The sequence below is a fragment of the Mus musculus genome, chromosome 18 (assembly GCF_000001635.26).
Source record: "Mus musculus strain C57BL/6J chromosome 18, GRCm38.p6 C57BL/6J".
Lineage (NCBI taxonomy): Eukaryota > Metazoa > Chordata > Mammalia > Rodentia > Muridae > Mus > Mus musculus.
This window is the reverse complement of record NC_000084.6, coordinates 16586023-16874380: the sequence shown is the minus strand read 5'-3', so window position 1 is coordinate 16874380 and position 288358 is coordinate 16586023. Positions and strand designations below refer to the sequence as shown.

At 40.1% G+C, this 288358-nt stretch overlaps 1 protein-coding gene, 1 long non-coding RNA gene and 1 pseudogene across 3 annotated transcripts; 2 read left to right on the top strand and 1 right to left on the bottom strand.

Moving 5' to 3' along the window:
- On the top strand, nucleotides 34385-35141 carry Gm7670 (predicted gene 7670; annotated as a pseudogene).
- On the bottom strand, nucleotides 51598-57974 carry Gm15328 (predicted gene 15328). The gene is made up of 3 exons (NR_045399.1): nucleotides 57892-57974; nucleotides 57311-57385; nucleotides 51598-54416 (listed from the first exon to the last, which is right to left on the bottom strand). It is a non-coding gene; the product is annotated as a predicted gene 15328 (long non-coding RNA).
- A 7160-nt stretch (nucleotides 57975-65134) lies between these two features.
- On the top strand, nucleotides 65135-285504 carry Cdh2 (cadherin 2). Of its 2 annotated transcripts, NM_007664.5 has the most exons (16): nucleotides 65135-66046; nucleotides 99762-99873; nucleotides 223883-224109; nucleotides 225748-225894; nucleotides 227754-227909; nucleotides 230307-230451; nucleotides 233787-233959; nucleotides 241236-241373; nucleotides 241992-242177; nucleotides 244669-244922; nucleotides 246671-246813; nucleotides 249428-249661; nucleotides 249997-250230; nucleotides 252114-252253; nucleotides 272595-272759; nucleotides 284028-285504. In NM_007664.5, exons 1-16 carry the CDS (start codon nucleotides 65987-65989, stop codon nucleotides 284232-284234), a joined length of 2721 nt encoding a protein of 906 aa, NP_031690.3. In that variant the 5' UTR covers nucleotides 65135-65986; the 3' UTR covers nucleotides 284235-285504. The 2 variants fall into 2 exon arrangements, with proteins under 2 accessions (NP_031690.3, XP_006525616.1); XM_006525553.2 differs by lacking the exons at nucleotides 65135-66046; nucleotides 99762-99873 and adding an exon at nucleotides 211222-216342 and having other exon boundaries at nucleotides 284028-285268.
- The last annotated feature ends 2854 nt before the right edge of the window (nucleotides 285505-288358 follow it).

Here is a 288358-nt window from a genome sequence, read left to right as displayed (position 1 = left end):
CTTCTGCCAAGAGGCAGATCTGAATACCAGATATCGGTGCACCTTCCCTGCAAGAGGAGAGCTTGCCTGCAGAGAGTGCTCTGACCACTGAAACTCAGAGGAGAGATCTAGTCTCCAAGGTCTGCTGATAGAGGCTAACAGAATCACAAGAGGAACAAGCTCTAACCAGAGACAATTATAACAACTAACTCCAGAGATTACCAGATGGCGAAAGGCAAACTTAAGAATCTTACTAACAGAAACCAAGACAACTCACCATCATCAGAACACAGCACTCCCACCTCACCCAGTCCTGGGCACCCCAACACACCCGAAAAGCTAGACCCGGATTTAAAAGCATATCTCATGATGATGGTAGAGGACATCAAGAAGGACTTTAATAACTCACTTAAATAAATACAAGAACACTGCTAAAGAGTTACAAGTCCTTAAAGAAAAACAGGAAAACACAACCAAACAGGTAGAAGTCCTTAAAGAAAAACAGGAAAACACATCCAAACAGGTGATGGAAATGAACAAAACCATACTAGACCTAAAAAGGGAAGTAGACACAATAAAGAAAACTCAAAGTGAGGCAACACTGGAGATAGAAACCCTAGGAAAGAAATCTGGAAAGATAGATGTGAGCATCAGCAACAGAATACAAGAGATGGAAGAGAGAATCTCAGATGCAGAAGATTCCATAGAGAACATTGGCACAACAATCAAAGAAAATGCAAAATGCAAAATGATCCTAACTCAAAACACCCAGGAAATCCAGTATACTATGAGAAGACCAGACCTGCGGATAATAGGAGTAGATGAGAATGAAAGTTTTCAACTTAAAGGGCCAGTAAATATCTTCAAAAAATTATAGAAGAAAACTTCCCAAACCTAAAGAAAGAGATACCCATGAACATACAAGAAGCCTACAGAACTCCAAATAGACTGGACCAGAAAAGAAATTCCTCCTGACACATAATAATCAGAACAACAAATACACTAAATAAAGATAGAATATTAAAAGCAGTAAGGGAAAAAGGTCAAGTAACATATAAAGGCAGGCCTATCAGAATTACACCACACTTTTCACCAGAGACTATGAAAGCCAGAAGATCCTGGACAGATGTGATACAGACACTAAAACAACACAAATGCCAGCCCAGGCTACTATACCCAGCCAAACTTTCAATTACCATAGATGGAGAAACCAAAATATTCCAGGACAAAACCAAATTCACACATTATCTTTCCACGAATCTAGCCTTTCAAAGGATAATAACAGAAAAACAAAACAAAACAAAACAATACAAGGACAAAAACCATGCCCTAGAAAAAGCAAGAAAGTAATCTTTCAACAAACCTAAAAGAAGACAGCCACAAGAACAGAATGCCCACTCTAACAACAAAAATAATAAGAAGCAACAATTACTTTTCTTTAATATCAATGGAATCAATTCCCCAATAAAAAGACATAGACTAACAGACCAACTACACAAACAGAACCCAACATTTTGCTGCTTACAAGAAACCCATCTCAGGGAAAAAGACAGACACTACCTCAGAATGAAAGGCTGGAAAACAATTTTCCAAGCACATGGTCTGAAGAAATAAGCTGGAGTAGCCATTCTAATATCTAATAAAATCAACTTCCAATCCAAAGTTATCAAAAAAGACAAGGAGGGGCACTTCATACTCATCAAAGGTAAAATCTTCCAAGATGAACTCTCAATTCTGATTATCTATGCTCCAAATTCAAGGGCAACCACATTCATTAATGAAACTTTAGTAAAGCTCAAAGCACACATTGCACCTCACACAATAATAGTAGGAGACTTCAACACACCACTTTCATCACTGTACACATCATGGAAACAGAAACTAAACAGGGACACAGTGAAACTAACAGAAGTTATGAAACAAATGGATTTAACAGATATCCACAGAACATTTTATCCTAAAGCAAAAGGATATACTTTCTTCTCACCACCTCATGGTACCTTCTCTAAAATTGACCATATAATTGGTCACAAAACAGGCCTCAACAGATACAAAAATTTTGAAATTGTCCCATGCATCCTATCAGATCACCATAGACTAAAGCTGATATTCAATAACAACATAAATAATAGAAAGCCAACATTCACATGAAAACTGAACAACACTCTTCTCAATGATACCTTGGTCAAGGAAAGAATGAAGAAAGAAATTAAAGACTTTTTAGAGCTTAATGAAAATGAAGCCACAACATACCCAAACTTATGGGACACAATGAAAGCATTTCTAAGAGAAAACTCATAGCTCTGAGTACCTCCAAAAAGAAACTAGAGAGAGCACACACTAGCAGCTTGACAACACACCTAAAAGCTCTAGGACAAAAGGAAGCAAATTCACCCAAGAGGAGTAGATGGCAGGAAATAATCAAACTCAGGGGCGAAATCAACCAAGTGGAAACAAGAAGAACTATTCAAAGAATCAACCAAACTAGGAGCTGGTTTTTTGAGAAAATCAACAAGATAGATAAACGCTTAACCAGACTCACTCGAGGGCACAAGGACAGCATCCTAATTAACAAAATCAGAAATGAAAAGGGAGACATAACAACAGATCCTGAAGAAATCCAAAACAGCATCAGATTCTTCTACAAATGGCTATACACAACAAAACTGGAAAACCTGGATAAAATGGACAAATTTCTAGACAGATACCAGGTACCCAAGATAAATCAGGATCAGGTTAATGATCTAAACAGTCCTATATCCCCTAAAGAAATAGAAGCAGTCATTAATAGTCTCCCAACCAAAATAAGCCCAGGACCAGATGGGTTTAGTGCAGAGTTCTATCAGAACTTCGAAGAAGATCTAATCCCAGTTCTTCACAAACTATTCCACAAAAATAGAAGTAGAAGGTACTCTACCCAATTCCTTCATTGAGGCTACAATTACTCTGATACCTAAACCACAGAAAGACCCAACAAAGATAGAGAACTTCAGACCAATTTCCCTTATGAATATCAATGCAAAAATACTCAATAAAATTCTCGCTAAACGAATCCAAGAACACATCAAACAATCATCCATCCTGACCAAGTAGGTTTCATTCCAGAAATACAGGGATGGTTTAATATATGGAAATCCATCAACATAATCCTCTATATAAAAAAACTCAAAGACAAACACCACATGATCATCTCCTTAGATGCGGAGAATGCATTTGACAAAAATCCAACAACCATTTATGATAAAAGTCTTGGAAAGATCAGGAATTCGAGGCCCATACCTAAACATGATAAAAACAAACTACAGCAAACCAGTAGCCAACATCAAAGTAAATGGCAAAAAGTTGGAAGCAATCCCACTAAAATCAGGGACTAGACAAGCCTGCCCACTTTCTCCCTACCTATTCAACATTGTACTTGAAGTCCTAGCCAGAGAAATACAACAACAAAAGCAGATCAAAGGGTACAAAGTGGAAAGGAAAACTCAAAATATCACTTTTTGCAGGTGATATGATAGTATATATAAGTGACCCTAAAATTTCCACCAGAGAACTCCTAAACCTGAAAAACAGCTTCAGTGAAGTAGTTGGATATAAAATTAACTCAAACGAGTCAATGGCATTTCTCTACACAAAGAATAAACAGGCTGAGAAAGAAATTAGGGAAACAACACCCTTCTCAATAGTCACAAATAATATAAAATACCTTGGTGTGACTCTAACTAAGGAAGTGAAAGATCTCTATGATAAGAACTTCAAGTCTCTGAAGAAAGAAATTAAAGAAGATCTCAGAAGATGGAACAATCTCCCATGCTCATGGATTGGCAGGATCAACATTGTAAAAATGGCTATCTTGCCAAAAGCAATCTACAGATTCAATGCAATCCCCATCAAAATTCCAATTCAATTCTTAAATGAATTAGAAAGGGCAATCTGAAAATTCATCTGGAATAACAAAAAACCTAGGATAGCAAAAAGTCTTCTCAAAAATAAAAGAACCTCTGGTGGAATCACCATGCCTGACCTAAAGCTTTACTACAGAGCAATTGTGATAAAAACTGCATGGTACTGGTATACTGACAGACAAGTAGACCAATGGAATAGAATTGAAGACCTAGAAATGAACCCACACACCTATGGTCACTTGATCTTCGACAAGGGAGCTAAAACCATCCAGTGGAAGAAAGACAGCATTTTCAACAATTGGTGCTGGCACAACTGGTTGTTATCATGTAGAAGAATGCGAATCGATCCATACCTATCTCCTTGTACTTAGGTCAAATCTAAGTGGATCAAGGAGCTTCACATAAAACCAGAGACACTGAAACTTATAGAGGAGAAAGTGGGGAAAAGCCTCGAAGATATGGGCACAGGGGAAAAATTCCTGAATAGAGCAGCAATGGCTTGTGCTATACTATAAGACCGAGAATTGACAAATGGGACCTCATGAAACTCCAAAGCTTCTGCAAGGCAAAAGACACCGTCAATAAGACAAAAAGGCCACCAACAGATTGGGAAAGGATCTTTACCTATCCTAAATCAGATAGGGGACTAATATCCAATATATATAAAGAACTCAAGAAGGTGGACTTCAGAAAATCAAATAACCCCATTAAAAAATGGGGCTCAGAACTGAACAAAGAATTCTCACCTGAGGAATACCGAATGGCAGAGAAGCACCTGAAAAAATGTTCAACATCCTTAATCATCAGGGAAATGCAAATCAAAACAACCCTGAGATTCCACCTCACACCAGTCAGAATGGCTAAGATCAAAAATTCAGGTGACAGCAGATGCTGGCGAGGATGTGGAGAAAGAGGAATACTCCTCCATTGTTGGTGGGATTGCAGGCTTGTACAACCACTCTGGAAATCAGTCTGGTGGTTCCTCAGAAAATTGGACATAGTACTACCGGGGGATCCAGCAATACCTCTCCTGGGCATATATCCAGAAGATGTCCCAACTGGTAAGAAGGACACATGTTCCACTATGTTCATAGCAGTCTTATTTATAATAGCCAGAAGCTGGAAAGAACCCAGATGCCCCTCAACAGAGGAATGGATACAGAAAATGTGGTACATTTACACAATGGAGTACTACTCAGCTATTAAAAACAATGAATTTATGAAATTCCTAGGCAAATGGATGGACCTGGAGGGCATCATCCTGAGTGATGTAACACATTCACAAAGGAACTCACCCAATATGTACTCACTGATAAGTGGATATTAGCCCAAAACCTAGGATACCCAAGATATAAGATACAATTTGCTAAACACATGAAACTCAAGAAAAATGAAGACTGAAGTGTGGACACTATGCACCTCCTTAGAATTGGGAACAAAACATCCATGGAAGGAGATACAGAGACAAAGTATGGAGCTGAGAGGAAAGGATGGACCATTTAGAGACTGCCATATCCAGGGATCCACCCCATCATCAGCTTCCAAATGCTGACACCATTGCATACACTAGCAAGATTTTGCTGAAAGGACCCAGATATAGCTGCCTCTTGTGAGACTATGCTGGGGCCTAGCAAACACAGAAGTGGATGCTCACAGTCAGCTATTGGATGGATCACAGGGCTCCCAATGGAGGAGCTAGAGAAAGTACCCAAGGAGCTAAAGGGATCTGCAACCCTATAGGTGGAACAACAATATGAACTAACCAGTACCCCGGAGCTCTTGACTCTAGCTGCATATGTATCAAAAGATGGCCTAGTCGGCCATCACTGGAAAGAGAGGCCCATTGGACAAGCAAACTTTATATGCCCCAGTACAGGGGAATGCCAGGGCCAAAAAAATGGGAATGGGTGGGTAGGGAAGTGGGGTTGAGGGTATGGGGGACTTTTGGGATAGCATTGGAAATGTAATTGAAGAAAATATGTAATAAAAATGTTAAAGAAAAAACTCAAGAAGGTGGACTGCATAAAATCAAGTAACCCCATTAAAAAACCGGGCTCAGAGCTAAACAAAGAATTCTCACCTGAGGAATACCGAATGGCTAAGAAGAACCTGGACAAAATATTCAGCATCCTTAATCATCAGGGAAATGCAAATCAAAACTACCCTAAGATTCCACCTCACACCAGTCAGAATGTCTAAGATCAAAAATTCAGGTGACTGCAGATGCTAGCAAGGATGTAGAGAAAGAGGAACACTCTCCCATTGTTGGTGTGACTGCAAGCTTGTACAACCACTCTGGAAACCAGTCTGGCGGTTCCTTAGAAAGTTGGACATAGTCCTCTAGGAGGATCCCGCAATACCTCTCCTGGGCATATATCCAGAAGATGTTCCAAATGGTAAAAAGGACACATGCTCCACTATGTTCTTAGCAGCCTTATTTATAATAACCAGAAGCTGGAAAGAACCCAGATGCCCCTCAACAGAGTAATGGATACAGAAAATGTGGTACATTTACACAATTGAGTACTACTCAGCTATTAAAAACAATGAATTTATGAAATTCCTAGGTAAATAGGAGGACATCATCATGAACCTGGAGGACATCATCCTGAGTGAGGTAACCCAATCACAAAAGAACTCACATGATATGTACTCACTGATAAGTGGATATTAGTCCAAAATCTTAGAATACCCAAGATACAAGATACAATTTGCAAAACACATGAAACTCAAGAAGAATGAAGACCAAAGTGTGCACACCTTGCCCCTTCTTAGAATTGGGAACAAAACCCCATGGAAGGAGTTACAGAGACAAAGTTTGGAGCTGAGATGAAAGGATGGACCATCTAGACACTGCCCTACCCGGGGATCCATCCCATAATCAGCCTCCAAATGCTGACACCATTGCATACACTAGCAAGATTTTGCTGAAAGGACCCAGATATAGCTGCCTCTTGTGAGGCTAATCCGGGGCCTAGCAAACACAGAAGTGGATGCTCATATTCAGCTATTGGATGGATCACAGGGCCCCCAATGGAGGAGTTAGAGAAAGTACCCAATGAGCTAAAGGGGTCTGCAACCCTATAGGTGGAACAATATGAACTAACCAGTACTCCCCGGAGCTCGTGTCTCTAGCTGCATATGTATCAGAAGATGGCCTAGTAGGCTATCATTGGAAAGAGAGGGCCATTGGTCTTGCAAACTTTATATACCTCAGTACAGGGGAATGCCAGGGCCAAGAAGTGGTAGTAGGTGGGTAGGGGAGTGGGGGGAAGTGTATAGGGTCCTTTTAGGATAGCATTGAACATGTAAATGAACAAAATACCTAATTAAAAATTTTAAAAATAAAAAAGTAAGATTTAGAATATAATAAGGAATTACGCTTGTCTAGCAAAGTAGCAGACACAGATTCTTTTCTAAGGTCCATATCCTCAGCAACCTAGATAAGCTGGCTATGTTTCCAGTACCAGGTGTCATTTCTTTCCTGCTGAATGGACCTTAAATGCAATTAGTCAGTTGTTGATTAGGGTGATATGTGAGTGCAACTGATAGCACCTTATGGATATCCTGCTGTGGTAGCCATTCTCATGGTTTGTAAGTGTTGCAAATGCAGAGAACTCTTGCTTCTGAAGTCTAAATAATATCCTTATTTGTAGTGCTCTGACTGCATTAGCCTCATTAACAGGAGAGCTTGCATGATGCCCAGATCTATAAGTAGCCCAAGCAATAAGAGTCTCTTTTATCCATCATCACTTACAGGTCAGAGTGGAAATTTGACAGTTATTCCCACCCTTAATTTTCATGATACTGATATTGACAATACAGTGATATTTGGAGGTAATATATGGAAACTCCTCATGAAAACTTAAGCAAAGAATAGCAAGATAGAGTAGATGTTTCAACAAGAATTTCAGGAAAATGAAAATGCCAAGGGAATGAAACCAAAAGGAAGAGCAGAAATCTTGAACCATCAGAATAACATGTATGAGAAGCTTTCATATCTTTTGGAAGTCCAAAACAATAATATGGCTTTATTAATAATGTAGCAGCAAATACTTTTGTTTGTTGGATTTTTGATTCATAACTGTTCCTATTATCTTAGGTCCTATTAATTCTATTGCTATCTGGTTTATATGTCTACAAGATAGTGCACTGTTCTATTTGGTCAAATGGTTGATTTGGAGAATGGATTGTTTCAATAAATAATCAATCACCACATACCATGAAATTTGATTATTTACTGAACATAAATTATCAAGGAAAACACAAGCATTTTGTGAATTCTGACTGGTGACATACAGATGGCTCATCTTTACTACAATGGAGATTAATGTAGCAACACAGAGGAAACCCTCAAATAATAGGCTTTGTGTAAGTATCACAACAGAAACAATCTGTTAATAACTTAAAAACACCTCCTAGAAGTCAAAGCCAGGACATTCTGTAGAAAAATAAGACTAGTATGCTCACTGAAACTGCAATTTGACAGAGTGAAATTTTATTTTCTCAGATGTTCCAATGACATGAAATTCTATGAAAAAATTAGATTGTGATATGAAATTGAGGACACCTGGAGACAGATGAATTGAAAAGCTAAATTTGAAATGAACCATTGAGCTAAATGCATAAAGGTATGCATATTACTACCCTCCCTGGGCGCCTCTTGCAAATTCTGTTTGTTTCCTCTAACTGCTCATACTGCCATGATATTTTTAATACTAAAACTGGAGGTATGAAGAATGATGACTGTTAGTTTAATGGTTACATTTGCTGAAGAACTGTGGTTTTTATTTAATTCGACGATGGAAAGATTTTTGAAGTATTGACGAGTCTCTTATTAGCTGAAACAATTCTTGTGAAATGGAGAAAAACTGATGACAAACAAACTGATACTCTAGGTGAATTTTCCTTCCCTGACCATAATGTCTTTTAGAGAAAAGTGACTCTCAGATGTTTTCTGTAACTGTCACTTATAGCTTTATCATCAACAACAAACTTCGGTGCCATTGGATCGTCCGTTCTTAGGTAACATGAAAGAAAACAAAATAGCACTATGCCATGAATAGATTATGTAAAACCTATAATTTTTATAGTACTATATTTTATATTATCCCAAGAAGAGATTTAGATAGAAACAAAATTATCAGGAAACTGAATCTCGGGATACTCTTACTTGAGATTAATCATAATGCTGTCTTTCTTCCCATCTGTATGGTTGACAGCTATAATATAGTCTATGTAAGCATTTCCATCAGAACCAATGATCCATAGTGTTTATATGGAAGCAAGAATGGTGATGTTAGTTCTACTGGAAAGTTTGCAAGATGAACACCTGGTTTAATCTCCATTTTTATGTCCTTTCCCTTAAAAGTTTGAAACAGGCAAAAATGTTTATCTAGAAAAAATTGAAAAATAACCTATTTTAGTTTGAATATTATCACAGCAAAAAATTGACAGAGCTTTTTAATATATGTGCCATTTTCAATTATGACAAATGTGATAATTATGTCTGCACAGAGTTTAACATTCATTCATATAACTTTTTCACATAAGCTCAGTGAAGCAGGAATCAATATAGTATTCTAATGCCCCAAAGGAAGAGAATCCACCTTTACAGAAGGACCCAGGTCCTTCTCAGATGATAAGGGAGAGCCAGCCTGAAGTTCTGAGTGATCCATAATTTAATAGCTCTTATTATTTATATTTTTGAAGATTTTTTTATGGTTGATTACTTGGTCACCTTCATGTCTGAGTGTGACTTTGTGCACTTGAGGCTTGGTGCCTGTTGAGAGCAGTGTTATTAGATGCCCCAGGAGCTCCAGCTACAGTGGTTGGGAGTCACTCTCAGTGAGTTTATGAACTAGTGTTTCCTTATATAACACTGTGCCACTTTGTCTTCTGCGAGTCCTATATTTTAGCATGTATAATGACAATGAATGATCTAAAGCTCTGAACTACAATTATAGTACATTTACTTCACACATAGAAAAATACAAAATGATGCTTTTAGGAACAATAATCCCAATACTCTGCGTACAGAAAATAACCTATATGCACAGGTTTGTGAAGATGTCCAAAACATGAACTAATATATATCTTAACACATCTCAGAGGTTGAGAATATATGGCTCCTTTGTGTTAGCATTCATCTGTTTACATTGATATTAATGTTTTAATAATATCATATCTTGGGAATAGAAACTGCTTATACTGATATCATATATCAATAATGAGTGCATAGTGACTATTCCACAAGTTTCTTTTTTTTCTCCTTCTTTTTTTTTTTTTTCATTTTGGTTTTTCGAGACATGGTTTCTCTGTATAGCCCTGGCTGTCCTGGAACTCCCTTTGTAGACCAGGCTGGCCTCGAACTCAGAAATCCGCCTGCCTCCCGAGTGCTGGGATTAAAGGTGTGTGCCACCACGCCCGACATCCACAATTTTCAATATGCTATCGGGTGAATTGATCTCTAAAAAATATGGTGACAAATACATTTGAATACAATCATGTCTTTAGTAAAACTTAGTTTGGTAGACTCAACTTACTGAATTTTTTAAAATCCATTTGAGTGAAACATGTTCTCACTGCCAGAGTTATAGCAGGAAATAGAAACTCTGCTCTCAAGTTCCACTGAGGCATTTTCAAGGGAATTGTCTCTTGTAGTGCAACAGTGTTAAACGCTGACAACAAATGATGATACTGGACTCAGATTTGCAATAGCAGAAAACTATTGCTCTTGAGACTTGAAGCTAAAACAGGTAAATTCCAGAATGTTGAGAAGAAAAAGAGCATCTCAAGAGAAAATTTGGTCTATGAAACAGGAATACAAGTTACTGGGGCAGGGAGAGAGGTAGAGAATAAATTCTTACCTGATTGTACCCCGCATTCCACATTCCAAGGTTTCTGTTATCTACTTCCCTTCCTTAAACTCTGCAAGAAGTCAGAAAGCTAGGGGACTATTGACTGCCCAAACAGGAAACAATTTCTGAAGGTTAGCCTCCTGAGCTCAGAGCAAGACTGGGGACTGGAAAAATAACTCTACCAGAGCCAACAGTATATACTCAGCACTGCTGAAATAAAACTCACCTTCTACACAGGAAAGATGGCTAGGGATTCAAGAGCTTGCTGTGCAAGTGTTATATTCCAAGATCAATCCCTGGAACCTACATAAAAATCTGGGTGTAACAGCAAGCATCTTTAATCACAACAGTCCTTTTGGGAGATGGGAGTCAAAGACAAGAGAATCAGCCAGAATCTTGATGGCCAGCTAACATGTAATGCACTGCACTTCATAAGAGCAAGAGAGACCTTGCCTCAAATCAAATGTGCAAGGCAAGGCCCAATGTCTCAAAGTTGTTATCTATATGACTTCTAGAGGCTCACTGTGGCATCTGTGTCTGAACTCAACACACAAATTATTTTTTTTAAATCAATGAAGTGTTCTTTTAAAAAGTCTACCTCCCACTTCACATATATTTTTCAGATTTTTGTCAGCTAATTAACAGTTTTTGTAAAAATAAGGTGTACCAAGAATAATTACAAACACTTAAATCTGAGCCTGGGAATGCATATGCATTTTTCAGAATTTAGTCAACAGAAGCAAAAAGAAAGATTAAGAGTTCAAGGGAAGTCTCAGTCACACTGTACATACGGCCATCTTGGGCTATATGAGACCCTGTCTCAAAATATGAAAGGAAGAAACAAATAAAAGAAGGAGGGCAGGAAGGACAAAAAAAGTAAAAAGTAAGCCAAAGAGGAGAGACAGAGAGACAGAGAGACAGAGACAGAGACAGAGACAGAGACAGAGACAGACAGAGAGAGACAGAAAGAGAGAGAGACACACAGACAAAGACAGAGAGAGACAGAGAGAGAGAGAGACAGAGACAGAGACAGAGACAGACAGAGAGAGACAGAAAGAGAGACACACAGACAGAGACAGAGAGAGAGAGAGAGACAGAGACAGAGACAGAGACAGAGACAGACAGAGAGAGACAGAGAGAGAGACAAAGACAGACAGACAGAGAGAGAGAGAGAGAGAGAAAAGAGACTGACTCACTTCTCTGTATCATGGATACAGAGAAGAAATAAATTGCTTTGAAAAGTCTACTCTCTGTAAAATAGCACAGACTTGAATCCCTCCCAAAATATCTGGACTTGTGATTTTAAAACATATATAAAAATATATAAAATGAATCAATAATATTCTATTTTAAACTGGTAGAATTTGCCAAAAGATCCTTCAGTTTTAGTGACTTAGTAGAACCATAAGAAATACCAAAATTTTTTGACTTTTCCATCAGACGTCAGTGTGCTCCACACTAACTGTTTGCCATTATTCACAAGCATGAACCCTTGGTTATATGAAGAACTCTGTCTTTTATTTTTCTCTCTGCCACCTCCATAGCACTACATACTCAGCAAGACACCTGACTAGAATAACATCTTTGGAATTTTCCTGATCTCCTCTAATTCTCCCACTTTCCAGCTCATCTGTCTGATCACTATGGCACCTTGCCCAAGTTCCTTTCTTCGTGTGCTCTGACCATGGCCCCTCTCCTTCTCCCTTGCTTATATCCCCTTTGCTTTGTTTTCTAACTCATCTTTTTGTAACACACTGTTAACTCTTCAGTCAGACCTCATGGTCCTTGAGTGAAGAGATCAGTTTCTACTCTTAACATTCTCTAACATCTCATCAGTGCTAAACCCAAATCTACCCCATTCCATTAAGGAGAAAGGCCATTTCCGTCACTCCTTTATAGTAATGTATATTTAGGCTGTGTTTTAATTGCCTAAAATGTGATCAAGGGGGTTAGGGAGATATCTCAATCTGTAAAATGCTAACTACACTATCATAGGACCTGAATTTGGATTCCCTGAACCAATGAAAAAGCCCAGGCATGGCATTACTCATGTATAATTGGAACAGTGTAGGGACAGAGACAGGAGGACCCATGGAGCTCCTGAGTTTCAGGTTTAGTGTGAGACCCTGTTTCAAAAAATAAAGGGAGAGAAAAGTTAAAGAAGACATCCAGCATGGACCTTTGGCCTCCAAAATCATGTATATACATGCTTATCTGTACAGAAGTGTGCATTCACATGAATATGTGCATACAGTAGCCGGGCAGTGGTGGCACACGCCTTTAATCCCAGCACTTGGGAGGCAGAGGCAGGCGGATTTCTGAGTTTGAGGTCGGCTGGTCTACAAAGTGAGTTCCAGGACAGCCAGAGTTATACAGAGAAACCCTATCTCAAAACAACAACAACAACAACAACAACAACAAAAACTGCATGCATGCGCACATGCACACACACACACATACACACACACACACACACACACACACACACACACACACACGTCATCTAAAAATGGATTACTAAAACATTTTAGATTCATTAAATTAGTAGTTTAAATAGAGACTCCTGAAAGAATTGTGAAGCAGTTTGTGCAGCTTACATGAATACTTTCATAATAGAATGCTGTATGGTTTTGTTTTGTTTGTCATTTGTTTGCTTGTTTTAATTTGCAGTTTACAATGTTATTTATTAGTAACACTAGTAATTTTTTCCTGTTTGTGGTGTTGGGAATTGAACATAGGGACTTGTGCATGCTAGGCAAGCACTTTACTGCTGAAGTACAGCCTCAGCTCTTTAATTTACATTTCAGGAAAAGATAGTATTGCCAGGCAGTGGTGGCATACACCTTTACTCCCAGCATTTGAGAGGCAGAGGCAGATGGATCTCCAAATTCCAGGACAGCCAGGGCTATACAGAAAAGCCCTCTCTCAAAAAGAAAAAGAGAAAGAAACACTATATGTGTATGTATATATTATTGTTTTTATCTCAATGTGTTTTAAGGCTTCTCAGGACAAATGATGTTAGGACTTTGAGTACTTTTCCTTTTTGATTTTCATTTTCTTCCTTCCTTCCTTCCTTCCTTCCTTCCTTTCTTTCTTTCTTTCTTTCTTTCTTTCTTTCTTTCTTTCTTTTTGTTTTTGTTTTGGGGGAATTTTAGTTTTCTTTTGTCTTTTGTTTTTTGGTTTTTGTTTTTCTCAGACAGGATTTCTTTGTGTAGACCTGGCTGGGCTTGACCTCAGAGATTCACCTGCCTCTGCCTCCGGAATTCTGGGATTAAAGGCCTGCACTATCACCTGGTTGGATCTTGATTTTTTTTATTAGATATTTTCTTTATATACATTTCAAATGCTATCCTGAAAGTTCCCTATATCCTCCCCCTCCCCCCATCCTGCTCCTCTACCCACCCACTCCTGCTTCTTGGCCCTGGTGTTCCCCTGTACTGGGGCATATAAAGTTTGCAATACCAAGGGGCCTCTCTTCCCAGTGATGGCCAACTAGGCCATCTTCTGCTACATATGTAGCTAGAGACATGAGCTCTGGGGGTACTGATTAGTTCATATTGTTGTTCCACCTATAGGGTTGCAGACCCCTTCAGCTCCTTGGGTACTTTCTCTAACTTCTCCATTGGGGGCCCTGTGTTCCACCTTATAGATGACTGTGAGCATCCACTTCTGTATTTGCCAGGCACTGGCATAGCCTCATACGAAACAGCTATACCAGGGTCCCTTCAGCAAAATCTTGCTGGCATGTGCAATAGTGTCTGGGTTTGGTGGTTGATTATGGGATGTATCCCCGCGTGGGGTATTCTCTGGATAGTCCATCCTTTAGTCTTAGCTCCAAACTTTGTCTCTGTAACTCCTTTCATGGGTATTTTGTTCCCTCTTCTAAGGAGGAATGAAATATCCACCCATTGGTTTTCCCTCTTCTTGATTTTCTTGTGTTTTGCAAATTGTATCTTAAGTGTTCTATGTTTCTGGGCTAATATCTACTTATCATTGAGTGCATATCTAATGGATCTTGATTGTAATCTTAATAGATGACCATCTTTGTGCTTCCCCTCTGTCCCTCACACTGTTTCATAGATCACTAGAAGCATATAAACTTTTGATATTGAAGTAATGGATGTAGCTTAGCTATAATAGAAATTTTATTATAGGTCTTATATTTAAAGGATAAAAGTATTATGCCTTTTAAATTATTTTTAAATATCTATGGTGTTCATTATGAGAGTCATGGTCATGCCAAGATGGTCTCATCAAAGATCAAGTTCAGATGGACAGGTTCCTGCCACTGTTGTCACTCCCGGCAAGACTCACATTCACTATGGACAAGGAAAACAGTGTCTGGAAGGAAAAATTCCACCACATGCCTCTCTCTACTTCAGACTATTAGTAGAAATTGCACAGGCTTTCCTTTACACTATATTTTTAAGACAATTCTGTTTGGTTGCATGCAAATGCAAGATTAATTTTAAGGCTTCAAAATAAAAGGAAGAGAAAATCCACACCAGCATAAGTTTAAAATATTTGGTATCCTCCCCCTCACTCCTCTCTCCCTCCCCTCTATCACATTAAAACAAAACAAAACAAACAAACAAACAAAAAACTCTTAGAGTTTGTAGTAAAGAAATTCATTGTACTTAGATTAATTTAATGTTTTTCAAAACAAAATTGAGGTTTTTATTTATTTTTTCTTTTCAAAACATCCATTACCTTGCTTAAGGGTTTCACATGAAATATTCAAGCAATATTTAAGGCACCAAAATATCTCAATAATTTTATTATATTATAATTATGACACAGGTCCAGTGATGGTTATCATTTATTCCATCTTCAAATTAAATAAGTAACTTCTACCTTTACTGTCCTGGATTTTTAAAATAATGTTCAATTTGAAGGGTCTTTGTGTATGTGGATGCATATATATGTGTGTGTGGATACCTGTGGAATCCAAAACAAAACTTTAGATATTCCTCCTCACAATCTATTCACCTTTGTTTTAGTGGGAGGTAGGATGGGAGTCTGTCAGTCTGTCACTACTCTGGAGATCATCAAGTAATCTTGGAGGGCTGACCACTGACTCCCAGGAAACTTTCAAAGTTGATGGTTTTTTTAGCCTTATGATCACTGGGATTAAAAGTGCATATCATGCAAACCGTTTTTTACGGTTTCTAGGGATTGAACACAGGTCATCATCTTTGCAAGGTAAGGAATTTACCCACTGAGTCATCTCTCTAGGCAAGGAATTATTTTTCGTTTTTACGAAAAATAATTTGTAAAGGCAGAGTGATAGTTAATAAAAACATAATATAAACACAAGAAAGCAAGATCTTATTTAACTCATTAATGAACAAAGGAGTCAGAGATAGCTTGCAACCAATTCAAGGGATTTGTAAGGTGGATATAGGGAAAATCAGAAATGATGACCTAATAACTCTTTTTTAGAATAATTCATTGCCATTTCAATAATCAAAAATCATTTATATCACTAATCTTTCTATACGTTACACAACCAAAAGACTCTTAAAGATAGCAAAAAGTAACAATAACCCAAAGAGTACATGGCACACATTTTTTGCCATTCTAAAGTATTTCATAGTTTCCTCACATTTTCAATATATAAATTTAATTTTCCCATTTAAGTTTATGACAATGTATAAGTGCTTTCTTTTGTATTTGTTGCCCTTCTTGAGACCTATACAATTAACAACTTAGATTGATGAGATCTTACATCATTAGAGGGGTGCTGTATATATAAGACTATTCCAGATGTTTGCATGTATAATTTTATTCAAATTCCAGCACAAAATGATTAAGTGTTCAAGGTGACACACACACAAAAAAAATAAGACGTGAAATTAAGCAGCATACATTTTCTGACTACACTGTTTATATTTTTTTCTGTTCTACAAACCTGGACATATGAGTTACTTTCTAAGGAGTAAACCATGCTCTCCAGAATTTCAGCATGGATATTGAGGTACCTCAGTAGAACCTTAATAACCTCCTTATTTCCAGATTCTCCCTCTCTCCTCCTTGAGGTAGACTCATTCAGCTTCTTTCTGAACATACTCATCGGGAAGTCCAATGACTTTTCCATTATCCTCAGATCCTGTGCTGGCTGGTTTGTGTCAACTTGACGCAAGCTGGAGTTACCACAGAGAAATGAGTTCAGTTGAGGAAATGCCTTCATGAGATCCATGAGGGATTTTCTCAATTAGTGATCAAGGGGAGAGGGTCCATTGTGGGTGGAGCCATCTCTGGGCTAGTATTCTTGGGTTCTATAAGAAAGCAAGATGAGCAAGGCAGAGGAAGCAAGCTAGTAACATCCCTCCATGGCCTCTGCATCACCTCCTGCTTCCTGACCTGCTTGAGTTCAAGTCCTGATTTCCTTTGGTGATGAACAACAGTGTGGAAATGTAAGCTGAATAAATCCTTTCCTCCCCAACTTGCTTCTTGGTCATAATGTTTGTGCAGGAATAGAAACCTTGACTAAGACAGTTCCATATCCAATTCATCATGAAATTTCAACCTCCAAAGTGCATGCCACGCTTCTGTAATGCTCTCTTTTCTTTACTGCCAGCCTGTCTACTCAAACATTATTTCACTTCAGCAGCCATCAAACTACATCTGGAAGTAGGAAAAGCATGGACCAAAATTTCACTCTTTCCAACCTTCTTAGGCTGTCTGTTTACATTGCCAAAACAGCCAATCAAGAGAGAAAGGACTAGTGAAGTAATTCTACCACTGTGTTTATACAAGTTTGGATAATGGATTTCCCCATTGATTAATATGATTGTTTTTGAAAACAGATCAAATCAACTAGTTATCTCAAGTGACAGCCCCTATACTTAGAAAGTGTCTTACCTTAAGTGCCTTGTTATTCCCACTGTCAAACTTCATGCAGAGCATGTAATGGGTATTCATTAAAGGACATTGATTAAATTAAATGTCATATTAGATGTAACTCCAATCAATGGTTTACACTACCACATGGTACATCCAATCACTCTAAAGTATAAATCAGACATGATAGGAATGGAAAAGAAAATCTAAAGGGTAATTTAGCTTTTATAGTCATTCACAGATGTTAAAACCTAAATGGTGAGCAATTTTAGATCATTAAAAATAATAACTCACTCTACACAAGAATTGAAAGACCCAATTTCTAAACCTCTAGGTCGCCTATTTAACTATAATGTTTTTCTTAAATGATGGATGACCTTCAAGTTGAATGAGAGTTAATATACGTAAAATGAGACTTTAAAAAAGGACTCTGACCAAGTTCAATTTCTAGTTTTACAAAATAGTTTATTGTATTTTCAAATTTTAAGTGACTGTTTTGATTCTTTGAGTAGTCTCACATGTTTTTTAAAACTCATCTTTTAGGGTATTTTGCTCTAATTTTAAATATCAAAAAGCTGAGATGTTCTAAAAGCTTAGATATACTAATATTATAATTGATGAATAATAAATCAAAGACTGACTGGAAATATTCTAGAAAATTATATCAAGATTCAAAGGTTGAAGGGATTAATCTATTATCCAGAAACACGTTCATGATTTTAGAGCAAAGAAAACCAAGAAGTCAAGAATTTTTAATACATTGATCATATGTTTCAAACCAAAAATCAAAGCACACAAAACATCTAAGTGTCTTCTTTGGATACAATGAGACAACACTTTTGGTTGTGCTGGAACATTGAGATAAACACAAATAAAATTTAATCCGAAAAATACTCAAATTCTCTGTATTAGGAGAGGTTTCCCCTAATACAAAGAGATTCCTGTACTACAAGGCAGCCACAAATTCCAATTGAGATCTTCCACAATTCAAGAAACCTAAAAAGGTAATTCATCCTTCATCTTACATTACTTAGTCTTAAAAGCTATAACTTGTGATCCAATCACTGAGAGTGTGTCATTGTTTCAAGTAACAAAAACAGCTAACTGTTGGAAGACAAGAGAAAATTGATCTAAGAGTAGTATATGACTTTGACTGCTAAGATTAAATTTGCATAAAAGATTTCTTTACTATGTAAAATGCTGTTCATTATACTAAATTATACCAACCTGACATAACAATACATGATACTTATAAGAACTATCCCTGCATTTATTTGACCATTATTATGAACAATTGGCAATGTTACATATATTGTTCTATTTCTTTCTCAAAGCAGCCCTTCACATATGAGGAAATTAGTTCTCAAAAAGTTAAGTAAACTATTTAGTGTTATGCAACTATTAAGTGGTTACTTATAGACATAAGTATTTTCAAACCATCAACAGTATCGTACTATATACTATATGATGAACATTCTAGCACAAAAACTTCTAAAAAATCAAATTATAGCAATTGGACCTTTTGGTTTCTTACAAATGATAAAAATCTTAGGAAGACAACAAATAGCTAAAATGGTCAGTATCTTAGATTGTATGTCGAGCCTCTCCATGGGTCATGTATTTGAATGGTCAGTTTTAGGTTTATAGCATTCTTTTTAAAAGTTGTGGAAACTTCAAGGGTTGGAAGCTTACTAGAGTGAGTGAGTAAGTTGGGGTGAGCCTGCATTTTTGTAAAAGAAATACAATCTATGCCCTCACCCTGCCTCAAGTCTTTCCCAGCTGTGATGAATGGAATCACCTAAAACTATAAGCTCATTAAACCTCACTCCTCTTAAGTTGTTTCTTATCAGGACTTTGGTCTCAGGAAAGTATTGCGTCCCGCTCGACCGGCAAGAAAGACGCAACAAACCAGAATCTTCCGCGGCAAAAGCTTTATTGCTTGCTTCTCAGGAAGATCCCGAACCGGGAAAATGGCGCTGCTTTTATAACCCGCAGCGTGACGTTTCAGCACCTGATATGGCGTGACAGCTCCCGATTCGTTGCTTGCCCATCACCCCACTATTACACCCCGAGAATGGGAGTGACTAGGAGTGAATTCACTCTTGCACCTGCGTACAAGGCTTGTTTACTAGTTAGGCACAGCAGAGGCCCGCGCCATCTTATAATGGCGATTGCTCGCGGCACACACGGCTCTCCTCAGAGATTACTGGCAGCACGCATGTGATTGCTCGCAGCACGTACCGGCTCTCCACATCTCCCCCTTTTAATTTTATTAAAATTTAAGGCTGGTCTAGGCCTGTGTAATTATGCCCATCCGCTGTGGCTCCTGTCTTAGGTCGTTCCTCCAATGTCACAGCCTTTCCTGTCATAGGGTAACCCTATCGCCACCGGGCCCCGTGTCTTAGGTTGATCTGTGCATGAGGAAAGTTGCCCGTCCCTGGATACCGCAGTGCTATATGACATTAACTACTAAATGACCTAGGGCGAACTCTATAAAAGAGGCCAGCCACCAATGTCAATTAATTTTTTAGCATAGATAGCCAGATTTCAGGGGAGGCCCCTTGCTCGATGGCAGCAAGTGCTTGAGTTATCACAACCTTGTCACGTGTTTGTTGGGTTCTGAGCTTGCAAACCAACCAGAGCATGACCACAAATCCACAGCAGGTGGCAACGCCAAATAAACCTACCCCCACCCATTCCTTAAAATAAGAAAAGGCAGATGAAATCCAGGAGGAGAGGCCCTCTGTCAATGACAGGTCCACTCGTGTCGAGTTGATCTTTAGAACGGCCGCTCTCAGGGCCTCAAGGGTCTCATCGAATCTTTCAGACCAGTTTCCTGCAAGATATAAAGAAAGCTGTCTAGACAGATTAGCTGCATAAGTAAAATTTTCATATTGGACACTGGTAATGCACAGAGCTTCCAGTTTTCTTTCACAACCCAACTGGGCCATCTGGTATAGAACACCTATCTGTTCCTCCGCCAGGTCAAGGCGCTGATTCAAAATCATCAGCCCTCCCTTTAACTTGGTAGTAGCAGAAGTTTGGACAGTGATGGCATCAGCCAGATCTGCTGAAAGCTGATTTAATTTTGTGCCTGATTGAACCGCACTAACCATAGCGTACCCTGCAGCTGTAGCAGCAGCTGCACTGGCTGAAATTGCTATGATCACGGCAGCAGTAATGCCAAAATCTCTCTTTTGTCGAAACATAGATAAGGTGGAGGGTGTTTCCACCGGAACAGGGATCCAACGTGGGATCCGTGCCACCATGGCACGGGTGTTCTTTGTTACATCCCAACATTGAGAAATCCAACAAGAATCATTGGAACAGACTTCAAATGAATCATTTGAAAGAATAAACAAGAAAGGGGGGTAAACACAGACTGGGGTAGATGGATAAATAATCTGGTTTACCAAAGTTTTATTGAACCCAGTGATCTCTACACTGGTATTAGTATATCCATAAGAGTCCTGGGAGGCATCATGTATTCCCCAATACTGAGCAAATCTTGAGATGCCAGTAAAAGAAGCCTTTCCAACTGCTCCTCCCTGGATAAAAATCAAAGGATTGAGTTCTGTACAACTGCCATTGACTCCACAAAGCACCCACTTGTGAAAGGGATGCATTCTAAAGTCCTGTATGAAAAGTCCCCTTTTCATAACAAATTCCTTCTCTGGGTCATCTATCATGTTGGGAGAAAAGGAAAAAGTTTTACTCTGATCTGCCCAATGAGTGATGGAGGAATGACAATCAGACCAAGGCAGGATCAGCCCTTCATCTTCCAAACTACAATGAGGGGCCATTTTTGGTTGGTGTGGACGTTCTTTGTCTGAAAAGTTAGGTGGTAGAAATGTACCATTAACCCAATTTACCTCCTGCCAAAAGGTCCGATTTGTAAAGGTTATATCTACATTGGAAGTATCTTGGGTTGTGCTCACCCAACCTCCTCGATGCTCATTAAACTTCCCCAAAGCTCGGGCTGTGAGGTTGATACAATTTCCTGGTCCATTAATTTGAAAACATAAAGAACCCTGTTCTAGTAAAGAGCGATTTTCTCCTAATGGTGCTCGGGTGGGATCATAGGGTAAATATGGCAAATCCACTGTTTTATCAGTAGTAAAGAATTTTGGAAAAACTATAGCATCATGGAGAACTGGCATTGGTTTAGGGAAAGTTGAGAGAATAGCCCATCTCTGCTCGCCCATTATACTAGGAACCTGAGACAAGTTCAGCATTGTCAGGATCAGGAACAGTCCTCGGGAGGTCAGCATCTTCTGCACCATCCTTGATGAATATCCTGCGGGTGAGTCGTTCCGGCAGCCAAAATGGGTTGTCTTCACTCTGTGGAAAAACACAAACAGCTCCCCGGGATCTGATTAAGATAGGATCCGGGCCTTTCCACTGACCAGTTAAAACATCCTTCCATTTGACCATTTCTTTTGGTCTATCAGGGTCTGAGCTATGTCGCTCAGCTGCAGAGTGTCCCTGCTCGTCGAGATTCAAAAAATTAAGTGTAAAGAGTGCCATAGATACCGCTACTCTTGGCACTGAGGGCAGAGTCTCATCAACTCCCCTTTTTGTTTTATAAGATAAGATTTGAGTGTGCGGTGGGCACGTTCCGCAATGCCTTGTCCTTGAGGATTATAAGGAAGGCCAGTCAAGTGAGTGACATCCATTTGATGACAAAATTGTTGAAATTTAGTAGAAGTATATGCTGGCCCATTATCCGTTTTAAGAATTGTGGGCTTGCCCCAAGCACTCCACGCTTCTAGGCAGTGCTGTATAACATGAGAGGCTTTTTCACCTGTTAAAGGTGTGGCAAACATTACACCAGAGCAGGTGTCAATAGAAACATGTAAATATTGACTTCTCCCAAAGGAGGAAATATGAGTGACATCCATTTGCCAGACCTGTAATGGCCTGACGCCACGAGGGTTTACCCCTACATGAGGAGTAGGTAAAAATTGACCACTACTTCTGCACATAAAGCGGAGGTACACTAGGACCCTGAAGCCGACAGTCCGGAGGCCAAGCAGCAAGCTGGCTTTCACCAGCCGCTTTTTGCCTTTTTCTGGGCTGAGTAGCTTACATTTTATCTTGCTGGTACCTTTCTCCCTTATAACGAACTGCTTCCTCCTCCGAGTCCATTTCTTCAGAGGCGCTAATTCCTTCATCTGGTTCTGAGTTACTAAGAGTTAGCTGCTTAAATTCAACCAGTGGCGGGTAGAGGCTCCTTTCCTTATGTGCCTCTCCAGCTCGATCTCCCTTCTTCTCTCCCTTTTCATCCCTTTTTCTTATCTCTCCCAAGGCATTCTTTCCTTTATATCTCTTTTCCTCAGGCTCAAGGCCCGTGGAAAGGCCTAAATTCTTCAGTGCACTTTGTTTCCTCTCTACTTTTACTTTCTCTCCCCGCTCTACCTCTGATAGACTTTCTTGAATTTTGTCCAGAACTTTCTGCCCCGCTTCTACCATTTGCTGACAATCCTCATCTGTTAAACACGATTTCACCAATTTCCATAGCGGCATAATCCCTGCTTTAAGTTTGCCTTTCTGCTGTTCCCTAACTAGATCTCCTTTCAGTTTGTCCCAAGAGGCGACAGTTAATGACCCTGAGCAAGCATACCATGGTACGACACGGTCTATCTCTCTGACAAATCCCTCTAAGGTCTTAGTGGTGATTTTTAGGCCACACTGCTTCAAGACCAAGCGTAAGGCTGGGAGCGTAAGAATGGGAGATTCCCATACTGCCGCTGTTCAGGCCTGACCGCGACTGAAATTGGTCACTGTCCAGGCGCTGTCCAGGCCTGACCGCGACTAAGAACCAGTCAGCAGTTCCAGTGGTGGAAACAAAATGAAACCGAAAGGAAAAGTGTAATCGCCGTGCAAACAATCAAAAGGGCTTCTAACTCTGAAGAAATTTCAAGATTGTACGTACCTTGTAGAGCCTTTTGTCCCACGGTTCTGATTCTGCCCCGCGAACGAGGGATCTTCCTTGCGCCGGTGTGATGACAGTTCCTGGGTTCTTCGGCGCCACTTATTGCGTCCAGCTCGACCGGCAAGAAAGACGCAACAAACCAGAATCTTCCGCGGCAAAAGCTTTATTGCTTGCTTCTCAGGAAGATCCCGAACCGGGAAAATGGCGCTGCTTTTATAACCCGCAGCGTGACGTTTCAGCACCTGATATGGCGTGACAGCTCCCGATTCGTTGCTTGCCCATCACCCCACTATTACACCCCGAGAATGGGAGTGACTAGGAGTGAATTCACTCTCGCACCTGCGTACAAGGCTTGTTTACTAGTTAGGCACAGCGGAGGCCCGCGCCATCTTATAATGGCGATTGCTCGCGGCACACACGGCTCTCCTCAGAGATTACTGGCAGCACGCATGTGATTGCTCGCAGCACGTACCGGCTCTCCACAGGAAAGTGAAATAGAGCAAATAAATTTACTTTTTAAAGCAGTAAAATCATTCTGAGCAATCACTGAAATGAAACATTTACTCTGACTTGAAATTATAAACAACAGCTTTATGAAGAGAGCATAAACCTTCCTATGGCTCTGATGCCATCTGAATTTAATCCTTTTCAAATAAAGTTAGTACTTTCAAGTAAGCTGTTTACCCTCCAGTATTCCCTAGTTTCCTGCATTATCTTTTCCCTGAGATACATATTTTTATGTTTTTTAAATATCATAATACAAATATCAGAAAGAAAGAATGACATTCAAAACTCCTTATGCAACCATAACTTAGAATGATAAGGGACTAATCCTTAAAGACTCATAATAAAATGCGACAAAAATATGAAGAACAAAAAGAAAAAATGAGAAGGGAATGGGGGAAGAGAAGAGAAAGAAGGATACATGCATTATTAGCCCTAGTACTTGGGAATCTGAGGAAGAAAGATGCCAAAAGATTGAAGAAAATTTGGGCTACAAAACAAGAACCAGCGTAGCCAACACTATTAAGATGGTATCTCAAAAGTAAGGTAGAAAGGAAAGATATATATAAGGAAGGAAGAGAGGGGGAAATGGAGGGGAGGGAAGACTACTTTCAGGAAAGTAAAACAAAACTTGCGAAATGAGAGGATAGGAGAATTAATACTTGTATCAAAACGTTTTGATGAAACCCATAACCTTATACAATGAATATATTTGAATCAAAATGAATTTAGATAATGAATCTTTGTCTTTTAGCTAAATTGCATCAAAACTGGGAATACAATAGACAATTTTTATAACAAAGATATAACAAATAACTTGTAAATTACAAAGAAATGAAATGTTTATAAATAAAGATCCTCCTTAACTTATCTTCTTAGATTTTGGTGGACCAACATTTGTATGGATATATACTTCCATTATTCTGGACAGCGACTTAAGAATGGAGTGGCTGCCTTCTGGTTCTTCTCTGGATCTGGAGCTGATCTTGTGCCACAACACCGGAGATGATCCTGTGGTACAGCTCTCCATAAACAAATACCACCTGGAGAGACCTGGTCTCCCATGTCTACCACCACTTCTGCTCAAATTCCTGGCCCAAAAGGGACCCACCCAGAACCATCAGGAAACAGGAACTAAGGAACAGCCAGGGACAGGATCCTTCCAGTTTCTGTCTGTACCCTGAAGCTGACCTCTTGCCACAGCTCTCCATACCCAAATTCCTCATGGAAAGATCTGGTCTTCCAGGAGTACTGACACATAGACTTGCAGGAGGGACAAGCCACAGTCAGAGGCAAGACTAGCTAATACTAGAGATAACCAGATGGCAAGAGGCAAGAGCAAGAATATAAGCAACAGAAAGCAAGGCTACTTGGCATCATCAGAACCCAGTTCTCTCACCACAACAAGACCTGGATACGCCAACACAAGAGAAAAACAAGAATCTGATTTAAAAATCACATCTCAGGATGATGCTAGAGGACTTTAAGAAAGACAGAAATAAGTTGCTTAAAGAAATACAGGAGAACACAGGTAGAAGCACTTACAGAGGAAACACAAAACTCCCTTAAAGAAGTAGGAAAACACAACCAAACAGGTGAAGGAATTCAACAAAACCATCCAGGGTCTAAAAATGGAAGTAGAGACAATAAAGAAATCACTAAGGGAGACAACCCTGGACATAGAGAAGCTAGGAAACAGATCAGGAGTCATAGACACAAGCATCACCAACAAATGCAAGGGATAGAAGAGAGAATCTCAGGTGCAGAAGATACCATGGAAAACATTGACACAACAAGTCGAAGAAAATGCAAAAGGTAAAAATCTCCTAACCCAAAACATCCAGAAAATGCAGGAAACAATAAGTTGACCAAACCTAAGGATAATAGATATAAAAGAGAGCAAAGATTCCCAAATTAAAAGGCCAGTAATTATCTTCAAAAAATTATTGAAGAAAACTTCCCTAACCTAAAGAAAGAGATACCTAATTAACATACAAGAAGCCTACAGAACTCCAAAAAGATTGCACCAGAAAAGGAATTCCTCCCTTCAAATAATAGTCAAAACACCAAATCCACAAAACAAAGAATAGTAAAAGCAGTAAGAGAAAAATGTCAAGTAACATATAAGGGCAGACCTATCAGAATTATACTAGACTTCTCACCAGAGACGATGAAAGCTAGAAGATACTGGGCAGATATCATGCAGACCCTAAGAGAACACAAATGCCAGCCCAGGCTACTATACCCAGCAAAACTCTCAATTAACATAAATGAAGAAATCAAGATATTCCATTACAAAACAAAATTTAAATGATATCTTTGCACAAATCCCGCCCTACAAAGGATAATAGATGGAAAACTCCAACACAGGAAGGGAAATTAAACCCTAGAAAATCCAGATGCAGCAAGTGGGGTGATTCTGATCTGACTATCACACTGTTTCATGAGCAGAGAAAATAACTTAGTATTGCAAAGATGGTAAACTTTTACAGTCTGTGGTTTAAGATCCACTTTATTAAAGATCACATTATAGTTATTCATTTAAAGCAACTCTAGATGAGCTATGAAGGGCATTCCTAGAACTGACTGTGTATTAAATAATTCAAAACCCAAGAGTTGTGATCAAATTGAACTTCAGGCATATGTAAGTACTACCGAGGTGAGAGTGACAACCAAGGCAATTAAGGGTGGAAATTAATGTCTGGAGATAATCAATAGCCAAGCAAGCTGTGGACTCTCACCTCTGCATCATCTCTATTTATTGCTGTAGTTGGGTACCACAAAATCAACTCATTTCTGAAAGGCATTTATAAATTAAACTAGAATCTATAGAATGTGATCCCCTGCTCAGATTTTAAGCTTAATTTTATTAATATTGCTAGCCAGTGATGAAAATTAACAATAAGGATATTTCACTAAACTCTAGAAGTCTGAGTACAAGTTTTGGAGTCAATAGTCTCTCTGCAAGGGTTAACAAGGAGTTGGGGGTCACCTTTTCTACTTGTGATGTTTTTTGTCAGGACATTATCATCTCAGGCTTAGGAAAAGATACTTGACTTTCTGCTCACTATCCAGTTGTGGCTTACAGGTACCCAATAAATGTTCTGTGGCAAGCCAACTTGAACATGTTCTTTTCTTTTTACAATGCATGTAATACTAGTGGATAAATTTTTAAATCTTAACAAGATGTATGTTTGCACTTTTTGTGTACCATGAGGAAAGATCTGTTAACTTGTCATCGATAGAATACTGGTTATATGGAAAAAAAAATTAGAAAAACCGAAGTTCAAACTAAGTAGAAAAACAAAACAAAACAAACAAACAAAACTTTGCAAAATGCATTATAGCCCTGCCAAGCATAGTATGATAGAGCTGATTTAATATTATTTTTATGATTGATGACTCTGCAGTGCATCTGGGGTCACTATGGATTGTTGCTAAGGTAACAAGCCACAGTGTATTGAACTCTAAATCTGAACTGACCAGACACTGGTTTATCTCACTATGCTTTGCTCTCTTAGCTGTGCCATCGTATGGGAAGAAATCCCCTGGTGTTAGCATCCAGCCAAGCAGTTTCATGTACATGTATATCAATTTCCATGGACTTTTAGTAGAAGAAAAACATCAAAAGCTTCCAATAGCCATACTACATGATATTTCATGAATGCTTCTCCAACCGTGTTGCTGGTTATGGGAGACCGCTACCAGCCCCAGTCAATTAACAGGTACTTCGGTGATTTCACATCCTTGGAAATTGCCTCGATTCAAATCAGGAAAGAAATATGCACAAATGTAATTGGACTGTCAATGTTGCTAAGAACTTTGTGGTCAAATTGGCAAGCTTGAAAATTGCAGTCTGAATGCTGATCTTTTAATAAAGAGATAATAATAACAATTACTGTCAAATTGTGCCCTCAATAGAAAACCCCAGTTCCTGTAAGCAGCACTGTGCAAGTGCATCTTATTAGAGAGCTTCATAGAGGGAGCATCCAGAACTTTACCCAGAGCTTCTCCTTCAGAAGGTCAGGGAGAGTGTCGGAACTCTGTCTCACGACCCCTTCACTTTGTACAAACAAAGCAATCACAGCTCAGAAAAATGGGGACTGAGTATGGGAGTATACTAGGACAGAACTCTCCAAGGATAATATTTATAAGAGTCAAAGGGCCTGTTCTTAAAATTTGGAGACTGTAGATGCCCATGGGGACTTGGGGAATGGCACTTGGTGACAGTGGTGGAAGATGAGTGAAGGTTATTCACCACATTCCCATGACTTCCATAACCAAAGGTCTATACTTCCTCAGACCTTCGTGTACTAAAAGTTTCCACCAGAGCACAGCACAAGCAGGAGGATTTTAGAAAAGACTGCTGTTGAAAAAACAAGTGGGTTACTGGTGTGTGATATCAAGGAGTGAGATATATGGATGTGTGAGTGTGGTAGGAAATAAGAGTCACATTTGCCTAGCATCTATGTTGTGAAGACACTTGAATGGGAACTTTTTGTAAATTGTATCACAATTTTTAAGTCTTTAATAAATAAAAATTACCTCCATTTATGGATGAAGAAATGGCTGTTAGTCATTTAACTAGTCTGTCCATCACATAGCTATATTTAAGTACAATATTATAACTAGTAGTGATAGTTTTTAAGCATGTGAAGTTATTATGCTTTGTGCTAGGTCCTTTACATACTTGATTTCATTTAATCTTTGCAAAATAGCATAGGGTAATCACTTTTACTAAAACACGAATGACATTCACAGAGTTCTAAGTTCCCAGCATCAAAACAAGTAGTACCTGGGGAAAAAAAAGGCTGAGTCTAGAACCTGAGTTTATTTCCACATGGTCAGCCTAAATCATGTCTCTGCAATGGCTTCTATGAACACTGTATATCTGTACGGATTCAATTGTCCTGGATGGTGAATGCAAATGTTGACCATCAATGTAAAAATGACATTCCCAGAATATATTAGGGGCAAATTCAGCATTCTAAGGAAAACCATGTATTTTAACCATGTATTTAGCCTAGCAGTTAAGAACACATGTGCTTACTGCTCTTGCAGAGGACTCTAGAACAGGTCTCAGAACTCACATGGAGCAGATTACAACCACCTGAAACTCCAGCTACAGGGAATCCAATGTCCTCTTCTGGCCTTGGTAGACATCCATATTCATGTGTCATACAGAGACACATGTATTAAAAATAAAATTGTTCCTAAAGATGAAAATCAAGATGTAAGCAATATAGATTTTCTTCTAGTAATTCATAAATTATAAAATTTTCCAGAAAAAAAAGAAAGAGTGGATTGGGAGAGTACAGCACCTATCAAGTGACTTTCAGTGATGGAAACTATTTCTATTAGAGCTTCATGGATATGAGCTACTCTGTCCTACATGCAGGATCAAAAAATGATGTCGTTATTGTCTGTTTTGTGTAAGAAGAAAAATAATTCTTGGTGATATAATCTGTAAGATTTTGTAAGGATAAAAACACCTTCTTCTAGACAAGTGGGGGAAAGTCTTTAAATGATGTAAGAGAGAAGGCAGGGCTCTGCGGTGATTTGAAATACTATTGACAGAATAACACAGATTTGGTCAATTTGGGTATTTAATTAATTCATTTGGTATTCATAGAAAATTACATAATAAAGGATTTTGCTATCCTTCCATAGAAATGAATAATAACAAGAAAGTCATGGACAGTTTTTATTGAAACCACTTAAGTTATTTAATTACATAAATAAATATTTACGTAGGGATGCCAGTGAAAATGAATCAAAATCTAAATTAGTATTTAGATTTGAAAGAGATTTTAAGTTTCATAGGGGGCTGGAGAGATGGCTCAGCTGTTAAAGGCTAAGCTCACAACCAAAAATAAAGGAGTTCCGTTCCCAGCACCCACGGCTGTCTCTCCAGCCACCTTTTTTGCCGGGTGTGGTGACACATGCCTTTAATCCTAGCACTTGGGAGGCAGAGGCAGGCGGATTTCTGAGTTCAAGGCCAGCCTGGTCTACAGAATTAGTTCCAGGACAGCCAGGGCTACACAGAGAAACCCTGTCTCAAAAAATCAAAAAAAAAAAAAAAAAAAAAAGTTTCATAGGGAGAGAGCCTTAACAAACAGTCAACTCTTGACTAACATGACAGAAAAAGAGATAGGCAAGAAGAATATACACTGGGATTATACTATAGTTCATTTAGTTTTTAATTTCCCAGAGACCCAAGAACCAGTTGGCAGTAGAGAAAAACCTCAGGCCTTTGACTAGACTAGAATGACTTTATTCTCAAAGAAGTTTGGCACATCTCAGGAGGGAGGCTTAGAAAGAATGTAGATTAGTGTGTTTTCCCCAATTTTATGAGTTTCACTGTAGACCAAAGTACCATATTTTGTTATTCTAGGAAGCCAGAAACTGAAAATTCATCATTAGTTTAAAAGTCATCAAGAAAAATTTAAGCTACAATCAAACTATTGTGAATACTTGTGTATAATTTATTGTAAGACAGTCCTGATTCCATATGTATTAAAACATACACAGAAAGGAGTCTATTGTGTGGCTGCTCCTGGTCCCCAGCACTGGGGATGACCACTGCAAGTCTCAGCAGGTCTGCTGTGAATGCAAGATCACCCTAGACTATTCCAAGACCATGCCCAACTAATTAATTATTTGTTTTAAAAAATACAAACCTGAACACATGAACAAATGAATATATATAAGAGTTAATGGAAAATTGCACAATCTAATTCTTAACAAATCTTGTACATTTGTGAGACTATGATTCTATGACTAGGAGTATTAAAGTAAGGCCAAAAAAATTAAAGTAAATAATATTCTTTAAAAATAATATAATTAAGGGACTGGAAATGGCTCAGTGGTAAGAGTACTGGCTGTGGTTTCATAGGACCAGGATTCGATTCTCAGCAGCACACGGCAGCTCTCAAATATCTATAAATTTAGCCCCAGAGAATCTAATGTTTTCTTCTAGCCTTTATTGACAACAAGCATGTGTGTTTGTGTGTGTGTTCAATGCACATACATACAGGCAAAACACTCATGTATATAAAATTAAATAATTAAAAATTAAATATATAATTAGAAAAATATTTCAAAGTGTCTTAGAAAGAGTATAGCTTTTATAAATAAAGACACTTGAATTTTAATTATAGCCTTAAGCTGTATAAATAGTATGGACAAACAACACAATATTTTCATGTTCTATTTCTCACCTAAAATGAGGGTAGTACCTGCTGGCTTACCAGAGCTCTTAGGAGGGTTACACAATATTATGTATGAGTAACTCTGCATTGTGGCATAGGGTCCTACTCAGGACACAGTCCTTCTCTAGATCAAGCTGGATTTGTAGACTGTCCCGCGAGCTATCAATATTAATATAAAAGACATTGGATTTCCTCTAGTCCCACCAGAAAATAAAAGAATCTCCTCTTTCTTCATTGATAAGCATTATGTGTTTCTCAATGAAATTGAGCAAAGGTAAGACACACTTTTAAAAAATTGAAGTTAATTTGTTTATCAACTTGTAAAACTGTGCTGGTTCTACCATAAATGAGAGCATAAGTGACAAGTGAAATGAAACCACATTTCACAGATAATTCTTGATGTCACATTCAAGGGGAAGGAGGACTACTGATGCTCACAAAATGCTAATATGTTGGCCTTCCCGAGGAACAGACTATTCTAAAGCAGGTTGTTTGCTTGGTTTAATTTGTTCATCGCGTCTCTTTTAGTTATAATGACGTTCAGAGGTATATTTTGTTTCCCCTTAAGGATCCAACTTTTTATACACTGGATGATTATATACTCTGCCTGCATTAAAGTTACCATGATTTCCCTTGTACTTGCTTGTAGCATTGAAATGCTTCAGTGGATTTAATCTTTTCCCTTTTTCATTCAATAATATATGCTCTACTAAAACTATGATCAGAACAAATAGAAACGTCTAAGGGCTGGAGGGATGGCTCGGTAGATAATCTGCTTGCTGAGCAAGTATGAGAAAAAGGGTTCACATTCTAAAGATCCATATCAAGATGGTGGAAGGCCAACATCACAAACCGTCCACTGACTTCCACACACATGCTGTGGAATCAAGCATGGGTATTCACACATAAACACACACGCACACAAACACAAACATACACACACACACACACACACACACAGGCAAAGAATTTTGAAGGAAAGCTTATGATAGTGTTCTATCCCTGCTTTGCTGGGTAGTATTCATGATGCTTTTTGTATGTGTTGGTCCTCTTCACCAATAAGAATATCCATACTACTTAAAACCATACAGATGTGTGGACATATGACATTTTTTTCTGTGTCTATGTACACTCCTTGATGCAAACAGTGCTGTATGCTATTTTTTCTGATGTCTACATCAGAAAAAAGCCAATCCATGGCAAAAAACAGATCAGAAACTCTAATGTGTGTGTGTGTGTGTGTGTGTGTGTGTGTGTGTCCTGTGTGTGTGTGTGTGTGTTTGTGTGTGTGTGTACCATCTACATATGTGTGTGCATACACACATATCTTTATGAAACTATCCTATTCCTCCCTCTATTGGTCTTACGCCTCTCCTTCTCTCTTCTAACTCCTTCATCCCCTTCTTTTGCCTTCGGTCTGATAACCATACTCACTACTTAAATCACTGTATCTTATACCAAAAATCACTCTATGTGAATGGAAGAGTACATTTGCCTACAGTTTCATCTCAGACTGGCTTTAGTAAGAAGGCAACATTATTAGTTCTCCAGATAAGACATAAAAATTATGTCTCCCCACAAAGGAAACTACAGAGAAGAATTTTGATTTTTTTCCGTAAAAGAAAGCTATTTGAAGTGATAAATATGTTTAGCTCAATGTGAACATTATATAAGGAATGCATGTATGAACATTATACACACAAAAAAATGAACATTATACAAAGAATGCATATGTTATACAACTCTATAAATCTGTTCAATTTTATGAATGAGTTAAAAATAAGAAGAAATAGTAACAGAGCATATTCTGTATATTCTGATGGTGACAGACCTTTTGGCTTCTCAGATCCGTAGAAAATCTTGGCAATAACTACTGATCTGGGTTGCTCCAACCTTAGTCGCTGAGGCAAAAAATCTGCTGTAATGACTTATAAAATAGCAAAATGTCTGTTCATATCTGAGAAGATATAGATGAACGTGTATAATTAAGATTACTGATTGGAAGATGGCCTTCCCAGCATTCCTCACAGAGCCGCTTTTGACAAAATAATAGCTTTAGGTAAGGAAAGAGTCTTAAAACAACTAAGGCACAGTCCAACTCTATTTCAGAACAAATGGGATTTCAGTCACTCCTTCCCTATGATTCAGAGATAACTGGGCTTAACCCATTTTCTGAATAAGAAAAAGATAAAGCAATAAATTTAAAAGTGGGGAATGGAGAGAGGAAATGATAAAAAAAAGGAGAAAAGAGAAATAAGGAAGGAAGGAAGGAAGGAAGGAAGGAAGGAAGGAAGGAAGGAAGGGATGGGTGAAGGGCAAGAGATAAGGAGGGAGGGAGGGTCTGCTAGGTGGCTGATGAAGTCGCTGGCACAGGCATTGGAAACCAATGAAAACAGAAGAGTAAGGGACACCTGAAGAAGTTTCCAAGTAGTTCCAAAATGATAACCAACAAAAGAAACATGGCCTGTTTACTTAGAGAGGCATATATAAGGATGCATAAACCTGCTCTTTAAGCATCCAAATTTTACATTAATCATTCATATACATCATAAATGTGTAAAGGAGATGTTCTTTTTGTGCTGTAAGGAAACCTAACAGCATTTTAAGCTAAAGGTGCCTTGTGATATCAAACTGAAAAACCTTCCAGAGGAAGAAAAACCTTTTCAAATTGAACTTGTTTCAAGCTGAGCCTCAACTGCAGTTACAGCATGAAACGTGAGATGGGGCTCAGAACACAGTGTTATGAGCCCCATTTATCTCCAAGGAGCAATCAGGAAGCCCGCGCCTCTTGGATCCATCTTAGTTAAAAGAGGGCTTCAAAGGTCTTGATACGGGGCTCTGCCATTTGGAGGTAGGCTGTGCCGGTCCTTTTCCACAAGCTTCTAGTCTAGAGCAAGAAAGCAGCTGCTGCTGCACAGGGAAAGATGGATGGTGGCTCAAGTAAGTTGCACATAAGAGCTAGAGATAGGATTATAATAGGTTCTAACAGCCGAAAGCTAGCTAAAGGTGGTTAATCAACCCAACAGTACAGAGAGAGACATTGAATCAGAGTCCTGTCAACTTCAGAAAGAATGGTGGCCAAAGAAAAGATAAAATTATTACCCAGCAATTCTTGATATAACCTCAGACTAGTAAAAATCCAAGTTTACTTCTCTCCTCTGGCGCACCACAGATGGTCCTATTGTCATCATGGGCCGCTGCCCGGCTCGGTGTTACTAGTATTATAAGAGCAAGCCATACCCAAAGTCTTGTTTCTGCCGTGGCGTCTCTGATGCTAAGATCTGCATCTTTGACTTGGGCCAGAAGAAAGCAAAAGTTGATGGTTTCCCACTTTGTGGTCACACGGTGTCAGATGAATATGAACATCTCTCTTCTGAAGCACTGGAGGCTGCCCATATTTGTGCCAACAAATACATGGTAAAGAGTTGTGGCAAGGATGGCTTTCAGATCCGAGTGAGGATCTACCTTTTCCATGTCATCCGTATCAACAAGATGCTGTCCTGTGCTAGGGCTGACAGGCTCCAGATAGTATGCCTGGTGCATTTGGGAAGTCCCAAGGCACAGTGGCCAGGGTTCACATTGGCCAGGTCATTGAGTCCATCTGCACCAAGTTGCAGAAAAAAGAAAGTGTGATTGAGGCTCTGCTCAGAGCCCAGTTCAAGTCCCCTGGCAGCCAGAAGATCCACATCTCTAAAAATTGGGGCTTCACCAAGATTAATGCAGATGAATTTGGAGACATGGTTGCTGAGAAGCGGCTCATTCCTGATGACTGTGGTGTCAAATATATCCCCAATCGTAGTCCTCTGGACAAGTGGAGAGCCCTGCATTCCTGGAGGCTTCCACAATGCTCTCCTATAACCTACCAAATCATGTTCAATAATAAATCTCACATGATGTCTGCTTAAAAAACAAATTCAAGTTTACAGCTTAAGCAGGGTCTTAGATATAACTAAACCTTTGACCATGCCTTCACCAACAATATTTTTCCAGTTGTATTTGACTCAGCTGGAGGACAGAAAAATAATCGGAACACTGGAGTTTTGCATCTTCAGTAACATGACATTTTTGGAATTATAGCTAAAGAGGACTACAGGACCTTACTTTAACTCAGAGGAACTAGAACAGTTGTGGAAATAACTGATCTGGGATGACCAAGACAATTAAAAACAAAACCTACTGCACACAAGTTTTAAAATATGAGGAAAAAAGACTGTAAGGTTATGAAATGATTTTTGAAGAGTTTAAATTATATTTATGTGATAAGAAACTAGCCAAGAACTCCTGAAACTATTAATGATACTCTGCTGTGCTTGTAGACAGGAATCTAGCATAACTGTCTCCTGAGAGGCTTCATCCAGCAGCAGATGGAGGCAGATGCAGAGACCCACAGCCAAACATCAGGTTGAGTCTGGGGAGTCTTGTGGAAGAGTTGGGGATAGAAGTGTGCAAGTCAAAGAGATCAAGTACACTGCTGGAAGACACAGTCAACTAACCCAGGGACATGGGGGCACAGAGCCTGGACCACTAACCAGGGAACATGCAGGAGCTGGACCTGTATGGGTATACATCTTTGTAGAAAATGTACAGCTTGGTCTTCATATGGGACCCCTAATAAGTAGAGCCAGGCTTGTCTCAGTCTCTGTTACCTGTCATTGGATCCATTTCCCCCAACCTGTACTGCCTGGTTGGATTTCAGTGGGATAGAATGTGCCTATTCCTGCGGGGACTTGATGTCACAGGGTGGGGCAGTATCCAAGAGGGGATCCCCTTCTTTAAGGAGAAGGGAAAGGACAGTGAGAAGGAGATATAAGGTTGGGACTGGGAATAGATCAGGGAGGGGCTGTAACGGAGATGTAAAGTGAATTAAAAAGAAAAAATAAAAATTAAAAAAAATAAAAAAGAAAAGAAATTAAAAGAAAGAAATTCAGAGGAAAAATAGGAAGGAAACTTGGCAAGAAAGAAAGATATGTATTGATGGCATCTTAGCATTACCAAGAGACTGAGAACAGGGAGAGGCAGCTAGGAGCAAAGGGCTGGCCTTTATCTATGGATTGGACAACTATCTCAAAATGGGATGAACACAGAGACATCATGGAGCCCTCTATGAATATGTGTACAGTCTTCCATATCTAATGCCCAAGGCCTGGAAATCAGTTAGACTCTAAAATTACACTAATATGAATGAATGAATGAATGAATGAATGAATGCAGTTAAAAATGAAACCTCACTAATACACCACCATGCTTGTTTGTTACTATGCTATCTAGCAATGTTATCAAGAGATAACTATTCTGTCCTTCATGTTTTCTTCCTAGAGTTCTACCCAAAGACATTATCACAGGTGTCTCTAAGATAGGTAAGAGAGTTTACTATCATGGAAACAAAGGGCACAGATTTGATGAGTTCTCCTCAAATACCCACAATGAAATGTGTGTGCAATTAAAATTAGCTGCCTCTATTTTGATTTCTAGCCTGATGTTAATAACACTGGCTAGCCTGTTTGGCAACTTCTTACATATTTTAAATAAACAATCCACATTATTACTCATTAGTTCAAGAAATATTTGGTACATACATTTTGAAGCACTATGTTAGAATGTGCCATATGAATTAAAAGATTTTATGAATTGTCAAATTAACTATACATATATTAGGAACACTAGTAATTATGTAGTAGATCATTAAGAGATATAATTTTATTATTAACACACACTTTTCAATGTTCCTTGTTCTTTCTTTGAGTGTTTCAATGATGCTTAAGAGGCAGGAAAGAAATATGAAGCCTGAAGACATTTGGTCCACTTTTAAAATTATTTGCAATGAACAATGACTTCTTTTCAGTAGTTACAAATCTCAGAGGGTTGGTCTTCTTGTTCTATTTACATGCCAATATTTCTTTCTTTATTCTGCGTTGTTGCTATGAAAGGTGACAGTTTCTGAAAGAGGAGAATCACTCCTTTTGAGGATGAGTCTACTGACAGGATACTCACACTCTAGCGCGTGACCGAACACCCATGCACATATGGGCAGCACTAACTAGACCTGGTGGGATATGAAACTGATTTTGAAAACAAGGCATGAAGTTGCATGGCAACGTGCTGTAAGGAGAGCTGAAGCAGTAATAGGGAGGGTTAGATACACTTATATTTCATTATATACATGTACAAGGTTGAAAGGATTAAGATTAAAATACTTGTATAATAAAATAGGTATAATTTCTAAAACTCCTGCTTCATTGAATTTATCTTGGATGTTGTTATTATACACAAAATTCTACTTTTTAAAATCACTCTTCTCAGTCAAGACATAGATTTTCATTTTGTGTTTCTATGGCAAAATTATAGAAGCAGAAAGCAACCTTGTCGTGAATGTTTTAGGCTATGGCGGTTCTTGTTCTGTGTTAATTTGAAACCGAACATTTTGTCAGCATCTACTGTGGATCAAGAAATACATAAACACCTATAAAGATGTGAGCCTGGGTACCAGAGAGTTTCCACGGAAATCTGTGGCCAGGCCTGGTGGGCGGATTCCAGCGAAGGAAAGCGAATACAGGCAGGGAGGGGAAGTTGCTTCCCCCACTTGTGATGCGCTGGTTGGCCCCACCTCTATCTCTGCCATGCAGTAATTTCATGAAGCCTTGCACTGAGTCAGGTGAGCGGCAGGGCCTTTGGCGGAGCTTCAGGAGAGCAAATCTCCTCCCAAGTGTTACAGCTCTTAGAACGAAAGTCTCAGACGATGGAGTAGTTCTTGCACACCTTTATTCCCTGAATAGGAGTTATATACAGTTTTGGTGATGATTCAGGGTTTGGAAGCCGGTGCTTCTCATTGGCTTGGACTGAGAGTTTGGGGAAACCTTATTTGCATGTGGGAGGGCTTGGTGCAGCTACTACATGATTGATGCATTCCTCTCTTCAGCGGGGCTGTGGGAAGCTGTAGCTACTTGAGAGGAGCCAGGTGCTCAGGAGGCAAGGCCAGAGGCTCCGGCCTTCCAGACCTTTGCTCGACCAGGCTGTCTGTGCACAGCCCACCACACCACATAACACCATTTTTTGTACCAAGTTATAATAATATCTCCGACTGTGCAAGAAGGTCATTGGGCTGTCAGTGCCTAACAGCTTTCTGGTTCCTGCAACCCAGCAGGACTTCCTCACTCTGAACTTCCCTAATCCAAGTGGATGGATCCTTTGCCAGCTGAACTTCAGGTTAAACTTTTCCAATGGCAAGTAGTCATGAGGCATTTGAAAGCTAGAAAGGAGAAAGCAGAATTCATATCACTGCATTTATGTCCATGCGCAGATTAAGGGTTTTGCAGTGACCTCTGGATGTTTTTCTTTTAAAAATATTGGTTCTGTAGATAGTGTCACTAGTAGTGATAGTTTTCTGAACCTATGAGGATTCTCTAGCTCTCTGTAATCTGTTTCTGATTCTATATTCCCTGGCTTTAGCTTAGGTAGGACAAATTAGCATCTAGGAAAATACCAAACATGTATTAAATTCCTTCATGTCTAAAATAACTTAAATTATGGCTTTCTTCTATTAAGGTCTTCTGAAACAGTAGTTGACACTTAAAATGATCTCAAGAAACAGATTTTGAAATCAAGGATTTAGAATAAGTTATTTACCCTGTTAAATTTAGAGATTAAAATTAATAATATTAATGTCGGTAAAGAATGAATCATTTGTGATCTGTACTGCTGAAAATACAAGCTTAAGTATTATATTTTCAATTTAGTGCCTAAATGAAGTGTCTTCTAAGAGACCAGGGTTTGAAAGACAACAAGGATGATATGATTAAATACTCAGCTGTAGATGATGCTCACAAAGATAGAGTGGCGGTTGTCTACACTGAACCACTACATACATAGATATCAAAGAGTTAACTTCTTAGATTTTAAACTCAAGGCATGACCTAAAAACAGAACTATTTGACTTTGTCATATTCTTGAAGCTAAATACAGGGACAAAATATGTGAACATTCAACTCCATTTTAATGAGGTATATTGGAAAATTACAAAGCACATTGAAATCACAATTTTGTTTACTATCTTAGGTGAAACTTAAGGTCCTATCTGTGAACAATGTGGACTTTTGAGTGGATCCCAATGGTTTTGAACCTCCAAATTTTACGGCATTTTAATGGAGACAGGAGTAGAAAAAAGTACACTTGAAGCATTTGCCTTACAAGGGGTTCCTAGCTTTCCACAGGATGTACCCATCATCTTATTCCTTCCAAACTCAGTACTAGAGTAAAATACAGAAGGATAAAGTCTGAATTGGGAAAGATAAATCACACAGAAAGAATTAGAAGGTTTTGCTAACTTGTGTTGTCAGAAACCTGAGGAAGAATTCTATAAATGGATTTTCAAAGTTCTAGATGAAGGATAAGATACTAAATTAAGTAACATTCATTCATATCATTATACTTCCTGTTGTGGATGGCTCTGTGCTGCTTGTATTTTATGATAATTTTGCTCTCTGGAGAGAGGTTGTCTGGAATGAGGAATGAGTCATGTGTTCAAATGGCTTCTTGTGAACCAATCCCCTAATGAATAAAGGAGCCAATTACCGGGCGAGTAGGCCATACTTCTGGGTTGAATGGTGGAAGAAAGGAAGCAAGGGAAAGTTAGGTCCTTTTGGAACAGGGACAGCATAAGGGTAAGATGTAGCTGCTAGAGTTTCCTGGTATCGTGGCGCATCCTCAAGGATTTGCCACTGGAGCAATCAGATTTTAATAAGGCTTACAAGATTAGGTTTTAGTTGTTGGACCCAGTTACTATTGTTTCTGAACTAAGTTTGTGTTGCATTTTCCTTCACTCAGCAGCTCCTCTAGATTCAAGAGAGAAAGGTACAGCAAAGGGTGGGTTTGCCAGATGTACACCACAAAGACTGTGGGAGATTTGATGCACAGGGTTGTCATGTTAATGACCAGCCAGGGGGAACCTAGCGAGCTTGGTGGACAGATTGTGGAGTTGTGAGTCAGAATCTCTATGAGATAAAAACAGGTCAGCCATTGCCCACCAGTGCATGGCCAGCCAGGCCACCGGGGCAGAGGCACAAGCATGGGAATGTGCCGCTTCTTTTGTTTTTTTAATATTTCCTGCAACAACTTCCTATACATTCCATATTTAAGATATTTGATGTTCAAGAATATAATCAGAGACTGGGAATTGCAGCCTCTCACCTTTAATCCCAGCACTCTATAGGCAGAGGCAGTTGGGTCTCTAAGATGGAGACACAGAGGATTCAAGGACAGCCAGGCTACACAGAGAAATTCAGTCACAACCCCCACCCACAAAAGGATACAATAATGAATTACCAGGTTAGTGGGTCATTAAACTCAAATCTGAACTCAATAGTGGTAAAGGGTAAATATAAGAGAAATGCCAGACCATCTGTGATACAATGTCAATGGAGATATTGAAAGAAAGATTTAATGTTGAAGTGATAAGTGTACCTCATCCTTTATGCCACCACCATGGTTACTGGAAAAGACTCAAAAGTCATCCTTTCACCAAAGTGCTAAAAATGAGTTACTGAGGACAGGAGTGATTGCAGGAACTATCTCCACTGAAATGTGTTTCTCAAATACACTGGGGGTAATGTGATCCTGGAGAATGACAGAAGCCATGTGACTGGGCTAAGCTTAAAGGTCTAAGAGAAAACATACATAATTCCCAAGACCAGAAGCAACTGAGGCAAAGCTCAAAGTGACTAGGGTATAGAGACACTGGATGGGCTAACACAACACAATGTGCATTGGACTAGCTGCAAACCAACTACTTGATATTCATAACTTCATATATTAATGAAACAATTAAAAATGATAGCCTCTCATCCAATCCTCAGACTCAGTTCAAAAAAAAGAAAAAAAAAAAAGAGGATACCAGATCCCCTTTGTCTTTGACAAAGTAGTAAACTGTAAATATCCATAGCAGTCTGCTAAAGGTTCTATAGCCAACACCACCACTGGAAATTTTATAAAGTAAGGCAATTTCCTCTATTTCTAAAGGCACAGAGGAAAAAAAGATCCTGGTGATGCCAGAAATACCAAGATTGATGTTTTGACCCTTGGCATATTAGGAAAGCATGACTCTTTTTTTAGCCTTTGGAACTAATTCCACTCGCCAAATAGTAAATTAAATTGGGTATGGCACAGATTCCTTCCACCAAGTAAAACTAAATAATAGATATATTCAGATAGAAGATTCCAATCATGTCCACATTTTACTATGTGACCATGGCCAAAAATAAATGGCCCTGGAGAAAGACAGGGAATTACTGCAACATAATCAGGAAATAATTCCAATTGCAGCTGCTGCTCCAGATGTGCTCGCTCCCTTTTCGAAGTAAATTAACATACCACTGAGAACTGTTACACAGCTATTGATCAAGAAATTATCTTTCCTGTATGTTATGAGACAAACAAACACAGCCAAGGGACTTGGTTTCCCCTAACATGGGCAGAAGCGCATCTTTTCTTCACCCAAGGGCTAAGTCAACAACGTGCCTTTCTGCTGTCATTTGCACGTGGTTGGTCACTCAGCCTTCATGAGACACAGTTTTCAGGTCTCCTCCCTAAGTGATGAAAAGGTTGCATTGTTCAAGATGTTAGATAATTTACATGGGCATGTCTTAGCCTTTGAGGGTTCATACCCAAAGCATTTGACTCATTGGTTTCAAAAATAAATAAAGTACAGAAATGAGATTTTTGAAATATAAGGTTCTGGGCTAATAAGATAAGACAAAGTAAGCTAAATTCCTCTGTTTTTTTAAATTAATTTTCCATTTTCTTTTGTAAAGTTGAATAGAGAAAAATTCCAAAGCGATCCCTGTACTTGGGGGAAAGTTATGTCCAACACAAAAATTCTCTGTAGAAAGGGCAGGAATTAGCTATGGGCTGGAGGACAGGGTACTCAGGACAAATAATCCCTGTGAAGAGAATCTCTCTGGGTTAAAAGTTGTGATATCTGATACAGACAGGAAGGGTGAGTTTTATATTACTTCCTGCTAACAACTTTTATCCATTGTCTTATTTGATTTGGAAAACTTTCCATAATCATACAAATCATAATAGTAAATGTAATCTTTTTTTTTTGTAATTGGTGTCCCTTACAAGAGCTAAAACATTGTGCAGAACATACGAAAAGCATTCAGTGGGTTGGGGGGTGAAAAATCAAATGGATGACAGCTTTTTTGCAAATATCTATGGAGTGTTTGGTCTGCACTTAAGATGAATTGAGAGCAGTAAGAAACACTGAGAATGTAGAGATAACAATTTGAGGTAATGAAGCAAAAATCCATGCTTCTGAATTGAGGAAGAAAAAGAAGAAGAAGAAGAAGAAGAAGAAGAAGAAGAAGAAGAAGAAGAAGAAGAAGAAGAAGAAGAAGAAGAAGAAGAAGAAGAAGAAGAAAAAGAAGAAGAAGAAGTAGTGTAGACCACATCGAATCCTTAGAAATATGTGCCCAGAGAAATGCATTGACTCTCCCTTAGCTACTTGCAGTGGAGACTTATTCCAGAGAGTGGCTGGCTTTGAGATACTGAAGAGTCCATGAAGAGTAGGGAACACATATGACATTCATTTCATCTAAATCTTATAAATGTGTGCTCAGCTTTGTGAGAGTTATACATTATTGACATCGGTCTTGTCAGAAGAGAGAAAGTGCAAAAAGCCAAAATTCGCTGTCTAATTTAGGACAAAACCAGTACAGAATTTAAAGACAAACTCTGTAAGATGCCTAAATGCAAGTGTCACCATATTTAAGATGGGGGTCTTAGATTTTATCTTGAGTCCTTGGAAGAGAGAATCCTACCTGTGAATGTTATCGTGAATGCTATGTACATGAAGCTCCTGGGAGAGCTGCGAATGGGAGGGAGTCTGCTCATACAAAGCCCATATGGAGAACTCGGAACCTGGGAGCAGTGTTCTGCTGCACACAGATGTTCTGCATTCTTGTGGCTCTCAGAAGGGCTGTCTACCCAGGCACACTCCTATTTTCTGTTATTTGGGGAAAGCCAGGGGGTAAGTCACAGACAGACTCCTAGGCTCCAGACACCTCTTTCTTTCACATATTTTAAAGGCAAAATGTTGCACAGTGAAGCTTCACTATGAAAATAGAAACACACTTTCTGCTGTTCCCTTGCCAAGAGTCCTAAACTTATATTTAAATTAAAGTATGGCATTTGCATTAAGTACTGAAGGCTGGGTACCAACTTTCACAGTAATGAAATTTGGTTCTGCAAGTGGCAACCCCTTCCCATTTCTTACAAGCTTTGCTTTCTGATGATGATGATTTTTTCTTGGAAATCAAAGTTTTCCACACTCAGAAAATTAGGGATCCCTTGATACTTCATTGTGCAAAGTCAGTCTGTCTTTTTCAGTAATTTCTCAGATTCACAGAATATGTATGCTCTACCTTCATTAATCTCCAACATGGTCGCTCTGAGTAGATAGATAAAGTTGGGATAGAAAGTAAGTTCCAAATACCATCTTTCATGGTTCACCCTAGAATGAAGCTTTTAAAATGAGGTCCGAAAACAACAGCAGTATCAGGTAGGAACCTTCCAAAGATTAACTTCCATGTCCCAGTCTAGATCTACTGACTTTAAAAGTCTGTTACCAGGAATCTATTTTAATAAAGTCACTTTGCTGTTGTGATTGCATTGGAAAGGGCTGGTCTAAAGCCATCAGTATCTTCCCACTTTGGTCTGTGACAAGGACATGATCATTATTCAGTTTCCACACCGTTCACATGTAGAATTAAAATGTCTTCTGCTCACTGGCAACCTGGCCACCATGCTTCCTTTACCTGATCACTGTCTGAGTTTCTCTTCTCTCTGTCTGGTTCAGAACTGACAGTTTTGAATATGGTCCTCTGTCTTGAAACCAAGGTTCCATCCTGAACACAGACTTTGTCTAAAGCATGAGAAGGGGAGTCTCTCTCTACCATAATCCACAACCAGAGAAGTGCATCTTTTCTCCTAAGTTCATTTGGATGAGTGATGTTTCCATCATCTTCACTTAACAGGAATTGACACTAGATGAGGGCAGATGGATGGTCCAGCTCTCCCTTGACTATTGCTCATTCTTCTCTCCTCTCTGTTCTATTTCTCTTCTTCTAGGCCATAAAGATGATGTTTTAATTCTCTTTGGTGTGTTTAGATTTTGTGTCTGCATACAGAATATATTTAGGTGTATAGATTTTAGACATAGCAATTTTGAGAGAACTATTGTCTATTCTCTGTGCTTGTGTGTATGTGCATGCTTGTGTGTGTACCAGTGCACACACTCCACAGTTGTTTCTCCTGCAGAGACCAGAGGGAAACTCTCAGGAGTCTCTCCTTCCCTTCTAGCTTGATGATGCAGCTTCACTGTTAATGCATCTTCTATACTAGATACTCCAGTATAACCAGCCAACAAGCTTTAGAGCTATTCTCTATCTCTGCCTCCCATTTTCTTTATGACTTTTGGGATTATGAATGTGCATACCACTTTATCTCATATATCTGACTCAGACAGATGCAGACAACCACAGCCAAACAGTAGATGGAGCTTGGGGACTTTTATGGAAGAATAGGAAGGGTTTCAGGCTCCAAAGGGGATAGGAACTCCACATGAAGAACAATAGAGTCAACTAACCTAGGGGCTCTCAGAGACTGAACCACCAACCAAAGAACATACATGGTCTGAACCTAGGCCTCCCCAAACATATGTAGCAGATATGCAGCTTAGTCTTCATGTGGGTCCTGAACAACTGGAGTAGGGACTATCTCAAAAGGTGTATGTGGGATATGCTCTTGTAGATGGGCTGCCTTGGCTCACCACAATGAGAGAGGAAGCACCTAACCTCGCAGAGATGAAGAGACTTGAAGTACCAGGGTAGAGAGATTCCCAGGAGGGTGGGGCCCACCTACTCAGAGGAGATGGGGAGGGGAGGATGGGATAAGGAGTGTGGGAGGAGATGACAGGAGAGGGGCAGATTATGTACATATGTATGTATGTATATACGTATGTATGTACTTAATGTGGGCATCATGCCATTGTGTACCCATAGAAGTCACAGAACATCTTTTGGGAGTCAATTATTTTTTCACTATGTGGGTACCAGGCATCTGTCTCCCAGCTTGACAGATGTGCTAGACCATCTTCCCCTGAACCAAAGGACAACTCTTCTGTATCCAAATCATTGTCTTTTCTATCATCTGCTCTCATCTTGAAAGCCTTAACTTACTTGAAAATTGGCTCTTACTAAGTTTCAATATCAGTTTTATATCTCAGAAGCCTGTCACTGGTAGATTCTTCGTATTTTTTCCCTTAACTTTCAGGAATTCAGATGGCCTAGAGTAGTCATTTTCTACTTGTGGGTTGTGACCCCTTTGGGGAACAAATGACCCTTTCTTAGGGGTCATATATCACATATACTGCTCACCAGATATTTACATTTCTATTTATATCTGTAAACAAGTTACAATTATGAATCAGCAACAAAATAATTTTATGGTTGGGGGTTATCTAGTTGTGAAACTGTATTCAAAGGTCCCAGCATTAGGAAGGCTGAGAACCACTGAGCTACCGGAAGAAGCATAAGGAAGTATGGGAAAGCAGACATATTAATTAAAACACTAAGATAGAGGACAGATGCTAGAGAGATGACTCAGCTATGAAGAGTACTGGTTGTTCCTCCAGAGGCAATGAGATCTGTTCCCAGCACATACATGGCAGCTTACAACCTTCTGTAACTGCAGTTTCAGGGAACCCAATGCCTTCTTCTGGTGTTTATGGACACCCACAAACATGTTGCATACATACATACACATAAGGGCACACAGAGATAAAATAAAAATAAAAATAAAAATAAACCTTAAAATATAAAAACTCTGGGCATTTTTCACCAGCCCACTGGAGCTTAGAAACACGGGCCCAGTTTCCTGGTAGTAAAATTGCTCTCGGTCTCTTCCTACTCCTAAACAAGCTCTTGGAAAATACATTCTAGCTTGAACTATCTCTTCTTTCAATTTTATTATGATTCTTTTATATTGGTGGGGTTTTTACCCAAAGGAGCACAGGCAGTGCCTGTTGAAGCCATAGATGTGCATTTAATCTCCTAGAACTGTAGTTTGCATATGGTTGTGAAACACCATGTCAGTATTGAGAGTTGAACCCTCATCCTCTGGGATAGCAGCTTTCAACCACCAAAGCATTTCTCCAGCCCTGATAATCATCTTTGTTTGGTTATTTGAATACTTTTTCTTTTTAACCTCATTTACAGACCATTCTTTGCCATAAAATTTGCATATTGAAGCACATATAATATACTTGAAAAATGAATAAAAACATGTCCTGCTTTTGCAATATGGATGATTATCATCTTCTAGCTTATCACCTATTATCATTCTATGCAGACTAACATCCATTAAGAAGTTTGTTTAAAATGTAAAGATTCTACAATAGAATTCCAACTCTTAGGAATATTTCTCAGTATATCTCTCTTTGTGGCTCAAGCTGCCTCTCTTCTTGCTGAAGTTTTGCTTTGCACAAGGGATATAGACTTAAGCAACATGAAACCAAACATCTAGGCTGAGAAATAAGGGACCCTGTTGGCCACAGGATGCTGTTAAACAGGGTTCCACATTTTCCCCAGAACCATTCCCTACTATGTTCATTTGTACAGCTTTAATCCTTTTTTTTACTAAAAATCAATAACCACATTAAATGACACACTTTATTAATTGAGATTTTTATTCCCTTTGACTTATCACAATGAAAATATTTTTTAATGATATTTATAGAATCAACATTTCCTCTTTTTTGCAGTATAACTATTGTGATGTGACCAAGGGTGTCTTTCTAGTTGTCAGGGTTTCACAGGGCTGGAAGATTGAGCCCCTTTTAAGAATTTATTACAAGACCTTGGATTCAATTAAATAGTCATATCTAAATTCTGAGTAACTATTCATTTAGACACTCATATAATATAATGTTTGTCTAAAAGAATTTTCATTAAATGTGATCTATGGGGCTGTGATGACAGTCCCTATTTTCATTTCTAATCTTGTGGATTTCAGATTTCATCGGAACATGAAATTCTGTAATGGGGTGGAAAAGCAAAAATAATGTTTAAAAATCTCTTCCAGCAGACTTAGTCTGACTTCCACAGGGCCGGGTGCTCTTTCTGATGACAAAAATCATTTCTACCTGTTGCAAGAGGTGTTCTACTTTTCTGTAAGTATACCTTTGCTGCGCTGTATCATCATTTCTCAATGCATTTCTGTGGGAAGGGGGTACAGGATAGTGGTGCTTCATGCTTTCTTTGTAGTTCTCTGGACTCCGTCTGAAACTCTCTTTTTCTCACTCTTTCTCAATCCTGGCAGCCTTTCAGTTTGGAGAAAGATCCACTTGTTCAAAATTACCCATATAGCCATGCGTTGAATGAGTAATAGAGAAAGGATCTCTGTTAAATTCGAAGGACTCCATGATAGCCATGTACTGGCCTCTCAGAGGGCCTCATGGAAAGGCAAGACAAACATTAGCTAACACTCTCCTATAATATAAGTGATGAAATGAAATTCTACCATGCTCATGTTAATTCTGACAAGAGTGGTTTTAAAAGCCTGAATTAAGAACATTTGGTTGTCTAAACTTTATACTCATTTTACCACTCAAATTTAATGTCACAGTGTAACCATTTTAGAGAGTGCATGTAGTTTTTGTAGTCTATATTCAGTAAGTCTGAAAAAGAATCAAGTTATATTTAGGTTATGTAAAGACATTCCCTACAGAAAAGTTAATATGAGTCCGTGTTCAATCTACAGTGGTTTTTACATCCAAATAATAGGCTTTGAGTAACAAGAACTTTTACAATTAATTCAGTTGTCAAAGATGGTAATTGTTCTTAGGCGTGTGTTCATATTTTGAAATATTTCTAAGTGTCCAAGATTTTTATCATTGTTGTAGCTCTATAGAAAAGAATAGCTGCCTATACCTGAATCTTTATTTAATCCTCTATTTAGGAAACTATTGATAATAATTTCTTTGATATATATTAAGGCTATAACAGCATATAATTAATATTGTGACAAGAACTTTGGAAGAAATTTGTTCTTTTTGTTTGCAAAACCAAAAGCATAATTACAATTCTTTTATGTCACTAGAAACCATTTCATTAGCTAAAATTGCTGTCTGCAGTGAGCATGGCCTTCTGAACCCAGAGCTTTTGTATTTATTTAGTATTTCATCTTCAAGGATAAGGAAAAGACACTAATGCAGAACTTTCTTCAATTGAAAAGTAGCAACCAACACAATCAGTAGATTCATCCGTTCCAGAAAAATAATTTTTAATGATGTTAATTATAATTCCATTTTATATATAAGTTTATTTACTAGATCCTAGCCTAATGGCTGACTTTTAAATGTTTTTCTCTATAATGTAAATGTATTCCACATCCCTTAAGTATAAAGTTATTACATTTAAGTTATTCATAGGTTTTTAAAATACAGGCAATATATTAATAGCAGTAAATGGAAATATAAAAGCACAAAAGTAGACTTTTAAGAGACTATGGTTTTATATTAAAACTACATAAACCTTTCAGATGTCAACAAAAGCAAACAAACAACAGACACAGCCTAGATGGAGCCTTCCTCATTTTCTGCCCGCTAGAACAAGCTGGGGTGTTGTTCCCCCTGATTTGCTTGGGAATGGAGTTAGCATAAAATGGGTTGGGAATGGAAATTGAAGTAGGGGAGTGTGTAAAGGATATAGTAAGGGCTCCAACACAGGCCTTGTATCCCTGACATCAAACTCCCCTCTACACCACTGTTATAGCACTGGCCACTGGCCACAGCTTCTGGGAGAATAAGATTGGCTGAGTCTTAACCCAGGTATGTCCTATGGAAGAAAGAAGAACATACCAGGAGCAAGAACAGGAAAATAGGAGTTCAGGAAAGCCAGCCTTCCAGAAAAGGAAGAGAAGGGGGTGTTAATGTAGCAATTCCACGAGCTTTTAATTGGGAAATTAGCATGCAATTCAGGCTACAAAAATAAATCTTTGCAGGCCCTCTAAAAGAGCAACTCTGTTAAGTGCATGCAAGAACATCTCATTTCACTGGAATGTTTACCATCCTGTGAAAAGCTTTTGATCAAAGGTCTAACATAATTTTTAAATAAGAAAAGAGCAAAACATCTGAGTTTAGTATGTTCCTGAGAAAAAAATGTGGCCAAAAATTCATAATACCCGCAGTTCCATCTTTCCACTTTCCAATGTTGAACACATATAGTAGACAAAACAACGGTGAAAATAATTAGCCTGGTGATGGTTTCTCTATTTCTATATCCTTAAAAGGCATGCCAAATCTTTTTTTTATCATATTAGAGTCTACAATTATATTACTATTTTCCAGCTAAATTCAAGGGTCACACTTCTCTGTTAAATCTATTAAAGTCATGCTTATCACCACAAGGCTTCCTTTACTGCAAAGAGATATTATGAGCAAAGACTGCATGGGGAGACAAATATTATTCCCTAAGGACCACCAGCAGCTCTGCTATGCCAATCTCTGCTTCTTTATGAAGCATTTGTCCTCTGGGCAACATAGCTACACAGCACAATGTCCCAGATGTCCGACTGAAGAGTAAAATCTTTTGTGGCAAATTTTTACTCATTTACAAACTGTTTATTTCTGGAAAGGACTTGGGCTGATATCAACTGATACAGATTTGTGGCTTTGACCACCAGGGACATAAAAAGCCTGGTGGTCAAGGAGTTTTATACAGAGATAGAGATGGCTCCTGGCTATCCCAAAATGTCCAGGTCCCTCATCCCACATGGCTTAACTGATTACTTTGCAGTAAGTTCATCCAGCATTACTCATAGGTTCCTTTTGAGCTAGATACTGCCCAAGGCTGTAAACTAGGGTTTACAGTAGGGGTGGGGGTTGAAGCACTTACACTGATCAGAGGCTAGACAAACCCAAACAGAGCAGATAACAGGATGACACTGGCCAGATGCGACCATGGGCAATAAATCTTATGTGGGTCACTAATCTGATATGACTGGTGGCTTTAATAAGAAGAGGTTGGGGAGACAGAAGAGGTGGTGGGTGTTTGATTTTGTACAGTGGGACAAGGGACTGAGGTGCATACTTTACATATCAAAGCAGACCTTGCCTCCAGGTTCTCTCAGCATCCCATTATCCCTACCTTGCCTACCCTGCCAACAACCCTGAACTTTCCAGCCCAGGGGCTGGACTGCCCTTCCTCCAGAGGTTCTTCTCTATATAACTCAGACAGTTATTTGCTCTCTCTCTCTCTCTCTCCCTCCTCTCCTTCTCTTCTATTCTCCTCTCCCCTCCCCTCCCCTCCCCTCCCCTCTCCTCTCCTCCCTTCCCTCCCATCCTCTCCCCCCTCCCCTCTGTTAAAGGAAAATTAGTCAATAATCTTCAACCTAATATGCATTTTAAGAGAAGGTAAATTTTTAGATATATAATTTAACATTACATAGAGAAGCACCTGATGGGTGTTATTTTCAGAATCCAAAAAAGAGAGAATTATATAATTTATTAATACATAAAATCACAAAGTCAATACAGAAAAATGTGATCATTGTAATTTTAAAAATACATAGAATAAAATTCACATCATAATTGCTGAATCATCAATGAACACTGACTATGCTATCACTGTGATTAAAGAGACTAAAAGAGAGGGAGAGGGGAAAAGGGAGAGATAGAAATAACGGAAAGAGCAGGAGAGATGGGAGAGACAAAAAAGAAATCTTTATAGGGAGGGGGACGCATATGTTTATGTAAAGTTGGTGGGGAGGGAGGGGAGGGAGGGCCCAGGAAGAGATGGGGAAAGGAGATGATTAAGAAATGCATAACATTCTCAAAATTAACAATTTTAACAAAATTTTTAAATTGTCATAGTTATATATTTCAAGTGGTAAAGTCCAGTGGTAGCTTCCATTAAAACTGAAAAATGTAATAATTACATCAAACATGATTATGCCTTACTCAATGTTCTTACAACTAAGACAGAAAGATAAAGAGCTGAGGGACAGTGACAACCTAATTCAATACCAAATAGCATCTAAAATTGAAAAATGTTACTCTATGGAAATGTATGACAATTATTCTATTACAATTGAAAAACAGTGGTCTACCTATGTACAGGCAATTTCAAGTATGGAAATACAATCATATAAATAATTATTTTGTTTTTGTTGTATCAAAGTTGTAACGTCCCAAGTAACAATTTCCATATAAACATACTCGATATGCCTTGATTTATCATTGAAATTCCAAATATGTTGTGATATAGAAAGCACTTATAGATCAAATGATACTTTTCACATCTCAATTTTTAGCAAATTAAATTATTTTAATAGTGATTCAAACAAAAGCCCAGAGTGATTTTAGGTGCCTAACAAAGTAATACTTTGTTAAGTATTAACAAAGGGGGGGGGAGAATATGGTGAGAATAACGGAGAACATCTTAATGATAATCATAGCAATAGATGTGCTTGCATCTAACAAGTCAATTGCAAAGCTATAACAAAGAGTAAACGCAAAACTCCCTTACAGCAGACAGGAAAAGACATCATCCTGAAATGGGCTCTAAGATATGACAGCACTCCAAATCACTAGGTGGGTAAGCATCCCTTTTACACTATGATACTAATTAATGATGGTGTCATATAATTGACTTAATTTCCACTGTCTCATCTGCAACCAGTAGGGGCCTGAAAGAGTAAAACCTCTGTTAATTTAAGCCCCTGACAGGAATAGCTTTTAAAAAAGATAACACACATAAGCTGTTCTGAATTGTGGGCATGCCCCAAACCAACTTTGTCAGTAAGATTTAATGTTGACCTATTGACATGGATTTGAAATGCAAAGGGGGCACCGGTGTCTTATGGATCTAGGATGCGATATCCTGGGCTAACAGTAGGTGTCACCATGTACACTACTCAGTACAGGCTTAATGTCTCATTTGCCCAAGCACATGACATCAGGTTTACTGCGAGTTGGGTGCAAAAGCGTCAAAATGAGGTAGGTGAACGTTCCCATTTTCTAGGAATGTACCCTAAGCAACCACAATTAAAAAAAAAAGTTAGTCTCCTGTTTTATCAGTTGTACAATTTAAAAATGTTATACATATGTTTCTTTGAATATGGAATAAAAGGGTGTGGTTTTGTTTTGTTTGTTTTGTTTTAGTCTATATCAGTCTTTGTCACTTTGAATTTGACAGTAGACACAATGTTTTTGAGAGGATTATTACAGTAGTTAACTAATAAGCATACACGATTTCATAATTGTATAACCCATATGTAATCTGTAACCCCCAATTTCTCATATAAATAAGCAACCTGAAATCCTTTATTTACCCCAAAAGCTGCTTTAGGAGCCAAAGGAAAGGCAGCGGAGCCTTGTCTTTCCTCCTTATGTGTCCACATCGAGCCAAACTGTCTAGATTGAGTCTCGTTGTAGCAAACAAAATATGCTGGGAATAGAACAAATAATTACCAGTCTCAATGTATCTACAACACATAGTTGTGAACCTGCCTGGTGAAAGATGACTGTGCCCTGTGGGCAGCATATTCAAATCATAAATAGCCCTCCTATGTGACAGGCTTAGGCACAGCCCTAGGGACTCTCTAAAGACCCCTGCTCCATACCCATTAACATCAGTTCTCTCTATCTTGCTCTGGCAGAGAATAACCAAGAAGCTTTTCTTTCCTAAATACATGTTTTTCTCTCAACCTGATATGGTTTCCAGAGAGCCTTTTGGTATTCTGTGATGATAGATGCCACCGAAACATTTAGGTGTTTTTGGACTAATTGGATAGCTTCAGTTTCCAGAGCTGTCAGCTTCTCAATTTTTTTATAAGTGGAAAACTCAAGCGAAATGAAATTTCTAAAATTAAAAATAAACCCTTACAGGACATAAAAACTAGACCACAAGGAGCTGGGAGGCCTTGGAGAGTTTGTCCTAAACTATGAGCACCTCCTAATGGCTGCTTCAAAGAGCAGCTCTCTACCCCTCCCCACAGGGGGGCTTAGAAGCAAAGCTTTCTCAGAAAAGCTATCAGTGCATAGCACTATCTCTTTGTTCCTTCCTCCCATGCACTCCCATAGTACATTTTCTTGGCTTGGTTTTAAGATACTGTACTATGACTCAGCATAAATACAAAATTTCATTATTGCATCCATCACAGAGCATGAATATTCTCTCAGCTCTGGTTAAAAGAGACAGGGAAATATGTATCAGTGCAGAATGATGCCAAATCCTGGTACTTCAAAATGAAAATAAGAGATGAAAAATAGTAACTAGATATAACCTGTCATTTTCATGCTCAAAATTTTGAAAGCACAAATAAGAATTTGGCAGGGCCTGGTGGTATTTGTGTGCAGTCTCAGTGATGGAAGCAGGATTATAATTTCCAAGTCAGCCCATTCTGTGGTGGGAGTTCTAGGCCAGCCTGGGCAACTCAGTGCAACCTGGTACCAGTACAAAAGGCTGGACTAGGTCCGGATGTGAGCCACTGGTAGAGCAGTTGTCAAGCATGTGCAGGACCTTAGGCTGGGTCTCTGGCCCCACAGAGAGTTAGGAATTTAAAATATGAGAAATTAATAAAATGTTATTTAAACATTTAGGGTAACCTTGTTTCTCAATTTACAATGAAGATTATTAATGTCTGATTTTTTTTTATTAAATGTTCACTTTGAAAAGTTATGAAGCAGGAAATACACTACTTTTTCTGTGTTGATAACCTGGTTCTGGTGTATTGATGACAGCAGATGCTGTCCGGAGTCTAAGTTGCAAACCTCAGGGTGCTGAGGGAACGTCTGCAGGTTTGCAATGTGCAGATGACTGGACTGGTTGTGAAAGACACATAGCATGTTCCCTGGGGACATAAACCTTTAAGGTTTTAGCCGGAGCTTTAGGCTGGGTTTCGTAGGTTCCTCTGACCAACCTAAACAGTTGCTTCTTTGCTAGTCTGAGGATGCTTTTTCTTCTAAGCAGAAACCATCAGAACCCACGATTTCTTCAATACTATCAGGCACATCACATTTATAACTCCTACTGAAGCCATCGGGTGTCTCTTCTCTTATTCTGTAGGTGGTACTGTGCTTCCTTCCCCATAATCCCAACAGCTGCTCCCAGGCATGCCTGTCCTCCAGCTAAGAGTAAAAGAAACAAAGTGTGATATTGGTCTTACAGTTGGTTCTCAATCTCTGGTAAGTATCTTAGTTTGGGTATTCACTTTTAAAAAAACAAAACAAAATAAACTCCCAAACAAACAGACAGAACAGCCCAGAAGAATCTCTTCTTTAAAACATGTATCTTAGTCGGCTGGGGTGGCACATGCACTTGTGAGGCAGAGGCAGGCAGATCTATGTAAGTTTGAGATCAGCCTGGTCTCCAGAACAAGTTCCTGGACAGCCAGAACTCACAGAGAAACTTTGTTTAGAAAAACCAAACAAAGAAAAACAAAAACAAAAACAAAAGAAGAAAGAAAGCAGAAAACATTTTTATAGAAGTTAAAATTGCCTTTTCTCTCCTGTAAACTACTTGTGAATAGCCAGATTATCACTGTAGACAAAATAAGATGTCCATGAAACATGCCTTAAAACTGACTGGAATCTAATGTCTAGAAATGTTAACTAATTCATATATGTCTACAAATTTGATCTGAATAGCAGAGTCTCAACATCTTAACCTTATTAGGTCAAGAGATACCATGCATGAGGCTAGCAAGATGAAAAAAACTCAACTTCACAAGGCTTTGAATGAGTAATAGAAGGTCTATAGTAAGTTAAAATGAAGAACAATTAATTATTTATGATTCTTAATAACAAGAGTGTTAGCAAGGATATGGGATATTTCAGATATTCTACAGTAAAAACACCTACTGATCCATATGTTTTCATATAAACTCCCACTGGGTTGTAGTTTCTTCTCAATTGAAACACTCCCTGTGGAGGAGAGATACAACTGGCCTCATGTTCTCATAAGTCTTATGAGACCCTTTCTTGCTCTCCTATGAACAGCCAAAAGACAACTCTTCAGGAACAGGTAAATTCTCAGGAGGAGAGCTACCTGCAAGTTATACAAGCGATTCAATGCTGCTGCTTTGGGGGGCAGGGGGGGTCATCTCACAGGTAACCTGGGACTGGGTTTTTTTTTTAATTTTTTAAAATTTATTTACATTTCAAGTGTTATCCCCTTACCCAGTTCCCCACCTCCTGTAAACCCCCATTCTCCTGCTTCTATGAGGATGTTCCTCCACTCACCCACCCACTCCTGCCTTCCCACCATCAAGTCCCCTACACTGGGCCCTTCATAAGACCAAGGACCTCTCCTCCCATTGATGCCTGGCAAGGCCATCCTCTGCTACATATGCAGCTGGAGCCATGTGTACTCCTTGGTTGGTGGCTTAGTCCCTGGGGGATCTGAGGGTGTATGAGCTCTTCCTATGGGGTTGCTTTTCCTATGGGGTTGCAAACTCCTTCAGCTCCTTCAGTCCTTTCTCTAACTCCTCCATTGGGGACCCCGTGCTCAGTCCAATGGTTGGCTGTGAGCATCCAGCTCTGTATTTGTAAGGCTCTGACAGGGTCTCTCAGAAGACAGGTATATCAGGCTCCTTTCAGCAAGAATTTCTTAGCATCCACAATAGTTTTGGAGTTTGGTGACTATCTGGGATGAATCCCCAGATGGGACAGTCTCTAGATGGACTTTCCTTTAGTCCCTGCTCTGTACTTTGTCTCCCTATTTGCTCCCTGTTCCCCTTTCTAAGAAGGACTGAAGCACCCACACTTTGGTCTTCCTTCTTCTTGAGCTTCATGTGCTCCAAGCACACATTGTCCTCAGGGTTGTTCTTGAGACGCAGTGTCCCAAATCATCTGCTTCTTACAAACTAGCTCTTGCTCAAGTTCCTCCTGTAAGGAATCCCAATACACTCATTGGACAGATAGCTTCTCTTCTAGGTCTGCCATCGTCTTCTCTGGGGTAAACACAAATAGGATCCCCTGAATAAGACACCCAATAGCTCCCACCAAAAATGACTTCTAAGGCATACAATCAAACACAGTATAAAATAACAACAGAGATCTGAAAATCATCACAACCAATACTTTAGTTATTACATATTTCTTTCCCTTATACTATCAACTTCGGGTGTAGACTACTAATATTCTAAGTTTTCATTTCTTACTGTCTTCTGGAAACATAAATCTCTTCATGTTATACAGACAAGTATTTTATTCAGGGCTGATTTAGTTAGAAGAAACTCAAGTGGAACACATTACGGTGAATGTGTCTCCTTAGATTGCTTCAACATAGCTACTATTTAAAAAATGGTTTTTATATCTATTACGTTATGTTTAAGAAAAGGCATTTAGAAATATTTTTCAAAGGATAAAACTTGTAGAGACTGAAATAATGATTTTGGGGGAAAGAGAATCTGTGGGAGTGACACTGTTTTATTAGTGAAAAATAGGGTTGCCTTTCGTTAGCATTTTTAGTGAAGGGCTGCATTCCAATGAGACACCCGCACTATAAAACTATCATGATTTTGCTTCCAAGAAGGGCCTCTGGTAAGGCTGATGTGTGTCTCATCTGTGGATACCGGTATGTGACAATCCTCACACAGGAAAAATTGTCAGTGATGGTGTAGCCTCCAGCGCAGGGAGCTTCTTTCTGTGGTTGTGGGACAGTTCACCTTGACAGTGGTAAGCAAAGCCACGCCATTAGCAGAGGTTAGCATGGCTGGAGCCTAAGCTGAGAACCTCTTGCTGTACTTTGCAGTGCAGAGCTAGCCCCAGGTACAGAGAGCCAGGGAGGATGAGGTACAGACTGATAGCGTCATCCTGAGAATGGGAGCTGCCACGAAAAGGTCGGGAGCAGGTAACTTGAGAAAGCTCGAGTTGTAGGCTCTGGACTCATGATCCCAATAAACCAAGGCAGACGGTAGCTTCAAAAAGTGGGGCACTGACTGGAATGCTGCTTACCCCTCAGCAATAATGTCTTTAATTTTAAAGATTTATTTGCTCTTACTTTGTGTAGGAGTGCTTACCTGTATGTATGTCTGTTCATCCTGTGCATGTTTGGTAGCCATGTAGGTCAGAAGGCAGCATCACGTACCGTGGAACTGAAGTTACAGATAGATATGAATTGCCTTATGGGTGCTAGGAATTGAGCATGGGTCCTCTGGAGAGCATCCAGTGCTGTAAATTGCTGAGCCATCTCCCCAGCCTCAAGAAGGCCTTGAACATAAAATACTATAGACAGTGTGAGGGAAGAACCACAGATGACACTAAGGTAAAACAGGAAGCAGAGAAACAAAATAAACCACACCTCTTTTCAGTGCGATAAAGACTCCGGAAGCTCCTGCATCAATATTGCACGAGCAATGTCTATTAAGGAAATCATGAGCAAGCCACCAAACATTTTTAGGAATAAAGAACCATTCACATATCTCCAATAAAAACCCTGGAAGACTGAGTGGAAGTAATCTCCAGAAAAATATTTTAAAAGAGAAGGCAAGAGGTGGGGTTGAGAGATCATAAAACTGAGCATCAATAACTTAGAAATTTCTAAAGGGAATAAAAAAGAACCAAAAGAGAAAAAAAGAAATATTGAGAATCCAACTTTTACCTGCTTCCACCAATGTATATACCTGTGTCCACTCAAGTGACAAGACAACCTTAGGACGGATACAGTTAGGAGAGGTCATGGGTGACTGCTGGGAGCCGGAGTGGGGATCTACAATGTGCTGAAGTCATAGTTCTGGATCAGAGAATAGCATGCTACATGCGTAGGTGCAGGCATCTGGTGAGCAACTTCCTTTCTGTTCAGGCTTGCTCTTATCAAGCCATGTGCAAATTCTGGGAAAGGACAGACCGAAATACCCCAGATTGCATATCAGTGGCCCTGTACTATAGCACTTTTATCAGCTATAAGAGACAGCCCCATGCTGTCGTCCAAATCCCCTGTTCTATTTTCCTTTGTGACTCACTCTGAAAACGGGGCAAATATTTTCTGAGCACTCACAAAGATAAGAAGTTTGCCAGCATCCTGAGGTTCGGCCGTGGGTGTCCTGAGCCCCTTCTGCTTTGGAGAGCACACTCAAAGACCTTTTTGTCCTTACTGGGCAGTTGTACCCCTGTGTCCTTGACTCTGCCCTTCCTTTCTCTTCATTGATGAATGACATGAATGACTCGACTCTCCAAAAGTCCCTCCTATAAGTTGATCCTTGCCTGCTCTCAAGCTTTTCTAAGAAGATTTATATTTCATCTGCTTTTAATAAATTTACTTTTAATGCAAATGTTTATTATTGACTGTCAAAACAAGTTTAAAAATGAGAATATTCCCATTTCTTGCAAACATGTCTATGGGGTAAAAAAAAAAAAAAAAAAGAAAGAAAGAAGAGAACTCCCAGAAAGATGATCTTCTCTGTGATAATGACTCAACACTTGGAGCTTCTATATAAAGAACAGATCACATGTAAACATTCTACAGTCTGTGATGTGATGGGGGTGGGTATTGTTCAAAGAGTGGCAAAGCCAGAGTGAGGCAGAGACCCGGCTAGACCATGTAGATGGAGAACAGCCGTCGACACTGGGGTGTCTTCTTTAGTTACTTTTTCACCTTTTTTTTAAGCCAGCACACAACATGTTAAATAATTATGACTTTTTAACCAAGTATATTTTCTGGTTCTCTTGTCCTCTTTATCTACCTTGACCCCTGTTGCATCTGCACTCTTCCCATACTTTGGTCTCTTTCCTGTCCCACATGTCCTTTCCCAATATCTCCAGTGACCTTATTTTTTGGGACTGGGCACCTTACTTAATCTGAAGCTCCCTGATTGGGACTCGACTGGCTGGCCAGCTATTTACCCTTCTGCTAAGATCTGCCTGTTTCTTGTTCTCTGGTGCTGGGATTACAGGTGTGAGTCACCATGCCTGGCTTCTGAATGCTGGAGACTCAATCTCAGTCCTCTTGCTTATATAGCAAGCACTTTACCTAGTGAACCAATTCACTAGCTCCTTTTTTTCTACTACAGCTATAATAATAATAATAATAATGATAGTAATAACAATAATAAATAACAATTCACCATCCCTACCCAGGTTGAACTGCAATATAAGGAAGAAGAAACATAGTATGTGGATTATTACAGTACAATTAATGATGGATTTTCTCAACTATCACTGAATGCTGATTTATATTTGGAAAGGCAAATATATTATTTTAAACATTTGTGGATAAGAGAATGATTTAACAAGCACTCCTTGGTTTGATGATAACCTATCATTAATGTGTGACTTAAATTTAGATGTGAGAGAATTACTCCTCTTAGAGTTAAATCCTCAACCTCAAAAAATACCACAGCATTATCTAGCCCTTCACTCTAAAGAACTAAATGGGGTTTCACTGACATTTTCTTAATGCGCTCAGTATTCCCTGAGGGAAGGTAGCATTATTTCCATTGGGTAGATAAGAAAATGCATAGAAATTAAATGGAATGCTTAGCTCTTCTTCCATCCACAGCTTTGAGAAGACAGTGTTGGTCTCTAGAGCCCACACCAATACTTTACCCAACCATGTCAATCTTCACAAGAAGAAAGGGTGAGTGCCCAGACACTAAATATGTTTTACTACCCTCCTCTACACAATAACAGTTGTATTTCAGAACTTTCCTGAAGGCAGACTTTTGCCTTTAAAAGGACACAAGGGCACAACTTTGGCGCAACCAACCCTTACCAAGAGTTCAGAATGATTTATTTCCTCCTGTTCTATCTATCATGAGAAATGGGCCTTCTGGCAGTTATGTAATCCAAGTGCTTGCGTGACCCCATAAATAAATACCCATGCTTGAGGTACCAAGCTAGAGTCTTTTGGGTATTGCAGGAATCCTATTTTATTAAATAGAATCTATGGATTATGTTTGCAATTTGTCCTTGAGAGTACATAGGCAAGAACTGGTATTTTAATTAATTAATTAATTAATTAATTAATTAATTAATGGTTCAGAGAAGAAATAGCCTAAGCAAATCAAGTGTTAGTCCTGACCCTGTTACCAATTCATGCAATAATTTTATAATGAATTAATTTTTCAAACCACAAGTCAACAAATACATAGAGAGTGAATATGTTGTTTCAAAAGTATATTTTGATATGGCCAAACTTGTGTTCCTGAATATTTACATAGTCACCAAAGTTTCAAATTTCTCTTGGTCTATATTTACTCAGCCTTGCTTCTTATATCACAGATTTTGTTGTCCAGTAAAGCTGGAACAAACTAAATAAAGTTACTCTGTGTGGGTAGAATTATGTGGGGGTGTACATATGGTGGGTGACGTATTGTAAGGCACCTGTAGAGGTCAGAGGTCAATCTCATCTTTCTACTTTTTGTTTAAGAAAGGGTGTTGCTAAAATTCCTTCCTCGGAGGGAGATGTAAACAATGCATCCCGTTCCTTCTAAGGTACCAAAGGCAAAGTTCATTCTGGAGGACCGTGAGTGTATTAGGTCTACTGACCGTGGGCATGGGGCTATGGTCAAGAGCTTTAGAGCAGCCACACTGGAAAGTCAACACCTTTGTGTGGATGAGGAGTTCCCCATGGCTGCACAGATGGACACATAGATGGTCATGTAAATGGGGTCCGCTGCCCTGTCCTTCTCACCTCAGACACTTCTAGCCCTTCCCTGGGTCCACAAGCACATAGGAAAGTGCTTCTGAGGGATGTAACTAGATATCTGAGTGAGGATTCTCTCATTTCACCCTGCTCCTTTTTTGACGGAGGAAAGTTAATAGTAAGTCCAATTGGTGTTCTTTTGCAAGTGGGCAAAGATGAACTGAAGAAGACAGGGCAGTTTTGACAGACAGACTAACCCTTGGCCAGCATGTTCCTGTTTCCGTCTCCGCTCTCTCCACAGCTGACATGATATCCCTGTACATGCAGGTTTCCAGCAGCTGATATGGATCTAGGGATTTTACTTTAGTCCCCATGATTTTGAGGCACACACTTTCTTTACCAACTGAGCCATCTCTCCAGTCTTAGCTTTCTTTTTAAATCTTTAAAAGAAACACAAACTAGAAAAGCAGTGTAGACAGAACTGGGGAAAAGGGAAGAGTATCCCCCGAGATCCCCTAGTAACTGTCCTCAAGATCCTCTTTAGAAGTCATCATATTTAATATATGTATATTAAATGCTGAAGCCCAACTGTGATCTTCTGTCTTCATTTATTTCTGAAGCAATACTGGAATTCTTCTCATGTTAGAAACATGAAATAAAAGAGCCATTGGGCTCTTAGGAAACATACTCAGCGTTAGTATACTTGAACTAAAATCCTGTCTATGTGTGCGCTATGCCTTTTATGTTCCAGAATGAGATTCCTTTTTGGTCAAGTTCACTATAATCCAGTGTAAGTTACTGTGCTCTGCTCAACTGCTCATCAGATTTTCATAACTCACTTGAGCATGCGCACTTCATTATATTTTCCATGTGGATAATTGAGTTTCACTTTCAAATACTGAAAAGGGGTAAGTAATATACTTTAACAAGAACGCTTGATATTTTTTAAAGTCATGGTTCTTCTCTGTTGTCGGAACAGATCACTACTCCTCTGAGCCACTGGTACGTGCTTGGCAGCCAGGCTGTATTGAGGGGATGGATCTTCAAGTTCCAGAACCACATTAAAGAAGGCAAGATGGTCATGCCAGAGAGCTAAGATGGGAGCAACGGAGGAGATGCAGAGTTAGATTTCAAAGTTCACACACATTTTGAAAAACAGAACTTTCTACAGGGGCTTCCCAGAAAAAGGCAGAACAGAGGTTAAAATTTGTAGTAAGATAATATGGCTGCCATTCTGAACTCCACACTTGCACTAGGCAGGCTCCTACACTGTTGGTGCACCCATCTACAAAATGGGGGGCAGCACAAACCAGGTCTAAAGTTTTGGTGACTCCATGAATGGAATACCACCCAAGTAATGCTAGCTTTAATGCAGACTGAAGTTAACTGCAGAGAATGTATAGTCTCCCTTACTTGGTAAGGGAGAAGGGTTAACCTAGTTTTCCATGGAAGAGAGGAAAGGATGCTATACAATATTTGGGAAGAACTCTGTTGGGCTGCAGTGAGTTCTGCCCTAAAGGCATGTCTCAGAGGATGTAAGGAGGACAGGAAGCTACAGACTAGACTACGACTGTTTGACATTTGTTTTCAAAGTGAGAAGCTTTAACAAAAACATGATGCATCTGTACATTTAGTGTCTCCTGTCTGAGAAAACACAAAGCAAGATTTGTTGTGATTGTGCTTTGAATGTGTTTGCAAATGAATCATGCAGATATCTACATCCTCTGAAGACTGGTTGTACGTGTTCAGTCTGTCAACAATGCTAGGCACACATACATTTTTGACATCCTCTTGTACTAAATAAGTCATAGGCCATTAGTTAGAAGTTAAGAGTTAAATGGATTTGGTGTACAAACTCAGTCTTCATTTATACAAATTTTGTAATCTTCTTCCATTTCAACAAAACTAATGCTGCCTGGTTGTTTCTCTGGCTCACTGGCAAGGTCCTTGTATTCTTCGAGTTCAATAAGCCAAGGGAGGGAAAGCCAGCTTTTAGACAAGTAATATTCTAAGCAGGGAATAGTTGTCTGAGAATGGGGCCATCACTGGCTCATAAGAAGAAATGCACCTGTTGGATGATTGTAAGTACAGTATTGTGGAGAAAGGGGTGTGCGCATATAACAGTCACTACTAGAATGGCTTTATTAGCATTATTAAGATGCATGCAATCCTCAACAACATGATATTAGACTAGGCTATTCCTTCTTGTAATCAGAGACCAACTAAAACGGTTTAGCTGGTCAGGTGATCAAATTAAAGTCGGGCAAGAATCCAATCCAATTCACAACTACTAAAAAGTGACAGCATGTAAATTAGATTTTAAAGCTCTTAACTCCAGTGATTAAAAAAAAATGAAATAAAACAAAACTGTTAGGTCCAGAGAAAGAGACCTACATAGTAGCTACTGAAAAGCAGATAGGGAGTCTTATAAAAGCTTAATTAATGGGAGCTGTGATGTTTAAAGCTTTATTCAAATGATACTAACAAGAACATATTATTCAAGTTAAAGTCTTTTATACCTTTAATAAGAATGATAATAAACATTAACCACTGCTACTACTGAGAAGAGGGTGAAGGAAGATCCCATGGCCAGGATGAAGCCTGAATCACTAGGTGTGGACATTCCCTGACTGATGTCTTCTGCTATGAGATACTCCCTGAAAATAAAATTTATAAACATGCTATTGTGAAGATAACTTTACTGCTGTTAGCATTCCTATGGCAATAACATTTAGAAGAAGGGAAAAGAACAAAGTGCACTGATTACTATATTAGCCCAAGCCCTTCATCACATCTTTGAAATTTAATTAACATAACCTTTCTTAGTTTTTGAGAAGAAAAACCACGAGAAAATTTAGTGCCATAAAACTGATTTGCAATATTATGTTTTAATTAAAATTGAATAAGTCTTCCAATTAATATTAAAAATTTAAAAGCCCAGCTAGCAAACGTACATTATTAAAAGCTGCATCACTTATGTCAAAGAAATTAGCATTTGATTTTTTTCAGGTTCATTGTCAAATTCTCAAATGATCAGTGTCTTGAAACTCGGATTCAAATGTTAATATTTCAGTTGCCCAAAGCTGAGTGTGACTTGACAAAATATGTTCATTTACTGCAAATAAGTTAACCTCAAACGTGTTGAGATACTTATATAAAACAGATTGTTTTATTTACCGCTAAAGCAAACAAAACAACCCCCTCAATACCTCTACAAAACCAACGTTGCAGGAAGAAAAATTAGCTGTATTATTTATTATCTTGAAAAAAATCAAGAGCTCCCCAAATCTAACATTCTACAAAATGCTTGTCACCCAAACTTGTAAAGTTTTACACTTCCAAGTTCCTGTTTCAAAGGAAGCAAAAATCCTTAATCTGGTGTGAATTTGCAGCAGTCATTTTATCTTTCTGATCTAATTTTCACTATGCTTCTCTGTTTATTTTATTTTTAATTGCTGCGGAGTGCGGCAGGAGGGAGTATCAAAGTCCATGCAAATGTTTGTCTAGAACTACCATCATGAACCGGTAAAAATACAAATGCAGAGATTTCAAATAAAATCGCACGCTCTCTCAAATTCCCATCGGAAGGGGTTGGGGGGCGACAAAGAAAACAAAACAAGAACACAGAAACTTGAGTCATTCCAGTACATCCGCAATGACGGGGGCTGGAGAGGTGAGAACACCAAAGAGAAGCCTGGCCTGAGCTCCCCTGCCGGCAGGATGCTCAGACAACAATGGCTAGGATGGGCTCTGCTTGTGTCGCTACTTTGCTGTGTCTGGCAGTGCCAGGAAAAATAACCTATCTGTAAAGAATGAAAAAACAGAAAAGCATGCTTTAGGCTAACAAGGAGATATCCTTCCCTTCCTCCCTCCGATTCTCAGTCGCCACCGACTCCCCGCGGCGGACCTAACATAGGGCCAGGGCCGCCAACTAGCAAGTTCCTGCGCAAGTAGTTTTATTTCCCGCAGCCCTCCACCTGCTGGGCGGCGCTCGGCGGAGCCCAGCCGCCCCTCCAGCGACCCCCGTGGGCTGCAGCAGAAGGAAAACCGAGAGCTGGGCAGGGCGGGGGCGGGTGGCTGCCGCGGATCCGGCCCGCTACCTCCGCAGCTCGGTGGCCTCCCATTGGCCGCGACGCGGGCGGGAGGCTCTGGAGGAGGGAGGCGGGAGCGAGGGCGGCGGCGGCGGCGGGAGGGGACCCGGAGGCCCGGGCGGCGCGTGCGGCCAGGCGGGAGAGCGGCTGCAGCTCGCCCGGGTCGCGCCAGTGGAGAACCTTCGCGGTGCGCGCGAGCGACGAGGAGCAGGCGGCCGGGGCCGACGCGCGCAGGCGGCGAGGGGCACGGCCACCGCAGCTCTCCCCCCCCCCCCATCACACCGCTCCCCCCCCCCCCCACGCTTCGTGACACCCCTCACGCGGCCGCAGCCGGAGAACAGTCTCCAAGTGGCCAGGAAACGGGGAAGGGAAAGCCGCGGAGGCCTGGCCAGCAGGACCGTCGCCCTTTGTGGGCGCAACGCGCACGGCCTCGAGCACCCTTCCCCCGAGGCGCTCTACGCCCGGAAGCTTTGTCGCACCGCTCGGCCCCGGCGAGGACGCCCAGGGAAGGGAAAAGCGGGGGCTCGAAAGCTCGCGTGGGGCGGGGGGAGGGTGCTGCTGAGAGCGCCACCCGCCCAGCCGCCACCTCCGTATCCTCCATCCGCCGCATCTCTGGGGCTGCCTCCGCACTCCCGGCCGGAGCTCAGCCTCCTGTGCTGCGGCCCGCACACACGCACACGCGTGCACACACACACACGCACACACACACACACACACACTTCTCGGCGCGCACGCACGCCCGCCCTTCTCCCCGCCCCCTCCCCAGCTCCTTGATCTCCCGTCTGTTTTATTACTCCTGGTGCGAGTCCGGCGGACTCCGAGGCCCGCTATTTGTTACCAGCTCGCTCTCATTGGCGGGGAGCGCAGAGCAGCGGAGAAGGGGGTGGGGAGGGGAGGGGAAGGGAAGGGGTGGCCACTGCCCGGAGCCGACTCCGCGCTGCTGTTGGTGCCGCTGCCGCTTCTGCTGCCTCTGCTGCCGCCGCCGCCGCCTCCGGCTCCTCGCTCGGCCCCTCTCCGCCTCCATGTGCCGGATAGCGGGAGCGCCGCGGACCCTGCTGCCGCTTCTGGCGGCCTTGCTTCAGGTAAGCGGAGGTCCCGGGTGGGTCGGGCTGCGAGCGGGGTGGGGCGTGCGGCGCCGGGTCCCTTTGTTCCCCGCGCCGCTGCGGGGCCCGGCTGAGCACCCAGGAAGGGAGGTGCCACACCGCGCGGCCGAGAAACTGCACAGGCGTGAAGCTTGGGCCGGACTCCCGGGCCAGCTTCTCTACCGCGCCTTCTTCGGCGAGCCTCGATCACAGGATCTCCTTGGCTTCGCCTTTGGGTCAAGGCGAGCTCGAGGGATGTCCCCAAGCAGCAGAAGGATGAGGCAGGAGAACTCCTAGGTTTTGTAGTTTTCTGTGCTTCTCGCTCCCTCATATTGTACTTTGATCCGATTTTTTTGTTTGTTTGTTTATTTTGTTTTTTCCTTCAGGGAGGGGTCGCGAGTTTGTACTAGGAATTCTCACTCTGGTGTCTTAGTTACAGGACTTGCCTCCACCCCACCCCGCTCCAGTACCCGCGCGCCTCCTGGTGCGCAGGGGCGCCGGTGTCCTATTGTCTTCATCCCAGCTCAGAGTTGCCTTCTGGCCTTTGGATTCTCTTGCCCTGGCAATATTCTATGTCGATCCCACTTAGAAAGAGAGTCTGGTCCTCTGCCACAAAGAGCGTCGGCCGGCAGGCGCTTCAGCACGTTTGTGGCCCCGGTTTTTTGGTACCAAACCTGGCGATTAGTCCCCATTACTTGGCCATACACACATGTATATATATATTCCTTTCTCTGTAGGTTGTCTCTGCCCTGCGTGGGTCCTGGGTAGGCAGTTGCCGGGAGCCACCCTCACTTTTCCTACTCTCGGGAGAGCGCCAGCGAGCCTTTTCATTGACTGTACTTAGGGGCTTGGCTGCGACTTGGAAGCACCTGCTCCACGCAGGTCCCGAGTTCTTTTGCCACTCCGCGACGCGGGACCCCAGCCCAACTTTCTCGAGTCTTCCCGACCAGGGATGTTCCTACCCTAGTCCCAGTCTTCTACAGGTCCCATTGGGCACACCACACAGCTTTGGATGCGACCCTTGTCTGGGCGGGGTCTAAGCGGGGGTCCCAAGTCTGTCCCCACGTGCAGTGGGGTCCGGTGGAGGCTGCGAGAGAGGGGTGTGTCCGTCCTTGCTGCGTGGCAAGGAAGCCCGCCTCGGACTCCTGTGCACACCCCCATCAGGAGGAGAGGGTGGCCAGCAGGGTGGTAGCCCCAAGTGCGGGCGAGGCTCGGAAGTGCCACCCCGCGGGCAGTGGGAGCGAGAAATGGGCACAGATGGTGCTGTTCACTCCCCTCTCAAGTCTGGGCCTGGGCACCCGGGCCGCGGGACTGGAGAGTGCTGCAGTCACCGAGGCGGGACAGGGCGGGCATGGGTCTCCTTCTCCCGTCGCTCTCTAGAGGGGTGTGGGCCGCGCCCGCGTCGAGCCCTGTCCATGGTGCGCGGTGCTGCATAGTGTGGCCCTGCCCTGCTTTGCCTCTCTGCTCCTAGGGTCGTGCTCTCCCCAACGCCCACTTCTGGGCCTCCCACTCCTAGGCCTCCCGGGTCCTCTGGTTCCCTTCCCCTTTCTTGGATTTCTCCTTTTGTTCTTCTGCTGGTCTTTCTCTCCCCCTTCCCCCACTCACCAGTTCTCCACCCTCCCCCAAGGCTTTCCTGACTCTGGGATTTCAGAACTATTAGACTAGACATTTTTGGCCTCTGCAGTTTTGGAGAGTGGATGGAATTCTTTCTAACTTGGAGGAGACCTGCCAGTCACTTGCTAACAAAAGTAGCTCCTGTTATAAAACCGCCCTTTATCCTCCCAGCACACACTCCTCATTCCTTCACCTCTTGTCACTTCATTTATTGTCTCTTCTTTTTAAATTGCGCTTTTTGAAAGAGGTTAGACCGCAGGGGAAGCAGGAATAGTTCTGCTTCCAGTGTTTGAAGTTAAGGGGAAGAAAAGACAAACTTAAGAAACCCTGTGTGTATTGTATTTTCTTTCTCCTTATTTTTAACAAAAGAGACGTCATAAATCAAAAGAGCTCACTTTTACAAAGCAGGATTTTTATATATCACTGAATGTTTTTGCTTCAATTCCAGCTTTAGATGATTATTTTGTTAATAACTCTTTAATATAAATGTAATTTCTAATCGAATATTGATCAGTGAAGTTGGGGCATGTGTTGGTCATTAATGCATGGAGACTCTCTTTCTCTTCTCCCCTCTGTCTTCTCTGGTGTGAATTTTGGTTGCCCTTTTTTTGTTAGGCATTAAAATACAGTCTATAAACATTAGATATTAGCTTAATATTTCCAATACATGTTCTTTCACATTGCCTTTGTGCTGATGCCGACATTAATAAACCATTGTAAAACGGGAGGTTATAACTTTACCGGTGGAGTATGCAACAGCCTTACACTCCGATAGTGCAGTCACAATGAGGGATTTTGAAAGGTCATTAGAGGCAGGCATTCCATTTTTGCCTCATGGGTTTTAGGGTTAAGTGTACCATGCGGATTGTACAACTGAGATTAGCAGTGACTTTGAGTTAAAGGTCTGCTTTGCACTCCAGAACAACAAAGATCTATCTGCAAGGTGAACGTGGCTCCTCTGCAGTCATCTGCTATTAAAAGTCTCTAGTTGCTTCTTTTTTTTCTCCCTTTCCAGTGCAGACTAAGCAGCAAGGGTTTTAGAACAGAGAATGGACAGGCTATTAGTGTAAATACAGAGGACTCTTATCTTTTCAGAGCAGTTACATAGCAATGACTGTTGAGAGGACTCTATACCTTTGGCTCCTTACAGAGCAGTCTGTATCCATTGCTTCTCCTGCCTGGGTTTTATTTAGTTATGCTTCTATCTAGATTTATGTAATTCTGTTTAATTTTACATAACAAGATAGTCACCTTCCAAGATTTCCTTTTCTCCTTCAGTACAATTGAAGGTGTCAGCATTGTCTTTTTACATGAAATGAAACAGAATTTGAACATGAAACTTCAGTGGCTGAGGGGCAAAGCATAATACCACAAAGTTATGATTAGCATCCTTTGTAAAGTATGGAAGTAGTTTTCAAACCATTGCATAGACTTATTGTTGGGGGGGGGATCAATTTTACTGTTATTACCAACCCAGTAATTAATAGATTAGGAACCTGTTTTGTTTTTCTAGTTCACAATTTAATTGCACAGCCTGTTGTTCTAATTTAAATACACTTGATTGAGTTATGTAGAATCAAGGCCAGTACCTTATTGTTAAGGAACAGAAATCTAGAATCTTAGTTTAATCCGGTGTGGTTTCAACCCTGGATGAAGATTTTGAAAGACCTGCATGCAGGATGAATATTTCTCATCTACCTATTAGGTACTGATTTTGCAAAAGTTAATATTCAGCATTTCAAACACATAGAAACTAAGCTTTGTTTCAGGAAGTGGGAGATCCAGGATTCAATGATGACTTTATGTATAGAAAGGATTTCTTCTCAGTGTTTGGTTTTTATGTGTCCTGGTAGGCTACGTTCTTGTGAAAGTAAAACTCAGCTTAGTTTGTATTCATGCTAGACTTTGCTCATTGAGCATAACTGTGCCTTTCTTTGCCTTTTCCTGGGGCACATCAGGTTCTAGCAAGAAATGGTCCATTCCAAATGTATTGGGTGTGACTGGAAGAAAGACTATTTCTCTCTCCTAAAATATTGTTGGCCATGGTTTTAAAAAGACACATGACACACATTTAGGCCTTAGTTTCAAGCTCAGATTACGCATAGAGAGTATGGTGTTGGCCTTGCATACCTTTGTGAAAGTCTACTCTGACCTTCCACAAGTTCAAGAGGAAATGATTTTTCATAAGTTTTTATTTTTTTTTTACAAAATCTTCCTGGAACACATTATATTGGTAACAGTATATTATACTAAACTGTCCTTGATATTTTTATTAAAAATTTGCAATCCATAAATCTGTTGTGCCTCATTAAGGTTTGGGGTTATTAATTTCGGAATGTGGAGACTTAAAGCAACATTGAATCTCATTTTAAAGTGGCTGCTGCTGCTTTTCCTAATGCTAAGGGACTCAGATCCCATCCTGTTTGCAGTGGGAAGCTCCTCAAGTTAGAAGAGTGAGTTTAAGGGAAAATCAGGGCTGTTATTTAAGAAGTGGAGTGTTTATGTATACACTTCACAATTTTACCCAAGTTAACATTATTCAAATTTGTTCTTTTGGCTCAAATACAAAAAGTAATCAAGTTTAAGAACTACTCAGATTTGGCAGGGAATTTTATCAACCATTTAAAAATATGATAGATTTGGAATTTGGATTTGTTTGAATAAGTATTTTATATCTGCCCTCAGAACATCTAGAACCTAACTATTTTCCAAGTAAAGAACTATGAGTTGAAAGATCACTTGTACCGAGTTATCACCTGTAATGTGTTTTCTTACTAGAGCTCCCCAGGCTGACTGGGGAAGAGGTATGCATAGATTAATATTCTGATAAGAGTTATATCCTATAATACAAAATTGATGGCTTTAAGTAAGTGGAATAGGTGAATTCAAACTCTAAATGAGACCTTTTGAAAGGTATGGGTTTTTAAATGATAATTTATATTTTAACAGTTTTTAAAGGGAAAATTGAAATTAGACATGAATCCTATTTGGTTTCTTTTTTCTTTTTCTTTTTAAAAGTTGAGGAGTTTCATTAGTCTTTTAGGGATTTTTTAAAAATATTTTTATTAGGTATTTTCCTCAATTACATTTCCAATGCTATCCCACAAGTCCCCCATACCCTCCCCCCACTCCCCTACCCACCCACTCCCAATTTTTGGCCCTGGCATTCCCCTGTACTGGGGCATATAAAGTTTGCATGTCCAATGGGCCTCTCTTTCCACTGATGGCCCACTAGGCCATCTTTTAATACATATGCAGCTAGAGTCAAGAGCTCCGGGGTACTGGTTAGTTCATAATGTTGTTCCACCTATAGGGTTGCAGATCCCTTTAGCTCCTTGGGTACTTTCTCTAGCTCCTCCATTGGGGGCCCTGTGCTCCATCCAATAGCTGACTGTGAGCACATCCACTTATGTGTTTGCTAGGCCAGCATAGTCTCACAAGAGACAGCTATATCAGGGTCCTTTCAGCAAACTCTTGCTAGTGTATGCAATGGTGTCAGCGTTTGGAGGCTGATTATGGGATGGATCCCTGGATATGGCAGTCTCTAGATGGTCCATCCTATTGTCTCAGCTCCAAACTTTGTCTCTGTAACTCCTTCCATGGGTGTTTTATCTTTTATTTGTTTGTTTGTTTGTTTGTTTGTTTGCATTTGTGATTTGCATGTGTGTCTGTGTGAGGGTGTGAAATCCCCTGAAACTGTAGCTACAGAAAGTTGTTAGCTTTCATATGAGTGCTGGGAATTGAACCCTGGTTCCCTGGAAGTGCTCTTCATCCAGTGCTCTTCATCACAGAGCCATCTCTTCTGTCCTCCCTGCTCAGTTTATTTCTTGTCAGTTAGTTATTCTTTACGATTCAAGATACTTTCTCATGTGGTCTTTCAAATTCACGTATAAAAAATTCTAAGTTCTTGGGCTGCGTATGTGCATATACACACATACAGAGATACTAATATATAACATGTATGTATATATCCATACCATATATTATGTATACCATAAAATATAGACCTCTGTGTTAAGTGCAGTTTGACATCAAGTGACAGTGAGTAATTGATACTTTGTATAGATTCTGATTTAAAGCATCATGAGAATGAGTGTGCTAGGTACACACGAGCTACTCTAGTGTAGTGTCAGAGGCAGGCGCTTGTGTGGAGATCAGGTAGCCTGGGGATCTAATCTGCTACACACAGCCTATTCACTGTAAGCCATTGTGATCCCATTTACCTCATGCTACTGTCCTGGGCCTGGTTGGGTTAATTGGTTGCTAAGAACTTTTCCACTTCTGTGATTCTTGGAATTGCTTAAAAAAATACTTCAACCATGCTTCATTTTTAATTGTTTTGAAATAACTTTAATTTTGAACCTAAAATGTAAAAATGTTAGCAGAAGGGGTTTTTGAGGCTTCACTGCTAACAGTGGCTTATCCGACAGCATCACTGAGCAGGCATTCATGGCTCACACTCTTGCCTTTTAAACGTGAATATCTTATACTGACTATGCTACTTTAAAGATAGAAGTGAACTATTTATGAGAAGGAACTAGACTTAAAAATAAGACTAATATTACTTTTATGTCCCCATTTACTTTGAGAGAAGAGTTTGCCTGAAAACCATTTAATTGAGTGGTAGCTTCGGCATTAGAAACACCCTTTGATGAGAAAGCCCTCAAGGTTTTTTGTTTTTTGTTTTTTTTTTTTTTTTAGTTACTTCTGTATTCAAGACATACACACAATTTATATGATGCTTGAAGGTAGCTATTGAAGCACTGTTCATTAGAAATGACTAGATTATAACTTAGTCACTCAATATCCCTCAGTAAGTAATAGTTTAATAATTTGTGGTATAATATGCAGACAGACTTGAGATTTCCTACTGGGTGGAACAAAACATTTTAGTTTTACATCTTTGGAATTGTTAAAGTAGTCCAAAGACCTAGAATTGCCACAGAAGATACTGTGAAAATAACCAGTGGGGTCGCTGTCTTCTGAGGATCGAGTGGCTAATAAGGCAGCATAGAAGAGAAAGCTAAGTAGGGTATGAGTAAATTGAAGTTGACCTAAACTAGTTGTAAAGAATTCAAGCAGCATGTAATAACACACAGTGGCTCCAAAGGATGCTTGCCAGGGTGATTGAGGATTTGTGCAGGCTAGTTTTTCTCAGTTTGTCACAAATGAGTCTCCTGGGAACACAGCACCCCAGTCATGCAACTGCCTCCATTTGACTGGCCTACGATCACCTGTGTGAGGGGATTTCTTGATTAATGATTGGTGAGAGAGAGAACCCAGTTCACTGTGTGTACAGTGCTAACCCTGAGCCTGTGGTCCAGGATTGTTATTACAAAGAGAACTGAGCGAGCCAGGAGGAGCAAGCCAGTCATGAGCATTCTCCATGGCCTCCGCTTCAGTTCCTGCTTCCAGGTTCCTGCCTTGAGATCCTGCCCTGACTTCCCTGTGAGATAGAAGTATAAGCCAAATTAGCCCTTTCCTTCCCAGACTGGCTTTGCTCAGTGCTTTATCAGAGCAACAGGGAGAAACTGATACAAGGCTAAATTGCCACAAAACATCCTTGTTGACCTCTTGGTAGGACCATATTGTGCCGAGTTACTTGTGCCTGGGAGGTTCATCTATCAGGAACCATTGGGATATTTTTTACATTCTCCTGACTGCTTGAATATTAAGCAATCATCTTTCTGTTGGAGAAGGTGGATGCTAAAGTGAGGTGGGAATAGGAAGGCATCGGATTCCGTACAAATGGAATTACTGATAACTGTGAGCCACCCTGTGGGTGCTGGCTATCAAACCGAGGTCCTCTATCCAGCTCCCTGTGTCCCCCTCCCCCTCAACAGAATATGCCTGTGTGTGCTTGAAAAGCAGAAAGGAAGAACAGAAGGTTGGAGGGATAGATAGAAAAGATGAGAGAGGCCACTTGTTAGTGTTCTTACCTGTTACTGTGTACTGAAACTCATTTTAACACTGTGCTGTGCGAAGCTTTACAATGATTATTAGACTGTTTAAACCACACATCCCTCATGTTCCCCATCCCTCCCAGTCTCCTCTCCTCCCCTCACACGTTCTGTAGTGTTTTGAAGAGTTAGGAAATCATTTCTAAGAGAAAGCAAGTTGAAAGATTTATACCTTGAAATATTTATAATTACAGAAATTTTGAAACAAGCGTGGTCGACCAATGACTTGATCATTAAGCTAAATTTTGATGTTTTTCCATCCTCCTTCTGTTGCCCGGAGTTTTATACATGCTTCCTTTTTTGGTTGCAATGGGAGTTGTTGCAGTTGCCTCTTACTTTTCTCCCACATTTACAGCCTCCAGGTGTTTCATAGTGAACTTGAGACTTTACAATGGACAGTAAGTTGCTCTAATTTGCCAGCCGTGCTCACAGACCATAGGAAATTAGTGACAATTACATATTTGTAGTCAATTTGAAAAGTCTCTTAAAAATAATTCATATAATACCAAATAATGTATTTTAAATTGTTAAAATTTAGAAATTTTTATTTCAGAGGTCTGGGACAACTTTGTGAAATATTTATGTAACCCTGCAGGATAGGTGATATTATTCTCCTTTTAGAGGTAAACTCAGGCAAGAATGAGTATTTTTTTCAGAACCTGAATTAAAACTATGTCTATTGAAGAAGACTGAACTTGATGCAGGCTGGACCTCTTTTTACTTAATACTGAGAATGAATATCATATTAGAGCATTTCAGTTCTAATCTATGGGACTGATTTTTTTCCATATTTAATTCATATAAGTGTACATGAGTGCATGTATGAGTGCGTTAGTGCGTGTATGTGGGGGCCAGGCAGGGACTATATGAGAACAACCACTTGTGCACATGTGTACCAAAGCATGCAGATATGCATGGAGGCTGGAGGACCATATCAGCTGTCTTCTTCAGGGATTCTCCACTGTATTAGTATTTTTTTTTTAAATAGGGACTGCCATTAATTCTAGAGCTTGCTGATTTAGCTAGTCTGCCTGTCCTCCAAGCCCCAAGGCCACCGTGACTCCCTCGACAACAGTAGGATTGTATGGGAACAGCGCATGATCTTCTTGGGGTCCTGGGGAATCCAACACAGCTCTTCATACTGGAATGGCAATCACTTTATTGATGGAGTCGTCTTCCCATATTATACTCTCTATTTAATCTTAGCCTTAAATATTTTGCTCTTCTTTGGCATTTGAAGCCAAAATGTGATGCTTAATTAAGATTTTCATTCTTTTTATATATCGTTTTCTGTCGTAAGAAGAAATCTTAGCCAAGTGTCTTTTCAGTTATAAAAAGTTTTTCAGATTGTTGCTATTCAACAAATAAGATGCTAACAAATACATAAAACGTGTTTTTGAGCCAACCTTGGAACTTAACATAATTTTGCAAAGCCCAGAGATAGACATTTTTTGGAATTGTCCTTCTCCCATATTTTTTCACTGTGACCTTAAATCCAAGATATACCATCACCTAAATTTTGAGAATGTTTTCATTCTAATGGATCATTTTCCATGTATGAATATTTTTAATTACTTTTGTCTCTCACAAATGAAGTTGTTTGGAATATATATATATATATATATATATATATATATATATATATATATATATGCACACACACACTCTCACACAGCTTGACTTAGAAAAGTTTCTGTGAGCATTTTATGGGGAACATACTGTGTTGAGAACTCCTATAAATATTTTACCTGTAACATGGCCCCTTGTGGGTAAATGGATACACCTGACTTGTCTGTGATCTTCATTTTTTTTATTTGTTAGTGGGAAGCTATTAAAGGGTACCTGAGATAAATGACTAAAAGCCATTAATTTATGTACAAAATTAATTTTAAGTACAAAAGGAAAGTTATTCACTACTACTTAATATAAATCTTTAATTGACTATGACCACTTTAAATTTTTTTTTTTGCTTCATTTTGGCTTAACTGATTGACATAGAAATCTTATGATCATTTTTGATTGTTTTCTGGGCCAGAAAATAAAGAAAAGTGTACTTTGTGCAGCAAAATCCTGTCCTGTGCTAGTCCCTGTGGCTCTGCTCTAGAAGGTACATGATGCCAAGGTTAACTGAGTTCCTTTTGATAGCTTGCTTTCTTATATGGTATGGAATTTGAAATTCAGATTGCTTTCTTACACACACACACACACACACACACATATACTACACACAGACACACACACACACACACATACAGAGAGAGAGACTTATATACATGCACACTCTGCTCAGTGGTCCTCCCCCCTTCCTAATGCTGAGACCCTTTACTACAGTTCCTCATGTTGAGGTGACCCCCAACTATAAAATTGTTTGTTGCTACGTCATAACTATAAGTTTGCTACTGTTATGAACCATAATATAGATAGCTGATAGGCAGGATATCGGATATGTGACCCTGTGGGGGTCTTGATCCGCGGTTGAGAAACACTGTGGGTACTACAGTACCCTAGTAGCAGCAGATGTCCTAGTGGCCCAACTGTAGCAGCCCTCCAGTTCTAACAGTCCCCTGGTGGCATCTGTCTGCTAGATGAGAAACAACATAGATACTTTTTACTTTTCCTTGTACCTTTTTAGAGTATGCGGTTCTGCTCCTTTTTATGTCTAGTATCTTGAACTCAGTCATGGCCCAAGCCATCCATGTATTTTAATTATTTACATTTATAGCAGCCACAGAAGTACAAAAGACTCACAGAAATAGCTATAGAAATAGGTTAAGGATGGTAAAAATGGATCACGGACAGCAGATTGTAGCAGCGAAGGAGCTTTTAACCTTTGTGGCGTCCATCCACTGAACACCTTTTGTGGATCTACCGTTTGGATCACTGTGTCTGTCGTCCTGGTAATCAGGCACGGGGTCGCTGTAGTGGAATACTGTGACTTAGTGCCTCTGCTTTCCTCTTCTTTAAAGGAATATAGAACCACCCTTCTAAGCACGACATTTCCTGCAAAAGCAGATCTTAATCTTTTTAGTGATGGTTCTTAATATCTTCTCCAAGCTTACCAGTGACCCACTTTCAACAAGGCCCTCTGCCCAGTGTTCATGTTCATTTTTAATGTGAAAAAAAGCTTACACAGAGTGCTTTGTTGTGCCCTACACTGTTCCATTTCATCTGTCCAGAGTGTACTTGGGTGGACTTTACCCTCTGCTGTTTATGTAACTCTGTTTAAAGAGCTGCATCACCCCCAACCCCCACCACTTCCCACCTGTCCTCCCCCCTAGCCTGGCTATTCCCTGAGACCTCACGTTCTATAGGTGACTACACAATTATGTCTTTTTTGTTTGGCTGGTTTTATTCAGGAGGGAAACTAATTTAATTTTCCTCTTACAGGTGCTGACTTGAATTTGAATGTGTAAGTGTGACAGTGTGCAGGCATGCCTGTGTATGGTCCCCAGGGGCCAACCTTGGCTGCCATTACTCAGGCATTGTGTGTCTTGGTTTTTGAGATGGTCTCTCATTGGCCTTCAACTGAAGAAGTGTTCATAAGCGGGCCAGAGAATCCCAGGGACCTATCTATCTTCCCATCCCCACCCCCACCCTCCCATTCCCCTGCATTTCATATACCTAGCTTTTGTAAATAAGTTCTGGATATCAGATGTAGGCCCCTATACTTACTCAGCAAACACCTTACTCACTGAACTGTCTTCCCAGCCCTGTAATTTATTTTATTGCACTAAAAAGATTGTGCTCAGCTGGCCGTTAGTGGAATATGCCTTTAATCCTAGGGCTTGGAAGGCAGAAGGCAGGCAGATCTCTGAGTTCCACAGGAGTCGGAGATACACAGACAAGTCTGTCTCAAAAAACAAAAATAAACAACAACAAACCAGCCCCCGAAAAGTGCTCTTTTACCCATAAAAGTAATTATTCACATACAGTTTTTGTTCTTTCCTGTCTTCTCTGGTAGGGAAATAAGAACTTTGCAGAAAGATTGTTGTAACCATTGGTTTGATTTACAATTAATCTCCATGTAGATGAAGCTATGATTGGGTTTATAAAGTTTTTGTTTAGAGACCTTCTTGATGGATCTGTATTTTTAATGGGGGGCAGTGGCATATTTAAATGTAAGTACAATGGATCACACAACAGATTGCTTATAAAATTTTAGGTGGAAAACAATGGCATTTTGGAAAATGGTGAGTTTGTCATTAGTGATTTATTTGCATCGATAATGAATATTTTCAAGAGTTTGAGTCCTTATCTTCCTAAACCTTAGCACTTCATAATTAAAATATATACACATATAAATATGTATATCTTTGGCCGGTGTGTCAAGATGTGCAGTGACAACTCTGTCAATATCACAATATCATACTACACCAGAGCTTGCATTCAAGTGCAATGTAAGGTAATGTGGCTTGTGCTATTTTTTCTAAGATTTACATATCCATTCACATATACATATATATCATTCATAAAGCATACATATGCATGATAATGTATTTCTCTTCAGTTGTTGAACCCTCTGGATAGAAATGCTCCCTTTATTAAATACAACCTTACGCTGAGTTAGTAACCTTGAGTGGTGGTGTGGTTCAGTGGTTAAGAATGATCACTCTACACAAGCAACTGGAGCAGGCACAGTTTATCTGTGGCTCCATCACGTAGGGAGAGGCACCTTGTTTCACCCCCAGGATCTCTGTCCTTAGCCCATAAAGGAGGGTGGGACCTGACGAGCCCTTCACACTTCCTTGAAGAAATGTTGAAAAGGCAAATCGTGTGTGGGTAACCATAGTGACAGACAGTAAATGAGCACAGAGGCACTCTCACATCCAGAAGACACGTTCTCAGCATTCTTCCTTAGTCTTTGGCTTTCATATTCTTCCCCCAGCCTTGCCCCTTTTGTACTGTCCCCTACGCCTTGGTGAGGAGAGAGATGTGGCATAGATGTCACCTTTAAAGCCTAGCACCCCAAGTCACGTGTTTTATGCAGTTTGACTAGTTTTGAGTCTGGCATTATCCATGCCAAAAGAACATTTTCTGAGGAAGGCTGAAGACTAAGCTGGTCTGTGGGTAAAGATACGTATTTAAGGAATTTTGACATCATGTCCATTTAGCAAAACAATAATAGTAGGTTCTTTCAGAGGGACTCTGTCTTTCTAGCCCGGTGTTACCGGCCAGGTTTACAGAACTAAGGCATGAGTTCTCTTTTACAAATCAAGCCTTAAATCCAGCCAGAAAGCTGTTGGTTTCTCCCACTGCTACAGTACGAGTAGTCATCACAGCATGCCAAGATGGTCATCACTTTTAGCTGGAAGGTTTCACAGTTGGATAAAGCTACCAGTGACATTTCTTCTTCCTCCAGCAGCCTACAGTACCTTGCAGTACAATGAAAGCTGGCCCGCAAAGAGAGCGCTTTGGGTCATTTCTAGCTCGTATCTCCATCTGTAATCACAATATACTCTGTGTCTTCAGCAATGGGATTAAACTTAACCATCAAATTCAAGTTAACAGCAAAGACCAGTTACAATGGACTGCATTGTTTGGGAATCTCTGAGATTTCCCTGACCAACAGCTCATAGAGATACATCCATGTCTGATATGGGGGTTGCTATTTAATAACCTTTATCTTCTAGGACGAAGCTCTTTTTTTGTTTTTTTGTTTTTGTTTGTTTGTTTGTTTGTTTTTTGAATTTTCATATAAGGACATAGATCTTTATGCAGCTTTTCATATCCTTGGTGTCCCCTTCACTCCTTTTTCTGCTCTTTTTTTCCATTCCTTTTCCTAGCTATACTCTCCCCACTTCACTGTTATTCTCCTTTTTGCCTTCATGCCTGCAGTCTTCTATCCTGCCTCCTATAAATCCCTCTTCCTCCTCCTTGGCCCCTTTATAGTTTTCTAGCATATTTAGATATTTCAGGTTAAACACACAAGTATAAAGACTTTAATCTATAGCTTACATTTGAAAGAAAACAAATAACCTTAATTAAACTAACACACACACACACACACACACACACACACTGGGAGGGGGAGAACATGAAAGTAAGAAGCGAGACCTTTGAAAAGAAGAAAAATTACAGTAGGAAAAGAAGGGTGATACAAAGTAATTATGTATATGGATAAAGCTGACAAGAACAGCCAGCAATAAGGAAAGAGAATATTTGTCTGTGTGAAGTTGCTGGGCAGTCTGTGTTCGTGCCCTGGCTCTGACACCTTGTCAAGAGTGGAAATGTGGTTTTTCACTATGTCCATGTGTAAAGTTGGGGTGATGAATCCTACTTATCATGAGGTTGCTATGAAGGGCATATTGTATATAAAGAATGTGCCCTCATGTAGTGAGCACAATTTTAGATCCTTGGCTGAAGATTCTGTGACCTAGTCACAAAATTATAACATTTTATATAATTATGTTATATAATTAAAACAACATCATTATGTTATGCAAACAAAATTAGTTAAGAGGAAATGTAATGATTTGAGTAGGTTTGAACATTTACTCTGTACATGGCTTTGTTCAGTGCTCAGTACTGTAGCTGGTTTGTGACAATGTGTGGGTAGCCCCCCCATCAGCACTTCTAAGACCACACTTGGAAACCAAAATTGAAAGCTATATCTCTTAGTCATCTTTCCATTCTAACATGTAGCCTGATAAGACTTCCACCATCATTATAATTAGAGGAGGAATGAGTATAGAGTATAATTCTCTCAGGATACCACACGTGATCAGACGGGCCATTCTGTGGTCTTGGCGGTTTCTTCCTTCTCTCGTTTACTGTTTTAATGTCCTATAATGGACATCGCTGAAGACGCAGGTTTGTACTGAGACCCACTCAGCTCCTGAAAACTTTTAACATGAGACCCTAGCAGGGGACACTGGCGAATGTCATCTGCTGGTGTAGCTTGGTGGTAGCACTGCACCTGCAAAGAGGAGGATTTATTGACAAATAGCTATAGAGTACTTTGCTTTAAATTTAAGTGTTATCATGTCATAATTGTACCTTATTATTTTTCAGTAATCCCTATACATCACCCAGGAACTACTCTAAGCGAATGTATTAAAATACTATATTAATTCATTGAATTCTCAAAGACAATCACCTACTGAACATCACAACAGCAGTCCATGATGGTGCTAGTGCTTCTTTTACTATGTGAAGGGACTTGAATCCTATGCAAGCAGCCCAATGTGTGTTTTGAATTCCTGAGCTTGATATATATGGAACTCAAGAAAAAAATTAAAGGTCATAGACACTTAATTTTTAATTCATTTGAAGATCATCTTTTTTAAAAGTGTCTTTTTTTTTCCCTAGAAAGTATGGTGTGGTGAAGGAGACCGTATATAAGTACTACATATATGCTTTATATCTTATTTATTTGCGTGGGTGTGCGTGGGTGCCATCTTGCCGGACATCCATGTGAGAAGTCAGAGAACCACCTGGGAGAGTAGGTTCTCTTTCACCAGGTGGGTTCAGTGACCCAACAGAAGAACTTAAACTTGGTAGCAAGTGTCTTTTTCTGCTGAGCTATTTTGCCAGCCTTACTTTTAAAAATAAAGTATATAAATATGTCAGTATAACTACTAGGCAAGCTTAGGAAGAATAGTTTCATTATTCCTCAGAATTCTGGACCCAACCCTTCCTTTCTCCCTAAAATAAAACTTACCTTTATGTTTCTAATATTTATTCCTTATTTCCATTATAACTACATCCTCTATAATTCATTCCTTAAATGTGGAGATGTAGCTTTTATATATTATATACATTGTTCAGTATATATGTATATATACCCACACACACATATGTATACACACACACATACACACATATATGTGTGTGTGTGTGTGTGTGTGTGTGTACTATGCATATGTCTATGTGCTGTACTTCCATTCGTGATTTAGTTTTCTGCTTATTATGTTAGCTAGATTCATTCCGTTGAGTTTTGTGGCTATAATTTGTTCATTTGCACTAATGTAGATCATTGCATGCTATGAATATGGTACAATTTACTTATTTGGTTTGTGGTTGATGGACCGGAGTGTGACGCTTCTGATTTTTTTTTTTTTTTTACCTCTGCTAACACTTTTCCATGGGACCTGGGTATGAATGCCAAAGATACCCCAGAACTGTGTTTTCAAATTTTAGCTTACGTAAGAATCGCTGGAAAGCTTGCTAAAAACAAACCCAATTGCAAGCTTCTGATTCACTAAGTCCTCAGCAGACCCTGAGAATTTGTGTGCCTAGGAATTTTACCAGTTAATGCAAGAGTTTCCAGATGCGTCCACCACGCAGTATACACACATTTCCACCAATTTTTTAAAGCTCAACTTTGACATTTGGAAAAATGATAGTTTATGTATTAGTGACTCCTTTTGGTGTAAACTTGAGGTTGAGAGTGTTTGCAATGAAGGATGAAGTTCAAAATCTCCCTGTCATTTGGCCTGGTTGCTCATCACCTAGGGCTCATAAGAAAATGTGCTTGTGTCTCTTTTAAAATGGAATCACTGGTTACATATAATATTTGCAGAGTACTTACTTTGTGTCAGGTGAAGGCCTTTACCTGCATTGTTTCATGAAGTCCTTGCATCAATTCCCTGAAACCAGTATTATTATCCATATCTATCTTACAAGCCTCAAACAGAGCCTGGCTGAACTGATGCTCCTGAAGTCTCAGGAGATTGAATGGAGTTGTGGCTCCTATGTAACCACTTAAGGAGTTCACAGGACAAAAGGCAGCACATCTGACTCAGTGGGATCAAGGGAAGTCCCTTGTGGACTTTGGAGACTCACCTCCTGGAGGGGGATTTGAACTTCTGAATGAGGACTTAAGGGATTTCATTTTCAAGGAGCAGCTTTTGTTTTTCTGTTTTTGTTTGTTTGTTTGTTTTCTTTTAAATGGAAAGACCTAAAAGACTGAGAAAGACATGTGATAGGTGACTTTTGAAGAAGATATTTGTCACTAGTCAAGTCGCTCTTGATGATTTTTTTAAATGTTAGTTTTGGATGAGGGAGCTGGCTGTTATTTTCTATAATTTATTGGTTTGTTGTTGTTTTATTTGTTTTTCTTGATATACTAGCTTGGGTTCAAACTGAATTCCCACAGTAGCCTAGGGAGAGGGGGTGCTTTCTGTTCCTTGTAGTTGATTCCCCCCAAGAAATTATGTAGTCCTGACTGTCTGGTCTCAGCTCTTCAGCCTCACACCACCATGTGACTGACCACGTGAATGACCTGGATGGTGGAATGGTGATTTCATTTGGTCTGATTCAACCCACTCTTATCTGACAGTGCTGGGATTGAACTTTGCTCTCTCTACACTGCATTATATCCTTAGCCAGAACATTGACCTGTAGATGTTTGCCCTTGATCTTTGAGCATTTGGCAAGATTGCAAGTGTGTATGTAGGTGATTCTGTTGTCCTTGAGAGGACCTAAAAAAACTTTTCATCAATCTAGAGCCAAATAAGACAAGGGAACCATCAGTTGAAGAAGCAAGTTACAATTTTTATTACTGATAAAAATTAGGTTGCGGAAAGTGGCTTAAATGTTTCAAATTAGTTATTCATCTGCTTCCATCTTTGACAAGATGACCTGCATACCGGTGATTTAGCCCTATAAGTTCAGCAGGATAACGGTATTGGCTCTGACTTCTCACAGAATAGAGATGACTGGAAGCTGGAATTTGTCTGCCCAGTTAATCAATCCAAACTCGCCAGAGAAGTACAGAGAGCCCACAATGTTGTTGGTGGCCAAACTCCACTCCATGAAAGGAGAAAATACAGATTCTCTGCAAATGGTATTAGATTATGTATTTGCCATTGAGCACAAGTTCTTAACCATCTTGTATGTGTTCAGCCAGAAATACGGTGAAGCCCTGGGGGAAATAGGCATCAGTCAGTTGGCTCTTCCCTCCAGCTCCATTATGTGTCCGCAGGTCTATAGTTTCACATCTTAGAGTCCCAAATGGGGTATGTGAGATGATTAATGCAATCATCTTAGCGGGCTACAGAAAGCAGACGAGGCCCTGATCTTGGAAGACTTATGCCAGACAGAACTGTTCCCTAGAGCCAGTCTTTGTATTTCAAAGGCCACAACAGTAAATTCGTGATGTGTGGGGAGGCCTGTGAGTGGGTTGAGAAGGAGGTTCAGTTTTGGTTTTTCTTTATGGATGTGAGGCTCTCTGAACTTCTGATCTGTACTCCACATCCCTTGAACTAAAGAGTTCATAGGTGGGAATACAGACTCTATGCCATAGAACATACTATGTAAGAAAGAAAGACCAGTGTAAAGTGGGCCACTGGATAATTCAGAACCTTAGGTGAAGGTACTTGAATATCAGATGTCAGTGTTCTGAAGAGAAACCCAGTATGTGTGGGTGACCCCCTTCCCTTCCTCCTAGGGTGGCACAATTGCTGAACTTAATTAACCTTCCAATGTACACCTTTCCCATGGAGTTTCACTTCGTAGCTAGTACAGCCAAGGAGTTTCATTTCATAGCCAGTACAGGCAAAAATCCATTCCCTTTGGGTTTCTGGATTGTGGCAGCTAGTGCTGGCACCAGTCTGGGCTCAGCCTGGTGGTGAACAGGCTGTCCAGGGATCAGGTATTCTCTGCTTCCTGCCACAAAGGTCCCCTCCCCCAACGACGGCACTAATGGTATTTCCTTGGCCAAAGCAGGCCACCTGCAAGGGTAGATTTCTCTTTTGTTTGTAAAGGTCATCCTGATCACATGATTGGCGCTGACCCTTGGCTTTTGGGCAAGTCTTTAGAATCCAGGTTGTGCCCTCTGTGCCCCTGAGTGTGGAGAGGAATTTGAGGCTAAGATGGCCAATTCTTTGCAGCTTTCATTGGGATGTTATGAATAATTTAAAGTGAGATCCTTGCTAGGACTCTTGAGGTCACTGTCGTTTAAAAATAGCAAATATTGTACTCCTTGCTAGTCTTTAGGCTAAAGATATTAAAATAATCTCCCTCTCCACTCTCCCTCTCCCTCCCCCCTTCCCCTCTCCCCTCCCCCTCCCCCCTCCCCCTATTCCCCCTCCTCCCTCTCTTGGTTCCTCTGTGATTCCTTGCTCAGAGGAAGGCTCATGGAAACCTCTGAGAATCCCACACTATCTCAGATCATTGCCAAGACCAAACTGTAGCAGCACTTGCCTAAAGTGTGCATCTTTGGCTAAGTTACTGCATCCTGGTCCCTTTGTGAGCCTCTTGGCCTGGGGCCATCTCCAAGTCCTGCTGTGTTTGCTATAGGCCCTCCATCTCTTTCAACCACTTTGATGGACCAGGTAGTGGTTACATACCAAGATCAAAATGCCATGTGTTTTATGAATTAAATTTTCTTCATCTTGAAAGCCACCTCCCCGCCTACGAAAACCAGCCACTGCATAATCTAACCTGCATACCACCAAGTTTAAATGTTCAGGAGTTGAAAAATGAACTTTTTACTTAGCCAGAAGACCAAGTCTCTCATGAGTATTTTATTCCCTAATAGTTGACTTTTTTCCTTCCTTCCTTCCTTCCTGCCTGCCTGCCTGCCTGCCTGCCTGCCTGCCTGCCTGCCTGCCTGATGTCCTGCCTTCCTGTCCGTCTGTCTTTTTTTTTTTTTGTAGTCAGTGTCCCAGTGTCATTCACCAAATGTTCAACTCTTTGAAGTTGCCCAATAAATAGGACCTCTACTGTCTCTTAGTCTTTGAACCAAGTGAAATATAAGCCTCAAGCCCGAGGAATCAGTTGGCAAGACTGGGAAAACATCAGCCAGCAAGGGTTCCATAAGTGCAGGGTCAGAGGGCGTGACCCTGATCCCTGGATGTGTCTTCAGTGCTCGAACTGAGTCCTGAAATCCCACATGCTCCAGCCCTGAATCCTGCAGGGCATCTGTGATCTCCCAGCATGGAAAATGAGCTCACCCTTCTTGTTTTCTGAGGGCCAGTGACTCCCAGTGGGAGCAGTGGGAGACAGGTTGGGCACCAGCTGCTCTGATGGTTCTTACATGTGCAGCCTTCAGGCAGTGCCAGTTCGTCCCCCTTTTCCCTGGAGCATCAGTACTCATAGTGTTTAGTTTCAGCACTCTGTGATAGTTAAAGATCCCTGTGTACTCCAGTGAGCATTTATAATGTGGTTAATATATACCAGTGTTTACTTTTGCAAAACTACCCTGAGAAAATTGTGTGGTGTTTATTAATCCATTAAAATATTCAATTTATTGTCTATGAAACCCAAGTAATAGTTTGAATGAAAAGATGCCTTTATTCTCCAAATTAGAATTTAAAAAGAGGAAATAGTGGGAAGAGGAAAAGCGAGCCTCTCGGTGGTGTTCATCACTTTAATGTCTGGCTGAGACGGCTCTGTTGTTGTTCTGTTTGTGTGAGCTGTGCATTGGTGGTGTCCACCAGCCTCTGAAAACTCACCTGGCTCTGATGACACGTTGAGAGTGAAAGTGGCAGGTGAGGTTGGGACAAGATGAATGTGCTTTGGCTTGTGCAGATCCCTGGAAAAGTGTTTCAGAAAGTCCACCGTGTCTCTTCCAGGACTCACTTTCATATTATCACTCGGGGCCAACTGATTGGTGGTTCAGGCAAAGCCAAGAGATAGAGATTTTAGTTTTCTCCCCCTCTAGAGTCCTCACACTGTAACTGCCCAAATACCAGCTGAAGTCATTTCTGACACCCATGGGGGAAGCTTGCTCTTTGGCTACTGAGTTGAAACTGGAACTGAGAATCTTAGCTGGGCAGGATTTCTGCATGTGAACCCTTGTATCCACCCCTTTCTAGCACGATAGGTTAGACTCTAGGCAGGATGTTGCTTCTGAACCAAGCAAGAGAGGGCTTCGCATTCTGCACTTACTGGAGGTTTCTCCTTAAGCTGCTGCCTGCTTCTGGAAGTTGTGCCTTCCTTCGATGTTATTTTCACTCAAGAATAATGTTACAGCTGAGTTGTGTTTGTTTATCTTTTCAAGAACATAGAATTAGATAAATCACCCCCCTCAAATTAAATTAGAGTTGCTGGTATTGTAAATATCTGCAACCTTTTTAAAAGTGCAATTGCAGTGCAGGTTTCTTGGATTTTACAGAAAGAGAAGGGGCTCTGGAAGGCCGAGAGTGCAGCGATGATTAAAGAATGTCATCTTGTCATTTTCTTCTCATCAGTATCATCACTGGGTGTCATAGATGTCATAGTAGGACTAGAGTAATTTCTATGTGTACTCCCTCCCCCCCCTAGAAATATTTGGAAGTAAGTAGGGTTTTGATTTTGAAAGATAATTTTTAAAACTTTAGGATAGTCTTTTTCTCTGTATTTTTCACAGTAAATAGAAGGATAAAAGCAATTTTACCATTGTATATCTTATATGTCCCATGTGAGCATTGCACCTTTTTGCACATGTCCTTTGTTAGCCACCTACCATATGGGAATGTCAGACTTTGTTAGCATGTGCCCTATATTGTACCACACATCAGAGATGAGCATCATATTTTAGGAAATGTTAATTATGGGAGTAGGCATATTTCTCAGTTGATAAGGGTCTTAAGTGTTTTTTCTTAAGATTTATTTAATTTTTTGAGTAGGAATGTTTTATTTTATGTGTATGAATGGTGCATGCCTATCCATGCACCATATGCCTGCTTTGGTACCGGCAGAGGTTATACGGTGGTGTAGGATCCCATGTAACTAGTTACACATGCTTGTGAGGTGCCATGTGTGCTCTAGAAATCAAATTCAGATCTTTTGGGAGAGTACAAATGCTCTTAACTGCTGATCTGTTTCTAGTCCCAGCTTGTTAGGTTTTATCTTTCAGTATTTGTCACAGACTAGCTACTGGATACTTTGGGGGTGGGAAGTGGTGAAAAGTGATCCCCCAAAACCATTTGGTGTTGCTGTGATTAACATCCCTGAGCTAATGAGATCAACTTCAGAGGAAGCATCCTCTTAGCCTTGCTTGAAAAATACCTTACTAGCATCATCTACCCTACAGCATTGTTTTGTGATAGTAGCTAAGGTCTCAGGCTTGTAAGACATATTAGCCCACTTCCTGGCCCATGGTAAGCACTGAGTAGATATCAGCCTTCATTGATATTCAGTGTATTTAGCTGAATGAATTCCCAAGTTGATTATAAATTCAGTCTGATGCCAAGCACTATCCTGTTTGACATTTTAAATATTATATATAAGCATGTTGCTGTCTCTGGCGAGTGTAATGAGTTGATAGGGCAAAATCAATCTAAGCTGGGATTGACCATCTCTTCTGGAATTGCCTTAGGCACTTCTGAAACTCTTAATGGCAATGTAATTATATAGCAGCCTGTGCCATCATCTGCTGGTTGTGTAAAACTTTTGGAGAAGCCAGCTAAGTCTATAGGTAAATTGTTACCCATTCTATTAACCCTGCAGTACACTTATTGTTAAACTCCGGACTAGCAATCTGTGGTGTTTTTTTCCCCATATGGACAGAGTCAGTCTGGGGTTGCACAGATCTACCTGAACAGTGCCTGGAGGTGAGGTCTATGTCTCCTGGACGGTGATACACACTCTAAAGCACACTCTGGCACAGGAGCTATGGACTTCTCGCTAAGCGAGTATATGGTAAGGCCGACTTGACGTTGCTAGTTCATTTTCTATAGGGTCTGTAGCTTCTCGTGACAATAAAGTTGCTATTTGATTCTATTTTATCCTTTTGTGATCTAATGAAAGACATCTGAAGAATAAAAGGAACAATACTAGAGCTTTTCGAAGACATGTCTTAATAATCAATGATTGCAATGGAGGAGGTTATGAGATGGGCAAAGAGGGCCATGACTCTGACCTGCTCAAGAACATGATAAAGGGAAAGAAAGAATAAAGAGCCAGATGGTGAGATTTTTCAGGAAGATGATGCAGCCTGTAAGGTAATTGATGTGCAAGCATGAGGACCCAAGTTTCATCCCTGGACCTGCTTAAGAGCCTTCGTGTAGTGGTGCATACTTGTGTTCCCAGTGCTGAGAGGTAGAGACAGGCGGATCCCTGAACCTGCTGAACAGCCAGCCTTGCCTTATATTTAAGCCTAGGTACAACAAAAGAGACAATTTCAAAAAGCAAGGTAGGCCGTGTGCTGTAGAACAGTACTTGAGTTGACTTCTAGCCTACATGTGCATGTACTCTTATACACACAAGTGCATCAACACATGTTAACATGCACACACACACACACACACACACACACACACACACACAAGGAGCCTGTATAAAATGCTGGATGCTTCCTTAAGAACAGTTCAATGTCATTGCTGACACAGGAAATATAAAAAGTAGTAGTTGTCCTTCCTTGAGAATAAACCTAGCATAGCTCCCAATACTATGAATGAAAGCCCATAAAATATAAGAAATTTGGCAAATGTATTTGTGTTCTGATAAATTGGATTAACAAATGACAAAAATTCAGTCATCCAGAAATCATCTTTAAACGGTTCCATTATTCTATTATGCTCCTATCAAAGCCACCTTAATATTGACTTCATTAATTGCTTATATTTACTTACATAATTTGGAAGGTGTGTAATGAAAATATTACCACAGTTGTATCCCTCTCTCTCATTCTCCCTGCACCTTATAACCCCCAAAGCACATACTGCAAAGAAATGCCACTCTGTTTCCTTCTTCCTACATTGTGAATTCATTCTTAGTTTTAGTACCCTTTATTTCTTTACAGTCTTTCTACTTTCTAATTTTTTTCTTTTGTTGCTGCCGGTGGTGGTGGAGGAGCACACTGCATCGTGTAGAGTAAACCTATTCTGTACCTACTGAACCTACCCCAGAGCCTCTACTGTTTGCTTTTAAAGTGTGTCTTAAAGTTTTGATTGACCATCTCTTGTAGTCAGGTAAGACTTTCAAGTGGCGGGACAGGGCTGCATTCAATTGAATTGTTGGTCAAGAGTGTCCCATCAAAATCCTCCAAAAAGCCTAGGCTGTTGCTAAGACAAGGGGCTGCTCTCTGCAAACTGACAATGGGCTCCATTGCTGATGGCATCACCCACACAACTTATTGAACATGGAGAAGTGAAACTGGTGCCCACGTTGGGCCTTCAGCCCTACATTTTAGTCTCTTTTAGTGCAGGAAGCTACTCCACAGGCTGCCATAAGAAAACATAGACACCAACCCAGCCACAAAACCTTTGACTACAATCTGTCTCGTCTGCAAACTATGCTAGGGTAATGATAACACAGAACCTGTGGCAGTAAAAAAAAACAATGCCCAGTTTGACTCAATTCCCACTCTATGAGAAGTAACCCCAACCCAGCTTGCATAACCAAGAGCCAGAAACTAGATAGCCCAGAGATGTAGGGTAAAATCAAATAATTCTGGTAAAAAGATCAATACGATGATTCCTAATGATAGTCTCCTGTATTTGTGAACTAGTGCCTTATCCAGTCATCATGAAAGAGGCTTCTTCTGGCAAAAGATGGGAACAGATGCAGGGACCCACAGTCAGACATTATAGAGAGAGTCTAAATGGGAAGTCTCTGTCATATCCATTGCCTCAGAGCTCAGGAAATCCAAGGAAGAGGAGGCAGAAATATTGTAAGGGCCAAAGGGGAGGGAGACTACCAGGAGAACAAGGCCCCCTGAATCAGCTAAGCAAGGCACACATGAGCTCACAGAGCCTGAAGCTGCAATCACAGGGCCAACATGGGTCTATATCAGGTCCTCTGTGTGTGTGTGTGTGTGTGTGTGTGTGTGTATAAAATAGCTATTACTTTAGTATTTTATGGGACTCCTGACTGTGAGGATGAGTGAATCTCTGACTCTTGTACCTACTCTTGGGATTCTTTTCCTCCTATTGGATTGCCCATGTTCAAATTTGATATGATAGTTTTGCTTTATCTTAATATATTTCATTCTTTTCTTTTCTAACGAGATAGAAAGGGAGTGGTTCCAGAGGGTCAGGGAGATGGGGAGGAAATGAGAGGAGTACAAGGAGTGTAAACTGTAATCCAGATATATTGTATGAGAAAATAATCTATTTTTAATAAAAGAAAACCTATGTATCAAGTAAGAGACATATTATACAGTGTGGGACAAGTGGAGCCATGCCACTAGCCAGAAAAGAAACCATGGCATTTCTCATAATTGAGAATGGTAGGCATTTGAATCTGCTCCCTACCAGATTCCTGTCCTGAAGCACGTGACCAAGACATCCCACTAAGAGGACCATGACAATTAGTCACACAGCATAGAGTACAGAGTTTTCCATGCTAGTGAGGTATCTAGATGGGGTATCCTGGAGGATTACCTGATAAGCGTTCCAGCCTGGATGTTCCTTCCTGTCAAAGGATCCTGATCCACCTTGAGTATGGTGTATGCATCCATTTCACCATAAAGAAGCAGTTTGGATAAGCAGGGACTGTCTTTTTCCTCAAGGACCACCGTGGGTGGAAGCCTTCATACAGAGCAAAGCCTGAGTCTCCCCCAGAAGGTCCCTTCCTACTCTAGGTGCTCTTTCCTAAGCTAAGATCGATCCCCTCCGGCCTGGGCTCATGGCAGGTCCACGACCTCCCATCTTATTCTCAAGTGCTGTGGTTCCCAGAGTCCCAGTCTGCACGGTTTCTCACCAGAAGAAAAATGTGTTGGGATCCCCATCTTAGGCTCCATTTCATTTCCCCTGAGTGGCGTGTCACCATGGTAGCCTAGTGCCTCTGTGTTTCGCCTCCCTGAAATGATCCCAGCACCCTCGCGGCAAGGTGAAACGCAGACCCACAATATAGAACATATTTAATAGAACAAAGAGACCAAATCTTCACAATACAATAAAATAGGAACATAGCATTAGTGAACCTTGGCTTTGTAGTGAATAGATGATTATCTTTAAGCTCTTTGTTGCTTTTTATTACAACTTTATGAAGTCCAAAAGTTTTATCATCATCGTCGTCATCACTCTCCCAAAGGAGGTAGCTGAATTGTCCATGAGCCTGTATAATTGAACATTGGGATACCAGAGAGTAGGGGCTGTGTTGAGCCTTTGTAGGTTTGAAAACGCCCTTCATTCTTAGCACTCTACATATGACTTGTTCATTCTGTACAGAGTAGGGGAAGATGTGTTTTAAGGAAGAGTCAGTGCATCTGCATATGATAATCTCCATAGTCTTCTGAATGGATTATCATCACAGGAATCCGAAGGGTAAAAAGAAAAAATGAGGAGAAACCTCTTGTTGTTTAAGGGCTTATGATAACACAGGCTAGTCGTCTTCTAGTTAGAAAACACAATTAGTCTTCAAGGTACAGGCTTGCTTTCAGATGTGAAACTTTTAGGAATCATCATAAATAATCGAGAATAAGAAAGACAGATGAGGTGGCTGGAGAATCAGTTCACTGTGTCTCTGCTCAGAATATTTAAAAGCTTAGATTCAAGAGTGGAGAAAATTAAAAAGTAGGTCCACCCCCCAAGAGGAGAGTCAACCCTGTTCCTAAGAAGAGAAACTTAAAGAAATAGATTCAGGCTTTAAAGTACATGGGATAGAGACGGTGGAAAAAATTTAACAAGGTCAGAAAAGCCTCGGTGCTATGAGTTCAGAATCAGAAGAGAGAGACAGTAACAGGCAAGCCGAACTCCTCAACTCCTCTTCCACTTCTGCTGCTAGAGACAAGGAGGCCGATCTCCAGCCAGGAAGAGGAGAGCAAAGACTTGTAAGAGGAAATTGAAACTCACGATAGGTGATCTGATTGTGTGAGAGTGCAGAGCGGCAGTAAATGAGTTCAGATCATCTGACCAGCGTGAGTTGTGTCCTAGTTGTCTGAGGACTGGCCAACGGCTTGTCATTTTTGAGCAGTGGTGCAGAAGAGAGTGATAGCAGGGCGGGGGATGAGGTGACATCTCTATCAACAGAACGACAGAACGAAGAAGGTGTCAACTTTAAACCAAATAGTAGAGATGCTGGTGTTTTTGCCCCCTCTCAGAGAACACATGAGTAGAGTCAGGTGAGGCCATCATAGTCTGTAGAACCTATGGACACTGCCCAGGCATGGTGCTCTGTCTCTTTAATACCAGCAATAAGGAGGCAGAAACAGGCGGATTTCTGACTTCAATATCAGCCTTTCCTACATAGTGAGTTTGAGGCCAGCTGTGGCTACGTAGTGAGACACTGTCACAAACACAAAACAAAGAATGCTTTTCACATTTATATTCTAAAGAATAGAGATAGGAGTTGTGATGGCTTAAATGATGTTAAATGTAATGGTTTTAATTATATTAGCCCTCATATGCTAATAATATATTTCAATATTTGGTCCCCAGAGAGTAGAACTATATGAAAGGATCACAAGGATGCGGAGGTGTGGCCTTGTTGGAGAAAGTCTGTCACAAAGGTTGGGCTTTTGTAGTTTCAAGAGCCCATGCCAAGCCTTGTGTCTCTCTCTTTTTGTCCTGGCAACCTTTTAACAGCAGTAGGACAGTGCTGTGCGAAGACTAGGGTCTAGAGGGATAGTTCAGTGGATAAAATTATTTGCTTCAAGAACATGAGGACCTGAGTTCAGATTCCCATGTTTTCATAACATGGTATGCTTGTATGGAAACCTGGTGTGCTTGTGTTCCCGACTAGAACCCTGAACCTGTCGGGGCCAGAGGGGATGGATGAATGGGGCTTGCTGACTACCAGCCAGATTCCTGAGAGACCATGTTCCAGAAATAAGGAGAACGACAGAAGAAACCACCTCTCACCTCTCTGTCATGTTCAAAGCATTCACGCACTGCAGGCATGGGAGTGTGCATGCGCACATACACAGTTTTAAAAGCAATATAAATAAGAACATAGAAGTAATCATTTCTTTATTCCTTTTTCTTGTTGCTAACCTGTTAATCTTGAAGACCAGTACCAAAAGATAACTAACTTAAGAGATGATTGTGAAAACAGCTGCTTGTTAAATACCTACTCGCATTCTTTGAGATTCTGTGGTAGTGAGTCTTGGGTTACAAGAATCTGTATTTAAACAAAGGTGCCAGATGGTGTGCCTAGCTGAACCAGCTTGGGACCTGCTGGGCTGTAGGGCAGATAACCCATGAGTCAGAGGCATGATGTCTTAGCAGTGCTAATTCCCCTCTAACAGCTCATCCTCACACCTGTCCTGAGAGTGGGTGCTATCTTTACTATTCTCATTTTTTACATGAGGAGTTAGGATTTTTTTTTTTTGCGGGGGGGGGGGTGTCTCAGAGCAGTAGCAACTGGTGGGGACACATAGCCAGGCAGTCTTGTATATTGAATTTACATACAGTAAATATTCAGCATTCAAAATTCAAATGTGGGTACCATTCTCAGGAATGCGCCTGTATCATAAGCCTGTATCAGCTACGAAGAGCTATACCTGGACATCTGGTCATGGTCTGTCTCTAGCATCTAAGTAGTAACTTTATAAAGACATGGGGAAGTCTCCTGATAATTTCTTGATGTATAAATCTGAGGTGTGCAAAAGCCAGCTGGAATAATAATTCCTTGAGATTAAATTTTGGAGGCCTAAATGTAAAAACAGACTGCTCCTGCAGGCCCAGATCAACCTCACAGGAAAACTACTAGTAGGGCAGGAAGCTATGATGTATCAGTGCTGGGGTGGTGAGCCACAAGCTGGGCACAAATCACTGAAGACTTTGTTCTTCTGGAATCTTTTGCCTGGACTGTTTTTTTTTTTTTTTCCTTCCTCCTGGAAAATTTGTAATCATCTTTACAGGCCAGGCCTAAATGTCACTTTAGCTATGGAATCCTCATTGACTTCTATGGCTAGATTAATCACCCCATTCTTTCTGCTTCTTTAGCACTTTCTCCCTGGCATTATAATTATAAGATAATCTTTCCAGTTTGTGGCACCCATGTTCAAAGTCACTTGGCTCAGACAGAAGAAAGTCACTTCACCCTTCCGTCTGTGAGCCCCTGTTCTCACTAAGGGCTGTTGATTTTAATTGACTGCATGTTGATAACATTTATCCATTCTTCATTCCCAGCCCTGATTTAAGTCTGCATGCTAACAGGGTCTCTCCAGCTGTCACTCCTCACCCAACCCCATTTCCCATGAAGCAGTCTGGAGAATGCCCTATCAAATACAGTTTGCTGGTGTGTTCCTGGTCACAAAACATCCCCCTTGCTCTAATTGGTAGGATAACCCCAGGCTCCCAGACATCTATGATTTGACCATGTGTTACTCCCCAGCTTCAACTTTTGATTTCCTGCTGCATCTTGGGTCACACGACAGGGAGCTCATTGTCCTTCTGCAGGCATGTGCTGTTTCTTGCTGTCTCATTTTAGCTCAGACAGTGAGTGAGCTCCTGCCACAGTTCCTCAGCAGGCCCCTCTGCTTTGCTACTACAAGCCTCTTTTTTGGGAGACCTCAGGACCCCTTCCTCGGAGTTTCATATCGATACCCTGGGGCCAAACACATCTACACTTTTTTTTTGTGCTCTTGAGCCTCATTCATTTTCCAGTGACAAATGAACACTCAGAACCAGCTTTTCCAACTGATGGTTAGTTGTTTTGTTTTGTTTTGTTTTTTTAATTGGAAATGCAGTGGCATTAGAACTCTGGTGGAAGTGTGGTCTTGGGTATTTCACTTCCTGTGAGAACCAATTTGCTCTTCTGTAAATTCCTGGTATTCTTCCCACCCCAGAGTCTTAAGGATAATCAACTGAGTAACCAGTGTTGGCTAAAACTTAAGTTATTCCAAGGATCTGCAACAGATAGTTCTGTGCTTTTGTGTGGTCAGAAACAATTCCTACATCTTTCAGTGTGCTTATGTTGAAAATCAAGGTTCACTGGGATTAGTGTAGTGTTGTTTATTTGTTTGCCAAGGGTTTGGCTGCTTCTGAGTTTCAGCAGCAGAGTTGAGAACATGCAAGAGATCAGCAGACCTCAAAAACTTACTGGTTGACCTATATAGAAAAAAAGCTTGCTTACCCATGAGCATGTACATACAGATTATGGGAAGTTCCCAGCTCATTTCAGGTACATGGCAAACTTCCTTTCTCTGCATCTAATTTCCAGAATTTCATCCAGGTATGGAATAAGGGAGGTGTCACAACAAAACTTTAATGGGCTAATTGAGACCATGGGCTTCATACATGGGAGTATGAAGGAAAGGAGTACACCCCTTTGTTGTGTGTTGTCATATAACATACAACTCTGGCTTTGGGAGCATTTGAGTTAAATACATCATGGTGAATCCTGTTGTGGGTGTGACACTGTTTGTTAGCATCTCTGATGTCTCTATTTCTAGAGGCTAGCATTGCCCCTCCAAACTGTGACAAGCTAAACTATGAGGCATTGTTGTGTGTTCAAGGGACAAAAACACTTGTGGTTAGGAAACATTAATGTAGAACAGTCCAACATTGAGTGTGGGTTGCACTAGAGAACCTTCCATATCCAAGAGCTGTTTTTGTTAGTGCAAGAGTCTTCAGAAGTAGAATTACCTTGCCTGGGTAGATCCCCTTGCCAACAAGCTAGTCTCTGCAAATCTCAGACCTGATACCAGCCCAGCATGAGTCTGGGAGAATGTAGTTGAACGGGGAATTTACTACCCTAGTACTTGAAATAAAGTAAAGACAAAAATCTCTCTAGAAGATTATATTTACTTGAGTGCTCAGTGTTTATTTAACATATTGATTTTGTTAGTTTGAAAAGGAAAAAAAGATGTATGTCACAGATATATACATATATACATTCATGTATACATACATACGAGTATTTATAAGTATATATTATATAGCCCAGGCTAGCCTCAAATTTGCTATGTAGTTGAGAGTGACTCCTGACCTTCCTGTGTCTGCCTCCCAAGTCCAGAGATTATGGTCACACACTACCATGTCCAATTTGAAATAGATACAGTGATAGAAATATCTACATGGTTTAGTAACAGCATGCCTTTTGCGGATCCTTTTTGTCTTAGGGAAGAATAATTAAGTAGTTGTTGGAAGTGGACATAAAATCCTTCCGTTAACACAGGGCTCCCCTAGTGTCTGTCATGAGCAGTAAGGGCTGTGAGGGATGCTCTTTATTACTGCTGTGTTGTCATTCTCATGGGCAGATGAGGCAAGCAGACATCCTGGCATAGCAGAAGACCAGGAAAAGGGCAGCAGAGCGAAATGCTTTTCTTTGATGTAAAGGAGACTAAACAATTAGAAGATAACATCCCCCTTATCCTGATGACCTTGAAGGAGCCTGTGAGATTGGACGAGAGTATTATTGGTGCCAGTTCTTCTACATAGGTAAACATATGAATTTTAGAGTTGAAGCAAAACACTCATTTGTCCACAGTCTTTAGACTTTACCAGTCATGAAGAGCTTCTCTCTTCTACTGTGTACACACACACACACACACACACACACACACACACACACACACACACACACAGGATAAAGGCTCAAATGGGAATGTCCTTGCCTTGTCTTTCACAGGTTGCTTTTGTCTGGTCACCCCTCCAGTTCTGCCATGTCCCTTGACAAGAACCTGCCACAGCTCCCTCATGGTTTTAAGTTTGTGCTGGGGGAGAAGAGGCTAATCCCTAACATTGCAATGGGATGCAGGCTTATGGCACATCTCTCCCCTTAATATTTCAGACTGGAGAGATCTCTTCATTTGTTTTGGTGAGCTAAGCTTTCCTTTTACCAAATATCTTCTCTGTCGCAGGATATATGTAACTGCGATCTACAGGAGTATAGTACTATAATACCTTCTTGTATCACAGACTCAAGTGTGGGAGACCTCCCTTCTTACTTCTCACTTGGGACTGAGTTGTGTCTCTTGTATCATGAAATTGATAGCATGGGGACATATTGGAAACAATGCAGGCTGTACCCACCCACATGTCCTTACGAGCCTTTCCATCTTACCTTGCTGCTTCACCTGCTTTACAGAAGACATGAGTTACTATGGATAAATTTGAAGCCATCTGTATGCATTTTTTCCTGTTGCATGTCCTAGCCTTCCCTTCCTGGGGTAGGCTGCCATTATTTCCTTGTCTCTCTTAAAATTCTCCTTCTATTTGTATGGGTCCATAGTATTGACTACCTTTGTGATGAAATTTCGTATAAATGGAATCACCAATCTCATTTTTATTAATTATTTATTTCTAAGAGAGACTCCTACTGCCATGTGCTTAGCCTTCAGGTTTAACCCTGAATGCCACACAAATGTGTTTTTTACTTACTCGAAATAATGCTAGTGCTGAGCTTGATGTATGATTAAATTTCTCCCCCCACATTGTGTATGACTATAAGGCACTGATTCTTGTTGCATGTTATGTTGTTGTCCTTTCCACAAGTTTCCTATGTGGATACATGTTGTCCAGTTCTTCTCTTTTAACATTGTTGGATATTTCTCTTTTTGAGTGTGAGAAAAGGTATTGGTCCATTTCCTATTGATGGATGCTCTATAAGTGCGGAAACAGCCATGCTTCAGTGAATATATATATATTAGGGCACCCAGGTGAGGGCTTCTCTGGGAACATAGTGCAGTATTGAGGACAGCCATAGTCATTCTCTACAGACTTTGCCGAATTGTACCTCCAGTTTCTACACCCACTCTTAGGTAAAGTGCTAGGGTTCTCTATCCCTGATTTTATACGTTCTCTTTTCACATATACTTCACTTGAACCTGCCATGAATGTGATGCATTTTGTACTGCTTCTCCTTTGTCTGTTTGACTAAAATACCTGACGGAAGCGACTGGGTGGAGGAACCATTATGTGGGCTCCTGGTTTTCTAAGTGTCTCTCCATGGCAATTGATCAGCTTACACTTGGACAGAGTGGCATGCAGGTGTCATCTGTGGCAGAGGCTGGTCTTCACAGTAGAAAGGAAGCAAAGAGAAAGGAGGGGTATACTTGGCTGTCTGTTTCCTTTAGCTCATGGAATGGGGCCACCTACATTCAGCCTGCTTCTTCCCCCTCAGTTGATCCCCTTTGTGAATGTCCTTACAGATTCATTCAAAAGTGTACCGCAATGGTTCTCTAGTTGACTCTGTATTTTGTCTGGATGACAATCAAAATCTACCACCAAAAAGCTAAACTGCAATCTCTCTAGTTGCTTCGAATAATATTTGCAGATTAAATACTGTGCATTGTTGAGTATATGTTTACTTTTTTATTTCCTTAGACGTGAAAAAAGCAGATTAGCTATTAGATGAGTGGCTTTTTGCAACATCACTATTTTCAAACTTCATATGCGTAATTCATGGATTCTTTTAATTAAGAAAATAAATTGTATTGCTTCATCCATCACCTGTTTGGAGTTATGTATCTTTGGGATTGGGGCTGGGAAGCAGTGATGGTTTCTTTCTGATTTGTTGTGTTATTAAGGACTATTCTTAACACTCTGTCTACTGGACAGTTGATGAGCTTTGTGGATTCTTCCTACTTCTGTGCTTGACCATTCATCCTGTAGTTAATAAGAATAGGAAAAGACTAAACATCCTGAGATTGGACCGATGAAGCCAGGGGTAGTAGTGCGGATGTTGATGATAAATTCAGCACCCCTTTGAGTAACTGAGTTTTAAGCACCCTATGAGTAACTGTATATTGATACAGACAAAGATGAAAAAATACGTATAACTACTTTCTTAAGTATAAAAAAAGAATCTTAATTGAATTGATTTTTATAGTTTTAATATAGCCCTATCCTTTGAAATAAAGATTATATATTTGATATTGTTTGGTTTGACTTAGCATGTATTATTTATCCTGCAATGAGTTTACTATAAAGTTTTTCCATTAACAAAGAGTGTTGAAGCAGACTTCATGAAGAACTGGATGCGAATGTGTATGCTTGAATGTATGTTTTTTCCCCTGATGAGCCTTCTAGTTACTATGGGCGATGTGTGGGCCCCATGGACTATTTGGCTGACTCCTAGCTCCACACCCTCTTGGCCCTCTTCATTCACAATGGCCATTTTAATGGAAATGGTCAGTCCTTAGAAAAACCTGGAATGTGTATTATGTCGATTTTATAGGAATAGACAAGTGGGATTTGTTCCTTCAACTCCAATTATCAAAAAGATTAACCCTTTGCCCTCTACATTCTAATTGTAACCCTTCAGAAACAGAGGTTATTTGTACAAGATAGCTGAAAAAAAATGGGGCTGGATGCCAAGAGGACTGTTTCTTAGTAGAAGGAGGCAGCAATCATTGCCCACATTTTTCTCTTGTGTTGCAGGCGTCTGTGGAGGCTTCTGGTGAAATTGCATTATGCAAGACTGGATTTCCTGAAGATGTTTACAGCGCAGTCTTACCGAAGGATGTGCACGAAGGACAGCCCCTTCTCAATGGTAGTACCTTAAAAGACATGCTTGTCTCTACAGTGTGTTCGGAGTTCTTCAGAATGCTTCTGAGGCATCTCTGTGGCAGAGGGAGTGTGAGATTTTCACCGTCTCCCTAATGAGACCCCGGGAGTTGGTCACTAAAGACAAGCTTATGTATTTCCTGTGTATATTGTTGGAGGGCTCCTGGCCTTGTGGAGGTTTTCATGTTTCTTCCTTGTTCAGTTTATACCGAGAAACTTTAGACAGACGCTCGCTCTGCTTTTTCTGCAGACATTTCATGTAGTCTGAAGAACGATATTTATTAGAAATCTGATTCTAAGGATAAAAAATGATTTCTTTGAATTTCAGAAAGGGTCTCACAAATAAATATTAACTTGGATTAAAAATGCTCAATTCTAATATTTCAGCTACATTATAGTAAACAAGTTCAACAAGTAGAGTCTCAGATGGAAACATGGAATCTGTGGTTTTGTTACGGCATTGTTTATAGAAAGTACTAGAAAGCTCATCTATATAGAGCGTACGTGAATCTCAGATACAGACTCACTCATTTTTCACTTAAAGATGATCAAGTTCATGATGGTTACTGTGTGAGAACTCTTGCCAACAAGACTAGATCAAAATCAGAAATAAAACCTACCAAAAACAAACTTTAAAGCCCCTTCCTTTAGTTCCAGTGGGAAAGAAATCAAGGCGGGGAGAGTAGCAGTATTGCCATGAGCACATTTATCACTGCACACCTGCTATTGAAATAGGAAAGCAAGAATTGACCAGTGAGTCCCGTTTAAATTTTCCTTCCCTTCAAATCTTGCCCATCTCTAAGGGTGTCTGAGAGAACTGCATTTAGAAAATTTGTTAACCTCAGCTAATTAATTTGCACAGAGCTCTACCACATAGCCTTAATTGAAGTGTCTCCATGGCAGTGACAAACCTGGTGCTCTAATACCTAAGAATCCTGGAGGCAGAGGACTTTGAAATGTAAATGGCCCCTTAGCTAAGGAAGTTTGTTCCTGCAACTTACATTTTATTTTAGTTTCTATTTAAATTATGATTTGTTCCCATCTATGTGGTCTTTCTGAAGTTGATTTTTAATTTTCTCAAAAGCATCCTCCTGTCCCTGCCTCATTACATGTTCTTTGAGTGATCGAGTGTAAAACTGTCACAACACTGGATCGCTCTTATCTAGTGGGCAATGAGTGACTTGATGGTGGCTTAATTCAAATCATAGTGTGTCAACATTATCTCAACGAGAATCTTCAAGCCCTGCATACTTTCTATGTTCTTTGAATCTGTAAATTACTAAGGAGTATCCTAGAATCTGTTTTGTGAGAAAATAATCTATAAGTGCACAAACTATATTGACATGATTGAGAAATAGTTCTGCTAAGCAAAAAGAAATTTTAGGGAATTAGGTTGCAATTTTTCATTGTATTCTTGTGATTTTTAGTGAGTAATGCCCTTTTCAATGAGCCTTTAATTTGTTTATTACAAATAGGCACATAGTCTGTCATGTGAAACCATAGACTTAAAATTAATTAGTTGGGCATTTTGAATAGTTTTTAAAATGAGAGCTCATTTTTTGGTTATTCAATAATGCTAGTAACAGAAGAAATAAGACTTAGCTTTTTGCTCATGTCTTTTTACTATAACCTAGACACTTGTGATTTCTGCTGATATTGCAATTATGAAAGATTCAAAATATTTTTGGCTTTTAATGCCAGCCATCCGTCATGAGAAAAGAATATATGATAGTGTGTTGTTTTCCTCAGGCTATACCATCACTAGTTTCTTTATCCTTCTTAGAAGATGTTAAAGAACATACCACCACCCGAAAGCTCAAGGAATTCTGTTTTAAGATGCCCACTAGTGAAAAGAGTAACTTTGGGAAAGAAAGGAATTCACTCAAACATCTGAGGAGCAGTACACTTGTCTTTCCAAGAGTCGCCAATTATTTTCCTGTCAGAGATCTGACCATAAATGCTTGCAAGGTTTTATCTTCTATATATTTTTGGAGTCTTTAGTAGGCTGATAATCCAAAGCTGTGCCATTCACGGAAGCCAAATGCCATGCCATAATTAAATGCATTAGTTTGGATACTGCAGTAATTCAATTTACTTTATACACATGGCATTGCTAAGCCAGGAAGGGTGATTGCTTCTGCTGTGTGCTAGTGATCTGTAAGGTTTAAAGAAACAATTGTCCGTGAAAGTCCATGACCCTTCCCCAAGCCGTTGGCAGACTGGGGTGTTCCACCATAATTAATGAATTACCACCATTGAACTTCATCTTATTGTCATTGTGCTGTCTTGCCTGAGTTGCAGAACATTCCTTTCTAAATCCTGTAGCTTATATGTGTCCTTTAAAGTTAGAATCAGTTTTGTTATTCTAGCCAGTCATTTTAATTCTGTATTTTCAACATTCGATAACATCATTCTTGGTATTTCCTTTGGTTTCTTACTGATGATATTTTCAAAGAGGACAGTGGTTCACCCATTGCATGCTGTGATGTCACAGGACACGAATGACATATAAAGGTTCAGGAAAGCCTTAAGAGTCTTGGTGTTTAGTGTAGGGCTGCTGATCATTTTTCAACAGTTGAGTAGTAATCTTCACAAAGGTGCTAGGCAAGGATTAAGCTCTCCTTACAGACTTGAGATGACGTTAGAGAAGCCACAGAAGATGTGGCATGGACAGTCACTAAAGAACAACTTGTCCCCATCCTCCCGTTCATTCATCAGACAACACATTTCAAGAACCAGTTAGGCACTCCAGTGTCTCTTCCAGATCCCGTAAGTTTGTACTTTTGTAAAACCACGAAGAGAATGATGTGACTTATGCTCAGCCTTCGCCTCCCCTTTCATAGTATTTGAATACTTTAGCTCATTAAAGAGAGTCCACAATTTTTTTAAATAGCTATATAGCCATTTTATGTAGGCTTGTGTTCTGTGTTGCTAGCAAAACCAGATTTTTCTTAGCTGTGTGTCTATTTTTAAACATACAGGTTGTTTCCAATTGTCTTCTCTGATGCATAGTGCTGCTGGGAAGATCCCAGAGAAAGTTAATGTTTCTTTAGGGACATCGTCTTCCGGAACTTGATCAAAGTAGAATTTCCAGGTCAAAGGAAAAATAGAATTTGGGAGATGGAGATTAATGTTCTTTCTAAGTGTGTGTGTGCATGTGCGCATGTGCCTGCCTTGCCGTGTTAGAGCTTCATGTGTGTGTGTGCATGCATGCATGTGCCCACCTTGCCGTGTTAGAGCTTCATGTGTGTGTGTGCATGCGTGCATGTGCCCGCCTTGCAGTGTTAGAGCTTCATGTGTTGGTCCTTGCCTTCCATCTTGCTGGAGACTGTATTTCCTACTCCTACTGGCTGTCTCAGGTTAGCTGTACTGCGAGTGTCCAAGGCTTCTGCTTCTCCTCCGCCATCTCCCTGTACTGGGATTCCAGGTGCTCACTACTCTGTTTCATTTCTGGGGATCCAAACTCCGGTCCTCAGTGAAAGTCTCTGCCCATTGACCTCTGCTCTCCAGCCCTGGGAAAATGTCCTTTGTAGGATATTTTTTTTTTAAATTAAAAGTATGTTACTTCATTTTAAAATCTTCATCACCATGTAATTTTGTAATGTTTTCTAGCTTTGTTTTATCCTTTCTGGTGCAAAGCAGTTTTCAATCCTATGAGATATATGTTTGCCTTCATGAATTAGGATCAGATCTATCGTGTTTAGGGAGTCATTTTTACTTTACATTTTCCTATTCCAGTTTCAAAGCACTTATTACCAACTCTCTCATTTTCCAGACAAGCAAATTAGAGCTCTGAGAGATTATAGGCTTGCCCATGATTACATAGCTCCTTAGTCTGATAGCTGCAGACCTGGAATTAAAACTCAGGTTTTTTCCCCTAACCTAGTTCTGATGATGATGATAATTAAAAAGAAAAAAAAAAGGCCCACCACAGAGATGGGGAAGGTTCTAGGGAACTAGTCCACGTATCCAGGTGTCTTGTGCCAAGCTTATAGGAGATTCACTTTCTCTCCTGACATAATGATTTACATGTTGCTGGGTAGATTTGGAGACCATCACATAAACAATACCTGCCTCTTTCTCCTTCTGTCTTTCTCTTTATTGTCTGTCTGTCTGTCTAGATATATGTCTCTTAATAATTTTTCTCTCAGTCATTTATACATGCCTACTTAATAGGAAAATTATTGAACTCTGGAAGATAATATTTAATTTAAACTCCACTAAACTAGAAAGAAAGCTTTGTGTGAGTGCATTGCTTGAAAAGAAAGGAATTACTATCTTCCTTATGTCCACAGTGTCTGACACAGCAACAACAACCAGCTTGACATTGGAGAGGATGATAGGGTTTTCAGTGTGCCAGGCAAGAGGGGTCTCCTTGTGTGTCTTGCATGGGTTTCACCAAGTCAGCTCCTCCAGAGCTGGTTAACAGAGACAGCAACTGGAAGTTACCATGACTATGTTCGGTAGTCCATACTGTTGCACAGCCTCTGGGAAGCTCGTGATGACCGTGTTCAACTCAATAGGATTTCATTCAGATTAGTTGGCTTGCTGATCAGGCCTGTTCTGCATTAACATGGGGCTGGAGGATGTTAGCTGCAGACAACATGACAGAAATAGTTTTAATTTGTGTAGTAGGAGGATAGGGCTGGAACACTGTGTGTGTGTATGTGTGTGTGTGTGTGTACACGCGCTCACATGTTATTGTGTAAAGGGGCTGTGTGTGGGGGGAATGCATATGTGTGTAGAGGACAAAGGTTATCTTTGGATATTTGCCTCACTTGCTTTCCACCTTGGTCGCCATGCCATGATGAACCAAGGCTCTCAGGTTAGCTAGTGCGGACTGGGGAGCTGCCTGTCTCTACCTGCCATTGGTACAATTGCTTGCTCTTCAGTCAAGCTTTTAACCATGCCTGAGGATTGAAACTTGGGTTCTCTTAGGTGGCAAGCCCTATTACTGACTAAACCACCCTCCCCCCAGCACGTGCTGTACTATATTTAAAAATAATGTTAGTGCCTTGGAATGGCATGTCTCACCAGATTTTAACAGAAACTTGTTCATGACACACTGTTATGATTATTTTGGTAAATTCTGTTCTTATTTCATATGTAAAATATTTTAAAATATTTGAACTCTATAGCTTTGTAAAGCTCTTGTTGATAAAGCCAAGCAGGCCTTTACAGTCCACTGGCGTGTGATGAATTGTGGGAAATGGCACAAAGCGTGGGAATTGTTCCCTCTGTTCTTGATAAGCAGCTGGGTGCATCCTTGGTGATCATTTCTCATGACAGTAGCATTTTTGTCTTTTAAAGTCAGGGCTTTTTTTTTTTTTTTTTTTTTGGTTTTTTGATACAGGGTTTCTCTGTGTAGTCCTGGCTGACCTGGAACTCACTTTGTAGACTAGGCTGGCCTCGAACTCAGAAATCCGCCTACCTCTGCCTCCCTAGTGCTGGGATTAAAGAGGTGCACCATCACGCCCAGTTCAGGGCCTTTTTTAAAACATAGTTTTAAAATGATTCATTTATTTTTTTCATATGTTTACATTCTGCCCCCATTCTCTCCAGTACTCTGTGTGTGTGTGTGTGTGTGTGAGAGAGAGAGAGAGAGAGAGAGAGAGAGAGAGAGAGAGAGAGAGACAGAGGGAGAGAGGGAGAGAGGGGGGGAGGGAGGGCATGGACTATGCTTGGAGCTCAGAGGACAACTTGCTGGAGTTGTCTCTCTTTCTACCCTGTTGAGGCAGGGCCTGTCTTGTCTCTGTCATACTGTATTCTCCAGGTTAGCTAGGCCTTGAGCCTCTGGCTGATTCTCCTGTCTCTGGGTCCTCAGCCTAGCATCCCTGGAGCTTTCACCTGCCATGCCAGCTTACAAGCCCTGGTAAGTTTCTTTTCTTAGAACAATATAATTAATTATATAACAAATAAAAGAAATTGGAGACCTTTGTCCTTTTTATGGTCATTTAGACATTATTTCCCGTTTGGAAAATTTTCCAATATTTTAAGTGTATTTTAGACCCCGTTTTATCAATAAAAATGGTGACAAGCCTGTCCATGACTGTGCTTCCTATTTTAGTTACTTTCTCAGGTATTCCCAGCCTTGAGCAATTTGGAAGAGCTATTAAATCAGGAGAGTCTAACAAGAAGGCTCCTAAATATTTTACAGAGCTATCCTCATAAGGTCAGGAAAACCTTTCTATCTGTCTGTCCTCATAGCCAGCATCTCTCAGTATCTATGCTATCTGTTTGTCCTCATAGCCAGCATCTCTCAGTATCTATGCTATCTGTCTGTCCTCATAGCCAGCATCTCTCAGTATCTGTGTATGCTTGGCAGAAATCAGTGCCATGAGACAGATGTAGCAGGACCAGGACATGGAGAATGTGTGCTTTGGCAGTTTAAGTAGCAGGGTCAGGGTATAAGAAAACTAAGTTAGAATTGTGCTATTGTATTGTCCAACAGCTATAGATCCTTGTGAGGAAGACCGTTAAAAACAGCAAACAGTTCTTATTAGGGCCTGACGGAGAGTTCCTGGCTGTCCAGAGTGAAGACAGGAAGGGGCTGAGGTGAAATGAGGTCACTGTAGTAACAGCCCCTTTGTGTGAGGCTTTGTGGACCGTCATAAGGACTTTGGCTTTGACTAAGAAGAGGTAAAGAGGTTTGGAGGGCTTTCAGCAGAGGGAGGACATGATCTGACTTCAGAACAGGATCAGACTGGCTATGGCACTGAGAAAAGACAGGAGGAGGAGAGGCCTGAGGGTGGCTAGTGTGAGGGTAATGGAGACAAAGGAGGTGGGAGCAGGGCTTGGATTTAGATTTAATAAGAATTATATATGAAGTAAAAGTCACATAACATGAAATCCACCATTTTCAAGTGACTGGATGGTATGGATGGTAGTGCCTAGTCTATTCATGGAGTGCTACAAGCACTAGTTCCTCGCACTTCCAGACCGATCTACTACAGCAAAACAAAAGAGGTTTTCTCCAAAAAGCACTGTCCCTCTTCTTTTGTCTGACTTCCATCACACAAACTTTCATGGTTGCTTATTTCACACAATATAAAACTCAGGGAATTCTTGGAAGCTCTGGATAAGCCATCTGCAGCTCATTCCTTCTTCAGGTGAATGGTATGCATGCTATGAACCAATTCACACATATGGTGGAATATGTGGTTATATACGCACACACACTGTAGTGTATTCATCCTTTCTGTTATGATCTATCTGTTGATAGACACGAAGCATTCTCACTGATGGCTCACTGAGAATCCTGCTGGTGTGTATATTATACAGTCAAGTAGAGGAGAGACATTGCAAAAAGTTTACATTTTCCATGGGGAGAAGGAGGCACTGAGTAGACATTAGAGGGGAAAGTGGCTACACATGGGGGATCATTTTTAAATAGATACTAAATGTTTTTATGGTAAGGAAATGAGTCCAGTGGAAGGAAAATGCCACAGTCTAGTAGACGGGAGTCAGTGGCTTGAGAAATGAAATGAGGTGGAACTCCGGGACCTGGACTGCTCGCCAGCGCTGCCTGTGAGTTACACACCTGCATTCGGACCCCTCCAAGGCGTTGGCTATGGCTTCTCAGGTGGCTACAGGTCCTCATTCCAGCCTTCTGGTTTAGCTCAGCAGACTTCCTCTAAAGAAATGGCAAAGAGCATAAAAATTAAACCTTTGAGGCATTCCATGATGCAAACAGTAATTTCATAGGTAAGGTATCTTTAACAGATGGTTACCCAGTTTCTGGATATATTGCTACCGCTCTCTCCTCATTCCAGCATAGTATCCGTTCCATTTTTGGAGCATTTTGTTAAAAAAAACCGACTTCCCAAAAACTGTAACAGAATCATGTTTCTAAAAATTTTACCTTGTATACCATTGATAGCACAGTTTACTAGTATAGTACCTTATCCTCTGCGGTCATTGCTTTTGATCATTATTATTACTATTATTCTGAAAAGTGTTTTGAACATTTAACACACAGTAGGCCCTTTTCAAGAAACCACGGAATGGTGATTAACAGAGATGCAAAATCCTCGTGGGAGTGACTTGAATTCCATATTCTTAACACACATGGGCATGATTGCCTGGCTCCTTCATTCCTCCAGGTCCCTTGGCTGAACATCAAACAGTTTTTTTCCAGTGGTGCTTGAGCACTTTAGGTCACTCTTGTCTTTAAAAGAGAGGAAACTGAGGTTTTTTTTTTTTTTTTTTCCCCAGTAGAACTTAATACTTTGTGCCCTGATGTGTGTGACCATGGTACTCCTCCTGGCTTTGATGCAGGTTCAACTCTTCTAGGTAGGACTGGCATTATTTATGGCGACATTATTTTAGCTCTAGCTAGAGTTGAAATTAACTCAAGCCCCTCCCTGACTCTCAGACAAACTTATTTCCATCTTGACTGGTAAGATTTATTTTTTTATGCAAGTGCTAGACATATAACCTGAGTCTTTTCTAATAAAGAGCCTAGCTCCACAATATATAGAGACCTGGTGACATGCCAGATACAATGTAGCCCTAGGAAAATATACCTGAATTTATTTTATAAGGAACCAATTGAATAGAGGAGCAAACAAAAGAAATAAAGAAGTTTCAGGTAACATTAATCAAATTGAAAGAAGTCACCCTTGCCTGTTCTCTCTTCACCTTCTCTCTCCCTCTCTAAATTATGAAGTTATTAAGAAATGATGGATTTCAGCTTACAGCAACTTCACACATTTGCTAAGACTACACTCCAATCCTTGGCCCATGCTTTCTATGGAGTAGAATTTTTTAATGCCAGGCATTGGAGACAGTGTGTGCCTACAGCTGAAGCACAAAGGCAGAAACAAGAGTCAGAGCATCTCAGTTTCTGCCACTTCAGATCTCTTTCTGAAAAATCTTTCTTTTTACACATAGAAAATGACCTGCTTTTAAGAATCACATGTGCTATCAAAAATGTGGCTTTTACATTTTATGGAGACACATAAATTATATGTGTACATATGGCATAGAATTAGAATCGAAGCCAAACTATAGGGCCCAGGGGACCAAAGGGTCATGAGATGAGAAATGGGAAAGGAGGGAAGAGAATATGCTCAGCGCAGTATGAACTTTACCCAAGAATATTCACAGTGCAGCTCTTTTTAAAAAGCATACGCTTAGTGTGCATTCATACCAATAGATGACTGTCCCTAGAATATCAGGATATAAAACAAAGATTCATGCCTAACTGTATTTATTGATATAAACACAGTGCTTTGTAACCACAAGGACCCTCCTATTTACAGGAGTCTGCATTTTCATTTGTCTTCTCCGATCCTGCCCCCTGAACCCAGGGTCTTTTGGGCTTTGTCTTCGAGAGACAGCCAGTGGTTTGGGTTTTTGAAGGTTTGTAGCACTTTTATTATTTATGTGTACTTGTATGTGGCTGTAGGAGCTTATGTGCCCTATATGCATGCAGGATCCTGTGTAGCAGAAGAAGGCATCAGATACCCTGTGTCTGGAGTTCAGATATTATTGCTCCGTATGGGTTCTGGGAATTGAATCCTGGACTTATTGAAGAGTGTCCAGTGCATTTAATCCCTGAGCTATCTCTCCAGCCTCTAATATTTTTATAATCTATGCCTTTCCCAAGTCCTTCCAGGTTCTCCCCCAATTTCATGTATTTTATGTATCTCTGTCTTTTTTTTTTTTTTTTTTTTTTTTTTTTGGCCTAGGGTTTCCATGATAAGCCGTATCTCCAGCCCTGAAGCTTTATTTTAAACTTCTGGTTGTTGAGCCTTTACAGATAACTCTGGTCACACTTCCTCTTGTGGAAGGGAAGCCATTCATAGCATCCTCTGGAATGCTTCCTTCTTTGGGTCATAGGATTCCGTTTGTGGATGTTTGTGGATGCTGAACTGCATTATTTTTGTGAGAGGGTGGTCTTTTTAGGTGCCCTACCAAATGGGATTAACATTAATGCGCTGTCCATTCTTTGTGATGAATTGAGAGTGAAGTTGAAAGTTGAATCACTTTTTAAAACTTGTGTTAATAGTACTTGGATGGCCCCACCTCATGCCCTTGCTAGGAGGAGTTCCCTGTGCCAAGATGTATTCCACATGGATGGAAGGTTTCCATTAAAGCAAGGAAGACACCTTTAACTAATGCACTTGGTTGTGATATCTTTCCTTTGCTTGCTCTATAACTTCGCTTGACTCATGCTCATTTTCTCTAGTGCAATTTTTGTTTCTAAGTTTTATATATATATAAAAAAAAACAACAAAATAAAACACAGCAAGTAACCCTCCCAAAGTTCCATTATTTTATCTTCTTAAACTCCAGGACCATTAATGTTCAAATTTTAGAATATGTTAGTTACCTCAGGAACATATGATGGGCCAGCGGCCATGGTTTCATGATAGACTTTTGGGTACTCGTATGATGTCTACTAGCATCATTCTAATGGTGAGGATGGTAAAGATAGCAGCACGAACAGCAGCGACACTAACACAGTTGGCCTGCGTATGCGTTTCAGCAACAGGAATCAGGTGCTTTCCACCCATCTGTGGTCCATGTTTAGATGTCAAACCACATTAGTCCACATGTGGAAATAGTGGACGTTGGAGATTTACCTCCTCCCTGCCTTTTAGGTAGAATCTACTCTCATCCTTAGATAAGTGGCTTCTTCTAACATCTGGTTCAAATGATATCTTGTATACACTCTTAATTAGTCTTATTTTAAGCATCTGAGCATCTATTTCTTTCAAATAAAAAGAATAGGCAGTTCTAATGAAAGTGTTAAGTTAATGAAGACAGGTTCTTTTCTTACTCTATGACAATTAGGATAAAAGAAGGAAACTAATGAAAATAGCCCATACGTTTTATTTCTCAGTCTTTTTAAAAAGAATATTTTCTTTTTATTTATGTGTCTGTGTCTGCATGGATGTATAGTACAAGGGTGTGAGTGCCCACAGAGGCCGGGGAGGGTGTATGGGGATCACCTGGAGCTAGAGTTACTGGAAATTATAACTCTCCTAATGTAGGTGCTGGGAACCAACTTAGGTCCTCTGAAAGGGCAAGTGCTCTTACCACTGAGCCATCTCTCTGTCCCTGATCGATCTCAGCCAATTCTTGGTGCTGAACCTCCCTCAGACCTGGCTTGTTCTGCTTCCCCGCACTTCCCTGTGTGTATAGTCTAAGCAAGGGCACTGTGGGTGGGGAAGCAGCACTTGGCTGACCTTTCTGCCTTTGATATGTAACTGGGAATCAGCTGGCCTTCCTGAGGTTCTTTTCTCCTCTATACTTGGCCTCAGTTAGCAAGCACTCTGCCATATTATATTCTCAGAACTTACACAACAGCACCCACTGATTATCATGTAACTTTGAATTTCAAAAGGAACCTCAAAACAAAGTCTTATCAAATTTAGCATGAATTGTATATTTAAGAAAGGTATGGAAATAGGGGGAATTCTTGGGACCTAGGAAATATTCGTGTTATGTAGATTCATTCAGCAAGTTTCTCTGCATGAAGAAAATTGCTTGGAAAATGTTATTGCCAATTGTGAGGGTATGGAAAACACTAATAATTTGTGATGTCCATTTACATTAAGTGCTTTCCTATGCAATTTTAAAAGGGCAAACAAATAATGGGGTACCTTAATGAACTATCAGAGAAGAGTCTCCACAGAATTTAGTATTTGTCATCTTAATTCTTTTGTAAAATCAAATCCTCCAGAATTTCAAATTATGCATGTATGTAATTATTCCATCAGTTCAGTCACTTGGGTCTGCCCTGGCATCCTTTGCTGGCTTGTCATTCACTCAGTGTAACATAGGCACTGAAGCAGCTTCATGCATTTATACTGTAAGGAAATGGTCCTTTGTGAGCTAAGTGCTACTCTACTGTAAAAGGCCCAGCGTGGGGTTCTGGGCAGTTACTAATTATAGACTCGGCCCATGATTTCTTGGCCCATTGTGCTCTCCTGTTCTCTCAGTCTTAGTAGTTTTACATTTAAACATCCTAAATACTTATCTCATCCTGAGTAATATTATAGCAGTGTTTTCCAAGCAATCATTTAAGGAAACAACGTAAAAGGGGGTGCTTTTGTAAATAGTTGGTAATGTCTTCTGTGGTCTCGTGGCATATCAGCAATCCTGTGTAAAAGTTTGTAAGGAACACCTTGCCTTTGACATTCAGAACTATTCATGTGTGTTTCATTCTCATAGCGCCTCATACATCTTGAACAATTTCATTTATGCTATATTACTTTCTGAGCTCTGCAAGTCAGGCTGTTTAGGATGCAGGTGTTTCCACACAGTGCTAAGTCCTCAGAGGGAAAACGACTGCACCAGTGAATAAGCGGCTGGTTGGGATCAGGAATTGTGTTCCAACTTCTTCCTTCCTACACAGTCCAGTGACATCAGGGCTTCTCCAGGAGTTGCTTTTGATAGAACATTTTGGGGACCTAGACCTTGCTTGTGACTCGCATCCAGTACACTCATGTTCAGGTTTTTAATCTTCATGCCGGGCAGGGTACAAAGTCACTTTTCCATGCCTTTGCCTGGTGACCACAGAAACTTTCTCGGTTTCCTAGAGGAACTGCTGAGGGTCCTCAAGGTTATGCGGGGTTCTCATTGCGGTGCGCCCGCCTTTTGGACCTGTGAGGGCTTTAGTTTTATTATATGTTTTAATGTTCTGCTTCTTCTTAGGGAAAGGGTCATGGAAAGGGCCAAGTAGCTTGCATGGCAAGCGTTTTTGGTTTTTATTTAAGAAGCATAAATTTGTTTCTGTGGAGCATAAGAGAAGACACACACAACCCCCGTGGACCAATGCCTTGCTGTGTGGTTCACTGGGGGCAGTAAGCAGCTGGTCACAGCTAGCTACAGAAAAAAAAAATCATTTGTTTACCATAAAATACTGAAGTTACAGTCTATGCAAGCAGTATAAAACAACAAAAAAAAAAGCATGCTTTTCAAGCAAGAGATTTTCTAGATTACTAATGATAATATCTTTTTCATCAGTGTTTTATATCTTCTAAATCCCATGGTTGCTCTTTAATTATTATTAATAAATATAATAACTTATTTATTAATATATATGTAATTTTTATCTATAAATGTAAAAATGTAAAAATGCTGATGTAGATAAGTATATTGAGATACAGAGAGATTTATGTGTTTAAAGGTGAAGCAGTTGCAAATCAAGGTGTCAGGATTTGAACTCATGTCTCTGGTGTCTTTGTGCCTGCACTGATTTACAGTGAAGCAACCACAAGACATGCCTGAAGACTCCTTGCATAAGTGGGGATCCCATGAGATAAGATGAATGTTTCAGATAAGAGTTTAGAAGTACCCTCTCAAGAAGAGAATTTTCCAAATATAAGAAGTGTATCTATGAGTCCAGATTGTATATTTTGTATTATTACTTTTGAAATGTATGTTTATGCATGTGCATGCCATCTGTAAGAAGGTGTCCACAAATGTCAGAAAGTCGTGCCAGGCCCTATAGGGCCGCAGTCATAGGTGGTTGAGAGTTACCCTGTGTCCGTGCTGGACACTGAACTTGGGTTATTCTCTAGAACAGCAAGGCAGACCCATCACTACCTGCTCTCCTCCACAAGTTTCATTTCATTGTTCTTGTTAAAGAAGACTTATCAGAAATATAGACCAAGTTACCTGAACAACTGAGTGGGGACTGAGTTGCCTTGGATGGTCACTAGAGTACTCTGTGAATTTGTGGAGAGGGCAGTTTGAGTGATGTTCTTATCTAAAGCTGTGAACAAAATGGCTGCCATTCTGGAAATCACATGTGTTGTGGACATCACGATAGTCTCCATGGAGAGCTATTCCCTCAGCAGGTATTTGAGAAGCTATGTTCTGCTAGTTACTTGGTTCAGCTTCGGGAGAAAATGAGTCCATCTCTGCTTCCAGCGCTTTGCCTTTCCTTCTCTTCTTCTTTGGTTGAATAAAAGGAAGCACTCTCAGGAGTCCGTGTTAGCTGCACACTTCCTAGTGGAGTGGAGAGAAATCTGTCCCTAAGTGAAATTACTGAAGTGCTGAATTAATATGATCCAGGAGCTCTTTCTACCCCTGGGCCTCTAGTCGTGTTAGCTGATAAGCTCCATCGATTGTGTAAGGCAGCGTGAGATGAGTTTTCTGTTACATGCAGTGAGTTGCATCCTAACTGATACTAGGTCCCACGGAAGATCTCAATGAGGTTGTGAGCACAGGCTTTGAGCCTTCTGGGGAATTAGAGGCCAGTTCATGGGATGTGGTTGGAAAGGGAAGAGAGGGCAAGTATTAAGGTAGGAATACAGACTGTTGCTGTGTGTCAGGAGACTGGATTGTTGTGCTGCTCTGCTCAGGGTCAGCTGTCTAAAGCAGGGACTATGGCAGGCTCTGTCCACTACTGCCACTACTATGTATTGTAAGAGCAAAACCCCTTGTCTTCTTGCTATTATTGCACACAAGAAATAAACAAGTATGAAAGTGTGTCGGGGAGATTCACTGTGAAGCAGAAAAATTATATAGAAGAGTATTAGTTTTTCCAGACACTAATATTGATTGCTTTTTAATGTGAAGAACTTAGAAATTTAGAAAGATGAAAGACAGAAACATGATGCTAGTTTGGAAGTGGTAGAAGATTTTCGGGTCAAAGGAGATTTTAATGGAGCCCTAGAGACTCTTTCTTGGGTCATAAAAGGCCTTGGGAATGGCTTCTTTCCTGCCATGGCCTGTGTATCTTCATCCTCTCTAAATGCACTTTTCCCCCAAATGTCCTCCAAAATATTTTGGTTTTGTTGTAAAATATAACACTGAGTGTAAACGATAAAGATCCAGAGTTTTTTCTAGGTCATATCTTAATATAAACTTTGCATGGCAGAGAGGGAAGTGCCATGTTGAAGATGCTATCAAGGGTCCTTATAGCCTTTGTTTAGGTGGACAGGAGGCACTGCCTTTCAGCAGCAGCTGTGTGCTGATGAGGGACTTCACTCCCAGGCCCAGGTTTTCACAAGTCACTGTGAAGTCTTCATGGTGCCAGAGACTGAAAACCTGATAGAAAACACACAGAAACACAAGAAAAATATCTCTTTTCCTGGCAGAAGTTATCGTTCTAGTATTTTCTACTTGCTACTGTTACAGGCTTTAATGTAGGATACTCCTTTGAGCTTTTAGATATAGGCTATCCGTCAACAAATTAGAAGGCAGTTTTGGTCTTAAATAGCATCTGCTTTCTCAGAGCATTCTGTAGATGTCTGGCTAGCTGAGGAAATAGTGTGAACAGCAATTTCTAAAGATGAAGATTCAGGTGAGTGGAGGAGCTTGTGCGACCTCTCTGTGTCTGATGTACGTGGTTAAGGCAATCTTTCTAAGGTAGTTAGCTCATCGGAACATGGGATTGCTGTGACTCATGGCTTAGGTGTTTCTCTTCCAGACCCTGTTACAGGAAGAATAACCGCTCCCACAGTCCCTCTCTCCTTTTGAAGGCTTGACAGAGTTGTAGATTTTTGCATCCCTGAGCAGGTCGCATGATCTGCACCTGGATACTGGTATGCTTTGTGTGGATTGGCTCTTGTCTGCCTTATAATCACCTGAGAGGTGTACACACTGTGACTGTCTGGGAAGTGGTGGAGCTCAATATCCTGCTATTTGACCAAATCTGCTTTGTTGTTTAGCACACCATTTTGGGTAACTCTGGGTCCCCTGTAATGACTCATTTCTAATGGCTAAGATGCATGGCACTTAAGTTTATAGCATTAATTTTGATTTTTCAACTCATGGAATAAAATATAACTTAAGCTAGACTCTCCTTAAGTAAAACACAAGTTTAATATGTTAGTTTTGTTCTGTATACTAACTGTACACAAGACTTACTTAAAATGTTTTTTGACAGTTATCACAATTAAAATATATTTCTTTAAGCTGTAGGCAGATTTTTATATATAGTGGTTGTGTTTTATTTGCAGACTTGAAAATCTTGCATCTATGACTTAAGAATGTAAAACTGGTGGTGTTAAACTGCTATAGAGAACAGTATTACTCAGCTTTAGCAGAACTTCAGCTTGGTTTTGATGTTATTTTGAAATGCAAATAATAATTTTTCATCTAGGCAGCTATTAACCAGAATCGACACAGAGGCCATTCTAGGATCTGTTTGCATATTACAAGGACAGAGGTTGCCTAATAAAAGGTGATTGCTTCTTCGTGAGTAGACCAGGATACACACACAACTGTATGTGAAGGTCTGTTGTAATTAGATATTGTGGTGGGGGAGCCTGCTATTGCATCTCAAATTATCTTCCAAATTGAATTTTGAATCTAAGCAAAACAGAAATTCAAATTGGCTTCTGGATTATGCCATGGTCAGAGTGGAATACATCACATGCTTGTTGAAGGTACAGCTAAGTTCATCAGATTGTGCTGTTTCCTGGCCTCCTGTGGGACTGATTTTGTGGCTGAGTCTTAATAGGGCCTTCGTTGAGCTTTGTAATTCTTTGCATTAGAGTAAAACTTTCACTATTGTAGCCAAACAGCAAAACTTCTTTGGAGGGTAGGCATAAAATGCACACTCAGAAATAAACACTGGGGGGCTTTAGGTTATATTTGACACATTCTATAACCCACATAGTTCTTGATGCATATTGATACTTTATATAAGAGATAAGATTATAAGACTTGGTGATGAGTTTTCAGACTCTAATGACATATCTTGGTGCAGTCTGTATTTGCTTCATTTTCTTCCACATTTACCTGTAGGAAAGTCAAATGAATAACTGTAGATCTACAACATCAAACTAGTGGTTAAATGTTTAAAGATTATCAGAATATGGCAATTTAAAAATATATGGAACTGTCACAATAAGACTTTTATAGAATAGCATAAAATCCTTTAAAGAACTAAACAATATATCAGGTGAATTTAAAAATAAATCAGGTGAACTGCCATCAATGACATATAAAAGTATCGTTAAAGTGTCATGCTGTGCTGACCTTGCATTGTGGTCACTGTGCTTAGTCTTCTGGGCCTCTGGCCTAAGCAAATTGGTGATATCCCAGGATGGCAGCCAATCTGTCCAGTATTCTTTTATCCCTTTTTCTGTTACCTCAAACCTTTGTCCCTCAGTGTTCTTTGATGATTGTAAGTTGATATTTGATAGCTTAGTTTGACAAAGTCTTTGTGAAGCATTGTCCTTGGCTTCTAACAGCTAATCACTTGATCCCTGTGGAAATGGCCTCATGATGGGCTAATCATGCAATCTGTAGACTGTAGTTGTCTATGACCAATGGAAGGAGAAATGTCACACATTTCTGTTCTTTGATAAAGGAACTTTTAAATCCCAATATTCTGAAGTACTCTTGAAGGACTTCTGCATATGTGAAGGTGTGTCTACTTTTTAGCACAATGAATCTGTTTCCAGATCTAGCTCATATCATATTTAGTTGCTTTTCTGTGTGTGAGTTTTAGTGTTTTGGCATGGCTCAGTTAGATGTCAGCTTTTTTTGTTTTGTTATTAGAGAATCATCTCTTTGTTATTTTAATACTGTTAAACAAACTCTTCTGGTTAGCTTTGAGTAGGTAAGTGGATTTGACCATTGTTTACTATGAAGAAAGTTTTTTCCCTTTGCCACAGGGCATCAAAAACATCCTGTTAATATGGCTACCAGAGATGGAGCCCACTGTTATTAGTGGGAGTCATCTTGATTTGGAGTTAGCTATTATTAAGGGAAGGGTTATAAAGGCTTATAAATTTCTAAGTCACTTCAAGTGAAGTTCCTTTGGCAAAACCCACACCACTTCTTTTGGAAGCTCAGGAGCAGACCTCCTTAGATCTTATGGTTTGTTTGTCTCCTTTCTTTTCTTTTCTTTTCTTTTCTTTTCTTTTCTTTTCTTTTCTTTTCCTTTCCTTTCTTTATTTACATCAAATTAGCGAGTATGTTATCACAATTGTTATTTTTTCTTCTAAAAAGGATGATTTCATTACGGCTACAATGCTTATCTTTTTTTTTTTTTTTAGTTCTTTAAGCTACCTTCCATCCTAAGCTTACATTCTTCGCACAAAGCTGATTCAGTGCCTTCCCTCTTGCTTAAGGAACCCAGCCATGAGGCCACGGTGAAAGTGCAGCCACCAGGGCCAGACCACACACACTTGGGCATTGCTGTAGGAGCAGCCTGTGCTCATGCTCTGTCACTTGGGATCCTCACTGATGGGTCCTGTGTGACCGCATTGCCTGGAAGGACTCATACACACATTAGGCTTGACATTCCACTAAATCTCTTATGCTGTCTCTCTAGAGCCCATTTGCTAGCTCTTCCCCTGTCAGGTCTCAGAAGTCACTTTCTCATCATTCTAGAAGTCTTGCTAGGGTGGCCTGAGTTTCATCTCTGACTTCTGTGCCAAACATGGCTCTCTCAACACATATTTGTAATAAATAATGTATAGTACCCATTCCTTTTTCATGCTTATGACACTAGAAAATGGGAGTAATATACCCCAAGTTATGAAATTTAGAAAAGTTGTTAATAAGGGATTAGAGGTCTGTTGACTGTATAGGTGAGTCAAGTACCTAGACACATACCAGTTTAGGGTCTTTACATGAGTCAGGTTACTTATAACAAACACCCATTATATATGAATACAATTAGTCTATAATAGCAGGTAAATGTATGTGTATATTTTAAAGGAATTCACTATGCAGAGCAGGAAAGCCCAAGGAATGTGCAGATGCCCAGCTAGTAAATGGGAGTGTCCATGCTCTCCATAGGTTTGGTGCCATCTTCCTTAATCTAAGGTATAATGTGCTATGGTTAAAACAAACCTTTTTTCAGATATATTAACACTTCCTATTAATCTACTTAAATATCATTTCATATTCACATTTTTCACAGAGGGGAGCAGTCTTTGAGGAAAATATCCTTGAAAAGTTTCAAAGCACATATATGTCAGCACATGCTTAGCTACGGAATAAACAGTATGTGACCTTTTAAGAGGCGACATTTTTATTAAATATTTATCTTTTTTCTTTAAATTGTGAACCACTGTCCTGTCAAACTGAGTTCAAAATAATGGATAATGTCCTTTATCATTGACTTTCTTTTTTCTTTCTTTCTTTCTTTCTTTCTTTCTTTCTTTCTTTCTTTCTTTCTTCCTTCCTTCCTTCCTTCCTTCCTTCCTTCCTTCCTTCCTTCCTTTCTTTCTTTCTTTCTTTCTTTCTTTCTTTCTTTCTTTCTTTCTTTCTTTCTTTCTTTTTTCCTGTAAATAGTATCCTTCAGGAAAGTTTTTTTTTTAACTATCTTCAGTACAAAATTTTTTTAAAATGAAAAATTTTTCATATTTTCTAGTCCCCAAGTTATTCTTTAAAGGTAAAAGTTAACATAGCATACTTTTTTTTTTTTATTAAGTCAGGAGCTGTGATGTCATGAATACTAGTTGAGAGCTAATCCTTTCCTCTGGTTTGAATACTTGTGATAGATCTTATGTGTCCGAGTTGGCACTTGAATTAACATGTAGGAAGCACTCAGAAAACAATTTAACACATACTAAATGCTAAATAAATGTCTTATGATGACTTCTATGTTACCCTTCCATAATTGTTGGGCCTGTGACAGCTTAAAATTTATATAGATTTCTTGCATATTTACATGGAAGACAAGGTAGATGAACCCATGCTTGTAAAATGAAATGTCAGATTTAGTTTGTCTCTGCTCCTCTTAATATATTTCATTTTAATCCTGATCCCTATTTTAAGAAGAAAGTCAAATTTTAAAGATCTCTTTTGGGGAGTTTCCTCACTTCCTTCTCTCATCTCCTTTGCCATCACAGTAGACAGACACTAGTTATTACAGTCAGTGCCCCATTGAGTCGCCCTGTTTATCCTGGTCACACTGTAAATATCACCTAACTGAATCAATGACAGTGCACTGACAACATAGGGGGCTTCCAACTCTGGGATCTGTAGGAAAGACACTCCAAGAATTCTCCCAGATCTCATAGGCCGCAAGGAAAACTGGGAAGGGGGAAGGGTAATCTTCTCTCGCCCAGATTAGCTGAAAAGTCCTTAGCATACGAATATGTTCATGTGATAAAACACATGTGAAAATATTAAATCCGAGAAAATTTTATTAATGGTTCATTTGTGTGTGTGTGTGTGTGTGTGTGTGTACATGTGTGGGCAAACACTTGTATATGGCTGCTAGAGGTTGTTGGTTCCTTTCCTTTGTTAATGGAGGCAGAGGCGGGGTCTTTTGATCTTCGCCCTCCCTTCAGCCCTTCTTACTGGCCAGTTTGCTCCGGAGAACGCCCCTGTAGAGACTGGGATTAGAAGAGAGCATCCATGCCCCCTAACCCTTGGCTTTTCTTTGAGGATTGAAGGTCCCAACTAGTTACCCTCTCCTCATACCCCATTTTCCTCGATGTGCACTTTACGTCACACTGGCATTGCTCAAATGGACTGATCCAGCGGGAGGATCGTGTCCCGTTCGTTCTGTAGCTGAAACACACCACTGCTTGCTGAGGATGCTGGATAGTGAGTGGCCCAGCCAGTTTGTGGATTATATTCAAATTTGAGGACAATTCCCTAGGCTTTAGATTTTGTCCTCTGAATTGGAAACAAAGCCTTTATTTATTTATTTTTTAGATTGAAAGGAATTAAGAAATATTAGAAAGATTAAAGTGGTGATTTATTATGAAATAATTGCCTTCACCTTTAAATGCCCAAATATTGCAAAGGCAGAGCAGTAGCAGACCAAAGCACTTAACCCTTGAGTGTAGAAGAGGACAAGGGTGGCTTTTGAAAAATATCCCCTTGGCTGGTGTTTAAAGAGACATGGAGTCTTTCTAGTTTGTTTTAGATTAACAACTCGATAAGTTTTGGCAGCAGTGTGTGTGTGCACGTGTAAGTGTGTGTGTGCTAATCCATTCACAGCATCATCAGGTTTCTTTTGAATGAGAATTGAGTTTGACTGAAGTAAATCATGCCATTTCCAATGGAAATGAAAATGAGCAGATGTAGAAAATGAAGCTTCAAGTTAATCTGTTCACCTTCCTGCCCGCATCAGGTGACTCGAGAGTGGGAAGAAGCTGCTGAAGGGAATGGTTTTAAATGTCTCTGCAGATATATTTTGGGGTTCAAAGGAGCAACTTCAAGGAGATAAATTATCACTTTGTTTTGAAATATGCACAGAAAATATTCTTCTTTTAAAAGTCACTTTACCTTGAACTTATTACTGTATCATTTTTTAAAGTGGGAGAGCTTTGAGTCTTGTACGGGCTTTATTTCCCTCCCTGCACTCTGACTGAATGCTGTCTACTATTTTAATCATGTTAATGTACTGCTTGCTGTATCTGTGGCTGTCTGAGAACAAGAGCTTTCTGTTCTTCCTCAGTGATCTGAGCTGCACACCAAGCACGGTCTTGCAAACAGTTCAGGGTTTACTCTAAGCTGATCAATACATGCAAAACCTTTGATTTAGTGAAATCAATAAAGTATAATGAGGTCTGTGCTCCAGTCCCCCTTCAAGCGTCACTGTCAGGGTAGGAAGTTGTCTTATTTTCTGTTGTATGACCATATCAAAATTATGCCTGTGGCTGGTTTGCTTTTTTTCTTTCCCTCTGATTTCTTAAGACAGAGCAACACTTTTGAGCTCCCTCCAAACAAGCTCAAAAAATGTCCCTCCCAGGACATCCAAAGACAAGTCCTCTGTAATGAAGAGAAGCAGACAGATATATAACTCAAGAAAGGAAACAGAAATGTTAGCAAAAACTGTGGCCATAACATCCATGTATTTACTCTGTGAGATGGTTGGTGCTAAGTGGTTTTTAGTAAACACGCCCAGGTTCGCAGAACACTTAGGGAAAGCCTTGCATGACTGTGATGTCAGTGTGTTCATCTGTCAAATATAATTTTAATATAGATACAGTCATATGCAGAATGAATAAAACAAATTACAGTATGTTACCCTTTGCTTCTGGTTCCTATGTTCTGATCAGGATTTGCTCTCAAGTGACTTTTAAAAAGTTTTAATATACTTTAAAATATTTATGTATTTGAATGGTAAGAGAATATTTGGAATGTAAAATTTTCAATTCTTACATCTAGGCAGGCTGAAAGGGGTCCAGAGATTGATCCTTTATATAAAAAGTATTAAAAATAGGATGTCATCTTGCTAGTCTCTAATGTAATAGATTCTTTTAAAAATTTTCATTTTTACCTAAAAGAAGTCCCAGATTTTTCCCTGGGAAAAACTTTATTTTGGAAATGGTTCTAGTTATTAAAAATTGGTTTACATATGAAATTATTGAATAGTTCATTGGAAGACCCCTTGAAGAATTTTAGTTTCCCTACTTTCTGTTTATGTTGAGGGAAGATGTTTATATTTCTATGAATTAAATGTTTATACTATTTGACATTAAGAATGAAAATGCATCTAGCCTGCTTAAAAATGTTGTGTTTAGGAACATTTGGAGAAATTGTCTTATAAGGTATTGATCTAAGAGTTTACTTTTGTTTTATAATTAGAGCTCTTGGTACTAACTTTTTCTTTAACTAATGTGTTTGATGGCACTGAAAGCTAGTGGAATTCTATATTTAGAAGGAATTTTTTCAGATAACGTATCTCTACTGCCATGGAATGCAGTAGTTAATAAAAAATTAATAAGTTAATGTTACAGGACCTCTGCTCTTATGATCTCTCAGTTAGATGGATGGTTCCAGTGGAGCTCGACTGGAGTGGATGGGCTATCTGGAAAAAGAAGGGAAGAAGTTGGTGGATAGAGAGACAAGGGATGTGGCAAAGTGGATATGGGAGCTACTGGGGGAGGAGCTGGATGAAGAGGCTCATCGCACAGTCTAAACTTAGCAACTAAAAGTTGGCTAACTTAGGTTGAGTTTGCTAATTATGTAAAAATGAGGTTGTTTAAACATCATCCTTAATGAGAGCCAGAGACAGAAAGTGAGAAAGAATGAGATAAGGAGAGAGGTCTGTACTGAGCCCTTAAGAACTTCAGATCCTTCCTTCTGGCGCTGGAGGTGAAGCACAGCCTTGAGCACCCAATGCCTTGTTTGGGGCTTGCTAGTTACACCTGGCAGTGTAGTTCTTTTCTCACCAATTGTACTTCAAACTTTGACTTCTTAGGCTTCTGTCTCTTGCTGGTACCAAGACCCAGGAAGCACCATGAAGAAAATTCTGGTGGGTTTTTATCTAATTTATAACTGGATTTGAGGACTTTGCTCAAAAACTACTGTCTCTGAACATCTTCTCCCCCCTACCACTCCACCTCAGTAGTCACAATGAGGACCTCCTAGTAAGTCAGACTTTCTGCATTTGTATCAAATAGCTCTGCTACTTGACAGCACTCTCAAGTTAAGAAAACTTATTTCTATTCATATTTGTGCTGTAGTGTTTATACACAGTAGCTACTGGCATAGTCCGCCTCTTCACAGTAGATACTTCTTTTGTTTAATAGCATGGTTAGTATGAGTTTGATTTTATTTTAGAAAACCAGTGTGGCTTGATCTTCTTGGTAACTCTCTCTCTCTGGTACTCAGTCAATACTCAGAGTTTTGTTGAGTGAATGAGGATAGAGATTAGCATCTGTTGGAGAGCCAAATAGGGAAGGGCCATCCAACAACTGGAGTTTGCATATAGAACTGGGGGAGGAATTTGGGGATTAGACCCTGAAGTCAGTTTTGTGCAGGCAAACTATCGGGAATAGAGAAGAATGTTGACGACTACAGTGTGGGACCAGAGCAGGGCTGAAGGAAGCAAATGGGAAAGTCAGTCATCATAAATTGGGTACAAAGAAATTTTCAAACATTAAGCAATTGCCAAGGACTTGGGAAACTGGGAGGAGGCCAAGAAAAATGAGGCATAATAACAAGCTTACCAGTGGTGGGTGGGAGGATTTTGAGGCCCCACGAGGATAGTTTAAGGAGAGTGGTTACGATGGAGATCGGGGCTTCTTTATGAAAACATTCACATGTTTTCACATGTCATTTGTAATGATATGTTTGACGTTGTGGTTTATTTAGGTGTTCTCCACTGACCCTTCACCCCCGGGTAACGGGAAGGCTGAGGGTTTCTTGTGGTCACGTTAGTTGATTGAAAGCTAGTTAAGTAAAAACATATTCTAAGTGTTGGGTAATTATATGAAACTGCACAGATTAAACATTAGTGTTTCCCTGTGGTTCCCATGAATTTTCCTGGCTGTCCTTGACCTGGGATAAGCTTGTGAGCTACAAGCTATCAACAGTTCCTGTGAGTAAAATCAGGTTCCATACGGAAAATATGACACCTACAACTCAAGGGGCTCCAGCAGCAGAAGGAGTAAAACTGTCACTAAGCTCAGTTTACAATTGAGAAACCAAGCTCTTGAAAGTATACATATAGCTGTGTCAGAGAGGAGAGAGAGAGAGAGAGAGAGAGAGAGAGAGAGAGAGACAGAGACAGAGAGACACAGAGAGAGAGAGACAGAGAGAGAGAGACAGAGAGAGACAGAGAGACAGAGAGAGACAGAGAGAGACAGAGAGAGACAGAGAGACAGAGAGAGAGGCAGAGAGAGGCAGAGACAGACAGAGAGATTACTTATTTCTTTAATAGCATTCTTTCACTCTTAGATTGACAATTTATTATTGGATAAAGAGATCAATGGAGTGTTATATATTTCTTGTCTGTCAGGCATAAATTGTTTTGTTTTGTTTTTTATTTATACCCAGATCTTCTATATTGTGTTTATGTTATTGCTTCTAATTATACAATGGTTTTCTACATATGTACTGTTGGGTAAAATATCTGTTTGTACCATAGATAGGCATTTATTTTTTAGGCATTATTATAATCTAGGAACAATAGTTAATATTGATTAGTCGGTCTGTCTGTCTGTCTGTCTGAATTTGTTGTCTATCCATTCATCCATCTCTTCCTAGAATAGCCTCATTCTCATTTGTACAGTCTAAGAAGGCCAACAGACAGACAGAAACTGTCCCTTCTTTTCAAAACCAGTATCTGGGAATTAGTAACTTATATTTGCATCCCATTGGCCAAAGGTTTATACAAGAATCGATAACCTAACCTTATAGAGTCAGGGAAATATACTTTCCACCTTTGACTGTGGAATAAGATGAGCATGGATATTGGATGATTGCTGGTCTAGTTACAAGAGATTTGGTGCCAAGGAAGAGCAAGCGTCTCATTACCCACATTATTATTGGTCAGGTAGGCAATGGCCTTAATATGACTAAATATCAAGACACTGTTTTACAAAGCATTCCCAAGATGTCTTTATTTTGAACATCTACTTTCAAATTCTAGAACTTACTATCCAAGGGATCTCTGTAGCAGACGACACTTAATTACTGTCGGCGATTCATTTGTGCCTTAGCAGATTGGGATTGTTCTCAGCTGAGTAATGAGATGTTGTAGCCACGCATTGATCTCAACCCTCCTGAGCTCAGCATTGGATGGAGCATAAAGGAGAAGCAGAGTCTAGCATCAAGGCTCATAGGGCAGGCCTCCCAAGAAGCATAGCTCAGTCCCCGCCCACCCTCCTTTGGACAGATCCTCCTAGGATCTGGTTCGCATTACCTGGATATAAGTGGTCCTCATGGCTATTTTGTAGAATGTTTTTGGAAATTCATGTGTTTTTTTTTTATGTTCTCTGAATTGCTTTCTGGTTTTTAATTTTCTAATAGAAGAGAAAATAACTTCATTTAGGTGATTTTCATGATTTCCAAGGACTTGTAGCATAATAAATAAAATAGTTGGTTATTATATATATTTCCTCCTTCCTTAAGCAGTTCAAAGTGTCTCTTCCATTGAATCAGACTACAACATCTGGTCTTCATAGAATGGGCAATCTTAAGATCTAAAAGACTTTTTTTATATATATATAAAAACTTAATATAGTACATCTATAATCATTAAGGTATGCTGACTCAGCCTTCCTTGGTGCGTTGCTGGGTTTTTATTCTTAACATCCCAAACACAATAAAACCTGGTATGACTAAGAGAGGGTTCCTCATGTAAGTGCATGCTTGTGGGGTCACTCAGTTCCCATGTGTTACCCCTCTCTCTGCTAAAAACAAACAAACGAAACACCACAAACTAATGAACCCTTAGGTATAAGTGGGTACATTATACAAGAACACTAGCCAGGAACTCTTGGCTCTCTCAGCTTGACTTTCAAGTGTGTTCTCTTATGAATCTTGGAATTAAACAGGTTCCTGAACAGTTGATTATTTTTTTTGATTTCCCTGTTGTATTAGAACAATGAGGATCAATGTTGATGCCAATAAGTTTTATACACACCTTTCCTAGCTCTATATAGGGTAAGTTTGCAGCAAAAACAACCTTTTTTCTTAATTCAGTATTTCCTATTGCCTGCCTCTTCATTTCTTTCTCTCAATCTTTGGCTTGAAAAGTACTTTCTCTCCTTGACTGAATGTGGAAATTAATTACCATATACTACTTCTGAAAGATGCTCTCTTACAGTGTAGATAAACTTAGGTCACTGGGGGAGACAGTGAGTAGGGGAGCTTGGAGTAGGGTGGACAGTACTTAAATACACTCAGCCATCTTATTACTGCTTGGAACTGTTTTCTTGTAAATAAATAAAATTTGATGAGATTCTGTTTGTTGATAAATAGAAATCTGTTTTGTTTCTCTCGTGATTGTGAATATCATATTTAGAGAATAGGTTACCTAATGTACTAATAAGTAACGGTCTAGAGTTCCAAAGCTTCTGTTTCTTTGTTGTTTCGTTTTATGCAGAACCCAGGCCCTTAAGCTATCTGTCACTAAGCATGACCTTGAACTTCTGAGCCTCCTCTATCTGTCTTAGAGTTCTAGAATCCCAGGTGTGCACCACCACTACTGGTTTATATGCACTGGGGAACAAATCAGGCTTGAGCGTGTTCCGCAGACACTCTAGAGACTGAGCTAAGGCTCCAACCCCTTCCTTGGGTTTTGGGTTGGGCTCAGCTTCTAACGTCAGTGTAACTTTAGCATGGTGTGTAGCATCTCTGGATGCCCTTTCCTCCACTCTAAAGTGCACACTTTGCACTATATGGTTTCCAAGATTCCTTTCAGGTCTGCTGTGGTCATTTTCTGGCTACTTTCATCTTAAAAGCAATGTAAGATCAAACAAAAAAGATCAGCAGTTCTTAAACCCATGTTCTCCACTTTCTCCACGGGAGGATTTGTATACACATCTGTGTAATCCATGTTACCTGAAGGCTACATACTTTCCTGGGTAGTTAAAACTCGGAGAATCAATTCTGTAACCTAGCTGTGTTTGGCTTGGGACCTTAATTACAGCCTGGAGCCTTTTTCTTTTGGATACCAGGGACACCTAAATAAAATCTTGGAAGCAGCGTGCAAGCAGAGTTGTGGATGAGCAGCTCTTCTGATGGCGGAGTGCCTATTAGGGGTGCAGGGCCAGGTGGCCAACCTCACACAGTGGCTTGCTGCATGTACAGGAGCACTTGTCTCAGCCCTGTGATTTGTTTTTCCCCTTGGATCCTAGGTCGATCCCTGTGGATCACTGTGTTCAGTTTGAGGCTGGTGACTCCAGTCTCAATGAATATTATTTAGAAGATTGTGATGTTTGCAAACAGGCAAAAGGACCTTGCCCCGCATGCCATTCAATGGTTTCTTGGTAGTTCCCATCATTTTTCCCTCGAAGGGCATAGTGAGTATCAGCACAAAAATTGAGAATGACAAACCAGCGAGTTCTTAACCTTCAAAAGTTCAAAGAGCTCTTTCAAATGCATTTCAATTTGTGAGAGAGGGAGAGGACAAAACCAGATTGCAGACACATTTGTGAGAAATGAGGCTCCCTCATGAACCCTAGCCTGCCTACGAAGTTTGAGCACTCTAGGCTTTGAAACGAAGAAATAGTATTTACTATTCATTTCCAGACAAGAACTTATTAAGCAAACAAACAGCTTTGGCCTTAGAATAGTTAGTGGGTTAACTGTTTCAGGTGATTCATTACTTTTAGTAGACTTGGTCCTGTGGATTTATTTCTTATTTAGAGGTACTAGGGCACGTCCAAACACTGACTCCATGCGTGCAGGATCAAAAACAAGCCAGGAAATGGCAGGTATTGATTGGGTTCATGTAAAAACCTTGAATGTCAATGACCTTTGGTGTTGTCTGGTTTGCTCTTGCCATTTGGGATTTGTTTCAAAAATAGAAACATAGCTAGCTATTCTTTCTGCATTTAAAAATCTCACAGTGAAGAACAATGGACTCTCTATAGAGTTGTTTCATTGAGAAAGGGTGCTTTGCGCTAAGCTAAATTGCACATAGCTCAACCCAGCATGGCTTGTCAAAAGTCCTTCAGATTAACACAGACTGAGAAGATGAACTAAGTTGGTTTTGTTTTGGTTTTTTAGAAAAGTTCAAAAAATGATTCAGATGTTACTGTTTTATGATTATAGATGCTTAGCATTGTTTCCTCTTTCAACATTTCTTAATAATTACACTTAACACCTGTGATTGCTTTCCCCTATAAACTATCCTTTTAGTTTCACAATCAACTCCAAGCACAGCCCCCACCCCCTGCAAACAGGCACAGGCACAGGCACACACACACACACACATACACGCACACGCACACGCACACGCACACGCACACGCACACACACACACACACACACACACACACACGGCTAATTAAATCATTTGCCCGGAGTTTCTCAGCTTTGGCACTATTGACATTTTTAACCACGCAATTACTTACTTACCTCATGGAGCTGTACCTTATATGGTAGGGTATTTAAACACTTCCCTGACCTAGGGCCTTCAGATGGTATAGTTGTGACAGCCACAGCTAACAGCAGAGCCTACCCACTGTTGCCTGGAGTTCAGAGTCATCCCTGATTGAGAACCCTGAAGTATATACAGAAACATTTTGATCACTATTTAAAACGAGTGTGATAGGTGTCATAATGATGCAAACTTAGACTGACCTAATAAAATGCATTATTAAAATTTTATGAGATTTATTGACTCTACTTGTTTCCTTGATTCCTGTTGACAGATCTATATCAGATAATGAAGGCGAAGTTCAATTCAGGAGTCTCACTTGTTCTGGCCCTTTAAAGACTTATAAAATTTCTCATTTACATGACTATCTCTGTTTAAGTGGGGATAGTCATTTTAAGAGCAGTTCATGGGCATAAGAATGTTCTGGACACATCTGAAAGCAGGCCTATGATTAATTGTCTGTGTTGATTCTCCTGTGGGTCCCACACAGGCTGCAGGCATTCCTGGTTAGCCTCAGCTCTGGGCTGGTATCAGGAATTTCTCTGACAAAGATGCCAGGGATCAATGAAGATTCTGTCATCAGCCAGGAGAAAACAGCTGCCGTGCCTGTATCTGAAAGCCATTCTGGGTTGACAAGATGGATTTATTTCTTCTTCTAAGGTACTGGTGGGGGTTGAAACAGTAAGCCCCTGAAGAGCTTGTTGCTCCGTGCTGGGAACATTCCTATTTCTCTGTTTGGTGGGTCTCAAGAGCGTGTCAGGGATTAAAAGGAAATGACTCAGGTCTCCACCCACGTGGCATTTCATTTTGCAAGTCCTTGCTAGGCCACCCTGTGGGAAAGAGTCTTTATGATTAATCTGTGTCCTAGCATTCCTTAGCCATCATAAGGTCCACTCCAGGAGACAGGTTCGTAGCAAGGCTTGGTCTTCACAGAGTGGCACTTTGGTTCCCTGGACTCAAACGAAGCACCTTCATTGCTGCTGAATCTTTCCCTCTCATTAGAAATGGAACTGAGTTTTATTTGTGCACTGTATAGATTCTCTTATCGAGCTATCCAGACCTTCTCCAAGGTTCCTTTCTCTATGAATTTCAGCACACCAAGCTATGCCCTTATCCCCCATAGAGGACACTGGAACTCATATTTACATCCTCATTATTCTTACGAATTTGTTTTTCTTCCTTGGTAGATTTGCCAGGGAAAGGTTTGATTAACATTACTCAATGCCCACACATTTTGGAAAGATGGGAAATAATCTATACCACTGTTTCTGATAATTTTCTCATACAAGTTTTTCCATTCTGTAGGCAACCAACCATTAACATGAAGAGGGATACTTTTTGTTTAATTTTACTTTCCTCATTATGAGATATAGTGACACATCGTTCTTCCTTTTAACTCTTTGTATGTGGGTGTTTTACCTGCATATATGTGTGTGCATCACCACACTGAATGCCTAGTCCCTGCGGAGTCCAGAACAAGGACATCAGATCCCTGAGGAAGGACATACATTTGCTGGGAATTGAGTCCTCCTGAAGAGCAGCCTGTGTGCTCCTTATTGCTAAGCCATCCAGCCAGCCCTTATTTTTGTTACTATTACTTTTGAGGTGATGGGCAGGTTGAACCCAGGGTTTCAGTATGTATGTTTGCTGGGGCTGGCCCCAGCGGTTCTTCTTTCTTGGTTCTCTCTTGAAGTAAGCAGAAGGGGATGAGTGTTGGTGGGGCAAGACTTGGTCTTGTGAGATACTTAGGGTTGCCTTTTCTAGAATAAAACATTTACCTGTCTTAAGTCTAAGTTACTTTGCAGTGGTAGCTGACCTGCCTGAGTTCCTCTGAGGCCAGAAACTTCAAGTCTCCAGGCAGTTAGCACCTCAAAGAAAAACAGCAGGGGATTAAGTGAAAGGATTTATTACTGGTGCTCCTTTCTCTGGTGAGTTGGGAGAAGCCTCTCTGGCTACTCTGGTTAACTCTTTGTGAACCAGAGAGGAAGGGAAGGAAAAGACTCAGGTCTCTGGCAAGTATGCACAGACACATACACATTCAGACATTCACATACCCACACTCTGGCCGGGCCCAAATATCTGTTACAATCAATTCACAAGTACTCATGCATGCTTACACAAATATACATATGCCTATACACAAACATACAGACAATCAGAATACACATTTGGATAGTTGGATGGATGGATGGATGGATGGGACAGCACTCCCCAAGACAAACCATTCAACCAATAACTATTTCTTTTCTTTGGTATTTTAATACCTTCTTAGACATAAAGCTCTTTAGTAAACTACCTCAGAGATAAAACGTTACATAGAATAGGAGTTATGGAAGGATGTTGCTATTAAGTTCAGAGCAGAGTTTTATTATGATATAGTCATTAGAAGTTCAAAGCAACAGTTTTTACATGGTCTTGCCTTATCATACTGCTCATCTATGACTATATGCTTGGTCCTAAATGTTTTTCCTTGAACAAGAAATTGTCCCAAGTCTATTTCTCTTTTTAGTGTGATTATGAAAGCTCATTGTATTTCTTATTGTGTAGACTTTACTTACTTTTTTTTGTTTTGTTTTGTTTTTTGGTTTTTCGAGACAGGGTTTCTCTGGAGCCCTGGCTGTCCTGGAACTCACTTTGTAAACCAGGCCAGCCTTGAACTCAGAAATCCGCCTGCCTCCACCTCTCAAGTGCTGGGATTAAAGGCGTGTGCCACCACATCCTGCTGACTTTACTTACTCTTATGATGAGTGGGCACATACTATCTTGGTTCTAACCTTAGTATATCACTCTACCAACCAAGATCATCTCTATAAGCCTTCTTCCTAAATGTATTTGAATCAAATAAGGAACTGTATAGAATCATTACCTATTTGTCTATATGGCATCAGTACAAGATAGCACCCCTCCAAAAGTCTCCAGAAATCTGCTCAAAAGGATGGGTCATTGTTATATATTTAATAATAACAGAGAAAGCATATTAATAGCATGAATCTTTCCTCAGATATTATCTCCTGGGCCTTGCCTAGAAAGGCAAATACTTCATAGATTTTTAGCTCATGATGGAGCCATCTCAGGAAGATCACCTACTAGTTTTAGCTTGTCCTAGATGGCTCTTCAAGATCTGTAATCATGACAACTGAAATCTCTCATAACATAGTAACCTTAGTATTTTATGGACAGCAGATCTACAGGATACTAGAATGCTGCTATTTCTCGATAGGTGAGACATTATTAAAACAAAACAAAACAAGATAAAACAAAAAAAAATCTCTGTCTTTGGCAGCCATGTGGCATATACTTTAAGGGATAAGTCCATAATTTTATTATTGTTCATCAAATAAAAAGTAAATTTAAGAATAGATTCAAATCACAGCCAAAGTACCCATGCATAGAATATATTTAATTACACATTTTTAAATGTTGAATATTTGTTTCTTTCCCAGTGGTATAAAGACTGATTGACAACTAACTTGTACTGTGCATATGAGCTTGAAATAAAACAGAACACATCAGAATGCTATTTTCCTGCCTCACTACATTTCACTTGTAAGATACTAGTGCTATGATATTGGTTTCTTTCCAAATTACTGTTTCTCTTGGATTATCTTTTCTTTTTCCTTTCATAATTCCCGACTGAATTTTAAGTGTAAAGTGTCTCTCTTCATTATGATTATGTAAAAAGTCCCTTAGTCTTCTTTGTAGGCTAGCATTATGTACACTGGGGATTGTCATTAAAACTTTATGAGAGCATCTAACAGTCATTTTGTATTTTCTTTGTCCTTTTTTTTTTGATGTGTGATTCTGTGTAATTTTGTAAGATTGTGTGTATATAGTATTCCTGAGGATTCTGTATTCGTAGAAAAGTTTTGGTCTTATCCATTATAAGAGTCTCCCTAAATTTCTCCTTCCTTCCTCGTGGCTAATGGCTCTCACCTAACCTTCTCAAGCTGCAGAGAATACTCATGTCAAGTCTTTCTGGTTGTTTGTTTGTTTGCTGACTTTCTTGAATATTTAAGGTTTAGCAAAAAAAGATTTCTATGGTTTTTTTTTAATATTGTCATTATTATTATGTTCAGTTCACAAATTGGATCTCTTGGAGTCCCTACTTGTCTCTGGGTGATTTTTCTACTGTGCGAGAATAAGCATAAGCTCGTGGCAAGGTCTGGGGTTTCCTGTGTTCCCCAGCCTGTGGAGTAAGGGCCTTTGAGCCTGTGCTTTGATTCATGGACATGTGTATGCCAATCTTTGTGGGCCCATATCCTAGTGATTGTTTTCATTTAAAATAAGATTGCCAATTCTGAGTTATCTATACAAGTCTCTATACTTTACTTGAGGAGTAGAGATGATTAGTATAAAATAATCAGTAGGCACATCAAGGTAATTTAAAGATATTCCTTTCCTCTTCCTTCCTTCCCTTCTTCCTTCCTTCCTTCCTTCCTTCCTTCCTTCCTTCCTCTCTCTCTCTCTCTCTCTCTCTCTCTCTCTCTCTCTCTCTCTTTCTTTGTTGTTGTTTGAACTCTTAAGTGAAATTTCTCTTAGGTTTCACAGTCTTCTGCAGAATTCACCACCTCATTGCCTCCTTCAAAGGAATTTGAGTCTGGCCTCCTGACCAGCCATTTGGTGTGCTCTCTGCTGGAACTGCCTGGGATCCCTTTCTGCTTATTAAGATTACTGGGTGGAATTCCTCAGGCTGAGACATCAGCAAACTATTCCCGGGATAGTGAATGTGGAAAGTCAGGAGGTTTTATTTTGGTTCAGTTAAATTGTCTGTGACCATAGAGCTGAAACATGAAACAAGCCAGAGCTGGAGTCAGAGAGTCCTCACATTTATACTGGGAGTGATTAGATAAGCGTCCTGCTGGTGACAGCGCTGTGATTCATTCTCTATCTGCTGGTGCCTAAACTTTCCAAATACTTCAGTGTACTGATAGTGAAACCTATCTAGCCTTTCACAGCTAATTGTCTGTTAGGCTCATTGTCTGCTGCCCTTAAAGGCTAAGGTCAAATTGCCCTTCTGGTGTTGAAGGTAGGAAAACAACAGATGGAAGCGAGGGAGAAGCCTATTGGAACCTAAGCATGTGCTTCTGAAGGCCGGGAAACACTAAGGGCTCCTGTGCATGTGTGCATTGTTCTTCTGCTCAGTCTGGAACAGAGTCTGACAAGCGAGAAGAGAAAGAATCACTTAGAAAGGATCACAAGTCCTGCATCTTCCAGGTTTTGTTCCTTACAGATCCTGAGCCAGCTACCTGAAATCATGGGTCATCCCGGTGATTAACTCTCTAACTTAACAGTGCTATTTCTGTCAGCATTTAACATTCAAAATGTTTCAAGATTCCTGAAACTTCTGTTTGTAATTTCGGAAAAGCGAACATCACCTGCCTCACTGACCCTGTATTTCATTTATGAGACGAGTCTTCATTGAAATCTCATACTCTTTTTCTGCTCACACAAACTGCAACACACATAGCACACAACAGGTACCTTTGAATTTTAAATGTGAACAGTATTATTACTTAATATACACATGTTTTCATTTGTTTCTAAAAACCTATTTCTAGGTTATGTTATGTTTAGAATCCAGATAAAATCCTGCCCTTGCGTTTGGGCATTGGGGTAGGCACACTCACCCCTGTGTGCTACTGCCCACAGGCTCTGCATTGTATCCATGGAGGCCAGCAGGAGGGCCCCAGGAGAGAGGTGAGGCTGGGTCCTAGTTGCCAAGGTTCTGGATTTGATAATGAAAGTCCTGCTCTGTCCTTGTCCTGTCTGTAAGTAGGCCAGGGAGCCTCTGCAGGCAGCCTTGGGAGTTGGTAAGAGCCGTTGTCCCCTCGTGGCACAGGCGGAGAGGGCCACATTCTGGGACTCTGCGTGCTCCAGTTTCTGGATGGATCTGTGCTTTCTTTTTCATCTTCATTCATTTCTCTTGTTTATTAACCTCAATCGGTTTGACTTACCCTACCTTGTGCTGGGTCTGTGAAGTATACAGCAGAAGGAATCTGGCTTGAGACTGACCTATGATGTACAGACTCTGGTGACCCTGAACTACCCTGTGCTCTAGAGCCAGCTTTGCTGTGACCAGGCTGATACTGCTGGACAAGACTTGCCTCCTCGTCTGGCTTCAACTGTAGCATGTAAGCATGAACCCTACTGCTCTTGCAGTTATTTTTTGTGGTGGATAATAAAGCCACTTCAGCATTTACATCACACCTCGGTTTTGTGCTTACTAACCTGCCTTCTCTGCATGCCAGAAGTATGTCCACATTCACAATCCATGTCACAACTGTTTGAAGGTGAACAGTCCCTCTAACTTCCAGTACAAATTGGTTATTTTGGGCTCCAGGGACAAAGGGCAAGGTTTTTGGATTGTAAGCATACCCTGAGACCTTCTTGGCTGTGAGCCTTTGGCTGAGGTCAGCCAGCCTCCTCTTCTTGCTTCTGTTCTCATTGCTCCTCCTTTCCCTACATTTGCTTCTGATTGGCTTCCCCCTGAGGTGGCTGCACAGGCCTCTAGCTCTTCTGGACCTGAGTCTACATTCACACTGGGTCCAGGTTCATTGTCAAAAAGTAATTTGCAGTGAAAGAATGTGGATAACAGAAGATCTCACATAGGGAAACAGTGCTTTGTTGTGTTGTCTCTCTGGCTACAAATAAAACAGACCAGAATTAAGGACAGGACAATGCCTAGCATCAGAGATAACAACAAAGCCCCTCCTGTGTAATTAGAAGAGTAAAAGCATGTTTCCATTTCCTGTGTTAACATGGATAACACCAAGTTCTTAATTCAGAAAGGGAATAGATGTTTGAGTGTGTCAGGGTATTGACTGCTTTCTCACAAAAGGACACCATATGGTGCTGTGTTTGTATGCTCTTGCCATGACAATTCCTCCTGTCATGAGTGATTTTCCCAGAAGTAGGCTATGTAAATTTTTGGTCATTCGTTCCAAAAATGAAGGGGCTAGCATTTATTGACCAATATGCTTTTTAAAAACACAATTTGGTCATAGGAAACAGGAGGTAACGACCCCTGTATGTGTTGATGTGCCTTTCATTTTAATAAGGAGACATAGTTGTAAAAGATTTCTTCTTGATCTTCAGATTATCTCAACATAAAAGCTATGTATTTTTAGCCTTTCACATTCTTAAGTACAAGGGAGAAACATCAAAGAGATTTTTGACATCCATTATTTGTGAAATCATCTTGAAGCTTTCTTGGTTGATACTGACACTTGCAATAAGAATAATTTCCCACTTCTTGATAATAACAGTCCCAACTGTCTTATGTAGATTGCTTTTCCATATCTGGTTCCTTATATTGTCGGCTTAGACTTATTATCACCGGTAAAAGGAAATGCGGGACCAGAAGATGACTCAGCAGGCACCAGGCCTGAGGACCCATGTGATAGAGAGAATTGACTCCCACAAATTGTCTTGTGATTACCATAAGTGCATGTATGCACATAGGCCTACCCCCTCCCCACACACACCTACACATATGTGAGACAGTGGAGGAAGGGTGAAATACAGAAACAAAGTGTGGCCAAATAATTCAGCTTTGTGTTTTCAGTTTTCATTATGTTGGTTCAAGAGGAAACCAATATTTAGTGACCCACCAACCTACAATTGGACGGCATTCATTTTTGTTAAGGTTTTTTAAACTTTATAATCAGTAAAAAATTTCTGCCACCACAGTGCTAAGCTTATTACATAGAAAAAAAATGGTATTTAGGAGCATTGGCTTGTTTACCAAAACCTGTGCTTTTTTGAAAGGGCAGCACTAAGGTATTGTGTTAGTGATTTGTATTAGACATCTAAGGAATGAGTTTTCTATTTTGTTCCTTATTGGCACCTGGCAGAGGACTCTGTAGAAGCAGTAGTTGTATTATTAGAAGTCTGAATGGTCTCCCATGGCATAGTGGCCATGCCTCACATTCTGCCTTAATGAGAATAATCATACTTCGTTTAGTGCGGCAGAAAGTACCGTTATCAAAGAGATATTAAATCTTCAGCATAAACTGTGCTCATTGAGGTAAAACTAGAGATGGTTTCATTCTTCTGCCATTGTTGACTGGCCAGTTAAATATAATTCTAAAGCACAGAGAGAAAAGAAAACATTTTTGTTTGTTTAGACATTACTTCTGCTCGTTCTAGGTCAGGTTAAGAAGATTTAGAAAATGCAATTGTGTTCTAATATAAGAACCTCTCTTTTAAAAGAAGTTCTCTCTCTCTCTCTCTCTCTCTCTCCCTCTCTCTCTCCCTTTCTCTCTGACTCTCTCTCTAAAGCAGGTTTCACATGAATAGAATCTGTCTAGTTAAAATGACAGTTGTACATCTGTATTTTAGATGTCTGTATATGGGACATGTGCACATATATGTTAAAGACTTGAATAATCTTTGCTTTCTGAAGTTTCTTGTTGAGTGGGTATTGTGATGCTTCACTGGTAGGGAGCTATTTGACCTGTCTTTACGTATGGGTGCTGTGTTTGATCCCTTACTGGATGGGTGCTTGTTTGACCATCGGAGAGACCATGTTGAGCTCTAGTCTGCTAGGGTGAGTTCCACTAAGCCTACTTGCTATTTTAAGAGATAGATCTGTTTCTCTGAGGGTTTGTATTCTGTCCTACAGCAATGATGAAATCTGCCAATGACTGTTGAATCCATTGAACGATGCTTTTCTGTAGAATTTTCTATCTCTTGTCATAGGTTTTAAATTTATGGGTCAAATAAGCAACCTAGTGTTTTCTGCACTTTTTCAGATCTTTGGAAGTTGTCTCCAAAGCCCTATCCAAAGAAAATGAGGCCATTTATCTTTCCAGGGGTCTTCCTGACCTCTCAACATCTATCTGTTAATGGGATAAATAAGAGTGGTTTTCACTTCTTGAAACCTGCAGGCTATCAAATGGGAGCGGGGGACAGAAAGGTAACTGCTTCCTCTTGTCTACCAGGTTTTATTATGGAAGCTGTTTGGCCAGATAATTGGGTTTAATTTGTAACAGAGGGAAAGGTTTACACTGTAAATAAGAAAGTTCTTTGAAGATAAATCTTGTCAATAGCTGTTGGAAAGATGGTGGAGGAAGGCTTAAACTATTATTATTTGTTTCTAATGCCCTGAAGTTGGTGGGTGTCTGTCTTTCTTCCTTACCTTTTTAATTATTTCATCCTCTTTTGCTCTGATGCAAATTATTAGTGGGGGCTAGAAGGTGATAATTAGTCCTCTTCACTGGCTTCACCTGATTCTTTTCCTCCCTGTTGGCTAATTAAGATGCCAAAAACCTTCTGCTTTTTTCCTCCTTAAATGGAAATGGGCTTTTTTTTTTTGACATATGACTTATTAGAACCTTCCATCCTTCCCAGATAGCTTTTTTAAAAAATTATTAACAGCTTCTTTACATAGCTGAATGAAACGTATTTGTGACTCTTCAAACATTACAGAAACAAGTTTTAGTTGCAAAGGCAAGATGCACAGGAAGATTGAGCACTCTTGTAACATGCACATTTGACACCTAGCAAGTTCAGCTCTTGTGCTTTCATTATTGGTCTGCCTATTTTAGGCTTGTGTCATTGTTAGGTTACCTTCTTTAGGTAAGGGTGCCTCTTGAGTCTTGTATAATGTGTCTCAAATTGGGCAGTTTCCATCTTAATACGCAGACCCTCTTTTGCCCCATATTATATTAATTACTGTGGCAAGAATCCACTCACTCTATGATATGCTGGCTCAGACACTGTTGGTAGGCATTGTGTAGGAATTACTGTTAATCCAAACCTGTGTCTTAATTCATGACTTATGTAAAGGAAGGTACAGGAAATAATGGACTTTGATTTGTTGTTTTAAATGAGTGCTAGATCTTTCTAAACATTACTCCACAGGATACTGTCGTTACACAATCAGCCCGTTGTGAACTGAGTTGTCTATCTCCTAGGGGTTTTAGGTTTACTCTTTTCAAGTTCTTTATTCTCTCGTGAAGTATCCCTTATGGAGTTGGTGATAAGTACCTGGATTTGTTCTTGTGTTTAACCAATTCCAGATTCAGTTGAGATTCTTACATAATTTTCATTTCTGTTTGCATCCCAAGTAATTGTTTTGCCTACACATGTACACATATTATATGTAGTACACCATATATATACCTGGTGCCTGAGGAGTCCAGAAGAAGACATTGGATTTCCTAGAATTGAAGCTATGAGGCAGTTATGAGCTGCTATATTAGTGCAGGAATCAAGCCCAGGTCCTTTGGAAAGCAGTCAGTGTTCATAACCACTGAGCCATTTCTCCATTTCTATAGCCTGGGTAATGATAACTAAATATTTGTATAACCAAATCAACTATATATATATATATATATATATATATATATATATATATATATATATATATATTATATAGTGTGTATATATATATATATATATATAATTAAAGTTAATAAACCAAGCTTATAAGTTATCTTAAAGACAATTTTTAAGGTTTTAAAAGTTGGCGTGTATCTGCCATTATGTGGTAAGAGATTTCAAGCATAGATTTTAAGCAAGAAATAAAGGTCTATTAAAGAAGACAGATGATCTTACGTTCAGAAGCAAAAAAGTCAACTTATCGTGTGGGTTCCCTCATGTTGTGCAGTTACATGCTGTGTGAGATATTTAAGTCATATCTAGGATTTCAGAACTGCCATTGGTAGTCTGGTAATTGTTTTTATTCTCTGATGAAGTAAACTCACACCATTCATCTGGGAGGAAGAGAAAAACACCTGGTAAGTTGATGCCCATGGATGTAACACTTTCCGGTCCTATACTTGCTAATGGGGACTGACTGCTGGCAGTAAATTAAAAATTTCCAAGAATCTCACAGTAACAGTTGCAGAGCAGAGGGACTGTGAATCATCTGCGTTGAGGGTGTTATGGAAAGGAAGGCATTCTGCTCATTTCCTGTCAATTACTTTACAGTGAATCCTCAATTAACCAGTCCTCGAGGGGGTGGGGTTTCTGTTGGGCTGCTTGAGTCACGTTAGGGTTAACCAGAAACACGTTTTAGCTCCAGGCTTTTTTCAGAGTGTATTATACCACATATTGGAACAGCACATCTATTATGGCACTCAGTGAATGGAACTGGTTTTTAATTAAGGACCATTCATGGACATTGGTGAATATTTTTCTAAATTTAAAATTTTATTTTGCAGTTTTATGATGCAGGACATGACCTAGAAGTTAGAAGAGAGTGAACAGAGTTTATTGAGTGAGTGTAAAAATCTGTTCTGTCACCATGTTGAACTTGTCTTTGAAGACTGGAGTAAAAAAAAAAAAAAAGAACTACGAATGTATATACTAGTAGTAGATTCTATTTAATTGAAATTTTATTTCCCACTGTAATATTATTTTGAAATGACAGCAGGAACTTGGAAATGTTCCAGAACTTGCTAACATTCGTTTTTAGTAATTTGCTTCATTCAGACTTATTTTGATTGGCATGCCATCCCTATGTTGTGTTCTGAAATCCCTGAAATCACAACATCTTGATAGAGTCGGCTCTATTTTTGAATTGTTTTAAATAGTAACTTTAAAATTTGCATTAATTGAAAGGTACCTTGTCATAACATTTGCTTTGTGTCATGAAAGGTTATCTATATTTGGAAGTAACATTTTGGTAAAAGGGGGATTATGGAATATTTATGAACTTTTTCTCAGACTCATAGGTTATTAGAACAGGATGGAACTTTAGAGCTTTACAACCACAGACTTCTCAATTTGCAGTTGAAGGAAATGAGTTCCAGAAAGATCAAATGACACATCCAAAGACACAAGCTAAATTCAGGAGGAACTGTCACCAGGCAGGTAAAACTGCCACAGGTGGCTTGTTCCTGGGCAGTGCGCTCCAATGGACACAGTACTTTTAGGAAATCATACTGTGAAGGCTAGAAGGGAGTGCATACACATAGTTATTAATTATGATATATGTGTATGCATGTGTGCACTGCATGAACACATGTATGCATACACACCTTTTCATACCTGTGTCTCAATAATCAAATGCTTTTATATACTTGCCTGTTTTAGTGTGTTTGATTCTGTTTGTGAATTAAGGGAGGGGCCGAAGACGTTATAGTTTGCGTAGGAATGATTTTTCTTGTTTTTACGATCCAGCTTTAGAAATGTTGCTTTTTAGTAACACTTCTGTCAGATAATGAACAGGAATCAGAAACCTATGTAAGATTATAAATTTACATTATTTATTTCATGTATTATAGAGAATTATTATTACTAGATTTATTGATTTGTTGTATTATGTAGTGTGTGTGTGTGTGTGTGTGTGTGTGTGTGTGTGTGTGTGTCTGTAAACAGGATCCTAAACCACATCACACATGTGGAAGTTGGAGCACAGCTTTCAAAAGTCTGTCCTCTCCTACTATGTGGGTTTGAGGGATTGCATGCAAGTTATTGAGATTGGAACCAAGAGCCTTTCCTCAACAAGCTGACTTACCAGCCACTATTCCATAAAACGCTTTAAGAAAGGTGAAAATTAAATACGGTATGTTTATAACCTTTAGTTTCAAGAATGCAGAATATATCTCAATTTTGGGGTGTTTATATTTTCTAATAGAGGGCAAACTCCTGTGCATTTTAACCCCAATTCTAACCCTAAATAACCTATTTTGATTTAATTTTTCAGCAAAAGCATCAGTAACCTTTTCATGAATAGAGATATGGTTGTTGTTCCTATGATTATCCTATTTTGTAGAAACAATAGTTTCTTTGGACATGTGTTGCTCGTAGTGTTTTAGGTACCAAAACCAGTAATGATACCACCTGGAATTAATGCTGACTATTGTCTTAGAGAGGCAAACAGGAGACAGACAGGGCCAGTGGGTATGAAGCAGGGGTGTGTGGGTTGTTGCCACTGGCCACAGCCTTAGAGTTTTCCAGAAGTGCATCCAACTTCTCCTGTGTCATTAGTGATCGCAGTGTGAGCCTCTTTGCACATGATCTACCCTCAGATTTCTAAGCAGCATTTTAATACCCTGTTGACTTTGTTTTGCACATAGAAATGCAAGATAAATAAGAATTGATTGTTTGGGCTTAAGAGTCTTAACTTCATTTTATTTCTCCCCTGGCTTTCATCTGGGTGCCTGCCTACTATGAGTAGCTTCTATTAAGTAACTAATGCAAACACGGCGCTTTCATCAGGAAGGCCTATGCTTTGATGAGTATAATCAGCTCTGATGTATATGTGCATGTAAAATGTATTTTACCTTATTTTCAAGTGTATATCCTAAATTTATAGAAATGTGAAAGCAGGTGGCAATTGCAATGTTAAGGATTCCCAGGAATGAAGCATTGCTCACTCTATAATATCACCTATTTGGAGTCTTAGAAACTATATTGTTGTGTGCTCATGAAGGTGTGTATGGGTAAGCTGTGTGCATGTGTAGAGGCCGGGAATGTTTGTGGAGTTCTTTTAACACCTTCTTACAGGGTTTGAGGTTCAAACTTAAGTTACCTGGCTCAAGCTGCAAATACTTTTTGCTTATGGTGCCATCTCCCTGGCCCATAGCCTATCTTTTATATTTTAGAAGTTTTAAATTTCCATTTCATTTTGTTCTGCTGAGTAATTTTAGTCTGCCTCCCAACACTCTTTGATCTTAGCTCACAAATAAGATAGATAAATAAGATCTATTGATGACACTAGCTCTCTAAACTGGAAGAAAATCTTTTTTGGGTTCTCTATTTAATTCTCAATAAATGACAAATCACTTGACTTCAAAAGGCAAGGGAATCATTTGCATATTCGTCACAAAATAAATAACCTGCATTGCAGTCATAGTGTTGACTGCTGTCACTCAATGGGGACCTCAATGGGGTCCTCAGCTCCCACATGCGCCATTTACACAGCCCTGGCTGCAGGGCTGTGTCTATACAACCAGTTCTTCAGTTAAAAAGGAAGCATATCAAGAAATAATTCTGCCAAGATAGGTCAGACTCCCCAACTCCATTTAAATTTTCATTTTTTTATTTTTTTAAACATCTGTCCATCAGACACTTCTGAGCATTTGGCCTTTCATTTCTTCTTTTAAGAATAATTATGAAATTTCTTTTTCCTATTGAAATTAACCTCTGACTTCATGGTTCACTGGAAACAGGAGATTGCACCAATGATAGGAATAAAGTAGCCATGCTCTCCCAGTTGGAAGACACAGCCAGGACTCAAGCTTGCTTTACAGTGTACCCGTTTTCCCACTCCACACCGAAGAATAGTAGCAGCAAAGAAGAATGTGGCCATTTCATTATAGGCAGACACTGGACCAGGAGGAGCACTCTTAGTTCTTTCATGAGCAGTGCGAAATGGAAGACTAAGGAGGCGATGGAGGGGCAGAAGAAACTGGAGCAGGTGCATGGGAGCTGGCCAGTGATTTTCCTTTCTATGTTTAAATCTGTAAGTAGTCTTCTAAGTGAGAACCCCTTCCTTAGCCAGGACACACTTCTGTAAGCCACTGTTCTCCAAGCTTTAGTTACTGGACTATGTGGCAAAGTTTGTTTTTGCATTTCAATCAAGTTGTCCCTTATAAAAAAAAAATCTCAGGATTCCTAAGAACTGTTATTTCAGGCAAACAGTATTTTGCTCAGAATAAATTGCAAATGGGTATTAAATAAGCTTGGTGAGATTAAATTCCCAAGTGTGTTAGGGTGTATTTGTTTATAAATCACAGGTGTGGTTAGAGTCAAGTCCCCAGGTGGTTTTTAAAGAAAATAGGGTGCTGTTAAAGAAATGCATACAGGTGTGGATGGCTTTGAAAGACAGGGAAATTTACCACTGACTTCATTATGGCTCATGAAAACTGAGCTGTGTTCAGTCAGGAGAGTCACATAAATAGCTACAAGGGTTGTTTGGTGCAAAAAGAGAGATAGGCTTCTATGTGTAATTCAAAATTGGGGAGTCTGATGAGAGTGCTCATACCTGCAATCTGGAGGGTCAGAAGTTATTATATGAGCCTAAGACCTTGCACACGCCTCCAAATAAATAACATGGAAGCATTTAAATATCCTTGAACAATAGATTGGAGATGTAAAATATTAAGTGGAAGGAAATAGTATAAGCATTTTAAATGCAAAGCATCCACACAGTAATTTATACCATTAACATTAATTTTGGCAATTCACAGTTAGCTGTGTTAGAGGTTGAATTTTATGCCTAAATTTTATGTCCCTACCCTTGATGGCCCACTCCCTACTGGAAGGTTCTAGAATGTATGAGAGCAACTATGAATTGTCCCAATGATGTGTTACTGCTGTTTGGCTTTCAAAACTTGATTATAAAGAAGGATGTTTGAGTGGATTATTGTTAATCTTGGTTCACAGCCTTTGTCACCCCTGCAGTCCAGTCAGGTCTTCCTACTCCGTGGGAATGAAAAGCTTTAGGGTTCAGTCACCAAGTTGGAAGTGTTTGTGTGTGGCTTGAGTGCATCCCTCAAGGACACATGTGCCAGAGACACAATCTTTGGTGTGGCAATCTGAGAGGCGACAGGCTATTTGAGAGGTGAATCATGGTGTAATCCTGGTAAGGTAATTGCTGGCAATGACTCTGGAAGGGATTAATGCTGCTCTCACCGAAAGGCTAGGATCTCTCAAGAGCAGATTTCTATGAAATGATACCACCCATGTATTTGGCTTCTTCTGCATGCAGATGGCTCTCTTTGCTGCTGGTCTGTTATGTGACCCTGCAAAAGAAACTCTTACCAGAGGCTGGTAAGATGCAACTCCCCAACCTTGAACTTCCAGCTTTTAAAGCTATAAGATAAATAACTCCTTTTAAAAATAAAACTTACATCCTTGTGAGTTTGGTTAGAGCAAGAGAAAATGACTACTGCACATGTAGACTCCATATTGCCGTCCACAATGCTGTGTTCTAGATCTCCAACCCTGTAGCAGGATCTGTGAGGGGTCTGAGAACTATCATTTAATTTGTATTCATTACTGGGTGTGTTTGATGTGTCAGTATGAGCGAGGGTGTAAGAGGACAAAGTTTGGAAGTCATTCTTTCCTTCCATGGTCATCAGTTTGAGCGCCATTACCCACTGAGCCATGTCACTAACCTCCTCCAGTAAAAAAAAATAATAATAATAATAAATGTTTTATTTTAAGTTTCTCAAAACTTTTGGAGTGATGAACTAATGTGTCATCTCTTGTTTTAAAAGCTCAGCAAGCTGGATTGAAGGCTGCAGGTGTGGTTGCATATATCAGCTGTGAGACATTCAGAAACCTCTGAATTCTTCATGTTTGTTCCAAACATCTAGCATGGCAATAAGTCCAGTATCTACAGAAAAACAAAATTATCAATTTATCTGTTTGTTCGTATGTCAGTCTGCCCACAATGAAGAGAGATTTTGAGAGGAAATGGCTCATGGAATCTGACAGGTTTCAAGACTCACAAGATGGGTCAGCAAGCTAGACATGATAAAGTTGATGTACTGTAAGTAATTCTGGGCTCAGGACTTGCAACTTCAAACCCTAGGAAGATAAGTCTGAAGGCATGAAAAAGCAGAGAGAATTCTCTCTCCTCAGGGGAAGACCAGCCTGTATATTGTTAAAGAATGCTTTAGCTAAATATAGGGCATTCACACACATCAGAGAAGGCTTCAACACTCCCCAGTCTCCGCGACTGAATGTACATGATGTGCTTGTAGTCACACTTAGTGTTTGTACAATTCTGGTCTCTCCTCAGACCATAAAAATCTTTCACCTTTACTAATATGTGGACAAGGCCTGGCCTGGCTAAGTTGACATATTATATACCACATGTGCTGTCTGACTGATACCCAGAACAATGCTTTACACATATCAATGTGGAATAAATATCCAAATTGACAGGATGGCCGTGAACTTAAGGATGGGTGGATGAATATGCAGGGTGGGATGCAGGAAAGGAGAGAGGGATGAATGGATGAAGGAATTGATGGATGGGTAGACAGATGAACAGATGAATAAATGAAATATATGCTTACCACAGAAGTTAAGGAATCAGGAGTTTCCATGTTGTATATCCAGAAATAATTCTGCCTTAGCTATTTAAACACTATCACTTTCACAAATGTCAGTTTACCATATGGTGTCATTTGATGCTTTTATACATGTGGACCACGCTAAAGGTTGCATCTAATTTTGAATGTACTCAAAGATATTAAGAGAGATGTAAACATTTTTTTCTGAAATTATACATTTTTACATTCTATTTTTTTGAGTTGGCATCACATGACTCATTGTCTTAAACTTCCATGCCATTTTTTCATATTGAGACATAATTATTTATTAAATTTCATGTTTATTTTATTTCATATTTAGTATTTCTCTTTTCACTAATAATTATGCTTTGGTTGGTTTTGCATTATCTTTAATGATGTACTATAATGGGCAAAACTGTATTAAGGAAGCTGACTATATTTTAAAACTGAAGAATATCTTTTATGATTTGAAAATGAATTATGAATCATATAATGTGAGCCTATTTTCCTTTATCATCATCATAAATTCTTGACCTGTGTACATCTCTTCTTGTAAAAAATAGATACTATAAATATTTAGTAGACAAAGTTAATTCAAATAGCATAAAAACATTGTAAGATAATTCTAAAGACGTGGGTATTCTATACTTTATGATTTACAATAAATTTACTATAAACCATAATATAGTGTTTTATTATTGTTGTTACTATTATTTTAGCCCCTTTTAAAGATTTTCATAATGAAAAATGAGGTTGTCAGTTTTGCATAGCAAGCACTTTACCTGGTAGCCATCTCATTGTCTCTATTTTTAAAGATTTTTTTTATAAGTAACAGTTTTCTTTCTCAATTAAGAAGTTACCAGACACTTTCTGTAGACAATTAAAATTATTGTATACTTTTTAAAAAAGAAGCTTGATAGCTTTATCTCCAAACAGAAGATGAGTGAAGAGATGAGTAGATAATGTTTGTAACAGGCGTTTGTTATCCTTGGAGTTCTTAGCTTCCACTGTGAACATTTCATATCTGTGTAGACTGGTTTTGTGAATGCATTTACTCTGTAGGATTTGTAAGCCTAGAGTAACACGCGTGATCTTTTGGTGGTAGATGCTGGTTAATTATGGGCACAGTTGTGTTGTTTGACATGCTTTCCCAGCTGTGGCCAATACGTGCCAGTCTCCTATCTCACTTTATTTCTTGGGTTGTAAACAATTATCCTTGTTGAGGTATATATCATATCACACTTTTGTTGGAGGTCTTTTGTTTTTGGTTAGTTTTGTTTTAACTTTGCTGTTTAAAATCGCCTTCAGATGTACTGGTAAGCAGTATTTCTAAGTGCAGGAAGACAGCAATGTACCTTCTAGAGAAAAGATACATTGTAGGTAAATTTTGTGTCTGCAGTAACTGTGGAGCTGGTTTGGCATGTGTTCAACGTTATGAGTCAACAATAAACATTAAACTCCGTGTTTTAAACAGAAATACATGGGAAACACTTATTAAAAACTGACAACAGTTACAGTGACTGGAGGGTCCCAGGGACTTTACTCTCTAGTGTTTGTAAATCGAGTCCTTGAATCTTTAAATGATGGCAAGCCAGAATATCAAAAAAACACTTCAGTTTTGATTTCCTTCCAAAGCTAAGTTCCACTGTGTAGTTTTTACACTCTTTCCTTAATGGTATATTTTTAATATTTCCTGTGTTGTTAAATCTTTAATCTCATTTGAATGGCTAACGTAACAATACAGCCTACAAATGTGCTATTAGTTTATCTAATAAAAGTCTTTTCATAGATCATTCACTAATCCTTCTTCCCTGGCATTGGCAGTTCTCAATAAACATCCTGTGGCTGAATCTTTGTCACATTCATGATGATTTATTTCTTTGGGACATAAATCTTGCCAGTGAAATTTCTTTGGAGCATAGTGTTTCCAAGACCAATCTTTGGCTGTTTCTAAATTTTTCTGACTTTTCTGTTAAGGACAAAGAAATTATCAAATGACTCCATTTTAGCAACTTTTTATAGGAATATGAAATACTATAAAAAGTTATTTTTAACTCCTATTTCACTGGTCTCCATGATGAATTTGTTCTAATGTATTTAAATCTTGTAAATGTGGAGAAAATTGGAGATGAGATATGGGACCTGGAGACACTGCTGGGGATGTTTGTCCAGCTCCCTCTTTTTGAAAACTAAGGTTTTGGACTGCTTTGACTGTTTAGTTGCATGATCAGGTGACCAGTGTCACCTTGGTTACATAGAAAGTCCATGTCCTGCCTTAGCTGCATCACACCCTGCCCCACTCCTCACAAAAGAAAAAAGCCTATGTAGCCTAAATCTGTTTGGAGCATGTCGGCCATCAATGTATAGAAGTCAGACTGCTCATGGTCACTCCATCCACTCACTGTGATCTTTTTTTTTTTTAATTGGATATTTTCTTTATTTACACTTAAAATGTTATCCTTTTTCCCAGTCCCACTCCCAGGAACCCCCTATCCCATCATCCCTCCCCCTGCTTCTATGAGAGTGTTCCTCCACCCTCCCACCCACTCCCACCCCCCACTCTCGAGTACCCTACATTGGGGCATCTATTGAGCCTTCATAGGACCAAGGACCTTTCCTCCCATTGATGACAAGGCCATCCTCTGCTACATATAAGGCTGGAGCCATGTGTACTTCTTGGTTAATGGCTTAGTCCCTGGGGGATCTGGGGAGGAGGGAAGGTCTGGTTGGTTGATACCTTTGTTCTTCCTATGGGGATGCAAACCCCTTTAACTCCTTCAGTCCTTTCAAGTTCTGTTTAAGATGACTAAACTCAAGAAATAAAAATAGGCATGAATCTTTATAGACACAGCAGCAGAACTGAAGAACTTACTGTATCTTTCTTTCCATCCAATAGTCAGACCAGGCAGACCTGCAGCCATTGATGTGGGGTCTCCTGCAAATGTCCCAGGGGCACTCTAAGCAGAATGCCCTGGAAGTGTAGAGGATGGAGAAGATAGTAGTCACCACTGACAGGAAATGACTGAATAATGTGTTCAGCATTAGACATTGAAAGATGACTTGAAAATTATCCCTGGGAAAGTTATCTAATGCTTGCAGATTTGCATACTTGTACGTTGGCAGGTTTGTCATTTGTCATGAGTTTTCTTTCTCAAGAAGGGAGCATTTCTAGCATGCCATTATTTTAAGACTGCTGCAAAAAGTAAATGTTGATCTTTGCTATGTAATTCTTATTTATGAAGTGTGTGTGATAGTTCATAGCTTTTACATATTCCCATAACAGTGTTTCAGTTTGCTTTGCAGCTCCTTTGTGGTCATCAAACATGGAGTATATAATGTTTGATCATGCTGATACGTTCTGATTAGTCATTTTTTTCTGTAATGTGATCATTTTTACATTTGCTCTAAATTTTTTGGCTGAGTGTGAGATGTATTTGTGTATCACAGTGTCTGTGTGTAATGTTGGGTGTCTTCTTTTGCTCTCCATCTGCACTCGGAGCTTACTAATTGTCTTAGGTGACCAGCCAGTGAGTTCTGGGATTCTGCTGGGTCTGCTACTGCCCCCCAACCCCCACCCCGCCACTTTACTGGGCTACTGCAGGTACCCTCACACCCAGCCTTCACATTCACACTGGAGATTTGAACACAGGGTTTGTGCTTGTGCCGTGCGCCAACCAAGCCATCTCCCCAGCTTCTATGTGTCTTAATTACTAACACCAAATGAATAATTTAGTGCTCATATCATTTTTATTTCCTGTGGTTCTTTTTTTATTATTTCTGTTTCATTTGGGGAGAACATCCCTCAAGAGGAAAATCACATAAAACTTCTTCATAGCGTTTGCTGCATATTTGGATATTCCTTTTCAAATAAGTTTTGCTAATTAACAGTATTACAATATCATTTTATGTTATACATAGTATTAAAGCCCTACCTTTTGAGCAGACATAAAATTTCACCTTAATATCTTAAAACTTTTTGTTTGTTAACAAGAATCATTTTTCTGCTAATATTTATTACAAGAATTTTATAAAATTTTTCTGTACATTTTTACCAAAATTCTTGCCCTTAGGCATCTTTTCCCTGACTTTAGGACATTCCACTCTTTATGGAGTCACTCCAATTTAAATATTTTTGTGCAAGTACAAGTTAAAGTCGGTGATATGCGCCTTTATATGTCCAGTGCTGTGGAGGGAATTCAGTTCATGTTACTCGGGTCTCACTTGGCACCACACATTTCATGGAAGAAAAAAAAATGTAGGAACCACCCTCACAATAACCTAGAAAAGAAGTGGGGTAGCATAAAATATACAATTCCCACATAGTTCATTTTGTGATTCTGGAACACAGCCAGGGTCTCTCCCAGTAACAACCCTATGCCTATGTGGATTCCTTCTTGGGTCTTGGTGTTGGTAGTACACACTCCCCCACATACTGTCCATTGTGAAACTCTGTCCCAGTACCTTGTCACTGATTCTCTTGTATGCATTGTTCGTCTTCTAAACTCCTCCTGATGAGCAGACACTTAGAGTCAAAGCCTTTGTTTCTTCATTCATCATACTTAATGTACAGAGATATACTGTGGCCTTCCTTGTCTACACAGGCAATAAAGAGGACATTTAACAGATGTCTGACTTTCCTATAGCTTCCTTGGCAGGGAGTATTTTAAAGTTGAAAAGGCCCTGGTTTCTAAGGTTTGGCCAGGGAGGAAAAGCTTGAGTCACTATATAATTGACAAAGTGTGAAATCTTATTTCAGAGTGTAGAATGGACTTTAAGCACCACAGATTATGAGGTGAGACTCTGTACTAAGGCAGAAACGATAAGAAATTACTGGAAAGTACAACATAACATGTTATAAAACTCTCTAAGGTTTATTTTCCCAAACTTTATAGATTTGTAACTAAAACAACCTGGGCAGCTCTCATCCCCTCCCCTCACTTACTTCAAATGTTAAGTCATGGAAATTTATTATCTAGAGTGGGAAGAAACCTTAGCAAGCAACTTGTTCAAACCTACTCTTAAAGTATTTATTATTTATTTATTTATTTATTTTACATGTATATGTATCTACTAGTATTTATGAATGAGAACATGTGTGCTTGTGCCCGAAGATGCCTGAAGAGGGCATCAATTACCCATAGCAGGAGTTCCAGTTGGTTTTAAGACGCCTTAAGTGGGTGCTGGGAACTGAACCTTGGTCCTGTAGAAGAAAAGTGAGGGCTTTCCCTTTTACAGTTAAGGAAATGAGCTCCAAAAGAGTTATAGCTTCCCTCACCCCATAGGAGTTGTTGAGAGTTTCACAATCACGGAAGGCTATACTGCCTTATAAGCATAGAGAATATTCTGTGTGCTACATCACCCTTTGGTGAATGAGTTTTTAATCAGATCCAGGAGCCATTTGGACTCCTGCATATGGGGGCCATCTCTAGTTGACTCTGCTGCTAACTGCATCTCACTTCTCCTTCTTTCTGTAAAACTTCTAAAATGCCCCCCCCCCCCAACCAGGAACTCAGTGATGAGACTTTCTAGATGTCTATATTTTGCTTTTTGTAGAAAGTGATATTAAAGCTGACTTTTGGGATTTGTTGTGCTTGCATTTGTGAAAGCAGCACGCACATATTTGTATTAAGCTCTGTGGTTTAGTCTGTGCTTGAGCATGAGGCCCAGGGAGCTGAGAGCCCGAGGGGAACCTGGCAGGCAGCGGCACACATTTTCAGTTGCATCTGAATCTTATATCCAAGTTATTTTGATTATTGTTCTTGGAAACAATTCGAGTGTTTAGGCTTCTTTTTACTTTGCTTATACTTGAAAAGATAAAGACATATTTGCCTCAGTCTCCTCAGACAGAGCTGGCACTGTAGCTGCGATATGGAATTAGAGCCATGATATGGAATTAGAGTGGTAGAAAGCACAGGAGGGACTTTTGAACTCTCTGTCCCAAGATCCCTGAATTTGAAAATCATGGGTCAGGACTATGACCCAACTTTTTTTTTTTTTTTTTTTTTCCATTTTTTATTAGGTATTTAGCTCATTTACATTTCCAATGCTATACCAAAAGTCCCCCTTACCCACCCACCCCCACTCCCCTACCCACCCACTCCCCCCCTTTGGCCCTGGCGTTCCCCTGTACCGGGGCACACAAAGTCTGCGTGTCCAATGGGCCTCTCTTTCCAGTGATGGCCGACTAGGCCATCTTTTGATACATATGCAGCTAGAGTCAAGAGCTCAGGGGTACTGGTTAGTTCATAATGTTGTTCCACCTATAGGGTTGAAGATCCCTTTAGCTCCTTGGGTACTTTCTCTAGCTCCTCCATTGGGAGCCCTGTGATCCATCCATTAGCTGACTGTGAGCATCCACTTCTGTGTTTGCTAGGCCCCGGCATAGTCTCACAAGAGACAGCTACATCTGGGTCCTTTCGATAAAATCTTGCTAGTATATGCAATGGTGTCAGCGTTTGGATGCTGATTATGGGGTGGATCCCTGGATATGGCAGTCTCTACATGGTCCATCCTTTCATCTCAGCTCCAAACTTTGTTTCTGTAACTCCTTCCATGGGTGTTTTGTTCCCACTTCTAAGGAGGGGCATAGTGTCCACACTTCAGTCTTCATTTTTCTTGAGTTTCATGTGTTTAGGAAATTGTATCTTATATCGTGGGTATCCTAGGTTTTGGGCTAGTATCCACTTATCAGTGAGTACATATTGTGTGAGTTCCTTTGTGATTGTGTTACCTCACTCAGGATGATGCTCTCCAGGTCCATCCATTTGGCTAGGAATTTCATAAATTCATTCTTTTTAATAGCTGAGTAGTACTCCATTGTGTAGATGTACCACATTTTCTGTATCCATTCCTCTGCTGAGGGGCATCTGGGTTCTTTCCAGTTTCTGGCTATTATAAATAAGGCTGCTATGAACATAGTGGAGCATGTGTCCTTCTTACCAGTTGGGGCTTCTTCTGGATATATGCCCAGGAGAGGTATTGCTGGATCCTCCGGTAGTACTATGTCCAATTTTCTGAGGAACCGCCAGACTGATCTCCAGAGTGGTTGTACAAGCCTGCAATCCCACCAACAATGGAGGAGTGTTCCTCTTTCTCCACATCCTCGCCAGCATCTGCTGTCACCTGAATTTTTGATCTTAGCCATTCTCACTGGTGTGAGGTGGAATCTCAGGGTTGTTTTGATTTGCATTTCCCTGATGATTAAGGATGTTGAACATTTTTTCAGATGCTTCTCTGCCATTCGGTATTCCTCAGGTGAGAATTCTTTGTTCAGTTCTGAGCCCCATTTTTTAAGGGGGTTATTTGATTTTCTGAGGTCCACCTTCTTGAGTTCTTTATATATGTTGGATATTAGTCCCCTATCTGATTTAGGATAGGTAAAGATCCTTTCCCAGTCTGTTGGTGGTCTTTTTGTCTTATAGACAGTGTCTTTTGCCTTGCAGAAACTTTGGAGTTTCATTAGGTCCCATTTGTCAATTCTCGATCTTACAGCACAAGCCATTGCTGTTCTGTTCAGGAATTTTTCCCCTGTGCCCATATCTTCAAGGCTTTTCCCCACTTTCTCCTCTATAAGTTTCAGTGTCTCTGGTTTTATGTGAAGTTCCTTGATCCACTTAGATTTGACCTTAGTACAAGGAGATAAGTATGGATCGATTCGCATTCTTCTACATGATAACAACCAGTTGTGCCAGCACCAATTGTTGAAAATGCTGTCTTTCTTCCACTGGATGGTTTTGGCTCCCTTGTCGAAGATCAAGTGACCATAGGTGTGTGGGTTCATTTCTGGGTCTTCAATTCTATTCCATTGATGACCCAACTTTTTATTAGCTGAGAACACTTTTTGTTAAGGAAGGCTGGGAAGCCAAAGACCACTTAGCATCTTCTGACTGATTTAAAAGGAGAAAAAAAAAGAATCAGAAGTTTTAATTTTGCAGTACCTCATAGGGCCTTTTCCCAACTTCCTGAAATGCCAACCTTCTGGATGTCTGTGTATATGAACACTCACACATTCAAATACAGGGAAGATATATGGTATCATTACTTGTATTTCCAAACATAGTTGGACAAAAACACTAAAAGAAACACTGCTTAAACTTGGTGAATAACTTTGGGAAGGTGCAATTATTTTTTTGTCTGCAAAAAAGTAGGACTGTAATAATAATAATTACACATATATATACATATACATAAAACAATGGTGTTAGAATACTAATATATTAGGCGTCAGTAATTTGAAGAAAGATAATTCTTTTGGGTCACGATCCCTTTTAACAGGTCTTTCAGAGTTACAGAAATAATAGTTCAGTGTTACCATTTCCTGTGATTTCTCAAGGAGTGTGAAAAACCGTTCCAGTCCATTGGTTGTCTTTCGGGAATAACCTTTACCATCGATGGCTTAGGGTTGAACAGTGGCTCATTCTGTCTGATTTGGTAAGAACATAACTTCTTCTTAGTGAACCTTGCTCATCCATATTGCAAGTAAAGGTTGGGAGCAGAGATTTCTATTATTCCATTTTAACTTCATTTGTTCCCTGAACCATAACAAAAATATATTGCCCCTTAATTGCATATTTCCTTTTTTGCTATGATTTCTTTGAGATTTTTGTGTTTCATAAAATAATACTGTGGTTTTAGGTTTTTGTTTGTTTGTTTTGTTTTGTTTTGTTTCGTTTTTTACTATCTACACTTTTGTGAGTCTTTTAAATTTTGGATACTTCTCATGCATTTTTTAGTTTTTTTGTTTCTTTTCTGATCGATATTTCTACTTTCTGATTTGTGGAGAAAAGTTTGTTGAGGGAATTTTAAAGCTTGAATACACTTTAATATTTTCTCTGGGGTGATGACTTGAGTTTATGGGATATTCTGTTTCTCTGACTTGTTTCATTTTGTAAGGAAGAAATTTAGAGTTTTTGGTGACAGCAATCACTCTTTCAGTGACCATAGCTCAGGTTAGACCAGTACTGTCAGAGGCTTGTTAGTTTAGTACCCAGTTCAGTGTTTTCTCTGACCTAATGTAGTCTTTCTTACTTGGCCTCAAAGATGAGGAAACAGGCTAAAGTTTAATGTTAGTGTGCAGAAATTGAACCCACAGCTCTTCAGTGGTGAGGGGGGTAAGGATGCTGAGATACCAACCTGCACAAGCACAGAAGTAGACTGGATTTGGAGATAGGGTCTTCACTGGGCTTTAGGGGCATCATCAGTTTGGGCCCTAAGCCACTGATTGAAACCTTCATAGAAAAGTAGGAGGAAACAGAATCCCTCTAAGTAAAGCCATATAAAACTACAGGTAGAGAGGGTGACCATCTTCAAACTAAGCAGAGCAGTATCGAAAGAGACCACCGACCCTCCTGATTCATACACTCACCTCAGACTTCTGGCCTCTGTGGATGTCAGAGAATCCATTTCTGTTGCTAAGGAACTTTGTTATGGCAACATGGACAGGCTAGCATAGACAGGAGGTGAGACACAGGAGCTTGTTAGAGTCATTGAATGGATAAATTAAATGGAAACCTGTCAATTTATGTTTGGACACTGACATTTTATAAATATGAAGGTATCCTAAAGCCATTAGTATTTCCATGTTTTTTCTAGATCAGTGGGTTGTCTTTCCTTTCTTTACCCCATGAAGCATTCATGGAAATTGGTATGTTGAAATATGGCTTTAGCTAATCATTAAGCCAAACCGGGTCATCCTTTCAAAGTTGTCTTTATCATAAATGGCAAGTGAAAGGCATACAGGCTGTTTTGCCATTGTATGTATGTATGTATGTATGTGTGTGTGTGTGTGTGTGTGTGTGTGTGTGTGTGTGTGTGCGTGCGAGTATAATCAAATGGAAAGAATTGAGAAATGTTTTCCAGACAGAACAAAGGACCAAGTCTGATAGGAGCTGAACTAAAAGGAATCAAGCTGAGTTAGTCACACAGCTTGTGAGAAGTACTTATGTTCCAGAGAGGAGGTGTGAAGGGGGAGTGGATCAAGGAAGGGGCTGTTACCTTTTTTTTCCTTTGAGGATGGGTTGAGAGGCTGGGGATAACTTAGAGAGTTAGGGGAAACCACTGCTCTCAGGTTGCTTTCCTGTTTCTAGTGTTGGTGTCTACTAGAAAGACAAAACAAAACAGAAAATAAAAACAATTTGCAGTCATGTAGGTATGGAAACCAGAGCTCTGAAGCATACTGCTGTTGGCTTTGTATCAGAGTATATCTAGACTTTTTTTTTCCATCTTGACCCCTTTTTCCTAGAAGCTATGTGACCTTTACCCTATGCAATTAAATGTAAACTCAACACAAACTCTCCAGAAGGGTAGCATACTGGATATTGGGTTGTAAATATATTTTCAATCCTCTTGTGATACACTGAAAATTGGACAAAGTAATTAAAGGTTTCATCTCTATTACTAGACTGAGAGGGAAAAAAAAAACATTCCCAAACCAAAAAGATACATGTTATAGCTTTGATATATTATGGAGGCTTATAATCAGTGCTGTACTGTACAATAACAAAGAGAAAATTTGTCTCTTGTTCTGAAGTTGTGTCTTAGCTTCTACTGAATTCTTATTATGGAATTAGCAGGGAATGTGCATACACAGCCTGGAATGCAGCATAAGGCAACCTGGGAGAAGAACATAGATATTGTCTGTGATTTTGAAGCTGAGAAGTCATGCTCTGTGGGAAGAAGGTTATGGGGAGGCACCAGTGCAGATGTATGTGGACACCACCTCAGGGAAACTCTGGTCCTTTATTGTCCTCCTAGACCAGTGGTTCTCAATCTGTGCGTCGTCACCCCTTTGGGGGATCAACCCACACTTTTACATGGGTCACCTAAGACCATCAGAAGACTCAGATATTTATATAACAGCAGCAGAAATACAGTTATGAAGTAGCAAGGGAAATAATTTTATGGTTGGAGGTTGCCAGAACATGAAGAACTGTATAAAAGGGTCACAGTATTAGGAGGGTTGAGAGCCACTGACTCAGAGAATACTACTTGGCCGTATTCAGCCTTTGTATATATGTCACGGATGACATCCTGGAGATGGATGGAAGGTTGTTTTCCTTTAAGAGGTCTTAGAATCACCACTCAGTGCACAGAACTGCCTGCTTATCACTGCCCCCATGTGTCTTGCTGTTTATATTTTTAATTAACGTAGTTGTTATTGAGGCTGATGTAATCCACATGCATCCAAAAGCATATTAAATTCTAAGCAATTATTTCTGTTTGTACTGTCCTAGTACATAGTACTAATAAGTACATAATAAATATTAACAAATGTGGGGGACTTTTATACTTCTGTGAATTTTTGTTTTGTTTATACAAAATCAGTGCTTGAATTCAGTGGAAGGTCCAGCCTGACTTGTTGATCTACAAGAGCCTAACAAACCAGGTACTCAACGGTGTGCTGAGCTGTCCTCACTATGCCATGACTTCTCACATTGTTACCTCAAAGTTTGGTTAAGAGGACAGAAACAAAGCTTTAATAAAAGTCCAGTTTGTGACAGATGCTGAAGGTTATCTGGAGCTGTCTTGGATCTGAAACGTAGAGTTGCAGCTTCATCAGGAATCTGGCCGCATCTCACCCAGTCCTGACTGCCTCTGGACTGACTCCTGTGATTGTTAAAGGTGCTGAATGCCTACTATACATGCTCAGTGTACGCCTTGGCAGAAGCAATGGCAAGGGCATTAACTATGAATTTAGCAAAAGTTAATTTTTTTGTTGTTAAGCAACAGCTTGATATTAACCAAAAGTTGTTGGGGGAGTGGTCACTGAGAGCACAGTGTCCTTACTAGATTGTTTTGTGCCCTAGTCCCTTTTTGCATCTCTGAAAGATACACTGATTGGCCAGGCCTTGCCTGTCATGAAGGACTGAAACCGTGCATTTAAATTCTCTTGTGTTCAGATCATGTGCCTACAGCTCTTCCGCGTTGTCTATGTGTCTCCTGCTGTGAGCTCTTGGCTCTTGGGAGTTCTCTATATTGACAGCTGTAGTAGGCACCTTCTTAGTTCAGGTTCTCTGGAGTGGCTCTGCTTCGGTGACACACCCTTACCTGGGCTCCTGGAATGCCTACAACATCCCAGGAACTCTAGGTAGAGGGAGAAACTGAGTCTGCACAGCCCTTGAGTTCTGCATATCTGTAGCAAGAGCGGCATGGGCATATGGCCAGTGATGGGCAGCTTCTGCTTCTGAGTGGGTCAAGCTGCACTTGGTTGATGCCAGGACAGGGCTCCGAGGGACAGTGCCCAGAATCTGGAAGCAGAGAAGCGAGCAGAGGCTCTTCACCATCCTCCAGCTGTTGACACTCCTCCTCTCTCCTCTGCTCTTCACCATCCTCCAGCTGTTGACACTCCTCCTCTCTCCTGTGCCATGCACGCTTCCCGAGCCTTGGAGGATGTAAATTACACAACTATACATGCATGCACCCACTCATCTTTTTTTTTTTAAGTGGTGACAATATTACCGTGTTCTCCATGGATATTATCTGGAAAGACCTTTGTGTCTCTGCCTCCTTTATTTAGGCATCTTAAAGTCTTAACAATGTCAACTGATGGTGCCCTAACCTGCCTCAGCTCAGAGCAGATCAGGTGAGCTTTATGATCAAGCCCCCTTTTGAAACATGGGGAGTTTGAAGTTCCAGGAAAGGGGGCTGCTTCACTTCTACTGTGATCTCTGCCTTTCTCTTTTCTTATTTGTGAGGGTCGGGTACAGTTGAGACAGGGTCTTCTTCTGTAGCCCTAACTGGCCCGGCACTCAATATTCAGCCCAGGATATTCTAGGACTTGTGATAATCCTCTTGGCTTAGTTCATTGAGTATTGGGATAACCCAATCTCTATCTCTAACTCTAAGCCTATCCCACGGTCTTTTCTATTCTTAATATTCAGTTGTGAGGAGGAACAGATGAGTGAAACTAACTGTCCCCTCTTTACTGTGATTTATTTTCGTAGCTATTTTACAGGGATTATTTTGTAATTATCCTTGAGTATGAACCTAGATGTTAATCTTTTCTGACCTCTGACTGCATTTGAATGGCAGTGTAGTTTCCACTTGACAGGATCTGCTTCCCCTCACTTTACACTTGTGCTCTTTCCTCTCATGGCTATCTTCTGCTCTGTGCAGACTGGCCCCAGTTAGAAACACTTGACATGCTCTGAATATAGCTGCCACAGAAAGTGTCCCAGGCCTGTAGGAGTCTTTCCACACCCTGTAGGAGCTGTGGAAGTTAGACAGCCGTATTCCCTATCCACTTCTTGGTAAGCTATAGGTTTTCTTATACCCAGGTCACCTTCCCCCATTCCGCTGAGAATCTGCCTGGCTTCGGGTGCATGAGGATGTAAGGCTGCACTGTGAGGACCTGGAGCTGTGCAGCCTCTGTGCTCCAGATTTGAACAGCTATTAGTATCCTGTACAAGTCCACAGGACTTCTAGGTCAGCTTGCATGTAAACAGTTGCATTTGAATAAAATGAATTTGCCTGCTCAGGGATTTTTATGTCTATTTTCTTTCTTACATCTATTTTTCTTTCATAAAGATTTTCAGTCTCTAAGAGCGAAAACAGTAGTTTCAAATTGCTCATAATAGCTTTAGTTAATGTACTCACAATACAGTTGGTTGATTATGCATATTAATATATTCTTCTTCCCCTTCCTTCCAGCCAAAGAGGAAGTTACACTTCACTGTGATGTGAAACATGCAGTAATCACCTGTTACTTTAACCTGGTTTTGTCGATTTGATGTAATGAATGAGTTGCTTCTCATCCATGTAGTCTAATTAATCAAGATAATAGTTAACTTTCCCTGGCTTGCTGTCTGGTTTAATATGTCCATCAAGTAGCCTAGTTAGTAACGGGTCATCTTTCCATTTGAAAAATAAAGTACTTCTGTGGAGGAAGCTGTACTCTTCAGTTTTTAGAGGAAGCTATACTCTCCAGTTTTTATGCTCTTGAAAAAGGAAGTTCGAAGCACAGACAACAAGACAAATTCAGTCCCTGCGTGTGTCTGCTCATATCTGTTCATCCTTCAAAGCATAGCAGCCATTTTCCTGTTCTGGGTCTAACCTGGTAAAAGCTTGGTCAGCGTTGGATTTTCTTTTTCTTTTTCTTTTTCTTTTTCTTTTTCTTTTTCTTTTTTCTTTTTCTTTTTCTTTTCTTTTTCTTTCTTTTTCTTTTTCTTTTCTCTTCTTCTTCTTCTTCTTCTTCTTCTTCTTCTTCTTCTTCTTCTTCTTCTTCTTCCTCTTCCTCTTCCTCTTCCTCTTCCTCTTCTTCTTCTTTTGGTATTGTTTTTTGTTTGTTTTTGTTTTGAGTAACTAAGGCTATAGACATTAGATTAGGGTGACTGTATCATTTTGTAAGACATGATGTTAACTGCATGGTCGTATCACACTTTTTCTTTATGGTTATTATTATTTTAAATAGAAGTGCCTTATCAAAAGAACACATTTGGTTTTCAGGGGCATTTGGCATGTAAAGATGGTTTGTTTTTTCCTTCTAACCTAATGTAATGAAAAGCTCGGATAAAAATCATCCCAAGAGGAAACCCGGTGTGGCTCTTCAGTGTTTGCAGGAGGGCACAATTCCAGGGAGCCCAGACACAGTGGACTGTTAGTGTTGGCATGTCTCATGTATAGAGCTCGTTTTAAAAGACTGTGGTATGTGAGAGAGCCAGAAGATGCCTTTAGTCCCCCAGTAAATGTGAACATGTGCCTTAGCTTTTGTTCTATCAACCTGTGGATGTGAAGTCCTTATAGCTCCATGGTCCCGAGATGGGGAAATCTCTGATCTCATCTTTACCTTTTTCTTCACAGATACACAGCCCTCTGTGTGATCAAACTCTTTTTTTTCCTTTTCTGTCTTTTCTAAGAAAATCGATCTCAGAAAAAATGTGATCCAATTCATCAACACTTCAAGTCTGTGGTAGCGGCATAGAAAAGACGCACTGGCCAGCGTGACTGTTCTTAGCTTGTTCTTAGCTGAAAATATTAAACTGTCTGCTTGCGGTTAAATCACTCCTCAGCATAGCTGGCTAAAGAATTTCACAATGTGGATAACCTCCAGCCCTCTGACTGTATGCAAAGCAGGGGGCCTGAATGAGAGCATTGTGTTCTAAAACCTTAGGCTGGAGCAAGACTCAAAAGCCCAATCTCTCTGGTTATTTTGGACATTCAAATGCTGTCTAAGAGAAAAGAACTCATTATGACTCAGTTCCGTTAATTAGAAGTAAATTACCATCTTTTGTCCAATACAAAAGAAGGTGCAGGGAACTCTGTGAGACCAGAGGAACCAGAAATTCTAATGAGATGAGAACATAGGCTGGGAACGGGGTGAACACAAGAAGCCATTCAAGGAGGGAGGCCTCCCTGGTCTGGCCTGGCCATGAGCAAAAGGCAAAACCATACATTTGGAGTTGTCTAGCTTTGTCTGCTATTTAGAGCCATGGCCAGTGTCTCCCAGATATTAGAGGGACCGGATTTTGACAGGGTGTGAGGCTATCTGAGGCAAACATCTCATTTGTTACTGATTATTTTGTTGTATATACAATCTTTCTCAATGACATCGGCAAAGCCTCTGACATGACTGAAGGATGAGCAAGTGAACTTTTTTTTTTTCACATGTTTACAATGAAAGGAATTCAGGCAAGTTTGTAATGTAGAGAGCGAAACAGATATAGTGGAACCGCTTCAGTGTGAGGGTTGCATAGAATTCCAATACTGGGGCCGGGAGAGTATACAGTGTCTTTGGAACTGAGACTGCCTCACAAGGACAAGGAAATGTTAACCCTGTTAATGTCTCCTCTGGAATTATATAAACACATTTTCCTAATGGTGTCAACTTCTCAGTCACAAACTAAGTTCTTTCATAAGTACACATGCAACACCCTTTGTTCCTGCTAAAACTGGAGTTCTCCTTTATATAGGCAAATGTTAATGTGGTCTCACAGCTGCTATATTCTGGTCATAAAATGTCATTGGTTTTTAAAGCATGCTTACAATTCATTGGTTAGTATGAGTCTTAACAGGTGATATTTTCATTCTTTTTTTTTTTTAAGAAGCTGGGTGTGTGTTAAATCTGAACATATTCAACATTATACGATGTCTCTATAGGATCTAAGAGTTTATTTCCTGAGATGTTACAGTTATGGTGTAACAGGTAATAAATCAGCATATTCGTTCATCATGTGAGGTACTTATAAACTCTTAAACAAAGGAATGCAAAGATCCTATGACTTCTGTGGTAGGAAAAGGATTGATGTTAGTTTTAGATACAAGGTCTCATGCATCCCAGGCTAGCCTCAAACACACTAGGTAGCTGAGGATGGCCTTGCACTTCTGATCGTCCTGCATCTACCTCCCAAGAATAATGAGATTTCCAAAGAGTGCCACCATGTCCATGGTATATGGTGCTAGTAATTGCATCTAAGGATGCATGCATGCTAGTTGTGTTCTCTACCAGAAGAGTGGACTGGATAGTATGGGGCAAGACCAAGAAGAACTTTGAAGGTTTCCATCAGAAGTTTAACTGTGAGATGTCCACAAGTCAGAGAGCATCAGTCAGCAACCTGACTTGTTCATTTATCAGTAGATATATGAACATAATTTTCTAGGCTAGAAGGCTCTGGCCTAGAAGTCATCAAGAAACTATTTGAGCATACTGTGTAGTTCTGAATGAGATCATACAAAATAAGTAGCAAGAATCCTGATGTAGGAATAATGTCCAAGATTTAAGACTTGAGGAACAATGGATAAGTTGTCCTCATCCTGATCGAGGAGACTTCCATTAGAAACAAAGAATCACAACCAAATGCAGTTTGTCAAAAAGCAAAGTTATGGATCCCAGGCATAATGGATGAATACATTTACAAAACATTTCCCCACCTAAGGCTTAGGGAACACTCCTGAAGAGGGAACAGAAAGATTGTAAGAGCCAGAGAATCAGGGAGTTTTGTGTGAGACTGTGTCTCTTAGTGATGTCAGAAGATATACCCATAAAATTTTACCATAATTCCTGCCTAAATGTACACTGGACAAGGATAACAGCAGTAGACATGCTAAAGTGGACAGAGGAAAGCCCACAAGGTCTCAGCCTTACACAGTGAACTACAAGCAACTTAGGAATGCTATAATAATAATAATAATAATAATAATAATAATAATAATAATAAATAGTCTCCCCAGGGACATGCACACGAATTGGTTATCCAATCCAAATGATTAGCTCTGAAACATATATACTAGTAACATTATACTAGTAACATTATATTATAGTAACAACAATTGACTCAAAATAGAGTCCACGCACTTATGAAGCAGAGAAACGATGAGTATGTGGGAAGGTTTGGAAGGAGAAAAGGGAAACAGGAAAAAGTGTACTTGTAATCATTAAAAAACATAAAAAAGCAGGTAGACAGTTCAGAACACCAGATTTCACAATGAAGAGGAGAAAAGGGATGCCAGTAGAGATAAAAAGGAAAGTATAAACAGAAACCCAGATAAGAGAGGCCAACTACCAAATTGTCCAGAGGAGTTGACTGTAAGGATATCCAGCCCAAGAAATGCCTCAAAACTCACAGCACAAGCAGACCTCGCACGGGAGATTTACTGTGTGGCAGGGTGTGTGAAAGACTGCCTGGGGCGGGGCCAGGCACAGGCTGTGGTGGTGCAGGCTTTGTAGGGGAGTATGGAGCTCGTACACAAGGTGAGGGGGAACATGCCACACTGGCCTTTAGTGATGACGATGATTGAAGGAAAGGTGGGAAGCGTCTGATTCTGGAATGTGGGGGTTCTTGGTTGATTAACACTGAGTTCTGTGGTGGGGAGCTATGAAGAATAAGAGGAGGAAGAAGCAGGGGGCAGACTTTGTTTCTAAATGCAGCTGGAGCGAAGGGCATCCTGGAGAGACTGTTTCCCCCATGACAGTAAGAAAAGCTTCCTCCAGCACAGTGCTAGAGTTGGAGGTTACTGGATATGGATAACCCTACAAGAAATGAGAAGGACGGAATTTTGACCTTGGCTGCTAGCCTTTGTCCTCCCAGGAGAATAAGAAATGAAGTCACTTGTGTATTAGGCCAGAGTCAGTAGTTCCATTGAGGAAAGTGACAAGGACTAACAATTTCTTGGGTTCTGCTTGCTCAGGTAGAGCTGAAGGCTCTCAGGAGGAAGTGCAGAGCCCCAAGGTTTCCCCCAGAGCATCAGCTTTCTGCATCTCAGTGACAAGTGGTTCCTAGCTATGCTGATCTTAGCTTGGGAGTTCATCTGAGTGAACAGGGTTAAAGCACAGGACAGAATGAAAACAGTGCTTTAGCTGGTCAGTGTGCCAATAAAAGTGGACTGGTTAATAGATAAATAGCATGGGCTCTCTCCAGTGTGGTGTGAGTGTGTGTGTGTGTGTGTGTGTGTGTGTGTGTGTACGTGTGTAGCTTTCAGGGACTTTGTCCTGATAGGGCCTGAAGAATGTGTAAAGATGCATTCCATTTCTGCATCTCAGATGCTGACAAAGCATGCAGCTCTTGAAATGTTGACAGTGCTGCCTACTTCTATCATCTTCCAACCCAGAGTTTTCGTAGGAACCAAATAGCAAAAGAGCCGAACGCATTGCATCCCACCGCTTCCTGTGTTGCCCCCTCATTGTGTTAGACCTTGACTTCTATAGGCTCAGCCATTCTCATTTTTATCTCCAGTGTTGCCTGCTCATTCTTACACAACATAAATTTGGTAGGTACTACCTTTGAGTGATGTTTGCCCAAGTTCAGAAGCTAACAGGCACATAGAGAGTTAATTACATAGGATTTGTGGATTTAGTTACTGATCCTGAGTCCTGTTTTATTGGTATTTGGTTGTTCAGATTTGTCAGACAAAAGTCATCATGGCTGATTTAGTCCCTGGTGACCCGGGCAGGCGGCAGAGTGTGAGTGAAGTTGAGCATGGCTTTCTGCTCTCAGCAAAACTGCTCTCTGCTGAGCTCAGCAAGGCAGAGGCAGAACTCATCCCAACAGTCGCTGGGAACCATGTCAGTGTATGGGGCTGCTCAGAGTCTCAGGATTGAAAATGGTCTCCCAGTACTGAACTTAGTGCTGCCGCTAACCCTGACTGCAGGATATTACCAGTTTCCAAACTCTTCATCAAGCCTGCTTTAGTTCATTGGATTGCAGTGTGTGTCTTTATATTTTAGACAACTTTAATAGTTATCATTCTTTCTGGAGTGACACACCATATTCAAATCAGATCAGCAAAGGGTGTGGACTTGGTATCACCTTCCGATGGGGAATAGCTGAGTGCTTGTCTTTGTTCAACATTTGTGACTTTGAGCAAATGTCTTTTAAGTTCTTAGTTTCCTCAAGCTGTAAAATGGTCATGGCACCCCTTTCTAGCAATTACTAAGCTGTGCATTTTCAGCTTGTGTGTGGAGTAACCCTAGTCTTTCTTGCTGTTCTCGATCCAGCTGAGCAGCCTCCATCTCTTCCCGTTAGCAGCTGTAGATCACTGTGCTCCTTTATATCAAAGGGCTTCTTTGCTGCCTGGTCTTTTATTTACCCAGTGACTTTGTCTTTTCATTAGTACCTCCAGCATGGGGTAGGCTGGGACAATAAAACCTGCAGTTGAGGTATGACACTACAGCCACCTAGGCCCTGGTGCTGGAAATGAGTTTCTTGGGGGTGTTATCTTTAGTTACTTAATTATACTAGCCAAGTCTCCAGTAGCTAATTGAAGGACGGGCTGTGCAAACAGATCAACAGCAACAACACACGTGTTTCACTGGCTCTTCTCCCCTAGGAAGTCCACAGGCAGAAAATTTAATATCAGCATTCTTTTCTGCTATATCGGCACACATTCCGTTTTTGCTTCTAGACTGCACACTGCTATTTTTAGATGCTATTAGATTAGTTTACTGTGAGGCTCAACTAATCCTAACCCTGTGGTCATAAACTGGAGAGGGGGCGAAACCCTTTTAGTTGGTGCAGTGCAGACTTACAATATTTCTGAAGTACATCCCATAAGAGGTGAGATGAATTCATAGAACTGGATATTAATCATAATTTACTGCCTCTCTATTTTGTAGCTTAAATAATCCTTTGTTTAGTACTGGGAATTGGGCCCTGGGTTTTGCCTAAGCACTTACTCTACACTGAGCTATAGAAACTTCTATTCCCTAAATAAAATATTTTTTTAAACAAAAAGATAACATGCTGTTTTTCAGTATATTCAAGAAACTGAGGTTTTGAGTACACTTCCAGCAACTACCATTTACAGAACAGCTGTGTGGTCATAAAGCAGCATGCAAGATGCACCATTTTACCAGCTGTTATAAAAGAGGATTAATGGGATGATGAGAAAGGGTCTGTGAATCTGAGTAATTTGCACCAAAAAAAAAATCTAAGTTAATTTTTAGTGGAGGTGCTTATTTAAATCTCTTATACTTAACAACTTGACCCTGTCAGTCCATGCCATAATTGTTTCAGGTGTCTCAAACGAAAAATAATAGCAGAGTCTCTAATATTATAGGGATTATCATTGCCATCTTAGGTCCTACAAACCCCTCTTTGGCTTTGATCCTCTCGCTAAGTAGAGAATGTTTGCACTGGCCTGGTATTAACTGCAGAAAGTGACTATGAACTTCATGACTTGATGAGCTGACTCTGATAAATGATAGTGTTGAGGAGAAGACAGGGAGGGAAGGACAGGCTAGTTTCCTTATCTGCGTGTGCTATGTGGGGCAGAGTGAGGGGTGTGTGATGTGTGTGTGTGTGTGGTATGTAGGGTGGGGAGTATGTGGTGTTTGTCCGTGTGATATTACACATGGGGTGGGGTATGTAATGTGTACTGGGGGTGTATGTGGTGTGTGTGTGTGGTGGGAAGGGTATGTTGTGTGTGTGTGTGTGTGTGTGTGTGTACATGCACGTGGGCACACTTGTGTGCATGGGTATACAGATATGTGAGTGTGTACACCTATGCAATGTGGAGGCCAGGACAGTCCATCAGGTATCTCTCCTCTATTGCACTCCATGTAATAAAAGCTTTGCGCACGCTCACTTGCTCACTTGCTGAACAGTCAGCTTGCCTTGTCAGTTAGGTTCACTGGCCAGCAAGCTCTTCAGATTCTGACCCCCACCCCCTTCCACGCAGAGAGTCCATGTGCAATCAGCCATGCCCAGCTTTTGTCTTTATGTACTGTGCACATGAGTCTTGGTGATTTTAATTCATGTGATCATACTTCAAAACCAAGTGTTTTTTCTGCACTGAATCATCTCCCCAGCCCTTGTGCTATGTGTTTTAATCCAAGTACCCTCTAGAAAATATTACACCTTTTGGCAAGCATTATTTAGTCTTAGTTCATTACCTTTATTCCAAGTTATATATATAGTTTAGAAGCCACATGGACCTTATCAACCAATGATAATCTTTGTAGCATAGCAAAAGATAAATGTTATGAATGTGGTGGAATCCTTGCTCAGCACTCTTAAGAGCTCTGTAGGGCCAAGACATTTTTCTCCATGAAGCATTAGTATGCATCATAGGAAATATAATGCACGTAATATGGTGCTTTATTCATGAAATGGATGGCAACTACTTCTGTAGGGTGATCTACAAACTCACAGCCTTATAATAGCTAAGCACGAACTTGTCTGTGAAAACAGTCGAAATGACCTGTTGGTAGAGGAATCCTTATCATTATAAAACATCTTTTTGAAAGTTGTTCTTGATACTCAGATTATTTTTTTCCTTTTTTTTTAATTAGGTATTTTCTTCATTTACATTTCCAATGCTATCCCAAAAGTCCCCCATGCTCTCCCCCCACTCTCCTCCCCCCTCCCACTTTTTGGCCCTGGCGTTCCCCTGTACTGAGGCATATAAAGTTTGCAAGACCAATGGGCCTCTCTTTCCACTGATGGCCGCCTAGGCCATCTTCTGATACATATGCAGCTAGAGACAAGAGCTCCTGGGGGTACTGATTATTTCATAATGTTGTTCCACCTATAGGGTTGCAGATCCCTTTAGCTCCATGGGTACTTTCTCTAGCTCCTCCATTGGGGGCCTTGTGATCCATCCAATAGCTGACTGTGAGCATCCACTTCTGTGTTTGCTAGGCACAAGAATAGCCTCACAAGAGACAGCTATATCAGGGTCCTTTCAGCAAAATCTTGCTAGTGTATGCAATGGTGTCAGCTTTTGGAGGCTGATTATGGGATGGATCCCCGGATATGACAGTCTGTAGATGGTCCATCCTTTCATCTCAGTTCCAAACTTTGTCTCTGTAACTTCTTCCATGGGTGTTTTGTTCCCAATTCTAAGAAGGGGCAAAGTATCCACACTTTCGTCTTCGTTCTTCAGTTTCATGTGTTTTACAAATTGTATCTGGAATCTTGGGTATTCTAAGTTTCTGGGCTAATATCCACTTATCAGTGAGTACATATCATGTGAGTTCTTTGTGATTGGGTTACCTCACTCAGGATGATGGGAAAAACTCTTCTCAAGGATAAAAGAACCTCTGGGAGAATCACCATGCCTGACCTAAAGCTTTACTACAGAGCAATTGTGATAAAAACTGCATGGTACTGGTATAGCGACAGACAAGTAGACCAATGGAATAGAATTGAGACCCAGAAATGAACCCACACATCTATGGTCACTTGATCTTTGACATGGGAGCTAAAACCATCCAGTGGAAGAAAGCATTTTCAACAAATGGTGCTGGCACAACTGGCGGTTATCATGTAGAAGAATGCGAATTGACCCATTCCTATCTCCTTGTACTAAGGTCAAATCTAAGTGGATCAAGGAACTTCACATAAAACCAGAGACAGTGAAACTTATAGAGGAGAAATTGGGGAAAAGCCTTGAAGATATGAGCACAGGGGGAAAATTCCTGAATAGAACAGCAATGGCTTGTGCTGTAAGATCAAGAAATGACAAATAGGACCTCATAAAATTGCAAAGCTTCTGTAAGGCAAAAGACACCGTCAATAAGACAAAAGGCCACCAACAATTGGGAAAGGATCTTTACCTTTCCTAAATCAGATAGGGGACTAATATCCAATATATATAAAGAACTCAAGAAGGTGGACTCCAGAAAATCAAATAACCCCATTAAAAAATGGGGCTCAGAGCTAAACAAAGAATTCTCACCTGAGGAATACCGAATGGCTGAGAAGCACCTGAAAAAAATGTTCAGCATCTTTAATCATCGGGGAAATGCAAATCAATACTTAGATTATTTAAAAGCTCCTAGGCTTGGTGGGAAGGTTCAGAGAATTAACTATTTGCCCTACAAGTATGAGATTTGAAGTTAAGATCTCCATTCTTCAAATGAAACCAAGGCAAGTGTGGTCCCACCTGTAAGCCCAGCAAGCAGAAGGCAGCCCTGAAGCTAGCTGCTTATCAGAATTGACAGAATTATCAAACTCCTGGTTTATCATGAGAACATTTTTAAAAGAATCAATTAAGTTCCTATGGCCTCATGATACGGTTTTTTGTTTTGTTTTCTTTGTTTTTTAGTTAAAAAAATAATTCCAATGTCATAAAAGGCTTCCCACTCTATATGTGTTAGGCTTAAAGAGAAAGTCCCCCCACCCCCATAGCTCCATTTTGCTTGCTTAGTCTCCAGATGGTAGTAGTATTTTGGGTCTTGGTAGATCCTAGGGATTAGGCATCAGTTGGAGGAAGTAGCTCACTAGACATGTGCCTCTCAGTGTGCCTTGCCCCTTCTTCTCGCCTTTCTCTTCTCTCTTCCTCTAAGTAGTACTGAGGTGAGTAGATGAGCTTCACTGAGCCCTGTTCATCATGATGTTCATCCTACTCTCAGGCATACAGTAGTGAAGCAGCCAACTGTGGACTGAAACCCGAAACCCATGAGCCATACTGAAACATTCTTCACATTAAGTTGGACTCTCCAGTGTTTGAAATGGCAATGAGAGGTAGGCTGACTAATACACCGTACTACAATAAAGTGCTTTTCTCCTCATGGGCCACTCTAAGACAGGGACAGTGCAGTTCTATGGTTTCAGAACAATTTTGCTTCACATGCCTGCTCCTTCCCAAGGATGTGCCCCCTTCCTTTCAATTTGACAGTAGCTGTTCTATTTCAGAACCCGGAACAGTAACACGGGGTTGGGTGTGTTTACCATCTTTGACTCTTGACCACATAATGCCCTTTGTTCCCTTTTATTTGATTTTTTTTTTTTTGGTGTTGTTGTTGTTTTATTTTAAAGGAAAATTTTAATGGAAAAATTATTCAATGTGATTATGGGATTTAGCTAAAATCTCTTTAAAAACTGAATAATTTTTATTCATCAAGAAAAAATGGACAACTGCAGAAAAAATATAATTGGAGACACTCACATGCATTCTTATGTGCATTGTCACTGAAGACAGACAGGATCCAAGATGAAATATAAGATGTCCTCTCCAGGGTTTGTCATGAACTTATTTTATTCATGACCCTTTTCCCAGAGGGTGCCATTCTTAAAGGCGTAGTGAAGAGATTAAAGGAAAGGAGTAGAAGAAATGGCCAAGCAGAAGAGGTTTGGGTAACCTGGAGGAAGGTGGAAAGTTCTGGCCATCCAGCCTATTGATAGAGACCTGTAGCTCCATTCTGAAAAGCCAAGGGAGGCATAAGAGGAATTGTAGATGATTTAGACACTTAAGTACCATGCTATGTTACTGTTTTATTTTGGAAATCTCTGTTGAAGTTACTAATTTGCTAGCTGCAGAGATAAATTTTTTAAAAATTCCTGAATGCTTACATGTAACGAGGTAATCTTGGAACCACAGTTCATGGTAGGATGTCCTGATTAGAATGATGTCATTAACACCCAGAGAAAAAGCCCTTTCTCATTGATCAGGAATGCAATGGTTAACTCTTTATGAAAGAAGTCGCTCACAGTGGAGAGTGACTGGCGTGACTTGAATGCAGAATAGCCTGGGATTGAAATGCTTTGAGAGAAGGGTACAGAAAGTTTTCCATCTGTGCACATGTTTTTCTAGGATCTTGACAGCTAAAGTAAGTCTTTTTCAACTAGAAAAGGGCTTTTCAGATACAAGAATTGAATGGGTCAGTGCCCAGATGCTTGAAAGAACCATGCAATTGTTGGAAAAATTTAGGGTGGACAGCCTATCCATCAAAGAGCCCAGGGAGGAGTCAGGCAGGCAGGTGGGAGGAGGAAGGGACTCTCTGCTGTGCTACTGAGCTGACCCTTTCCTGAAGCCAGAGTCTTTCATTCCTCACCTCAGACCCCTACCTAGTCACTGCAGCTCTACTTCTGCATCTCTACCTCTAACCCCATTTTAGGCTCTTCCCCAGCATGCTAAAGTTTCATGCTGAAGTTTAGTTCTCCTTTTCAGTTCACACCATGGAGACTGAAAGGACTCCATTCCCATACTTATGACTTTCCACACTGAATCTAATGTTTGTGTAGTGCTTAAGATGGGCTGCTTAAACAGCTGATCTGGAAAGTTCTCTTGACTTTAAAGAATCTTTTCACTTCTTCTAGAAAATTCTGGAGCATAGAATAGTCTTAAACAAGTACACTGTATTATTTTATCTTTGAACTCTTTTTGTGTTCTGGAAAAGCAAAAGGAATGTTGGGGGAGAGAATTTGCATGGAGTCAGTAGTGGATGCTGGTCTCCTGCTACAACACTGGTTCCCAACCTGTGGGTTTTTGCCCCTTTGGAGATCAAGTATCAGTTACATTATGGTTCATAACTAGCAAAATTACAGATATGAGGTAGCAATGAAGTAACTTATGGTTTAGGTCAGCACAGCATGAAGAACTGTATTCAAGGGTGGTGACGGTTGAGAACCTCTGAGCTGGAGCACCATAGCAGAGGGTAATCAGGCCTGAATATGACTCAACACCACCTTCCTTGCAGTAGCCACAGATTTGTTTTGGTGTCTAGAATTTTGCGACATTCCCACATTTTAGGCACAAAATAAATGTTATTGGTACACACTATTCTCTTTCATTCGAATGAGTATAAATTCTCCTGTTGAGTTTTGGAGTATGTCTAGAGTTTAAAAGTAATGATATTTCCAGATCTTTCATCCAGCCTTGGTACATCTGATGCAAGCAAGAATGCTGGGTTGTTCTGCTGGTGGTAGTTTCTACTATTAAAGGGCTTCTTTATGTATCGTTTTAGTTTCTGATATGGTCGTATCTTCCCATGTTATTTTCAGCATTTTCTTTTCGGGGTGTCTATAAATCTCTGATGTGATGCACTTGTTGGTTACTCCAAAGATTGTAACTAGTGTGTTCTGTCAGTCACTGCTTAGTTCTCATCAGCATATTAGGCTTAAAGAACAGCTGGCATACAAAGCAAGCCAGAAAGATGAAGTAACAACCCTTTACTACTACTGTTGGATTTCCTGCAGTTTATGGCACCTGTGCATCTTATTCTTCCCTAATGTCAATGGTGACTGCTCAGAGGAAGGCTGATGGTGAAGGGACATGACAGACAATACATGCTTTGTTTTGAAATTTTCTCCTAAGCCAGAGAGAGATTGGGGAAGTCATTTGGGTGTAGTTTGATGAAAGAGTTCTGATCAGTACATCAGCACATTTCCTAAAAGAAATGTTTCTTAAAGTTGAGGTGTGAAAGAACCTTTTTCAGTTAGGATGTAAGTTATAGCATATTGACATGACAATATATCAATACAAGAAAAATAAAAAGCTAGTAAAACCTTGATTTTAATATTTTCCTTATATAATTGTAAAAGCAAAGTAATATTAATCACACATATAAAAACAAAGCAGACAGGATATCTGGAACTAGAGAGTGAATGCAATGCAATGAGTGGTTTGCTGAGCCTCGTGCTGAAAGGTGAGCCAGTGCTAGAACATTCCCACATGTGTCTACTTTGTCCCCATGAATATTAGTGCCCATTAGAGACTCTTACTGAGTTGAAAAATCATCATGTGAACAAACTGCCAAAAGCAATTTTACAAATTCCAGTAGAGAATTTAAAGTCTCCCACACCCTCCTGCACATCCCTTCCTGCCTCCAGTGCACAGCCTTACATGCTAATGAAGTTGACCCAGTGGAAACCAGCAGATAATGAGTGACTAGCCAAGGTGCAAAGCTCACTTTGCATTATCCTATTGAATCTAGCAGCAACTCTAGGAGCTGAGCAACCCTGTTTGTTATCCTTCTAGTGCAGATAAGGGCACTGAGCCTTGGACATATTATATAAATGGCTCTCCAGGACACCTGGCTGGTGGAAAGCCAAGCTGATTTTGATTCTCAGTTCTCTTACTCCAGGATTGTGATAGCCCCTGACTCCCCAAATAGTTCTCATTTCCTTGCATACTATGCCCTCCTATGAGCCACGTGCTTGTATCAGACACAGTGCTTCTTGCATCTAATGACTTTTACAACAATTCCAGCAAGAGATGCTTTCACTGTCCCAGACAAGACACAAAGATCAAGGTCACCCTTACAGGCACAATCTCCTCCATATGTTAAGAAAGAAGTGTAAAAAATTCAATGTTAGGAACAGTTTTAAAAGTGGAAATTAAAATAGTATCTTCGTTTTCCTATAGCTTGATTTCTAATGTTCAAAGAAAAGCATACTACTAAGAGATCTTGTATTTACATTGATGCCTTTTATAAATAGAAACTTTAAAGCATGTCATTAGAAAAAAGGGCCTCTTTAAAGACCTCCATGTTCTGTGAACCTTGACAAAGACTCTGGAGTTAATGCCCACAAAATGAGCATTTCTACATTAAAACATTTTTGGTCAGCAAATTTTGTGGCAATTTTATTGATGTAGTAAATATTTCATTTACTAATAGGGCTATTTGGGGGAAGCCTTGTTTACACTAGAGAGCTGAAGGAAATGTAATCCAAATTAGAGGCATAATGAAGCTTGTTGATATTCTTACAGTGCCCTTGACTCATGTGCCTCTCTAAAATGATAGGTTTTTTTTTTTTTTTGAAAAAACATTACTCTATGTCACCATCTAAATAATTTATGTGACAGTATTGACAGGTTATTCAGAGAACCAGAACATCAGCAAGGAAGAGCTACTTCCTGGCAAGAAACAACCAATGAGGAAGAGTTCATCTGCGTGTATTTCTGTGTGCTATAGGTTTATAGTTGAGCGTCCTATATGCAGATGGCATGGGAACAGAAGTAGTTCAAAGTATGGAGTTTTTCTGGTGATTACATGTGCCTGGCTGGTTGAGCAGCAGCTCTAATTTGAAGATTATTGTCTAAAATGTTCCAAAATAAGAAGAAAATCCACTAAAGATCTATTATATCAGTGTTCAAAAGTTTTGTATTGTATCACACCAGAGTTTGGATTTTTGTATTAGGAATATCCAACCTCTACATACATACAGGGTCACAACTGTCTTTGCAATGCCAACTAGGGTTCTTGTACTTTTGGATAGACATTGATAGGTATTATTTTGTGCGCATGGTTGTACCACTTATCTTTAAATATTACATGGCAGGAAGCAGAAATCATTTTCTTTTATATAGGCAACTATTTAAATTATTTTATTAATTATTTTTCTTGGAACTATAGATTTTACTTGTAAATAGGTCATGGAGCTTGGACAATCTTCCTGTTTGACCGTTGTGACAATTTCATGGAATATAGGTACTGCTTTGTTTTTTGTTTCTATAATTTAGGTGTAATGCTCTAGGCTGTTTTGTTATTTGGACTCATTATTGTTTGCTCGACAAGTTCTAGTGTAAAACAGGAATAAACAAAGAGGACAGAGTCTCTGACTTGATGGAACTCTGAGACAGTGAACCACTAACACAGATAAGTCAAGGAGAGGTTAGAGAGGAAGATGTCAGTTGCAATTTCAAGATTAAGAAATTCCACCAGACTCTGGAACACAGGAAGGCCAGTCTTACAGCTCTTATATGGGGCTGACTCGAGGACAGATGCATGGCTTCCCCGGATGGGAAACAGCTCCTTACATTAAATGGACAAGACTCAGCCTTGGAACACACGTGTACCCAGAAAGTAGAGCTACTGCAGTGAGGGGAATTGCAAAGACAGATGAGGAATGTGTCCTCTCCACCTCCACATTAATAGTGTCATCCCCTGGTGTGAAAAGAAACTGCATTAGATTAAAGGGAAGAACAAAGGAGCACAACATGTTGCTCAAGAAATGTCAAGGAAGTGGGACAGTGGGCATGAGGTAGTCTACAAAATCTAAGTGAAAAGGTTTGTCTTCAGTGGCTTGAAAAACAAAATCATCTGGGCTGCCAATTAAGAATGCGTACCGGCTTGTCAGAATGCCAGTGGTTTGTTGATTATTCACAATAAAATTGGTGTTGATCTTTCCTTGCATTCTGGCTAATGGGAAAGCAAGACATGGTCAGGGGAGGCCAGAGTCATGCAGCCCCGGGAAGAAGGATGTCTGCTTCCTGTCCTTAGCTGTTAGGATGGTGACAGGGACAGACAGATTGTCCCTCCCACCTGCCTTCTCTGTTCTCCTCCTCTGTTCACTCCCTCACAGGTTTCCTTCTTGAATTCCTGCTATGTCTCCTAGAAGCACAGTGACCTTCGGATGTGTGCGCACCTGCAGTTTTGCTTAGTGGCACTTTTTTTTTTGCCTGTCTCTTTAGGAACAAGTACACACATACTTTCATTCCTTCCACACTCTCAGAGGAAAGGCAGGGCTGAGGGGAGCAAGTGGAGGAGAAACACAATTTGGCAGAAACCCTAGGAGAGAATGAGTTCCACAGATTTCTTCAGTTCCAGCTTCCTGTCCTCCAGTTTCCTAAATCAGTCAGACAAGCCAAGGCCCTGCCCCCTAAGATGCATAGAGTCCCCAAGGCCACTGTGGGAAAATGGGGGAGCTACACATCATTTTCTCTGCAAATTGTCAGAGGAAGATTCATGCAGGAAGAACCGAAACACAAATCATTATCTCCAAATTATTGGCGGGAAATCAAATTAATGCTTGAGGCTTTAAAAATGAGTGGGCTAATGTGAAGGCAAAAAAAAAAAAAAATAACATAATTGAAAAACAGAATGGCTCCTGAATAATGATAAATCAAGAAAGTAGCATCGTAATTTGATCTGAATCCGCTCACTGCCAGCTCAAGGGGGAATGGGGAGGCGGTCAGTGTGCTTTCTTCTGTTCCTTGGTACATTTTCCTATCTTATGTCCCTATACACTTGCTTCTCTTTGTGATTTGAGATAAAGTCTCATACAGCCCAGGGTAACCTCTGACTTACTCTGTGTGGAGGGATCTTGAACTTCTTGTTGTCTGGTCTCCAGCTCCCAAGTGCTGGATTACAGGTGTGTGTCACCAGATTCCTTTATGCAAGGGGATTCACAAATGCCAGGTGAGCATTCCAACCGAGCTACCCAGCTTTCTTGAGGTTTGCTGTTTCCAGCAAGGATATTAACTCTGTGAGGGCTTGGTCTAAGCCACTAGGCTTCACAGTGCCCAACTTTTCCAGGGGTTTCCACCTGCAGTTGGATGCTCAAGTAGATTGCCTGCACAGGTTGTGTGATTAGACAGGGAGGCCAGTATGTAGGATGGTGTGCAGGCTTGCAGTGCTCTTTCTCAGGTGGTCTAGCTAGGTTCGCTGTCTTCCCTCTAACTTCCATCTATGCTTGCTGATTTTTGGCCTATGCAACACAAGACAGTATGTTATCATAGAGTGAATATCGAGCTTGCAATGATAGTGCACAAATCCTTCCTTGACTACTTAGTAAATTCCATTGGCTTCTTCAAGCCCTAGCAGTTAAAATAGGAGTTATTAAACAAACCTACTTCATATGAGTAAGATGAGATAACTGCAAAGAACCATTTTATAAATTGCAACCGCAGTAGTTGGGCTGGTAAAGAGGCAGAACAATGGTGGAATACACCTTCTCTGTAACTTCTATTCTTAGCAAGGGTATTTGTGTCAAGAGGGTGAAATATCAGTTAATTTAGTTTAAGTCATCTTGGCCTGCAGAGTTTTGACAGTCTCCAAGTACAGTAACAAACCATATCTCAATTTCCACCCTACATGATTCTACTAAGTCAGCTTTTACCTTCTGCTTTAGTTTGTTACCTAGTTTCCTATTTTTGTATATTTTTTCTGTCTGCTAGTCACCTGGTGGACACTGACAGGTTAGATACCTTAAAGCAGACTTCTACACTTTTAGAGAGCATCTTGTGTCATATTGTATCTAGAGTTCTCAGAGGGACAGTGCCCTTGACAGCAGTTCAGGGGAACAGGGGAGTTAGGCAACCAGTTTGTAAGATAAATGCAGACAAGCTGAAGTGCCTGCCCCAGGAAATCCAGCTCGCAGTCATGTATTATGGTTACATCTGCCATATGTAATATATCTGAAGTCTTCCTGACATCCAGGTGCGTCAGCTAATGATTATTGTGTATGCTAAACATTTAAGTATGTACTCTTGAGATAACGGGGGGCCATGTCTAGGAAACCTATGAATGATGTATGAAATGCTGTCTTCAGTTTTTCAGGATTCCGGAGCAGAAATGTCAGTGGTGAGATATCCCAGAAAACAGAGTAGAGTTGAGTTGGTTTTCACAAAATCTGTTACTTCAGGATATGTGAAATGAAATGTTTAAAAGCCAGGGGGTGGGGGTGGGGCTGGACATGTGACTCAGCAATAAAGAGCACTGAATGCTCTTCCCCAGAAGTCCTAAGTTCAATTCCCAGCAACCACAATGTGGCTCTCAGCCATCTGTAATGAGACCCTGTGCCCATTTCTGGTGTGTCTGAAGAGAGCAACTGTGTAGTCACATATATAAAATAAATAAATAAATCTTTAAAAGATATTTTAAAATGTAGCTAGTGTTTTAAAATTATCAAAGCTAAAAAAGTAGTTCCTTTGGAAAAAGTGAAATCTGGTTTCTTTGAGTAGTGATGATAGTGCACTTAAAAACAATTTTTCTCCTTAAAGAATAATACTGGGATTTTCAGGGGGGGGGGCTCAGAGATATTTTGAAGATGCATACCAGAGTCTATAAAGACAAGGCATAGAAAGAGGCATTCCAGTCCAGTAGAGTTCCAAAAGTGAAGACACTGTTATTTGAAAGCATGTACAAATCTCTGTACAGAAGTTGGAAAACAATGAATCTCCCCATATAAAAATACTGGATCAGGATTACTATACTTAACTAGTTGACACGAGTTAATTCTAGCAATGGTTTTACTTTAAATGCTAAAGAGAAATATATTTAATCTCATGTCAGGATGCTGAATTAAGGTAGAACTCTGGAATATGCCTCCCTATTCTCTACAAAAAATAAAAGAAAACAGGTGTTTGATTATATGGTAGAAAATTGCTCATCCTTCAGTACTTAATACAAGGCTCTCATGGTCACTAAGTAGATCTGCAATGACACACACTTTGGTCTTTCCCAGCCAGGTGCCTATCAAGTTGTGTCAAATTACTCATGAGTTAATGAAAATAACACTGACGCTTGTTCCCCTAGATGAGTCAGTCACTGGGTCTACAGCTCTTTCCTAGAGAGCATCCCTCATAAGCCTTCTGAAGGACAAGCTTCCTCCCAAATCTGTGGTACTGATGGATAAAGCAGCTTTTATTATCTTTCTGAATGAACCACGGTGTCAAGATCATACCACAAGGATCAATGAAGCTGTTTTGCTCATCTGTTTATAAGTTTGCTCTTAAACTGGAATGGATGCATCCCTACTGTGTGAGGGGACTATATTTTATTTTACCCTGTTGTTAAGCTGTGGGCTACTTCGTAAGATTTAGCTGTGTTTTCATCTCAATATTCAAAGTTGGTTTGACAGTATATTGTGAATATGTATATGTGTGGGTGTGTAAATACAGGTATATATTTGCACATTTATCTGTGTGTCTGTGTTTGCTGATTAAGTCTTAATTGAGCTTCAGAAATGCATGCTGCTTAATGTTCAGGCTTCCTGGAACATTGCTTTGTATTTGTAATTAACCATTAACATTGAGATGTGTAGCATGAAGCTCTGAGGGTTTCTGTGTTCTCTTTGACCCTTGGCTTTCTAAGTTCGGGACTTGAGGGTCGCAGATTTTTCCCAGAAGAATGATCTGTACAGAACCATCTCTTTCATCCTCTATCATCTATTTCTGGATGGAAATTTTTGGCAGAGTTTCAAGTCGGGGCAGAGGGATGAGGCCCTTCTGTAATGTTCCCCTGTTTTGTGGGATAACGTTAATGTCACCATGCTACGTCTGGGACTTTACTAAGCCTATTTAGATAATCCTTTCCTCTTAATTTTGAGCATTAATTTCTACATTTTTAAAACTATAAACTCAGATCATCTTATATATCATCTTAAATAGACAATCTCTCATTTTGTAAAGGAGAAAAGCTGAATGCCACGTAAGACAACAGATGTTATTTATAAATGTTGAAATTGAACTTCCAGAACTGTGCCCACAATCATGGAGCAGAAAATGAATTGTTTTACCTTGGAGGTTGAGTCTTTTATAGAGGTTGATAGAGTTTTAAATGTTTTTGGATATCAAAGAATGTCAAAAATACATAAGAAATCATGCTTCTTAAAAAATGATCAGTTGGCAATAATCCTAATGGCCGTAATATTCTGAGTGGTTATGTCAAGATTGGTATATCCATTCAACAGAATATTGTGTATCCATAAAATGCAGTTCATTACTTGACTGCCAATAACATAATAAAAATAAACAAACAGGATTTGAGATTTAAGTCTCAAATCCTCCATCTAACTCCTAACATCTAAACTCTAAAAATTTGTAATCCTAAAGATTGAATTCACAGATGTTGCAAGCTCAGTGTTGAAAGTGAGAAATTCTAAGGGGATGAGGGAGGTGGGAAAGGGCTGTATATAAAGGATAGACAAATAGCAAAAGAAAGAAAATCTGAAAGTCAATTTGTGTCACATGTCTACTTGGCATTCCTTCTATTCCCGGTGGAGTTCAGAAGCTTCAAGAAATGAGTCTCCCAGATATAGCTCTCTCTTGTGAGACTATGCCGGGGCCTAGCAAACACAGAAGTGGATGATCACAGTCAGCTATTGGATGGGTCACACGGCCCCCAATGGAGGAGCTAGAGAAATTACCCAAGGAGCTAAAGGGAACTGCAACCCTATAGGTGGAACAACAATATGAACTAACCAGTACCCGGGAGCTCTTGTCTTTAGCTGCATATGTATCAAAAGATGACCTAGTGGGCTATCACTGCAAAGAGAGGCCCATTGGACTTGCAAACTTTATATGCCCCAGTACAGGGGAACGCCAGGGCCAAAAAGGGGGAGTGGGTGGGTAGAGGACTGGGGGGGGTGGGTATTGGGGACCTTTGGGATAGCATTGAAAATGTAAACGAGGAAAATACATTAAAAAAAAAAGAAAAAGAAAAAGAAATGAGTCTCATTTGCCTGAAGATGTCAGTGGGGTGTGCCCCAGGGGGGAAGGGGATACACAGCAGTGTGGTTAATCCGCACTGTTCCATCCATGTTTATGCTTTAGATGTAGGTGTGTGCAGAATGGGTTTCCCACACCCAATACCACACAAAAGTTTAGCACAGAAGACAGGGAATCTAATAAGGAGTTTTCAGGTAGATATACATCAAGACAGAAGGATTTCAAAAGCAATATAAACAATAAATGTAAACAAAATCAACTATTCGTCTCAATATAAGACTTCAATACATAGTTCAGTATTCTGAAATGTTGGTATAATCACTTATGCACAGTTGCCTACGATCTATCTAGTAACGTGCTCATCATATGTGAAATTTTCCTTTTAGTCTTTTTTTTTCTTATTTTAAAATATTTAAAAATATCAACGTTTTTTTTACACTTTGCTGCATCATTTATTGCATTTGGTACCATGTATAGAACTGGACATGCAAACTGTATGAAGACTCCCAGACTCCTCATTTATTTTATGCAATTTTTCAGACACAACTTTTAGATTCCAAATATGTACTTCCACAGCAGTGTGCAAACATCGTACATATGTGCAAAGTAATGTTCATTAAGAAATCAGTGTCCTTTTTAGACTGCTGGATTTGTGTCAGAGAACAATTCCTGTGCTTTAGATGTGGAGTGATACCTATCTTGGCTCTGATTATTTTCATTAAAAGGCTGAGCTGGTCAATCATGGCATTTGATATGATGACTGACAGTTATAACTCTGAATGGAAATAATTACCACCCACAGTGGTGCACATACATACATTTAGCTTTATCATAATTCTTTATGAATGTATTTCCTTTTTGATGTCTACTCCCATATGCCATTAGCATGCTCAGTTTATGCTTGTCACAATGCCTGACATTCATTCATTTATGCCTATTTTATGTTGTAAAGTGAACTAGGAAGTGTTGTAGTAGGCTTTTATGCTTCTCATGTAAGGTCACCTGAAGATTTTCAAGGATTGTACTTGGGTAAATTCATTGACCAACATGTTATGATTGTAGACTTTGATCATTTATGTGAAATGTGCAGGATATGTAATAGGAAAGCCTCTAGAAACTTTAGCAATGCTGACCTAGGGCTAGATGGCATAGGGTGGGGGAGATTGGATGGATGGCCGTAGGGAGAGAGCAAGGCAAACAGTTGTGAAGTTCTCTTTGGGTAAAGGAGAGATTCTCAAATTGTGTGGGGCAGTAGATGTGAACTTGCTAAAAATCACTAGGTTGTACAATATAAATGAATTTTATGATGTGTGGATTATGTGTCAATAAAACTATTAGAAATTATGCAATGTTACTAGAAAGCTAACAAAACCCTGGAACCTCAAAACTTCTCTACTGATCAAGGGTGTGCAGACACTTGCTTTGAATCTATGACTTACTGATTATCAGGACTGTCTGGGAGTAGATGAAGCCCAGCTGCCTGTTAGTACATTTCCACAGTTTGTTTCCCTCCGTTCTACAAGTTTGATTTTCATAGCCTCAGTGTTTATGAGAGGAATTATCCAAGAAGAAAACTAAATTTTACCATGGGCTTATTTTCAGGCTTTTGAGTTTTACTTACAATTGAGCTGGGTTTGTATGTTATATGAATTGTGCCTGCTTTCTCCATGTGTCTAGAGGAAGAGCCATCTACTTAAAGGCCACAGGGGCAAGCTGGCTGTGCGCTGGCTGTGCTCAGGCTGTACATTTGAAATTCTGAAAACAAAGCATTTTTCATAATTTTCTCCCAGTTCACTGGTGAAACTTACCCTTCTGTGATTTGGATTCAGCTTGACTAGAGGAGAAATCATTATTCCAACGGTGAAGTACTCCCGTGGCATCTAAACCCAGAAGAGAATTAGGAAAATGGCTTTAATTACATGCTTGTCTGTTTGACAGGCAGTAAGGAAAGGGGAGTTCTGCCTTTGAAAAGTGAAAGAGGGTCTGTTTGGAGGAGGGGACTGTCAATACAATTCCATGCATCCCTATTGAGAGTTATTTGCAAATTCCTGATGCATGAAACAGGAAAGCCTTTGTTACATACAACTATTGCATTGAAGGTTGTCAACTTAAAAACAAAAAAACAAAACAAAACAAACAAACAAACAAACAAAAAAAAACCAACCTGAAGTGCTCTGATTAGAGACTGATTTGTAGTACTTTAATAAGATTAGGTCAGTTTTCTCTTCATGAAATGCATGTATGTTGATTCATATGTTTAATTGATACCGTTTTATACTGAGTACAGTACTGTGCTTAGCTTTTCTTTGTCCTTTGTGTACAGGGATTGCACACTTCAGCTCAGATCAGTTGAATAATAGTTGTTCAGAAAAAATGTTAAAAATATTAAAAGCAACTTTTTGTATGTTGAACTATACATAATTATATTATGCTAATTTAAATCAGTCTTATAATGAGAAACATGACTTTGTGATGCATATGCATGCCTACACACACACACACACACACACACACACACACACACACACTCACTCACTCACTCCTATAATCATGTAGGACCAGGTGACAGGGTAGTACAAGTACGACTGTCCAGGAGAGGAAGGGGCTGATGCGAGTGGAGGAGAGAAGAGCAGTGCAGGTGAGAAATGGGGCAAACATGTGAAAATCATTTTAAATCCGTACAAAAAATAACCTTATGTGATTCTATATAATTTTTTAAAGGTGAACAGTTTTTTTAAACTCAGTGCTTTTCAAATGATGGCTATGAAAGGCCATGTCATGTAAATATACATGCAAGTCATAAAAACAAGCATGCTCTAGATGCTGCCCAAACAGTAAAAAGGCTGTCATAATCAGAAAGCCCCAGGATGTTTTCTTCCCTAAAACTGATGCTTATTGTTGGGGATAATGACGATCTCCTCTGAACCCCAGTAATTAAGTCTGATTTGCTTTTAAATAATGAATGCTGCTGTCTTGTGCCTCCTCCATCCCCCACTGCTCACCTGGCAACTGGAGGCTTCTGGGGTTTCTAAGGCTCCGAGCCAACCTTCACCATGGTCTTCTGTAGAATGCAGTGTTGGGGGTTGGGCAATGAGGAGATGGCACTGTGGAATTGCTGCTAGTGTCTGTACAAATGGACAGACAGGAAACCCATTCTAGAGCTGGTGACCCTGGGTGTCCTTAGAGGTTGGCAATGACTGGTACGTCCGTGTGGCCTGAATTCTTGGTCTCTGAGATAGTGTCTAGAACATTTAAAAAGTCAATTTCTATTCCATAGTAGGAGGTATGTTGGGATATACATTTATATATAGTTCAAAAGAGTGTTTCTGTTGGAAAGCTGTTTTATTTATTACATTGCCCTACAGTATTTTAACATGAGGTAGTTCAGGTCCTTTTCTTTTAATTAAAATTCCGTTTGAGCACACATTCTTCTTACTCCGCCTACCCCTGACCCTTGATAGTTGGCTGCTATCAGTTGAGAAGCCTGATAGAATTGGGACCCTGCCTTAGATCTTGTCAGCTTGCAGAACAATGAAGTGTCAACAGGAATGAAGAGCCTTGCTGATTGACGCTCTGGCAGAGCTCCTAAGAGTTGTTCTTTATAACTAGGACACTAGAGTGCTACAGTGAGCAGCAAGCTGGGTTGGAGGCACTAGGAATTTATAGTCTTCTGAGCATGACACCTGAATTCGCTGTGAGAAAGTTTATCATGGCACGTGGGTCCTGGAAGGTATCGGGAATCTCTTAGTTCTTGCAGAGAACAGCACATGATAAGATAGGAGACAGTAGGTTTCTCATGAAACTGGGGATCCAGGTTGAGGGTCCCGTACTTTCAAGAAAGAATAAAGAATTTGCTGGAGTTGTTTAAGTGAGTTCTCAGGGGCAGAGGGAGCAGAAACCAGGTGATACCTAAAACAAGGGGACTTAAATATCTCAAATCCCAAGTAGCTATGATGTCTGCTAATTTTAAGAGAATGTTTAGTTTATTTTATATTTTGCACTTTTTTGAAATGTACTTTATATTTCTGAATACTTTATTTCCCCCACAACCTTTTCTTAAGCCACCCCAAAACACACACTCCTCTTCCTCCCTCCTCCTTCCTTCTTCCCTCCCTTCCTCCCTCTCCCTCCTCCTTCTCTGACTATTTCCTTCTTTCTCCTCTTTCCCTTCCACCCTTCCTGCCTTCCTCCTTATTTTCCCATCCTTTTTTCTTTGTCATCACAGTTTGTACATCTCTACACGCTCTCAGGCTGGTATAGAAAAATATAACTTTCAGGTCCTGAACAAGGAGAAGGGACAAGAGGATAGCTTAATTAGCAGAAACCTTTCTATCCAAAAGCTGTATTCAGAGATGGGATTCCTTTTTGAGATAAAAACAAACAAACAAACAAACAAACAAACGTGCAAGCCCCAACACAGTCTCCTTTAAAGAATTCATAGTTTCAAGAGATTTCCAGATGTTTCTCATCAGACGTGTCTGGAGAAATAAATGTGAGAGAGCATATATTTTAACATGTTTTGGTTGTTAACGCCTTTCAGGCACGTCATAAATACTGTATTACCTTTTCCTATGTCTGAGTCCATCTCATTGGCAGAGCAAACAGGGCTGGTGATGTACAATGCTCTGCACTGCTGGTGGCTTTGAAAGCTGTAGCACTGCAGATGGCTAAGGAATCCTTATGCCATAGTAATTTAGGGAGGAGCTATAGACAAACTCCATTCATACTTACTGAAGCATGACCAAAGGTGCTTTTGTGTACACCTCAGGCTGTGTAGTTTCTGCATGTTACTACACATGTGAAGTTTGGCACACTCAATTGTGCCTTCAAGATCTGTCCCTGCCCAGGGGCTTTCTCTCTGCAGACACCCTGTTGCTGCTGTTCATTCCTAGATCAGAATCTTATGAGTTCCTGAAGCTTCAGGACTCCTGCTGATACTTAATTTTGCATATAGGTTAGAAAGTAGTCCCAGTGAAGATTTTTTATTAGGACCTGTTAATACCCCCTTGGGTGTTCTATGTAATGGATGGGAGAGAGTTGATGAAGTGTGAGCTCATTGGAGCATAAATATCACCATCACTAGAGTCTCCCATTCTTCTTCACTCCAGAGAGGAACGCTGGCCACATTTTCTTCTTGGAGTAGTCCTGAAGGATGCTTCTCCTCCGGCTGCTGTCGTCCTGCCTCTGGTCTACACAGTCCCTAGGTTATTGGTTGTCGCGCTCCCTCCTCACTATTTCCTTTAAAGCAACAACTGTTGAATGAAAGTATTTTGGTCCTAAGGATATACGCCATACAGTGATTGACACTCATGAGGATCTCCCCAAAAGTACTGCAAACTTTGCTGTACCTGTGAAATAACTTTAAGTATGTGAATTTGCCTTTCAAAAGTTTTAAATGGAATTTTACAAGGCTATATGCATTTTTCAAAAAATAATTCAACATAGGAATGACATGAGCACTCTTTCAAAACTGTGTTAAGTTTTTTGTTTGTTTTTTGTTTTTTTTTTTAGGTTTTTTTTTTTTTTATAAGTAATATGCTTTAAAAAAGAGTTAGGGACCTGTTAAGCTTTTATGAAGTGTGGTTTTCCCTTTTTGTGGCCCTGGGTTTTTGCTTTGTTTTTGTTCTGCTTTGTCTCTTAATGTCATGACTTTAAGAACTGGCTACTTTTCACACCTGTAGCTCTTGCTTCAGGAGTGAGTGTGGTTAATGTGGTTAACGAATGTGGTAAATATTCCTATCAGAAGCACAGTCACACAATATTGATCGTATGACTGATAGCATTATGGGCTGCTATTTAAAAAACATAAGGCCCAGGAGTAAGTTTTCTTCTGTAGTGTGCTATAAAAATAATGGAGATAAGCAAAAATGATCTTCTGTTTGTTGACTCAATGTTGAATGTATTAGATTACTAATAATGATTAATTAGATAAATAAATCACATTTTCTGATGAAAAAGCTTCTCATTTATTGGACAAATAGCTGAATATTATTGAATTGTATCTTTTCCTATGAAATAGTTTTAGCCACTTTTAATTTTTCATAAGATATGAATGGATGAGAATGTGTTAAATAGGTAACAAAATTATTCCAAAAAACACCAGGCTATTCTTTGTGGTCGTTAGTAAATGTCATGACTGAGACAAACCACATGACTGCACCAGAGGCTGGGGTTGAATGAACTACAGTCATCTAAGGAGATACTATGCAGCTGTCAAAAAGGATGGGAGATAGCTATTTATTGCTATGCTAAGGTAAAACACTAAATGAAAACTAGTGTAGCAGAGGAATATTCATTTAATAAACTGCTACAGCTTTATCAATGGGTGAGTTGTCAGTTTTCTGTTGCTATAATAGAACACCATGTTCAGAGAAGGGAACAAGGGAAAACTATAGTTTGACTTACAATTCCAGAGGGTTACATCCCATAATGGCAGGGATAGTATGGCAGGCAAGCACAGACAGCTGAATGATCACACCTTTAACTCTGAACAGGATGCAGAAAGAGCAAACTGGAGGTGGTGCGAGGTTGTACATTCGCTGTGCACTCTCAGCATTCAGGCACACGGGTACATTCTATTGTATAAATCCTATCAGTGGGTTAGATAGAAGAAAGAAGTGTCAGATCCAAGTGCTCAAGTAAAATTATTGAAGTTTTTAATTTGAATGCAAAAATGTCAAGATGAATTTATGTTCAAAGTACTGATTACATAGGTCTATTTATCTTTAGGAAAATGGCTGAAAACAATGACCACATATATGGTAGAAGTACCCCACAGTCTGTTCTGAACTTCCCAGAATGTGCCAGGTCTCCAAGAAATGGCTGACATTGTGAACAGGACCCGACTTTCATGAGGTCATCTTGTCCTGACAGAAGAAGGGACTGATTTAAGTGCTTGATTTGTTTTTTTTTATAATAATGGTAATATTTCTGTAATGCGCAGTTAAAACTAGGCAAGTTCTTTTTAAAAATGTATAGCAGATGAGTGGAGGAGTTACAGAAATTACCATTTTATATCTCTTGTTGCGGTAGTGGATCGAGGCTGTGAGACAAATGACTGAAAAAAGAAAATCAGTTTACTAAACCATTGTGATGAAATTAAACAGTGTCACTGTGACCTCGTCTGTCCCCAGATAGGAAAAGAACCTGGAGCTGGAGAGGTGACCAGCACTGTTAGGAGCACATCCAGCTCTTTCAGAGGACCCCTGTTCAATTCCTAGCACTCACATCAGTGTGTTTCTAACCTCTGTAAGTTCAGCTCCAGGACAGCCATCATCCTCTTTTGCCTCCATGGGCGTAACCTACACACATGCACATGCACACTTTAAATAAGATAAAGCTTTCAGAAATGAAAGACTACGAACAAGCATTTAGGTTTCTCAGTGCATAAGAAATATGTAAATCATGCTGTGTGGCACCACGGAGTTACAATCAGCAAAACCCAGATGCGAGCAAATGCTGTAGCACAAGTGATCCAGTTTAACAGACATAACGAGAAGGCCATGGAAAACCCACAGGCTAGGGAAAGTGCTCGGTGGTTCTGACCCGTGTAACAGAGGCCCGCAATGATGATTTATAAAGAGGAACATCTTAGCTCACGGTCAGGGACCTTCCCACTCTCTTATGGTCACTGGTCATTTCTGGGACTCGTGGACAGCTTGTCATAGTGAAAGCAGCCTGCAGAGAGGAACTGCTCATTTCATGGTCAGGAGGCAAACTAAAGGAAGAGGGAAGAGACTCTAGAACTCCTTCACAGGGTGACCCCTACATGCCAAGATCCTCCCACTAGGCATCCCCACTAAAAATTTCCATGCCTGTGATTGGGCCTGATGCCATTGACCCTGAGTCACTGCAGCTGAGAGGCAGAGGTTACAGGATCTCAGTGATTCCAAGGCTAGCCTCTTTAGGTCAACCAGAGCTACAGAGTGAAACCCCTGTCTCTAATTAAAAAAAAAAAAATCTACACTGCCTCCCAAAATTACCTATGGCACAAGGCATTTAACACCAATGCCTTTTGGGAACACTTTTAAGATCAAAATGGAAATCATGACAGAGACAAGTCAGACAACCTCTCTGCATTCTGATCAAGTATTTCCATATAGTTTAAGAATTTGAGCATATATACAGAAAGAAAATCTTTATATGCAACATTAACATGTCCATGTTCACATATATATACATACATATTTACACACATACATATGTGCATACATGAGTGTGTGTATGTGAATGATACAGAAATTACCAGCTGATTTTTTAATGGATTATAAGTTACTTTTTCATGAGAATACTCATCACTTTAAAAATATTTGATAATTAAAATTATTCCAGCTGTGCTAACTTGCCTGGTTATTATAAGTGAATTCACTAATGGCTTTATTAGACTTGGAAAGGTTTCAGCATCTCATTTTTCCTGGTGGGCTTGGGTTGTCTTAACCATGACTCAGGCTGGGTGCTTGTATCACAGAAATTTATCACAGTTATAAAGGTGAGAAGTCAGGTCCAGGCTCAGCTTGGTTAGATTCTTGTTAGGACTCCTCCTGTGGTCTCCTTCCTAGTGTGGCATCAGGTGGCCTTCCTACTGTGACCATGCATGCCTGTGTCCACATTTCCTTACCACATTAAGGACATGAGTGCATCCTACTTCATTTCTCCCATGACCTTAATGATCTCCTTGAAGCCATTAGCTCTACCTAACAGCTGCAATCTGATGTACTGGGAGTTAGAACTTCAATGTATACATTTTAGGATGGTCACTCCATAATACATGGACTATAATTTGTAAGTCAAAAAGGACAGATTTCTTTACCTTTCAATCATTAAAGAAAAGTTAGTGAGTGTCCAGAAAGTTCTTTCCTATTGCTGAGTGATATCCATTAGCACCCAGAGGCCATCTAGAATCCATCGGGAACCACCCAGCATCCATCAGGGACCACTTTACTGGGACCTGCATTTTCCTTCCCTGTCCTTTGGCAGTTTCTGATTCTCTACCCCCACAGGATGCTTTTCATCACTTTCTCCAAGTATTGATAGTTTTGATGAGTGTGCTGTATGAAGCTAGCGTCTTCCGGTGACCTTGAAGCACTTCTATAGTCTTTAAAACCTCTCTACCTTTTCACATAAGAGGTCCCTGGAAAAAGGCAACCACACCAGTACCTTTGGTCAAACAGGATGGGATGGTCTTCTGTCCTAGTCTGCAGACTTTAAAAGACTAAACAGAGGAAAACTTCAAATTTAGTTCTCATTTGCTCTTACTGGAGTTTCCAAACTAAAATTCAACTAATGATTTTTTCCACCTCCATCTGCTTAATTATAAATTTGATGTAGTACTGCTCCCAAGTCTTCATTCAGCAACACCCCCTTAAACAAATTACTTCTCATGTGCAATAAAATGAAAATGAAAATTACACTTTTCCAATTATTTTTCATTTCTTTATTTTTTCCTTTTGGAAAAGTATTGCAGAGCTGGAAATTGTAAATACTTTTCTTTGTTCAATCTATTATGATGAAAGAAACTTACTGCCCTTTCACAGACCAGTTATCCGTGGCACCAGGTCATCCTCAGCATGTGCGTTTGGTCTCTAAGAGCAGAGACTCTCAGAAAGTGTGCATATGGTCAGAGATGCATACAAATGGAAGAATACATTGGCCTTAAACAACTTAGGCATGATGTAGGGTCGTGGCTCAGCCTGAAAGGCATTTGCCTCTTAGCCTAACTATCTGAATCCAGCTCTCAGATCTGACCTGGGGAAAGGAAGAGCAAGAGGACTTTGAAAATTGGTATTTGGCCTCTGCATACACATGGTGGCACATGAACAGATGCACAGGTATGTACACATAATTAATAAATAGCATGTAATACTCAAAAATACTTAAGCAACTAAAGCAAAGGATTTGAGTAAAAAAATAAATGACACCATTTTCCTAATCGTCCAGTGGATGACTGGTATTAGGCACCTCCTAATCACTGTAAGCAGCATTAGTACATAGACAAAAGTGTTAGTTCTGCATAGGAATATTTATGGGGTACAATGTAATAAGAAATATTTACTGACTTCAGGATACTGACTCCTTTAAAGTCTAGTTTTCCAATTGAGGTGTCTCTAACCATTGTCTAACCATCTTCTATAGGAGAGATGCTGGGGAAATCATGAGTAACTCTTATATTCAGGGCCAGGCAAATGCATACTTGGCAAGAGACTGTTTATTTATTTATTTTAGTATGGTTCGGTTTGTGGAAATGATTCAGTTGTAGTTTGGTTTAAATTGATCTTATTTTCAAAAGTGAAATGATTTTGAGTGACATGTAGCCCACCATGTTTGATGCAAACTTCTTATTCTGTATACTGTATACTCAGGGTGAATAGGCATTTTGTTGTTGGCGGTACATGTCTCACAGTCCTGACTGCAATGATAATTTCATCTTATTAATTATGCAGCAGTTCTTCATGAGTGCCTTTGTTATTTTCCCAAGGTCATTGTTACTTCTAATCATCATGTCTAGTTTGTGATCCTGCCACATCTCAAGTCTTCATTTTGGCCTAGTGTAATTGAAGCTATATTTTATATTCAAGTTTAAAAAAAAAAGAGAACTCTACTACCTTATCTACACTAGAATATTAAGAAAGGCTTCTTCTGCCAGCTTGTGTGAGCTACAGAAGTATTAATGATTGTTTAATGGAGTGTTTGTGGGGGATGTCTGCATCACTGCCTTCCATAAGCTCCTTGACTTCAGATACGAAGTAGTCAGAGTTCAGAGTTCCCTATTTTAATGTGTGTATGGATTAGAACTGGCATAGGAACTTATTTTAGAAAATCAAACCTGTCTGTTTTTAGTCTGGAGACGTTGGAAATACAGGGGAACTTTCCCCCTGTGTTTTCCTTATCGGGACTGAATCAGCGTGGTGATCATGCATGGAAAGCTATAAACTTTAAAACAACACCAAGAAAAGAATCTCTTGAGCTAAACTTACAGCCGTCCTAGGAATTGTCTAGATGGTACTCCTCCCCTGAAAAGAGAGAGCATTCAGGCTTCCCCAGAGGCCTCTCCTTGTCAAGTGGACCATCTGGGGCTGGGAATGGGAGAGCTATTTCGGTGTTGGATGAGTCCCTTAAGAACAACAAAAGTGAAGCAGACATGATATCGCCTCTGTGGAACCTGCTTGTTCCCTCTTTAGACATTTTTAAATAGAAAAAAAAGTCATGAAATATGGAAAGTATTAAGGACGCCCCCTCCTGGAAGTGGGGGCTGCTCCCTGAGCTCTGCAATCTTAGGTGAGATGCTGACTCTTCATTTCTCAACTGGAAATGGGACTGGCAGTTACAGTCTGAGAACTGTTTTAAGAGTCAAGTGAATAGAGACTGCTTTCATGCCTGAGACAGTATTTAATAAATGGCAGCAACGGACTATATGCTTGTACACATATCCAACAGAATAAAATATAGAAGGTCCAGTTGTAGTGAAGGATATTTAAAAGGTATAAAATATATGCTGTCAGTACTCAAGTCTATTTCAGTTTTACTCTGCACGATTTGTTTGAAACATAGGCATGAGATGTGAAGATAAAGGACTCGAATCATCATTTTTTGTTAGTTATTATCTCAGCTGTTACCATGGTGATGTTGCCTATCAGATCACGCCCAAACTGTAAGCAGTAGTCCCTGCCCTTGCTCTCACAGTGCTGGTGGGGTGGTGCTCAGCTGACTCCAGCTGGACCCCTGTGCAGTCGGCAGGTTGTCTAGACCAACTTCTCTGGACAAAGTCCACGGTGGAAAACATGGCAACATTTCCTCAGCCATATACTCCAACCGTCTGTGGGCTCCCACAAAAGCTACCGAGTGCATGAGGTGGATCTCTGGAGTTATTAACGATCCAGTCAGCTCATGCTGCTTTCCCTCTGTCTTATCCATGCGCTTGCACAGATCTGTTTCTCCTCAGTACTCTCAGTATATATCTATGCTGCTGATTCCATCTCTGTGTGAGAGCTTCACAGCTCACACAAGGTAGATAGCTATAGGCACATGCTCATGCCGAGGTGCTCACTCCAAAAGGTGAGCTCAGAGTAGCTGAGTAGCACTCTGTGATGGCTGCCAGGGTGGGCACACTCTACCAACACAGTCCATTTTTACACCAATATACCTTGCAGGCTGGCTGCATTTGTTAAAGGGTTTTATATTTTAATATTTTTTTCAAAAATTCCCTTACCTCTACATGAACCCAAACAAATCAGTCAGAAATCTTCAGATTGAAAAGTTTTCCAACATGATGTCACACTGCAGAATCATTTTTTAAAAGCTCCCCGTGTATTTCCCTGAATGTACAGTTGCTAGGAGCATAAGGTAAGTTCCCAGAATGAAAGAGAGCCCACATAGGCATGGGGGTGCTGTAGAGTTCGTGCTGGAGGATAGCAGGCAGGCCAGCAAGCTTCGTCCGTCCTCCTACGTACTTGCATATGGCATTGTCTGCTTCATGTTACATTTTTTTTTTCCCACAATGAAGTGGGAGGCAAGAGCTGTTTCAGCTGCCATTGATGAAAATCAAACTCCCAATGTCTGATGGCAGGCTGCTATTTCACACTCTGCCGTTTTTGTTTCAACAGAAATTTAGTTGCTTGTTTTTGCTGGCAGAGTTTGCCTGCTGCACAGTGGAGAGGCGGCTGCATGTAGTTAAGGGCTCAGCAGTCTTCCCTCCCATTCACGTTCATCTCGCAGTTAGGATGCTTCCAATTCTGTAAACGGAAACACCTTCACATAGCCTGAGAAGCAACACCATGAATAGCATTGAGGTTGTGAAAAAAAAAATGCCAGCAAACTTGAACGCTGCTATCCACATACCTGTGTTCCTTGCTTTGGTAGCATTTGATCCATATTGCATACTAAATGCAGTGATTCTGTATAAAAATCACATTGTAATTACCACTTCTGTAAGGTATAGTTTCAGGCTATGTGTGTGTGCCAGAAGACAGCTCTCCTCAGGTGCCATGAGTAATGTTTTGTGAGACAGTATCTCTTGTTGGCTTAGGACTTATGAGTAGGCTGGTAGGCTGGCTAGGGAGCCCCAAGCACCCACTGTTTCCACTTCCTCAGGACCAGGATTGTTACTGCACAAACCATGCCTGGTTTTTCATGCGGGTTCTTCATGATCCAAATCAGGTCCTTATTCTGGAGTAGCATTTGATTAACTGAGCTAAATCCCAAGCTACTAGGAAAGCTCTTAATGCCATAAAATCTCTGCTATATTTTTCAGTGAAAAGCAGGTAGTTGCCAAAGAAAAATGTCCTGGAAAAGTTGCCTTGGTCTCTCTCCCAGTTAGTTATAATTTTAGACTTTTCTACTATAAAACACCAAATACAAGTTTTGGGGGTTTTTTGTTTTTGTTTTTGTTTTGTTTTTAATGTGCCACAAACTTTGAAAGTCTAGATTCTCCACAGGAAAGCGATCCATGCACGTCACTCTTAATTCTTATAAAATCCGAAGAAGGGCCAGGAAGATGTCTCAATAGTAAGGTGTTGGAGAATGGCAGCTCGTGTGGCACATGGAGACACAGAAAGTAGGAACTTAGGAAACCCTTCTCAACACGGCAGAAGGCGAAGTCAACCAGCTGATATTACTCTGTGTCCTTTACATGTGTTTTGTGACATGCAAACCTGGGTACACATGTGAACTCAAAAACATACATTCAGCAGTTAAAACAAACAAACAAACAAACCCAAAATGCTGGAGCAATGATGGCTCACAACTGACAGTAACTCCAATTCCAGGTGAGCTGACACCCTCAACAGACATCCATGCAGGCAAAACACCAATGCACATGAAAATAAAAAGGAATCATCAAAACTTTTCTAAGTATTTTAAAAAAATAGTAATCATCTAAAATAGTGTGTTCTGATATCTCATGAATTAAGTAAACTCTAGGACATCTTTAGGAGACAAATTGTTTCCATTATTTTAAGGCAGTAAAAATTTAAACACAGCCATATTTTATCTAAGGAGATTTGAAATCTTTGTAGGCCAATATTACCCTCTGGTCCTAAAACATCTTAAGATAGAAAATGAAGAGGTTTTTGATAAGTTGTCTTGCTCAGATATGAAGGTAGAAGACCAGGGCTTTCTATGATAGATATCTGACTTTTATCACTATCTCATTTCGTCTTGGCTTCCAGCAAGCTGGAGGGTATTTAAATCTCTTTGCCCTCTTTGGCAATGGAGTAGCTTCTCCCACAGCTAAGAATTCACTTCCTGTGGAAGTGATGGTAATTTGTTTATGAACTGCCTGGAGCCTGGCGGAGCACAAGGCCACAGATGATGTGAGGTATAAAAGTGGCCCTCTGGGACCCTCGGAAAATGCAATCATTTGGCTTCCAGCGCCTTCCGGAAATGCTTGATTCTTGAAATGCTTGGTACTTGAAATTCATAGTGTACTCTCCACTAGATTCTACCAAGGTAATGTGTGCGCGTGTAATCATTCACGATTCCCATCACTTCTAACGATCCTCCAGTTCAACGGTGCAGAGATTTCAAATGCAAAGTTACAGGTTTTACAGAGTGAAGTTAGCAGGAATGTCGCCAACTCTTTAGAGAGAGAACATAACTTAAAGGACACATCGGTAAGTGTCAGAATGTCCATTTCCTGTCCTTAGTTCTCTCCCCTACTGGATGGACTGAGCCCCAGTAAGGCTGCACCTGCTTTCCTCAGGCCAGTTACAGAATTTCATAGACTTATCACTTGACATGTGTCCTGTAAATGTGCAGGACACTTCATTAGCACAGTCTCCTTTTACACCATCTCTATGATTGCCATTGAAGATGCAATAACTACTTTATAAAAAGGAAGACTTGACTCAGTCCCCTTGGGAGCACTGTATCACTGCCATCAAAACTTTACTTACCAGAAATAAGACATTCCATAGAATCATGGTGTTCTTTTGAAAGCTGGAAATCATAATGATGAACTAATTAAATTTGGTATTATTGTAGGCTCTGTGATAAACAAGACACTGTAAAACAGACTTTCATCTTTGCTTCTAAGTATGGAATTCTCTTGATTACCTAGCTCCATGTAGTTTTTAGTGGTGAAGGAACCGAGGCACAGCCTCCACACAGTCACACTCAGCAGCCTGAAGAGAGCCCCCTTAGTGTTTTAGGGACCTTGACTCAGGCAAACCTAGGATTAGTTGATTTGATGCAGACAAGCGATCCAATGCTACCCATGATGAGACAGAGTTGGTGTTTTATTAACACTAGAAACGTACTCAAGACAAGACAAGCACCTCTCAGAGTGTGTATGCTTTCCAAAGATGCATCCCAGTTTATTGAAAGACATTTTAACGTAGATTATAACCACAGGAAACAGTAAGGCATCTCTGGGTATGGATATGGGATTCCTCAGGGGAGAAGCAAAATTAACTATCTTAGCCTCATTTATGCAACATTTTGGTGGCCCCCAAGTTACCTCTCAAAAGGTTACTAAGAAAAAAAAATGTTTTTACTTTTTCTCTCTTGATAAGTGAAATTGTAGGGTAGTGGCTGAGGTGCCTTAGGTAGAATCACAATTTGATAAGGTAAACACCTGGAGCCACAGGAGCTGCACAGGGTGAGATTTCCTAGAGAACTGCTGGTCTTCAGCCAGGAAGGAGAAAGACCACGAACAGTTAATTAGGCTGGAATTCTGACTTGTCCTTGGGAAAAGACTTCCAGCAAGACTCCAGTGTGAGGAGATCCTGTGCCTTGCCACATCCATACACTATCCCCGCCTTTCTGCCTAGCTTCAGACTCAGCATTTATTCAGGGCCATTTTGTGTCATCCTCGTGCAAAGTCGCAGAGCCTCTAAAGCAATACAGCACAGCACTGTCCTTCGACTGGAAAGGGGTGATGAGCAAGCATGTGAAACCCAGGTTTCCGTGCTGCGATGGACGTCTTGACGGCATGCAGTGGGAGCAGAAATACAAGAAAGCTGTGTTTGTCCTGGCTTCATGAAGGAGGCAGTCTTGGAATGATGAGTAGCCACTCACAGGGGTGTTTAGGTTCAGGTGTTCAACTCAGATTGTTCTGCACGCACAGGAGCCCAGATGTCTGACACAGTCTGATGTTAAAGCGATAGCGTGTGATCAGGATGTAGCTTACTAACAAGGCATGATGAGAGGCCTCACCTAGACCAAGGCCATGGTGCTGAAGGGCATGTGTAACCGTCAGCAGAACAGATTTCACTCTCTGATCAATAGAGTGCTATTCTTAGAATCAAACTTGATCAGCTCTGGAGCCATAGCAAAGGCTTATGCAGCAGTTATTGAGAGGGTGAAATCAGGGACTATCCCAGAGTTAAGCTGTGTCAGAGCCTGGAGAGAGCTCAGAGGGTCCATGTTTGAGGGAGAAGTGGAGGGCATACAGCCAAGAGATGGTAACAAGGCCATCCAGACCTGGAGAAGGGATGGACGAGGAAGGGTGCTCTCTGGCTCTGTGCATAAAATCCATGTCATTAAGAGCAAAATAGTGTTACACCTCCTTTGTTTATTTGAAGTCAGCATTTTGTATCTCTTCATTGGTGCATGCAGGTGATTGGGTATGTGTATGACCAGGGAAAGCTGGAGGTCAGAGTATAACCTGCAGAAGTCAGTGCTCTCCCTCTACCATAGTGGTCCTGGGGATCAAAGTCAGGTCAGCAAGCCTGGCAGCAGGCTTGCTTACCCACTAAGCACTCTTGCTGGCTCAAATAAGCTAACCTTTAAAACTAAGACACCTTCCTACCGATTAAGATTCATAGAAACTCAAACACCCATGCAAGCGTCTATATCTAATAGTATTCATGTCTAACATTTGATCCATGGAATTGTTGAAGTAACAGTCACCATCTTTACTATTACTATTTTTAATATTTTCTCTTATTTTTCTTTTTTGAGGCAGGTTTCACTAAATAGGCCTGGTTGTGAAATCACTATAATTACTATGAAGTCTATGCTGGCCTTGAACTCATAAACATCCTCCTGCCTGAGTGTAATGTCTTTATATAGGTGCAGAATATAACTGTGTATACATGCTACAATGAATAAGTAGCTAAGACTGGGTTTGAAACTTAGAGAAACAAAATCTGTACTGGTATATTGATAAGTTTGGATTTATCTTATTGGATCTTATTGGAAGTGAATGTTTTAGGAATTTGAATGAGACATACACAATATGATTGGGGAAGAGATACAATTTTAGTATGTTTTCGTTGCAAGAAACCCAAAGCAACTAAATAAAACGGAATGTTTATTAGTGAATATTTGGAGAAGTGTATGAAATTTCACCTCCAGAGAAGGGCTGACTATAGTTTTCCGTCTGTCTGTTTCTATTTAGAAGTCCAAGAGGCTGAAAAAGAAAGCAGAGCTTAGTGGTCTATCCCCACCCCTTACAGCTTTCCACTGTCCTTTAGCAGAAACAACAGTGTCTGGGTTTTCCCTAGGCCTGTGGCCTCCTCTCCAGTCTGTTGGCCACCATAGCAGTATTAGACATAGATTCCATTTCATGGAGTGAGCCTTAAATCCAAGCAGAGAATGGTTGGCCACTCCTACAACACTTATGCCATTATTACACTGGTGTATTATGCAGATAGGTAGGTCACTGGTAGGTTTGTAGCTGGATTGATGACTACTTTTCTCCTGTGGTACCATACAGCGTTCCCTCCAGTACCATGCACTAGTCAGTAGGGATGAAGCCTCTAGTTTGGCACCAATTGACTTCTCTGTGTGTGATAAGATGTGTAAGTGTTGTTTGCAGCAATAGGGCCTTGTCGGTGTGTGGATAGCAACCGCTCACTTTCAAGCCAAGCTACTTATCTCAAGCAGAGCATTTTAGGATTTCCTTAATGACACAGAAAAACACTTTCATGTCCTAGACTTCAAAGTGAAGAAAGCTGATACTGTGCCTTTAAATCCTTGATCCTCCATAACTTATCCTGTCACTGCCAAATAATGCCTTAAATTTTCTTTAGCATCTAACATGTTTGTTTGTATTTTGTTGCTGTTGTGCAGTGCTTTATCCTTGTCGTTCATAATGCCAGGAAAAACTCTACAGTGTGAAATTGTGGAGTGAATCAGTGATTCTTGTACGATATGATAATGTGATATGTCTTGTCCTTATTTTGAATGTGAGAAAAATGAAACAAGATTTATCAACATTTAAGATCTGCACGTGTTCTTAGAGCAGAATGTCAGACCACCCATACAGATGGACCAGTTTAAATAGCATCCACCAAAAGTAGATGCGAGTATCAAAGATCATCTTAAAATGTTATCTGAAGCAGATTAATCATAGAGTGACCAAGGAACTTCTAACCTAGAATGCTTTTGAAGTAAAATAATGGAACATTATGCCAGTAATTCAAGAATGGTGTTATCAGGCACCACAACATCAGAAAAGCTTATCTACGAATAAACAGAAAACAATAAACTGTTCTAAGCAGACTAAAATATGGCTTTGCTTTGTCCATTCATATTTTCAAAGAACTTTAAAAATGCAATGTAATTCAATGCAAAAATACATACAGTTAATGAAAAGTGCTTATTAGCAGTTTGGTATTTCAAATATTCCAGTTACATCTGCACTATTTGCTGTTTTTACAGTGGTGACTGTCCTCCTAGATTTTGTCAGCTATTCAATTGTAACTACAGATGACATAATAGCAATTAGGATAGCTATTTAGAGAGAAAATTATTCCCTGGTGTTAATTTATTTCTTGTATAAGGAAATTATATTTAAGTGATATCAAAGTAAAATTCTCCAGGTAATTGGAAACATGCCCCTGGACTGGCACCTTCTGCATGTTCATTTTTGGAAAATAAATGTGTATCTATTCATGTATCCATGTACTTGTAACTATTATTGGGAACTCGAGAAGCTACTTCTCACATTAAGGATGGTAGATTAAGGGTCGGATTGTTCCATCTGGTAGCACTTAGCGACAAGTCCTCCATCAGCTCAGGAGCGGGGCTGAAATACCTCATCAGGGCAGACTCATGGATCCTGGAATGGCTCTCCCTTCCGCCCATGGTGGCTGGTCTGGAGGAAGAAAGGAGAAGCGGTAGATTGATGGCTAGGCTAATTCTCTCCCTAATCTCTTTGAGTCTGCTAAGAGTGTTGCTCACACTGCTGTGGCATTTTCTGCTGTTGTCATGGACACTCATCCATTGAGCGCACACAGATGCTTCCTGAAGATCCATCCTCGCAGGCTGCCTGCCTGGTGGGACTTGAGTCTGATCTCACTCTGATTAAACTACAAAGTAGTCATGAGAAATCCATTTTCCTTATCTCATTTAGAACGTGGTGTGTGATTCCAGTAAGGAACCAAATGACGTGTGTTTGTTTGTTTGTTTGTTTGTTTGTTTATTTTTAGAAAAACGGAATATGTTTATGTAGCTTCGGTACCTATTGATTTTTTAAAAAAAAATCAGACAGGCTTTTACTGTGGAAAATCACTTTTTATAAGCCTATTAATTACAAGAAATTCTTTAGAGATTATATCAATTATAATGTCATTGTAAATTAGTAATTAGTGATATTCTAAGGAAAATATTTGGTGTATAGACTGTATTCCTGTGTAGAATATATATATATACATATATATATATATTTGTGTGGGTGCTTATGCGTGCCCACACTATGGATATTAGAGCTGTAAGTTCAAAGTCTTTCTCAATCACTCGAAAACTTATCTTCTAAGATTAGGTCCTTTACTGATCTTAGATTTCACCGTTGGCTGGACTGTCAGGCTAGAGAGCTCCAGAAACCGCCTGCCTCTGCTTCCCAGAGATACATGACTTCGCCCTGCCTTTACATGGGTGCTAGGGGTCTGAACTCAGTTCCTCCTGCTTGGATGGCAGGCACTTTACCCACTTAGCCACCTCAAGCACCAGGAAACACTTTTGTTACTAGTTAACAGCTCTTGTCTCCTTTCTTTGCTCAACTATGAGTAACTAAAAGGCAACATAGGTTTTGGGGACTCACTCAACAATATGTAAATATCAGATCTACTGTGGTGTGACCTTAGGCTAGACAGTCATCTCCATGTGACTTAAGTATATTTCACCTCTGTTGAAATCTGCCTTTGTGGTACTAGGCTTATATGAAGGAGTACAGATTATATCTCACATAATCACTGAGCCAGGGACCAGTGATCTTTCTTGTGAGAATAATGAGCTCAAATCCTTGAAGGCACATTGAGACTCTCTAGAGAGCTAATCCTGGAGCTCCCATCTTGATCTTCTATATTTATTACATATTACAGGCACTAAACCGATACCTGCTAGGAGATAGTACTTTGCAGACTTCTACATCAAATTTTGGCTGGACTCTCTTGGTTTAACTTCTACTTTATGTTATTTTCTCTGCTCTTTGCGCTTGGTACTTCTCAGATACTTGCCACTTGTACCAATGAAGATGGTTTTCTCTGCCCTTTTGTTAGCAGGAGGTAGCACTAAGGGATTTTTGTGTTGAATACCTATCATGAGGACATGATATTTGTCAGGACACTGACCTGAGAAAATTAATACTGTCTGTGATAGTGGAACATTCTCTGTCTGCAAGTGAGTTAATTATTTTTCTGGTACGGCCGGCCTGGCTCCAGTGACTTTCAGTTTTTGGCTTATTGCCATGGCAAGAATCCAATCCTAATTCCCCCTCTGCATAGGTGAAGACACGTTTTAACTGTTAAAGTGCTCCGTAGCTGAAGATATGGATACTCTTCCCCTCTTGACTAGAAAGGAAAGCTGGCATAGCTTCCTTTACTTCAGAGTAGAGTGGAAAGGATTTGAGCCTGAGTCACAGTTGTTGGATGTTTAATCCAAGGCCCTTTGAACAGTTATCCTGTCTGTTTTCACCACACACATTAGGTTTAGATAAAACATGATTATATGATAATGCCATAATAACGACTGCTTCTGATTGTATTTGTGTTTTGTTAACCAGGAAAACATTTGCCTCCAGTTTGGGCATTGCTGGTCAGTTGTTGCCAATATTATCAGCTTTCGCCTTTTGTCAGTCTGAGGTTTAGAATACACTAACCATGGACTGTCCAGTGTTCTTGTTAGAGCCTCATTTGGCATTTGTATTTATGTTGCCCCATGGAAAAACAAGAATTTGTCACACAGCCCCAGCCTTGCTGTCCTTGTGGAATTCCCTAACCCTACCTATTGATTATTCTTTGCATCGCTGTCACAAAACTCCTGACAGAATCAACTTGAAGGAGGAAAGATTTAACTCGGTTGACAGATTCTGAGAGTTCAGTCTGAGGTCACTTGGCTCAGTGTTTCTGGGTCTGACACGACACAGAACATCGGGACAGTGGCGACATGTGGTAGAAACTGGCTACGTCACACAGTGAACAGAATGCAGGGATCACAATGGCAGGACTTCTCCCTGAGTGAAGTGTTCCATCCAAGTAGACCTCCCAACATTACTGAGTCACGCAAATAATGTCATTGACAACCAACCTTGTAATACAGGAGACTTTGAGACAGGGGCACAATTCATGCCCAAACCATAATATCCTACAACAGATGAAAGTGGAAAACAACTTTCCTTACAAGTTAGTGATGAGGGACACTTGACAGTAAAACACATGATGCAGACCTTGAGATCCTGATTTCGGGGAAGGGCAGCAAATGGGTCATTACAACAAGCCAATAACTAATTTCGAGAAAAACAAAAAGCGATCATAAGTTCGTTTGGTTCCTCATGGTGATGATTTAGTCTGTTTGGCTGCTGTGAGACCTAGGGAAAATTACTCTATCTCCCCAAGCCATAATTAATTCCTTTATAAAGTGGTAATAAGAGTTGCTGCCTTTTCTGGCTGGAATTGCGAGGATCAGAAATGGTCTTGTGAAACCATTGCTTTATCCACGCAGCTTCCCGCAGGCTGCCGCCAAGCTAAGCAAAGAATACATGTGCCACAGCACCCTGAGCCCAGACATCCAACATCCTATGCATCATACACGCTAGCTGTATGTCATGTGGACTCCCACAAGATTCAAAGAAACATAAGATGTGGGGCTTGTTGAGAAATGACTCTGAATGGCTGTGGGAAAGGAAAGAAAGAAAGAAAGAGCCTGTGCCGGTCTGTATGGTCTGTATGTGACAGCCTGTCTGTGAGAGCAAAGAGCAAGGGACCGGAATCTAAATCACTCACATCCCCAGAACTGGTGTGGATTTCACTGTTATTGTTAACTACTTCCATACTTAAATTCTTGCAAGAAATTGCCAGGCCTCCACAGGAGTTATGAAGGTTGAAACTATTTTGCATTCAGCAGGGGCTCAATTGTTGACTGCATTAAGCTTTATCAACAGCAATCCTCCCAAAGGACAAAGTAATATACTGTTGGAATAAACAAGAGAGAAACTCAGGAGGAAAGATAAATAAATTCAGTAAAGGTAGAGATAAATATGAAGGCTAACATCAGTACATTTTTAATATATTTTGAAGAGAAACCTGCATATGAGGTGGCTATAGGTTGTTTTCTGGTCATAAGATGAATAACCAGATAATCTCTGCAGAAAAATGTTCGATTAAACATGGCTTCCTCCCTGAGAGATTTTGCCTCATTTCTGGGACTTCGGATCAACAAATAATTTTTGTCCATTCCTCCATTTGGGTTGCTAGGAGCTCCTGCAGCGCAAAGCCTCTTGGGTAATTTATGAGGGCTCTGTACCTAGCCTGATACCAAACTCAGAGAATACACATTTCATATATATATTAATTAAATCAACTCTTCCAAAAAGCAATTCCTCATGAAACTGCCCCATCCTTCAAACTCTACCTAATTGCAGTCTCTCCGCCACTCGACTGGAATCCGTTTAGACCCTTCGCTTTCCTCCCATCTGCCCATCTCCTCAGTTATCCATTACTTACCAATTCCCACAGACTCTCCCTGTACCAGGCCTTTGTATAGGTTTCTTCTTTAGGAATTCTTGTTCCCATCATTCTGGCTCAGATCCTTCATTCATCTTCAAACAGTAACCTTCTTAGTGCTCTGCAAGTCTTGGGGTTTTCATTCATAAGTCCAGCCTGCATGTTTAAGCTGTCATTTGTCCTAAAACACTGCTTCCATTTGCCGCAAGTACACCTCCCACATTTTTGCAAACTTCCCATTTGTGTGTGTATCGTTTGCTGTTTGGTGGTGTGAGCTGTGTACAATAGGCAATGGCTGGCTTTGCATTTCCTTGGATGCATCATGTACCATTGCTTATGCTCTATGGTTTCTGAGAGGGAGAGGAACTGCCTTCAGAATCTCACACCATAAGGTTCAGCACTTCCCAGCACTCTTCTCTAAGCTGTCACGCTGCTGCCCACAGTATCCTTGCATTATGTGAAACATTTTGGTGGATGGTATGAACTAGAAAGCAGGCTGTTTGGAAGAAGGGAATGATTAAAAACAAGAAATCTAATAAAATGTTCTACCTTTAGGCAGGCAACTAAATAAAACCTCACAGAGTTTCACTTTGTTTAACATCTGTAATTGCTTAGAAGAAGAACAACAAAAAAACCATTTTTTTTTTATGAATGTTGTGGCTATGAGCACATGTGGCTCTTCAGAGGGCTGGAATTTGGTTCTCAGCACCCAGAGGAGGCGCCTCACCATTGTCTGTTATTTTCATCTTGCAGGGACCCATCATCCTGCACAGTCACCTGCATGCATGTCTGCATGCACACAGAGATGTGCATGTGCTCACACACACACACACACACGTACAAACTACTAAATCTTTGTTTCAAAGAACTTTGCATCTGTCCATTAGCACAGTCATTTCTTCAACATAGCTTGCATCCTTTGAATGTTTGGTGCACATCCTTGATATGAACTTTTGCGTTTTAATATGCAAACTCAGGTTCATTCTTTTGATGTTACTCATGAATTCATATGTGATTTAGGGACTGAAACAAAAGGCTATACCAATTGAAATTATTTCAAGAGTACTTCTAAAAGTGATGGATACACAAAGTACACCGTGTTTATTTTTTATCGACTTTCACTGCAGATACTTTTGCTGAGATTGCTACATGACAAGTGACTGTTCCTTGTGAAAAAAAGTATAAAGAATGTGTACCTAAAACAAACAGAAGAGATCTGTTCTGATGCAAATGTTATTTCTCCCCCTACTAGTTTATTCTTTAGTTGTGTTTTGTTTTGCAAATAGACAAAAGACAGGCTGGGCTCTGTAAGGTTTTGTATTGTGCCCAAGGTTGGGGGCAAGACTTTGAAAGGGATCAGTGAGTCAGATGTAATATGGGCTGTTTGAGCCACCAAATCTCTGATTTGCTGATGGTCAGTATTCCAATTAGAAAGAGCTGCACAGGCATTTCCGTCAGCTCCAAAGAACTTGATCCCTGTTTTCATTGTGGCATACCTATTGTGACTTTGTTCCACAAGCAGGAGGAAGTATGAGACATGGAAATTGGATGGCATGTTTTCATTAAAGAGTAGAGCAGATCCTCACAGAGACATTAAAGAGCCAAGCAGAGCTGTGCTTTCCTTTCAAGTATCATTTTTTTTTTTTATGTCTTGCTCACTCCCTTTAATGGAATGATTTGGGTATCTTAGAAAACAAAGTAGCATAAAATGAGAAGGCTTATGTAAAAAGTATGGTTTATATTTTAAATATGAAATCCAGTGGGCCAAGCAATTTCTGCTACTCGAAAACCAAACTAAAGTATAACCACACACACACACACACACACACACACACACACACCCCTCTGGAAATGTCTTCTCTGAAGGCACTGGCTGGGGGTAGGAGGGGATTAGGGAAGGAATGTTCACAGACTGTATTTCTCTTTAGCTTTCTGCAAAGCTGTAGGTTTAGACTAAGTCGCCCATTTGTATTTCAAATCAAGGTACAACCTCCTTTTCAACCTAGCTGGTAATACTTTCTGACAAGCTAATTATATTTGCTGCTTTCTCTATAAGAGATGTTTTCCTGCAAACTGCAGTCCCATTAACATTTCAGAAACTAACTATTTTTGTAGAAAATTTCATACTTTGGGGGCAATACTTTTATGCTGCAAAATGTCAATTTTAGCTTTTACGTTTCTAGAACTAATTGTAGTGATGTGTATAGTAAAGCCTTTAAGCCTCTAATTGCCATGAAGTAGATCTTCTCTCTGATTTGTGCCATTTACTGAAGAAATTCACATAGAAAACCAAGATGGTTAAATGCAAGTCACATTCATGTTACTGTGTCAGACATGAAAACAGTAAGATTTCCTGGTGCATGGGTATAGGAAAGAAAAATCCATAAAAAGAAGAGGCAGCCAAGGATCTTGCTGTGTTCTGGTTCATATTATACTTAGTTCATATCAACTTAGCGTTGCCAGGTAAGTGTGGGGTGTAGTTTAGACAGAATGCTAATACCTATTATCTGTCTAAATGGTGTTTTCTCTCATTCCCACCCCCCCATGTCTTTGAAAACTTCCAGGGCCTATAATTCATCATTCCTGAACAGCATGTGTCCATCCTGTGAACTTCTCAGACACTATGAGTTGCATCTGGAAGTGTCTCCAGGCATGGTTGCATTTCCCACCTGCTTTGTATTCCTTCCTAAGTAGATCTGAGGCATCCTTTTAGAGGAACATATTCTAGAAGGTTTAAAATTCCCCTTCTACTTTAACATCCCTTGCTTTTAAAAGATGTAAGACAGAATTTGGAATGTGAAGTAGGTGTGGCATCATATAATCTTCAAGGAAATAAACTTATCGTGACATTCCCATGTTGAAATGACAGAAATGTATTTACTCAAAAAAGGTGACCACCAATCTGATCTATTCCAAGAACATTTGAGTTTCAGGCACAACTCAAATTTCTATTGCTTACGTGATGATATATGAAATATAGCAAAACAAAAGCACCCACATTGTAAATGACAAACCATTAGCATGTACATATTTTAAAAAGCAATTGAATGTAAGACCAACAATCGAATAACTGCCATCTTTATCTCTGCAGCTATTGTGGTCCTTTTGTTTATAATTTCCAGGAATTTTATATTTGAATTTAACTATGGGGATTTGTCTTTTCAAAATCAAGAAATATCTGAAATAATTTTACTCCTGTAAGTTTTCTTAAATGCTTGTCAGAGAATGTATATGTGTGAGGTGGTATGTTTCGGGGGGGGGGGCAGGTATGCACATACTGTAGTGTAGGCATTTGTGTGGAAGCAAGAGTTTAACCTGTTTCATGTTCCAGAAGCCATCTTCCTTGCTTTTGAGACAGCCTCTCTCATTGGGACACAGGCTCACCAAAAACTCTAGGCTGGCTAGCTCAGGAGTTCCTGGAAATCCTCCTGTCTCTACATCCCACAAGCACTGGCATTGTGGTAGATAATAGACACACTCCCCAGTATTTCACATGGGTGTAAGTGATGGAGGCATGTATAGAGAGCACTCTACTGACTGACATCTCTCTTCAGCCTTATTGCTTTTTGTCGCAGAGAAGCCACTGTGTTCCTTATAGGACCTTAACAACAAGCATAATTTGAGCTCAACTTTCAGTGGTACTCTTGGCTTAGGAACTTGTTAAAATATAGATGCCCAGACAGTGTGTTTGTGTGTGTGTGTGTGTGTGTGTGTGTGTGTGTGTGTGTGTGTGTGTGTGAGCAAATCACGATCACTGAGATCCCCTCTGATTACATATAAAGCAACGAATATCCAAAAGTATGACTTACTTTCTAATCAAACTCTCTCTCTCTCTCTCTCTCTCTCTCTCTCTCTCTCTCTCTCTCTCTCTCTCTCTCTCTCTCTCTTTTCTTATGTAGAGGCCAGAAGATAACTTAATTCTCTCCTCCCACTCTATGGGTTCTACAGATCAAGCTTAGGTGCTCTAGCTTAATGGCAAGCACCCTTTCTGCTAAAGATCTTGTAGCCTTTCTTAAAGCATACTACTTTTTGAAGTTTTTTCCCAACAGGTATAAAATGGCAAACATTACTGATGCATGTTTTTCCTTTGGTTTCTCCTGTGGTACCAGGGTTTGAGTCCAGGGACTGACTCCTGGGTATAGACAAGTACTGCCAAGTTATAACCCCAGCTCTCTCTGTACCTTTTCACTACGTTGTCCAGGCCAGCCATCAACTCTCTGTTTACCCCAGGGAGACCTTGAGCTTGTAATGTGTGTGTCTCAGTCTTTCAAACAACTGAGTTTCAAGCCTGTGCCGTCAGCCATGTTACAACTTCTAGCTTACATAAAGTATCTTACTGGAGGGTGTGGTTTATTTGAGAATAAAATGATAATGGCTTACTGAAGATTACTTGTAAAATGCATGAGATTAGAGTTGGCCTTTATTCAAGCAGAGCTTTTTAAAAGTATCTTTTAGCATTGATTAATAATTCATCTCATTAGATAGTGAAGTTACTTTTGTACTGTAATCCAAATTAAAGTGCATATTTAGTGTCCCTGTTGGCTGGCCTATAATTTATACAAGGCATGATTGTTATATAATGAATATTATTTTTCTTTGTGACTTGTGAAATCAATCTCATGTCTTCATAATCACATCTTGCATATTGTATTGTGTATTTTTGAATAATTCCTGGGTTTAAAAAGTGATGCTAATTTTGTTCCTTGTATTAATAGTTCAAACACCCAGGACATGGAGAGGAACAATGCTAAGCTGTTAACTACAGTTGCACTGGAACTCTCTCTGTCCTGTCAGACAAGTGTGATGTACACTGACATGCACAGGTACATGGAAACACACACACACACAACCAATCAGAGCTATGTAATTCTCACCTCTGTTGACATTTTTCCTTTTAGTCTAATGAATTTCAGCCTACCTGAAGTTTGCTTTTCTAAGAGGCTTTAGTCCATAAAATCTTATCCCCATAAAGATAATGTGTCTTTAAAACACTTTTCTAAACAAAATTTCCCAAGGGGGAATACTTTCCCAGTTCCCATCCTTGCTGAAAGCACTGAGTGAGGAACAAGGGAAAGGGTCCAGTACTGCGCTTTTTATCAGGCTGTGCCTCATTGTCATGCCCATCTTGCCAAAGTAGCCCCTTAACTTGTCCCCTGCTGAGATCACATCTAAAGCCACCCAATATGTCTTTCCGTCTTCAGTAATCTCTCTCCTTAAATACTTTCAAACACTTTTGTTAAACTTTACTTAATTAAAGATCTTTGAACCCTAAAATAAAACTCTTGATCACTGGAAACCTTAACAGATAAGTATTTATTTGGTTATTTTTCACTGTGTGGAAAGTTCATCAAGTTTACTTTGGTAGCTAGGCACAGCAGGTGCTTCTCAGAGCACATGCCACTTTCAATATGAATGTGTAACACATTTACCCATGTGAAAACATAGGAAACTTGTGTGGCTACACAAGTACACATACACCTGAAAGAACGGGAACATATAGGTCATATCCTGATGAGAAGCCATATCACGAACATTCTAATTCCAGCTCCTGGCACCAGAAGGACTGATGGGAGTGGTCTTGGAGGACGTCATTTGTTAAATTCCTCACTTTGCACAAAGATAGATAAGTGAAGATGCATATACAAATCTGGGACAGAAAGGGTGGTATCTACTTTTGTCATCTGTTTCCTTATATTGCGTATTATATACATTCCGTGGAGGCAGGGTGACAAACGACAGATGAGTCACTGGACTTACCTGTGCATCTAAAGCAACTTGATACTTGCATCAGTGAGCAGCAGCCCAGCAGCAGACCATTGTTACTGGCTTTGTAAGGTACCGGGAAGGGCTGCTGCCATGCAGGGTGCTCAGAATCCAGTCAAAACCTGAGTCAACTGCACTTTCATAGGTAAATGCTACTATCATCACTCCTTTCTGCTGAAACTAGCTAAGAAGTCTTTGTCTTTATCCTCTGGTTGGTCTAGAGACTCTCTTCTAATCATTTGTTATATAGCCATGTCACTAAAGGGAAGAAAGGAAGGAAATGGAAGATGGGAAACAATGATCTTTACTGTGCAGCCATGGAAGATGAAACCTAGCCAAGGGCCCTCTTACATAGCTAATTTCACCCCCTGCTTGGTTTCCCCAGAGTCTTGCCCTCTGTCCTGTTCTTTTCTCTCCACTGGGCAGTTGGATGTGTAGTAGTCCAGATCTTACTGTAATGGCTAAAGTCTGGCCATAAAATTTTAGGATTTATCCTGTTACTTGAAAGGGTGGCTTTTCAAACCCGAGAGCTGGTTAAAATCATCAAGGCTGAGGGTGTGTAGCAGGGGGGTCCTTAAATTCCAAGGGCCAGAAGGAGATAGACAGACCACCGAAGTACTCAGAAGTCAGGCTTACCTGGAAAGCTTCAGACACCATGCTTATTTGGGGGCTGTCCTCTGGGCTCTGGTGCTCTGGGATGGGGAATTTGAGTTGCATAGTTTTGTCTGAGAGTTTTGCTCTCATCATTCACTCTGGCCTTGTAGCAACCCACACTTACCCTCCTCTCCATTATTTGCTTTCTGATTTCATGATAGCTTCTCTACCCTGTCTCCTGTCACCTCACATGCTCCTTCACCAAGCCTGTGGAGGCTGAACTTTCAGTTGTCCCTGCTGGCTTTCTATATAGTTGACAATTCATACTGCTCCATTATTTCTGGTTCACAAATAATCTTTTTTTTTCCAGTTTGAGTAGCCACTGCAGCTGCCCCCTCCTCCTCCTCCTCCTCCTCGCTTATTTCATTTCTACTTACAAAAAAAAATTCTCTGTGCTCTTTTGTTTCTTCATTGTGTTTTTGGACTCATTTATTCACAACCATCACTCCCTTTATTACACGCCTCTAGAAGTTAATAATTGGATGTTGGTTTGGAAAAAGATTTAGAGCCAATGAGGGGGCTTAGCAGGTAAAAGCTCTTTGGACCAGACAATCTGAGTAAGACCTCCTGAACCCCATCCCAGAGTGGCAAGAGAGAACTACCTTCTGAATATGGTCTTTTGACCTGCGTAAGTGTGATGGCACACATATTCATGCATGCACACAGAAATACACACACTATAATTTACTTTAAACTTTATAAAGATTTTAATGTGTTGTTCTATAATGTTAACATTGCAGAGGCTTTCAGGCAAAAGAGTACAATTCAAATGAGTTGGCTTATTGCATCCAGTCATAGGGACTGAATAAGGACATTATTCTAGCTAACTTGATTTACTGTAGCTAATACATAACGATTGGGCAATATTACATTGGAAGCAGATTACTTGTGTGTGGGATGCTTGCCTTGACATCATCATAGTTAATGCAATACATGCATGTATGTTTAAGTATGATGTGTTAAATATGGAATATCCTTATCACTGTAAAACTTAAAGACGCTTGAGTTGTTGATTCATATACCCGATTCATACGCTTACTGCTAGGACAGCATGCAGAGTAGTTTAGGACTACTCTAGCAGCAGAGAACCTCTAAACCACCCAGATTCATCACATGGTGCAGAGTGGGAGGGTGTCGAGATGGCCATAGTGCTACCGGGCAGTAGTTTTCAACCTGAATTTCACAACCCTTTTGGGGGTTACATGTCAGACATTTACATTATGAAATAACAATGAAATAATTTTATGGTTGGGGTCACCACCACATGAGGAACTGTATTAAAGGGTCACAGCATTAGGGAGATTGAAAACCATTTCTATAGGTTATGAAACTATAATCCCATTCACACTAATGTAACTAATAAGCATGGTACAGTCGTATTTCCAAGAGAACGTGTCACCCCAGCAATGAGGAGAGGACTTACAATCGCCAGTAGAAACACTAGAATTTTGAAGTGTTAGCTTTTGAAATCACAAATGACAACATGCTGATTCTTCTGTGTTCTCTCTCTCTTTCTCTCTCTCTCTTTCTCTCTTTCTCTCTCTCTCCCCCTCTCCCCTCCTCCAAGCAATGACATAAATGCTGTTACAGGATTCTGTATTAAATTTAATAAACTTTTTATAGTTTCTAAATATAATTAATATGACCTGCTTTGCAAAGAACATGACTCAACTTAAGCATTTATATATGTATATTAAATCATATCATTTGAATAAGCTTTTATGACGATGATAGTAATGAGGTAAACATTTGATTCCAGCTCTTACAGTGTACTGCAGATCACACGCTGTTAGTTTCCTTGTATCTGAGTTACACTGGAATAACTTGAACTGGCTATTATATGTTGGAACAGTACATTCTGGTATCACAGACACTTCCAAGAACTTATGCAACAATTCTTTAGAGACCTAGAAGGAGGGAAACACAGATGATCACAAAAATATAATATGAGGCTGTACTTTTCTAGGTTAGTTGATGTTTCTTAGGTAATAATTATCAATGCATTAACAAATTTATATTCAGATTTTGATGTTTTATTTAAGATTGCACTTTTTTTTTTACTACTTAAGTTCTGTTAACAGTCTAGGAGTTTTATATAATTGCTTTGAATAACCTCACTGTCTTGATGAAGTAATGAGTATTATATCTGTTTTTGTTGTGGAATTTATTTATTAAAGAATATATATATATATATGTACATATATATATATAATTTTGATAATATTCAGAAAGCAGAGGCAACTTTAAATGTAACAACCCTGCAGTTACTTTTGTTAAACATTAATAATTGGCTCTGAAAAATCCAACTTACCAAAGTCCTTCTAGTACCTAGTGATCATGTGTATTTTTTTGGTAGAGTAATAGTAGATATTGGGAATTTGGCTTCTAAAATGAGTTTTATATCATGACAAATTTCAAGGACTTTATTGTAGAATTGGTAGTTCTTCATATATAATCATACTTTTTTCTCTTACAAGCAAGTAAAGAAATACACATTGTTTTCTAACTTCACTGTCTGGGATGCAATGATTTTTTTTCCCCCCAGCGGCTTTTGTTTCTGGCTAATAAGATGTCCTTTTACAGTTTCCTAATAAGCAGTTTGTTCTTTGTGTCTCATTGTTTTATCCACAGTCCATGAAATACATAATTTCTTGTTCCTTGTTGTACCTGTGAATGCAGTACTCCGGGCACATATTTACTCTTAACTGTGTCCTTGTCACGTGTTGAAGCCACACTGTTGAAACTGTTTGAGAGCTAGGCTTGGCTTGCTTTGGTTCGGGTTGGTTTGGTTTGGTTTGGTTTCTTTTGTTTATTTTCTTTCTTCTTCTTCTTCTTCTTCTTCTTCTTCTTCTTCTTCTTCTTCTCTCTCTCTCTCTCTCTCTCTCTCTCTCTCTCTCTCTCTCTATCTCTCTCTCTATCACGGTTTTGGTTATTTGAGACAGAGTTTCTGTGCATAACTCTGAATGTTCTGGAACTCACTCTGTAGACCAGGCTGGCCTGGAACTCAGAAATCTGCCTGCCTCTGCCTCCCGAGTGCTGGATTAAAGGCGTGCGCCACCACTGCCCAGTGTGTATTTTCTTCATGCAGTGCATTTCAAGACAGTTACCGTGTTGAGACAAAAAGATCTACATATGTGTGACTCGATTCTGTCCCCAAAAGAGCTTCACCTGATTTCAGGACAATAGGAAGCCTGGAGAAGAGCATCAGTGAAGCCAAGGGTTGTACTGAGCATCTTTTGAGTCATTAAGAAGCATAGAAAGGAGAGAGCAGTAATTCTGATATATTTCTGGGCTTTAAGACATAAAAGTTTATGCATAACATCATTAGACTATCAGAAATCTACATTTCATATTTCAACCTCATAATTATTTCTATAGTGTCTGTGCTGGGATTAAATTCTGTTTTGATTTTTTCAGCTTCCTTCTTCAGAACACAATGTGTCTCCACTCTCTTCTTAAACACTTTTTTACTTGTATATAGACATAATTTAATACTACAACTTGCCTTAGCTGAGAAAAAGAAAAATTAAGCTTTTTTTCTAACAGATTTTATAATATTTTAGGACATCACAATAATTTTCTAATATTTTCTTCTGGAGGAGAACTATCAGAATGTTTAGAAATTGTTAGATATTTAAATTTTTGTGTTCTACCTACCATAAGCATGGTTCTGGTTTATTTATTTCTTACGATGTGGTGGGCTAGCATGGATTACAACAATAGTCCTATATGTTTCCTGAGCTCCGTCACCTATACAGATTTCTCATCCTTGCGCAGTTACATATGTGTGCTGTGATTCTGGCCACTTGTCACAGAATGGATGCTGACTCTCTCATTCCTGGTTTGACTCTGTTGTATCCCTATCTGATGTGTTCTTTCATAATTGTAAATTAAGAGGGGAATAGGGCAGCAACTTCTTAATAACCCTGCTGGAAAGAGATGTGTGTCATGCGAATTCAAGAGAGGCATGTGTTATCATTCTGGATGTCCACAAGGGTGGGATGCCATGGAAATCACTGAGCATTGTTGCAGCAGTGCGGAGGAACATGTCACCCACCCTACCTGGAATGCCATCTGTGGGCACCAGAACCGGAATTGACTGTCTTGCTGTTAATTGTGTATATCAGTGTGGCTGTGTGCACATGAGTGCAGTGCTTGCAGAGGCCAGAGGAGGCATTTTGTCTCCTGGAGCTGGAGGTAAACAGCTATCCTGAGCAACCCAAGGCGAGTGCAACATGTTCTTGAGCACTTGAGCTGTATCTCCAGGTCCTTGTTGTATACCTATAGCAGGTCTATTGTTGGAGGCAGGCAGCAGAAATGGCTTCTGTTGTATCTCTACTAAACAGCACTGCTTCTCCACCACTGTACTCAGCAAGGAGCACTTTATGCTGAGAGAGCAACTCTTTAAGTTGCTCATTTTTAAACTTTTAATTTAACTTTTTATGTTGATTATTGTGTGTATGTATGCGTGTATATGCACATGCATATGGTGTGTATGTGAGACAGGTGTGTGGAGGTCAGAGCTTGCTTTTCTCCTTCCCATATAGGCTTTTGGACTTAAACTCAGATGGCCAGGCCTGGTAGCAAGAGCCTGTATCATGCATGCACAAGTCCCACATGATCTCTAGGTGGTAGAGAAGGACCGTATCCCAGGCTGTGAATGTCCTAAGGAGAACAATGTATTCTTGCCCTATCAACTCTGCCACCTCTTTATGGCTCTTAGAAAGCTCTCTGCAATAGCAGCCACGTACAATTTCCAAAGGTGGTACTACAATTTCTTAGTTGGTTCAGACCACAGTTGCCTTTTGATCAAATCACCTCTACGCTCTCGTGGTCTAGAGGGAGGTAAATGAACAGTGCCGGACAAAGATATACTTCACTAGTCTTGCTTTCTGAGCAAACTAGAGCCTTGGATTTCTTTCTTGGCTTCCCGTGGGAGGTTGACAAATTAGATCGTGGACTGACATTGTTGAATGTGCAGCGTGACTCAAACACAGCATGTGCGAACCCTAGGATGGGTTATCAGCATATCACCGACTCTCTACAATTTTAAGCTTCACTCAAGCCAGGTTCCTAGCTTTTTGATAAAGCTGTTTATTGTGCAGCAGTATTACTTGATAAGTGAAGTTTAATGGCTTTACTCATTAGAATCCTGTCCCCAGAGAATAAGACACTGGCAAGGCAATAGAATAATGATCTCAAATTGGTTTTCAGCTGCCCTTAGACAGTCTAGAAACATTAACCATTTTATTGTAAAATAGCTGAATTTATATTTTAATGCTCCTTTATGGCCGTCTCCTAAACCTTCTTGCAATTGAGTTTTATTTTCTACCTTTTATGTCCACACACATGGATGCAGAGGTACATATTTGTAGGTCCAGTCTCTTCCCGTTTCTCTCCACCCTGTTTTTAAAGCCAGGTTCTCTCACTGAGCCTGCCGTTGACCACTGACTGGACACAGTGGCCACTGAGCTCCAGGATTTTGCTGCTGTCTTCCTAGCACTGGGGTTATGGGCTCTTGCTGTGACAGCTGACCTTTACATGAGTTTTAAGGATTCAAATTCATGCTGTGATGTTTGCAAAATAGTCACTTTACAGACTGAGCCTGCTATCCAGCCCACTCGACTGTGTTTTAAGGAAGACCTGTATGTGCCAATTGCAAGGCACATCCTTCATATAGCATCTCCCGCTACAGAACTTGCTGGCGAAGGTGGAACCAAGTGTCTCATTCTCCCCACCAACTCCTTCAAAGAAACCTGATCACTTTTTAGCATCAATGTGTTCCTGTTAATATTTCAACTTAAATTACTTTGAGTTTAATTGCACTCCAATGTTTTATATGAGCACATATAACCCATTTTTTAGTTCTGAAGCAAGATGTGTATGAGTTTCATCATCTGATTGTTTTAGCTTTTGGAATAATTAATTTGGCTCATTTTGATTCCTTATCCCTTGCATCTTCCCTCTCTTCATTTCTTTCTATTGTATTTTATGATTAACAATTAGTCCCATTAAACTCTCTTGTGCATAAAAGTTTACTCTTTTTAATTCCATATAGATTTATATGAAAATAGGAAACTAACTGGTTGCACGTTGTACAAAGATAGGGACTTGAGATTCCTTGTTACTGATATACATTGGAGTACCCAAGTTACCCTGGAAGACTCCCCTCTCTTAATAGTGTTTTTAGATGGTATTCACTGGAGATTTATGACGGAGAGTTTTTCTATTGAAAATGTAACTAGATGCCTGGCATTTGGAGCACCTGAATGAACTTAATTGAAAACTGCTAAGGCCTGTAAAACTAACATTACACACAGAGAGCATAGAGTTTTAAATCACAAATCCAGCTTTCAGGAAAGGATCGCGTTGACTTGTGATACTTAGGTGGTGTTATGTTTTAAATCCCAGGGAGAAATTATTAAGCCCAGTAGAAGTATAGTGATGAGTGCTTTCCTCGATGCTCTGAAGCCCTCAGGGAAAGCCTTTGAAATCCATAAGGAACCCTGGCATTAAGTTTGGTCAGGAAAAAGAAGGATTGTGAAATGGAATAAACTCATCCCTGTGGCCTAGGACAGGACAGGGCTTCCTGGTATTTGAAGAAAAAGATAGACACTGCACTGTCCTTTGCCAACACAACACTTTTATTGATGACGTTCTCCTTGGTGTCAATGAATAACTTGACATTGCAGTCATAGAACTTGTTACAAAAAGGGTATCTCATGAACGCAGGCTCCAAGTACCATTTGAGGTTTGTTTTTTTGTTTTTTTTTTTTTAATATTTCTTTTGGAAGATTGGCGTGTATTGAGTGTATTAAATATTATTTAATGTATTGCATAAGCTCCATGTTTTGTTTTTCTTTGCATAAATTTACATTTAAAGAAAATATACTGAGCTTTTTCAGCAAACGATCCATGGTCTTTCCTAAAGCGTCTCCTAACTTACCCTATTGTGAATCCATCTATGCAGACAACTGATAGATTCTGCAAAGGCTACTGTGCTGTAATAATAAAAAAAATTCTCAAGTTAACCTTTTGGGGTGTCCAAGGGTGACAAGAACAAGATGGAATGGACTTCATCCTTATGAGGAGACCTGTGTCTTGGAAAGCATTCTGCCTTGCTTTGCAAGGTATGTATTCAAGCACTGCAAGACTGAGAGGTGACGGCTCCACCCACTTCCTTCCTCACATGTCTAGTCACAGATGCATAGTTCATTAATACACAGTGCTCTCTGCCTGTGCTGGGGAGCTCACTGCACTCCTGGTTTTGTCTGAGAACTTCTGTGAAATTAACACTTTAAATTAATGGATGCAGGAGCTGTCAAAAAATGTTTTCAAATCAAATAATTTGACTATTCCTAAAATAATAGAATTTCAAGTTTATTTCATTTGTCTGATGAAATATTATAGCCTTCACTGAGAATCAGTGTCTTGCTTTCCTAATAGACCTTCAAAAATGGCAATTAAAGTAGAAAAAAAATCTAACGAAAATTTAAAAAAACATATTTAAGCATGAAAATATTTAGGGATATTTTCCTATAATTGCTTTACATATAGTGTAATGGTTTTTCGTGAATGAGAACTGTAAGCCACATGTGAATAATAGCACATTTGTGTTTGCATTTATGGAAGATAGTTAAGTGCTAATACATTTAATAGGTATAATCTGTGTTTTCCTGTTAAAGTTTTATATGGATTTTATGGCTTTCTGGGTAACATTAACATGAGATGCTGCTTGAAGGGAAAAAAATACTTTAAAATAATTATTTCCCTAGTGTTTGCTTTTATATAAATCAGGTTAGCAGATTTCTGTGTAGTTTCCGTGTTATGTATGAAACTATACAGCAGTCTAGTTACATTTTCTTGCTTAGTGTTCTGATGTGTGTGGCAACACACCCCTAACTATGTGCAGACTAATAAGTGTGATTAATCCCAAGTGCCAAACCTGTACTTTCATTTACTTACTTTCCTAAATAAGTACGTTTATTTATTTTCCTCTCATACTTCAACCACCGTTTCTAGTGTTGTCTGAGCACTTAAGTAAAATTAATATTTTAATATATGGGTAGTGGACCTGTCCAAAGTTTTCAAATCAAATCCCTTGATTATAAAATAATAGAATTTTAATTTTTTCCGATTTGTCTAATAAAATGTTATGACTTTCATCAAAGACCACTTGGTATTATATAAATAGTCAAAAGGTTATATTATCCAGCTCTTAGTGATGCCAAATTAACACACTTCACTGGAATGCTAGGAAAGTTTTGGGGACTTTCACAACTATCCTTGCCTGGGATGTTTCTATAATGTGAAAAGTTAGACCATTGTCTATAAGAAAGCTTTTGTGAAAAATAAATTAAACCAGAGGCTGGCAAGATGGTTTAGCAGTGAAGAGAGCTACCTGGTCTTGCCAAAGACTATTCAGTTCCTAGCATACACACACACTGGGAGGCTAACAAACACTTGGGAATTGACCTCTAGGGGCTCTGATGCCTCTGACCTCCTTGGGTGCATCTACTCCAGTGCACGTATCTCCCCTCTCCAACAGAAATGTACACATGGAATTAAAACAATAAAAAAAAAAGCTCCTAAAAGTGAAACCAACCCTTTGTATCAGTTTCATGCTCACAAAAAAAAGGAATTACAGATGTACATACATATCCAGTCTTCTCCTCAATGTCCCCTCCTAGTAACACCCTGCATCCCTGTGACACTTTATCATCAGTAATGAATAATGGCATGATGGTATTAACTGGAGTGCATAAATTACAGTAAGATTCATTTTAAGTTCTGAACTTCCGTGGATTTTGACAAAAACATGATGTTTTTCATCCACCCCAAATATGTAAGAATGTTTCACTCCTAAAATTTAAGATAAATTTTGCATCACATTTTCTGAAAGTTGTATAGTGAAATGTGGTAAAAATCCTTCATGTTTTGAAAACAGAAGTAAAAATTCTCTTTCATTATTTTATCTACCTATAAGTCATAAGGAAACTGTCTTACAACAAAAGCAAGATAGCTCCATGGGGATGGATAGATAGACAACGGATAGATAGGCATTTATCATATATGTGTGTGTGTGTGTATACATATATATATATATATATATATATAAATATATGGAGAGAGAGATTGAGAGAGAGCCCTTCATCCTCAAAGGTAAACTTTAATACTAATTTTATTAATTAAATATATCTCTAGACTATTTATTTGTTTCTTTGAAATGTTTTTTGCTGCTTCAATTGAGAAGCATGACTATAAGTAAGCACAGTAGTATTTATAATTACAAATATAAATATTATAGTGGGCAAAGTGTCTCTGTGTAGATCTGACTTTTTGAGAACTTATGACCAGGCTAGCCTGGTCACTCACAGAGACCAGAGATCTGCCTGACTCTGCACTCTAAGTGCTAAGATTAAAGGCATATGCCACAAAGCCTGGCACTTTTCTACTATTAATGATAGACTTTCTGAACAAATATAGCCATCTTGTGTAAATTTCCCGTCTTGGTCCTAGCACATTGTCAAGTGGGAGAAAATCTCCCTAGCTGCATCCAGCCCTTAGGCAAAGATGACAACAGGCAGTGAACATTGACTAGGTGGCAACAAATGAAATTCACACATGTCTCCTAGAATTGAGGCAGATTTTAATTTGTACTACTTAAAATAACACAAGGTGGCTAAAACTGATGAGCAGGGTGAGCCAGAGCCTGAACTGGTGTCTAATGGAGAGGACTTTTTCCATTGAAATTTATGTTCATTATTTTTCAGTGAAGTATTAATTTTTGTACTGATTGAATACACAAAATTATATGACATAATTGTGCATGAAACATTGTATATATGATATTTAGACGTGTCATTATGGGTGTATTCATGATTTTGTGTGTATGTACTCGGCAAACCCATGTGTGAAAGTATACCCGAATTCAGTGTCAAATGTCTCTCTCTCCCTCTCTCTCTCTCTCTCTCTCTCTCTCCCTCTCTCTCTCTCTCATTCTTCTTCTTCTCTTTCCACTTTTCCTTTTTTTGAGACAGGGTTTCTTCACTGATCTGCATGTTGACAATGTGGCTAGACCAGCTGGCTAGCTAATGAGTCAGGGATCTATCTGTCTCCATCCTTTAATCACAAGGGCACTAGTTGGGCATCATGCTCAGGGTCTAATGCTTACATGACTCACACCAAATCATCTGATCATCCCATTATACACACACACACACACACACACACACACACATATGTATATATATGTATATGTATATGTATATGTATATGTATATAATTATTACTTCTGAATGGGGCTAGAGATGCTTAACAGTGCCTGAGACCCTGGGTTCAGTCCCCACCACAAATAAAGAGATCAACAAACATAAATGATAGTCAGAAGTTGTCTTTACGTAATAGTCGACTAAATGAAAATTGGCATGTTTCTAATAATAACATCTATTAAACTGATTCACAAAAGCTACACATTAGAGGCAGGGACTAGAACAACTGGCTTACCTTCAATTACTGACCTTTCTCACCCAATCCATGTAAAATCATTTGTTCCAGGATCAGTTTTCGGAGGCCAACATCTTGTCACTCAGGGGATAGACACAATTTTCTTCCTTACAAATATATTCTATTTCAAAGGTGTTCTTTCCAATTGCAAACATGTTGGCATCAAAATCCAACTAAGGAATGGAATGCCAGATTACCCAAGTGGGCTCCCACAGTCAAGACTGTGAGTTCCCCATGCCTATCTTCCCACACCCTTTCCCCTCCAGCGCCTGTCTCTGTAGGACCTTGGGGCACTATCCTGAGTTACTTACATCTTAATCTCTATGAGTCCCTATGAGCCCTGCTTACTTGTTCTGTGGGCAGAGTTCGCTTGGCATCCTTGACCACTTTGATTCCTACAATCCTACCTCAGTGGATCTGCGGGAGACTGAGAGGAATGGAAGAGGGAAGAGTGGGGTAATCTAATATATGAGAAAAGAATAAGGAAAAAGAGTTACTTTTTAAAATCTTGTTTGCCATGGGACTCTGAGAGCTCTAAATCTGCCATTATTTTCTTCACTAGTTTTACTGGGCTTCTTCATCATCTAATTGTATTGTTTATTAAATTGTTTAGGTTTGGGTGGCTTAACTCAAGAGATTCTGTTAGACCTCTTTTGAGAAATGACTGGAGTCATAAACACATGGCAAGGATGGAGCTGTCTTACACATCTATAGAGCAGGAATAATGAGTCTCATGTCACAAGTTCACTGTTAAGGTCTAAATGTATGTAATGCATGTGGCTCCTCCTTCATGTGGATGTGGGTCCTCCTTCATGTGGATGCGGGTCCACCTTCATGTGGTTGGGTTTCATACTCACTCATGTGGACACCAGAGCTGGGTATCAGATTCTCCTTCAGTCACTTCTCACCTCATCCTTTTGAGGCAGGGTCTCTCTCCACTGAGTTTCAGTGAGTTCCAGAGGTTCTTCTCTCATTGCCTCCATGGTCCTAGGATGGCAGACCTGAACCTCTGCATCCAGCATTTTATATTAGCACCCAAGATCCAAACCCAGACAATTGTGCTTGCATAATAAGTTCTCCAGCCCCCTTTAACCTAATTTTAACTCTACTTCACAATGCTTCACTGTCTACAAATAATTAGTTCTAACTACTACTGCCACCAACTTAAATATGAATACTTACGACAGGTTCTTTGAAGGCCTTGGATTTGTGCATTGGTTGTTGGCTTTTGTTGTTGGGTTTTGATATAGCAAGTTTTGTATAGAGATTCTCTATGATGCCAGTCCATTTTCTTTCTTTCTGTCTTCCTTTTTTAAAAATGTGGTAATGTTTTCATAGATATTTATAAATACTTACTTTTATTATTCTCATCACAGTTAGTTGTCATAGAAAATAAAAAACTATCAATAAACTAAAAATTTCCTCTCTTTTTAAGGAGAGAAGGCATAGTCATAGGAGACTACTAAGAAATTTATTAAAATGATCGTTATAATGGGCACAGTGTTAATGAATCTTTTATATAAAATTTGCATTCCAGATTCAGGGTGGAGAGCATTATAAGCTGGCATGATGCATATATGGCTTGTGTCACAGGTGACATATCAAGGGATAAAATCATACAGGGTTAATGCTGGGAAACCTGCAACTGGAAACGACTACCCAGGACACAGGTGCAGTGATCCAGATGTGTCCTGGGGAGAGGATGCATGGTACTGTGACGAAATGCAGTAGGAAATGCAGAAGAGACTAGACATTCCTGAGCAAACTGAAATGTCATGAATTTCTTTTTTGTGATATCAAAAAAGTTACTTCTGTTAATAAAAATATGGCATAATTCTAACATCTTGACTTCTCAGCGACATTCCAAAAACAATTTTAGTTTTCCCTTTGTTGTCTTTAATTTACAAAAAAGAAATGAAGAAAATGCCATCATTCTCCAGAAAATACTTTAGTCAAACGTAAGATTGCAGTACTAAGTCTACTCAAGGATATTTACAGTTCAAAAATCAATGTTACATGTTAACATGACTTAGTTGCAGATACAACTTTTATTTTTATGTTTAATGACTGGAAATTGAAGGAATATACATATATATATATATATATACACATGTATATATATATATATGTGTGTGTGTATGTATATATATATGTATATATGTATATATATATATATGACAGTATGTGAAAAATTATATATTCAATAGTTAAAATATTTTATTACATCTGGGAAGGTAAATGAGTGAATGTGGACCTTGGCTATAGCCTGTACTTGTCACAGTGAATTGATGTGAGTGGAACTGGAAGGACCATTTTCACTTGGTGTGTGAGACAGAGGACTTCTTAAACTGGGTTGCAGTGCTTCAGATGTATGGCCAGAAAATCGAGAGTTCAGGGTCATTGTCTGCTACATGGTTCAGTTTCAAGTAGCCTGAGTTATAGGAGACTCTGTCTAAAGCCCAAATATGAATAAGGGAGGGAAGTTTTTCCTCCCGTCCTTGGGAAACAGGAAAATTACCTGTGAATATACATTGTACTACAGGCATATCTATCACTTGCCAGTTGTGTCCCATATAGTCATGACCAAACTGCAGCACTAGTTCTCTGGAAAATAAAAACCACCACCTTCTGTGCGATGACTTCCCTTGCCATTCCCATACAACGTTTCTTCAGAAAGATGGAAGGTGGACTGTAAAGGAAATGATCTTCCTCAGAGGCTGTCCTGAGCATGCCCCATTGTAAATGTGGAATCTAACTCTCAGTGTCTGACACACAGGCTGATTGGCACTGCATTACGCAATGCTGACTCCCCCACCCCCATTTTCAAGTCAACCCAATTGTTGGTGGTATGAATAACCCACTGAAATCGATAAGATCCTTCTCCTTAAGCATTGGCTCATTTCTCATTTAAATCATTTAAGATGCATGTTTATTTCATTTGGTGAGAATTTACATTAAGAATCCAAAAGTTCATAAGCACCCTGAGGAACAGGAATGAACAACTTTGTTTTGTTTTGTTTTGTTTGTTTTGTGTTGTTTTTGCTTTCCACTCTGAGTTTCTAGGATTCTAGGACATATTATGGGTGTTGATGAAGATGCCCAGAATTTCCTTCCTTCAAGTGTTTATCTAAGGTCCTATGGCAGAAAGGGTGCAGGGTTATTACAACTGAGAAACCCAGGCTTTAATGCCTCTCCAGTTGACTGTGAGGCTCAGCTGTGAAACTGTTGGTAGAACTCCAGTTGGTGTGTGAGGAAGACCAGCAACAGCACGGACTGAGGGAAGATGGAAGCTTAGAGGGGGACAGGAAGCAATACCTGCACAAGGGTGCAACACTGAAATCAGGAGCACCTGATGGCCTCGTGTCTAAGAGATGGTGATGGAAGGAGAGGCTTAAACAAGGAGATGTGGGGCAACAACTTAACGATACCTTGGTTCAATCATACCTTCTTCTCTGAGGGGAGTTTGGTCCAAGACCCTCAAGTCTAAGAATGCTTAAGTCTCTGCCATGTAAGTGGCCTACTATTTCCTCGTACGAGGCCTAGGCAAACCCTCCTGTACACTCTATCTCTAGATTATGAAATCCTCAGCAAAATGTGCATCCTCTGGCCATAAGTTGCACATTCGAGTTTATGAAAGACAATGGGTAAAAAGGCCTGTACCTATTCAGTACTTCAGTGAAAATGTAACTCTTTTTTTCTTCAACCACCCTGCTGTTGGGTAAGGTTGGTATAGACTTCTCCGTATGCATAGCCTGAAGTTAGAGAGAACTCACCTTGGACTGTAGTATGGAGATAAACATCGTAATGTCTTAGAGATGGCTCAGCTAGTGAAATGCTTCCTGTGAAAGCAGGAGGACCCAAGTGTGATCTCCCGTGTAGGAATCCCAGGAATTAGAGTGGATGCTTCTCATATTAGGACCATGGAGGTAGAGGCAGGCAGATCCCTAGAGCTGGCTGGCTCCCGAAGAGTGGTACACAAGCTTGAGCTCGAGTCTTCATATCTGTGGGCACTTGGGCCAGTCACAGACATGCTCAGGAACTTGTGCACACACGGTATGAAAACAGTTTCTGTGAGTCCATGATGCTGTGTTGTATAATTTAACATGTTATGGCGTGAACTATGCTCACCTTGGTGAGTAACCAGGCACTTGTACTCCTTTCCAGTGAAATTCAGCAACTGCAATAGAAAAAGGAAAGTTCAGTATGAAAGCAGCGAGCCAGCAGATTTCAAGGTGGACGAGGACGGCACGGTGTATGCTGTGAGAAGCTTCCCTCTCACTGCAGAGCAGGCAAAGTTCCTGATATATGCCCAAGACAAAGAAACCCAGGAAAAGTGGCAGGTAGCTGTAAACCTGAGCCGGGAGCCAACCCTGACTGAGGAGCCTATGAAGGTATGGTACCCAGATCTGGCTTTGGAGACTTGATTTATGATTCTAACTGAATATGGGTTTAATTATTACCCTATAAATGGAGGGCCAGTGTTTCCATTGTTATCAACTTCAGTCTCTTTAGCAGTACTTGGTTGTATCGCTAACATAATAGGCTAAGTATATTTCAAGCAACCAGAATTGCCTTGGAGAGGTTTGTTTATATTTTGTGATTTATAATTTAATTTGAATTAGAATTAGTTTCTGTTACATTTCTGAGATGCTTTACAAGCTGTTAAGTGTAACCACAAAATAAACACATCTTGGGAAGATGTCATCAGTCAAATTTATTAGGTGGGAGGTGCAGATCTACGGTGGGGACAGGAAAGTGTTTCTGGCAACAAGGGTTGAGGTTTGTCCTATTTTTTCAAAAGCAAATTGGGTACCATGAAATATTCATCCTGCCACAGATTTTCAGGAGTGATATGCTCCCTCTCATGAAAACTGTTGTGAGCCACAGTGAAATAAATAACGTGTGTTTCCAACAGAGACCTATTCATCTCAGCAAATGTTTATTGAGCACTTACTCTGTGAAAATACCTATATAAGAATTTTAAATGAAATAGAGACATGGCTTCACATATCCTATGTTGTTTATAAATACCAGGTTCTTTGTGGGTCACACCCATATATACGTTGAAGGCCATGACTTTAAACTCTAACCACTATGTTTTGAATACTACAGTCACAGATAGCAACACAGGCCATCATGGTATTTAATTGTAAATGTGATGTGAATATACATATTCAAATATCAATGAATATACTAAAAAATGCATTGCTTTTTTTTAATACTAGTGTTGAGGTTTCAAATCATGTAAAATACAATATATTAAGCCATTAACTGTTGAAAGGCCTCAAGCCACGTGAGTGCTATCCAGAGTGGGCGGCTGGTACCTAATGGGGTGAAAAGATGTGTCTGTTGTTGTTGGCTCTCCGTGTTCTAGCAAACCGTCCAGGATGTTTGCACAGAGACAGCATGGCCTAATGGCTAAAATGTCCACAGACGTCGAGAGAAATGGAAGAAAATGTTGACACATAGCAGAGATTAATGCCTAGTGTGCAAAGTGGGTCATTTACTGCATCCATCACTGCTGACATAGGTTTAGAATAATTACAGCATTAATTCTGTGGGATTTAATAGGGTCATAAATATTTGAGACATTCTTTAGCGGTATGTATTAAACTTCTCTTGAAATTCAAATTATATCTCAGCACATCAAGATCTGAATTTAATGTACAGTAGGCACATTACCTGAACTGTGGTCTAAACTAATGAGAAATATATAAAAGGGTGCGATTAAACTTGGTTTAATATTAACTACTCTCTAGGATGGTTTATAGAAACTGCAAGTAGTTTACTCAACTGGACTATATAATAAATTGTTTCTAATTCAATTTCCAGTGAATAGTGCAACCCAAATACTTCATGGTACTTTTCTGTTATTGAATTAGGGGACAGGGAAAGGGCCTCCTGAGTTATTCTTTTTGTTCATAATACACTGTGGTTCCTACACACATAGGTATCCATTAATATTGATGTGATCTTAGAGAGTGCACTTCCTAGTCCTCAGGAATGTCTTCTTGTATTTTAATGCAAAGGAACCACATGAAATTGAAGAAATAGTATTCCCTAGACAACTTGCCAAGCACAGTGGAGCTCTACAAAGGCAGAAGAGAGACTGGGTCATCCCGCCAATCAACTTGCCAGAAAACTCCAGAGGACCCTTTCCTCAAGAGCTTGTCAGAGTAAGAGACTGTCATTATAATTATTTTCATGGCAAGGCAACATTAGAAATTATTTTGCCTAATTTTTTTTAAGTAGAGTTTATGACATGTGTACATACAGTTGAATTTGTGTGAGTGGAATTTCTCCTATGTAGTAAGAAGCCTTTCCTGTGTCGTCTCTTGGATGATTTATACACATAGCTGGGTCCAGGGCATTCAATGATAGGACTTTTGTGAATTCATGAGCCATAACACCATCCCGTCCCTCCCCTTCCGCCTCTCACTATTCAAATGCTAGTCATAACCAGGACTTTCCATGGTGATCTCTGCCCTCTAAAGATAGTTTGGGACAGAAGGAAAAGAATAAAGGGCAATCATTGCTAAACCTGCCAGCACCAAGTGCACTTGAGAGTCTCTTTTTAAGAGGAAAAATGACCTCTGATACCATTAACAGAGTCCCTGGGGCAGTGCAAAACTGGAGCCTTTCAAATCTGAGAAGAGAGAATTTTGCAGTTACTTACACTGCATACCATCTGACCATCCGATATGGGGAAAAAAATAAGCAAAGTCTACAGAGTAGTATTTATTTAAAAGTATAACATTATGGAATCATCATATTCTCATTTATTAAAATGCAAATGTTCCTATGATTATTTTAGTACTCCAAAGTACTAAAGGCATACATTTGGGCCTTTTAAATAAGTCACTTATTTGTGTTGTGTATTAATCCTTATGTGCATTATAACTCAATTTAACAATGCACATAACACCAGATAGAGGTGTTTTTTATCAACCCTCATGAAATACAACTAAAAAATAGAATTTTGCCCTATGTTAAGAAATCTCTGTAGATCAAATGGATGGATTAATTTAATTTACCTGGTGCTTAAGGATCTGTATTTATTACTGCCCAACCTACCCTTTTTCTGTCTCTGCCTTTTTTCCATTTTCCATCTCTGTAACCTGCTCTGCTCTGACGTGCTTGACTTTTGTTTGAAGTATAAAATACACCGAAAGAACCTCTCTTTGATGCTTTGTTAGGAAGGAGAACTGTAGCCTTCATTACCACCTGAAAACCATGTAGGAAGCTTTAGTTGCACTGTGTCAGTACAATGGAAGCAAGGAAATCTAATGTGCAGGCCTGTCTCCAACCAGAGTCCCACATAAGGTTATTTCAAGCTGTGGCTAGATAATTATTACTTCTTACCATTTCTGATATGTGACGGCACCATGTTTTGTATTAAATTAGACACTTGTTACTGTATTATAAATATTTTACCATGGCAATTTTGTCTAAGTAGACAATGCTAAATTTTGACATATTGCATGATGCACAGCTAGTGTTCCTTTAGATGAAAAGGTTACCCCAAGTCTTTCTGGGGGGTAGGTAATGTCTCTTTTTAAGTCCATCCTCAAGAGTCAAAGAATGGGCTTGGAAGATGGCTCAGTCATAGAGTGTTTTCCACACAGCATGCAGACCTGAGTTCAGATTCCATCAGAGACCTCAGTGCAGGGAACTCAGAAACAATAAACTCTGCAGCTTGCTGACTAGCCCAGCTACATGAATCAGGGAACTCCAGCTGCACTGAGAGACCCAGTCTCAAAAAACAAGTTAGAAAGCAACTGCACCCACCTTGCACCCACATGCACATACATGTACACACAGACATGACTTGCATACAACACACACACAGATACACACACACCAGAGAAGAGGAGGAGGAGAGATAGGTGGAAGGAAAGAAGAAAGAAGAGGAAGGGATGCTCTGAAAGACATCCTTCATGTTTGGGGAGGGATGAAGCAAGGTTTGGAAGTGTGGTGTGTCCCCAAACAACTCTGCCCATGTTTTCTGCTTATATAATTTTTTCTTCATCCTCAGATCAGGTCTGATAGAGATAAAAACCTTTCCCTGAGATACAGCGTCACTGGGCCAGGAGCTGACCAGCCTCCAACGGGCATCTTCATTATCAACCCCATCTCAGGACAGCTGTCAGTCACAAAGCCTCTGGATCGAGAGCTGATAGCCCGGTTTCACGTAAGCTTCCATCTGCTGAGTCTGTGTTCATACTCCTTGTCATGTGCGTTTGTGTAGTCTGCCACTGCCTCGAGTCACTCTGATGGCTCTAACTCTGAGGTATAGCACCAGCAATGTATCTGTAGGCCTTTTGCTTTCTTTAATAAGCATGTGTTTATAGAATTGGTGCATACTATAAAACAAGCAATGCCAAAATAACAAGAAAGAAAGGGAAACGGCCTTCAACATCATCACTGATCACTGTTGACATGCCATTACTTGCTGTCAGATGCATGGCTAAGAGGACCCATGGGACCTGCTCTGTATGGGCAGGATCAGAGCAGCAATGTGTACATATCCATATCACAGTTGTTCGGGGAGGGAGTAGTATTATAATCACAAGCTCATTTGTATTTTACTCGTATTAGATTGCCTCTTTTTTTTTTCTTTCTGTTATAAAGATTTGTTTCAGTATAGGTGCCCCAGCCTAGTCTTTCCATATTTCCTCCCTTTTCTTGTTTTATTGTTTGTTCAGGGACATCAGGTACTTCATTTGTGCATTCTATGATTCCTTTTTAGAACATGTATGACATAAATTACAGCTTTGCAGGGATATTGATCAAGGCTTTCCCTAACCTAAGAACTCATGCTCTCAGGTTCTATCATGATTGTGTTTCATATGTCAATGCTTAACCTCCATGGAGGGATTTCAATCACAGGAGGAAGGATCTAGATTCAGCCTGTGAGCCTGTGAGCCCAGCACCATGGACCATGGCTCCTCCTGCAGAGCAGCATCACTGCCATTAAACGTTCCCGAGGCATGATGTCTCCAGACTCTTACTTGGCTCAGCAACAACTTTTGTTTTCTCGTTTTTTATTAGATATTTTCTTCATTTACATTTCAAATGCTATTCCCAAAGCCCCCTATCACCTCCCCCAGCCCTGCTCCCCAACCCACCCACTCCCACTTCCTGGCCCTGGCATTTCCCCTTACTGAGGCATATGATCTTCACAAGACGAAGGGCCTCTCCTCCCATTGATGGCCAATTAGGACAACCTCTGCTACATATTCAGCAACAACTTTTAAAGTCCTGTACCTGCAGAAACCTTTAGAAATCCTGGTGTCTTATAACTATTGTAGATCCCCTAGAACTAAACAGACAAGTGTAGGAAAAGTTGAATATGTTTTCAGTTGTGTAACTCAGAACTGACTCATTACCTTGATTAATTTACAAGCCCATCATTTTGAAATTCCTGAGAGAAAGTGGAATGAGGTAGCACGTAACACTCTAGTTAGAGCAGTTTCTATTGATGATCAGAAACACACCAGTGCGTTTTTCTTTGACTTCTCTCCATCTAAGATTCTGTGGTTGAAATTCAGAAAATAAACATATTCATCTAAGACTGGAGTGAATTGTTCTATAAATGCTTGCTATGTATGCATTCAAAGCAACACCAGGAAAATGGAATTAATTACAGAATTGCAAGTACTTAGAGTCATTAAGCTTCATTATTTTACATAACTATAATTAAATTTCAGTATTAAGAATTTGTTAATGGAATATATTTTGTTAAATAAATCAGGAGGAAAATATCTCTAAAAAGGATTGAAAAGCAGTAATAAAATTGCATTGTGTTATGTGTTTAGTAACCTAGAAATCAAAAGGATATGTTGATTCTACTCTAACTGGATAAGAACATACTTGTAAGTAGCTAACAGCATCAGAGATTACAAAGAAACTTTAAAATACTGTGGAAGTATTCCAGTTAAAAAGAAACAGTACAACAGAAACTTGCATAGTCTTTGAAAGGGATGCAGTAGATGTTTGCTGTGAGAAAACATTAGAAAGACATTCAGGCCCAAGTAGATTAGTGACTTATATGTCTGTGGAGAAAAACAACATACAATTTCTCAAAGGTGACCGCTGATAACATCTGCTAAGGGTATAGTGAAGAATGTCTTATACAGGCATGCATGTCTTCATGTCTCTGAAAAGCCTTAAAATTTAAAAGTTTCTGTGTAAATTCCCTGTGTACCTGTAATTTTCCAGATCATTTCCTTCCCGTATTTAACAAAACAGTATTTTAGATCTGGACACAGCTGGCTCTGGACCAGGGCTCTGTCCACCAAGAGCAATGTGGGAATCATAAAGCTCAGGTTCTTGGTGCTCTGGTGCTCTGGTGCTCTGGATGTGAGTCACAGCAGTTCAAAGCTGTGCAGTGAGCCCTAGGCCTGGCCTAGAGGGAAGGTGGCTTCCTGTACGACATCTCTCCTCAGAGCTGGGCTACCTCCGTCTAGGGCAGGGAAGGGTAGCAGCTTTGGCATGACTGTCCTCAGGATGCTCTGGCTACTGTGGACGCGTGGTAACCACAGGTGACAGATCTTCAAGTGCCTCTGCCCTCTGGTTGCTTTTGCAGTTGAGAGCACATGCAGTGGACATCAATGGCAATCAAGTGGAGAACCCCATTGACATTGTCATCAATGTTATTGACATGAATGATAACAGACCTGAGTTTCTGCACCAGGTTTGGAATGGGTCTGTTCCAGAGGGATCAAAGCCTGGTAAGTTAGAATATTACTGTGATCATGACTTGAAGAAATGTTGTATGAGAGCCATTGAAGTAACCTTTTTGGTAGAATGCTTGCCTAGCACACACACAGTGCTGGTTTGATCTGTAACACTGCATGAGAAGTGGGACTGGACATGGTGATCCACACCTACAATCCCTGTGGTCTGGAGGGGGAAGCAGTAGGATCAGAAATTCAAGGTGATTCTCAGCTACATATTGAGTTCAAGCCAACCTGGGCTAGCAGATATACTTCCTCAAAAATTAAAAAAAAATGTTTTTAATTGACACTGTCATAGCAGTAAGAAAAGGGAAAATCCTGTATGATATAGCAATAAGGAAAATTCCTGTGAATGCCTTTTAAAGTTCCTGGCTATGCTTTTGGAACAAAAGGAAGCAACTTAGGAAAAAAACGGAGACTGAAAACAACAAAATATCTCTACATCCACATGAGTTTTACGTTGTTTGAAAATCAAGAGACTATGGAATCTATAGTAGCCTTCCCTTGGTTTGTAGCTGACATAGTGAGAGTTGCTTGAGAGGCAGGCGGATTTATGAGTTCGAGGCCAGCCTGGTCTACAGAGTTCCAGGACAGCCAGGGCTATACAGAGAAACCTTGTCTCGAAAAAAACGAGAGAGAGAAAGAGAGAGAGAGAGAGAGAGAAGGAAGAAGAAGAAGAAGAAGAAGAAGAAGAAGAAGAAGAAGAAGAAGAAGAAGAAGAAGAAGAAGAAGAAGAAGAAGAAGAAGAAGAGGAGGAGAAGGGAGGGGAGGCTTTTAATGAACAGAGTACAGAGTCCTTTATAGGAGCTACTTGGTGTTCCTGTTACCAGGCAGTGAGGCCCCAAGCATGGCAGGGCTGGTGACAGCTGTGATACACTGGGTATTTACTTCCAGAGTGCCCCCGCCACTTCCTCCACAACCCTCTTTCAGCTCCATAAGGAAAGTGGACTGGCCTTGAGGTAGCACTTGCAGAAAGCCTCTTGCCTTTGTGAAGTGGTGTTTGACTGGCTGTTCAGATTCTTGTACTAAAAACATTCCAGTCACAGAATAGCCTGGCCAGGGAGGCCTATTTAATCTGAAAACCTAGCAGACCAGGCACTCAGTCAGTAAGGGCATGAAAAAGGAAATGTTTGGCCAGCTGGTCAGATTTAATGTTTTGAGATATTATTTTGTTTCACAAAATATCCGTGTTTAAAACTGCACTCTGAAGGATGCTGAGCCTCTTCACCAATACCTGTAGCTCGCTAATGTATTGCTAATCTGTGGGCACAAGCAATTCTGCCTTAAACTCTAGGCCCCCTTATATATTCATGGAAAAAGAGGCGTGTGGGGGCTCTGTCCTCTATGGCTCCTCCAGACACATTGTCAGACAAGATGACCTCCAGTCTTACACATTTTAAAATACAGTAAAACAAAGTAGATCTTTATTAAAATGGACCTTGTGGGCTTGCAAGATGGCTCAGCAGTTTTAGGCACTTGCTACCAAACCTAAAGGTCCTGAGTTTAAACCTCAGGAATCATTTGATAGGAAGAGAAAGCTGACCCCTACAAGCTGTCCTCTGATCTTCACATGCATACTGTGATACATACATACATACATAGTAATAAAAGAATGCATCTCATACAAATACCCTACACATGAAGAAACTGTGGGCATTTGACTACAGAGTTCTGCTACTAAGTATCATTTTCCTATGTGTTTGGTTGTTTCAAACTTTACATACTGCACTGCTTCACAGAACTTGTTAGGCATAAGCTTTTCAGGCTGTATTTACCGTATATCTGACCATGAATTTCCAGTTAGGCATCTCATGAATGAAAGCCTCTGAGTGGCCGCTGTGGGGAAAGCTGTCTCTGGGCTGTCCTTTCTGTGCTTTGGAAGCAGTCTCGTGGGCAGGGCTTGAATATGACAAGCCTCTTGACTTAAACTGTGCCATAAGCATTTTGACTCCAAGTTCTTAAATCAGACATTGTGTATGAACAACCGGTTCATGCTGCAATGTCAGCTTAGCAGGAGTTGAATGCTGCACTCTGCCCTGGCACTGGCCACAGTGGTAATAGGAGAGTTCCTGCCCTGCGGGAACATCGGATGCAATAGGGGAGAGACGGAACGGAAAAGCCAATGAGCTATCATCTATGATATAAAGTTTCCAAAATGAGTAATGGTGGAGACGCTGCATGATCAGCTGAAATATCCTGCTGAAAGGGACAAGTTCTGAGAAGATATTTGAATGGCACAACAAAGACATAGCCAATTCTAGGGTGCAGCGTTAAGTGGGGTCTTCCTCCATTTCTAAAGTAAACTCAGGCTCTAGGTTTCTTAGAAGACAGAGACAGAACATTTTCTGATTCAATTCTAAATAGATCTTACAAAACAAACTAGTCTAAATAGTGAATACTTCTTAGCATCTTGATGGGCTGACTGCTTTCCAGATTTAGTTTCTAAAATACTCTGGGTTGGAATCTCCAGGTCAAGGACAGTATCCTTTTCATCTTTGCAGCAGTAACGATGCACAGTGCCAAGTCTCTGCCCAATGTAGCAGAGCAGTTCTGCCTAGCATGCTTCCTTCTGACCCGGGGCAATGGAATGGGCTTTGCCCTTTACACAGCTCACTGTCAGAAACTGACTTGGGCACTGGGGAGAACCACTCATAGAAAGCCCCATGAAATGCTACTATGGAACCAGAGGACTGGGTAGTCATAAAATATGTTTGCAGTGGCATCTGAGTTTCTTGTCTTTTGCATTCAAAGTTGGCCATTGAGCCCTTTGGGGATCCTAGAGTAGATTTGTTTCCTAAGTATGGAAACAGTGGAGTCTATAAATACATGTATTTTTTAAATTTCTTTTTACACTTCGATGATATTTATTATGATGACATGTCTGGACTTGGGGGTGTGCACATGTGTGTGAATGCCAGTATGTATCCCTTTTTAAGAACAGCCCATATTATTTTTTTGGTCAGGGTCTTTAATTGACACTGGATAGGTTAGGCTGGCTTGGCTGGGCAGTAAGCCCCAGGAATCTATCTGTGTTCATCTCCACTGCACTGGGATTACAAGCATGCACCTTCTATAACTATTGTTGTTGTTGTTGTTTTCTTTCACATGGCTCTGGGCGTTGACTCTGGCCCTTAGGGCTTGCACGGCAAACATTTCACTGACTGACCTCTACACTGCCATGATTGATCATTTTAAAAGTTTTTTTTTATATTGAAGGACTTAAAATGTTTGTGTTATGAAAAAGTGAAAATGGGCATACTAACATACTAAGGATACCTGAGTTTAGGGGCCCTGAAATGACAATCATCGGACTTCTCTTCACTCCCTAGGGACGTATGTGATGACGGTCACTGCCATTGATGCGGATGATCCAAATGCCCTGAATGGAATGCTGCGGTACAGGATCCTGTCCCAGGCGCCCAGCACACCTTCACCCAACATGTTTACAATCAACAATGAGACTGGGGACATCATCACTGTGGCAGCTGGTCTGGATCGAGAGGTGAGCAGACCCAAAACTCTCTTGAAGGAGCGTGTGGTCTTAGGGCAAGCATTGATGCTAATTTCCATTCTGGTCAGAATGGAGAACTTAATGTTATAAATGATATGTGTGTTTGGTATTAATTTATGTTAGCCTCGGCGATATTTGACTAAGTTAAGCCAATACTCTCCTGTTTCAACTTTTTAAAGTTTTTTAAGAGTTCTGTGTTTCTTCATAGTCAATGTTTTTTTGTGGGGAACCAAGTTAGACATCATAGTCAAGTAATATGTATCCAAATTCATTTTAAAGAGACTACAAATAATGCATATGTAATTGGGTCTTTGGGACGTCTGTGAATTTCATGGTGGGTATTAGACAAGGAAATTTTCATCTTCGTTAGAAGTTGTTCCTGAACTCTAGGAGAAGTTACTTTCCAAGTTTGAAGGCTGGTACTTCTACTGTTGAGCATTTAAAGCTGGTGATATTGAGACTCATACTTCTGGAACACTATTCTATTGAAATTGCAACATTGATGACATTAAACACCACCACGCTGTCTAACAGTGTACAAGAATGTGCATATTTTGGTAACGTGCTAGATAGATATGTAGAGCTGAGTACCATCACAATGCTTGTCATGGCCTATCTGAAAGGGCTTTCGAGCCTGGTTCTCTAGACATTGAACCTTCCAATTCTCCAGCCATCTTGTGCTTTCTCCAGGCACTGGTCAGGAAACTTTGACATCCTTTTTCTATTCTGTGTCCTGGCAGTTGTCTTTCAGCTTCTTAGGGCCATTGGCCATCGATAATCATTGTTTGAGGGAATTCTTTTAAAGGGTCAACACCTAGAAATTGTGGGTTGCAATTTCCAGGCTGAGCCAGCTTTTGCTGTAACAGAGCCTCAGATTGTGTCAAGTAGGAACATTATATACACCATGACATAGATTATTGACAAGGTATTGAGAAGTTAATGGTTTTATGTTCTCTCTACTTCAACAATGTGCATGTGAACTGAATTAAAGACAGCATTGCTATTGTAATTAGTTATATACACAAAATTGTTCTGGAACCATCATAACCAAGTAACAGAACCAGTCAGGAAAAATGTTCAGACATCCAAAGAGGAATTTAATTTTTGCAATGCGCTCAAAGTTCAAGGGGGTGGAGAAACAGCCCAGTGGATAAATGTGTTCACTGTGCTAGCAGGAGAACCTGATTTGGAATCTCCAAATCTACATAAAAAGCTGGTCATTGCAAAGTGTCTATAAACTCAGCACTCTGGGGGGGCAGAGACCAGAGAGTCACTGGGGCTGACTGGCGTTCAGCCTAGCTCCACGTTCTGTGAAAGAGACCTTGTTTCAACAGTATACTATATAGGCATCCTCCTCTGATCTAGACAGGGATGCACATCTGCATAGTCACACAAGGATACACCACACTTACTGGACAAAGGAAAAAAGAAAATGACAGTTCAGCATAGTCTTCTCGCCTTGTCTGATATAATGTGAAACACTATTCTGACACACCCATAAACTCAGTATGAGTATCATACTTTGGATAAGATGACAGTATTTTTTCGGTAGTCTCTCCCTGGGGTAAGATTGACTATATCAAGAAGATTTAGTGCAGGTTGCAACCATAATATTTCTCGTTCCACACAAGAGTTCCTGTGAGATGTGGAATTCAGGGCTTCACAGAGTTCCTCCCTGAGATTCCTCTTGTGTTTAGCCTGACTGTTTCATGGCAAGAAAGAGGCATAAAGAATTAAAGACAGTTTTCCTTATGCAGACCAACCATGTTTAAAAATCAGAGAGGCTATATTTAGCCTGCAGGATAAAAGCTTGAAGTGGGGTATAATTGTAGTTAAGTATATCCTGCAGTTCACAGGGAAACCATCCGCCACCCTTGATAACACTAATGCAGAAATAGATGGGAAGCTATGGGAGCATGGGTTAGATACGATATGAGGAATCACTTCTTGACAGTGGAATTATTAAAAATCAACAATGAGTTACCGGAGGAAATTATGGAAAGCCTTCCATTTTCTGAAAGTCATTTCGCCAAGAAAAAAAAATACATCTCTCTTGGATGGTTTATGGTAATTCTGCCTGAGGCTGGGCTTAAATTACTTTGACTTTTTATACAGGCCCGAATTCCTTTATTTCTATTAAAATTCACAGTTTCCTTTTTGTGGAAAGTAATTTTCACTATCATTCTCTCAGGACCTATGACACCTTTCAGTGATGGAGCCTCTAACAGTTGAAACGCTTACAAGAGTCACCTTTTAATTTTTCTTTAATCTGCAGTTTTTTTTTAAATGTCTGTTCTTTAAGGTTTTGAAATCTAAGGCCATCAACTCCTCCCAACCCTATCATTTTTTGGCTTTTTTAAAAAATGTACTCCTGACTCTTTGTTACATTGCCTGTTAGTGGCTGTTCCTGACTTTAACTCCTCTGTTTTTTTCTCTTCATGCCTAATCTTTGCCTTCTAAAGTTAGTTTCTCACTTCTATGGCAAAAATACCTGAAAGAAGCAGTTAGTTAAGAGAGGGTTCATTTTGGCTCGTAGTTCAAAGGATGCTACAACCCATCATGGAGAAGAAACACATGAGACTATTAAACCACACATTAAAACAGCACTACCTCCCACAGCTTCCCTGCCAGGTTTGAATCTGGGGTTCTGCTTGGTGTGATCTGTTGGACCTTCTTTAACCTATAACCCTTGGTCTCCACAAGTATAACATGGATCTCGTGAGAGAGTTGGCAGGATACTGTAGCACGGTGCATTCAGCATTCAGTGAACATGTTGCTCAATAAATCCTTGCAGCCATTTTTTCACTGGCATAATTGACAGTCCCTGTTTCTGATTTAGTATTGTCCATTATTTTTGTTCTACAGTGTTTATTTTTTTTCTGGGAAAAAGCAGGAAAAGTCCAGTGTTTGCTGCTTCCTAGGCCAAATACTTCTTATACTTGTGCCCTGGCTTCCTTGTTGGTCCTGACATGTGATCTCCTACTTTTACGGAGTTCAGTTCTCACTTCTCTGCAGCCCCCTTCATAATCAGCAAACATGCCGAGTCTCCTCAATGGTAAATGGCTCATCACACCTTCTGAAATGAAGGCAGAGGTCTTTACTTTGGCATCTTGGACCCTTTACGGCATCGACCTCAATGTCTCCTTCATCCCTTCATTTAAATCCTCCATAACTTCTTACTTCCCAATTTGGAATGATGACATCATCACTCATGCAGCCACTTTCAATTCCTTGGAAAAGTAGTTATATGTGCTTTTCTGGTGTGTGTATATGTGTTGAGGGTCAGGGTGCAAACACAAATTGAAGTATAAATAGACATAAAAGTTAGACATGGTGAGAGAAATGTGTTGTAGGGCATGTTCCCGAAGACCCAAAACAGTTTTACCTCAAGGAATTTCAGAAGTCCTTGAACACTTGACTTTCACCTGTTTGGTCCAGAACAGAAGAAAGGCAATTGTTCAAGGCCAAGCTTTCTCAACCAGACACTACAGACAGTTTGAACTGGTTCTTGATGCAGGGTCTGTCCTGTGCATGTTCCACAGAATCCCTAGCCAGAGCCCGTTATATGCCAGTGATATTCCTAAGTCATTACACTGAAAGCGGTACTTTCACTGGGCACAAACACACTGGTGGAGAATTTCTGGTGTAGACAGAGGGATTGACATGGAGGTGGATCAAGCCATGATAACACTAAATATAAATACAGAAAGTGTGGGGAAAAGAAATTATCATAGGTAGACTTGCTAAAATGCTAGTCAGTGAGAGGTGGTGTTAGAAATAAGCAAAGTTAAAAAGGGTTTATATCATCTGGAGCAGGAAGTGAGGGACAGAAGACCTTGGAGCTACATGGGATCCTGCTTCCAGAGTTTGGAACTGTCACACATCAGTACCAGGCAAGCATGCTTAAATAAGCAAGGCCTTCTGGATGGTTCAGATGCTGAAATCATAAGCTAGCACATCTGCCCTACCAAAAGCAAGAGCATTTTCCAGCGTACTGTTTGGACGTGGCGACTAAGTTATTTATCAAGTGGGTGGTTACTTTGATTTTCACAAACATTATATTTAAGAAATAACAGTGTCCCAAGTTTTGACTTTTTGTAGTTGAGACAGGGTCTCACTCTCCAGCCCAGATTGGCCTCATTTTATAGCTCAGATTGGTCTGGAACTAATAACAGTCCTCCTGTCTCAAGCTTCCAAGGCCGGGGATGGCAGGGATATACCACTACAACCAACAAAATGTTCTTGTGAAGCTTAAAGATTTTTAATACCTGCTTGAAGTAATAGGAAATTTCAACGATTATCAATGGAACCCAACATCTCAACTCAATCCAAAATTGTATCTACTGTGCTTATATAACTTTAAGTATTTTTTATAGACTAGACATTAGAAAACACAGCATGTCCATATGTTTTATAGCATTATTAAAAATAAAACTTGGCGAAAGGATGGACCATCCAGAGACTACCCCACCCCGGGGATCCATCCCTGAGCTGAAGGGGTCTGCAACCCTATAGGTGGAACAACAATATGAACTAACCAGTATCCCTAGAGCTTGAGCCTCTAGCTGCATATGTAGCAGAAGATGGCCTAGTCGGCCATCAATGGGAAGAGAGGCCTCTTGGTCTTGCAAACTTTATATGCCCCAGTACAGGGGGAACACCAGGGCCAAGAAGTGGGATTGGGAGGGTAGGGGAGCAGGGCAGGGGGAGGGTATAAGGGACTTTCGGGTTAGCATTTGAAATGTAAATGAAGAAAATATCTAATAAAAAATTGGAAAAAAACTTGGATTTTCATTGTTAATAGAACTGTAGTAGCTACACAAATGGCATTTCATAAGTCATACATTTTTTAAATGTCACTTAATTTTCTGTGCATGAGTGTTTTCCTGCATGCATGTCTGCACACCACATACATTCCTGGTATCTTCAGAGACCAGAAGAGGGAGTCATATACCTGGGGACTAGAGTTTCAGTTTTGAGCCACCATGTGGGTGTGGGGATTTGAACCCAGGTCCTCCTGAAGAGCAGCCAGTACTGCTTGCCTGCTGAACTGTCTGTCAGACCCCATCACAGTACATTTTTATTTCTGTAGTTTTCAGTTGGGAAGCTGATCAAATGTCCCCCTGAGGTCTCCCAGTAACCATGAAAGGATGAAAGTGAATGAGCAACTATAAGATTTATCTTTTAATTAAAATGTATATCATTTCCCCTTCCCTTTCCTCCCTGTAAGCCCTTGCTTCCTACCTCACTACTCAAATAGATGGCCTCACACACACACACACACACACACACACACACACACACACACACAAACACACACACACACACAAACACACACACACACATACACACACACACAAACACACACACACAAACACACACACACAAACACACACACACACACACAAACACACACACACACATACACACACACACTCACACACACACCATGCTGTTACTTGTGTGTATATGGTTTCAGGGTTGACCACTTTGAACTGGATAACCAATTAAAGGGCTTATCCCTGGGAGTGACTAATTCTCTCTCCCTAGCAGAGCTATGTGTTGCCTGTAGTTAACGGGGTCAGACCCCAACCCCAGAGTTTCTCCAAACCAATAGGCTTGAGAAGGAAAGCCATTGAGTCCACTCTGGGCTGTAGTGAAATGTTGCAGGTTATAAAAATCTTAAAATGGTTCATCCTGTACTACATATCTGCAGGTTTTTTCCAATTAAAATGTATGATATATTTTCTTTTAAGAAGAAATGAGGAATCTAACATAAATATCTGCCAGAGATTGGCATTCAATCCACCGGCAGTTTAAACTCTTGTGTGTGAGGTTGGCTTTCCATACCATTTCTTTCTGGTCCTTGCCCTTCCCTCTAATGACAACATCAAACGCCACAATTTGCACCCCTTTCCTCCAAGCTGCAGGTCTCCCGTAAGAGTGGCCATTTATAATGTCGGCTATATTTAGAACCAGAGCTGCACTTTGCAGGGACACTTGTTTTGCTTAGTGTGAAGAAGAGAGTTTTGTTGTTGAGAATGGTTTAGCATTTAAGAATATGATCCTTTTTATTCTATGCCAATTCTCATGGAGATTTCAAATGTCGTTAGGTAGTGCTTTTGGTTAGGTTTTCTGCAAATAAAATGCTGTAGGCCGACAGTATAGATTTTTAAGATAATCTCAACTTTCATTAAACATTCATTATAGCTTCATTTGCATCCTTGTTAAAATTGCCAATCTATATTTTTCAAGTAATGTGTGCTTGCTTGATAAAAATCACCTTCGTGTAAATATTTTCTGTCTCTCTCTGTGATAAGGTGGTGCTCAAACAACAGAGACTGTATTATATCTCAGTGCTGATCCATTCGTTATGTACCTATTCAATTAACACCTGTTGTGGTCTAGGACTAATAATTTAAATATATAACTTTCAGTTGAACTTGTATTTAAAATGTTTTATTTCTTTACTTTATGTGTATGGATTTTTTTGTCTATATGATATTATGTTCTCTGCATACATGCCTGGAACCCACAAAAGGCAAAAGAGGATATCCAAACACCTGGACTTAGAGACACTTGTGGACCAGCCTGTGGGCTCTAACCCCAGTTCTCTGCAAGGGCAACAAGTATTCTTAACCACTAAGCAACCTTCTCCAGCCTGAAAATGTGATGTTTTTAAAAACTGTAAATAGCTCTTATGTAATTTTTGAACAGTTGGTTCTAATGAGGAATGGGAGAAATATTGTTATCAGCTAATTATAAAAGACAGAATATATGTAAAGACATAATATATGCATACATATATAAAATATTAAGGGAAGGCAAACATACTTTGTCAATTTGTGAATCGCATATATTTCCTCCTTTCTTGGCTTCCTCATTACCTTTACTCTCCTAACCTGTCTGGAAATTAATATATGAGATGCCAAAAGACTTGAAAACTTATTGGCAACCTTGTAGCAAAAGAGAAAGGTTGAAACCAGATGGAGGCTTCAACTCAGGCATGAATTTCACACATCTGCAGTGTTCAATGCATTCCTTCTCAAGAGTCAAAGTGAATACACACAGTTAAATCTCCCCAGACAAGGACCAGACCTGTGCTTGCTGAGTTAAAGTAAACTCCACGTGGGAAATTGCAAGTCATGTTGATCAGAATGAAGGATGCTGTGCTCTCTGTGGGTAATAAAGAGCCCTTTGCAGAACAACTGTTATGTCTTCTTGAGGAATTAGCATCATTTAACTTGTTATCTTTTTGTCTTTTTAGAAAGTGCAACAGTATACGTTAATAATTCAAGCCACAGACATGGAAGGCAATCCCACTTATGGCCTTTCAAACACAGCCACAGCCGTCATCACGGTGACAGATGTCAATGACAATCCTCCAGAGTTTACTGCCATGACTGTGAGTACAACCTGTCACTCAAAGAGCTTCAGCAGTGTGGTCTACTTGGAAGAGGTTTTGTTATGAATAATAAATACATTAAACAGAAATGGAACTTGCTTGCCCTGATAGAAGAATGGCCATTGACTCAGAAGTTTATATAGAATGGGCATCTGAAAACTGTAGATCCTCATCACCCCCAGTTATTGTTACAGAAGTTAAAATACTCTGTGTGTAACAAATACCTTGGTGTAGTGGTAACAGAATTCTTCCAATATTTCAGATGCCTGAAATCCATGCCTGATTTGTTCTACTTTTCCAGCAAGTAATTACCTAGATCCCGAGTCAAGTTATTTCCTATGTATAAGTCTTTTCTCTGGACCTCACATTAATCACACTGATATTCACAAATGGATGCTAATTTTAATACTAATGAAACTGCAGCATAAAAGGAAAAAAAAATACTGGGTGGCATCTTTTCCTTTTAGTCAGGCATAAACTGGGTGATCACCAGCATTACCTATCTCCTTGTTTAGTGCAGATCTTAAACCTTTAATGGGGCAGTAAAATCAGGCAGTGTCATCAGCAGCGTGGCCTTCAGAGAGCCACATCTCAGACTGAGGCTTGTCTTTCTCGCAGTTCTACGGAGAAGTCCCTGAGAACAGGGTGGACGTCATTGTAGCCAACCTAACTGTCACGGACAAAGATCAGCCCCACACGCCGGCCTGGAATGCGGCATACAGAATCAGTGGTGGAGACCCTACAGGAAGGTTTGCCATCCTGACAGACCCCAACAGCAATGATGGGCTAGTCACAGTGGTAAAAGTAAGTGTCCTTTGGATCACAGACCGCAGACAGCTACCTAGCAGGCACCAGCCTGTGCCCTCTCCCATTGCTTTGCTGTGAAATCTTGGGACCTTTTTTTTCTTTTAAATGCCACCAAGTCTGGAATCCCTGACTACTTAGTGCATTATGTGTTAATGTTTAATTTATGTTGACACTGAGGACAACATAAATTCTCTCCCATTCTCACCACAATTAAAACCAATTTGTACAGATTTACCATTCTGAAGACATGGTATCTTCAGGCAAGTTAAGTGAATATAGCTGATCCATTAGTGGCCTTTCACAGCCCAAAGAGTTGGCCATCCGTTGATAACTGGAGTGCTTGTCTAGCATACACCAGGTTCTCACTTCAGTCCCCATCAGGGTAGTGGGAGGAAGAAAAGGGGAGAGGAGGAATACAGTGCTTATTCTCAGGGAGTTTGGGCAGAGAGTAAATGAATGAAAAGACAGAAGACAAATCACAAAAGTAAAATGGAACAAGTAGATTGGGGAGCCTACATTTTATAAATATTTTGCATTTACATGACTATTTTTAAATGCTATTTTTGTGACTTTAAGAAACTAGTTTTCTAGTCTAGCCAGGCATGGTGGCATACATCTTTAATCCCAGAACTCAGGAGGCAGAAACAGGTGGATCTCTGGAAGTTCCAGGCCAGCCTGGTCTACAGAGTTGCAGGACAGCCAGGGCTACAAAGAGAAACCTCAACTCAAAAAGCAGAAACAAACAAAAATACAAGAGTAGCTTTCTATTATTTGATTGCAAAAAGAAAGAAACAGAACTATATGGTGGCATGCCCAAAGAGAAAGCTCTTCAATAGTAACAAACACATCGTTGTAAAAAGCCATTCAGGTTACCATCCATTCCACCTAAAACACTTGATCACATGAACCCACCTGTCAGCCCTGGAGAGAAATCATCACAGAAACTTCTACTTTCCAGGAGTTATGATCTGTGTCTACACGAGGGCTGGAAATCTCCTGGACACATGACAAATAAGAAACCATGGTGCCAGCCCAGAACTACATTTTCTGTGTTTGCATCTCAGCTCTGTCCTGCAAAGCTGTGTGGCCATCCCCACTTGCACAGCCTTGATGGAAGAAGCCTTGAGTACAGCCTCCAAGTGTTTGTGCGTTTGTGAAGGACAAATGAGGTTGTTACACACGATGTAGGTCTCAGACTGCACGGGCATCACTAACATAAGTAAATGTACATAAGGGGCATTTCAGTCATTGAACATATTACAGCCTTACCAGCTTCTTTCCTGTCTTGTTTAAAGCATTTGCAGTGGGCATGCAGAATTCAGAGCTCTAGAGTAAGAGAAAACTGCACAGGATTTGATGATTTGGAGATATCTGGGGTAGGATGCTGCTGGGTTTTGTGCTAATTACATAGCTTTCTCATGAGCTTCAGCTCTTGGTCATTCTTAGGTTATCAACAGCAGCAAGGGACAACACCCTCTGACCTTCCCTGTTACTACCACACTGGCAATCTATTACTCACTGACTAAGAGAAACCCAGAGTGAAATTCCTACAGAGTTCTAGTGACAGAGGATTCAGTGAGACTCTAGCAGTTAATATGTGCATTGCATTAATCATTTGGAGTGTTCTCATGTGGGAGTTTAAAATCCTGCAAAATATTCACAGTTATTGTGGAAGACAGCCAGATTTTTAGTTTGCTAAGCAAGGAGAAAAAAAAATCTACCTATAAAACATTTGTTCCAAGAGGAGTATGTGTAAACACATTTCATTCCACAATGTGGATTTTAATTTATGAAAGATACTTTTTATTTACATTGAATGGTTGGTTGGTTGTTTTGGAGGTGGAGAGATGTGAATGCCGAGACACATGTGTGGGATGTCGGAGGACCACTTGTGAGAATCAGCTGTTTCTATCATGGTTCCGGGGTATGGAATTCAGGCCAGCCCGGCTTTGTGGCAAGCATGCGTGTCGGCAGAGCCATCTCACCAGCCCAGAGAGACGCTTAAACTGGACTAGGGTTTAACCTCATTAAAAAAAATTGTATAGCATTTTTCAATTATATATTATTTTTAACTAGATAGTATTTTTCCAATTCATTGCTGACTAGTGAGAGTTTTCTTACATGATGAAAGGCAGTCTTTCCCCAATGTTTGAGATTATAAATCCTTGTGTTCTCACTGACCTCGGATTATTTACTAGTTTTGGTTTTCAGTGTTGATTTAAAAAAAAAATCTAGTTTCTACAGACATCTAAATAAATGGCTCCATGCAACAATCACATGCAGTTTTGGAGGAACATAAATCTCCCTGTCAGGGTGAGTTTCAATGAGACCATCCTGCATGCTTTCCAGAAATTACGGGAGAAATTTTTGCCAACTGAAGGGTAAAAGTTAATGTTTTGGAAACGAGACTCAGAGACAGATGAACAGCAGAACGAAATATTCTTACTTCTCCCAAAAAAAACAAATGGTTTCCATTCTTCTTTTTCAGCCAATTGACTTTGAAACGAATAGGATGTTTGTCCTTACTGTTGCTGCAGAAAACCAAGTGCCATTAGCTAAAGGCATTCAGCACCCACCTCAGTCGACAGCCACTGTGTCTGTGACAGTTATTGATGTCAATGAAAATCCTTATTTTGCCCCAAATCCTAAAATCATTCGCCAAGAGGAAGGCCTCCACGCAGGTACCATGCTGACCACGCTCACTGCTCAGGACCCCGATCGATATATGCAACAGAATATCAGGTATGAAGCACTATTGAGGTGTCCTAATTAGATTCTGTTCTATGCCCTGTGTGGAAATTATTAAGTGTACCCTATAAGAAACATCCATTACAGCCAAGTGTAATTATTAGAAGATAAAATTATCTCAGTGCTTCTTACTTTTGAATATAATGTTAATTTACTCTAGGAATTTCGTGCATAGATTCAGATTCCCCCCTGGTCCCTCCCCCTCACTCCTACCAGTTTCCCCGTACTGAATTTCCTTCCCACCTTCCCACCTTCATGTGCTCTGTCTCATAGCCACTGGGTCCAGTTTGCTCTGTCTGACTGTGCATGGCTGTAGGGTCATCCACTGGAGCATGAGTAACCTACCTTGAGCTGCATTCCTCAAGGAAATTCATCTTTGAGCTCTAACATTCCCATGTCTTACCGAAAATATTTAATATTTTCTCAGATTAAAAAATATTGTTGTACAAAAATAGGCTTCTTCAGTCTTCAGCACCCATAGAAAGACCAAATGGAGACATACTTGTGTATTCTGAAATCATTTTAAATTCTCTGGTGTATTTCCTTCTTAGAACATCCATGACTTTATTAGGTTAAAAAATATAAGACTGCATTTGTTCATATGTTGTTAGAAGAAAAAACTGTCTTTTTCACTAAAAATATTAATTACTTAGCCTGTACTTTTGTATCAAACACATAAAAAAGCAACACAGTAAATTAGCAGGGAAGCTTGAGGAAATTACAAACTCTCTCTTCTCCACACGCCCAGCAAAATGAAAACATATGCCGGGCCAAAATGGGTCGGCGAATGATGCTCACCCCATATCTTTGCAACAAACCTATAAGATGTGTATGTATGGACTTCCAGCCTCAGAAAAACCTAATTTATCCTGAGGTGGGACTGAGTGGCTTGCAGGGCCCACTGCATCCAACTGTTCTCTGTAGTCGCTGAAGATAAATTTAAAATTTAATTCATAATTTGGTTTAAGTGCTTTCAGGATGCTGCTAACAGATGACTACAGAGTCCCCAGTTCTCCATACATGGAAACCAGGATAGTTAAATGGCTAATTGACAGGTGCATTAAAGTCCTGTAGACTTCACCTCTCAAAATATACCATGGCCTGTCCAATCTATGTGTTATTTATCTGAGTTTTAAAACTTCAGCTCACATTTTTAAAAGGAATGAAAAGAAGTGAATCTGTTATTACAGATGAAAGCCTGTGGGGCTCTTTGAAGGACACAAGTGTGAGGTTGGTCCCATTTGGGGGACCCTGGTAGGAATGGGATTTTACGGGATCTCTCTAGTGAGGCTTTGTCTCTCCTGTAAGGTGATGGAGCAAAGGAGTGGGTTGTGCTGTGCACTTTAGCTTCTGATTCTGCCAGGTTCTGTATGACAGGGCTCCGACATAGAGACTGTATATGAGCCCTATTGTCAGTACCTTTGTTATGAATTGAAGTAGGCGGGAGTCTGAACTGAGATGGGATAACTCTCCCTCAGCTCACCACAGTGAGACTGTATATTGTGTCTGACCCCGAAAGCTTTGCAGCCCTTCCTGTGCCTTTGATGCTCCATGGCCTTTGCATACCTCCCGGGATCACTGCCACAGACATACCTTTCTACCTTAAAATTCTGTATCCGCCCATCACCTACAGCCATGCAACTCAATGAGGGCTTTGCAGCTTTGTAATTAAACCTGTAAAATTTACATTTGTTAACTTTCTTATCAAAAAATATTTGAGTCTCTGGCCTTTCATTTTGCAGATACACAAAATTGTCTGATCCTGCCAACTGGCTGAAAATAGACCCCGTGAATGGGCAGATCACTACTATTGCCGTTTTGGACAGAGAATCGCCAAATGTAAAAAACAACATCTATAATGCTACCTTCCTTGCTTCTGACAATGGTATGTAATCAAATAGATTTGCTGGATTGTCCTGTGTGTTAAAGAGAGCAGTGCCTTTTGTACTCATGTAGGAATTAAGACTTTCTGCAGTGCTAAATTATACAGAAAGCAGACCTTTACTCTTTTAAGGCTCTAAAGTTTTGTTTTGTCTTTAAGTCCCAAATTTTTCTTCCCATTTCCCACTGGCTTTCTATAAAGCATTTCTCTGCCATCTCCAAGAAGTGTTCTGTGTGTACAAATGACTTCTATAGTGGGCTGCCATTGAGATCATGGGTGTCCTTGCTCTCCTGCCCTGACGTAAAGATACAAATGCTGTGTGAGCTATAGGTATAGTCTATCTTCTGTGTTCCCAGAATGTGATTTTTTTTTTTTATGTTTCGTTCTCTGTGCTTTTTCTCTGACGAATTTCTGTAATGTGCTAGAAAACTTATTTTTGTACATATACAGAAAGTGAATATAAGAGCTTTGTCAAACAGTTGCTTTTGAAACATATATTTTGATACTTTTTCTTTTCCAATGTGAGTTGGTTAAAATACGTGTGTTTTCTTAAATATCTAAAATAAGGAGAACATACATAAATGCAAATGAGAGCTTTGCTACTTCTCACACATGTCCAGCCTCCGGCTCTTCTGTGGAACAGGCTGGCCTCAAACTCAAGAGACCTATCTACCTGCCTGTGCCTCCCAAATGCCAGGATTGAAGGCATGTGCCACCACCAGGCAGTCCTGTTCTTTCTGTGGGGTTCATAATATAGTTTCAACTCTATTTTCTTTATGTTATTTTTGTGAAACAAATATATAATGGTATTAATAGCTAATTTCCACTGCCTTGAGTTAGATAGCATTGTCCAAATAGAGCTTTTTAAAGCAGTACTTGGCACAAGCTAATATTCACAGGAATATTTCTATCATTGTGAATAGTTTCAAAATGAAATCAGAACCACATTTTTAAGTGTTTTTAGTGTTAGACTATGAATGTATTTGCTTGTTGAAAAAAAATACAAGCTTCAAATTGGTGATCAAGATATGCAATTGTGGTGATGAGATCCACTTGCATGAGCAACTATGAAAAAAAAAATGTGTTTGGCCCCAGACGAGTGCAGTATTTTGTGTCCTTTCTAGTTTAAGACCTCTACTCAGCCTCTTAGCGTTGGGCATCTGCAGGATCAGCCACTGCTGCAGGGGTAGTAAAGTGTCTCGCCTTGCCTGCTGGAGAGTCCCTGGCTTTATGCAAACTCCCCTTTCTTCCCTCTGCTGGAACTTAAAAGTTCCATTGTGTAGAGACTCAAAGAGTCATAAAGTGACATGGCTCCGTGTTGACTTTGAGGTACCACCCGGCTTTTCGAGTACCAAGATGGATTGCTTCTAATTGAAGGAGTATTTGAGATGCAAGGAGTGAGGCCTTTGGAGCAGAAACCTCCATGGGTGGACTTGACTAATTTCAGGGTTGAAGGGGGAGCTTCCTAGGACGGGCGAGCTCTTGGTCTCTGTGCCCTAGTTTTCTTGTTGACAAATAGCTTCACTGATGCTTGCTTTGTAAAGTGATGCTGAGCGAGGCAAGTAGTCTTAAAGTGATAGTAGATGTAGAGGTTCCTCCACCATCACAGTGTTGATTTGGAGGGAAACAGGAAGAGTGGATCTCTGCGAGAGGAGAATGAGAACTCTTCCCGCCAGTGCTCCTGCCCTCTGGTCCATTGCCGTCCCCATATTTTTTCCCACCTCCTTCTTAGGACTGTGGACATGTACACGTGCCTAATTTCATCACCTCCAGCTATGTCACTTAATTATCTGGGATTCAGCACATATAACTGCTTATAAAATCCATATAAGTAAATGATATGCATATAAATGCACATACATAAAACTTTTTAGGTGTGTGTGGATATTATAATACAGACAAACTAAAGGGTCACATGAGCTGGGAGAGATAAGATTTTCAGGACTGATGAGAGCAGGTTTAAGGTCAGTCAGAACACTTATGTAGGACAGTTTTGTATATTCTACAATATGCAAAAAAGCCCACAGCCATGAACAGCTTGCAGAGACTGGGCCCCTCATCTATTTAAACCTTCTTCAGAGGAATTGAGTGAATTAGTGTACAAAGAACCTTCCCATCCTTTCTTATAAGTATAGTTGGCTGATGAGTGAAACATGTTTTTACCCCCAGGGTAGGTGTGCCCAAGACACCTATGGCCTTCTATTTCTTGCTTGTAAATAGTTGCAATGGTTACTGCTGGATTTGAACTTTCAGAACTCTCCTCCATACATTCGTATGCCCTGTTACTCCATCCAGAGGCATGTTTCATATTCTCATGAGCTCCTGTGCTTCTGTGATATTCTCCACAGTTGCTAGAGGAGGAGGGCTATTCATGACCCTGGAGAGGCATGAGATCCATGCGAGCTCCCACAGGGTGGGGCCAACAGCTCAAAGCCATCCCAGGAGAGAAGGAAGCTGTGAGCTTGCTCTGAAAACCATCCACTCAGCTACTGTGACAGTGAGATTTTCCCATGAGATACAGTGATAGCGACAAGAGGCTTCCAAAAAAAAAAATCACCACATTTGAGGATCAGCTAAGAAACTGTTGCCCTCAACTATGACTTTTGTCTCCTTTTAGGAATCCCGCCTATGAGTGGGACAGGAACACTGCAAATCTATTTACTTGATATCAATGACAACGCCCCTCAGGTGTTACCTCAAGAGGCGGAGACCTGTGAAACTCCAGAACCCAACTCAATTAACATCACAGCACTTGATTATGACATAGACCCAAACGCCGGGCCGTTCGCGTTTGATCTTCCCTTATCTCCAGTGACTATTAAAAGAAACTGGACCATCAACCGGCTTAATGGTAAGAGCAGGTTAATTATTTGAATGCATGTGTAGTGCAGTATTTTTGAACCATGGTATGGCAAATTAATTTTATATGCTTTATAATCTTCTCATTTAAAATATGTTATTTTAAATACTATATAAGGTGTAAGTGAGATATTAAAAGCACTTGAAACCTAAAACAGCTTCTCACTGTACAGCACAATTGTAATGTGTTTAATGGGTTACAGCTAGAAAATACATTCTGGAAAATAGTAGAGGTTTTTTTTTTTTTTTGTTTTGTTTTGTTTTGTTTTTAATTTTCCTAAATCTTATAAGGTGTTGACTGTCAGACTTTTTCTCTTTTCTGTGTAGGTGATTTTGCTCAGCTCAATTTAAAGATAAAATTTTTGGAAGCTGGTATCTATGAAGTTCCCATCATTATCACAGATTCAGGGAATCCCCCCAAGTCCAACATTTCCATCCTGCGTGTGAAAGTTTGTCAGTGTGACTCCAATGGAGACTGCACGGACGTGGACAGGATCGTGGGTGCAGGGCTTGGCACGGGCGCCATCATCGCTATCCTTCTGTGTATCATCATCCTGCTGAGTGAGTGTTTTGTCTCCCAGGGTGTGGTTCTTTCTACTTCTAGGATGCTCAGCAAGGAACACTCTCAAAATAACTGAGCAAGTCCTTTGGATGGCTGAGCACCATCTTGTCAATAATCATACAGGGGCAGCCAGGGTCCCCTTAGCATAAGAGCCACAGTGAACATCAGAGAGTGCACGGACACATTTGCAGCAAGCCCCCAGTTGTGTTCCCGTGCTTTCTCAACCATTTTCTCTGCTGATTGCTGGGGGTCACACACAGCACATTCCACAAAAAAAGTGTTAAGCAGTCCTAAGTCGAGCACTCACCTTATGACTTGAGTATGAATTTATGGCACATAGCTGATGATTTAGGAAAATAAGTATATTGCTTTCCTTCGCTTCCCTGCATATAAAGTGCAGTTAGCAGCCTGCTCCAGTCATGCAAGGATCAAGGTATTTGTTTCTGAGGGACTGCACAAAATAGTGAGAGGTTATACTCCACATAGAGCACATTTGATAATGGAAATGATTGTACAGCTCAATAAATTGTCTGTCTTTAGCATAAGTGCAGATTAAGGAATTTCTTCTTTTTAAGATACTTTGCAATCTTTGGTTCAGTGGAATGCGAAGAATTAACCACCAGAAAGTACTTTAGGAACCACTTCTAAGCATGCAGGTTAAAAGAATGAATTGCCCGGGCCAAGTCTTTTATTGTGGAATAGCAGCAGGACCAGTTTATTGTGTGATCACGCTATGCACCAATCACTTTCTTGAAAATGTTGGCCATTTCTTTTATGTTTTCTCCATTTACAAGTGTTCTGGTAATTTAGAATTCTGTCCCTTTATTCCAAGCAATTACTATAGAAGCCTGAGCATTTTTTACTTCCTGTGTGGAGACTGCTTTGACTATAATTTGAAACCTGCATGCTATACTAATAATCCACTTGCTAGATTTAGCCCTGAACAATGGCAAATGAGATCATGTATCTGGCTTTTAAAGGAAGATATTTACTTTTATGGCCAATAATAAAAATGTGCTCAAATAGGAGTCATTAAATCTTTTTGTTTCAGGATGTAAACTGATACCCTCAGATTTTAGGCAGAATTTATTCCTAGATGTGTGCTCAGGCATGCAGTTCACTTTCAACCAGAATGTGCCATATACGCCAGCCTTATCAAGACAGACTTAGGGATGATAGATTCAGCCATGACAAAGTGACACAGGCATTGTGAAGGAAAATGAATTGGCACTGATTTTTAACATCAACTTGGGAGAATTTATGGTTGCAGACCTGGCACTGAGTATGAAGGATGAAAGCCTAATATTATTTCAGTGCGCAAACTAATCCCCATGCCTTCATCGCTGCAGCGAGGTAGGGAAGAAAATGCAGAATAGCATGACAGAGAAACACCAGCCTCTGGGAGTCAAAAAGCAACCAGGAATCCAATTACACACCAAGCCCTCATTTCCTGCCCTAACCCTCTAAGCAAACACTTGCTCCCCAGGGGAAGTGCCTTTCTCTGAGAATTTGTGAGTATAATGATGACTGACCAGTGCCACAGTTCAACTCAGTGCTGCTTTTGTGTCTTTGGAGTTTATGAAGCATTCTGTCCGGGTGTCTATCAATCCTCTAACAAGTCAAGATGAAGATATAGTCACTTCTGTAGATGAGGCCTCACGGGGCCAAGCGGTTTACTCAGCACGTCCATGGGACTCTGGAGACTAAAGCCTTTCCCTCTGTGCCCTGGCAGGGGATTGCCGCGGCCCACGCTCAGTACCAGAGTGAATAGTGTATCATGGTCCTTCCATGTGCTTACATAGAGAATGCAGAAGTTTGAGGTTCTCAAAGTCTGCCTTTCAGAATGAACAGCAGTGTGCATTTCTCCTCCTCCCCTATCCAGTCCTTGTTCTCATGTTTGTGGTATGGATGAAACGGCGGGATAAAGAGCGCCAAGCCAAGCAGCTTTTAATTGACCCAGAAGATGATGTAAGAGATAATATATTGAAATATGATGAAGAAGGTGGAGGAGAAGAAGACCAGGTGAGTGGTGTTTTAAATCTTTAAGATTATGTGTTATGTATCAAAAGATGGCCTAGTCGGCCATCACTGCAAAGAGAGGCCCATTGGACTTGTAAACTTTATATGCCCCAGTACAGGGGAATGCCAGGGCCAAAAAGGGGGAGTGGGTGAGTAGGGGAGTGTGGGGGGTTGGGTATGGGGGACTCTTGGTATAGCATTGGAAATGTAATTGAGCTAAATACCTAATGAAAAATGGAAAAAAAAGATTATGTGTTATGAAACCATCGCATTTTCTGCCATTTATCATATCATATTATCAACCAGTTGGTATATTCTTCCCATAAAGTCACACATTTTTATTGTTCCCAAAATACCATTAATAGTTGTATTTATTTTATATTAACATCATTGATTCAGGAAACATACAGCTTAAACCTATTTCACTTAAACTTGTATTGTTTACTTACTTCCCCTACTAGATAATAAAAATATAAGTACAATTAATTTTTATATTGGGCTCTAGATATACAAGGTTGGTATAAAAAGCACTAAGTCTGCTTATTTGGCAGATACTTCCTGGGCAAATTTAATATTCCAGGCATGATTTAAATCTCTCATGACATAAAACGGGGTAGAGCCAGCAAATATTTCCTCTAAGAGTCTTCATCGAGAAAAACTTGCATTTAGAGGTCACATCTAGTCCATTTATTTCTCTGTGGTGTCTATGTTGGTGCCTGGCTTACAGTAGTTGCTCAATAGGTGGCAGAATTCTCTTCTTGTTTTAAAATAATACTTGCAACTCCTTCCATGGGTGTTTTGTTCCCATTTCTAGGAAGGGGCAAAGTGTCCACACTTTGGTCTTCGTTCTTCTTGAGTTTCATGCGTTTAGCAAATTGTATCTTATATCTTGTGTATCCTAAGTTTCTGGGCTAATATCCACTTATCAGTGAGTACATATTGTGCGAGTTCTTTTGTGATTGGGTTACCTCACTCAGGATGATGCCCTCCAGGTCCATCCATTTGCCTAGGAATTTCATAAATTTATTCTTTTTAATAGCTGAGTAGTACTCCATTGTGTAAATGTACCACATTTTCTGTATCCATTCCTCTGTTGAGGGGCATCTGGGTTCTTTCCAGCTTCTGGCTATTATAAATAAGGCTGCTATGAACATTGTGGAGCATGTGTCCTTCTTACCGGTAGGAACATCTTCTGGATATATGCCCAGGAGAGGTATTGCAGGATCCTCTGGTAATACTATGTCCAATTTTTGGAGGAACCGCCAGACTGATTTCCAGAGTGGTTGTACAAGCCTGCAATCCCACCAACAATGGAGGAGTGTTCCTCTTTCTCCACATCCTCGCCAGCATCTGCTGTCACCTGAATTTTTGATCTTAGCCATTCTGACTGGAGTGAAGTGGAATCTCAGTGTTGTTTTGATTTGCATTTCCCTGATGATTAAGGATGTTGAACATTTTTTCAGGTGCTTCTCTGCCATTCAGTATTCCTCACGTGAGAATTCTTTGTTCAGCTCTGAGCCCCATTTTTAATGGGATTATTCGATTTTCTGGAGCAAAATTTGGAGCTGTGACAAAAGGATGGACCATCTAATGATTGCCATATCCAGGGATCCATCCCATAATCAGCTTCCAAACGATGACACCATTGCATACACTAGCAAGATTTTGCTGTAAGGACCCAGATATAGCTGTCTCTTGTGAGACTATGCCGGGGCCTAGCAAACACAGAAGTGGATGCTCACAGTCAGCTATTGGATGGGTCACACGGCCCCCAATGGAGGAGCTAGAGAAAGCACCCATGGAGCTAAAGGGACCTGCAACCCTATATGTGGAACAACAATATTAAATAACCAGTACCCCGGAGCTCTTGTCTCTAGCTGCATATGTATCAAAAGATGGCCTAGTCGGCCATCACTGGAAAGAGAGGCCCTTTGGACTTGCAAACTTTATATGCCCCAGTACAGGGGAACGCCAGGGCCAAAAAGGGGGAGTGGGTGGGTAGGGGATTGGTGGGGTGGGTATGGGGGACTTTTGGGATAGCATTGGAAATGTAAACGAGGAAAATACCTAATTAAAAAAAAATACTTGCTTCTGTGTGCCATGTACATAGAAGGCTATATGTATGGAGAGTGAGAATAAGCAATACATGAAAAACATAGGTGGTTTTCCTCAGAATCAGCCTCCAAGATGTCCTCAGAAGAATTTAAGAATTCCATATTGCATGCCAGGCATTGGCCACATACATCAAATATCTCTCTAAAATCTTTGAAACCTTCCATTCCTATGAGAACACTCCACTTTTGTTAACTGCAAAATTAGCTCCACTTAGATTCCAGGTAATTGTCGACCTAGGTCACAGGATTTGAATCTGGGCCTGTCTGGTGTCACAGCCTACATTCAGCCATTCATTCATATATTTCACCTTGAGATGATGAGGAATAAGGAAGTATTCTCAAGTCACAACAAGTGTATCATCAATACATGCGATGCTATAGCTACACCATTCCTGCTTCTGAAACAAATGTCAGAAAGAGTAATCTGAAAAGAAAGAACCTGCCATTCTTGGGGTTCGTATCATCAATACATTATTTTCTGTCTTGAGTGCATTTGTTAGTTCACTAATCGGTATAATCATATACAAACACACACACACACATTTCCCAGCACCTCTTATGGTTATTTTTTATGTTTTTTTTGTTTTTGTTTTTGTTTTTGTTAAGCAGAGCACAGTCATACCTGGTCTCTATATTTGACATTTCTCATTCACATTTGCAAAGTCGTGCGAATTGCTGTCAGCCCATAACTGCAGGTTGTGTTCTTGATTTACACAGTCTGAACTCTCATTTAGGAGAGAGGCATTTTTAAATGTCTTAAAAACTTGACTCAAGTGTGTAAAGCTGTTTTGAATACTGACTAATTAAAGAGGCTCTGTAAATATACCCCAGGGTTTCTCACTTGTGTAAATGTGTTTAAGTTTTAAAATTCACATGTGTCTTAATTCTTAATTAATCTACCTTTTCACTTACTGATCATAGCCGGCTTTCATTGTTGTGCTTTTCATCTCATTGTGTGTGTTCTGGGGTTTTGTGTGTATATGATGCATGTGTGTGAGTGCAGTTGTACATACCCTTATGCACACACGAAAGACACCAGCGAGGAGGGTTTCAAAGAAGTATGTTCCTCTCTTCTTCTCTACCATATTGCTTTGAGACAGGGTCTCACATTGGACCAAAGCCCTGTTTTAGAAGGGCCACCTAGCCAGTGGGCCACCTAGAGTTACTTGTCCCTGGCCCCCCAGTGCTGAAGTTCTATGCCTGGCTTTTTATGTTGAGTGCCAGAGATTTGAACTTGGGTGCTCATACTTAACATAGCAAGTGCTCTTAACAACTAACTGAGCCATGTCACCAGCCTCTGCTTATCACTTTGGAAGTGTCAACCTAAAACCCCCTCACAAAGCTTCAGTAGGAAAATCATAATAGTAACTGACAGTTGTTTCATAAAACTGGAGGCTCAGGGGCAGGATCCACTATTCCCAGCATTGTAGCACATAAACCCGGAGCTCAGAATCAGCTCTCTGAATCCGGAGCTCAGAGTCAGCTGTCTGAATCCCTTCCCCCATTTATATAAATTCCTCCAGGAAGTTGCTTCAGTCTCTCTAGCAGTTCATTTAGGAAAGATCTCTTTTTTTGTTGGCTTCCTTTGTTTAGGTTGAGATTCAGATCCAATAGGGAAACCTGCCTGCTGGTGAAGAGGAGTGACGAAGACACAGCAGAGTGCCCTAGCCTCTGTGAAGCCAAAAACGCTAAGATCCAAGTCCCTACGGAGCAAGGTCCAACTTACTGCCAGAGTCATTTAGGCAAGCAGTAGTCCACAAGGAGAAGTGTCATTCTCCGTGGACTTGGGAGTAGAGTGATGTCTGACAAATCCAAATAAAACCTAAATAAGACATTTAACTTGGTGCTCATATGTGCCTTTGGGGCTCATAAGGCATTCTACAAAACCTTGAAAATATCACCATAAATCTTTAGTTTCCTCCTTTTGTGAACTCTGGAGTTCCCTGGCTCACACTAACTTATGGCTGTGAATGTCTTCTTTTTCTATCTACTACCCTACTATCCTGAGAAGTTTTCTGGATCTCCAGGGATGCTATGTTTGCCCTGCGAGAGCTTTCTAATAGGCATCTTGTCTCTGCTTTAACACCTTCACCCATGTTTCAGCAGTTGTTACATCTCTATTCCTTCTTTGCTCCCAGTTCAGCAGTACTGCATGCTTTGTTTGATGAACCCTTTTGCATTCTAAGTAGAGGCCTGTAGGAAGGCCTTGGTGGTAGAACCAAGCCCTGTAAGCCTACAGATCCTCTCATGGCCACTGATGTCCCCCTCCAAGGTCAGGTAATTTGTGCTGATTTCATGTTGGTTTCATTTTCTCATCCTCTTCCTTGGGGAGTGGGAGATAAAAGTGGCTATGGGTGGCCTGTCATAGGCTTCACTTTGTTCTCAGCATATGGCTTCTAAGGCTGTGACCTGTTCATGTAACTGACTTATTCTTGATGTTAGAATGTGAATATTAGTCTCAAACTTTTGAGTATCCTGAGAAGAGGAGGCTCCCTACAGACTTAAGAATGTACCTGCGCCCCCCATACTGATCCCTCCAGCATCCTAGAAACCCCCTTTCTGCCTCCACCAAGATGATCACAAAAAAAACAGATTTTTACAAATTACTGTTATGATAAATTAACAATACTTATTTTTACCTTTAATGTAAACAAAGCATCAATACATACTGTGGATATCATCTGCTACTCACTGATAGACCTGTAAGACCCACCCATGTAGTGTAAACGTGGTACATTTTACCATTGATGAACAGTGTTCAGTGCTAAGAAACACCTGAGTGTTATTTCTCCATTGGGCTTCACTGGAAAGTATAAATGTTTCCAGGTTTCTTCACTTGTTTGACAAGAGGTCTCATATGTAGCATGGGCTGACCTGAAATTCTCTATGTAGACCAGGCTGGCCTCAAATTCACAGTTCTGAGTGCTGGGATTAAAGTTATATACCACCATACCTAGCCAACATTTGAGTATTCTGAGCTAACTGTCAGTGAACATTCTTAGGTATGTGTTAGGCGTGTGTCTTCTGTGTACATGTGTGGCTTGAGCAGTCATTCACTTTCCTGATGTGGCTGTGCATGGCTGTGCTGTTTATGTCTCACATCCCACAGTATGGATGCTAGTTGCCCAACATCCTCCATCTCTTTAGTCCCCTGATTTGTATAGGCTTAAACCTCAGCCCCGCTGGTACTATGGGTCTTGTTATGATTTAGTTGGGATATCCCTGCTGGCTTACCAACCAGTTGTATCTTCATTTATAAAGCTTTGATTCAACTTGCCTTTCTTCTTTCTATAATGCTATCTTCTCCTTATTGAGCTGACAGAACTGTTACAGGTGATAGACAGGAGCTTTCTGTCAGATTAGTACATTGAAGATCTCATCTCATAGCCTGCTCTCCAGATTCTCCAAATGAAGTCTTATGATGAGCAGACGTTTTACTTTAACAGTAGCCAGTCTGTCATTGCTCCTGTTCTAGTTAAGCTTTTATATCCATTTAGAAGACCATATCTGTTATGATAATGAACCCTACACCCACAAACAGCTTGTATGATGTTATAGATCTTTCTCATTTGACCTGTCATACTGGTGAGCAATACAAAAGATTTTGACAATCACACTTACGACCCATCTGTTGTGGATAGCCCTGGAGCTAATTATATTTGATGTCAATTCCGTTCTCCCATGAGGGGTTGTGAACAAGGAATGAGTCAGCACTCAGGTGATTTCTTGTAAACCTGCTTCCCACCTTAATTTGCAAAATGAAGGAGAGCTGATGACTGGGCAGAGAGAGGGAAGGTGGAGCAAAAAGACAAGAAAAGAGGGAGGTTTGAGAGATGGGGAGGAGGAGGAGGGAGAGGAAGAGGAGGAGGAAGAAAAGCAGAGCAGAAGCAGAAGCACATGGCCTGGAGAAACCGAAACTTCTAAGGAGTCTCATAGATGCGGAAGAAGGTAGAGTAGTGGTAGATCTGCCCAATCTAGGTGCACAGCATAGATACATATTAACTCTGTTATATTTTCATTGCTGGGGCATAATTGGGTTGGAGAGATTTACCGCAACACCCATCTATGCTTGATTTTCTATGGTGGATTAGGACCTTCTATCTTCATCCTCTGTTAACCTAAATGGAAAAGAATCATGGTTCGTAGTAAATGATTGTGTCTGTGTAGTTCTGTGGTTTGGAGCCCACTACTTATTCTGCTTTTTCTACTGTTTATTCTGTTTGTCATCATTACATTACCATGTGGCTTAAATTACTGTTGCTGTCTAATGTCTTGCTATATGATAAAATCCAACATGTGTTTATTAGGGAGAAGGAACTCCTGCATATGCCACAGCCTACATGTCACATGAAAGTCTTAGGACAACAAGCAGGAGTCAGTTCTCTCCTCCATGTGGGACTCTGGGATCAAATCCATGCCATCAGGTTCACTGGCCAGCACCTTCACCTACTAAACCATCTTGCTCGCCCTCTTTAAAAATCTTTTTGATGGATTCGTGTAATTGTTGTCTCTGTCCTTAAGGAAAAGAGGAATACTTTATGACCATGTATTTTTATTCACCTTGTATTTAATTCATATCCTTCCTTTTCTAACTACCTACTCTTTCTTTAAATCTGAAAGCCGTTCTCGTCAGTTCTCGAGAAGCCTGGCATTTTCTTTTTTCTACAACTCTACCATGGTCCTTGTTAAGAATTCTTTTCTATAGAGCTTAGAAAGTCAGTGGAGTAGGAGTCAGGAGCTGGGGCCTTGATACATCTGGACAACTGTTTAACACAATAAGTAGCATTTTAAGGAGCATATTGCTAGTGGTGTGAATGGGGACTGTTCCTCTGTAAGTGGACACAGCTTGTGATACTTAGGTATAGGTCTGTCATGCTTGATGTCACAGGCAGGTAGTCTCAAAGACTCCTATTGCTGTTCTGTTGCTTCAGCAAGAAATGACCACAGTTTATACCTGCCCACCTTTAGTAAACTGAGAGACCCATTAACCTGATAAGTGGAAGCAAGACAGCTTTCTTCTACAGAGTAGGTGTGTCTTAAATTTAGCCTGTAGCTGGATTACCCAGGGTCTAGCTCCTCCAGCCAAAACAAAGCAACCTTCTTCCTGGCAGCCAGCTGATTAGGAAGAAATCAAAGCAAAGTAGCCCTTCACAAAGGCAGGTCTTATCTCCCCAGATTAGCATCTCTATCAGTTGAATTTCTCTGCCTGGGTTCCTGATTTCTTTAACAAATAATAGGAGCCAAGGAAGGGGGTAGGATGGTAGAATCCTGTGCCTTTTATCCTTATCTGTAAAAGAGTAGACATTGATGGGAGCTTATAGACACTCTGCCTCTTCATGGACTGCCATGGTCAAGGCCAGAGCGACCTTATTTGAAACTATTTTCAAGAAACCTTCCCAGTGTTTTGACAGACCTGTTATCTCTTTCTGCCTAGGACTATTGGCTGGTAGATAGACCCTTTCAGTATACTGTCTCGTCCTTTTTCCTATTGTGAGTCTCCTTCTTTATCTGGCTCGTTGCTATAACCAGCCAGGTTTTGCTGGTTATCAAGGCATGTTTAATTACCCTCATTAGTAAATGTCCTTCAATACCCTTTTGGCCATCAAAACTGGTTGCAAATCTTGTATCACTTTCAATGATCTCTGTGTCTAGTCCTTCTGTATCAACATCTCTAACAAAATCAGGGAGAATGTACAATACAGGGCATTTCTCACTTTCCAAGGAAACTTCCCCTTTGAAACCCTGTGTAGGAAACAGAAGCTTGCAGCTCTTTAATGCTTAGACTTTTATGATAATTCTTCCATTAAAGCCAGCATTTATTGAGCATAAATTATGTTTATAGCGTCCTTGATGCTTTCTTAAACATACTCTTACCCAATCACTGTTACTAGGCCATGTGTGTATCAATGGAGTGTATAAGCTGCTGTTATGATGGGTGTTAGGCATGAACTGGATGCTTTGCTACTGTGATCTCATTAGACTCTCGGAACAGTTGATGCTTTGCTACTATGATCTCATTAGACTCTCGGAACAGTCGGGCAGAGTAGACATTCACTGTTGGAAAGGAGCAAAGCAGGATTAAATGTCCATTTGAGGACATGAAGACGAAATGTTTAGATATCTTATACCATCCTCCACAAAGCTCTTATTCATTCAGGTCACTGATACATTGCCCTGCCCTGCACCATGCAGTGGCTTTCATCTCTGGGCTGTCCCACCCCTGTCTTGGAATACAGAAATCTACAACCCCCTCTGCTCTCAATTTTAAAAAGTTGACATTCTCACTCATAGCCACAGCTCTGGCAGGTGTTCTTAGTCTTCAAGAAGACATGATGGTGATAGTGGAGATCACTAAATGACTACTGGTCATCAGAACCAACAGAAGACCCTGAGGAGTAACCTCAGTGAGCAAGGCAGAGTTAACTGACACAGGGCAGGGCAGGGGGCCTGGTAAGAACTGAGGATTTCGCAATGCTCTCATAATGACTGAGTTCCTGGCTCACCCTACCCAGTGGTCTCTCAAAAATGGGTTCCTGGCTCTCCCTGCTCTTTGTGTTCCAGGTCTACTGTATACTCTCACCTATTGCTCTGTTCCTCTGTGTCTTACATGATAAGCATCAGTAGTGCTTGGGATTAGCAAACATTTGAGTCTTCACTTTCCATGATTGAGAACTCTGTGTGAGTTCTTAGATTTTAGAGACAACTTGGGAGCTAGCTAGGTTTTGTTTGCTTTGTTGGCATCAGTTAGATGGGCCTTTTTTGTTTGTTTGTTTTAATGTGATAATCTTATTAACCTCTGAAAATTTCTTCTCATATATTTTGATCATATTTGCTCCCATTCTTCTCCCAACTCCTCCCAGATCTACCCCTCTTTCTCCTTATACTCTCCCAACTTTAAGCCCTCCATGGATTTGTTTGTTTGTATATCTGTTTACTTCAAATGCCCCAAGAAGTTCCAGTTTTTCCTGCCTACATACATTTGGACATAAGACCACCCACTGGAGATGGTCACCCTCTCAGAGTCCACATCCTTGAAAACAAAATGATTCATCCCTCCCCAATAACCCACAAGCATTCATAGCTCATTACTTATGGGTGGAGGATTCCCTTCCAGTTCTATACTTGCACATTGACTGGGTTGATCTTGACCAAAGCTTCTGTGTGTCCATGAGTGCCATTGTCCTTTCATGTCCAGAAGACTCAGTGCTGCTCTCTTTCTTTCTCACCTCTGGCTCCTAACAATCGTTCCACTTCCTCTTCAGTGTTTCCTAGGGGTGTGTGTGTGTGTGTGTGTGTGTGTGTGTGTGTGTGTGTGTGTATGTGTGTGTGTGTGTGTGTGTGCATGTTGGTGTGCATGTGTATATATGTGTCTATGATTGTGGGAGGGATGTATTAGTACATATCTGTTTCTGTATGTGCATGTGTGTGTGCATATGTGAGTACATATCTGATTTTGTGTGTGTGTGTGTGTGTGTGTGTGTGTGTAAAGTTATAGATGTCCCATTTGTATTTGTGACTGAGCATAGTGAAATTGTTCTTAGATAACATCTAATACAAACCAACATCCATGGTTTGAGGGACACATCTGCAAACTGGATTCTTTACCAAGTAAAGAATCTATTTATTCCCTGAGCTTGTGGCTGTGTTTACTGACTTTGAAGAATTCAGAAACATGGGAGGAGAGAAGCACATAAAATTCTTGTTTCCTGACCTTTTGTGAAAATGGGACAATTTAGAAATGATCACTTTCTACCAGTTACAATCACAGGAAACTAGATACTTTCTCTAAGCAAGATGATCATGTTCTAGTAAGTTTTCCTTGCTATCTTTTGTACCAAACTAGCTTTATTAGCTCATATTATCTGGCCTGTACTTTGTGGATAATTGTTTCTGAGGACCCTGATTACATTATATGCTAATTACTGAGCTTCGGGTGAACAAAAACCAGATTTCTATGAGAAGGCTCTATTATGTTCTGAGTGCAAAGGACAGCTTTCAATAGTGCCAATTTTAGAAGACAGAAAGTCCATCAATATATTTAACAAGATTTATTACTGAAAATAAGTTAGCTTCTTTTATAGACATGATGACTTCACTGAACCCTCAGAGAAATCTTCCTCAACAGTACCTTCGTGTCAGGCTGTGAGCATATGTGAAGAGGATTAAGGAGTTTGTTTCACTCCTCATGAGCCCAGTGTGCTCACAGAATGATCATTTTCTACATGTGCCTTCCAAGGCCAGCCTAACCACACACACTTGCAGTCACTGATGCCATTAACATTGAAACATGATTTATATGTGACTTAAGCCCTACAAATGGGAACTCATCACATATGTTCCCAAGTCCCTGGGTAGATTCTTGGGTGGAAAATCGTTGTGATATGAATGATATGTGATAAGAATTCATGAACAGTTTTGACGCCTCAGTCTGCACACATCTGACCTATTATTATACATGGTGTGGGGACTTGCATCCCTGGACATATATGAGACAAAGAAGATACAGTGCTCATACAGATGAGAAGAGCATTATATACAAGGAGCACCGTGAACCTAGAAGCCAGTTTTCCTTATGGGGGAAAATGTTGGTCCTCTTTGCCAGGCCAGACTTTTCTGAACATGACCCAAAGTTGTGATGAGCTTCCTTTACTCGTTCATGTCTCAAGAACCAAGATGATTCAGCACCTAGTTTGAAATTGTACCAATAGAACATGTGAAACACAGCTAATAACTTTTCTTTCATCACAGGAAATTCTTATCTTTAGTTGTATAAATGGTAGTCATTACTGCACACCTGATCTCAGTCATTCACTGTGCACTGCTTGCCTACCTGTGAAGTGGACAGTACGGTTTCAGTTTCAGACCTATGAGTCCTGCAAGTTTCTGTTCTTCTTCACTGTGCTGGATATCAGACATGGTAGTGTTTTCTTTAGTGTGCCTGTCTATGATCAGCAAGGCTCGCGACTTAGCTGTAATATACTCCAGAAATACTGGTAGTTACTCTCTAGAGCAGGCCAAGAATAAGATCCAATTAAATGGTTAAGTATGATTTGCAAAATTGAGCACATATACAAAGGTAAAAACCAGGGACTCAATCCATCCAGCCAAATTACTAAAAAACACAAAGTCTAAATATACAATTTGGACAAGAATTAAAATCTGGCATCTAGGCATGTTGCCTAGACAGAAGAATGAGGCACAGATACAAGAAAACCCTTGAAGCCCATCCAGGCCCTCTATCTGCTTGTGCCAGGGGGTCTCTGTGGGCAACCAGGCCCAACCATCTGACTGAACTAGAGTATTATTTAACCATTCTGTATTTGATCCCTTGAAACCATTCTTTTACAAAATCTTTCTGCTTCATAAGCAAACTAGCAGATGGCAGAGTCTGGACACGACTGTGAAGACCACTTTCTGCATCTTTATTGCTGGCAAAGTTCACTCTCTTAATGAGCCTCCAAGTCATCCATCCATGCACACCCACCTGCAAATGCTAGCACATGTTAGTTATTTTAAGAGCAAAACTGAATTCACAGGAGGAGAGTTTTGTCAGAGATGGGATCAACACATTGTTAGTCCCTTTTATCATGCTGTTCTCAGCACACTGGTGGCCAGGTATACATTGCTGAGCTAGGGAAAGTGTGAGATACAGGATGATCCCCATATGTCCACTCCTGCTTGTTGACTGCCTTTAATGTATGTGTAATTTACATGTGTTTCCTCTTGTTCTGATCTTGTCATTTCATCTGGATGAACACAAAATTTTATGTAATGAGTTTTAGTATTCTTTTTTTCCTGGATAAGCATAAGTGTGCATATTTAGATTTTTGTTTGTTTGTTTGTTTTTTTGTTTTTCGAGACAGGGTTTCTCTGTGTAGCCCTGGCTGTCCTGGAACTCACTCTGTAGACCAGGCTGGCCTGGAACTCAGAAATCCACCTGCCTCTGCCTCCCAAGTGCTGGGATTAAAGGCGTGAGCCACCACGCCCGGCTGCATATTTAGATTTTATTGAAAGGAAATATATTGCTATCTCAGTAATAAAAAATAATAAGAATTTGAATGTAAGATAAGTGTCAGCACTGTTCTGAAAAGAACGAAGTGGAAGAAGGAAAGAGGAAAAGGACGGATGATGCTATATGATGCTAAAATGTTAAAATGGCCAGCTCCACCCTGTGCCCTTTGGGAGCCCAACCGAGAGCCAAGTCCTCTCCACCTCACCCCTATTTACATCTTGTACCCACTACAACAACATCAGAGTGGAGGTGTTGTAGGAGATTGTTTGCCCAGCCATCCTGAAATTCTTATGACCTAGCCGTTTAAGGCTTGATTTGTGGTCAATTTTTTTCTGCCTGTCTGCCCCTGTCTCTCTCTCTCTCTCTCTCTCTCTCTCTCTCTCTCCCTTCCTTTCTTCCTCCCTTTCTTTCTTTCTTTCTTTCTTTCTTTCTTTCTTTCTTTCTTTCTTTCTTCCTTCCTTCCTTCCTTCCTTCCTTCCTTTCCTTCCTTCCTTCCTTTCCTTTTTCTTTCTTCCTTTCTTTATTTTTCTTCCTTCCTTTATTTTTCTTTCTTCCTTCCTTCCTTCCTTCCTTCCTTCCTTCCTCTCTTTCTTTCCTCTTTCTCTTTCTTTCTTTCTTTCTTTCTTTCTTTCTTTCTTTCTTCCTTCCTCTCTTTCTTTCCTCTTCCTTCCTTTCTTTCTTCCTTCCTTCCTTCCTTCCTTTCTTTCTTCCTTTCTTCCTTTCTTTTCTTCTTTTTAGAAAGTTAGAATTCTGAATATTAAGGTCTATCCAGAAATATATGTGTATAGTCAATTTAAGTCACATATTTATACTATAATGGTGACAACATCTAAACTAAAGCACTTGATGTTAGAATCCGGTGTTGTAAAGTCAAATACTTAGTTCCCTTGTTGAAATGTCTGCACGTGTAAATTCATTTTGAAACTAAAATAGTCTTCCTTGAGATAGTCCAAGAAGACATAAAGAAGGGAAGGTTTCCATTCTGTCTCACCATATCCTCAGCAGATGCCACTCTTTCTTCAACTGTTTATCTTTCTCCGCAGTCTAACAGTAGGTTACTTTGATCTTAATCTGAGGGGTGACACTTTTTATTTATTTATTTTTTTATAAGAAGTTTCAGGTTGGGGTGAAAATATGGAAGAGAAGACAGTTTTAGTGGCAACACTTACCTCTCAAGACAAGACTTACAGGGGAAGAAGTGATTTATGTCTCTATGCTTATGATCAAATTACAGAGGAAGACTGAGAAATTCCATGTGTCTTAGTTTAGGGTTCCATTTCTATGGGGAGACACCATGACCAAGACAACTCTTATAAAGGGAAACATTTGAGATTGCTTACAGTTTTAGAGGTTTAGTCCATTATCATCATGGCAGGAAGCATGGAAATACCCTGGCAGACGTGGTGGTAGAGAAGGAGCTGAGAGTTCCACATCTTGATTTACATGAAGCCAGAAGGAGACTGATTCTTCTACAATGGGTGGAGCTTAAACATTGGACTTTAAACTCCACTTCCCTCAGTGAAAGACTTCCTCTACCAAGGCCACACCCACCCCAATAAGGCTACACCTCCTAATAGTTTCACCTCCCATGGACCAAGCATACTCAAACCACCACACCATGCATTTGTAAAAAAATTCATTTTTCAAAGTTCAGAAATATCTTTATAAAAGGAGTTAGACTAGAAGACAGATAAGGGACAGATAGCCAGCCTGTCATGCTAGAACTTTAGAGATAGAGTGAGAAAGATCATGATTTCAAGGCCAGTGTCAGAAATAAACTAAGAGCAGTGTGGGGCTAGATGAGAGCCTATTGCGTGCGCATACATACATGATGCTCTATGACGTCATTGAGTATGACTGTGACTCAAGAGAAAGTATTGATTGAGTTGAAATAAGTTGCACATTTGCTTTACTTTCCCCCCAAAATATACAAAATTTTACTCAAGGGGACAATTTGTGATAAAATTTCACTGAAGCCAGGTTCCGTAACAAAACCACGATCAGGACTTTAAACACGGAAGTGTCAGCTCGTTCGATGTTGGCACTGGTTTGCCTCTGTAGCTGGCAACCATCTTGTTTTGCTAGGGAAGAGCAGCTGTGGTGTAATACACATGAAGATTGCCTGGGTATTTGACTGGCAGGTCAGCGGTTGCTTGGCAATGTGGTAACACCTTGTCAAGGCAGTTTTGATTGTTTTAATGCTGGGAGCTGAGAGGATGGAAGAATGCATATTGATTTATTCATTCTCCCTTTCCGTCCCACGTTGGTCTGAAGATTTCTTTACCCATGCGATGGTCAGCTTCTTTTCAATTTGACAATCTCTGTTTTTCACTTTGACATTTACTTTATGTCTCATGACCACTTAGTCCTAAAACAAACTGTTCAGTTTGTCTGTCCATCTGGCCAACATGAAGTTACTTTGTTTCTCTGGCCATCCTGAAGTCATTGGGTCTGTCCGGCCATTTTGAAGTCACTTTGTCTATCTGTCCAGCCATCCTGAAGACACCTTTCCACTGGTAACAGGCCTGGCCTATGGTAGTGCAAAATTCCTCGCTGATCAAGTGGTCTGATCATTTCATGGACTTAGAGCAGTGGTTCCCAACCTTCCTAATGGTACAACCCTTTAATACAGTTCCTCATATTTTGGTGACCCCAATAATAAAATAATTTTTGTTGTTACTTCATAATTGTTATTTTGCTAATTTTATGAATCATAATGTAAACATTGTACATGTAAATATGCATGTGGAAGCCAGAGATAAACATTCTATGGTTTTCTACATCTCTGTGGATTTTGAGATGAGGACTCTCAGTGAATTAAGAGTTCACTAATTCAGCTAGACTGATTGCCCAGCATGTCTTACACGTCTTACACATCTTCCTACCTCCACCTCTCAGCACTGGGACTACAGGCAACATTGCTATGCCCAATGTTTTATGCAAGTGCTGGGGATAAGAACTGGGGTCCTCTTGCTCACACAGTAACACATTACCTACTTGGAGTTTCCCTTTCCTCAGAGCATTGTTCTTACCATTAGTCACATTGGCCTGCGACCATAGTGAAGCATGGCCCTTGCTGAGCTTCAGACATCAGTGAAATGCAAGCAGTATCACCTTTTTCACAGGCCATGGGATGAACGGTGACATCCTTCTTTTATCTCCTTAGATCCAAAAATGGTATTTGGCAACCAGTAGGTGCTCACTGACTCTTTGGAATATGCCGGATGAATTTTCCCGTTATTCTAACATGGGATTTACTTCCGTAAAATATTTGCCTGGAGCCTAGAATTTTATGTATTCTGATGTTTTGCTTCATTTTATTTTATTATTTTATTAACACAACTAAATGCCTTAAGGTAGATTTGTGCTATTATCATATGAATCAACTATAAATCATCGCAAGTTGGTGGAATTTTAACAACAAAAGCCAGAACAAGAGCTTCAGCTGCTATTAACCTCCCACTGGCTAGCCCAAATTAAATCATCCGTACAGCATTCAAATCAGAAAGAAAGAAAGAAAGAAAGAAAGAAAGAAAGAAAGAAAGAAAGAAAGAAAGAAAGAAAGAAAAGAAGGAAAGAAAGGTTTAGATCTTTAATGCAAGTACTAATATTGCATAAATAGTATAAAAGCCCTGACCCACACCTACTTTTAATGATTTTTGCCAATTAACATGAATCTCAAAAATGAGCTGATATATGATTTTGCTTGACTTTAATCTGGAAATAAAATTTCTTTGAGAAGTTCACATTGTAAAAGTTGACAGTCATAAGACAAGTGTCAGAGACATTCAGCCCCTGGAGTTCAAGGTCTAAATAAAGATCCCTTGTTGTTTACAGTCTTCATGCATAAGGCCGCGAACCCAAAAGACCTGCAGAGGATTTCGGGCCTCTGTAATTCTCATTTTATTTCTTAACCTACATGTTGTAATTTTTGTGTTTAAGTAAAGCAAGATGTGATTGTAAAGATATAATTTAGGGTATTCATATAGAATGAGGTTTTATCAAAATGTCTAAAATTGAACCCTCAGGGCAGGACTTTTGCCATATAACACACAATGACATCAAAAGCAAACCCTGTGCCTTGACCCTAAGACCTTGCCACATGCTCCCTGCCACCAGCTGCATTTGCCATAGCAGAGGAAGCCATCACAAAGAAACTCTTAAGTCATCCCTTTAACCTAGCTTCTAACTTGCTGCAAATCAATGGCTTTCTGGTTGTTTTTTATCCCATTATAACTGAGTAACTTTCCAGGATCCTGCCATCATAGGAAGATAAATCACTCTGTCGCTGTTCTCAGTGATGGGACTAGGGTCCTTTCTCTTTTTCCCCATTGTGAATGACTGCCAAGGACAGTAACATGATCCAAGTCACGTCCCTTGAATCAGCTGTTCTTTTGATGGCTGGCATGAACATTATCCCTGCAATTATATTTGACACTTATTTCCAACAAACACTTTCTATAGGCCTGGCAAAAGGTGTATGTGTGTGTGTGTGTATATATGTCTGTCTGTCTGTCTGTGTCTTTGTGTCTAGGTGTCTGTTGTATGCATGAGCATCATGTGGTGTGTGCACATGTGTGTGTATATGTTCATATGTTGCTGAGGTAAATGGCTGACATTGGGTGTCCTGCTCTGTCACTCTTTTTGTTCCCTTTGAGACATTTTCTCACTGAACTTGAAGCTATACAGCAAGTCTCAGCAATCCTCTTGTCTCTGTCTGCACCCACACCAGCGCTTAGGTGGCAGCTTCATACTGCCACCTTTGAATGTTTATATGGGTGCTGGGTATCTGACGACATTCTTGAACACAAATGTTCTCACCCACTGTGCCATCTCCTCAAGCCTACTCTATGGTTCTTAAGGAAGTAAGTCAGAGCTTTGGAAAGAAAACACCTGCAGATTAATAAGCTGCTGTATGACTGTTATCTATGCTTTGGTCGGTGATGGTGGCCAGGAAGTGGTGCTGTTGATAGAGTAGCTGTTGTCACCTGCAATATGTCACCCTGTAAGGATGGAAGTGTTCCCCCTCTTTTATAGAGCTTTCACTTTTCTGATCAGAAATGTATCTAAATGTTGGCAAATTATCTGCATAAATAGATAGATAGATACATAGATACATAGAGAGAGATATAAAATTTATTATATAATTATATATTGAGCTTTGAGACAGGGTTTCTCTTTGTAACCCTGGATGTCCTGGAACTTTCTCAGTAGACCAAGCTGGCCTCAAACTCACAAGGTGTGTGCCACCACTGCCCAGCTAACAAGAATATTTTTTAATTGGTGCTAGCTAGTTGAAATTTGCTTTTATTTGCAACCTGAAGATTCAGTGGACATGGCCAAGAGGTTGGGGTAGAGGTCTCTGTCCAAGGGTTGAATATTATGAGCCAGTCCTTCAGGCTTATTTCATTTGATATAGAAAGCAAGCCCTTCTCTCCTAGTCAGTGTCCTGTTGCTGTGAAGAGACACTGTGACTATGGCAACTCTTATGCATTTAATTGGGGCTGGCTTACAGATTTAGAGGTATAGTCCATTATCAGCATGGTGGGATGCATGGTAATGCAGGCAGACATGTTGCTGGAGAAAGAGGCAATATCTCCACACAGCAGAAAAAGCAAGAGATCTTGGGCCTAGCTTGAGCATTTGAAATCCCAAAACCCACCCCAGTGACACACTTCCTCCATGAAGGCCACACCTGCTCATTTGTGTCAGGTACCCTCCCTCACTAATAGTGATCTAACATTCACAATCTTGGAGCCTACGATGGACATTCTCATTCAAACCAACATACCCTCTATATTCTCTTTACCATCACAATAAAATATCACAAAATACATTCAAGAGTATCATGGACTATGTCATCTGATAAGAGACAGTCTTTAAACATTAGATTAACTTGTTTTTTCTGTACACAAGACTTCCTAATAAAGCAAGTTCACACAGAAGGTGGAAGCATTTGTTAACTCCTAATATAATTAGCCCTCATTTTCCCTTTTCTAGGACAAGCTTTGCTAAGAGATAACCTTACCCTACCTTCACTTATCGCTCCTGTATTCACTAGTTGTATAATTAAACATGGCCTAGAAAACCTCATTTCTTCCTGTGGAAGCACAAAGTTTTCTAAATAAAACTCTCTTTATACTGTTTGTAGGGTTTGTCAAGTTGCATCACTGAAGGCTTCTAAGACAACATATAGCTCATACATACATTCTCTAAGTTTGCAACTGGAACACATTAGTACTAGATAAATCTACTCTCCCTGTCTTGTTATGATTGAGTTGAAACAGACCTTCCCATGCCTCTGTTCATGTTGTTGATTCTCTCTCCACATATAGAGGGTGTCTCTCTAGCCTACATGAGGTTCAAGGCTCAAACTTAAAGCCAGTTGTCCAACTAAGTCTTTTACAAATTGGTGGTATGCAAAGTCTGTGTCCCTCTCTGGCTTGCCCTTCATCATACACCACATGGCACATTCCAGGTAGAGGTGACTTTTCCATCCACCTAACCCAGGGCCTTTACTTACCCAGCTGTAAGTACATCAAACTGTAGGTACATCATTGCTCAGAGGGAGTAATGTTGGGATAAGAACTTCTCCACCAGCCTAGTGTTAACAGTTAAAATCAGACACATCGAAAACAGGTGCCCGTAGTTTTAATTTCCATTCTTTACTCCTACTGTGAATTGAGCAAGCCCCTCGGGCTCTGTCAACTGTGATCCAGAAGGACAACAATGAAACTGGTTAGGAATTAGTGACAGGAGAAATTCCTCATGAAGAAACTGGCAGAGTGACAGGCACATTGTGGATTCTTGAGTTGTTCTCGGCTTTCTTATCTTTGCTCAGACCATCTCTGCAGCCCTTCTCTCTTTAAATCCATTCTTGTAACTCTGAGTTGACTCACTGTCAACTCTGACAGTGTAGGCTGTGAAAGGAGCCAGGCTGTGGAGTCTAACACATACAAAGTCCAAGTCTGTTTTGTGTCTTAATGGCTCCAGGACCATGGGTGGGTGACTTGGGTTAATTGTAACTCTACATCTTCATATTTTAAACGGGGATGATAAAATGTGTTAAAAAGATTAAATGAGCAGACATATGTACAACACCTAGCACACTGCCAGACGTAGTAACTGAGTTCTGAATAAATCAGACTCGCTGTGGAAATGCTTAGAATGGATTTAAGCTGAGTTTAGACAGAGCAATGCATGCTGAAACAAGATGAATGCTAGAAAGTTGGTATTTTCTGTGAATGTCACTGTTGAATGGTTAAGCATTTTGGTTAAACTCAGCACCAGAATTGTGACAGTAAATGGGTTACGACCCACAAGTTGAGAACCATTGATGTAGAGGTTTGAAAAGTACAGTGTTTGCCCAGATTAGAATCAGATTCCCTCCCAATAGAGTTGGTTTCCTTGTGCACTCCTGTCCAGTGGCTGCTACACTAACTGAGAACAGCTGCAAGAGCCCAACCTATGCCTAGAGTACCATTTTCACGGCTTCCCCCTGCCTTTCTGCAAATGCACAGGCTGTTTTACCAGATCATTCTACAGGGCTACATGGAGAGGAATCCAGACCATTCTGGCCCAGCATGCCCAGATCAAACTGTTTTTCCACAGGGAAGATGGGAAAGTGTTTTGGTTCTGTGGGCCACAGGGTCCCTGCGGCTTATTCTTGTTTGATATTTTAAGTAACCCTTTGAAAATATGAAGGCCATTCTTAAGAAAAACTAGGGCACAAGTCAGACTATCCCACAGACCATAATTTGTGGATAAGAAACTCAAGACCCTGGAAGGAAGGGAGGGACAGAAGGTTGGGTTTCAACCTTGACGCCGTCCTTAGAGAGCAGGAAAAAACACCCCATTACCTCTTTTGGATGCTGGAGACATTAATTTGGTTGTTTTGCTTTGGTGGTACAGGGCATGCTGTAGTTGGATTCTTAAGTCATCTTGTAGCGAGACCTCGTCACACTGCCGTTTCCCATTGGGAGCTGATGAGGAGTACTTTAAAACAGATGGAGCACAGACTGTAGAAATGGAAAACACAGAAGAAAGAGCTGTGTGAAAGAAATATTTAATCATAACATGAAGAACTCCCAGTGGCAACTTTTCCATTATGTTAAATCGCACTCATTTCCATGCATTTCGAGCGTGTGTTTAAAAACAAAGGTTGTAATCTCCCTTCCTCGTGCTCATCCCCATGGATTTCTGATTCCCCTCCTTGCAGGACTATGACTTGAGCCAGCTCCAGCAACCAGATACTGTGGAGCCTGATGCCATCAAGCCCGTGGGAATCAGACGGCTAGACGAGAGGCCTATCCATGCTGAGCCACAGTACCCAGTCCGATCCGCAGCCCCACACCCTGGGGATATTGGGGACTTCATTAATGAGGTACAGAAAGACTCACTTTCTTTTTCAGTTTTGCATTTTCTTAGTACATGTTGACTATACACAATGAGTTTCACTGTTAGTTTATGTATAATGTGTTTTCTTTATTCACTCCCATTGCATTTCTTGTCCACCCCATTCCTGCTGATTCCCTTTCTCTTCTACCATTGTCCCCCTTCTGCTTCTATGAATTTCTTTGTGTTTAGTTAGGGTGACTTGCATGAGTGTGGGTGAAGGGCTAGTTATAAGAGCAGTGGCAAGTAACCAGTGGCTACACCATTGAAGAAAATGACTTGCTTTCTTGTAGAGCATTTTATCATATGCTTAGAGTTAGTTAAGTTTCTGTGAGCTACACATTTAAACACAGCTATTAAATACAATTCATTAAAATATCATTATTTTTTAGTTTATCATTATATGATAACAGATATGACTTCAGTGACAGAACAAAGTGTTACCTTTAAAAAATGTTAATGTATGTGTAGGTATACATGTGTGTGCATGTGCGAACCTACACTCGTGTGTTTGGAGGCCAGAGGACAACCTAGAGTGATGTTCCTCATGCAATATTAACTTGATATTTTTTGAGACAGGATTTCTCACGGAACATGGAACTCACCATGTAGACTAGCCTGGCTGGCCATGAGGCTTCTAGGACCATCCACGTGTCTCCACCTCCCCAGGGAAGGATGACTAACATACACCATCCTGACTAGGTGTATTCACGTGGATCCTGAGGATCAAACTGAGGTCCTCAAGCAGAGAGGCATGTTATGGGCAGAGGCCATAACATGAGTTGTTCTGATTAACATGAAAGCCAGCTATCTGCCCATATCCTGCAAGAATTCAGCAGACATTAGCAGTGCCCACCATCTCTCTGAAAAGGATTTTTTTTTTCTGGACTGCAAGTAACAAATAGACTACTACTGCCATGCATTCTTACTTCATTTCTTAGACTTAATAAGCCAATGCAAGCTCTCGCTACCTCTTCCCACACCTGGTGAGAATCTACTACCTATCAGCTCTGTCAAAGGTGGTTAGCTGGAAGAGTTACTAAGTTAAATATCATGTGACTCGAACACTGGCCTTGTTGAGGAGGTTGAAAAGCCTTTGTGTGAGAATTAATTCTCTGTTGGATGCAGCCAGCATAATCTCACTGTCAGAATTCTCTGTAATTCTTTTATTTCATTGATTCCAAGAGTCTAGCTGCAACCAATGCTAAAGTTTTGACAGAGGATGATTTGTGCTTCTTCTGTGTAAATCCAGGCCAGACTTTTACTCAAATTCTCTTTCAGGATTTTTATTGTTCATATGAGACAGTAGTAGGTATTGATACTGGCTGAATATATAGCAGGAATTGTGTTCTTTGCCCAAATGCTGTGCATTCCAAGATCAACACATTGGTCTCTATGAATCCTAATGTTTGAGGTGGCCATTGCATGTGGCCTTGATCATGTGCTGGGTGGCCTCTTGTTTTGAAAGCCTTTTGTTTTGATACAATATTGTTTTATATATTAAACAATATATAAATGTCACCAGTCTACTCTAGAGTTTCATGTGTACATAGTAAGCTTTGCAATAGGGGCTGCAAGATGGCTTAGTGGGTTAAAGCATTTGCCACCAAGTCTGATGATCTGAATTTGATTCCTGCAATCCACATGGTAGAAGGCGAGAACTGGCCTTCACAAGGTGCTCTCTCTCCTCCACATGCACACAGTAGCGTGTACATACACATACACACACACACACACACACACACACATCCACATACAATAAAGAAAGTGTAACAATAATAACTTACTTAACTAAGTTGTCAAACAGGATTGATTTCTCAGCATCTGTAACTTCTCATTGCTGTCTGTTCCTAAATGAAAAAGGCTGCTTTCCAGACATGTTTACTTCTGTTAAGTAGGTAGCAGGTTCATTTGTAGCAGATGTAGATTAAGACCTTATAGGGAGTTAAAGAAACTGTTAGTATCTCCCCCTTTCTATTACCTATGGGCTGCCTTACATTTTTTTTTTTAATACACAGACCTGCTTAGAGACAGTTCCAGGAACTTAGGACAGCATTAGATCTTTTCCTTTATGAAAGAGGACCTAGCTTGTATCTGATTTGTTGTGTATTGTTCTAATAAGATGTTGTTGAGTTATCCCCCATATTATTGGGTTTTAAGATATAATGAATTTTAGAACTGCAGGTGTAAGAACTGGATTTTCTTGCAATCAAGAGCTTTGATGAGTAGAATTCAAAACATTAGGTGTTTCTGCATGGTCCTGTGGTGTCAGTTCACTGTGGGAGTCAAGCCCAGCTCTGATATTCTTCTCTTGGGAAGCAAAATCAAGCACCATTATAAGGCTAATCATAACCTGACTTTTGCCACTTCTTCCCTTCCCCATGTCCTTTTCTTAAACTGCAGACCTCAGGAAATGTTTGAAATCTCCCCAAAATATGATCTTTTTGAGCAGGGAAATTTCATACGTTCTTGCCCATCTGCAAGGCTTCCTTAACCATAAGGATCAAATACAAACATCCTGTCTACAAAACTGTCCTGGATATGTCTGGAAAGACCCAATGATGCTTCTCCTGACCCAGTGTTCCCAGCTGCCTGGGTGTGACTGGAAATAGTCTATGTGCCATTGGAGAGTGTGACTGTCGATAGTCTCTCTTCCATTTAAGGGTTCAGCTGACAATATTCTTGTCTCTCTCTTGAGTGTATGGGTTCTCTAGAGCAAGGGCTATTTCTTATTCTGTATGGCTGAGCCATGATGTTCAGTGCTTTGTATGCAGTAGGTGTGTTTTACCTTAAAATCTTGTCAGTGTGTTGGTGGGGACATCAGTCTCTCCATCCTCTCTCGAGAATGTTCACTACTGAAGTTATGCTTGACCTACAGTGAAAGCCTCTCATGCCAGGTTGGTACTTAGTGTTGCAGGTTTTTCAGTCCCTTGCCAGCCTGAATATTGCAGAGAATGGAAGTGGCTTCTATTGTACTTTTTACCCTTGCCTTGATTGGATTCTCTTCTTCTAGCCTCAAACTCACTTTTCCTTTCTGAAGCCTTGCCAAGCCAGAAAGGGTCAAGGCCACAGCACAGAAGAGGTGCTGTCCAGTGTCACCCAATCCTACCTGGGGCTTACCTCCCTTCATAAAACAGACCATAATTCCATTCAGCCTCCCTCTGAGTTCTTCTGTGGCAGGGAAATGGCTCATTATTCCTGGAGAGAGGTGTGCTAGATACCTTAGTTAATGAATGAATGAGTGAATGAAAGGGTCCCGCTGCTAGTCATTTTCAAAATAGCAGCAAATGCATGAAACTGAGTATCATGTCAAGATACAGAAATAAGATGAAAGGGAACCACAAATGCGCCTAGAAATGTACCTTTGAGGACCAGGGAACAACTGTAGCTTGTGCAAAGCCCTTGGTTAGAACCCCAGCATCACATAATCTGTCTGTAGTGGCACACACCTACATCTCAGCACTCAGCAGTGGCAGGAGACCAATCAGCTTGAGGTCATTCTTGGCTACATAGTGATTTTCAGGTCAGCCTTGGATACTGGTCACCTTGTCTCAAAAAGCCAAAATAATAACAGCAAAATGTTCCTACAATTTGAGGCAGGAGCCAACTCAAAGCAGGTTAAAGTGGCTTAAAACAACAACAAGAATGGAGTACCAGGGATATGATGGTTGGTTATGTGGGCAAAGGAAGGAAGATTAGGACTCCCTGGAAGTTACAAAATTCTCAGAAGCACCATGCAGATTTTTCCATCCCAGGTAACCATTAAGACTTGTTCAATATCTTTCATTAACTTGGCAAACAAAAATAAATGTATTTTGAAACATTTGAAGGCACCTGGAAAGAACTCCAGCACCCTTTGCAAAAAAAACATTGCAAATACAAACAAATTTATTTATCTCCAGATCTGATTTGATTTAGCAGAGGACCAAATGTTCCGAAGGAAGAATAATACAGCGGTGATTATAATTGGAGCACTTTTATAGATCTAAGGAATAGGGAAGCTCATGAGAACATTCTCTGGCTTGTTTATTTAAGAAGTGAATGAACAAAAAAAAAAAAAGAAAAAAAAAAAAAAAAAAAAAAGAAGTGAATGAACGTTGCCTTGACTCTCATAAGCAAACTTATTTCTAGTCAGGCAGGTAGAGTAGAGCAAGACACCTGTTTTGGATCTTATTAAGAATTTAATTCTGTTTGCATTTTCAAATGTGACCTTTAGAGGGTGAGAAAATTGAAATAAATTCATTTCATCTCAGCTCCTTAGTAGATGTTAGCATACCTCCAGTAACTGCAATAGTCTCACATGCCCCTATCTTCGAGGAATCAAAACCACATGTGCCCTCCTGTTAAGAATCTGACTTCTGATTTACGCTGCTTAAAGCATCTGGAATGGTCTTGTAGAATAACTTCTTGTAACTACTGAAGCTTAAACTGCCCCTTTCTCTTGTTCATTGTCCTTTGACTGTCTACTTTGAGATGACTCATTTTGTTCCTAGAGGACTGAGGGGCTTGTTTGAGTTCAATTTCAACTCACCTCACAGCACTGAAACTTTGTACAATGTCACGATCCTGAATGTAGTCTTTTGGTTCCCAGTTATCTTATTTGTAAGAAGAGATTAAATAGAACCTTCTCTTAAGATTGTAATGAGAACTTAATAAAATGGCTTGTATAGAGTGATGATGGTTGTCAGGAGGCAGAGGCAGGTGGATTTCTGACTTTGAGACCAGCCAGGTCTACAGAGTGAGTTCCAGGACAGCCAGAGCTACACAGAGAAACCCTGACTCACGAACCAAAAAACAGCAACAAATAGATGGTGTGTATAAAATAATTGGCCCAGGATATTAGTCTCTTAATTGTTACAAATGCAGTCATGATTATTGAAGACAAATTATTTTTTTAGGAATAAAATATTTTCAATGGTCCTTTAAAAAATAATGAAATCCTCTCCTTATAAAAATAATCACATCTTAAACAACACAAATTTCTCATAGAGAGGTTAGTAATGTTAGTTTAAATATGTGATGTAAATTGTGTAATAGAAGAGAGAAGCAGAGATAGAAGAATTAGATGTTCCAATTATGACCATTTATAGTTTTCATTTTATTTATTTATTTATTCATTTGTTTATTTGTTGTTATTTGGTTGGTTTTGGAGGCAGGGGCTCTCTATGTACTGGAACTGTGTAGCCCAGGCTATCCTCAAACTCACAGAGAGCCACCTGCTTCTCCCTCCTGAGTACTGGGATTAGAGGCGTGCACTACTACATCTGGTCCCAACTATATTTTAACCTTAGATCCTAAATTTAGATCCTCTAAACAGAGTATTTAGCATGACAGATGGAGCAAAAATAAACAAAACAACAACAAACCCAAGTCCCAAGCATTAGGGGAAAGTTACTTTGTAGAAGAGAAGGCAGAACTCAGATACTGTCCTAAAAAGTAGGGTTCAGAAGAGCCTCAGCAGAAAGGGGCCTCATAGCCTGAGGTGGTCCAGACAAGGTGATCAGGAGCAATGACAGCTATGACTCCCACAACTGGAGAAGAAAAACCCAAGCACAGCATTTTCAGTGAGCAGTGTATGAATAAGTGGATGTGCGGATGCTGAACGGGTGGATCAGTGGATGAATCAGGGGGTGATTGAGTACTCAAATGATTGGCCAAATGGGTAGATAAGTTGTATTAACCATATAAAAATATGCAGAGGAGCATTACAATCACATTCAGGTTAGAAGGAATGAATATGCAAATAGTAGCTGTGTCCAGAGCACAACTTTTGAGTTTGGAGAACTGGTACTTCAGTAGCTCCTCAGGTTGAGGACAGGGCAGGCAGGCAGGGTGTATGGTCTAGAGCCACTGGAGCTTTCTCTAAAGAGTTTTGATTTTTGTCTTATAGACTACCTAGACATCAGACAGACCTTGAAAAACCACTACCTCATTCTTCTATCTCTGCTTCTCTCTTCTACTGTTTACTTAGACTTTTAATCAATTTTAGCTTTCTTAAATAAAGACAATTGATTTTATTTTCAGTAGGTGTCTGTACACCTACTGAAAGCCATCTTTCATACCCCTAGTGAACCTCCCTTATGTATGTAGGCCTTAAAAAGCATGGTGAAGGTTTTGCCTACAGGGACTGCTAATGTCATCAGTGAGAGACCAACAGTCATCCAAGGGAAGGAGCTGGAGTTCTAAGATGAGAGGAACAGTGAGGCGTCCCTTTTGCTCTGCTGCAGGCAGGACATGAGTAGCTGAGGCGAAGCTATGGCACAAAGGCTACAGAAGACAGACAGGAAATCAGTGGCTCTCTTTCTCCTTCCATCCCTCTTCTGTTCCTCTCTGCAGAGTGTCTTTATAGTTCCATCAAAGCAAGTCTCCACCCCAAAAGCATAGGGTACAAGGTCTATAAATACAAGCGCAGCAAGAGCTTTCACTCTGCAGAGGACCTGAGACTGCAGAAAACTGATGAAAGCACCCAGATAAATTTATCTAGGGTTCAAGATCTTCTCTGTGAAAGGTGAACCAAGAAACCATTTCTAAATTGAGTCAAACCTAGAGAAATACACAGTTAGTTTGTAGATTTCGCAACAGTACTTTATACATCAAGAGACATAGTATCCATAGGCAGGAAAAGAGTAAAAGATTCTGGTGTCCTGTGTTTACTCTGCAGTCTCTGACCAAATGGCTAGAATTGAGTTTTTCAGAGCTTGACTGTGACCTTTTTAGTAAGTACCTCATTCAGAAGGCTCTCGCTCTGTTCTGCCCCCTTTTATTCTGCAGTGCAAACCAATACCATACATGTGGAAGGGGCTTAAAGATCTCGATCTCTGCCTGGAAAGATAGCTCACCCAGAATTCTTCTAGGACAGTGATTTCACCTCTTTATAATTACAAACCCAGAGACAGCATACCATGCCCTACATTGCACAGTTATCTCTCACTAATCATCTTATGGCTTTAAATCCTTTTGAAAAGCAATGAATACAGATTTAAAACTACCATGGGGCTCAGAAACTAACTCAGAAGCTGAAATGTATATTTTTCAAAAAGAAAAGACTATTTTTTTAAGATTCTCAACACCGGGTGCGGGAATAGATTACCTCCAGCATTGTAATGATCTTAAGGAGTTGCTGAATTAAATCATTTAGACATTTGCTGAAGAGTCTTGGAGTCTTCTAACATGCCAGTGAGGATTTGCAGAATGCATCACTTGAGCACAGAAACATATGTCATCACTTTTCAGTCCCAGAATCCAGATGTACTTGAAGCCCTGCCATCCTGCCACTGACTCTTTTAAGATAGGGTTTTATATGTCACAGATTGGCCTAGAGCCCCTTGGGCTGGCTAGGCAACCATTCTGAGGAAAACCTTCAACATCCCCTCCTACCACTTCTGCCTAGTGGGTGCTATGGTTACAGGTAGTCACAAGCAAACTAGTTAAAGCAGTACTGGGGAATCAAACACAGGGCTTTTTACATGCTGGACAAACTCTTTACCAACTGTATAACATCTGCATAACATCTGCAACCCAAACTTAATACTTGTTTTCAAGAACTCCTTCAAACTAGGAATGTATATGAAGCTTTTTTTATTCTTCTTCTGAGGTCTGTTTCATAGATAGATCAAAGCTAGATGGTGCTGAATCATTTAGTAACTATATTTGTAGTTGCTAAATTTTATAGGAAAAGTGGGGAGGAGGGAGGTGATGCTAAAAACCCCAAAAGTGACTAAAAACCCCAAAAGGGCAGTCAGTGAATCTAGTTTGTTCATACCCAGGTCTCCAATGCATTTGAGTCCCAGAGCCTCAAGCAATGTGCCTTGCATTGAATAAGTAAAAAGGATGAGGGAGAATTCTTTGGCTTCTCAACCACGGGGGCTGCAGTAACTAATACCTATTGCTGGCTTACACCAGCAATGGCTAAACTCCTTCCTCAAGTTCCAAATCCATCAGTGGCTCTTGTTTCTTACCCGCATGTGGTTTTTATTGTAAGGTCTACGTAAAAGTAAAACCCACATATGCCACAGAGCATCCTCCTAGCTGATCAGAAAAAGGATTGTCTGCATCCCTGCAGAACCCTTACAGTGTCCAAGTTTCCTGTTCCTCACACTGCACTGGCCACAACCAGGTCTGACAGCAGGGCGGAGCAAGTAGAATGGGTCTCTAGAGAGGCTCTGTGGCATCATGGGTGTGTGCTCCCCTGGGAATTACTAAGGACAGCAACTGAATCTGCCACATAAAGGAGACAGGGATCCTGGGAACATGTAGGTTGTGGTTCTCAGTCTGCAGAGCAGCACTGCAGCTTATTCTAAAAATAAGGTAAGGAAAGTCTCGTCCAGAATTATTTTTGTTTTACATATTGAAGTGGTTTACTGAACTCTTTTTAAATTTTTACTTAACAGCCCTTTCTGGGGTGGAAATAGTATAACATGATATGAGGGAAAGTTATGCTTAATTATACATGGTTAGGATTGTTGGTAAGAAATTCTTGGCAGGGGGAGGGTTGGTAGGCTTTGGCTCTGTTTTTTGATGGGAGTCTAGCAGCTGCTATTTTATTTCTTAAAATAACATGGCTTAACTTTTATTTCAAATGTCATTGAAGGAAATTTTTTCTTTAAAACTAACTATTAAAATATTAACTGGTGCTCACTGAGTTTTTCTGTGGCTAACACGGTTGAACACTTGTACCCAGTATCTCTTTGGGCTTGTTACAGTCTCACATAAGTAAATACTAGGGGCTCAAGGTGAATTCTGTGAATGCTGAGATGTTGATTCAGATCCAGTCTGAGAAACATTACAGCGTACTGATGCGGATCTTAACTTTCATGAGTCTTCTTTATTCCTCATCTATAAACTAGAGACCATGCCCATTAAAAAACAAATTTCATCTGAGATTATTTTTTCTTTTCTGGATGCTGTGCCAAAATACCCTGAGAGAAGCAGTTCAAGGAAGAGTGGGCTTATTCAGGCTCAAAGTTTGCAGGTGTAGCTAATAGCTGTATGGAAGACAAGGGAGCATGGGCTTCAAGTAGTTGGTCTACCACATTCAATCAGCTGAGAGAGGAACATGTGCATGCTACTCTATACAATCCCAGGTCTCTTTTAGGGAATGATGCCACCCATGGTAGACGTGCCTTCCTACCTCAGTTAATGTAATCAATGTAATTTCCACACAGACATGCCTAGCGTATCATCTTCCAGCTGATTCTAGGTTCTGTCAAGTTGACAATGAACTCTAGCCATCACACATATACAAGTTAATATGTACTCAAAAATAAGCATATGGATTGAATAAATTGATCTCTCAAGGAAGACAATCTATGACACATTTCCACATCTTAGATAAAAGGAGACAGCAATAGGCCCGTCAGCCTCTACTGATCCAAAGGTGTAAGAGGACAGTGATTGTTTGAGAAGTGTTATTGCTATGTTGTGGAGAGGAGCTCTAGAATGGAATTGAGAAAATTCCCAAAGGGCCTAAGGCTGCTTTTGGAATACTTTATGGTACATAATTAATCATTAGCTGTAGATATTCAATTACATATTTAAAAGCACCTGTTTCCAGAAATTAGGAATGTAGATGCTAATTGCCTACTTATTTTTGTGTTCTTTATTTTTAAGGCTCATATACATATAATTTCATTTTAGAGCGACAAAATTCATCCCATCCCCAGTATTTATATCACATACAAGGATGGGGTCATGACTTTTCTTTGGCCTTTGAAAGTTAGAAGCCACTTTTTATTGACAAAAATATCTTAAATTTTTCATTATATATGATCGGTATGCAAGGTAGTGTTTTATATACAAATATATATTATGCATTGGGAATATTCGTTCCATGCCCCCTTACCCGCAACTTTTCCCATCTCTCCTTTCCTATCATACCGTAAATGCATTTACAACACACATCCATTTTTGTATAAAAGCATGAAGTGTAAGAACTCTAACCAACCAAGCACGCATTTGTCTTTCTGAGGCTTAATTTGGATCTACTGTGCTATAAACAGCATACTTTATCCTATCTTTTCAAATAGGAACTTTTCACACCATATAAATTAACTCCATATTCTAGGTTCCATTAAAAAGGTAGGTAATTTAATGTGACTGTCTATGTAGTATCACGCCTGACCTGTCATCACTTGTCCTTTGATAGTCTTCCAAAATTAGGTCACTGTCACTTCCTGCGTGGATTCAGAGTCTTCCTGCTCATAGAAGATTTTGTTTTTCAGTTCCCTGACACTCACCTAGTTTTCGTAGTTCTGGTACTTCTCATTGCCTTCCGGGTAAACTATATTCTTTTGTTTTTGGTTTTTGGTTTTTCAAGACAGGGTTTCTCTGTGTAGCCCTGGCTGTCCTGGAACTCACTCTGTAGACAAGGCTGGCCTTGAACTCAGAAATCAGCCTGCCTCTGCCTCCCAAGTGCTGGGATTAAAGGCGTGTGCCACCACTGCCTGGCTGGTAAACTACATTCTTAATGGGCAGATGACCATGAACCACTTGGTCCTGATATATATGTCCTACTCTTTGCTACACATGTAGTTTGTATTTAAGTTCTTTTTTTCTCCCCCCTGAGACAGGGTTTCTCTATATAGCCCTGGCTGTCCTGGCATTTACTTTGTTGACCAGGCTGGCCTCTGCTTCCCCAGTGCTGGAATGAAGGCATGTACCACCACGCCCAGCTCTGCATTTAAGTTCTTAATTGCTAAAATTCCTATCAGGGTCCGTGCCTCACATAGACCTTTGTGTTTGTTTCATATGCTCTGATCTACTGGTAAATTAAATTCATTAAATCACCCTTTCAAAACTGCTCTTATCCCACAGACTTTTAGTCATGTTTATTCTGTGTTCTACCAAGGAAAGTATTGTTCATCTTCACGGATTGAATGATTTTGCTGTTTTCATCGTAATTACCATGTTAAAATTTAGCTTGCATTTCCATGAGTACATTCTCTTATCCTAGCCATCGGGCTCCATATAGCATGTCAGTTAAGATGCTCTTTTATCAGCTACAAACAAATGACCCTTTCTTCTGTTTGTCATACATGTACCCCAACTAGTCGCCAACCTCATTCTATGCCATGGCCATCCTTAGGATTGTTTCCTTGGAAAAGATAATTGTATGACTTCAAAGCCCCACTCACCACCACACCTTTATTTTCCTCTGTGCTGACATTTGCTGTGAACTTGCCAGTGGTAATCTATGAGCAAGTTGTGGTCTCAGTCTCTGGAACCCTCTTGTAACTCATTCATGTCTCTCCTAACCCAGGGCCTTAAAGCTGCTGACAACGACCCCACGGCGCCACCGTATGACTCCCTCTTAGTCTTTGACTACGAGGGCAGCGGCTCCACGGCTGGCTCCTTGAGCTCCCTCAACTCCTCCAGTAGCGGTGGGGACCAGGACTATGACTACCTGAATGACTGGGGACCCCGCTTCAAGAAACTGGCGGACATGTACGGCGGTGGTGACGACTGAACGGCAGGACGGACTTGGCTTTTGGACAAGTATGAACAGTTTCACCTGATATTCCCAAAAAAAAGCATACAGAAGCTAGGCTTTAACTCTGTAGTCCACTAGCACCGTGCTTGCTGGAGGCTTTGGCGTAGGCTGCGAACCAGTTTGGGCTCCCAGGGAATATCAGTGATCCAATACTGTCTGGAAAACACCGAGCTCAGCTACACTTGAATTTTACAGTAAAGAAGCACTGGGATTTATGTGCCTTTTTGTACCTTTTTCAGATTGGAATTAGTTTTCTGTTTAAGGCTTTAATGGTACTGATTTCTGAAATGATAAGGAAAAGACAAAATATTTTGTGGCGGGAGCAGAAAGTTAAATGTGATACGCTTCAACCCACTTTTGTTACAATGCATTTGCTTTTGTTAAGATACAGAACGAAACAACCAGATTAAAAAAAATTAACTCATGGAGTGATTTTGTTACCTTTGGGGTGGGGGGGATGAGACCACAAGATAGGAAAATGTACATTACTTCTAGTTTTAGACTTTAGATTTTTTTTTTTCACTAAAATCTTAAAACTTACGCAGCTGGTTGCAGATAAAGGGAGTTTTCATATCACCAATTTGTAGCAAAATTGAATTTTTTCATAAACTAGAATGTTAGACACATTTTGGTCTTAATCCATGTACACTTTTTTATTTTCTGTATTTTTTCCACCTCGCTGTAAAAATGGTGTGTGTACATAATGTTTTATCAGCATAGACTATGGAGGAGTGCAGAGAACTCGGAACATGTGTATGTATTATTTGGACTTTGGATTCAGGTTTTTTGCATGTTAATATCTTTCGTTATGGGTAAAGTATTTACAAAACAAAGTGACATTTGATTCAACTGTTGAGCTGTAGTTAGAATACTCAATTTTTAATTTTTTAATTTTTTTTAAATTTTTTTATTTTCTTTTTGTTTGTTTCGTTTTGGGGAGGGGTAAAAGTTCTTAGCACAAGTGTTTTACATAATTTGTACCAAAAAAATTACACACAAAAAAAAAAAAAGAAAAGAAAAGAAAAGTGAAAGGGGTGGCCTGGTACTGGCAGCACTAGCAAGTGTGTGTTTTTAAAAAACAAAACAAACAAACAAAAAAATAAATAAAAAGAGGAAAAAGAAAAAAAAAAAAGCTTTTAAACTGGAGAGACTTCTGAAACAGCTTTGCGTCTGTGTTGTGTACCAGAATACAAACAATACACCTCTGACCCCAGCGTTCTGAATAAAAAGCTAATTTTGGATCTGGTGACTGGTTTGAACTTTTTCCTTTCTCTTCTGGAGCTGCACTGCTTGTTGCAGAAACCCCAAGAGCTAGTCAGCCCTTGGGAGCAGCAGCCTCAGTGTGTGTGTTTGTCCTCAGCTTGCCCTCAGCCCCTTCCTACGGAAACGCCTAGTATGGCAACCACGTATTCCAAACCACTGCCACGTGACAGATCACCATCGGCACAGAAGAAAGACACCAGTTGTCTTGAAAAGGAACTTAGTAGCAACAGTATAAAAAGGATGTCATAAACTGCACTGAACACCATGAAATTGCTAGCTCTCCTTTTGTTTCCACCCAAGCTTGTGGCTTTGCTGAGGTGGGGGCTGGGTGTGGCTTTGGGAGCAGCAATGGACGCCGGCTGGTTCTCCTGTACTTCAGGGGAGTCTTTCTATGTCCTCAGTAAAGCATGCTCAGGCTTATCTCCTGACTCTAGTTCAATTTTTGTTTTAGAGATGTGTGTAGTATGTGCCACAATGAAGAACAAAGAGAGAAAAACAGGCTAAGTTTTATAAAACTGTTTATGTCTCTTACTGTGATTCATAATTGAATTTTTATGAGAATTGAGAGAATACTCACTATTTTTCTATTTGCATTCATAGGCATCACACCATATATTCATATACTTTAGACTTTAGAAAACATACAACATACCCTTCAATAATTCCATTATTTTCTTCCCAACATAAAGGTTGTTGTATATACTTAGTAAAATTTGTTTTTCTGTTGACTAACTCAGTGGGCAGTTCTTTGTTGTTACTGCTCTGACCTATAGATGCTAGGACTCTGGATTTCCGAAACAAAAACCTACTAAATTGGAACAGATTTGCTTAAAATGGATTCATAGATTATGCCCCCATGCTGTTTGTACATTTAAAATGAAAACTGAACTGACTTTCAAGTTCAAACATGAAATTTCTATCAAGTAGATATTTTTAAGTGATCTGAGTATAGTGGTACACATCTACAATTCCAGCATTTGGAGGCAAAGGCAAGAGGGTCATCACGCGTTAGAGACCACCTTGCTCTGAAAAGCAAGTTCCAAGCCAGGCAAGGCTATATAGCAAGAGCATGCCTCACACACACACACACACACACACACACACATTTTCAAAACTTTAATTTTTACAGATACTATCCACTGCTATTGTTCCTTTATAAAAACATTTCTAAAACAGATTTCAGAAAACCAGTAAAGAGTAGATGGTCTCATTTGGCCACAAATGGATTTTCTATTCAACTGGTCATAATTCATGGTTCTTTTTATCCAAATAATTTTATACACATTTGCATATAGATTTTATATCAATTTATATTCATAAAAATAAGGTTACATATTATATATTTTTCTGTGACTTTCCTGTGTCACAAGACTATATCTTGGATGCTTTTCCATATTACTATATATATTTCCATATTTTATATATATATATATATATATGTATATATATATATATATATATATATACTTCTACTTCATCCTTTTTAACTGCTACATAGAATTCCATAATATGGACTTAATAGGGTTTTTTATTGAATCATTTCTTAATTTGTTTCCTTTTTCATGATTAAAAATGATTCCACAGTAAACACTCTCGTGCAAGCCTCTGCATGTGGGAGTATTTTTCCAAATTAGAAGCTTGGAGATGGAATTACATGATTCAAGAAACCAGAGTGAAGTTAATTAAACATAGCTAAAATTATAAATGTTTGGTATTGCTTCAACGAGCCTTTTAGCTAAAAGAAGCAGCTTTGTAAAACCAGCTACAGAATGCAAGCTGGTCTAAGCAAGACCTTATTCTCTTTTCTGTGCAAAATACCCATAAAGTCAAGCCCTGGAATAGCTTCAGGTGTTCTGCAAAATGGCTTACATATGTAATTAATAAAGCCCACGAATCTACTCCCCCTTACTCGCAGCAGTTTGGATGTAATGCACATTAAAGGTTTGCCGGGAGGGGACTTGTGAATTGGCCTTTGCTTCCAAGGCACCCTGAACCCTTATGTGGAAGAATATTCACTCAACAATCATTCTCTCACTTCAACACATACAGTACGTGTGCACATAGTACTACTACCACTACCACCAATAATAATAATAATAATAATAATAATAATAATAATAATAATAATAGAAGTTTGCCATTCAGATGGGCACCATGAGGTTCCTCCTGAAGATCTCTCTCTTTATGTGTAAAGTATCTATGTTGCCTCAAGTCTGTTTTCTTTCCCCTATGGACTTTATCATTTTTGCCCCGACTAATAAGAAAGAGTTTGTCACAAGCTTTTTTTTTTTTTCCTGGTAGTTTGCTAGTCTTCTGAATTCACTGCAGTGTTTTTGTAGCACAGCAGTTTTTCATATTTTTTTTAGGATCCGCTATATTTCAAAAGTAGATTTCTGTGATTTTTTTCTCTCCCAATTTAGCACTTTCCTCCATCTTGATCCATAATGTTGAAAGTCAGCCTCTGAACAGAATGTCGAATGTAAGGTCTGATTTCCAGTCATTATTTGTTAAACATTTCAACCTTGACCCAGTCATGTGACACGGAATCTTTACCTATACATTTCTCGTGTATATAATGACTTCTTGGTCTTTTATTCTGTTTAGTTGGGTCATTGATTTTTCTGTTTGGTGCTATCCTGTCATTTAGATAAGCCATTTCCCATGATGGTCTCATCAATAAAGATTTTCTATTATTTATTTTTCTGCATTTTCCTTGTTCATGAGTTTCAGAAATATTTTGTCAAGTACGACAACAAATTGTATTTCATCTTTTACTGAGTTGTAGAAAATTAATAATGTCGCTTCCCGTCCAGTTCTCCATATTTTCATACTATAGG

Coding starts and splice junctions, on each gene's coding strand:
- Cdh2 (NM_007664.5), top strand. CDS start 65,987: ATGTGCCGGATAGCGGGAGCGCCGCGGACCCTGCTGCCGCTTCTGGCG. Junction 230,452..233,786: donor TCCAGAGGGATCAAAGCCTG/GTAAGTTAGAAT, acceptor TTCACTCCCTAG/GGACGTATGTGATGACGGTC. Junction 272,760..284,027: donor TTGGGGACTTCATTAATGAG/GTACAGAAAGAC, acceptor CTCCTAACCCAG/GGCCTTAAAGCTGCTGACAA.